This window comes from Nyctereutes procyonoides, unplaced genomic scaffold (assembly GCF_905146905.1).
Source record: "Nyctereutes procyonoides isolate TBG_1078 unplaced genomic scaffold, NYPRO_anot_genome, whole genome shotgun sequence".
Lineage (NCBI taxonomy): Eukaryota > Metazoa > Chordata > Mammalia > Carnivora > Canidae > Nyctereutes > Nyctereutes procyonoides.
This window is the reverse complement of record NW_026575154.1, coordinates 774-289,131: the sequence shown is the minus strand read 5'-3', so window position 1 is coordinate 289,131 and position 288,358 is coordinate 774. Positions and strand designations below refer to the sequence as shown.

Sequence of the window (288,358 nt, the reverse complement as noted above, 5' to 3'; positions counted from 1 at the left end):
CTACAAATAGAAAGTGACCACTTCTTGCAAGGTAGGAGTGCAAAGAAGAGAAATCGTGGGGGGAAGGAGACTTTGTAAACTGGCTGCAGGAAAGTGATGCAGCCCTTGGGTTCAAAATTGAGACCTTTAGAAATCTGCTCCTGAGAGAGTCTTCCCTGCCTGAAAAGTGCTCAGTGGTGAAACAGCAGAATCGCAGGAGGACAGTGAGGTCTCAATATTTCTGGAGGCACAGAAAGAACAGTGTGCCTGAGCTGGCAAAGTTCCCTAGCATTGGAGCAGGGAAATGGGTTTAGGTCACTGAGCCTGGGAGAAGGCTCAGCTTTTTGTGCCATAAACCATAAACTGTGGTTGGATCAGGGGACTACTGTCCCTGCTAGGTCTCTGCAAAGGAATGGAATGCAGCAACCCTCCACTTGCATCTGGGAGAGGAGTGGGTATGCACTCTACCAGGTGAACACTCCCTTTCAGGATCCTGGAACTGACAGAAGCTGAGTGATTCTCTGCATACTCCTGGAGCAAGGAGGGGTAGAGCAGGTGAGCACACAAACTGGGGAATGCTTTCCTCCTGCCCGGTGCCCTTCAAATTCTGCAAATCAGTGTTCCCCTCCTTACCCCTGAGGAGGATCTGAGCGAGTGGGTACCAAAGAAGTCTGCAGTTTGGCACATGCTGGGAGCTCTTGGCTCAGGGGGTAGAGATGTGGACACAGCCAGTTTTTTGTTGTTGTTAGGTCCTTAAGAGAGGCATGGCCTCCAGGAAACAAAGACCTCATAGGGCAAACTGATTGCACTGAGTCTGGCCACCTGGCAAGGGCGGGGGCATCTCTGCCCAGGCACAGACACCTGAGAATCAGTGTAGCAGGCCCCTCCCCTAGAAGACTAACTGGAAGAACAGGGGAATAGCACGTTTACTGACCAAACAGGACTAGAACGCTCCAGGGTTGAGAGAAAATAGTATATGGAACTCGAGGTTTTTTTTCCTTAAGATTCATTTATCTTTCAGGTTAAAATTTTCCAATATTTGGAGAGCCAAGGTAGTTCAATCAGTTAAGTATCTGCCTTCAGCTCAGGTTGTGATTCCAGGGTCCTGGGATGAAGTCCCCTTCCCCCTCCTCCTTCCCCTGCTTGTGTCTCTCTCTTTCTCTCTCTCTGTCAAATAAATTGTTGGGTTGGCGGAATCAAGGGGGATCGGGAGGCACCAACAAAATAGCGGTGGACCCTCCACCTTGTTGCCCCCACCTCAGAACTTTCCCATCACCAGCAGACCACCCGAGGACACATCATCAGGGGGAGACAGGACCTATGCAGGAAACCTGAACTGTACTTTACCCAGACCCCATATAAGGACATAAGCAGTTATTGCCCCATACCGATTTCACCAGTAATATGCCCTAATACCTATCATCCCGTACAGACACACAACCCCTTATCCCTGCCCCCCTTAAAAAGCCTGCTTGCACTCCCCTGCATTGACTTCCCTGGCCCTTGACTTCCCCACTCTCTCCCTCCCCTGCAGGCCACGGAACCTCACCTGAGATCGGGTCCCATTAAAAGCCTGTTTTGACAAACTTTTGCCTTGCCTCTCTATTTCTTTTCACTACCGATTGGATTAAACCTGACATAAATAAAATCTTAAAAAATTTTATTCCAGTATTTTCTTTTTCCCATCTTAACTATAATATTTTATCAACCCTTCATTTTTAATTTTTTTCTTTTTTTGGCTTTCATATTTTAAAATTACATGTTATAGATATATTTCTCATTTTTGGCTTCCTTTCACTGTATTCAGTTTTATTTTTGTATATATATATGTTTTATTGTTATTCTTATAAATTTAGAATTTAATGTATAGACCAAAATACACTCAGAACCAACTGGATCACCATCTTGATCCACTTTGTGAGATTATATTCACTCTTCCCCACCATTTCCCTCCCTCTTCTTTTTTTTTAAATTTGTTTTTCATCTTTATTGTCTTTTTTTTCTTTTATTTTATGGTCCCTGACCTCTTTGGAATTTTCTAGTGTGTATTTTGGATGGGTCATGGTTGATATTTTTTACTCCACTCACTTAAAGTCATTCTGCACTGGATAAAATAATTACAAGAAAGAATTAACCAGGAAAGAAAGAACCAGAGGTAATATTCTGTACCACAGATCTAATAGATATGGATTTAAGATGTTAGAAATAGAACTCAGGATTAAAACTATAAAATTACTAGTTGGACTTGAGAAAAGCATAAAAGACTGTAAAGAATCTCTTACAGCAGAAATTAAATCTAATCAGGCCAAAATTAAAAATACTCTGAGATCAGTCTAAACTGGATGCTCTAACAGCTAGGGTAAATGAGGCAGAAAAGAGAGTGAGTGACACAGAAGACAAGTTGGTGGAAAGAAAGGAGGCTAAGGAAAAGAGAGAAAAACAACTAAGAGCCTATGAGGAGGAACTTCAAGAATTAAGTGATTGTTTGAAAAAGAATAACATCCATATTATTGGGATTCCAGAGGATGTGGAGAGAGAGAGAGAGTATAAGAGGTATGTTTGAACAAATCATAGCTGAGAACTTTGCTAATCTGGGGAAGGAAACAGAGATATCTCATATCCAAAAGATAGAGAGGACCCCACCCCAAATAAACAAAAACTGACCCATACCCCAACATATAGTAGTGAAGCTTGCAAATTTCAGAGATAAAGAGAAAATCTAAACACAGCTCAAGACAAGAGATTCCCAACATATGGGGGGAGAAATATCAGATTAACAGCAGACCCATCCACAGAGACCTGGCAGGCCAGAAAGGACTAGCATGGTATATATTCAGGGTACTTAATGAGAAAAACATCCATCCAAAAATACTTTATCCAGCAAGGCTGTCATTTAGAATAGAAGGAGCTTCCAGGACAGACAGAAACTGAAAGAATACGTGACCACCAAACCAGCCCTGCAAGAAATATTAAGAGGGATCCTGTAAGTGAAGAGGGAGCCCAAAGAAACAGACAATTTTCAGAAATAGAGACTGTACAAGTAATACAATGACACTAAATTCATATCTTTCAATAGTTACTCTGAACATGAATGGGCTAAATGATCCAGTCAAAAGACATAGGGTTTCAGACTGGGGGAAAAAAAAAAAAGCAAGACCCATCTATATGCTGTCTATAAGAGACCCATTTTAGACCTAAGGATACCATCAGACTGAAAATGAGGTGGTGGAGAACCATTTACCATTCAAATGGTTCTCAAAAGAAAGCTGGGGTAGCAATCCTTGTATAAGATAAATTAGATTTTAAACCAAAGATTGTACCAAGAGATGAAGAGGGACACTATGTCATACTTAAAGAGTCTATCCAACAAGCAGATTTAACAGTTATGAATATTTATGCCCCTCATGTGGGAGCAGCCAATTATATCAACCAATTAATAATTAAAGAGACACATAAATAATAAACATTAATAGTAGAAGACTTAAACACAGCACTCTCAGCAAAGGACAGATCTTCTCAGCAGGAGATTACCAAAGAAACAAGGGCTTTGAGTGTTACACTGGACCAAATGGACTTCGTGGATATATACAGAACATTCCATCCTAATGCAACAGAATACATATTCTCAACTGCACGTGGAACTTTCTCCAGAAGAGACCACATATTGGGTCACAAATCAAGTCTCAACTGATACCAAAAAATTGGGATTATTCCCTGCATATTTTCAGACCACAATGCTTTGAATCTAAAACTCAGTCACAAGACGAAATTTGGAAGGAACTCAAACACTTGGAACTTAAAGAGCATTCTAATAAAAATAAAAATGAATGGGTCAACCAGGAAATTAGAGAAGAATTAAAAAATTCATTAAAGCACAACTGTTCAAAATTGTTGGGATACAGTAAAGGCAGTCTTGCTAGGGAAATACATTTCAGTAAAAGCCTCCCTCAAAAAATCGGAAAAATCTCAAATACACATGCTAACCTTACACCTAAAGAAACTGGAGCAAGAACAGCAAATAAAGCCTAAACCAAGCAGGAGAAGAGAAATAATAAATATCAGAGCAGAACTCAATGAAATAGAAACCAGAAAGACTGTAGACAAATCAGTGAAACCAGGTGCTGGTTCTTTGGAAGAATTAGTAAGATAGACAAATTCCTTGGCAGACTTTAAAAAGAAAAGAGAAAAGACTCAATAAGATCATGAATGAAAGAGGAGAGATCACAACCAACACCAAGGAAATACAAATGATTTTTTTTTTTTACAAATGATTTTAAGAATTTATTTTGAGCAACTATCTGCCAACAAATTAGGCAATCTGGAAGAAATGAATGCATTCTTGGAAGCTACAAATTACCAAAGCTGAAACAGGAAGAAATTGAAAACCTTAACAGTCCAATCACCAGCAAGGAAATTGAAGTAGTCCTCAAAAACCTCCCAAGGAACAAAAGTCCAGGGCAAGATGGCTTCCCAGGGGAATTCTACCAAACATTTAAAGAAGAAATAATACCTATTCTAGTAAAGCTGTTTCAAAGGATAGAAATGGAAAGAAAATTTCCAAACTTGTTCTATGAGCCCAGCGTTACCTTGATCCCAAAACCAGACAAAGACCCCACCAAAAAAGGAGGATTACAGACCAATATCCCTGATGAAATGAATGCAAAAATTCTCACCAAGATACTATCTAATTGGATCCAACAGTACATTAAAACGGTTATTCACAACCAAGTGAGATTTATTCCTCGGCTGTAAAGGTGGCTCAACATTCACAACTCTTCAACATGATACACCACGTTAATACAAGAAAAGACAAGAACCATATGATCCTCTCAATTGATGTGGAGAAAGCATTTGACAAAATAGAGTATCCTTTCCTGATTAAAACTCTTCAAAATGTAGAGATAGACAGAACATATCTCAATATCATAAAAGCCATCTATGAAAAGCTCACAGAGAATATCATTCTCAATGGGGAAGATTGAGGGCTTTTCTCCTAAGGTCAGGAACACAAGAGGGATGTCCACTCTCACCACTGTTACTCAACATAGTACCAGAAGTCCTAGCCTTCTAGGAAATAAAGGGCATTCAAATTGGCAGAGAAGTCAAACTCTCCCTCTTCACAGATGAGATGATACTGTATATAGAAAACCCAAAAGACTCCACCCCAAGATCGCTAGAACTCATACAGCAATTTATAATTATGGCAGGATACAAAATCAATGCACAGAAATCAGTGTAATTTCTATACCCTAACAATGAGACTGAAGAAAGAGAAGTTAAGGAATCAATCCCATTTACAATTGCACTCAAAACCATAAGATACCTAGAATAAACCAAAGAGGAAAGGATCTATTCTCTAAAAACTACAGAACACTTGTGAAAGAAATTGAGAGAGAAATTGAGGAAGACGCAAAGAGATGGAGAAACATTCTGTCCTCTTGGATTGGAACAATAAATATTGTGAAAATGTCTATGCTACCCTGAGCATTCTACACATTCAATGCAATCCCTATCAAAATACCATGGACTTTTTTCACAGAGCTGGGACAAATAATCGTAAGATTTGTACGCAACCAGAAAAGACCCCAAATAGCCAGAGTAATGTTGCAAAGGAAGACCAAAGCTGGGGGCATCTGGGATGCCTTGGTGGCTCAGCAGTTGAGCATCTGCCTTTGGCTCAGGGCATGATCCTGGAGTCCCGTGATCAAGTCCCGCATTAGGCTCCCTACAGGAAGCTTGCCTTTCCTTCTGCCTGTGTCTCTGCCTCTCTCTGTGTCTTTCATAAATAAAATCTTAAAAAAAAAAAAAAAAGCTGGAGGCATCACAATGCCTGACTTTAAGCTCTATTACAAAGCTGTGATCATCAGGACAATATGATACTGGCACAAAAAACAGATACATAGATTAATAGAACATAATAAAGAACCCAGAAATGGACCCTCAACTCCATGGTCAACTCCTCTTTGACAAAGCAGGAAAAGATATCCAATGGAAAAAAGACAATCTCTTCAATAAATGGTGTTGGAAAAATTGGATAGCCACATGCAGAATGAAACTGGACCATTCTCTTATACCATATAGAAAGATAAACTTAAAATGGTTGAAAGATCTAATCGTGAGACAAGAATCTTTCAAAATCCTAGAGGAGGACATAGGCAACAACCTTTTTAACCTTGGCCACAGCAACTTCTTGCAAGACACATATATAAAGGCAAGGGAAACTAAAGCAATAATGAACTGTTGGGACTTCATCAAGATAAAAAGCTTCTGCACAGCAAAAGAAACATTTGACAAAAGTAAGAGGCAGCCAACAGAATGGGAGAAGATATTTGTAAATGACACATCAGATAAAGGGCTAGTAGCCAAGATCTATAAAGAACTTATTAAACTCAACAGCAAAGAAACAAACAATTCAATCATGAAGTGGGCAAAAGACACGAACAGAAATTTCACCGAGGAAGACATAGACATGGCCAACAAGCACATGAGAAAATGCTCTGCATCACTTCCATCAGGAAAATACAAATCAAAACCACAATGAGATACCAACTCACACCAGTGAAAATAGTGAAAATTAACAAGACAGGAAACAACAAATGTTGGAGAGGATGTGGAGAAAGAGGAACCCTCTTGGACTATTGGTGGGAATGTGAACTGGTACAGCCACTCTGAAAAACTGTGTGGAGGTTCCTCAAAGAGTTAAAAATAGAACTGCCCTGCGACCCAGCAATTGCACTGTTGGGGATTTACCCCAAAGTTACAGATGCAGTGAAACGACAGGATACCTGCACCTCAATGTTTATAGCAGCAATATCCACATTAGCCAAACTGTGGAAAGAGCCTCCATGTCCATCGAAAGATGAATGGATAAAGAAGATGTGGTCTATGTATACAATGGAATATTACTCAGCCATTAGAAATGACAAATACCCACCATTTGCTTCAACGTGGATAGAACTGGAGGGTATTATGCTGAGTGAAGTAAGTCAATTGGAGAAGGACAAACATATGGTCTCATTCATTTGGGGAATATAAAAAATAGTGAAAGGGAATGAAGGGGAAAGGAGAGAAAATGAGTGGGAAATATCAATGAGGGAGACAGAACATGAGAGACTCCTAACTCTGGGAAATGAACAAGGGGTGGTGGAAAGGGAGGTGGGCAAGGGGTTGGGGTGACTGGGTGATGGGCACTGAGGAAGGCACTTGGTGGGATGAGCACTGGGTGTTATGCTATATGTTCGCAAATAGAACTCCAATAAAAAAAAATATATATATATATACAAAGAAAAGAACTTATCAAATTCACTGTCCCCCCAAAAAATCCAGTCAAAGAATGAACAGAAGACATGAGCAGACATTTCTCCAAAGAAGACATACAAATGGTCAAACAAACACATGAAAAAAATGCTCCACATCCCTTGTTATCAGGGAAATACAAATCAAAATTGTAATGAGATACCACTTTACACCAGTGAGAATGGCTAAAATTAACAAGACAGAAAGCAACAAATGTTGCTGAGGATGTGGAGAAAGGGGAATACTTTTGCACTCTTAGAGGGAATGTAAGCTGGAATTTCCACTCTGGAAAACAGTGTGGCGTTTCCTCAAGAAGTTAAAAATAGAACTACCCTATGAGCCAGCAATTGCACTACTGGGTAGTGCAAAGATACAGATGTAGTGAATGGACACCTGCACCTCAATGTTCATAGCAACAATGTTGAGATGAGCTGAGATGTCTGTCCTTCAACAGATGAATGGATAAAGAAGTAGCATATAAACATAATGGAATATTACCCAGCCATCAGAAAAGATGAATACCTACATTTACATTGGCATGGATGGTACTGGAGGGTATTACACTGAGTGAAATAAGACAATTGGAGAAAGACAATTGTATAGTTTCATTCATATGTGGAATATAAGAAGTAGTGAAAGGGACCACAAAGGAAGGGGGGCGGGGACTGAGTCAGGAAAAATTAGAGAGGAAGACAAACCATGAGAGATTCCTAACTTTGGGAAACAAAGGGTTGCAGAAGGAATGTGGGTGGGGTATTGAGTGATGAGCATCAAGGAGGGAGCATGATGAGATGAGCACTGGGTGTTATACTATATGTTGGCAAGTTGAATTTAAATAAAATAAAAAATTATTTCATCGTGCTTGTATGTTGAATTTTTTAAAGTGCTTTTTCTTTATTGAAATGGTCATGTGATTTTTATCTTTCATTTTGTTAATAAGGTATATCATATTAGTCGATTTGCAGATGTTGAATTATCCTTGCATTCCTGGAATAAATCCCAGTTTTTCATGGTGTGTGGTCCTTTTAATGTATCTATTGAATTCAGTTTGCTAGTATTTTGTGGAGGATTTCTGCAGCTGTGTTCGTTGGAGATATGGCTTGTAATTTCCTTTTTCTGTGGCATCCTTGCCTGGTTTTGATATCAGGGAAATGCCGGCTTTGTAAAATGAATTTGGAAGCTTTCCTCCATGTTCATTTTTTTGTGAGTTTGAGAAGGGTAAGTATTAATTCTTTTTTATTATTCTTTTTTTTAAAAATTTTTATTTATTTATGATAGTCACAGAGAGAGAGAGAGAGAGAGAGAGAGAGAGAGGCAGAGGGAGAAGCAGGCTCCATGCACCGGGAGCCTGACGTGGGATTCGATCCCGGGTCTCCAGGATCGTGCCCTGGGCCAAAGGCAGGCGCCAAACCGCTGCGCCACCCAGGGATCCCCATTAATTCTTTTCTAAATGTTAGCATTCACCAGTGAAGTTGTCTGGTCCCGGACTTTTGTTTATTGGGAGGTTTTTAATTATTGATTCAATCTCCTTTCTAGTAGTCATTCTATTCAGATTTTCTGTTTCTTCATGGTTCAGTTTTGGAAGATTGTAAGTTTCTAGGAATTTATCCATTTCTTCTAGGTTATCCAATTTATAATTGTTCATAGTAGTGTCTTTTGATTCTTTGTATCTCTGAGGTATCAGTTGTAACTTCTTTTTCATTTCTGATTTTTGTTCTTTGAGCCCTACCTCTTTTATTCTTGCTGATTTTATTAAAGGTTTGTTGGTTTTATTTATCTTTTCAAAGAATCAGTTCTTAGTTTTATTGATTTTTTTCTTTTTTTAAATTTTTTATTCATTTATTTATTTTTATTTTTATTCATTTATTTTCGAGGGAGAGTGAGAGAGCATGAGCAAGGAGGAGAGGTAGAGGGAGTGTGAGAATCTCAAACAGATTCCCCACTGAGCATGGTGCAGGATGTGGGGCTTGATCCTAAGACCTTGAAATCATGACCTGAGCTGGAATCAAGAGTTGGATGCTCAACTGACTGAGCCATCCAGGCATCCCTTATTGATTATTTTCTGGTTTTTTTTCCCCCTTTGGTCTCTATTTCATTTATTTCCTGTTATTATTTAATTTCTTTTACTAATTTTGGGCTATGTTCTTTTTCTAGTTCCCTTAGGTATAAAGTTAATAGTTTTATTTGAGATTCTTTTTTTGTTTCTTGAAGTTGGTCTGTATTGCTATGAACTTTCCTTTTAGAAGAGTTTTTGCCACATTTCTTAGATTCTAGTATATTGTATTTCTGTTTTCATTTATCTCTAGGTATTTTTTTATTTCTCCTTTGATTTCTAATATGACCCAATGATTGTTCACTAATACACTGTTTGATCTTTACATTTTGTAGTTTTTCCAGTTTTCTTCTTGCAGTTCATCTCTGGTTTCATACCATTGTGATTGGAAAGATGCTTAATATGATTTCAGGTTTCTTGAGTTGTTTTTTGGCCTAATGTGCCATCTTTCCTGGAAAATGTTCCACTTGTAATTGAGAAGAATGTGTATTCTGTCAATTTTGAATGGAATGTTCTATGTATATTTATTAAGTCTATCTGGCTTAATGTTTTACTTAAGGCCACTCTTTATTGAGTTTCTTTCTGGATAATCTATCAATTGATGTAAATGGTGTATTAACATCCCCTACTTATTATAATATTGCCCTCAGTTCTCCCCTTAGGTTTGTTGATATTTGCTTTCAGTGTTCTGTTGCTCCTATGTGGCATGCAATATATATTTATAAATGTTATTATCTCCTTTCTGGATTTACCCCTTTATCATTATGTAGTGTCCTTCTTTGTTTTTTATTATAGTCTTTGTTTTAAAGTCTGTTTTATCTGATATAAGTATAGCTATGCTAGCTTTCTTTTCATTTTCTTATGCATGGAATATCTTTTCTATCCTTTTACTTTCATGTGTGTGTTCTTACTTTTGAAGTGAATCTCTTCTAGGTGGCATATAGATGTATCTTTTTCTTTTTCCTTTATATGCCTTCAGTCACTCCATGTCTTTTGATTGGAGAGTTTAATCCATTTGTAGTTAAAGTAGGCATGGACTTCATGCTATTTATTAAATTGTTTTCTGGCTGTTTTTGTATTTGCCCTCTGTTTTTCTCTTTCTCTCTTCCCTGTGGTTGATGATTTTCCTCAGTGTATGTTTAGATTCCTTTCTATTTTCTCTTTTGTGTATTTATTGTAAGTTTTTGCTCTTTTGTTTACTGTGAGGTTCACATATATCATCCTATGTATATAATAGTCTACTTTAAGTTGATAGCAACTTAAATTTGAGCACATTACAAAACTACATTTTTCACTATCCCCCTCATGTTTTATATTTTTGATCTCACTTTTTACCTTTTTATTTTATGCATATCTTAACTAATTATTGTAGTTTTAGTTAATTTTACTCCTTTTTCTCTTTTAACTTTCTTAGTAACTGTATAAGTGATTAATCTACTACCTTTATTATTATTTATTTTTTTCCAGTGAAGTTTTTACTTCTGTATGTTTTCCTGTTATTAATTAATGCCATTTCATTTTAAATTTTTTTTTAATTTTTATTTATTTTATGATAGTCACCGAGAGAGAAAGAGAAAGAGAGGCAGAGACACAGGCAGAGGGAGAAGCAGGCTCCATGCACCGGGAGCCCGACGTGGGATTTGATCCGGGGTCTCCAGAATCGCGCCCTGGGCCAAAGGCAGACGCCAAACCGCTGCGCCACCCAGGGATCCCTGCCATTTCATTTTAGCTTAAGGAAGTCCCTTTAAGGGGATCCCTGGGTGGCGCAGCGGTTTGGCGCCTGCCTTTGGCCCAGGGCGCGATCCTGGAGACCCGGGATCGAATCCCACATCGGGCTCCTGGTGCATGGAGCCTACTTCTCTCTCTGCCTGTGTCTCTGCCTCTCTCTCTCTCTCTCTGTGTCTATCATAAATAAATAAATAAATAAATAAATAAATAAATAAGTCCCTTTAATATTTCTTGCATGACTGGTTTAATGGTGATGAACTTCCTTAGCTTTTGCTTGTCTGGAAAACTCTATCTGTCCCTCAGATTTAAATGATATCCTCACCATATAGAGTACTCTTGGCTGGAAGCTTTTTCCTTTTAGTACTTTGAATATGTCATGATATACCCTTCTGGTTTGGAGATTTTTGCTAAGAAATCTGTTAGTAACCTTATGGATTTTTTCCTTGTATGTAACAATTTTTTTTTTTTTTACTGCTTTTAATTTCTTCCTTTAAATTTTGAAATTTTAATTATAATGTGTCTTAGTTTGGCTTTCTCTGAGTTAATCTTATTTGGAACTTTCTGGGATTCCTGGATCTGGATGTCTGTTTTTTTCCCCCTAGGTTAGAGAAATTTTCAAGCATTATTTCTTCAAACAAATTTTCTGCCCCTTCTCTCTCCATGCTCTGGGGCCCTTAAAACATGAATGTTATCTTTGAGGTCCCTTAAGTTAATTATGTTTTGCACAATTTCCTTTTTCTTTTGCTGCATTGTCTGGATGAGTTCCATTCCTTTATCTTCCAGGTCACTGATATTCTTTTACTTCATCCAGTCTGCTGTTGAATCCCTCTAATGTGTTTTTCAGTTCACTTATGGTATTCTTCAGCTCTGTTTGGTACTTATGTGACTTCTTTTTGGTACTTACATCTCTTATCTGTTTGTTGAAGTTCTCACTGCATTTAGCCAATTCTTCTTTTGAGTTTGGTGAGTATCTTTTTGACCATTTCTTTGATTCTTCATTAGGTAGATTACCTATCTCTATATCATTAAGTCTTTTTCTGAGGTTTGGTCTTGCATTTTGGTTTGGGACATAATTCTCTGTTTTTTCCCCTTTTTTGACTCTCTGTTTCTGTATATTAGGTGAAACAGTTGCCTCTCTTATTTTTGAAGGAGTGGCCTTGTTTAGGTGATGATCCTTCTTGTTCAACCTTCTCATAGCTCTTTCTTATTTCTTAAACCTTTGTGATTGTCTGAACTACCCAATTTATTCTTGATAATGCCCCCATTGGTGAGGGTGTACCAAGACCTGTCAGTTGTGGAGGCTGAGAAAATTAAGGCCATTCCACTTTAAGTTCAGCGTTAGCACAAGTACAGCCATCCCAGGCCCCTGTGAATAAGAGCTGAAATTTACATTACTTCAGTTACAGGAAAAAAACAGCTTACAGCTTAACACCCTAGAAAGCCCTATATTAGAATGAGAACAGAGCCCAAGCCAGTGGCAGGAAGCCCCATATCAGAATGAGAACAGAGCTCAATGCCCTTGAAAGCCCAGTATCAGAATGTAAACAGAACTTGAGAAATTCCTCCACCCCTTCTGAAGGTCCCCTAGACCAGCCCTTAAAACTAAGCTGAAACCCACCTCGGGGTACAAGTCCCTGCTCTGCTGTGTTGGGTATACTTGGACCGAAGCTCGAGCTTGTAAGTAAACCCTCATGTACTTGTATTGGTGTCGGCTCCTTGGTGGTTTCTCGGATTCGCAATCTTGGGCACAAGTGACCCAAGGAGAGGAATTTTATTAGCACTAATTTTGGGCTGAATGGAAGCATTCTCAGGCAATACCTTTTAAAGTATGCAAGTATCTATAGACCAGTGGAGCTGCAATTGTAATCTCTTTGGCCTCCAGACCAGGAAGTCCAGAGGTGTTCCCTAGATGACAGTAATAAGAATCAGAGCTTCAGATGAGTGTATAAGCTCATCTTTTTGGGAAATCTTGTTGAGCTGTAGCATGCCAAGGAGGTATACAAGGATGATATCTTCCTGCCTATATTTCCTGAAGTGCCTCCTTAGCCTCTAGATATATGGGAAACCAGAAGCCTGTCCCTCAGGCTAGAGTACCAGGTTAAGTAAATAGGCTTTTCTCACAAGAAGACTGGGGTTGTGTTTCAGTCTATTGTCAGTGCCCTAGGGGTGGTAGTCTACCAAGAATTTATTTCTGTTTGTTACGTTTTTGTAGAGCTCTGGAATGCTATCTCTCTTGGTCACAAAGATTGGGTGATTAAGGAACATCTGTTGTTTTAATTATTTGTGCCTGCTTGTTTTAGCCAGGCAGAGTACAGGGGACAGGGCATGCTCACTGGTTTCAGAAAAGAAGTAGGGAAATGCCTTGATTCCATGTATCTGTGGGGCTCAGCAGTACAGCAGGAGAGTGCCTTGTCTGTGTGTGTACAGGCAACCTTTAGGCTGGGAGCCTGAAAATGCTGGACCGCTTGTGCTTGCCAGCTTCAGTCAGGGACAGGGGAGTGTTGCAATCCCCCATGCTCAGACTTTAGCTAGGTATCAGAGGAACTCCATTCATGCTTTTCTGCCCCAGCTAGGTAACAGGGGAGCATTCTAATCACTGTGCCCTCAGTAAGTGATATAACTTCACCTCCCCTTCCCTGCCCATCCCAGCAAGGCCATGGGAGTGTCCTGTATCCAAGATTGCTCACTTGTGCAAATGTTGAGGAAACAGAAGGCAAGCCAAAGACAAAGCAGAAGCTCCCACCCTGCACCACTGCGCCCCCAAATGGGATATGTGTGACATTCCTCAGGCACTTCTGGCTGCCCTAAAGCTAAGGAAAGGAAAAACAAATAGTTAACTATCACAATCCTGCAAGACCTGAGTCTCCCTCAGTTTACAAATGTTTTAGTAAAACGTAATGAGCATGAGAACCCTTAAAAAAACAAATGTCTTAGTAATTTACAAGAACAAAGTATTTTTATCAATAACCTAGCTTCCAGATGGAAATATAGATGCAATTAAATGTCCTTATAACCTGTGGCCCATTGAAGATACTTGAAGTAGCCAGAGTATAATGTCTCCTGGAAGCTCCCAACTATCTTAATGTTAATACCTTGCTAATAGGAAAAGCAATCTTAACTTGATAATGGCCAGGCCTCCAGTATCCTGTGAGTCTTCTTTAACATATGAACATCCTTTTGAAACCCCCCCCCTTTCCTTACATCTCCCAGCTCCCAAATATATAATTAGTCACCCCTCACAACCCTGGTGCAGCAGCTTTTTCTGCCCACAGGTCCTGTCCCTGTCCCTTGCCCTTCTAGCTAATGACCTCAGATTAGAAAATGAATTTCCCTCACATATAGTCTAGATACCTTTCAAACTGATTTTTCACTGGTTTTTGGAGTGAGCAAGATCATACATGAGCCTTCTAAAAGGGCAATCTCAGTTTCCTATAGCACTTAGGGACCCCTGCCTAATGTCAACCCTGACTGGTTTTCTAAGCCAGACATTCTAGAGGCTCATCTCATCCTGGTGCAAATTCCAGGGGCCAGGGTGCCTGCTGTAGGGTTCCAACCTTTTGCTCTTCTGGGACAAGTGCCTATCTGCTGAGATCTATCCTTATTGTGTATTAGTGTACCAGGGGTGGGGTTTTTGGAAGACTGTGTCTTCTCCTTATTGCAATGTGATCCTTTTATTTTTTGTTGAATAGAACATTTCTTCTCATTTTCAGTTTTTAGATGTTTTTCAGAGGGAAGTGATCCATGTGTGGCTGTAGATTTGGTGTGTCTGAGGGAGGAGATGAGTTTAGGATCTCCCTATACTGCCATCTTATATCTTCCCTTTCTTAAATACTGCCATTATTTGAAAACTATTGACTCAGAGGATTATAAGGTCTGTGGAAGGAAGGATTCATATTATAATTGTTATGTGAATGCTTAAGTGGCTAGTGAAAAGTTTATGAGAGTTATTTAAAATACTGGTGGCCTTATTTTACAAGAGGTAGCTGAATATGTTTAGAATCAATAGTTCTTCATTATAAGTACAGTAGAGGAAAATAGCAGCAGGTGTATTGAATTATCCCAAGATGGAAGAACTGAACATTATAGTTTAAACTGAATTATTTATGTATTTGTTTGTTTTTGCTGGCCCTGCCATTTATCTACTCTTCATAAATGAATTGGGTAAGACTCCTAGTATCTGTAACAATACACTGCCATAGCTAATTTGGAGATCACAGATAGCTCACTAGTCCGAATAATTGAGATAGCTCCTAATTCTTATCTCTTTTGCCTCACAGTTCAGATTGTTCAGAATCTATGGATAAATACATTTCTTTTTAAATAGTAGATTACTTATTTATGAGCTAAGAATCCTAAGCAGATTTATTTAGTTTTCTACTTTCTCAATAAACTACTCTTCTAAAATCTGTTAAAATGCAAATTTTAAGACAGGTTTAAAACATGGAAAATCAAAGGATTCTATGAAATTTTTTTTTCTGGAAATATCATTTGCTTTTTATCAGTAGTATTTCTTTTCAGTCATGAATCCATTATGTGTAATATCTTTGAGTTGATAAAATGAAAATTCAGTTGTGTCAGATAGCGCTTACATTAGTTGAACAGTGGTTCAGTATATTCTCCAAAGAATCCCACTTGGCAGATATATAACTCAAAGTATAGTTATTGATCATAATATTGCCTTTCCTTTTCAATTTATAATAAAAATGAAATATTTGAAAATATTAAACACACCCATGGTGGTAATAACAACAACAACGACAGTAATAATTTTAATGGGAACTATTACTGACATGAATGGTTTGTAAAGTATCTTGTATTAACAGAGTGATAAACAGACACAAACAGACATGTTCCCATTAGTTAATTTCAAGACTATCTGTGGGAAAGACTGTGAGAAAGGTTTCGTTATACCTTTTTGCATACAAGAGAGTTTGTGTGTAGTGAGGAATGAAAACATTTTGTAAGTTGAGAAAAGCACTGAGGTTGGAAGAGACAGTTTTGGGTTTCCATATGGCTAATTAGAAGAGAGAGCCATGCAATCCAATAATACATTATTTCTACAAATCCCCAAAGAAAGCAAGTCTGGCATTGTGAAATAACTCCCTCTCCATTTATATTCTCTTATATAAACCATGGTCAACTGGGAAAACAACTACTGCTTGCTTCATTTTTGAAATTAACCCATCTAATCAAATTGGTTAATATTTTCTTTGGAAGCTTACTCAGATCTACCATGATAGACTGCTCCAAGTGCAAAGCTCATTCCTTTATAAGGTCATTAATCCAATACTATCCTTATCTTGCTTAAATCTTCTGGCTTGGAATTTACCATTACAGGGTTGATTATGAAATAATTCAGTGAGAATTCTTTACAAAGCTTTTCTATACTGCCTGTTGGAGACTGTCTGCTTATTTGAAGGAATGGTGTGATAGAACAGGAGAAGAAATCTCAATATGGGAGTTCAGTGTCTGGAAAAGTGAATAGATTTGTAGGAGTGGACAGAGGATATGAGCTGGGATGTCATGGGTCACAAGGAAAATTAAGTAGAGGAATGTGAAGGGAATTCTAGAATTTTCATTTGATTGAAATCTGAACTTATGACTGATAGAAGTATTAGTTATTTTCTCTCTAGAAAAATCATACACCACAGTTTTCAGATTTATGGAGACCTCAAAGCAAAATTCCACACCAGCACCTGTCATAGCCAATAAAACTTAATTGATGGGTTTCTTGAAGTCCTTAATGCACTCAGTGGCACCCACTTCCTTTGCCTCCTCAAATTTATCTCTGTTGATGTCCACCCCAATGATCCTGGCTGCTTCTACTGCTTTATAGCCCATGATAGCAAACAGGCTGACTCCTCCAAGGCCAAACTGCACAGGTGGAGCCTGGGATCACTTGAGCACGTGAGGCAGAAAACAAAAGCAAAAGGAACATGTGCCTTTACTTAATTGGAAAGACTCAAGTCTGTATATACGTTTTATGAGAGATAAGCAAAGGACATTTTCAAATAAAACTTATTGTAACTAGAGAGTTTTAGTTTATGAAGGTATTTCTAGTTGTGGAATATTGTTTGCTAAAGGAGTAAAAAACTACTTGTAAATACAGTTTTAAATTCTGGGAATTAGTATGAGTAAAAGCAGTTTAATGAACTTTCATTGAATCTTAAGACTTAACGGAATATTTATTTGATTTATACCCAGTTATTTTTGAGTTTTTAAAAACCATCTTCATCTTCCTACAACCCTTCTTTTCTCTTTTCCTTTGGAAAATTTTGCATCATTTATAATATCAATGCCTTGTGAAGGCAAAGGCTTATTTTTTTGACTAGGTTCAAAATAGACTTATTCAAATCGAATCCTTTCTGTCCTATTTCTCTACATAGGATTGGGACTAATGGACTTTTGGGGGAAAACAAAGTACTGAAATTCAACAGCCATTTAAAGAAGGTAGCTGGGAAGTTTTGGATGAAGGCAGGTTTGTGATTCTTCCTCAGGTTAAATGATCAGACATGCCCAGATGCATGAGGCTTTTCTCCTCCATAGTCTAAGAATTCTGTTAATACTGGGTATAAATGCTCCTCACCTTGGCAGTATTGATTGCAGTATTGTACCCAGTGGAAAAACCATAGCTAACTAGGCATACTTTCTCCAGAAGTGCAACTGCATCAATCTTGGCAACTGAGATTACTTTTATCACCATGTATTCAAAGAAGGTGCTTGTGTTTACAAAGTGATACACTGGTTTTCCCTTGAAGTAAACCTACTGGCACCATCAGATATCAGACTGGATTTTGACTGTTACAGACAAAAAAACCCCAAATTTTTATTTTGAATTAGAAAGCTAAGGTTCCTTCCAAGGAAATTGAATTTTTCAAAAAGAAAATATTAGTAAAACCTTACTTGAATTATATACAAAGATTGTCCCCAGGATTAAGACAAGAGGAACATTCTCCACGGTGCAGTAGAAAGAATGTGATAACTTTATCTCTTAAAGAGCAAAAGCATTTATTAGGTTATTATTTTTCAAAGTAAAGAAATAGTGGCTCTCATGACTTCAACAAGGCACCCAAGAAAATATGATAAGTGAGAATTATTTCCACATTTAATGGTGCTTGATTTTGTGGAAAATATCAAACACTTACAAAAAAAGGGGATGTCTTTAGCATTTGTGTCTAGCCCTGGGCTCAGCAACTGAATCTTAAGGAATTTGCCTTCCTGTGAATTCTTCTTGAAGTCAGATGATTTTGCCACATAGGCAATGAACCAAGTCTTATTGTATATTTTCTACACAACTTCTGCTATTAGGGATTGGATGTAAAATAGTATGGATACCACCTGTTCATAGAATAAGCTTCTTCTTTCTTTTTAAAGATTTTATTATTTATTTGAGAGAGAGCGAGAGCACAAACTGGGGCTGGGAGGGGAGGGCGAAGCAGAGTGGGGCAAAGGGAGAGGCAGAAGCAGATTCCCCACTGAACAGGGAGCCCAATGTGGGACTTGATCCCAGGACTCTGGGATCATGACCCAAGCGAAAGGCAGACACTTAACCAACTGAGCCACCCAAACACCTTAGAATACGCTTCTTTATCAGGGAACAAAGAGTGTCTGTTTGCTTTCCTCTGTGTTATGTATCAGTCCTTTTTTCTTTGACCATGAGACCAAAAGTAGGCAGGTTTCTCTAGTAATGTTCTATATATATATATATATATATATATATATATATATATATATATAAAAGATTAGAATTAACTTGCTTGTGATGGACTTAACTGACACTGCCCCATTGTCTATTATTGTAGATAAATTTGTTTCACGTTTTTAGTTAAAAACCTTTATAGGATTTAGGCTCTTTATTTTATTTTTTAAATATTTTATTTATTTATTTATTTGTGAGAGAGAATGTGTGTGTGTGAAAACAAGCAGGGGAAGGAGCAGAGGAAGAGGGAGAAATAGACTCCCTGCTGAGCAGGGAGCCTGATGGAGGGCTGGATCCTAGGATCCTAGAATCATGACCTGAGCCAAAGCCAGATGCTCAACCAACTGAGCCACTCATGCACCCCAGATTTGGGCTCTTTAAATTTACTTTTTGGTTTTAAAAAGTACACGTACATATGGTAAAAATTTAAACTACACAAAAGTGAAAATTGATACCCTAATCTCTGATTTCCCCTTTTCTCATTCTAGAGACAGTTATTCTTATCAGTATCAGTGGCATTTTTCAGAAATATAACGCAGTTCAAAATACAAAGGCTAGCGTACTATTTACCCTGTTTGTAGGTCTTACTTTTTTATGTAACATATATCTTGGAGATTTCTCATTTTAGTAATTTTGTTTAATAGTTACATAGTATTCCATTATGCAGATATATCATAATTTATTTAACCAGTCCTTTGGACACTGATAGACATTTCTTTTTTTTTTTTTTTAGATTCTGTTTATTTGAGAGAGAGAGAGAGAGAGAGAGAATGCACAGAGGGAGAAGGAGAAGGAGTTTCCTCTGAGCAGAGAGGGTGCTTGATCCCAGAATCCTGAGATTATGACCTGAGCTGAAAGCAGATGGTTAACCAAGTGAAGTACCCAACCATCCTTCTCTCATGGTATTTTATTCATGGTATTGTATAGCACTTCTGTGGTTTCACTTTTCACATTTAATTCTTGGATTCATATGGCACATTTATTTTCTTGGCATAAAGAATGTAATAACAACTCAACTTACTTTTTTCCCCAGATGATTATCCAGTTGTTTCAGTATCATTTACTGAGTAATCCATGTTCTCTCCCTCAAATTTGAAAGCTAAACCAAACCCTTTGTCAGATTTCTCTATGTTTTTGGTCAAGTTCTGGACTCCTTTCCTATTTGGTTCTACTAATGTGTTCAGCTATTTATTATATGCTACATTTTAATAATTTTCAACAGTTTCTCCCAGTTTCCTTTTCTTTCTTTCTTTCTTTCTTTCTTTCTTTCTTTCTTTCTTTCTTTCTTTTTTCTTTTCTTTTCTTTTCTTTTCTTTTTTTTATAAATTCTTGCCTCATTTGTACTTTGTTTTGGGTTCAGTTTTAGTGCATTCTATTTCTTGTTTTTAGTGATATCAAAATAGAAATGCAGATACATTTAGCATATTTATGCTAATGCTAATTACTTGTAAATAATTACTTGTAATTAATTACTTGTAAATAATTATCCCTCCTTTCCTAAGAAACGTCAACTTTTCACCTTTTGTTTCATTTGATCTTAATATTTAAGAGATGCTTTTTATTTTCCTGATGTGGGTTCCAAGTTGCTGCAATTTCCTAGCTCCAAGTGCCAATTTATACCTGTTTTCACTGTGCTCACTCCTTCTCCCATACGCTGGACTATTCCAGTGGCTTCATGGACCATAATGATGGAATAGCGGTAGTTAGAGGTTTCATTCTACAACATTTTCATCTCTGAACCACAGAGCCCCAAGGCCACAATCTATATGGAAGGCAAAGAGTAACATTGTTTTCTTGATCTCAAAAGTGTTTTAGAGTTGTTAATCTTTTAAACCTTTTTAATGGATTCATTTCTTAGCTTTAATTCTAGACAGGGGCCAATAATAATTTGTTTAAAGCAATTCAGTGGTTTTCATTAGCTAATTTCAGAATCAAAATGAGGATTTAAGATTTAATGGGTTCAGAAGAGACAGCTGTAAAACCATAATGTACATTAATTAGGGGTCTCACTTGTCCTTCATTGAAGCTTGTGGGTAGGAGAGTGGAAGAGAAAGACTAATTATGGAAATGAAAGAATTGGAACACAGAAAAGCAAAGGGTGTCTTCCTATTATAATTAAAGCCTTAATTTATTTCACAGGGGGGCTTTATAATTGAATTATTCATACAATATGGTTTGTGGGTAGAGACTTCTTTTAATTAGTAATTAACATTACAGTTGTAAATAAGTATCCTTTTGACACTTACCCTATGCCATTATCTCCCTAACTTTTTCTCTGACTGAATTAAAAGATTGATGGAAATGATAAAAAAAAATAGCAGAATATGTAGTTTTCTTTCTGATTTGAACATTGTGAAAAGAATGTATAACATAGAGTGAACAGCTTTGATTTTTGGTGTGGAAATGTGATTTTTTTTTCTACCTACTTCCTTTGCCTTTGGGACCATTTCTGCCTCCTTGATGGAAAATGGTACACCAGGCTTCTAAAGTATGGCTGCTCTGCACCTAAATACGTTGGAAATAGAATATGGGAGCAGAAAGAGAATCTCCTTAGGGCCTACGAAATGGAGAATTCCTGTATTAATGATTATTGGAAGGTTTAGTCCAGTTTTGCACTCAAGTGAAAAAAAAATCATTGCTTAAATATATGCTGTATGTAGCTTTTTGAATACCAATTCAACTTTTCTTGTATTATCAGTCTCTATATTCAAATTATTTTTGCGATACTAACTATATTTATATAATCCTATACAACCAAGGGGGTAGGTATCATACTTTTGATATTATCATGAATGAAGTTGTCCAGTGGCTGTGTCAGCATGAGGATAGCATTTGCATTGTGAGAGTTATATGTGATCCTAGGTATGGGAGATAATCAGTTTTGGGGTAGAAGAATAAGTTCTGGAGCAGAGAATAGAGGCCATTAGTTGTGGTAATTCATCATCAAATGGTCATCACTGGCAAACTAAGGCTGGAAAAGTTGTTAGTGGCAGGGTAGTTTTTAGGGGTTCTAATTTCAGCTCACCATTTTTCTTACTATGAATTCTCTTCTTATGTTGTCTTACCTTTCTTTTTATAGATTCAATCAGTACCTTTTTGGAGATGACTTTCACAATCTGTATCTATGGATAAATGTGTCCATAAGCTTTAGACTTACTTATTCATCTCTTATTTGAATGTCCTACAGGTACCTCACACTCAACATTAAAACATGAACACATTAGGGGTGCCTGGATGGCTCAGTTGGTTGAGAATATAACTTGATTTAAGCTCAGTTCATGACTTAAGAGTCATGAGATCAAGCCCTGCATCAGGCCCCACACTCAGCAGAGTCTGCTTGAGATTCTCTCTCTCCTCTCTCCCTTTCTCTCTCTGCCTTTCCCCCCCACACTCACTTCTCTCTCAAAGAGAGAAATCTTTAAACAACAACAACAAAATATGAACACATTATTTTTCTCCTTCCTCCTGCCCCCCTTTCCCTTTTCCATTTCCCTCCCCTCCCCAACCATTGGTGATGCAACATACAATCTATTCCTCCTTCTGTACTCTGTTTCAGTGAATGTCCATGTAACCTATTCATTCCTCAAGAATGAAGCCTGGGGAGTAGCCTTAATTTATCTCTCTCCCTCAACCTCCACAATCTGAAATTTTCTGGAAACTTTTTCCTCTTCTCCATTCCTGCCACTATTGTATGGCCCATATCCTTATTGATTTTCACCTAGCTTGAGTCCATCAATTTTATATCCATCCACTATATTATTGTCATCTGAACTATAATACTGATCATGGTCCTCTTCTACCTGATATTGTGACCAGTTGTTTATCAGGATCCATTGACATGATCTTCAGGGCTCTCCACGATCTTCTCCCTATCAGTCTGTCAGACCTTACTTCTGGTCACTCCTACCTTAGATTTCACGCTTCAAGCACACACAAAAAATATTCTGGAGATTCGTATATGGGGTATATTTCTTGCTTCTATGTTTCTTCTCATGTTTTATTTGCCTGCACAACTGTTTATTCCTGTATCTGGTGAATTCTTCTGTAAGTTTCCTCTTAGGTATCACCTAAGCAAAGCTAGGTTAGGAGTACTTTCTCTTTCTCTCTTTGTGTGTTCTTTTATAATTACTCTATCTCCCTGTGAGATCACTAAAAGAGGGGATGTTTTTGACTCTGGAAAATTTGATACAGGGCTTGATATATTACTTATTGAAGAAAAGAAAAAATAAAGAAAGGCCAAGTGCTTAAAAGGCATAAAATAAAAGGGAAAGGAGAAGGAGAGATGCTAAAATTAAGATTGTCTCCCACTTTTAGGAATATAGAGACTATTTGGGTGATGAGGTGTTGGTAAATAAGCAAGCACACAATTGACACAATTATGACACAATATAAAGGAGAAGATAGTACTTACTTTCCCTGTAGTACTCATGATGACTTTATTGGTGTTCTTGTCACTGAATGTATAAGCTTTCACTTATAGAAAGGTCAAGATTACAGAGGTCACTGGTTAACCAAAAGGTTGGGTCTTAAGCTTTTTTTACAATTAGGCTATTATTATACCCAATGCCTAGGAATTCAGATTGTCCATTTCCTTGAGGGAAGTTTTTAAGTATAATCTGAAATAGATTTAGCTCAGTGAAAGTGCATGTAAAATGAAATTACGCTAACATTCTTTTCTTCTTTTAATCATGAAGCTCCCTTTTTAGCTTATCTGTTGAATTTTTAAATTTGGACTTTTAAATGTCCAAGTTTAAAATTTCTAATAGAGTATACAAAATCGTTTCTTTGATGTTGTTTTTCAAATGCAGATATGATTGTTTGTGTCTTTAAACTTGAATAATTCTTTTGATTTTCCAGATGTGTCACATTGTTGAGGAACCAGGATATTACTAGATTAGTTATATCTGGCAGGTTAGCATAAACGCCTCACTTCTTGGTTTGCTGAGCTAGTCATTCAAAGTGAAACCAAGTTGCATAAGGAGCCTGACAGTTAGGATCTGGATTTAAGACAAATCTTTGTATGTGGACTAAGAGAGTCTTGACCAAGACCCAGGATCCTGGTAAACAATGCTGGGACAAGTTAATACATTTCTTGTGAAAGGCCACACCAGTGGGCAGGTTTTAGGTAGAAGGGAAGAGAGGAAGGGTAAATGCTGTTTCTATGTCAACTGCTATGATCATATGATTTTTTTTATCATGTTGATATGATGGATCATACTTGTTAATTGCTTGATATTGAACTAGCTTTACATACCCAGAACAAATTGCACAGGGTGTACAATTCCTTTTATATAATCCTGGATTCATTTTGCTAATGTTTGTTTAAAGATTTCTGTGTCTGTATTCAGGAGAGTTTCTGGTGTTAGTTTTCTTTCTGTGTACTGTCTTTGTCTGATTTTGGTGCCAGAGTAATACTGCACTTAACCCTTGCGCAACAGGGGTTTGAACTGTGTGGGTCCACTTACATGTGAATTTTTGTTGGTAAATATAGTATAATATAGTAAATGTATTTTCTCTTCCTTATGATGTTCTTAATAACACTTGTTTTCTCTAGCTTATTTTATTGTAAGAATATAGCCTATAATACACATAACATACATGATATGTGTTATCTGTTTATGTTATCAGTAAAACTTCTGGTCAACAGTAGTTAAGATTTTGGAGAGTCAAAAGCTATATGCAGATTTTTAGCAGCACAGTGGTAGTGGGGTGGGGGAGGGGGGTCAGTGCCTCTACCCCTTGTGTTGCTCAACGGTCAACTGTAATTTTAAGAAATTGATCCCTCCTCTTCTGTTTTCTGGGAGAGATTGTGTAAAAGTGGTGTTAGTTTTTTAAGTGTTTGGTGGAATTCCCTTATTCTTTTTTTTTGTATTGAAGGATAATTAACATACAGTGTTGTATTAATTTCAGGAGTACAATGTAATGATTCAACAATTATATACATTTTCACTGCTTATCAAGATAAGTGAACTCTGAATCCCCTTTATTTCGTTCACACATCCTTCCACCTACCTCACCACTGACAACCACTAGTTCTCTGTATTTAAGACTCTGGTTGTTGTTGTTGTTGTTTTTGTCTTCTTGTTTGTTTTGTTTCTTTTTAAAAAATTTATTTTAATTCAATTTGCCAACGTATAATATAACACTCAGTGCTCACCTCATTGTGTTGTCCGTTTTTTAAAACTCCACACGTAAGTAAAATCATATGGTATTTGTCTTTCTCTGACTTATTTCACTTAGCATTATATCCTCTAGATCCATTCATGTTATTGCAAATATCAAGATCTCATTCTTTTTTATAGCTGAATAATATTCCATTGCATATATATACATTATATCTATATCTGTATCTCTACATACATATATTTATATTTTATGCATTCATTTATTAATGGATATTTGGGGTTGCTTTCATATTTTGGCTATTATAAGTAATACTGCAATAAATAAAGGGGGTACATGTATCTTTTTGAATTAGTATTTTTGTTTTCTTCAGGTAATTACCCAGTTGTGGAATTACTGGATCATATGGTATTTCTATTTTTTAATATTTTGAGGAAATTCCATACTGTTTTCCACAGTTGCTGCATCAGTTTGCATTTTTACCAATAGTGCACAAGTGTTCCTTTTTCTTCATATCCTGGTCAACACTTGTTATTTCTTATGTTTTTGATTTTAGCTGTTCTGACAGGTGTGAGGTGATATCTCATAGTCATTTTGATTTACACTTCCCTGATGATGAGTAATGCTGAACATCTTTTCAAGTGTCTATTGCTCATCTCTGTCTTTTTTGGAAAAATGCTTATTCAGGTACTCTACCCATTTTTAAATTGCATTATTTGTCTTTTGGTATTGAGTTGTATAAGTTCTTTATATATTTTGGATATTAATCCTTTTTTTAAGGATTTTTTAAAGATTTTATTTATTCATCACACACACACACACACACACACACACACACACACACACACACACACACACAGAGGCAGAGACACAGGCAGGAGAAGCAGGCTCCATGCAGGAAGCCTGATGTGGGACTCGATCCTGGGACTCCAGGATCAGGCCCTGGGCTGATGGTAGGAGCCAAACCACTGAGCCACCCAGGGATCCCCGGATATTAATCCTTTAGCAAATATCTTCTCTCATTCAAGTAGGATGTCTTTTTTTTTGTTGTTGATGGTTTCCTTCGCTATGCAAAAGCTTTTTTTGTTGTAGTCTCAGTAATTTAATTTTACTTTTATTTCCCTTGCCTGAGGAAATATATCTAGAAAAATGTTTATACAGCCAGTTTCAAAGAAATTACTGCCTATGTTATCTTCCAGGAATTTCATGGTTTCACCTCTCCATTTAGGTTTTTTTTTTTTTTAAATCTATTTTGTTTTTTTTTGTGTGTGTGTTTGTGTATAATGAAAGAAAGTGGTTTAGTTTTATTCTTTTCAATGTAGCTGTCCAGTTTTACCATTACCATTTGTTGAAGAGACTTTCATTTCCCTAGTGTATATTCTTATCTCCTTCGTCATAGATTAATTGACTATATAATCATGGGTTTATATCTGGACTCTCTATTCTGTTCTGTTGATCTGTGTTTCTATTCCTGTTCCTGTACCATCCTGTTTTGATTACTATAGTTTTATAATGTATCTTCAAATCTGGAGTTGTGATACCTCCAGCTTTGTTCTTTTTTTTCAAGATTGCTTTGGATATTTGGGGTCTTTTGTGGTTCCACAGAAATTTTAGAATTACTTATTCTAGTTCTGCAAAAAAATGCTGTTGATATTTTGATAGGGATTTCATTAAATCTGTAGATTGCTTTGGGTAGTATGAACATTTTAACAATATTGGTTCTTCTTATTCATGAGCATGGCATGTCTTTCCATTTCTTTGTGTGATCTTCAATTTCTTTCATCAATGTTTTATTTTTGTAGTGCAGGTCTTTCACCTCTTTGGTTAAATTTCTATATATTCTATTATTTTTAGTGCAACTATAAATAGGATTTTTTTCTTATTTTCCTTTCTGCTACTTCATTATCAGTGTATAGAATACGACAGATTTTTGTATTTTGATTGTGAATCCTGCAACTTTACTGAGTTCATTTATCAGTTTTAGTAGTGGTTTGATAGAGTCCTTAGGATTTTCTCTATACAGTATCATGTCATCTGAAAGTTTTATTTCTCCCTTACCAATCTGGATGTCTTTTCTTTCTTTTTGTTGTCTGATTGCAGTGGCTAATATTTCCAATAAAAATTTTGAATAAAAGTAGTAATGGTGGGCATCCTGGTCTTGTTCTTGATCTTTGAGGAAAAGCTCTCAGTTTTTCCACATTGAGTATAATGTTAGCTTGTTATTTTGATGTCTGCAGTGTTTACAGGGATATCCCTTTTTATTCTGGATGTTGATAATTTGTATCTGTTTTTTTCTTTGTTATTATTTTCAGGGATTTATTAATTTTATTGATATTTTCAAAGAACAGCTCTGTTTTATTGATTTTTCTGTTTTTCTCTTTTTAATTTCATTGATTTTTGCTAATATCTTATTTTCTTCATTCTGCTTGTTTTGACTTTATCTTGCTCTTTTATTCCTGGGATTGTGAAGTACAAGGGTGAATGATTTGCAACTTTTCCTCTTTTCTAATGCAAACATTTAATGCCATAAATATTGGATTCAGTGTAGCTTTGCTGTGTCACACAAATTTTGATAGTTTTTCATTTCCATTAAGTTCAGTGTATTTTTAAAATTTTGTCTTGAGTATCCTTCTTTAACCTATAAAAAGTATGTTGTTTAGCTTCTAAATGTTTAGAAATTTTCTTTTTATTTCTGTTACTGATTTCAAGTTCAATTTCTGTTTTTAATTTCAAGTTCAACTGCACTGTAGTTTGATAATACACTTAGCATGATTTAAATCCTTTCACAGGGATCCCTGGGTGGCGCAGCGGTTTGGCGCCTGCCTTTGGCTCGGGGTGCGATCCTGGAAACCCGGGATTGAATCCCACGTCTGGCTTCCGGTGCATGGAGCCTGCTTCTCCCTCTGCCTGTGTCTCTGCCTCTCTCTCTCTCTGTGTGACTATCGTAGATTAATAAATAAATAAATAAATAAATAAATAAATAAATAATAAATCCTTTTACATTTGTCAAGGTTTGTTTTATGGCCCAGAATATGATTTATCTTGACGTATGTTTTGTGGGCCCTTGAAATGAATATGTATTCTGCTCCCTTTGTGAGGAGTGTTTAATAAATAAATGTCTCTTTTGTTCCATTAGTTGGTGATATTGTGAGTTCTTTTATACCTTTGCCTTCTTTCTATTTAATTTTTCTATCAAATTTTCAGACAGAAATGTTGAAATCTTTAAAATCGAAGATTTGTCTATTTTTTTTCTTTTGGTTTTATCAAATTTTCCTTCACAGGGATCCCTGGGTGGCGCAGCGGTTTGGCGCCTGCCTTTGGCCCGGGGCGCGATCCTGGAGACCCGGGATCGAGTCCCACGTCGGGCTCCCGGAGCATGGAGCCTGCCTCTCCCTCTGCCTCTCTCTCTCTCTCTCTGTGTGTCTCTGTGTGACTATCATAAATAAATAAAAAATTAAAAAAAAAATTTTCCTTCACAGATATGCAGCTCTGGTGCACTCACATTTAGGATTATTGTCTCTACTTGGTAGATTGCCCTTTTGTCATCATATAAAGTCCCTCTTTACCTCTGATAATTTTATTTTCTCTGAAGTCTACCTGTTCTGTGAAAGGGAGGTATATCCAAATTGACTTCAAAAGGTCCAAGGAGTCAAGACTGAAGAAAAAGGCTAAGTCCAGCTTGATGAGAAATAGTTTATTAAGAGGACTTATGGACAGAAGCATGACGTGGGTGGCCTCAAGGCAAGTAGATCTCCATAATCTCACCTCCCTTCAGGTCTGCTTTTATAGTTCTAGGGGCTAGGAGTACATGCTGAGGGACTACCCCAAAGGAGAATGTTTAAGAATAGATATGTGTCCTAGTCATATCTCCAGGGCAGATCAAGGATGTTATGCCCTGAGCATGCCCTAAGGATGTGGATAAACGAAAGGAAAGAATATGTGTGGGGGTCTATGCTCAGGAGAGTTTCAGATCATGGAATAGTTATCATGGTGGATTTGTCCAAGATGGCATTAGTTTGGTTCACACACCATTTTATCTAATGTTAATACAGCCACTCCTGCTTTCTTTTGATTAATGTTTGAATGATATAGTTTCCCTCTCTTTTCTCTCGACCTGTATATGAAGTGAATTTCTTATGACCACATACAGTTGAGTCATGTTTTTAAATGTACTTTGCCTATCTTCTTTTAACAGCTTAACTGAGATATGATTTACCTACTGTACAATTCATCCACTTAAAGTTTATAATTCAGGTTTTTTGTATATTCACAGATATGTGCAACCTATTACCACAATCAATTTTAGAATATTTCCATCACCTCTAACTCCCTATGCCTTCATTTCCACTCTGTCCCTCCCCACCCCCTCTCCCCCCAGCTCTATCACTCATCTACTTTATGTCTTTGTAGATTTACCTATTCTGGACATTTTATATGAAAATAATTGTTGTAGGATTTCTTTTCCTTTAGTTCCCATGGTTCTTGGTAATGTTATTTAGAAGAACAAAGAAGTAGACCAGAGAAGGAGTGGTGGGCAGCAAAGCAAAGTTTTTGAGCCATGGTAAAGCAAAGTTTATCCAGCCATAATACAAAGCTCTAGAAGACAGATAGGACCCAAGAGGGTTGCTGATTTGGTATTTAAAAATAGAAGGGGGGGGGGATCTCTGGGTGGCGCAGAGGTTTGGCGCCTGCCTTTGGCCCAGGGCGCGATCCTGGAGACCCGGGATCGAATCCCACGTCAGGCTCCCGGTGCATGGAGCCTGCTTCTCCCTCTGCCTATGTCTCTGCCTCTCTTTCTCTCTCTCTCTCTCTCTCTCTCTCTCTCTGTATGACTATCATAAATAAATTTTAAAAAATTAAAAAAAAAAAATAGAAGGGGGGGATCCCTGGGTGGCGCAGCGGTTTAGCACCTGCCTTTGGCCCAGGGCGTGATCCTGGAGACCCGGGATCGAATCCAATGTCAGGCTCCCGGTGCATGGAGTCTGCTTCTCCCTCTGCCTGTGTCTCTGCCTCTCTCTCTCTCTCTCTCTCTCTGTGTGACTATCATAAATAAATAAAAATTAAAAAAAAAGTTTAAAAAAAATAGAAGGTTTTATGGGTTCTTTGATGTGGGCTGTTTTAATCAGATCTCCATGTGCCTGTCACCCAATCAGGTTATTGTCCTTGCACTCATCTATCAGGTAGTTATTCACATTGGAAAGGGTGGAGGGCTCCTTCCAGGGTGGTGTTTCCTAGCCTCAGGGACCAAAAGGGCAGCAGCCACCGCTGCACTAAGGGATGCTGGTCAGCCACTGGCCACCAGATCAAGCCAACGGGATAGAGTCTTTTTCCTTTTTTTTTTTTTTTTTTTTTTGAGTCTTTTTCCTTTTAAGCATAGTCTCCTCATAGGACAGGGGCCCAGAGTCCCTGCCTGCCTTTCTTCATAGAATCATATGATATGTGGTTTTTTAAAACAGGTTTCTTTCACTAAGTATAATATTTACAAGGTTTAACCATGTTATATCATATGTCCATACTTCATTTCTTTTTATGGTCAAAAAAATTCCATTGTATGGATATACTATATCATCCATTCATCACTTGAGGTGTATTTGGGTCATTTCCACTTTTTATTTGGAAGTTTTTGTGTGATGATGTTTTTATTTCTCTTGGGTATATATTTAGAAATTGAATTGCTGGGTTAGATGGAAGATATCTATGTTTAATTGCTTGAGGAACTGCCAGACTGCTTTCCAGAGTGGTTGCACCATTTTATATTCTCCTCAACAGTATATGATAGTTATGATTTCTCTTTGTCAGCATTTGATATCTGATTTTTAAAGAATTCTAGCTGTCCTAGTGGTGCAAATCAGTATCTCATTGTGACTTTGATTTGCATTCCTCAATATCTAATAATGTCAAGCATCTTTTCGTGTATTTATTGGCCATTTGTATATCTTCTTTGGAAAAAAATGTCTGTTCAGATCCTTTGTTTTGAATTGAGCTCTTTGTTTTTTCCTTTTTTTTTTAAAGATTTTATTTATTTATTCATGAGACACACACACACACACACACACACACACACACACACACACACAGAGGCAGAGACATAGTAGAATCCCTGCAAGGAGCCTGATGTGGAACTCGATCCCGATTCTGGGATCACACCCTGAGCTGAAGGCAGACACTCAACTGCTGAGCCACCCAGGTATTCCAAGCTCTTTGTTTTTTCATTATTAAATTATAAGAATTCTTTATTCTAGATTTACATCTTTTATCAAGTATATGACTTTAAAATATTTTCCTTCATCCTGTATGTTGTATTTTCAGTTTCTTGCCAGTGTCCTTTGAAGCACAAAAAACTTTAATTTTGATGACGTTTTCATTATATTTGGTGTTGTATCTAAGAAACCATTGCCTAATCCAATGTAACAAACATTTACACTGATAATTTTTTCTAAGAGTTTTAGCTTTTACATTTCGGTCTTTGATCCATTTTGTATTAATTGGCATTTGATGTAAGATGAGGGTCCAACTTTGTTCTTTTGTGTGTGGATATCCAGTTGTCCTTGCATCACTTGTTGAAAAGATTATTCTTTTTTCATTGAATATCTTGTTACCCTTGTCAAAAGTCAGTGGACTCTAGATATATGGGTTTGTTTCTGGATTTTGAATTCTATTCTAGGTTTTTGCATTTCTAAAGAGTTTTAGAATCATCCTGTCAAATTTTACAAAGCAAACTATAATTGTGATGGAGATTGTGTCAAATCTGAGATTAATTTAGCAAGTATTGCCAAAAAATAATATTAAGTTTTCTGAACTGTGAATTTGGGATATCTTTCCATTTATTTAGATCTTTAATTTCTTTCCACAATATTTTGTAAATTCAAGTAAGTCTTTAATTTCTTTTGTTTAACTTATTTCTAAATGTTTTATATTTTTTTGATACTATTGTAAACAAAATTATTTTCTTAATTTCCTTTTTGGATTTTTTTTTGTAAGTGTGTAGAAATACATTTGAATTTTGAATTTTGTATATTGATCATGTATCTTACAACTTTATTTCCATGTTTATTATTTCTAATGGTTTATAGTGGATTTATAAGGATTTTCTATATGTAAGATCATCTTATCTGAAATTAGACATAGTTTTCCTTCTTTCTTTCCAGTCCATTGCTTTTTATTTCATTTCTTGCCTAATTGTATTATATAGACTGTCCAGGCAAAATTGAGTAGAAGTGGCAAGAATGGAAATCCAGTCTTTCATCATCAAATAGAATATTACCTGTAGGTTTTTCATAGAAGCTCTTTATCAGTGTGAGGATTATCCTTTCCATTCTTAATTTGTTGAATATTTTCATCATGAAATGGTATTGCATTTTGTCAATTACTTTTGCTGTCTCTATTGAGATTATCATGTAGTTTTTGATTTTTATTCTATTGAAATGGTGGATAACATTAAGCGATTTTCAGATATTTAACCAACCTTGCATAACTGAGATATATCTTAGTTGGTCGTAGTATGTACTTCCTTTTAAATGTTGCCAGGTATAGTTTACTCATATTTTGTTGATGATTTTTAAGTCTATATTCATAAGAAATAAATCCATTATTTTTTTCCTTGAATGTCTTTGTCTGGTCTTGGTATCAGGATAATATAGCCCTTATAAAAAAAGTTGGGAAGTTCTTGTTCTCCCTTTATATTTTTTGGAAGAATTTGTGAAAAATTGACATTAATTTTTCTCTAAGTGTTTGGTAGAATTCAGCAGTGAAGCCATTTGAGCTAGGGCTTCTTTTTTTTTGGATTTTTTTTTTTTTGGATCTCATTTTTTTTTTTTTTTTTTTTTTAAATCTTTTTTCTTTTTTTTTTTTTAAATTTTTATTTATGACAGTCACAGAGAGAGAGAGAGAGAGAGGCAGAGACACAGGCAGAGGGAGAAGCAGGCTCCATGCACCGGGAGCCCGACGTGGGATTCGATCCTGGGTCTCCAGGATCGCGCCCTGGGCCAAAGACAGGCGCCAAACCACTGCGCCACCCAGGGATCCCATGGATCTCATTTTTTATTTAGCATGACAATCTTTATCTTTAGATTAGATTGTTTAATGTATTCAAATTTAATGTTATTATTATGTTGATATATACATATATGTATATATATGTGTGTGTATATATATATATATATCTCCTCCTTTTTCTCATAGAGACCAGAAAATATCTCTTGAAATGAGTACAGTGGATAAGTGGCAACCATGGGATCTGACTTTAGTAATGAGACACAAAGACAATAAGGTAAGAGAGAGTTGTGAGCCCTGAGTAGTCATCTCATTTGGATGCACAATTACAGGGTCCACTTCACTCCATAACTTCTAATCACCTTTCAGCTGACCATGAGGTAGTCTGGTGGGAAAGGGAGAATTCTTGCAGGCTCTCTTTATTTTCTAATTGTGAGTGACTAAATAAGAATCATCATGGTACGATCCACTTCCAGTCTTAGCTTCTTTCTTTTGTTCCTCATCTCCTGTGATGCAGCACCCTCATTTTTAATAGCTGTGAAATAGTTCTCTATTAGGAAGAATAATATACATTACACATTGTATATTGGCAGGTTCCCTAGATGTGTGCAGTATTCTAATTCTTCAGTTCTAAATGCAATTATATTAGGGACCTTGGCTCATTAATTCATGTTCTTATTTATTCATTCATTTAAGTAAAATATTTTTTACTGAGCAACTTTGACATTTCAAGCATTATACTTGTTGCTGAGGTAATGATTATGAATTAGATATTCATAGAATCCACAGTCTAATAGTGCAAACAAATAATTAAACAGACAATTACCATACTGTGTTTGACATACAATATTTGGCATGTTATAATATGTCAAGGAGGAAGTAAAGAGTGGATTGAGAACAGAGAAGAGGTATATGTAAATTTCTAGATGCTCAGAGGCTTTGGTAAATTGTGATTTGGACAATGGCTGGCAGTTAAGGAACATGGAGTTTGGTGGGGATGGGTTCCAGAACAAGGGACTACATATGTGAAACTCAGAGACAAGAGCCTGACATCATTCTTTGAGGGTGGGGAGTACTGGGGGAGGATTGAAAGAAGTTCAGTGTGATTGAGTCATTGTGTACATGGGGTCAAATAACAAGATGTGAGTAGCATGGAAGATACATATAGAGAAAGGAGAAGTAATAATGTGGGAGAATTCATTCAGCTGGTAACTGGCTATGTGATCCTAGTAAATTACTGCACTACACTTTGCTGGGTCCTGATTTTCTTCTCCATGAAATGAAGGAAACAGGCAAATGACCTCAGGGGTTATATCTGCTCATACCCTATGAAAGCTAAAGTTCAATAGGTTCCTTTGCACAAGGTTTCTACAAATAACTTCTGTTAGTGGGGTTGGGGGAGGTTAATAATATTCTAGTCCAGGAATCTTTGTATAAAACTCTTGAGCTTAGTCTACATTTTTTTCTCTCATTAAAGTTCATCTCAAGTTCTTTGCATCCATTTTGTTCTGTTACCGCATACTGTTATTGTTACAATGGGGTAATATTAATTTATTTTATCATTGGTGCCAAATCTAATGTTCCTAAATTATAAATAATTTTCAAGCCAATTCCAATAAAATGAATTTAAAGAGAAGTAACATTTCCTCATAGTCCAATTCAGCAATATAAATTGCTTGAAGATTTTGTGAATATGTTGGTGAAGATTGCCTTTTTCTATGGTCAAGTCCTGAAATGAGGTTTTTAAGATAGGCAAGATAACTATTTTAAATTCATATCTTGGGCTTATTTGTAGTCAGTATCTTTTAGCCATAGTTCATATGAAGGGCAGAAATGGCAACTTTTCTGATCTTTTTATGTGCTTGTAAACTCTGCAAAAGTAGCCATCCATATTATAAATAAAGCACATATTCCATCAAATTAGCATCAATGCCTATCTCACCACCTCAGGAAATTAGATTTACCTTTTTCATTTTCCCTAAAATTTTGATCACCTTGGTCTAAAATTTGTTGAGATTACTATAAAAAATTATTGAAAATCTATGTCATTTAATGTACAGTTTAGATTTTCTGTATACTCCATTGCATGAAACATTATATTAGCCTCTTGTTTCAAATGGAGAAGAGTCCCTGCAATTTTGCTAAATTTTCAGCATTCTAATAATTTCCTATGAAGGTGATATTTCTAATCCACTCTCAGTAATGTGGGAACTGTCTTGTTTTTCTGGGACTAGTGATACTGGATTTCAATACTCTCTCATTATTGGTGACCAATAGGATACATTTATTTGAATACTGCCTGGGAATAGGAGTGAAATGTTTAGCAAAAAATATTTAAAAAGATTTTATTTATTTATTCATGAGGGACAGAGACAGAGGCAGAGGGAGAAGAAGGTTCCCTGCAGGGAGCCCGATGTGGGACTCGATCCTTGCACCCAGGATCATGCCCTGAACCGAAGGAAGACTTCCAACCACTGGGCCACCCAGGCGTCCCACAAAAGATTTTTAAAGAGCTACATAAGTGTCAGTTTCAAAGTTCTGCTCATCTATTTGGGTCATGTTGTTTTAGAATACAACCCTAGTCTCCTTAGCTCTGAGTATACATAGAAACACAGGTGGCACCCCAGAACTGGAAAGTGTCTTCAAGGTCAAACAATCCAGCATCTATATTTTCAAATGCTTTGTTACTTAACTGATTTTAGTAAGTAGTCAGTGCACATTATTAATTTCAACAAAAACTATTGTTGATTTATGTCAGTCACTAGTAGGTGAGTATTCATAACAATATCGTGGAAAGGCCCAAGAGAGGCAAGATAATATCCTAGGGAAATGCAGTATCAATATTAGATGCTTTGTGAATGTATGCTGAATAGAAATACTTCTGAAATATCAAGTAGTAAAATGTTGATTGAAAATAAACCAATAAAAGTGCAAATTGTACCTTGTAATTGCTTTTCTGGTGGAAAGTTAGATTATGTTAGTCATAGTAGGTTGCTAATTAAGTTGTAATTTAATTTCTTGGTCATGTATATCAGTACTCAAAGAACAATGCTAATTTTATCATAACGTACTCTTGTGGTACTTTTTTTCCATTGGTCTTTCCTTTGATTTTCACATTTGATCTTTATAGGAGTCTCTCAGAGAGGAGGTATTATTCCCATTATACAGATGAGGCAGTGACATGGGCCAAGGTAGCCATTTGGGGTCACACATTTACTGAGTAAGGGTTGAGGACTCTTCACAACTGACTTCAAAGTCTTTTATTGTGGTCCTATTTCTCACAACTGCCCTCTTTTATAATTGCCCTGGACCTCATTTTTCATAAAATTTTGCATACAAGAGTCTCATATATAAGATGTCTTACACAGATCTTATACACACACACCACTCATACACACTCACACCACTTATGCACAAGTATTCACCTCTTTCCATCTCAGAGCAATTCAAATACCTTATTGATTAATAAAAAGGCAAGTTACAGGTTATAAACAGTTCTGTTTTTTACTTTGTTTTGTAGGTGATCAGTTACCATTTTAGGAGTGGATTCTCTGGTTTTAAACTCTGTACAAGGTCAATAATAACAAGACCTGAAAAAAAATCAAAACTAACAAAAGAATCAAATGAACTGTGTATCTGTAAAATTCATTCCATAGAAGAATCCTTTTACTAAGGAGTGCTAAGGAGTGCTAAGATTGCCCAGTATTGTAGGTGGTCCTATAAGGGCAATAGTGGACTGGTGCAGTGAACCAACCCTATTTTGTCAGGATCACAGACCTTCAGCCTACTTCTCTCTGCCTTCAGGGCACTAATGATCTCCTATAACAGTTTACCCTTCAGCTGGTTTGATTTACCATATTTTCCCTCCACCTGAGGCTCTAGATGTATCTCCTTCACAAACCTAACATTTCAACTTCAGAAATAAATTCCTCTACTTTAGTAGTATTTGGGGAGTCATGTAGTTGAGTAGTTGCAGAAGGTGCTTGTGGCATCCTGCCTAGATCCCATCTACTATTTGATCTTCTTGAATAGGTTAGATGCAGGCATTATTTTTCCCATTTTTATAACTTCAAGGATACTGAGGTTTAGACAGGTTAAATCTCTTTCACTGATTATATTTATTATGTTTTTTACTTTCTATATTTTATGATGCATTGGTATCTTGGAAACCTGTGGACTTGGGGAGGACTGCCCCTTTGAGGGTTAGCACATTTCTAGAGGTAGCAAACAGCTGCCAAACAGGTAACAAACAGCAAGTCTTTGATATGCAGCCAACCAATTGCAAGCCCATATCCCTCATCCACCTCCTTTTATCAAGTGCCAGCTGTCTAAGACACTATTCCCATGTCCTAAGTCACCCCAGGATCAGTTACTAAATAACTAGGGACCACTCCTATTGCACAGAACTTATTGAAATTTGCTTAACTTACCTACCTAGCCTTGCCTGTTCCTTCTTATGAATACCACAATAAAGATTCTGGCCTGTTCTTTCCTCTAGCTCTTTCTGCCTCCTTCCTGATACTGGTTCTTTCACATCGTGTGGCAATTTCCTTCTCTTGGGAAATATGAATAATAAACTCTTCTTTCAAGGCAGTTGTCTCTGTGTGTCATCTTACCATATCTGACTAAATCAAATTCTGGGTGCATTTTAAATCAGTGATGCCTATCTACAAGGTGGCAGAGCCAATGAACCTAGGAGCCAGGTCTTTATATTCCTAGCAGAGTTCTGTTTCTGTGACATTATATTTTTTATAAATGTCATGTAAAATTGTACTTAGGGTTATTAGGAAATGTTAAGATATGGTTTAAAAAACCAAAAAGGTTGAGTTGTTTTTTAAGAAGACAGTTGGTACTCTTTATCAGAGCCCTGAACTACAAATATTTAGTTACCTAATAGGACAATTTGCACTAAAATATCTGGGTATTATGTAATTGGTATACAGAATATTGAGTAACTTAGAAACCCATCAGCATGACAGTGAGAGAAAGGAAAAAAAAACATTCTAAATCTTTCTGTTCAGAATGAGAATCTTATTAAGGATGATTTCCTAAGAGTCTTTGCATCTAGTAAGGGAAGAGACATGACAGATACTTAATGAGGAGTTTTAGAAAATGTAAATACATTCCTCTAGTGAAGCCAAGGATGGTTTAACATTGAAAGAAACATCAGTTATGCAAGTACCAGGTTGACTACTTTTGAAATAGTTTAATTTTGAAGTTGAGGGCAGCCTGGGTGGCTCAGGGGTTTAGTGCCTGCCTTCGGCCCAGGGTGTGATCCTGGAGTCCCGGGATCGAGTTCCGAGTCGGGCTCCCTGCGTGGAGCCTGCTTCTCCCACTGCCTGTGTCTCTGCCTCTCTCTCTCTGTCTCTCTCTCTCTCTCACTCTCTCTCTGTCTCTCATGAATAAATAAATAAAGTCTTTAAAAAATGTTTTTGAAGTTGAATTTTTATTCAAATTGGAAAATTCAGACATCTAGAGCTTCTGGCAAAAAAACCTTTTATAACGGGAGGTTGGTCAATGGCAAGTTTCTTCTAGATACTAATACAGTTTTATTTACATTCAATCAATTTATGCAAAGCTACATGAACAAAGAAAGAAAAGAACACCCGGGTATTTTAAAACAGCAAAAAATCCTTCAGTTATTTTTTGCAGTATATGTATCTCCCTCCTTATCTTTTGTCTGGGCTGATAACCTACTGTTATCATTGTTATAACTGCCACAATTAAACATTAATTTTGTGCTTAATATGCATCAGCTTGTCTGCTAAGTGCTTTACTTGCATTTTCTTATTTATAGTCCTTTCTATAGGAGATAAAAAAGGAACTATTATTTACCCTGTTTTTCAGGTGATAAGACTGTCAACAAGTTTAAATAACTTGCTAAGGTCACATATCTAGTAAGTGATCTGCAGCAAAGCCCATGTTGTTTAGCTTTATGCCATAGTTTTCTCAATTTAATCTTAGTAGAGCATTCTGACAAAAGTCCAAGAACAAAATAATATCAACTGGGTTGTTGAATAATGTAGCCACTAGCCATATGTCTACTAAATAAACTTCAATTTATTTTTTTACAACTTTAAAAAATTTTTATTTATTTATTCATGAGAGACACAGGAGAGAGGTGGAGACACAGGCAGAGGGAAAAACAGGCTCCCTGCAGGGAGCCCAATGTGAGACTGGATCCTGGGACTCCAGGATCACACCCTGGGCCAAAGGCAGATGCTCAACCCCTGAGCCACCCAGGCATCCCTGTCTACTGAAGTTTAAATTAATGATGATTACATGTAATTTAAAAGTTTATTTTCAGGTTGTACTAGACACACTTTACGTGTTCAATAGCTACATATGACTTGTGGTTACTGAGCTTAGCAACAAAGCTGTAGAACATATTTATCATTGCAGAAAATTCTTTGGAAAGTGCTGATCTGGAAGATTACTGGATATAAGTGTGAGATTTTGTGAAAGGGATTTGGAGGTGTTATTTGGGGAAGAGAGTCAAATAACATACCACATGAAAGATGTCTGTTTTATTCTTAAGTAGCAAATTAGGGTGATTGTTAAGGTAAGAATCGTGGTCAACACAGTGCGATTTTATTCTAGTCTTATTGTATACTGGGGAGTGGCACAGGGATGTGCGATGACTCCCCACCAATTATGGAAGGTTAGCATTCTGAAATGCAACTACCCTCTATCTTACCAATAATGTCAAAATATTAATTTATTTTTTGTTCCTATTGGTAATAAACACCTGTGGAGAAGATAAAGATGTGATTTCCTATTTTCACATATTATCTTCTATTTCCTTTCATAGAGGAATATTTTTCCTGCCTATTCAACTTTTCCCTTTTCTGCCAAGGACAATGCAGCACATCCAGGTTTCTGGAAAAGGCAATGTGAAGTCAAAGACCTGCCTCCTATAATGTTACCTTTCAGGGTTCTCCCAGAGAGAATCGGCATTAAGTCAAGAAGAGTTGTGAATTTGAGGGTGCTACTCCAGTAATCATACATATTCTATAGCTCAGATGGCATGACTTCATGGCCTGAATTTAGAAATGAACTGATTAGCATATCAGTAATCCCAAATTATACCTCTTCTAATTCACAATCCTAAAACATATGTGCTCAAAATACTAGTTAAAAACTATAGTAATTTCATGTTTCATAAAGTTAATTTAATGCATACTCCTATGTTGACAGGCAGCTCCCTCTTACTGTGCCCTAAGACCACATACCATAGTATTAATGATTCCAGTGGCCTCAGAGGCAAAGTATACACCAAAGCCTGTCATTTGCACCACCACCTGCTGGATGGGCTTCTTGAAGTTCTAAGGGTTGAGACAGTGACCTGTAATGCTCTTTCCCAGGGAGATTTCCTCTCATTATGTCCACCCTAATGATCCTAGAAGCACCAGAGGACTTGCATGGGTGACAATGGCTGAGCCAATTCCTCTAAGTCCAAAGATGATGCAGGTGGGACTCGAGTGACCTTCAAATTCAGAAGATAAACCCTTATTCATTCAAAGCTGGTACACTTGTGTTTAATAGAAAAAAGCCACTTTAGTGTTATCTCCTATGGAAGAGGAGTTCTGACAGTATTGCTCCCAGAATGTAGTTGGAGTGACTGAAAAACAACATAAAAGTACATTTTAACCTTTGCAGTGTTAAACATAGCTTCATGCCTTTAGGCACCTCACTGCTTCAGATACAGCCTTTATCTATAAGATGAGCAGCATCAATTTTCCCACTGCAGTTTCTTTTTATTTATTTATTTATATTTATTTTTAGTTTTTTTTTTCCCACTGCAGTTTCATGCATGATAGTATATTCAGTGAATGTGCTAGTGTCATAAAGCTGATAGATCTTCCTCTGCAGATAAATCTGCTGGTTCCATCTAACATTAATCCAGTGGGAGAAAGAATACTGTTTCACAGATATATAAGTGATAAGCAGAGAAATATAAGATTTTAGCTCCTAGTCAATACCTGTACCAATGAAAACAAATTGGGTGAAAGGAGATCAGAGAAATCAGAATTAACTTTTATTCAAGCATAAATTGCCCTTGTGGAGCAATCTGGAGCTTTATTTTCTGCATTCTGGAAGAAGGAACATTAAGACTTTTTCTCCTAAGGAAAGAAGAACAAGAAAGTGCTTACCGGGTTGGGGGAGGCATTGAATGCAATAAATATCATATTTATTGATAGGAAATTATTTATAATAAATGTTACCATTTTCTTGTAATGATAATAAGTACTTTTGAAGTTAATTATCAATTCACTTTCAAATAGAAACAGTGTTATTATAAATGAATCTTCAAAATACAAAATAAAAATTGAAGATTTGTCTTTAATAACATTGAGGTTCAAATGTAATAGACAGGGATCCCTGGGTGGCGCAGCGGTTTGGCGCCTGCCTTTGGCCCAGGGCGTGATCCTGGAGACCCGGGATCGAATCCCACGTCGGGCTCCCGGTGCATGGAGCCTGCTTCTCCCTCTGCCTGTGTCTCTGCCTCTCTCTCCCTCTCTGTGTGACTATCATAAATAAATAAAAAAATTAAAAAAAAAAAAAACAAATATAATAGACAGCTACCTAAGTCTCAGAATGACACCAATATTTGTGGTATGAAGCTTGTCTGTTTTGATTAGTGTTCTATCTGAGGTGCCTAGCAGAGCATTGCACATTATTAATGTGCTTAATAAATATTTTTTGAAAGAATGAATTAATACCCCTGTGTTAATGCTAGAATTAATATTCATCATGAGGTATTATATTAAGACACCAGAATTTGAGGAAAGGAAGCCTGTGTTTTAATCCTAGCTATGCTATTAAGTAGCTAAATCAAGTGATTAATATAGGTAATTTGCTGAAGCTTCTGTTTCCTCATACACAAAATGGGAATAAAATATCTGTGACATATATACATATATATATATATTTTAAAGATTTTATTTATTTATTCACGAGAGACACAGATAGAGAGAGGCAGAGACACAGGCAGAGGAAGAAGCAGGCTCCATGCAGGGAGCCCGACATGGGACTCGATCCCGGGACTCCAGGATCACACCCTGGGCCAAAGGCAGGCACTAAACCACTGAGCCACCTGGGCTGCCCATCTGTGACATATATTTGTTATTAGAATAATATCTGATATTGTAAAGCGGTTTGAAAAGTGTTTGAAATATTAATTGTATCCAATGCAGAAGAAGTAACTACAAATTCTGGAGGAAACTTTATTATAGATGATGCCTACTTTAGACAACTTAAAGAATTATGTGTATGTATGGGTGTGAGTGTGTAGGGTGTGTGGGTGTAGAAAAAACTCAATTGTACATATTTTTAACATGTTGTAAATACTTGTAATTTTTAGTTTAATTTGGGATATGTAAACTAGAGATAATCTCTATGAAAATGAATTAAGAAGAATTTTTCTTTGGGCCTTTATAGTCAAATACAAAATTAGAAGATCCTGAATATTAGTCTGCTTATTTTTTATATCTAGTGTGTGAATGCATTTAAATTTTTTTGTCGGTATGTGATGTGTTTGGCTCTCTTTTTAAAAAAGATTTTATTTATTTATTTATTTGACAAAGAGAGAGCCAGAGCACAAGCAGGGGGAGTGGCAAGCAGAGGGAGAGGAAGAAGCAGGCTCCCTGTGGAGCAGGGAGCCCAATGTGGGGCTCTATTTCAGGACCCTGGGATCATGACCTGAGCTGAAGACAGGTACTTAACTGACTGAGCCCCCCCAGGCACCCTGCATTCGGCTCTCTTAATCGTGATTTGAAGGAAACATCAGAGAGTAAGTTAGGAAAGGAAAATTTACTGGGTTGACACTGTATTTTGCCCAGTTGCTTACCTGATTTTACATTGGTTACACTTTCTCCAGTAATTTCTATGACTCCAGCTCCCCGATGGCCCAAAATTACAGGAAAAACTATTCTCTTTTAACTTTTCAAAATGTGCATATTAGAACCACAGAACCCAGAAGACAGAATCTGAAAGGCAATTAAATGATTGGAGGTAAAATGATTGTCATAAATTAGATCCTTCAGAAAAGTGCAATATTCCCTAGGCTAGAAGTAGTATATATTCTTTAAAGCCTGGACTATAAGTTTGACATGTTATGATTCTGTCCATGTAGTATAGCTATTTCAGAAAAAGGACCAAAACACTTTGTCCTGTGTATAATTTTCCCAAGGCCTCTGTAACATCACAAACACCACTGAAGTATTTTCTAACTTTGCCAAGAAGAGCTCTGTGGGTTTCTGGGGAAGATGGTGGAGGATCCTAAGCTCACCTTGACCTACAGATGCACCTGGACAATACCCACCTTAGTGTATATAACCCAGAAAACACCTGAGGACTAGCAGAACAAGTCTCCATAGCTAATTGAAAGTAGTAGAAAGGGTGGAGATATGGTTGGGAACCAAACCCGTGAGATAAACCACAAAAGGGAGGGACACCATAAGCATGGAGAAGGGAGAGGAGCAGACTCTACCCAGCACCCCAGGTACAGGGGACCTACACTGGGAAGAAGAATCCCCCTAACATTTGACATTGAAAACCAAGGGTGCTTAACTTTGTGAGTTTTTACAATCAGTGGGAGTTAACACTAGGAACCTTAAAAATTAGCTGACTTGGCTTTGGAAGAGCCAAAGGATGATTGGAAACTGAATCCCTGCCCTTAAAGACACAGCATAACACTTAATTCTGCTGAGATACAGCATAGAAGCAGAAATTTGAAAAAAAAAAAAAAAAAAAAACTGGAGTATTTGGGAAACTTCATTTACTAATCTCAGTACATTCCTGAGAGGGGCAAGGATCTTTAGGAGACTTTTCCAAGAAAAAAGGTGACAGGCACCATTTCTTTCCCCTGCACCCCCCCCCCCCAGCCTATATACACAGACATCTGTGAGAACCAGTGTAAACACACTCCACCTAGCTTGCTAACGCTGTGCACCTTGTGTCCCTGCTCTACTGTGGATCCATTCCATCCAACCTACCCCATTCGACAGGAATCTATCCAAAGCAAACCTAAGTGTGGCAGTATACAAGCAGCCCCTGTGGGGGTGAACACTACTCCAAAGTGATTATTGCCCTGGGGAGAAGGGAGAATAACATCAGTTTGACTGCAACCCCAGCAGTGGGCTGGTAGGAGACATCTGGTCTGACTGCAAGCCTAGCCCACCAGTGAAAGCCTCTTAGGGGACAAATCAGGGAGAGTGCCCCGTGGTTTTGTGTGACTGCAGTTCTGCCAAACATCTGGTCTGACCCATCTCAAATCCAAGGTGGTCCCAGACTAAGCCCTTAACAATACAGGGACCAATCCTTGCCCATGATAGGCATTGAGAGCTGTCATAAGTGACTGGTTTGAAGGCCAACATATCTCAACCACAAAAACAGGGTGCACACAACACACAGAGACATCCCTGAAGTGCCAGGTTCTGGTGAATAGGGAACATCACACAGCAGAGTACCTTAAGACCTCTTCTTTGTGAGGCCACTATTTTCAAGAGCAGGAGACTTAGGTGGCTTTCCTAACTTAGAAACAGAGAATTAGACAAAATGAGGAGACAGAAGGATATGTCCTAAATGAAAGAACAGGACAAAATCACAAGAGAGCTAAATGAAACAGAGATAAGTAATGTCTGACGGGGAATTTAAAGTAATGGTCCTAAAGATACTCACTGGACTCAAGAAAAGAGAAAATAAAGAAAAAGAAAAAGATAAAACCAATCAGGGGCGAAGAACTCAATAACTGTAAGTAAAAATTTATTCCCAGTAGAGGGAATAAATAATAGACTAAAGGAACAGTGAGCTGAAAAACAAAGTAATGGAAAGAAATCAAGCTGAACAGGAAAAAGAAAAAAGAATAATAAAAAATGAGAATAGCTTAAGGGAACTCAGCAACACCATTAAGTGTAATGACATTTGCATAATAGAGATCCTAGAAGGAGAAGAGAGAAAAAAGGGACCAGAAAATTTATTTGAAGAAATAATAGCTGAAAACGTTCCAAATCTGGGTAAGAAAACAGACATCCAGATCCAGGAGGTGCAGAGATCCCCCAACAAAATCAACCCATAGAAGTCCACATCAAAACACATAGTAATTAAGATGGCAAAAAATAGTGACAGAGAGAGTTTTAAAAGCAGCAAGAAGGAATTACATACAAGGAAAATCCTATAAGGCTATCAGCAGATTTTTCAACAGAAACTTTGCAGGCCAGAAAAGAGTAGCATAATATATTCATAGTGCTAAAACAAACAAACAAACAAACAAACAAACCCTGCAACCAAGAATACTCCATCCATCAAGGCTATCAAACAGAATAGAAAGAGATAAAGAGTGTCCCAGACAAACAAAAGCTAAGGGAATTCATCCACATCTAAACCAGTCTTGCAAGAAATGTTAAAGGAAGGACTCTGAGTGAGAAGAAAAGGTCATAATCAGGGTTTGTAAAAAAAAAGGAAAGGAAAAAAAATTCACAGGTATATACAAACATAACAAAAGATTAATTACTTATAAAACCAGTATGGAAGTTAAATCACAAAAGCAGTAAAATCAAGTATATCTATAAAAATCAGTCAAGGGATTCACAAAATGAAAAGATGTAAAATATGACATCATATACCTAAAACATAGGATAGGCAGTAAGATTTAGTGCTTTCAGAATGGGTTCAAACTTAACTGACCAAAAACTTAATACAGACTGCTATATGCATAGGATGCTATAGATAAATCTAATGTTAAGTACAAGTAAAAAACTAGTAATAATATGCAAAAAAAGGAGAAAGGAATCTAGGGATATCACTAAAGAAAGTCTTCAAGCTACAAGTAAAGAGACCAAGAGAAGAAAGGAACAGAGAAGAACTACAAAAACAACCATCAAACAAGTAACAAAACAGCAATAAGTCCAAACCTATCAATAATTACTTTGAATATATATGGATTAAATGCTCCAATTAAAAAAGATGGAGTGACAGAATAGATTAAAAAAGCAAGACTCATTTATATGCTGCCTACAAGAGACTCATTTTAGACCTAAAGACACATGCAGATTGAAAGTGAAGGGATGGAAAAACATTTATCATGCAAATGGAAGTGAAAAGAAAGCCAGGGTAGCAATACTTGTATCATACAAAATAGACTTTAAAACAAACACTCTAGCAAGAGACGAAGAAGGACACTACATAATCATGAAAGGAACAATCCAGGAAGAAGATGTAACAAATACTAATGCACCTAACATGGAAGCACTCAAATACATAAAGCAAACATAAATATGGAAGAATATTGATAGTAATATAATAATAGAAGGAATTTTAATACCCCACTTAGATCAGTGGATAGATTAACTGGACAGAAAGTCAACAAAGAAACAGTGGCTTTGAATGACACACTGGACCAAATGGATCTAATACATATATTCAGAGCATTCTGTCCAGAAACAGTGGAATACACATTCTTTTCAAGTGCTGCTCATGTAACATTCTCCAGGATAGATCACATGTTAAGTCATTAAACAAGTCTCAACAAATTAAAAAAAGATTAAATCACATTACGCATCTTTTCTGTCCATAATGTAATGAATCTATAAATCAACCACAAGAAAAAATCTGCAAAGTGCACAAATATATGGAGGTTAAATAATATGCTCTGAACAATGAATAGGTGAACAAAGTACTCAAACCAGAAGTAAGAAAATACATGGAGTCAAATGAAAATGAAAATACAATCATTCACTATCTTTAGGAGGCAGCAAAAACTGTTCTAAGAGGGACATTTATAGTAATACAAACCTACCTCAGGAAGCAAGAAAAATAAACAACCCAACTTTACACCTAAAGGAGCTAGAAAAAGAAGAAAGAAAACCCAAAACTAGTAAAAGGAAATGAATAATAAAGATTAGAACAGAAATAAATAAAACAGAAACTAAAAAAAACAAAAAACAAAAAAAACAAAAAACCAATAGAATGGAATAATGAAATCAGGAGCTGGTTCTGTGAAGAGATCAACAAAATTGATAAGCCTTTAGCCAGACTAAAACAGAAAAAAGAGAACTCAAGTAAACCAAACCAGAAATCAAAGAGGAGAAATAGCCAACACAATGGAAATATAAATGATCATAGAAGAATATTGTGAAAAATCACATGCCAACAAATTAGACAACCCAGAAGAAATGAATATATTCCTAGAAACATATAACCTGCCAAAACCAAATCATGAAGAAATAGAAAATTTGAACAGATTGATTACTAGCAATGTTATTGAATCAATAATCAAAAAAATGTCCAACAAACTCCAGCACCAAGTAGTGTTGCAGATGAATTCTACTAAACACTTAAAAAAGAGTTAATACCTACTCTTTCCAAACAATTTCAAAAAATAGAAGATGAAGGAAAGCTTCGAATTCATTCTATGAAGCTAGCATTATATGATACGAAAACCAGGTAAAGACAGTACAAAAAAAAAAAAAAAAAAGCAACCATAGGCCAATATTTCTCCTGAATATAGATGCAAAAAACAAAATATTAGCAAGATGAATCCAACAATACATTAAGAACACCATACACCGCGATCAAGTGAGATTTATCCCTGGAATGCAAGTGTTTCAATATTTGCAAATCCATTGACATGATATATCACAACAACAAAAGAAAGGATAAAAATCATATTAACATTTCAATAAATGCAGAAAAGAATTTGACAAAGTACAGCATCCATTCATGATGAAAGCCCTCAAAAAAGGAGGATTAGAAGGAACATAACTCAACATAATAAAGTCCATCATGAAAAGTCCACAGGTAACATCATACTCAATGGTGAAAAACAGAACTTTTCCTCTACGATGAGGAACAAGACAAGGATGTCCACTCATCACTTTTATTCAACATAGTACTGGAGTTCTAGCCATAGCAATTAGACAAGAAAAAGAAACAAAAGGCATCCAATTTCATAAGGAAGAAGTAAAACTTCTACTATTTGCAAATACCATGAAGTATCGTTGTAAACCCAAAAGACTCCACCAAAAAACTAGTAGAACTGATAAATGAATTCAGTAAAGGTACAGGATACAAAATCAATATATAGAAATCTGCTCTATTTCTATACAGTAATAATGAAGTAGAAGAAAGAAATTAAGAAAACAATCCCATTTAGAATTTCACCAAAAGAATGAAATACCTAAGAATAAACTTAATTAAGGAGGTGAAAGATCTGTAGTTTAAAAACTATGAAATGTTGATAAAAGTAATTGAAGTCAACACCAGCAAATGGGAAGACAATCCATGCTCATATGGAAAAACAAATATTATTAAAATATATAGATTTTTGTTAAAGCAATCTATAGATTTCATGTAATCTCCATCAAAATACCAACAGCATTTTCCTATACAGCTCTGAAGATTAGAGCAAAGCAAAAAAGCATGCCATTTCTTGAATGAAAAGTTTCAGTCATCTTTTGGGCTCACTTCTTAGGTATTTGGATATCTAAAAGTAATAAATAAGATAGCAAACAAAAAAAATCCATAATGTGAGACTTTCAAGTGAAATGGTCTTTAACCATATTTTCTGGCTACAGTCTTCATCAAAAGAATTTCTATCACCAGAGGGAACAGAGCTTAACATTAAGATGCAGGTGTGTTCCTTTTTTCTGATTATAATCCTGCTGAATTGATATGAAGCAGTGATGTGTGCAGATATGTTACCAAATAAAGGATCCCAGTTCCTCTATTTAAATAGGAAGTCATCCATAAGAAATTATTCTACATGATTTTGAGAACACATGTTTTTCTCTTAGAATTTCTACACAAAAACTGCTTGGTTAATTAAATTCTGAATGCTATAGGGTTGTAACAGTTTCTGGATTTACTGATTTGGATTTTTTTTTTTTTTTTGGATATTTTAATTTTAAAAGTTAAGAAGTGCTGCTGACTGGGGAGCCTGGGTGGCTCAGTTGCTTAAGCATTTACGTCCAGCTCAGGTCATAATCTCAGGGTCTTGGGATGATGCCCTGCATCGGGCTCCCTACTCAGAAGGGAGTCTGCTTCCCCCACTGCCTCTCTCCCTCATCCTGTGCTCTGTCTCTCACTTTCTCTCTCTCTCAAATAAATAAATAAAATCTTTTAAAAAAAAAGTGCTCCTGATTGCTCCTTAGTGTTTATTGAATTTTACTTGCCCAGAACTCAATAAACCACTCTTTGAGTTGAAAAGAAATTCTATTATATTATAAAGCCTACATCTTCCTTCAGGAGGAAAGTCTTATTCATATGAAAACATAAAACACCAGGAGAGCTTAGTGTTAAGTTGCTATTGAGAAAGTTTTGGAGAAGAAAAAAATTGTTGTGTGATGGAAAACTTAATCTCAGCGCTCATTCTTATATGTAAAAACAGTAAGAGAAAGAGCAGTAAGAAAAAGCTGGGGGGCAGGGGGAGCAAAATGGAAGTTCTACTCTAAAATAGTATATTCTATGAAAACGGGAAATAGAAGAAAATCCAGGCAAAAGGAAATTAAAGATTGAGGTACTAGAACTGGCAAAAGTGGAAAGGTTGCTGGGAATGGAAGAAACATTTATAATGCCCGTTCTTTTTCTTTATTTTTAAAACAAACATTTACTGACCACCTGTTATGTGCCAGCCACTTAGGTGCTGTGGATAAAGATGAATAAGTCAGATAGTGTCCTGCCCCTCTCCCCAGACAACTTCAGTGAGGAGGAGGGGTAGTAACCAAGTAAGCAGATAAACAAAGCAAAAATATCCTTTGTTAATTATTGTGAAGGAAACAAATACAGGAATAAGGGGTAGTTGGAGGAACTTACCTTAGGTTGAGTGGTCAGCAAAGGTGTTACTGAAGAAGGGACTTTTATACTGAGATAGAAAGACTGACAGTAGCCACCAGAAATTCTGTGTTTTAGGTGTAAGGAATAGCAGTGCACAAACACCCAGACAGGAGTTTGCATTATTAAGAACTATTAGAAGGCAGCGTTGGCTGCCACAAAATGAGGCTGGATAGGATGGAGAGTTGAGATGAGGATGAAAACCTTGTGGTGAGAAACTTGGATTGTATTTCAAGAGCAGCAGGAAGCCTGTAAAAATTTTAAGCAGGGGAGTCACAGAGTCTGGTTTGTTTTTGAAAGATCACCCTGGCTCCACCTCACACCATTTATAATAAGTAAGTCAAAATAGATCATGAACCTAAATATAAAACATTTAGAAAAAAACATGAGAAATCTTTCTAATCTTAGTTAGGCAATAGTTTCTTAGCTATGACATCCAAGCACAAGCAAGCAAAAAATAAGTAAATTGGAATTCTCAAGTTGAAAACTTTTATTTCAGAGTATTTCATAATGAAAGTGAACATACAACTTACAGAGTAGAAGTCATTTGCAAATCATATGTCTAATAAGGGATCTGTATCCATAACATATTAAAACACTCTTACAACTCAATATTAAAAAGACAATCCAATTTTTAAAAAATGGTAAAGGACATGAATGGACATTTCTTCACAGAACATAGATGGCCAATAAGCATATCAAAAGTTGGGCTACCACGTGCAGAAGAATAAAACTAGACCATTCTATTACACCATACACAAAGATAAACTCAAAATGGATGAAAGACCTAAATGTGAGACAAGAATCCATTAAAATCCTAAAGGCGAACACAGGCAACACCCTTTTTGAACATGGCCACAGCAACTTCTTGCAAGATACACCTATGAAGCCAAGGGAGAAAAAAAGCAAAAGTGAATTATTGGGACTTAATCGAGATAAAAAGCTTCTGCACAGCAAAAGAAACCATTAACAAAACTAAAGGACACACTACAGAATGGGAGAAGATATTTGCAAGTGACATATCAGATAAAGGGCTAGTATCCAAGATCTATAAAGAACTTATTAAACTCAACAGCAAAGAAACAAACAATCTAATCATGAAATGGGCAAAAGACATGAACAGAAATTTCACAGAGGAAGACATACACATGGCCAACAAGCACACGAGAAAATGCTCCGCATCACTTGCCAATCGGGGAAATACAAATCAAAACCACAATGAGATACCACCTCACACCAGTGAAAATAGTGAAAATTAACAAGAAAGGAATCAACAAATGTTAGGATGTGGAGAAAGGGGAACGCTCCTGCACTGTTGGTGGGAATGTGAACTGGTGCAGCCACTCTGGAAAACTGTGTGGAGGTTCCTCAAAGAGTTAAAAATAGAACTGCCCTCCGACCCAGCAATTGAACTGCTGGGGATTTACCCCAAAGATACAGATGCAGTGAAACTCCAGAACACCTGGATGAATTATAGCAGCAATGTCCACAATAGCCAATCTGTGGAAGGAGCCTCAGTGTCCATCGAAAGATGAATGGATAAGGAAGATGTGGTCTATGTATACAATGGAATATTGCTCAGCCATTAGAAATGATGAATACTCACCATTTGCTTCAATGTGCTTGGAACTGGAAGGCATTATGCTGAGTGAAGTAAGTCAATCAGAGAAGGACAAACATATGGTCTCATTCATTTGGGGAATATAAAAAATACTGGAAGGGATTATAGGGGAAAGGAGAGAAAATGAGTGGGAAATATCAGTGAGGGTGACAGAACTTGAGAGACTCCTAACTCTGGGAAACGAACAAGGGGGTGGTGGAAAGGGAGGTGGATGGGGGGGGTTGGGGTGACTGGTTGATGGGCACTGAGAGGGGCACTTGACAGATGAGCACTGGGTGTTATGCTATATGTTGGCATATAGAACTCCAATAAAAAATATATATCACGAAATCTCGCCCGGGAGTGCTCCCCATTAAAGCACTCTCAAACCTAAAATATATATATAGTTGGATAGTTGGGCTATATCACTAATCATTAAGGAAATACAAATCAAAATCACAATGAATATTACTTTACACTCAGTAGGATATAAACTAAACAAGAACAAAACTAGAACAAGAACTACAACAAAACAGAAAAGAGAATAGTTGTTACCAGGGATTAATAGGAGAGGTAATGGGGTAGAGTTTTAGTTTTAGAAGATGAAAGAGTTCTGGAGGTTGATGGTCATAATGGTATTGACATTCTCCTTCCTGATGAGTCAGTGCCATCATGATTTCTTTTAATTATTTCAATATGTTTTTCTTTAGTTTTTGGAATGTGTCTATAATAGCTGATTTGAAGTCTTTGTGAAATCAGACTCAGGGACCCTCAAAGGTAATTTTGACCACCCATTCTTTTTCTTATTTAAAGGCCACACTATCTCCTTTATATGTCTCATAATTATTTGTTTAAAACTGGATATTTTAGATAATATATTGTAGCATCTCTGGATTCTGATTAGTTTCTTCTTTTCCTCCATTTTCCCTGGAGCTCACTGATATTGATGCTTTTGTTACTTATTTGTTAGTAAGTTATATAGACTAATTCTATTTTTCAACTCCCCCACTCTCCACCGATGTAGGCATTTCTGATGTCATACCCAGCTTGTCATTTTACTCCTTGCTTTTATTTCTAAGCCTGACTTTCTGGAGGAAAGTCCTCGTATCAGCATAGCTTAATCTTTGGCTATTGTTTGATCAGTGGTTGTGCTCAAGTGCCTGGGGTCAGGAAGGCTTTTATTCTTTGTTGATGAATCTGCATGTATTTTGGAGAATGTTTTCAAGCTGCTCTATGGTCATCCATGACTAGTATCTCTCAGGTGCTGGCTCTGGTACACATTTGAGTAGGTGCAATTTAGCACATGCCCTCAGCCTTCTGGACTCCAGGGATGAATGTGATTTTAGCAGGGCACCTTTAAACAGTCGCTTTTCTTGGTTCTCTCTGTTAAATTTGCTCTTACTAGTTTTCTGGAGCTTTTAGCCTTCTCTTAATTGCTCATCACTAAGATTTCTATTGGTTTTGATTGTACAGTGCCTTAAGGCATGAGTTCCTCCACATTGTCTTCCAAATAAATTCAGCTCCCTTAGCAGAACCGCATTTGCCAATCTTTCTTTCCTGCCTTTCACCATGGTTAGAAATTCTATACTATTGTATCAGAGCTGGGTGTGGGGGTGACTTACTTCTTGTCCAGTGACACCTTTGACCTCTGTGCTGGCAAATGGTAGCCCAAGTTCTTTTCACATTACCCCTCTTGGTGTGGAACTTACCATTGAGAGCTGAGGAGAATGGAAGGTGGTCTAGGTTTGCAATGCCTGTAGTGAAAGTCTCTATGGGTGGGAGAAAGGAGTCCCTGTCTTCTCAGTCATGGCCACGGAGATTAGAGTGTCTGCTTCATTAAAAACTGCATATCGGAATAACTTTATAATTGTGGGAAAAAAAGTTTGTGGGTCAACAATCACCTATATTGACTTTCAAAGTATTTTTAAGACACCAGATATCTAAAGCATTTAATGATATTTCAGCATTTATATATTTTATATACATGGCACTTTAACAAAATCAAATTATACATATAATTTCACTACTATATATAGTAATACAGATTTCAGTATAAATTGGAGGGAGCCTTAATTATCCTTAAGTGGAAAATGATATTTATTCTCCTAAAATTATAAAATTAGTAAATATGCATATCCACATCCATACTTGCTAAAAATCTTTATATTTACCTTGACTTGAACCTCATCTGCCTTGGATGGATCAACTTTGACTTCTTCATAGGTAGAGAAACATTTGCTATCTAGGCAATGGCTGCCTGACATATAATCTATTGGAAAAAAAAAAGATAAAATTGGCATTCAACTAAAATTGGGTGAAATACATAGTTAAATTCACATGTATGCTGACAGGTCATTCTCATTACCTCACTTTGAAATGCAGATCATCTACTTCACTGAAAGCAATCATATATATATATGATATCTTATAATATAAATAAATAATAATATAAAATTGCTGTAATGTGAAATCAGTGATATCTATCTATAGAGAAGAAAATATGTGAAAAAGGAATAAACAAAAATATGTGGAAGCATATACATATATATATATGTATATACCAATACATATATCTCATGTCATTCTGTGATATCTATCTATCTCTCTATCAATCATCTGCTAGTGCTTTGTGAGAGGTTGTGTTCATGCCCAGGCATCTGATAATATTCTTTATACTTAGGGGATTTCTCTTTGATATTTCAAATGTCACAAGATGTTAATATTGGTGAACTGATGTATGGAGCAGAAGTTTATACTTCTGCATTATAATTTCTAATATTAATCATTTATTTAAATAAGTAAAATTAGAATTCATCATATTAGAAAATTAGAAGAAAAGTTGGATATTACTTTGGATATAGTACAAAAGGAACAGTACTAATTTTGCTTTGTTAGGCCAATTCATTCTTATAAAATATCATGGGGTGCTTGGATGGTGCAGTTGGTTAAGCATCTGACTATTGGGTTTGGCTCAGGTCATGATCTCAGGGTCATGGGATTGAGCCCTGAGTTGGGCTCCATGCTCAGTGCAGAGTCTGCTTGAGTTTCTCTCTCCCTCTCCCTCATTCCCATTTTTCCTTTCTCTCTCTCTCTCTTTCTAAAATAAATAAATAAATAAATCTTAAAAAAATGTCATGTGGAACATTTCATCATGGAATTTAGTTCCTGTATCTTATAATTCTTACTCATTTATTGCATTTTTAGTTTTGAATCTCTATGTAGTACAAGTTTAGATATTATTTATTGACTTTTTTTCCTATATTAATGAGTGGCTGCACTTGGAGGATGATTTTAGCTTTATATAAGAATATTTTTATAGAATGATTAAAAATTTTTTTAAATAATAGCAGTTCTTATTTTATCATAATTATGATGTTACTTCTTAAACATTGGCTTACAAATTACCAGGAATACTTCCATTGTATAAAGCATGGTGCATGTGTATTTCAACTTCAACACAGCCTTAGATAATAAAGCTTTACCTACAGGTAAGATTATAACAGGACTACATTTCAAAAGCAAACCATGATTTACTTTGCTAGCCATTTCTGTGGAGATTTTAGCTTGCTCCATCATTCCCTCTGACTGGTGCAGAAGTGAGAGTTCCTGTGTCTTTTGTCACCAATCCAGACAGGAGTATTAGTGTTCTCATACCTCAGAATGACTCATAGTCACTACATACCAATCAGGGAGGGAGGGAGGAAGAGGGCAGAAATAAAAACTGAGGCAGAAAGGAAGAAAGAAAATGGAGGATGAGAACAATCTAAAGAGAAAGGAAGGAGGGTTATTGAATGAAAAAAGGAAAATCAATAGAGTTTTAGAAGGAAAAAGAAGTTGAAGGAAGAATAACAACTTCTACAATGTATATGGTATTTTATGGTTTGGGAATTATATACCCATAATCTCATTTTATCCTTAACCCAACCTCTAGAGTAATTGTTCATATCATCACTCTATAGATGGAGAGACTGAATTTCACAAGGATTAATTGGAGATTAATTTTCACTGGAGCTCAAATAAGATTTCTGATCTCAAATTCCATGATTTTGGGGGGAAGAATAATGAAGAAAGATATAAGAAATGATGAAAAAAGAAAAATTTAAAAATAATGGTAAAGATTGATGAAAAGTAGCAGAGAAATAATGAACATAGAAGGAACAAAATTAGGGGCACCTGGGTAGCTCAGTTAAGCTTCCAACTCTCAGTTTTAGCTCAGGTTGTCATTTCAGGGTCATGAGTTCAAGCCCCATGTCAGGCTCTGCATTCAGCACCGAGTTTGCTTAAGATTTGGTCTCTGCCCCTCCCCTATCCCTCTCTCTCTCTCTCTCTCTCTCTCTCTCTCTCTCAAATAAATATTTTTTTTAAAAAAAAGAATGAAAAAATTAAAGGGATTAATTTAGAAAATAATTGTATTAGGATAGAAACCTAGCAAACTTTATGCAGAATTGGGTATTTAGTGGCTCAAGTAACTAAATATTCCATGTCATCTGGTTTTAGGATCAGAATGATCTTAGAATCAGGTTTCTCAACCTTGGCACTCAATCTATAAATATATATTTACTAATGCCTGCTCTCAGGTACTTGCTGTGTTGATGGAAACAACAGTGAGTAAAAATGATGTAACCAAAACAGAGTACCTCTCCATCTCTGGTTGAAACTTGTGTCAATGTTGGCTTTATCTTAAAACTCATTTATTTTATCTCATTTTTCATTTGATCATTTTATCTTTCTGTTTCAGTATTTTTATTTTAAGCTTCCATTCAATGTTTTTCCTTTTTTTTAAGCTTAAACTTTTTCTTTTTTCAAGAATTTTAAACATATAAGACTATTGTTTTTTTAAAAAAAATTATACATGATCTTTGCATAAAAACAAATTCATAATGCTACAGTTATGAAGGTAAGAATTAGCTGAAACATCACAACACTAGCATAGGCACAATTGACTTTTGAGTGAACATCCTTTCAGACCACTTTCTATTCTTAATTATCTATCTATCTGTCTATCTATCTATCTATCTATCTATCTATCTATCTATCTATCATCTATTGAATCTCTATACATATGTATCTAAAAAAAGGTAGGAAGTCTTACATAAATGGGATAATATTTATACCAGTGTTTCTCAATATGTCATTTACCAAGACCATCAGCATCAAAACACCTAGGGTTACTGGGATCTGCTAATGAATAAAATCACCTATCTTGGGTTTTAGAGAGTCCACCTTCAACTTTCTGTTTTAATCTTATCACTTACCTATTTTGGAGGATAATAGAAATATAAGAAAAAACAGAACAGGGGTGCCTGAGTGGCTCGGACAGTTAAGCATCTGCCTTAGGCTTGGGTCATGATCTCATGGGATTAAGCCCTGCTTTGGGATCCTTGTTTGGCAAGGAGTCTGCTTTTCCCTCACTTCTCCCCCGCTTGTGTTCTCTCTCTACTCTCTCTCTCTGTCTCTCTCATATAAATAATAAAAAAAAATCTTAAAAAAATAGAACAGAAAGGTTTATAATGAAAAAACAAATTTTCACTTGTAACTTTTCTACACAGAAATTTTCTCTTTTTTGTTCAGGTATTCCATACAACAAAATAATATGCCTATATCTTATTTGATCTTTCAACTTTATTTATTTTTTAAAAGATATTATTTTTTTATTTTATTTTTTTAAGGTTTTAAAACAAATTTATTCATGCATGAGAGAGAGAGAGAGAGAGAGAGGCAGAGACACAGGCAGAGGGAGAAGCAGGCTCCATGCAGGGAGCCTGATGTGGGACTGGATCCCGGGTCTCCAGGATCAGGCCCTGGGCTGAAGGCGGCACTAAACCGCTGAGCCACTGGGGCTGCCCTGATCTTTCAACTTTAAACAAAATTTATTAATATATTCTGAAACATACAGCCAACTCTCTCTTCTTCCTCCTTAGAGCTTTTCATCATTATACTATTTTTGGTTCTTCTATTGGTTACATTTATAATTTTTTTTACGTTTATAATTTTAAATTGAAATTATCTAAGGCAGATTATGAGTATTTAGTCCTTTCACTTTTTTATTCATATCCCAAGATAGGATAAGCCATATTTTCCAAAAAAAAAACCAATGGTCTGAATGACAAGCAAAAGGACATGATAGGAAATAAAAAGAGATTGGGAAAGTAATAGGAAAGCCAGATGCAAGAAGGGACCAAAGGGGTCAGGAATGGTTTCTGCCATCGTTCCTCATTTGCTAGCATTGGACACTAAACATGATATCATCTTCAGATGCTGAAGCATAAAGTCCTGTTAAGGTAGAATAAATTAGATTTACACAATGAGATATCTACCTCACAGCTATCAGAATGTCTAAAATTAATAGAGAAACAACAGATGTTGGTAAAGATTCAGAGAAAAGGAGAACCCTCTTGCACTGTTGGTGGGAATGCAAACTTGCACAACCACTCGGGAAAACAGTATGGCTCCTCAAAAAGTTAAAGATAGAACTACCTATGACCCAGCAATTGCATCACCGGGTATTTACCCAAAGGATTCAAAAATACAGATTTGAAAGGGTACATGTCTCCCAGTGTTTATAGCAACATTATCAACAATAGCCAAAATATGGAAAGAGCCCAATGGCCATTGACTGATGATTGGCTAAAGAAGTAGTGGTATGTTTACGTGTGCGCGTGCACTCACACACACACACACACACACACACACACACACACACATAATGGAATATTACTCAGCCATCAAAAAGAATGAAATCTTGCTATTTGCAATGACATGGATGAAGCTAGAGAGTATTATGCTAAATGAAATAAGTCAGAGAAAGACAAATACCATATGATTTCACTCATATAAAATTTAAGATACAAAACAGATGAACATAGGGGAAGGAAAATACAGAGAGAGGGATGCAAACTATGAGACTCTTAACTATAGAGAACAAACTGAGGTGATGGAGGGAGGTGGGCGGGGGATGGGCTAAATGGGTGATGGGTACTAAAGGAGGGCACTTGTGATAAGCACTGGATGTTGTATGTAAGTGATGAATCAGTAAATTCTATTCCTTAAACCATATTATACTATATGTTAACTAATGAATTTAAATAAAATTTTGAAAAGAAAGAAAATAAGAAATTAAGTTTATTACTTCTTTCACACTACATTTGAAAATTACTATTTTATGCCTTATTTCTAACAAATAGACTAGAAAATGTAATAATTTCTCTTGGGTCCTCACAGAAAAGCTTTTTATATTTTATAATGTATATAATTTACAAGAATTTTCATAAAAATGCACTAAGCTAAATACTTTCATTTTTCCTAAAACCAGTTTCCTTTGACAACTGTAAAGATCTGAACTTTCCTTGTGATGCTGAAGCATTTAATTATTCAGGTCTCCTTACCTCTCACTTTACTTTGGTTGTGTTTTAATCAATCAAGATGGGAGATGAGATGGGCCTCTGACAGGGCTAAATAAGGTCATTGTTTAGTGTGCTTGAGAAACAAAAATAGTAGTACCCTAATGTCTCTTTCAATTTTTATTTTATTTTATTCTTTCCTTTATTCAGCTTTTAAAATTGTGTCAATATATGACATATCTTGGGTTAGTCTCTGGAGAATAAAGAGATTAATAAGAAACTTGCAGTGTCTGCTCATCATAGATGTTCCCCCAGGTTTTTACTTGAGGATTTGAGTCAATATATGTATAATTTCCTACAAAATACCTAAGCTATACTGGCCCTATAAAACTGTGACTCAGGACTTGTCTGTTTCCTCATCTGTGTAAATAGGACGATACACCAGATAACTTATTAGTAATCATATCTTCTTTAACTGTGTGTATTAAAGAATTTAATGCAAATGTAGTTATGCAATGATTGAATAACCTGAATTTTTAAAATAGCTGGTAGAATCTCCTTTTCTAATTCATTATCCTTTTTTCGTGTAACTTCAAACCCTGTCATTCTCTGCATTTGTGACTCTTTTAGCCTTTTGATCAAATTCTATTAATAGTTTCCTTCCAGTTCTTTCTTTTCTTCTATGAATATTTGTTGAGCAGCTACTATGTTTCCAGCCGCACATGGACCTGACAAAAGAGATTCAAACAGAGGAAACCACTGCAGAAACTTGAGGTGTTAATGAGCTTGATGCATTTGAGGGATTCAGAGAATATCCTGGAGTTCTTGTAGAATAAGCAAAGGAGAATGTGGTGGGAAATGAGATTGGCAAGACAGGAACTTCTTTGGTTCAAGCAACAGTCTGACAACCTGTAGGCATCACAGGGGATCACTTCACACACCATCAGACAATTAAGAATGCTTACTTTCAGAACTTTCATTAAGGACTTTAATTATGCACTCCTGAGTCTACTCATTGTAATAAAAACACTTCATCTTTTTTATTTTGGAATTATTTGATATTTTTATTTATTTTTAAATTTTCATTAATTTTTATTACTTTTTAAAGAGATTTTATTTTTATTTATTTATTTTTTTAAGATTTTATTTATTTATTCATGAGAATACACAGAGAGGAGAGAGAGAGGCAGAGACACAGGCAGAGGGAGAAACAGGCTCCGTGCAGGGAGCCCAACGTGGGACTCGATCCCTGGTCTCCAGAATCACACCCTGGGCTGAAGGCGGCACTAAACCACTGGGCTACCCAGGCTGCCCCAAGAGATTTTATTTTTAATTAATCACTACACCCAACAAAAGGCTTGAACTCACAACTTTGAGATCAAGAGTCATATGCTCTACTGACCAAGTGAGCCAGGCACCTCTGTTTTGAACTTGTTAATAGAGAACTTATGTAAGATCTTGTTCTGGCCTTTATCATTTGCTTTTGTCCCTCTTGTCACAAAGTGAGCAGTAATAACACCCTAGTATTTTTCTTCATTTTGTTCTTTTAGGTTGTCTACATTTTATAATATTGTCTAATGTTATATATAAACTTGTAAATTATATCTTAACAAAAATATTTGCTAATTAAGAAAGTTGAAATCATAGAAGAGATTCAGACATGAATGGTATAAGAAGATACTGTAAATTATTTGTATATCACTAGCACTCCATAGTCAAATTTGGCCAGATTTTATTCTCTAGATTTTTATTTTATTTTATTTATTTTAATTTATGTTTTAAATTTTATTTTAGAGAGGTGGGGGGCAAAGGGATAGTGAGAGAGAGAATCTTAAGCAGGCTCCATGCCCAGCATAGAGCCCAATGTAGGGCTCCATCTCACAACCCTGAGATCATGACCTGAGCCAAAATCAAGAGTTGGACACAACTTAGTGAGCCACCCAGATGCCTCTATTCTCCAGATGTTTTAATAACATTACAAAAAAAAGTACAGAAAATTAGGTCACAGAGCAAAGAATTGCCAGCCTTATCCATTCACTCATTACAGGCATTTTAAAGGCACAAGCACTTTAAAGAGAAATCTTCTAGGCCTGAACAAGGAGTTTCCATCTCTAGGGCTGTAAACAGAGAGGTCTTTCTACTCTAGGTTTATTCTTTGGTCTAATTAAGGCTGTATGAGGCAGCTTTCAATCATATTATCTCCTTGAAGAGTAGCTTTCTTTCAAAGCAAAAGCACATAGATTAGTCCCAAGGGAAGTTACTTAGTCATGAAGTTATAAATGAAATTTTATTTTATGAGAAACCCACTTAATTCCCCAAACTGACTGTGCCACTTTAATAGAGTAGTCCCCTCCTAGCTAACTTCCATGGCTGAAAAGTGAAGACTTTTTCCTTGATAGCTTACCTGTCAGTTTTAATTTTAAGATTGAAAAATTCAGTAGAGACAATTAGAAAATTAATTGATGATGGAAGGAAGGAGCATGCTTTAATGATTGAAATTATTTGAGGAATAAGAAATTGGGACCAGGGGCGCCTGGTTGGCTCTGTTGTTTTAAGTGTCTACCTTTGGTTCAGGTCATGATCTCAGGGTCCTGGGACCCAGCCCCATATCAGGCTCCTGTTTGACAGGGAACCTGCTTCTCCTCCCTCTACCACTCCCACTGCTTGTGCTATTCCTCTCTCTCTCTTTCTCTCCCCCTCTCTCAAGTAAATGGATAAAATATTAAAAGAAAGGAAAGAAAAGAAAAGAAAAGGAAAAGAAAAGAAGTTGGGACCAGCACAAAACCACTCTGGATGTTCATTGTATTGTTTTCTCAATAAGGCCACAGACATCCTTTTCATACTGGATGTCTTGTCTTTTTTATACTTCTAATGTCTGCTTATTAACCTATATATTTTCTATCCTTTCCTTTTTTTCTTTCTTTCAGTCAGGCAGTGTCATTTCAGGCTCCTCCCTCCCTGCTGTTTCTAATATCATCTCTTCTGTTTCTAGGCTGCTTATTCTACTTTTGTAGTGATTTTTGCTTCTATCTCTTGTTTCCACTCGAATGTCACTACTATAGTTCATTGTCTCTTCCTTAGACTATTATAGTAGATTAATAATTGGGCTCATCGTTATTGTCCACTCTTTACTCATGTAATCTCTCTCTGTCGCCACTTTAATTTTCTCAAGGCATATATTCTATTATGTCATTCTACTCTGAGTTTCTCATGCCCTGTCCCCAATAACATTACGATATAACAGGGGAGAGTTTTTCATTCTACTTTTTCCTTTTACTGTTTAAAAATATGCAATACTTAGTATATCCCCAAGGACATACATAAAGAATAATACAATGAATGAACCATCATATACTAATTGCCTGGATTAAGAAATAAAACTGCCAAATACACTTAAAATCCTCTGGACCTCCTCTCCTCTTCTCTCTGATTACACCCTTCTCTCTTCTCCTCCAGAGGTAATCAGTATACTGAATTTGGCAGTCACTATTCACATGTGGTCTTGGACCAAGCTAAAAAGAATTAATTTAATCATAATATACAGCTAAACAGTTTAAAAAATTTTTCACTAGAGTCCTGTGAAGATGAAAGTATTATTAGCTCAATTAGGAAAAGTCCAAGAGATAGGGCATTTAGATTATCCACTAAATGCAAAGCAAAAACCAAATCTTCTCATGACTGACTCAGAGGTCCTTTTTCAATAGTGTCTCCTGTTTCTCACTAATTGGTTTTGGTCTTTTTAGAAAGAATATCTCATTTGGCAACTATATAGTTGTGCAGGTACCATCCTTTTAAATTCTGAATCCCCAGCATAGCATGATTCTTCAAGGAGACCAGTTGGCCATTTGGTGGAAAATCAACTATATTTGGTCTCTTCCATTCCTGGAATGAGTAGTGACTTGTTATCCCAGGAATAGATGTCTAATTCCAAGTACAGATTTGCCTTTTCAGCCTGTAAATCCACAGCCAGAACCACTGCCTGGAAACTTGTGGAATGTCTGATCCATAGGCATGGAATTCCACACAACATGGTCTCCAACGAGAGGGCTCACCTCCCAGCAATGGTGGTGGAGCAGTAGGCCTATAACATTGAAATATCCTTCTTGTATCATAAACCACCCAATCTAGAATTAGTTGGCTTAATAAGGTACTGGAATGACTTTATTTTTCTTGTCTTTTTCTTTCTTTCTTTTTTTTTTTTAAAGATTTATTTATCTATTTATTCATGAGAAACACACACACACACACACAGAGAGAGAGAGAGAGAGAGAGAGAGAGAGAGAGAGGCAGAGACACAGGCAGAGGAAGAAGCAGGCTCCATGCAGGGAGCCCAAGGCAGGATACGATCCTGGGTCTTCAGAATGATGTCCTGGGCTGAAGTCAGGTGCTAAACCACTGAGCTACCCAGGCATCCCCTGGAATGGCTTTCTAAAGAGATAATGAAACATTAACTTGGAGGCCATATTTTGCAGGAATGAGATGGCATTATTCATGATATAGTATATACATTAAATCAGGAGCCTCTAAATGGTGCTACATTCCCAATGTAAAGTCTACATGGGTCCAGGAATGAAGAGATAGAATCATTTATTATGCTTTTAATGACCCACTAGAGGCCTCATGCTTCCTGTTTCTGCAGTTCTGGGTTCCTACAGTGTTGGAAGTCCTGGTCCCAAAGGGGCCCAACAGAAAACAAGTCACCATGAGCTACAAGCTCACCAGGGCACCTAAGATTCCTTGTGTTTAGGGCCAGTTGGTATAAAAAGAAGTCACCATGCTGTCAAGGGTAATTGATTTTGATCAGTAGGAGGATGAAGGACCACAGTTTTCTCCCCCGTTTGTTCATCTGTTTATATTTATTGAGCCCCTACAAAAGCCACTGTGATTCAGTAGTGGATAAAACAGAGCCCTTGTCTTTATGGAGCTTATATTCTAAAGGTGAGACAGATGATTTATCAGTGATTATGGCTTATACAATACTAGACTCAGTGCAGAAATGAGCTCTGGACTCAGAGAGTCAGGGAAGTATTTATTTAGGTGCATCTCAGTTGTCAAAGTCCCAATAGTTGATTATTGATCATTTGCTGCTTTTACATGAATTCTTTTTTTTTGGATTTATTTTTTACTAAACTTTAGTTAACATATAATATATTATTGGTTTCGGGAGTAGAATTTAGTGATTCATCAGTTGCATAGAACACCCAGTGCTCATTCCATCAAGTGCCCTCCTTATGCCTCTAGCTTTGATTTTCTTTTTCAACATTTCTTTGGCTATTTGGGGTCTTTTCTGGTTCCATACAAATTGTAGGATTGTTTGTTCCATCTCTGTGAAAAATGCTGGTGTTATTTCAATAGAGATTGCATTGAATGTTTAGATTGCTTTGGGTAGCATCGACATTTTAACAATACTTGTTCTTCCAACCCTTGAACATGGAATGTTTTTCCATTTCTTTGTGTCTTCCTCAATTTCTTTCATAAGTGTTCTGTAGTTTTTAGAGTACAGATCCTTTACCCCCTTGGTTAGGTTTATTCCTAGGTATCTTACAGCTTTAGGTGCAATTGTAAATGGGATTGATTCCTGGATTTCTCTTGTTTCTGGGTCATTGTTAATATATTGAAATGCAACAGATTTCTGTGTGTTGATTTATATCCTGCAACTTTGCTGAATCCCTGTATCAGTTCTGTTAATTTTTTTGTGGAATCTTTTAGGTTTTATTTTATTTTATTTTTACATAGAGTATCATGTCATCTGTGAAGAGTGAAAGTTTTACTTCTTCATTGCCAATCTGGATGCGCTTTATTTCTTTTTGTTGTCTGATTGCTGAGGCTAGGTCTTCCAGTACGATGCTGAACAACAGTGGTGAGAGTGGACATCCATGTTGTGTTCCTGACCTTAAGGGAAAAGATCTGTTTTTCCCCATTGAAGATAATGTTTGCTGGGTTTTTCGTATATGGTTTTTATGATGTTTAGGTATGTTCCCTCTTTCCCTATATGGTGGAGGGTTTTTTTTTTTTTTTCAAGAAAGAATGCTGTATTTTGTCAAATGTTTTTTTCTGCATCAATCAACAGGATCATTTGGTTTTCTTTTACTAATGTGACATATCACAGTGATTGGTTTGTGGGTGTTAAACCGCCTTTGCAGCCCAGGAATAAATCCCACTTAGTTGTGGTGAATAAGCCTTTTAATGTACTATTGGATTCAGTTAGCTAGTATATTGGTGAGAATTTTTGCATCCATTTCGTCAGGAATATAGGTCTGTAATTCTCCTTTTTAGAGGGGTCTTTGGTTTTGGGATCAAGGTAATGCTGGCCTTATAGAAGAAGTTGGAAAGCTTTCCTCCCATTTCTATTTTGGTAACAGTTTCAGAAGAATAGGTATTAATTCTTCTTTAAATGTTTGGTAGGATTCCCCTGGGAAGCTGTCTGGCCCCGGACTGTGGTTTGTTGGGAGATTTTTGATGACCGCTTCAATTTCTTTACTTGTTATGTGTCTGTTCAGCTTTTCTATTTTTTTCCTGTTCCATTTTGGGAGTTTATATATTTTTTGGAATACATCCATTTCTTCCAAATTGCCTGATTTTTTTGGTATCTAATTACTCATAATATTCTCTTATAATTGTATTTTTGTGGTTTTGGTTGTGATTTCTCTGCCTTAATTCATGATTTTACTTATTTGATTCTTTCTCTCTCTCTCTCTCTTTTTTTTTTTTTTTTGATAAGTCTGGCTAGGGGTTTATCAATTTTGTTAATTCTTTAAAAGAAACAGTCCTACTTTCAGTGGTCTTTTCTGCTGTTTTTTTTTTTGTATATTTATTTATTGGAGTTTGATTTGCTAACATATAGCATAACACCCAGTGCTCCTCCCATCAAGTGCCCCCCTCAGTGCCCATCACCCAGTCACCCCATCCCCCCACCCACCTACCCTTCCACTACCCCTTGTTTGTTTCTCAAAGTTAGCAGTGTCTCATGTTCGGACACCCTCACTGATATTTCCCGCTCATTTTCTCTCCTTTCCCCTTTATTCCCTTTCACTATTTTTTGTATTCCCTGAATGAATGAAATCATATAATGTTTGTCCTTCTCTGATTGACTTACTTCACTCAGCATAATACCCTCCAGTTCCATCCACATTGAAGCAAATGGTGGGTATTCGTCATTTCTATAGGCTGAGTAATATTCCATTTTATACATAGACCACATCTTCTTTATCCATTCATCTTTCAGTGGACACCAAAGCTCCTTCCACAGTTTGGCTATTGTGGATATTGCTGCTATAAACATTGGGGTGCAGGTGTCCTGCTGTTTCACTGCATCTGTATCTTTGGGGTAAATCCCCAACAGTGCAATTGCTGGGTTGTAGGGTAGCTCTATTTTTAACTCTTTGAGGAACCTCCACACAGTTTTCCAGAGTGACTGCACCAGTTCACATTCCCACCAACAGTGCAAGAGGGTTCCCCTTTCTCCACATCCTTTCCAACATTTGTTGTTTCCTGTCTTGTTAATTTTCCCCATTCTCACTGGTGTGAGGTGGTATCTCATTGTGGTTTTGATTTGTATTTCCCTGATGGCAAGTGATGCAGAGCATTTTCTCATGTGCTTGTTGGCCATGTCTATGTCTTCCTCTGTGAGATTTCTGTTCATGTCTTTTGCCCATTTCATGATTGGATTGTTTGTTTCTTTGCTGTTGAGTTTAATAAGGTCTTTGTAGATCTTGGATACTAGCCCTTGATCTGGTAGATCATTTGCAAATATCTTCTCCCATTCTGTAGGGTGTCTTTTAGTTTTGTTGACTGTTTCTTTTGCTGTGCAGAAGCTTTTTATCTTGATTAAGTCCAAATATTTCACTTTTGCTTTTGTTTCCCTTGCCTTTATAGATATATCTTGCAAGAAGTTGCTGTGGCCAAGTTCAAAAAGGGTGTTGCCTGTGTTCTCCTCTAGGATTTTGATGGAGTCTTGTCTCACATTTAGATCTTTCATCCATTTTGAGTTTATCTTTGTGTATGGTGTAATAAGAATGGTCTAGTTTCATTCTTCTGCACGTGGCTGTCCAATTTTCCCAGCAACTTTTATTGAAGAAACTGTCATTTTTCCAGTGGATGGTCTTTCCTGCTTTGTCGAATATTAGTTGACCATGGATTTGAGGGCCCATTTCTGGGTTCTATATTCTGTTCCATTGATCTATGTGTCTGTTTTAGTGCCAGTACCACACTGTCTTGATGACACAGCTTTGTAGTACAACTTGAAATCCAGCATTGTGATGCCCCCGGCTCTGGTTTTCTTTTTCAATATTCCCCTGGCTATTTGGGGTCTTTTCTGATTCCATACAAATCTTAAGATGACTTGTTCCAACTCTCTGAAGAAAGCATATGGTATTTTGATAGGGATTGCATCGAATGAGTAAATTGCCCTGAGTAGCATAGACATTTTCACAATATTAATTCTTCCAATCCATGAACATGAAATATTTTTCCATCTCTTTGTGTCTTCCTCAATTTCTTTCAGAAGTGTTCTGTAGTTTTCAGGGTATAGATCCTTTACCTCTTTGGTCAGGTTTATTCCTAGGTATCTTATGCTTTGGGGTGCAATTGTAAATGGGATTGACTCCTTAATTTCTCTTTCTTCAGTCTCATTGTTAGTGTATATAAATGCAACTGATTTCTGTGCATTGATTTTGTATCCTACCACATTGCTGAATTGCTGTATGAGTTCTAGGAATTTGGGGTGGAGTCTTTTGGGTTTTCTATGTAGAGTATCATGTCATCGGTGAAGAAGGAGAGTTTGACTTCTTCTTTGCCAGTTTGAATGCCTTTTATTTCTTTTTGTTCTCTGCTGAGGCTAGGACTTCTAGGACTATGTTGAATAGCAGTGGTGAGAGTGGACATCCCCGTAGTGTTCCTGATCTTAGGGGAAGGGTCCCAGTGTTTCCCCATTGAGAATGATATTTGCTGTGGGCTTTTTGTAGATGGCTTTTAAGATGCTGAGGAATGTTCCCTCTATCCCTACACTCTGAAGAGTTTTGATCAGGAATGGATGCTGTATTTTGTCAAGTGCTTTCTCTGCATCTATTGAGAGGATCATATGGTTCTTGTTTTTTCTCTTGTTGATATGATCTATCACGTTGATTGTTTTATGAGTGTTGAACCAGCCTTGCATCCCTGGGATAAATCTCACTTGGTCATGGTGAATAATCTTCTTAATGTACTGTTGGATCCTATTCGCTAGTATCTTGTTGAGAATTTTTTGCATCTGTGTTCATCAGGGATATTGGTCTATAATTCTCCTTTTTGGTGGGTTCTTTGTCTGGTTTTGTAATTAAGGTGATGGATGTTGATCTCATAAAATGAGTTTGGAAGTAATTCCATCCCTTTCTATCTTTGGAACAGTTTTAGTAGAATAGGTATTGCTTTTTAATGTTTGATAGAATTCCCCAGGGAAGCCATCTGGCCCTGGACTTTGTGTTTTAGGAGGTTTTTGATGACTGCTTCAATTTCCTCCCTGGTTATTGGCCTATTCAAGTTTTCTATTTCTTCCTGTTCCAGTTTTAGTAGTTTGTGGTTTTCCAGAAATGTTTCCATTTCTTCTAGATTGCCTAATTTATTGGTGTATAGCTGCTCATAATATGTGTTTAAAATCATTTTTATGTCCTTGATATTGGTTGTGATCTCTCTTTTTTCATTCGTGATTTTATTGAGTCTTTTCTATTTCTAGTAAGGCTGGCTAATGGTTTGTCTATCTTATTAATTCTTTCAAAGAACCAACTCCTGGCTTTGTTGATCTGTTCTACAGGTTTTCTGGTCTCTATTTCATTGAGTTCTGCTCAAATTGTTATTAACTCTCTTCTTCTGCTTGGTGTAGGTTTTATTTGCTCTCCTTTCTCCTGTTACTTTAGGTGTGAGGTTAGCTTGTGTATTTGAGTTTTTTCCAGTTTTTTGAGGGATGTTTGTATTGCGATATATTTCCCTCTTAGGACTGCTTTTGATGTATCTCAAAGATTTTGAATGGGGGAGGGGCAAGATGGCGGAAGAGCAGGGTCCCCAAATCGCCTGTCCCCACCAAATTACCTAGATAACCTTCAAACCATCCTGAAAATCTACGAATTCGGCCTGAGATGTAAAGAGAGACCAGCTGGAATGCTACAGTGAGAAGAGTTCGCGCTTCTATCAGGTAGGAAGACGGGGGAAAAAGAAATAAAGAAACAAAAGGCCTCCGAGGAGGAGGGGCCCGCGAGGAGCCGGGCTGAGGCCGGGGCGAGTGTCCCCAGGACAGGAGAGCCCCGTCCCGGAGGAGCAGGAGCTGCACCAACCTTCCCGGGCGGCGGAAAGGGGCCCGCAGGGAGTTGGAGCAGGACCCAGGAGGGCGGGGATGCCCTCGGGCTCCCTGGGACACTAACAGACACCTGCGAGCGCAAGAGAGTGCTCCGAGCTCCCTAAGGGCTGCCTCGCGCACGGCAGGACCGACCGGAGCAGCTCGGAGGGGCTCGGGAGCGGCTCCAGGGAGGATGCTGCGGGGCGGGAGCGCGAATCCAACAGCGCAGGCCCCGGAGCACAGGGCGCCGGGACACAGCCCAGGATCCGGCCTCCCCCGGGACAGGCAGAGGCCGGGAGGGCCCAGGACAGCAAGGACGCTCCTGCCCCGAGCTGAGCAGATCAGCGGCCCCGCCCCGGAGCCTCCAGGCCCTGCGGACAGAGAACCGAGAGCCCGAGCCCCATAGTTCCTGCGGAGGCTAAATCCAGGTTTCCAGAGTTGCCATAGCAACTGCTGCTGTTCCTCCTGGGGCCCCACGGGGTAAACAACCCCCGCTGAGCCCTGCAGCAGGCAGGGGCAGAGCAGCTCCCCCAAGTGCTAACACCTGAAAATCAGCACAGCAGGCCCCTCCCCCAGAAGACCAGCTAGACGGACCAGTGATACTCCCCCGTGTTCCAATATAACTTGTTTTTGGCCACTCTGCACTGAGCAAAATGACTAGAAGGAAAACCTCACCTCAAAAGAAAGAATCAGAAACAGCCCTCTCTCCCACAGAGTTACAAAATCTGGATTACACTTCAATGTCAGAAAGCCAATTCAGAAGCACTATTCTACAGCTACTGGTGGCTCTAGAAAAAAGCATTAAGGACTCAGGAGACTTCATGACTGCAGAATTTAGATCCAATCAGGCAGAAATTAAAAATCAATTGAATGAGATGCAATCCAAACTAGAAGTCCTAACGACGAGGGTTAACGAGGTGGAAGAACGAGTGAGCGACATAGAAGACAAGTTAATGGCAAAGAGGGAAACTGAGGAAAAAAGAGACAATCAATTAAGGGACCATGAAGACAGATTAAGGCAAATAAATGACAGTCTAAGGAAGAAAAACCTACGTTTAATTGGGGTTCCCGAGGGCGCCGAAAGGGACAGAGGGCCAGAATATGTATTTGAACAAATCCTAGCTGAAAACTTTCCCAATCTGGGAAGGGAAACAGACATTCAGATCCAGGAAATAGAGAGATCCCCCCCTAAAATCAATAAAAACCGTTCAACACCTCGACATCTAATAGTGAAGCTTGCAAATTCCAAAGATAAAGAGAAGATCCTTAAAGCAGCAAGAGACAAGAAGTCCCTGACTTTCATGGGGAGGAATATTAGGGTAACAGCATACCTCTCCACAGAGATGTGGCAGACCAGAAAGGGCTGGCAGGATATATTCAGGGTCCTAAATGAGAAGAACATGCAACCAAGAATACTTTATCCAGCAAGGCTCTCATTCAAAATGGAAGGAGAGATAAAGAGCTTCCAAGATAGGCAGGAACTGAAAGAATATGTGACCTCCAAACCAGCTCTGCAAGAAATTTTAAGGGGGACTCTTAAAACTCCCCTTTAAGAAGAAGTTCAGTGGAACAATCCACAAAAACAAGGACTGAATAGATATCATGATGACACTAAACTCATATCTGTCAATAGTAACTCTGAACGTGAATGGGCTTAATGACCCCATCAAAAGGCGCAGGGTTTCAGACTGGATAAGAAAGCAGGACCCATCTATTTGCTGTCTACAAGAGACTCATTTTAGACAGAAGGACACCTACAACCTGAAAATAAAAGGTTGGAGAACCATTTACCATTCAAATGGTTCTCAAAATATACCCTAAAAACTATAGAACACTTCTGAAAGAAATTGAGGAAGACACAAAGAGATGGAAAAATATTCCATGCTCATGGATTGGCAGAATTAATATTGTGAAAATGTCAATGTTACCCAGGGCAATTTACACGTATAATGCAATCCCTATCAAAATACCATGGACTTTCTTCAGAGACTTAGAACAAATTATTTTAAGATTTGTGTGGAATCAGAAAAGACCCCAAACAGCCAGGGGAATTTTAAAAAAGAAAACCATATCTGGGGGCATCACAATGCCAGATTTCAGGTTGTACTACAAAGCTGTGTTCATCAAGACAGTGTGGTACTGGCACAAAAACAGACATATAGATCAATGGAACAGAACAGAGAACCCAGAAGTGGACCCTGAACTTTATGGTCAACCAATATACGATAAAGGAGGAAAGACGATCCACTGGAAGAAAGTCTCTTCAATAAATGGTGCTGGGAAAATTGGACATCCACATGCAGAAGAATGAAACTGGACCACTCTCTTGCACCATACACAAAGATAAACTCAAAATGGATGAAAGATCTAAATGTGAGACAAGATTCCATCAAAATCCCAGAGGAGAACTCAGGCAACACCCTTTTTGAACTTGGCCACAGTAACCGGAGAAGGACAGTGTATGTTCTCATTCATTTGGGGAATATGAATAATAGTGAAAGGGAATATAAGGGAAGGGAGAAGAAATGTGTGAGAAATATCAGAAAGGGAGACAGAACATAAAGACTTCTAACTCTGGGAAATGAACTAGGGGTGGTGGAGGGGGAGGAGGGCGGGGGGTGGGGGTGAATGGGTGACGGGCACTGAGGGGTACACTTGAAGGGATGAGCACTGGGTGTTATTCTGTATGTTGGTAAATTGAACACCAATAAAAATTAATTTATTAAAAAAAAAAGATTTTGAATGGTTGTATCTTCATTTTCCTTAGCTTCCATGAATCTTTTTAATTCTTCTCTAATTTCCTGGTTGACCCATTCATCTTTTAGCAAGATGCTCTTTAACCTCCACATGTTTGAGTTTCTTCCAAATTTATTCTTGTGATTGAGTTCTAGTTTCAAAGCGTTATGGTCTGAAAATATGCAGTGGACAATCTCAATTTTTTGGTATCAGTTGAGACCTGATTTGTGACCCAGTATGCGGTCTACTCTGGAGAAAGTTCCATGTGCACTTGAGAAGAATGTGTATTCAGTTGCATTCGGATGTAAAGTTCTGTATATATTTGTGAAGTCCATCTGGTCCGGTGTATCATTTAAAGCTCTTGTTTCTTTGGAAATGTTGTGCTTAGAAATCTGTCATTTGCAGAAAGTGCTGTGTTGAAGTCTCCAAGTATTAGTGTATTATTAAGTATGTCTTTACTTTTGTTATTAATTGATTGATATACTTGGCAGCTCCCACATTTGGGCCATAAATATTCATTATTATTAGGTCCTCTTGTTGGATAGACCCCTTAAATATGATACAGTGTCCCTCTTCATCTCTCACTACAGTCTTTGGTATAAACTTTAATTTATCTGATTGAGGATTGCTACCCTGGCTTTCTTTTGAGGACCATTTGAATGGTAAATGGTTCTCCAACCTTTCATTTTCAGGCTGGAGGTGTCCTTAGATCTAAAATGAGTCTCTTGTAGACAGCATATAGGGGTCTTCCTTTTTTATCCAGTCTGAAACCCTGCGTCTTTTGATGGGATCATTTAGCCCATTCACGTTCAGAGTTACTATTGAAAGATATGAATTTAGTGTCATTGTAATACCTATTCAGTCCCTGTATTGTGGATTATTTCTTTGGCTTCCTCTTTCTTTTACAGGGTCCCCCTTAATATTTCTTGCCGAGCTGGTTTGGAGGTCACATATTCTTTCAGTTTCTGCCTATCTTGGAAGTTCTTTATCTCTCCTTCTATTCTGAATGAGAGCCTTGCTGGATAAAGTATTCTTGGATACATGTTTTTCTCATTTAGGACCCTGAATATATCCTGCCAGCCCTTTCTGGCCTGCCAGGTCTCTGTGGAGAGATCTGCTGTGAATCTAATATTTCTCCCCATATAAATTATAGATCTCTAGTCTATTGCTGCTTTAAGGATTTTCTCTTTATCTTTGGAATTTGCAAGTTTCACTATTAAATGTTGAGGTGTTTGAATGGTATTTATTGATTTTAGGAGGGGGGGACCTCTCTATCTCCTGGATCTGAATGCCTGTTTCCCTCCTCACATTAGGGAAGTGCTCAGCTATGATTTGTTCAAATATCCTTTCTGGGCCTCTGGCCTTCTCAGTGCTCTCTGGAACCCCAATTATACATAGATTTTTCCTTCTGAGGAAAATCATTTATTTCCCTTAATCTTTCCTCATGGCCTTTTAATTGTTTTTCTCTTTTTTCCTCAGCTCCCTTCCTTGCCATCAACTTGTCTTTTTTTTTTTTTTACGATTTTATTTATTTATTCATGAGAGTCAGACAGAGAGAGAGAGACAGACAGACAGAGGGAGAAGCAGGCTCCATGCAGGGAGCCTGATGTGGGACTCAATTCCAGGTCTCCAGATCACACCCTGGGCTGAAGGCGGTGCTAAACTGCTGAGCCACAGAGCTGCCCCCTCAATTTCTCTTATGTCACTCACTCTTTCTTCTGCCTCATTAACCCTCATCGTTAGGACCTCCAGTTTGGATTGCATCTCATTTAATTGATTTTTAATTTTGGCCTAATTAGATCTAAATTCTGCCGTCATGAAGTCTCTTGATTTCTTTATGCTTTTTTCCAGAGTGACCAGTAGCTTTATCTTTGTGCTTCTGAATTGGCTTAATGACACTGAATTGTAATCCAAATTCTGTAACTCTGTGGCAGAGAGTAATGTTTCTGATTCTTTCTTTAGTGGTAAGTTCTTCTTTCTAGTCATTTTGTCCAGTGCAGAGTGGCTGTATGAGCAGGCTGAGTCAAGAATATCAACCAGGACCTAAGTAAATTTCACCCTAGATGATTCTACCAAGGTCAGAGACCAGAAATTGATAACAAAGATCAGAATGATATAAAAGAAAAAGATCACTAAAGTGAAAAACAAATTTTAAAACAAAGTAGTAAAAAATAAAAGGCCAGGAATCCCAACGAAGAAGGAAAAAAATAAAAATAAAAAAACAAGAAAAAAGAAAAGAAAAAAAAAGGAGAAGAAAAAAGAGGGGGGGGGCGCCTGGGAGATGGTGGTGGTGATGAAGTTGTAGTGGTGGGAGAATGTAGTCTACCTGAGGGGTTCTAGAGGGTGATCCTCTTGTTTCTGAGTATATTAAGTTCTGTAGGTTAGAAGATGCTCAGTCCCAAATTTATATAAACCAGAAATACTTATAGAGGGCCCCAACATAGACCATTAAAACATAAATGAGATAAAAGAAGGGGGCAGAATGGGAATGAGGAATCTCACAGAATGAACCAGCATGGTATACCACTTGGTCCCGGGTGCATACTGGTTATGTTTTAGAATGTATTAACTTCCACCATTGTAGAACAAAATGAGGGAGAGAAAACAAAAAAAACAAAACAAAACAAAACAAAAAAACCCCATATCTTGTATATCTCCCCAAATTAAGCTGAGTATGTTGAAGGGAATCTAGAAGTGGAAAATATATCAAGGACCTGTAATTGTAGAAATATGAAAGTCAAAAGGAAGAAACTTAAAAATGAAGAGGTAGTAAAATATTGTAGGTAAGGTGGGAAAGGAGAAAAAAAATTGGAAATTTACAGTCTGGTATAAAAATGAGTTGTACTGGGATCCCTGGGTGGCGCAGCGGTTTGGTGCCTGCCTTTGACCCAGGGCGCGATCCTGGAGACCCGGGATCGAATCCCACGTCGGGCTCCCGGTGCATGGAGCCTGCTTCTCCCTCTGCCTGTGTCTCTGCCTCTCTCTCTCTCTCTCTCTCTCTCTCTCTCTCTCTCTCTCTCTCTCTCTCTCATAAATAAAAAAAAAAAAAAATGAGTTGTACTGTAAAAAGGAAGAAAAAAACAGGAGGGGTACCCTCTGGTTCTATATACCGTAAATCCCTCGACTTCCCCTCGAGCTTTCCAGTGCTCCTTGGTCAAGAACTTGCTCTTCCCCTGTCCTTCCAGCTGGTCTTCTGGGGGAGGGGCCTGCTGTGCTGATTCTTAGGTGTGTGCACCTGAGGGAGCTGCCCCGCCCCCTGCCTGGTGCTCGGCTCAGTGGGAGCTGTTTACCGTGAGGCCCTCTTCCATGGTGGCCCTAATCTGTCCCAGGGTGACACCAGGAGGAACAACCCCACTGGCAGCGGCCAGCTCTCCAGCCCTGGAGTCAGCTCCCCCAGTAACTACCGCAGTCTCCTAGTCTGCACTGGCCTGGGTGCTCTGGGGGCAGGGGGTGCTGATCTGCACAGCTCGAGGGCGCCTGGTGACAGGAGGGTCCTCGCTGTCCTGTGCCCTCCCCACCTCTGCCTGTCCTGTGGGGAGCGCAGGATCCCGGCTGTGTCCCCTGGCGCCCTAGGGTCTGGAGCCTGTGCTGCTGGAATCACGCTTCCAGGCCTGCAGCTCCTGAAGGCAGCAGGGCGCAGCCCCCTCTGCACGGAGCCCTCCTGACCCATTGGCTTCTCCCCGCGGCCCCGCCGGGTGCACGTCAGCCCTTTACCGAGCTTGGCCTGTGGTGTGTGGGGCGCTCTCCCCCGGGTGCACTTCCTCTTCTAGTGACCTCGGGAGACTGGAGGCCCCACTGCCCCTCCTGCGATCCTGCCTGGTTTCTTTGCTGAGCACTTTCCGTCTGGGAAGAATCCAGTGCGGATTTTTAAAGTTCCCACTTCTCCAGGGCTGGGCTTTCCTGTCTGGAGGCTCTCCCCACCCGGTTTTAGCCCGGCTCCTTGTGGGAGTGGGGGGCCCTCCCCTACTTGATTCTTTTTTATTTTTTTCCGCTTCCCTACCTTGTTAGAAGCAAAAATCCTTCTCTCTGTAGCATTCCAGTTGTTCTCTCTTTAAATCTCAGGTCGAATTCGTAGGTTTTCAGGATGATTTGAAAGTTATCTAGGTAAGTTGGTTGGGACTGGGCGAGTTGGGGACCCTATTCCTCTACCATCTTCTCCAACAACTTTCTTCTGTTATTTAAAAAATTTCTATATTATTGATTTCTGCTCTAATCTTTACTGATTTCCTCTTCTCCTGCTGGATTTAAGGTTTATTTGCTATTCTTTTTTCAGCTCCCTTAGATGTAAAGTTGGTTGTGTATGTGAGACTTTTCTTGTTTCCTCAAGAAGACCTGTATTAATATATACTTCTCTCTAAGGACAACCTTTATTGCATCCCAAGGGTTTTAAGCTGTCTTGTCATTTTCATTTGCTTCCATATATTTTTAAAATTCTTCTTTAGTTTTCTGGTTGACTCATTCATTTCTAGTTAGATGTTCTTTAACCTCCATATATTTGTGGCCCTTCCAAATTTCTTCTTGTGGATGACTTCAAGTTTCATAGTATTGTGGTCTGAAAATGAGTATAGTATGATCTCAGTCTTTTTTACTGGCTGATTTGTGACCCAGTATGTGATTTGTTTTGGAGCTTGTTCCATGTGCACTTGAAAAAAAAAAAAAGTGTATTCTGCTGCTTTAGAATAAAATGCTCTGAATATGTATTTTAAGTCCATCTGGTCCAGTGTCTTTCAAAGCCCTTGTTTCCTTGTTGATCTTCTGTTTAGATGATCTGTCCATTGCTGTGAGTGGGTTTAAAGTCCCCAATATTATTGTATTATTACCAATGAGTTTCTTTAGTTTTGTTATTAATTGGTTTATATATTTGGCTCCTCCCAAGTTATGGGCATAAATATTTACAATTGTTAGATCTTCTTTTTGGATAGACACCTTTTGTATGATACAGTGTCCTTATTTATCTTGTATTACAGTCTTTGGTTTAAAATCTAGTTTGTCTGGTGCACATGGCCGCTCCAGCTTTCTTTTGATGTCCATTAACATGATGAGCCTTGGAGATGTCTTTGGGTCTAAAATGAGTCACTTCTAATCTGGAGGTGTCCTTGGGTTTAAAATGGATCTTTGTAAGAAGCATATTGATGAATCTTGCTTTTTTATCCATTCTGATATTCTATGTCTTTTGACTGGAGCATTTAGCCCATTTACATTCAGAGTAATTATTGAAAGATATGAATTTAGTGCCATAGTATTACCTGTAATGTTTCTGTTCCTATAGATTTTCTCTGTTCCTTTCTGGTCTTTGTTAGTTTTGGGTTCTTCTATGCTCAAAGGATTCCCTTTCATATTTCTTGCAGGGCTGGTTTAGTGTTCATATATTCCTTATTTTATACTTGTCCTGGAAACTTTTTATCTCTTTCTATTCTGAATGACAGCCTTGCTGGATAAAGTATTCTTGGCTACATATTTATTTCCCATTTAGCACATTGAATATATCATGCCACTCTCTTCTGACCAGCCAGGTCTCTGTGGATAGGTTTGCTGCCAGCCTTATGTGTCTACCTTTGTAGGGTAAGGACCTCTTATCCCAAGCTGCTTTCGGGATTTTCTCTTTATCTTTGTAATTTTCAAGCTTCAGTATGCTAAATCAAGATGTTTGCCTATTTTTGTTGATTTTGAGGGGGATTCTCTGGACCTATTGGACTTTATATGTCATGGTGTTGACCTGTTTTTATTAATTTTGAGGGAGTTCTCCATGCCTCTTGGATTTGAATGCCTGTTTCATTCTCCAGGTTAGGGAAATTGTCAGCTATAATTCGTTCAAATAAACCTTCTGACCCTTTTTCCCTGCTCCTCATCTTCTGAGACTCCTATGATAAAGGATATTATTTCACTTTATTGAATCACTAAGTTCCCTAAGTCTGCCTTTGTGACCTAATAGGTTTCCTTCCCTTTTCTTTTCAGCTTCCTTATTTTGCAGCATTTTATCTCCTATATCACTGATTGATCATCTGCCTTGTTCATCCTTGTTTTTTATGACCTCCAACTAGGATTGCATCTTGGTAATAGCATTTTTAATTTGGGCCTGACTAGATTTTAGTTCTTTTATTTCACTAGTAAGGGTTTCTCCAGTGTCTTCCATGCTTTTTCCAAGGCCAGGTAGTATCTTAATAATTATTGTTTTAAATTCTAGTTCAAACATTTTATTTATATCTGTAATGATTAAATCCCTGGCTGTGAGTACTACATTCTGTTCTTTATTCATCTTGTCTCTTTGTCCAGAAAAGAAGAAAGAAAAAGAAAAAGAAAAAAAGAACAACAAAAGCAGCAGCACCACCAATAACAACAAACTCTTTAGGAAGTGTTTCGGGTATATGCTTTATACACGCTGCTCTTGTGTTTTGGCTGCTCTTTCCCCCGGTCTATCCTCTACAGAGTTCTTCCTTGCTTGTAGTGGGGAATGTTTGGTCCTTGAACTAGGTGTGCTTTGATTTAGCCTGGAAAAGAAAAAATAAAGCCTGATACAATATAAGAGAAAAGTTAAAGGAATAAAAATACAAATAGTGAAAAAAAAAAACTATAAGCCTGATTCCAAAAAATAAGAAAGAAGAAAAAAGGAGGAAGGAAAAAAGAAAAGAAAAGAAAAATGAGAAGCCTAATTTAAAAAATCCGAGAAGGAAACAAACAAGCCAACAAATAAACAAATAATTATAAGCCTGATACCAAAAAAATAAAGAGAAAAAAAAGGGGGAAATATGTAAAATAAAAGATAAAAAATAAGAAATAAAAGAAAATAATTAAAAATTTTAAATTATAGATAAAAAAAAAAAAAAAGCAAGCCTGGTCCTATTTCCACTAGAAGCTGACATTTTGGAGCATTCTTTATTTGGTAGAATTGGTACATTTGGGGAGGCCTGTGTTGGTCTTCTAAGGGAGAGGCCTCCTGGGCTGGCTCACAAAGATACCCCTTCTAGGCACAAGGCAGTGGGGTGTAGTATAGAGGACTCCAGCTTCCACGAGAGGTGCTGTGTTTCTCTCTGAAATCTGACTGTGCTGGTGGATGGGAGGTAGGGGTATGTGTGGAGGAGGGATATCCCATCACCCCACCCTTTGCCTCAGGGAGCAGAACTCCTGGCCACCCTGTTCAGAAGGCTCTCTCAGAAAACCTGTGTCCCGGGCTTTCATCAGTTCCCTGCCTTTAACCTGTCTGCCCTGGGGGTGTGTCCAGTGCCAAAGATCTCCTGTGTTTTATGTTTGGCCAGTAGCTGAGATTCATAACTCCAGGTTTGTTTGTTTGTTTGTTTTTTTCACAACTCCAAGTTTTAAAGGGCCTGGCAAGATGTGGGCTCACTCCTCTCCTCTGGAGGAGAGTCTTGGGGCATGCCTGACACTGTCCTGTCCCAGAAAAGCAATCCCCAGTTCTGTGGAGGCTAGAATTTATTGTGAGGCACAGTGAAAAGCTACAATCAGTTCTGCTGTCTGTGAGCAACTCAGGCCCCTAGTCTGTTCTGTCCTAGAAAAACAGTCACAGAAACTTGAATCTATTGTGGCAGACAGCAAAAAGTAGCAGCCAGGTTATCTGCAATCTGCCCAGGTCTCTGCTCTCTGCTCAGTTCTGTCCCAGAAAAGCAGCTGCTCAGTGTGTGCACATGGATTAAGCCTGTTGTGGCTCACAATGAAAAGTTGTTAAGAGGTTTTCTGCCTTCTGTATACACCTCTGTTCCTGCTGTTGAGCTCTCCTCAGTGGCTCCCAGCTGGTCTTTTGTCCTTGGAGAGGCAAAATATGCTTTTCCAAATGCACTCAGGGAAGGGGAGCTATCTCTCCCTGTGTGACCCAGAGGAGCTCCTCACTGGGGCTTATTGTGCCATCGTTTACCCACTATGCTCACTCTCTCCTGCTGTGTCTCTCTCCCTGACTTTGCTCAGTGAAAGGTTTCCCTCCCATTCCTGTGTCCCTGTGTCTTTCCTCTCCCCCAGTTCATGGCACTGACCCTCATATATGTCATGTTCTCTCCCTCCAACCATGCAGATTGCTTTCTTAACCCTCAGACCATATTCCTAGTTGTTCAAAATAGTTGGATGTTGATCTAGCCGTGTTTGAGAGAGGAGGCAAACTCAAGTTCCCCCTACTACTCCATCATCTCCTACAGGAATTCTTGATTCTATAAGCCAATAATATTTTTTGTGACTTTTCAGGTCTCTCTTTAATTTTTCCTCTAATGGGGTTGGGGCAGAAGTTTGAGATCCATGGTCATCTCCCCATATGTCAATCCTCCTCTGCCAGCCAAATTATTCTAATTTTCAAAAATTATTTTTCCAGGAGAGATGTTTCCATATTTAAAGATAGATCTTCCTTTGCAATACAAGACTACTTGAAAGGATTTTCTGGAAGCTCTTTTATCTCCTTTGGTCTTCATTCATTCCACACATATTTTATTTTGCATGAACTTTGTGCCAAATCCTTTTCTAGGCCCTTGGAATCTATGGTAAACTTGATGAATAAGGTCCTTGATCACAAGAAGCATTCATTCTAGTGGAGAGAGAGGGCAGCAGGGAGGCACTGAACAAGTTAATATACACATCAATAATTTTGTGTAGAGATAAGTGCTATAAAACTGGGTATTGAGGTAGCATTTGAGGGTGAAGTGTTTGGATAAAGTGTCAGGGAAGGCTTCTTTGAAGAGATAATAATTGAACTGCTGACTAATAGGATGGAGGCAGCTTTGCAGAGTTCTGGGGGGAATAGTAGTCTAGGCAGAAAGTTTTCCCTTGATATTTGGTTACTTTAGTTTTCTACTTCTTGAGTCAACTTTAAAAATTTATGTTTCCTCAGAAAATCATTTATTCATCAAGAATTACAAACATATTTGCCTAAAAATCTACTTAGCATTTTCTTGTAATGAAAAGAAAATATCTCTTTGGTTAGTCCTTTTCTCACTCTTAATCCTGTTTGTATTTTCTTCTCTTGATTTGTTTTGCTCAAGGTTGCTGGGAGTGATGTGGGCCCTGGTAAAAATTGCTTTTTAGACTCTCTAGAGATAATAAACTGGTTTGATATCTTTGCATGGGATCTGTATTTATATTTTACATAATCAGGCCTGAGGCTCTGGTAATTTATGCCCATTTCCTTCTGTTTTATCAGCCAGATCTCGTCAGTTTTTTCTCTTAATATGTAGGACCACTTTATAAAATGGAGGCAGGGAGGAGTATGTGTAGAACTCCTGTGATCTACTTGGGTATCTCCTAATATTCTATTGTACAATTGTAACTGTGAACAGACATTGCAGCAACCATTGCTCAGGAATACAATGATTTCCAAGTGCTCAGATCCTTCATGGATAATGATGGGCCCAGCACCAGGTAACTCACTAAGACTTGCTAAGATGATAGCTAAAGGAGAAGGACATTGAGAATGGATCAAGAAGAGGGAGATAGTGAGTGGTAGTTGTAGTCCTGAGATGAACTGAAGCAATGGAACCTCTGGTCATCCAGTTAGCGTCTGTTTTCTTAATTTCTCTTCAGGAAGAAAGACATGGGAACCATGGACAAGCTGCTTCTGATCATGCAAGAAGAAATGGATATGGTGCAAGGGGCAGACTACGGTGGCTATGAAGTGAATTCTCGGATCTCCTCAAGAGATTTCCCTGCTGTGGGGAGCATAGTAGATGGAAGGCCTCCAGTTGCCACCCCAACAAATGCTGACACTATACTGCCCTCTAGGATTCTATGTAATGCTGTGCTGCTGCTGCTGCTGCTGCTGCTGCTTATGTCTCTGTCTTCAACAAAGATCCCTATTTCTCAGAGTTACAGGGAAAAATACCCATGGCTTAGCCAAGGTGTTAATTCAAACTCAACTTAAGTCAGGGGGTTCTTTAAACTCTACAGAGTAGCATTATAATGAGCAAGGCCCATAACCCTAAAGACTCTGGAGGAAGAAGCTTATAAACAACTTAGAGAGAACTCCTTCAAAGTATAGCCAATTACTACCCAAAAAAGACATCCACAACTTGACTTAGTTAGAAATCCAAAATTAATAAAAAGTTTATACAACAGAATAACAACACCAAAAAGTTTTGGTGGCCCTATAATGTGGGTTCTAAATTAACATCTGCTGAGATGCACCAGATGGCAAACTTTTATGGACTTACTCAATCCTAGGGCTCAAGGTATTGTTATATCTATGGATTCTACTGAATTTAAACAAGGTATCATATTGATTGGAATATCACTAAATTGACATGAAACACCCCCTAAACTCTTAGGGGTATTACCAAATATAAAACAGAGGGAAGTGAAGTAGTTTTCATTTCAACCATGAGAATTATTGCCTTGTGTAATTTTCCTATGGTTAAATAGCTCCTTGTCTTAAAATATCTCCTGAGCATGGAGAAATTGGGCATGGATGCTCTGGCCAGCAAGTAATAAATTAAATTAAATCTTTGGCATTTATAATTGCCCTGAGAGAATAACCTCTTGTCTCTAATTGAAATACTTAATATGGCATAATATAAATTATAACAGGGCTTTTAAGGATTGAAACCCATTATAAAAGATCTATGTAGAGGAAGGATGATTATTCCCACAGTTTCTCCATTTAACAGCCCCATTTAGCCTACTCTCAAACATGGCAAGAATGAATGGCTTTTCATGGTGGATTACCACAATTTGAATGCTGTGGGCATACGCATTAAGGCCCCTGAACCAATATCATTGAAATGAAAGACTACATGCAATTAGTAACTGTAAAATATTTTGGTATTATAGATTTGACTAGAGCATTCTATTCTGTGCCTATTTTAACAGCCTTTAAAAAAAAAAAAAAGATGTTCTTTATTTATTTAAGAGAGAGAGTGAGCATGAGTGGAAGGGAGGGACAGGGGCAGAGGAAAAGCAGACTTCCCACTAAGCAGGGAGCCTGACTCCAGGTTGGATCCTAGGACCCGAGATCATGACCTGAGAGGAAGGCAGACACTTAAAGGACTGAGCCACCCAGGCACCCCTCAATAGCCTTTTAGTTGTGGTTTACTTTTACCTTTGAAGGGACACAATATCCCTTTACTAGCCTTGAGCTGTCTATTCATGTGATGCTTTGACAACTCTGCCATTGCACAAAATCCCTACAGGCTAACTCTCTAATTGCCATTAGAGTGACAATTGCTGGCCATGTACTAGGTTCTTTTGGAACAGAAATTTTTATAGGTCCTGAGACTAGGACCCAATTGCCTTTTAAGCATGTGTCATGGAAGCAGTACCCTCTACAAGCATGGCATCACCTTTAAATCCTCCTTGCTAAAATGAAAATAAGGATTCTAGAGGATAAATCAGATCTCTGGCATATGCCACCTGCAAGAGGGGGTGGCCTTCTATCCTTAGTCCCTTGTCAGATGCCATGGTGCTGGAAGAAGTCACCCATCTCCTGAATCCATTAGCTATATGGGGAGCTGCTTGGGATCAACTGAATGAACAGCAAAAAAGAGTTTGTTTATTTTGCAGATGGCTGTGCCACCATCATACATATGGGCCTCCAAGGAAAGTTGTTGATTTTCATTTCTTACCCTGAGCGTCCCTAGTGGAGGGTGGGACTCAAGGGTCAGCACAATTGGCCGAACTGCAGGTAGTCATTCTTGTAATAGGGAATGTCCTGGGCAGCAGTTGGCTCCATATGCACTTTCTTACAAATTTGCACACTACGGTCAAAGATGACTATCTGGCTCAACTGATGGCAACAGCAATTCCTTTTTTTTTTTTTTTTTTGCAACAGCAATTCCTTATCCAGGATTGCCCCCTCTGAGGAAAAGGAGTGTGAGAATTTCCTGCCTCACAGATACGCAAAAATATAAATTAAGACCACATATAGATATATACATGCTAAAGCCATAATGAAGGACTTATCCAGACGTTCCTTATCATCTTCAGATTTACAGACATTATTGATAGTGACTGAATCACTGATTTATCTTCTTAAAATATGCAAAATTAGACTTGAAGAAGGCAGTCAGTAGAATTTTTACCTCTCTTTCTAGCCTCAGGCTTGCTGGCCATGTACAGAATCCTTTCCATAATGACTTAGGTTCAAATTCAACTAGATTAAACAAACAGAAACCCTATGGAACTCTCACCCTAGCCTTAGCTTTTAACCAAAATAAAAGGCTGAGATAGTCACCTCAACTTGCTCTCTTGTGTCATTTTTTGGACCTGGTTGAGAATCTGTTCTCTTCCCACCAGAAAACCTCATTATATGAGTAATAAAAATTTTCAGTTTCTCTTGGTGTGTGTGTGGTGGCATCATTAGTCTTGACATTTTACCTATTAAGTAAGATATGGACAGGGAGGGATCCCTGGGTGGCTCAGTGGGTTTAGCGCCTGCCTTCAGCCCGGGGCATGATCCTGGAGTCCCAGGATTGAGTCCCACGTCAGGCTCCCTGCATGGAGCCTGTGTCTCTGCCTCTATCTCTCTCTCTCTCTCTGTGTGTGTGTTTCTCATGAATAAATAAAATCTTAAAAAAAAAAAAAAGATATGGACAGGGATCCCTGGGTGGCGCAGTGGTTTGGCGCCTGCCTTTGGCCCCCAGGGCGCGATCCTGGAGACCCGGGATTGATTCCCACGTCGGGCTCCCGGTTCATGGAGCCTGCTTCTCCCTCTGCCTGTGTCTCTGCCTCTCTCTCTCTCTCTCTTTGTGACTATCATAAATAAATAAAAATTTAAAAAAGATATGGACAAAAATAACCAGTTACAATTTGGCTACTTTTCCATTTTTAGTAAAAATTTTTTTTATTTATTTATTCATGAGAGACACACGGGGAGAGGCAGAGACATAGGCAGAGGGAGAAGCAGGCTCCCTGCAGTGTGCCTGATGTGAGACTTGATCCCGGGACCCCAGGATCACAACCTGAGCCAAAGACAGATGTTCAGCCACTGAGCTACCCAGGCATCCCAAAATTTTAATTTTTGTATAGGTTGCTGCCTTCATTCCTCGTTAATATATGAAGGGAAGAGTGACATTTTGACATACATGTATACCTATAATACTATCACAAGTAAAATAATGAACATATCTGTGATGCTCCAGAATTTCCTCTTGCTCCTTTGTAATCTGTCCCTCTGGCCGCTCTCCATCCTTCTGCCTATCCTCAATCAACCACTGATATGTTTTGTCACTATAGATATATTTGCATCTCATAGAATTGGAATTTTGAGATTCATTTATGTTCCAATGATCAGTAGTTCATTCCTTTTTTATTGTGGTGTATTGTTCCACTGGATGACTATATCATCCATTTATTTCATTAATGGACACTTCGGTTGTTACTATTGTTTGATTATTATAAATATACTACTATGAATATTTGTGTACAAGATTATTAAAGGACATGCTTTCCTGTTTCTTGGGGAAATATCTAGGAATAGAATGGCTATGTCATATGGTAGGTTTATATTTATTTTTTTTATAAGGGAACAGCTATTTATTTTTTAAGCTTTTATTTTAATTCCAGTTGGTTAACATACAATGTTATATTAGTTTCAGATTTACAATATAGTGACTCAGCAATTGCATACATTACCCTGTGCTCATCGTGACAAGAGTGTTCCTTATTCCCTATAGCCTATTTAGCAACCGTCCCCAATCCCTGCTGGAAGCCATCAGTTTATTCTCTATAATTAAGAATCTGTTTCTTGATTTCTTCTGTCTCTCTTATTTTTTCCATTTGTTTGTTTTGTTTCTTAAATTCTATATATGAGTGAAATCATGTGGTATTTGTCTTTCTTTGACTGACTTATTTCACTTAGTATTATACTTTCTAGCTCCATCCATGTTGTTGCAAATGGCAAGATTTCATTCTTTTTTAATGACTGAATAATATTCCACTGTGTATATATACCACATTACCTTTATCCATTTATCAATCAGTGGACATTTGGGCTGCTTCCATATCTTGGCTATTGTAAATAATGCTGCTATAAACATAAAGGTGCATGTATCCTCTTGAATTAATGTTCTTGTATTTAGGTAAATACCTAGTAGTGTGATTACTGTATCACAGGGTAGTTCTATTTTTAACTTTACGAGGAACAACTATACTGTTTCCCACAGTGGCTACACCAGTTTGCATTCCCACTAACAGTCCACAGAGTTCTTTTTTCTCCACATACTTGCCAACACCTGTTGTTCCTTGTGTTGTTGATTTTAGCCATTCTGACAGGAGTAAGGTGATATCTTATTGTCGTTTTGATTTGCATTTCCCTGATGATGAGTGATGCTGAGCATCTTTTCATGTGCCTGTTGGCCATCTGTATGTCTTCTTTGGAAAAACTATTCCAAAACATACAAGAAGAAGAAAAACTTCTAACTTCATTCTATGAGGCCAGTATCACCCTGACACCAAAACCAGACAAAGGCATCATAAAAAAAGAGAACAGGTGAGTATCTCTCATGATGGAGATGCCAAAAATTCTCAACAAAATCTTAGTAAACTAAATCCAATAATACATTAAAAAAAACCCATACATCATGATCAAGTGGCATTTATTTCTGAGATGAAAAGGTGGTTCAACATTCAAAAAACAATCAATATAATATGTCACATCAATAAGAAAAATCATAAAAAGCATATGATCATTTCATTAGATGCAGAAAAAAAACTTTACAAAATCAGTGATTTGGTCACTATCAATGGTACATCCCTTCAATACAAAAACCCTTGCAATGTAGGTCTAGAGGGAACATACTTCAACCTAATAAAGGCCTCATATGAAAAACCCTCTGCCAACATCATACTTAATGATAAAAAACTGAGATCTTTTTCCCTTAAGGTCAAGGACAAGACAAGGATGTCCACTCTTTCTTTTATTCAACATAGTACTGGAAGTCCTAGCCACAGCAATCGAACAATAAAAAGAAATAAAAGGCATCCATATTGGCAAGGAAGAAGTAAAACTCTCACTTTTTGCAAATGATGTGATACTGTATCGAGAAAACCCTAAGACTTCACTAAAAAACTACTAGAACTGATAAATGAATTCAGTAAAGGATACAAAATCAATGTAAAGAAATCTTGCTCTTGGTGTCAAGGAGTATCTCATCTCAGTTCACCATTCTTCACGAATATAGTTTTGAGACAATTTGTAAAAGTCTCCAGTGAACAACCTCTCCTCTTTCAGAGACCTTCCTTGAGATTGTAGGGTTGTCCCTTCTCTAGCAAGCTTCTCTTGATCTCACACTGTAAGGAACATGGGTAGAGCTAAGCTTCAAACTAGCCATCACATTGGGTAGAATAAACCTCAGAATAACTTCATAATATTAGAAAAGCAATGATATAAAAATAATACCAAATGCCTATCTACTATTTTGGGAAGTATAAAACCATTTGGTTCTCTTCTGAAGTTAGGCTTGGAGCTTTGCAAGAGGTCCTTCCTTGGAAATGGATATTAAAGCAATGCACATACACATGCACGCACACATTTACACAGGGTTCTAGTCAGCCAGTCAGGAGAAAAGCTAATGCAGAAGCATATCAACACATGTAATAATCTAAAGAAGAGCATCTACCTATAAATTAACCTAGTCATTCATTCTTGAATCAGAATGCAAGAATGCACCACACATAAAATATATAACTAGCAGCATATATGTACAATGGAATATTACTAAGCTATTAAAAAGAATGAAATCTTGCCATTTACAACAATGTGCATGGATCTAGAGGATATTATGCTAAGTGAAATAAGTCAGTCACAGAAAGAGAAAAACCTTATAATTCCATTCATATGTGGAGTTTAAAAAAACTCAAGTGAACAAAGAAAAGAGAAAAACCAAGAAACAGACTTTTAACTATAGAGATCAAATTGTTGGTTGTGAGAGGGAAGGGGGGTACGTGGGTGAAATAGGCAAAGGTGATTAAGAGTACACTTACATGATGAGTACGGAGTAATGTATAGAATTGTTGCAACACTATATTGTACACTTGAAACTAACACTGTATGTTAATTATACTGGAATTAAATAAATAAAAATCTCCAAAAACACATATCTAGCAGCATCAATTATAGTCCATACACATACAAAAGGTACAACAAATAGAAGAGTGACTTTTTAAAAATCTAATATATATGCTTAGGATGCAGATGATACTGATTTTATGAAATAAGAGGATGCTATGAAAAGAGAACAAAGAAGGAAGCATTCTTGGAAAGTTAAAGCATGATTTCTCAAATTATAAAATTATAATAATGTGATGATGATGGAAGTCCTTGAAAATCATCTAATAAAGAGAAACCCCCAACAAAAAAAGCCTAGAAATTATAACAGGAAAAAAATAAAGGGGGGGGGGCAACACAGGATATCAGGCAACTAATTGCACTATTAGAGAAAGAAGAAGGAAATTTTAAAAAAATAAATAGAATATTTCTCAGATCTGAAGGTATACAATACTTAAAAAAACTCTCATCAAGTATTTAAAACAATTAATAATTTGTATGTAGAATAAAAGTGGTGAGAGTGGTCATCCTTTTCTCCTACTTGACCTTAGGGGAAAAACTCTCAATTTTTATCCATTGAGTATGATTTTAGTTGTGGGCTTTTCATAGACGGCCTTTATTATTTTGAGATTTATTTTCTCTAAAGCTACTGTGTCTAGGGCTTTTTTTTTTTAATCATGAATGGATGTTGTACTTTGTCAAATGCTTTTTCTACATCTCTGCATCTCTTGAAATGATCATGTGGTTTTTATTCCTTCTGTTATTGATGAAATTAATTTGTGAATATTGAACTACCTTCACAGGAATAAATCTCACTTGATTGTGATGAATGATTCTTCAAGGAATTGTTGGATTCTGTTTGCTAATATTTTGTTGTGGAATTTTGCACTTATATTCATCTGAGATACTGGCCTATAGTTCTCTTTTTTTGTGTAGAATCTTTATCTGGTTTTGATATTAGGGTAATGCTGGCCTCATAGAATGAATTAGAAAGTTTTCTTCCTGTTCTATTTTTTTAAAACCTTGAGAATAGGTATTACCTCTTCTTTAAATGTTTGGTAGTGAGGAGCCTGGCTGGCACAGTTTGAGCATTCAACTCTTGGTTTTGGCTCAGGTCATGATGGGATCGAGCCCTGTGTTGTGCTTCATGCTCAGCAGGGAATCTGCTTAAGATTCTCTCTCTCTCTCTTCCTCTGCCTCTCTCCACTGCATGCTGTCTCTCTCAAATAAATAATTTTTAAAAAATTTGGTAAAATTCATCAGTGAAGCCATCTGGCTCTGGACTTTTTTGTTGGCCATTTTTTGATTACTGATTCAACTTCATTGCTGGTAATGGGTCTGTTCAAATTTTCTATTTCTTCCTTGTTTCAGTTTTGGTAGATTATATGTTTCTAGGAAATTATTCATTTCTTGGTGGTCCAGTTTGTTGGCATATGACTTTTTGTAATATTCTCTTACAGTCTTTTGTATTTCCATGGTGTCAGTCACTTCTCTTTCACTTCTGGTTTTCTTTTTCTTTTTGATGAGTCTGGTAGAGTTTTATCAATTTTGCTGATTTTTTTCAAAGAAGCAGCTCCTGGTTTTATTGAGATATTTTTCCCTGAGTGACATTCATTGGAGAATAGGGCCTGCAAACAGACCAAGATGTCTGCCCCCAGCCCACTGCACAGTCAAACTGATGTGTATGGTGTTTTTTCTCCCTTCTTGTGGCAAGAGTCACTTTGGGGTGGTGTTGACCCCTGTTGGGGCTGATTTGAAGACTGCCACATTTGTGATGCCACTTTGGTTGGATTCTTGCCTAGGGTGTGTTAGAGAGGGCAGGTATGCAGAATCCAGGGGTGGGGCGTGTGGTGTTTGCGCAGTTTGGGCTGGTCTGCTGTGGGAGGGGACTTATAGCTGCTCCTTGGAAAATTCCTGCTGAGGCTGAGTTGGAGGGGGCTGCTCCACAGAAAAGCACAGGAGCAGGGTGTTCTGTTAGCTAGCTAGGTGGAGACTTTGTGCTGCACTGTTTTCTGTAGGTGTCCATATATCTAGGCTAGGTGATGCAAGAATGGGGAGTAGGAAGGAATGGCATCTGCCAGTTCCTCTGTTCTTGGAGAAGTCTCTCAAAGATCCTTACCTTTCTAGTATACTCTCTGAGATTAGTAAACAAGTCTCCCTTTCTTATGCCCCTGGTGTTTTTCAAACTTCTACTTCTATGCTGTATCTCAATGGGGTTGTTTGTTTTGCTGACTTTTTAAGGACAGGGACTCAGTTCCCTAATACCTTCCCATTCTCCCAGAGCTGAGTCTGCCAATTTTTAAAGTTCCAGGTGTTAAGCCCTACTGATTGTATAGATTCATGAGGTTAATCTCTTTGGTTTTCAAAGCCAAGTATTACAGGAATTCATCTTCCTAGTGTGGTTTCCTGTGCTTGGGGTGCCTGTGGTGAGATCTGCTCTTTCCCCCTCTGCACCCATGGCGTCCTTTCCTCTTGTAGACAGTCTTAGGGGTCATTTTAGCTTCCAACTATGTCTCTGCCCTTCCCTTTTTAGTGTGGCCTCTTTACATTTAGCTGTGGAGAGTCTGTTCTGCATCTTTGGATAATTTCCTGATTATTTACATTGATGTGGTGTTATCTAGGTGTATCTGTGGGAGGAGGTGAATGTAGGGTCTTCATCCTCCACTATCTTCCTTGGAACTCCCATGTACTCATCTTTTATGTTGCCATCATTTATATATACACGTATCTATATATTACTTATACATGTTTATTCTAAAATTTGACATAATATATAAGAAGTAGAGTAGAAGATAAAAATCTCCTTTCTACTTGCTCTCTCATGTTTCTTTCCACAGAGATTTAAAGAATGGAAAAGGGGATCCTTGGGTGGCTCAGTGGTTTGGCGCCTGCCTCAGCCCAGGGCGTAATCCTGGAGTCCCGGGATAGAGTCCCATGTCGGGCTCTTTGCATGGGGCCTGCCCTCTGCCTGTTTATGCCTCTCTCTCTCTCTCTCTCTCTCTGTCTCTCTGTGTCTCATGAATAAATGAATAAAATCTTTTAAAAAAATAAAAAATGGAAAAATAGTTTTGTTATATATTAGGCAGTTTATGGCCCAGCTGCTAAAACCAATAAAATAACAACACTTCACAGTCTTGTTGTAGATATGGTGAACTGACAAGGAGAGAGAGGATGCAAGTCTGATCAAAGTCATATGTGCTGTTTTCTTACTACTTCCATTCAATCTCTGTAGTTCTCCATGATTCCAATAATGAGAGGTAAGCAATGGGAGTTAGTGGGCTGAATCTAGCTTATGGTCTACTGGCCTATGAATTTGGGAAGAACACCTGGGCAGTCATGGGTCCCCTATCCGTATCCATATCTATATCCATGTATACTTAGCAGGGCCACATTTTAGAAACAGAGCTTCTAAAACATCAAGCCTCAGATCTTTTCATTTTTAAGTTCAAGAGAAATAATCCTTGACTTCCTATTTCCTCCATTCTCTACCCTCTACTCCTTGTTTCCTTCACAGCCCAAAATGAGTTTAGTGTATCTTTTCACTCTCTACTCAGTTTCTGGAGCTCTTGTACTAACAGATTGTATTCTTTTTGCTTCCCTCATAGCGATTTATTTATACCACTAATATAAGATTTATAGTAATATATGATAGCCTTATATGTTATATACATGATAGATGTTAGAAGTTCAAAGAATAATATGACATGGTCCCTACCTAAATAAGTCACCAGAGTACACTTGATTATTTACTAAATGCCAGTCACTGTGTGTGCTAAGTACTTCCTATGCATCATATAATCCTCATTGCAGCCCTGTGTCTTAGGAAATATTTTCTTCATTTCACAGAAGATAACAGAGAGACTAATTAATTAGCCCAACATTAAATGGGTGACACAGCAAACACTAACATCTAGGTAATAAAATAATAGAGTCCACGTTCTTAAATAATTTTTCTTTATTATTTAAATTTATTTATTTATTTAAAAGACTTTATTTATTTATTCATGAGAGACAGAGAGAGAGAGAGAGAGAAGTAGAGACACAGGCAGAGGGAGGAGTAGGCTCCATGCAGGGAGCCCAACGCGGGATCTGATCCTGGGTCACAAATTATACTACATTTTCATCTTTGATACTCTTCCTCTATTCTGGAACAATCAGAGAGGTGATACAGGAAAGAATGAAATCCCCAAGGATGCCCTTGCACCTTGTATCATCTGGGATCTCAGAACAGCAGAATACAGCGGATGCTGAAACATAAAAGTGCAATAATAAAATGATTGAATTGCTTAGGAAACAGTGATTTCAGCAAAACAGTTTTGCACAGTATCATATGAGGTTGCACTGCCTACCTTCTCACTTGTTCCCCCTCCTGACTCCTCCTTCAACTTAGTTCACTTATATGAAATATCACCTGATCATCTGATTGGAATCATCATTAATATCACCACCTGATACGGTGAAAGCAGGATCATCAGGATCCAACATCAGAAAGGAAGGACCCAGCATTGAACCCTGTTCCTTCAGGCTACGTGACCACAAAGACATCCAAACCCTCTGCTACAGCTTCTGATCAGCTTCTGTGAGCCTCAGAATCTAGCACTGTGTCCAATTAAGAAAGAAGAAAAATGCATTTTTTGGGTATTCCTTTTCTTTTGCAGTGTGTCTGCTGCCTGCTAGATCCCTTCCTTGCATTTTTCATAATCTGTTTATAAAATTTCAGATGAGTTTTCTTGATTCTTCATTCCTGACTTAGATGTGCTGACATGCTAGGTCAAAACCAAGAAAGTGTTGTAGTGGGGTAAAATTTAAAGACCTAGTTAAAATTAAAAAAAAAAATCACTTAACAAGCAGAAAATGTAGGTAGAGTTGGGGAAGAGAATATGAAAGGGAGATGTGCTTCAAATCAGAATGAGAAAATCGAATCATTCATCACAGGAGTAATTCCTCATTTACTTATTGCTGCTAGTTGTCTACTGTGTCTCTGGCACTTAGGACAGTCCTGACAAATATTGCACTATCACTAAACAGACATTGAATGAATAAAGGGGCGCATGAGTGATCACTCCATCCCTGCTGGCTGAAGCAGAGTGACCATTTGTCAGAAGTAATATAAAAGGATTTGTGCTTTAGATGGAGGTTAAACCTCTGCCTCTAAGATTCCTTGCAGTAGTTACTCCAGTAATGTCAACTCATTCATTCTAGATCATTTCTCTAACCAGAAAAAAACATAATTGACCAATGTAATGTGGAGTCATTATTAGCATTATATCGAAATCTTTAACATTTTTTAAAAAATAGGTTGATGTGGATCTTTCCTAAAGAGTGGCCTACAGGTAAAACCTTATCCTGGTGACAGTAGGATAGAACATGTGAAAGATATTGACAGTAGGGAATAAGGTAGAGCATGTGAAAAGTATTGAGGATCCAAGTAGCCATCTCTTTCTCACAAAACCACTTGGAAATGTTTGAGGAGTCACTTGCACTGTGAATTCAGGGTATAGGAGATCATCAAATAGAGCACTCACGTTTTTCCAGCATGGTACAACTCGAAAGCTTTGTGGAGTTGGTCAAAAGGCAACTGATGGGTTACTAATAGATCTATATTAATTTTATTTTGCAGGTAATCAGTCACTAGGTGGTGAATACAGTCTCTGGTTTTATAATCTGCAAAACAAAAAGGCCTTTGTAATAGCATTTGAGAAATGCCAAACCAACCGAAAGAAAAAAAAATCAAGGAGATTTTCTTCTGAAAATTTGACACTGAACATGGAAAATAAATCATTTATACATCAGAAGACATTGACTACTGTTGCTAAGTGTGGCTTCTATAGAAGTTCTGTTACCTAGAATTCCTTTGGAGAAAAGTTGGGTCAATATTCACATGTTACTGAGTTGAAAATGATCCTTTTAAACTAGCAGTCTCTAGCTCACCTCCTGGGCTTACCATTGCATAAACATTTCCTCCTCTGTGTATTCACACACATGGAGATGGCACTGGGAATTTACTATCAGAGAAATGGGGGCAGATGAGAATATTAATTGACTAAAGCTGTTGGTCAATATTTTTCATAAACAAGGGCCCTTCTGGAAAGATAAAAGCCAGCATCAAAACACTAGGTTGGTGTTACATACTTTTATGTAATCTTACATATATATATATATATATATATATGGTGTCCTATAACTACCTAAGAAGCTTTGCTGCTAAAAGAGCACAACAAACCCACCAGCATGGAACTGAAGTTGACTGAATTATTTGAAACACCGGGAAAACCCAAAAAATACTTTGCAGGGGATAAAAATTGTATTTGAACTTTAAAAAAAAAAAACCTATTTAACTAAATTAACTGAAATTGACTTACAAAATCTGCAAAATTTTCTAACTCATTGGATAAGTTTTTTTCTACCATTATAGCTCTGTTTCCTCAAGGAGAGGAATTTTGGTCTGTGTCTTACCAAGTTAGAAGGGATTTCATGAGAGAAACCAGCCAGTCCCTCCTATTCACTGACCCACCTCCTAGACATACACCCTTCATCGTCCGGCCGGAGACAATCAACGGGGCGTCCAGGGAAAGCTTCGAGTTTAACGGAGCTACTCCAACAATCAGACAAACACCATAGCTCCGGTGGCAGGAATCCCAAGCAGCAAGCTGATAAAGACAATTAACGACCATAAGCACTTTCCCACACATAAGTAACAACCACCACCAGAGGTGGAAGGAATCGTGTTGCTAGATCTGAACCTCTTCTGGGCCAGATGCTGCCTCCAGGGTTGCCAGTAACAGGACCTCACTAGAGAACCAGTAGAGCTTAGTGGCAAGGAGCACAGACTGTGCTAGCTGTGTGACCTTAGGTAAGTCACCTAACCTTTTTATGCCTCAGTTTCTTCATTTGTAAAAAAAAAAATGATACTATCATAGAACTGTTATGAAGATTAAGTGATTTATCATTCTTAGAACATTTAGAACACTGTCTGGCATGTAGTAAGGACCATATACTTGTTAAATGAAATTACCTGTTGCCTTTTATCTGGGCTTTCTCACTTGCTATGGTTCTCGGTGTGACTCATTTGTATTAAAACAAAACAATTATATACATATTGTGTGTGTGAAGCTTTATTTTTTTTCAAGGTTTTATTTATTCATGACACACACACACACACACACACACACACACACACAGGCAGAGACACAGGCAGAGGGAGAGGCAGGCTCCATGCAGGGAGCCCGATGCGGGACTCCATCCCGGGTCTCCAGGATCACGCTGAAGGCTGAAGGCGGCGCTAAACCACTGAGCCACCCGGGCTGCCTAGAAGCTTTATTTTTTTTTTAATTCACTTTTGTAGGGCTATACAGTGTGCTTCTTTATATCTATTTATTTTACTTCCTTTTCTGGTTTATAACCCTGTTGTCTTTCTCCTTTCTTCTTTTTTGCCTTATTTTCTCTTTCCTGTTACCTATATCACTACCTTTTCTTCCTTTATTTTTCAATCAAATACATTAGGTACACACTGAGACATATTAAATGTTTACATTTTGTCCTCTAAATTGTAAGACCCAAGAATATGGTGCCTATTTTATTCACTCTTCTATCCCTAGAACATAACACATTGGTGCATAGGAATTCATTTTTTGAATGAATGAATGGTTCTAATAGAGGACCCATAATTATCATGTGAATTAGATAATGTTTATGCTTAAATATAAAAGCAAATATGCAGAGCTAGGAATAAAGAAAAGGGAATACTGGTATTATGGCCTTTTGAATCTTTAAACTTTGTGTACTGTGATAATATATTTTTAAGTATAAATTGTTTTTATTTTTATTTTTTTAAAGATTTCATTTATTTATTCTTGAGAGACACAGAGAGAGCAAGAGAGGCAGAGACACAGGCAGAGAGAGAAGCAGGCCCCATGCAGGGAGCCTGATGTGGGACTCGATCCTGGGATTCCAGGACCATGCTCTGGGCCAAAGGCAGGCGCTAAACCACTGATCCACCTAGGGATCCCCTGCTTTTATTTTTAAATAAATGTTTTAGAGTGAATTTATGTTCTGTTCTTATAGCTGGGGTCTACAAGTCCAAAACATATGTTCAGGAGAGTTTATACCAATCTAGGTGAGGATATTTAACACATACTTCCTTCCGCCTTAAGCATATAATCACCGTGCCCCAAGTCCACGTACCATGGTATCACTGAGTCCAATAGCCTCAAAGGCAAAGTCAGCACCAACTCCTGTCATTTCCATGACCACCTGCTGGACAGGCTTCTTGAGTTTTTGAGGGTTGAGACAATCAGTGACCCCTAATGCTCTTGCCCGGGGAAACTTCTCCTCATTGATATCAACCCCAATGATTCTAGAAGCACCAGATGCTTTACAGCCCATGACAATGGCTGAACCGATTCCACCAAGTCCAAAGACCACGCAGGTGGAACCATGAGTGACCTACAAATTCACAAGGAATGTTTATATTAGGAATCAAACCTGGGCACATATGTAATTCAGAAAACAAGCAAACAAACAAAAACAACAGTTGAAACTTTCGGCTCTATAAATAACAGTTGAACGTTTAGACTGATTGGCTTAGTTTTGATGTTTTCCAGGCAAATCACTATGACAGACACTAACACACAGGTACCTTCCTCACCTTGGCTGAGTGCACAGCAGCCCCATAACCTGTAGGCACCCCACAACTTATGAGACTGACTTTATCCATAGGAGCAGCAGCATCAATTTTTGCCACTGCAATCTCAGGAACAACAGTATATTCAGTGAACGTGCTTGTGCGGAAAGAGTGATAAATCTTTTTTCCTTTGCAAGTAAATCTGCTAGTCCCATCCAGCATTAATCCAGAAGAAGGTAGAACACTGTTCCGTGGTGGCATAGACACAGGTAGAGGCAGCAGCATAGACACAGGGATTTGTAAAGACAGAAGCGAGTACCTTTAGTTACAGGTCTGTACTTATACAATATCAGCAATTTGATAAAAGAATAATAGGGTAAATTACTAACTCTTGCTTCTCACAGAAGTTTCCCTTGGGATGCAAGCAGGAACTGCATTCTCTACACTGTGGAATAATAAGTGTGAGGACTTTATCTCCTATATAAAAAAAAAATAATACAAGCATTAGTTTAAAACATCATTGGAACAGAAATACAATAATATGTTTATAAAAGTTTCATTGGATGGCCTAAGAACTTGCAGGCAGGTTATAGCAGCCAGGATAACATTGCCCATTGCTGTTTTCTTTTTAAGTTTTTATTTAAATTGCAATTAGTTAGCATCCAGTGTTATATTAGTTTGAGGTATACGGTATAGTGATTCAGCACTTTCAAGTGTCCTCCTTAATATCCATCATCTATTACCCCAATCCCCCACCCCCCTTCTGGTAAACATCAGTTTGTTTTCTGTAGTTGAGAGTCTGTTTCTTGGTTTGCCTTCCTCTCAAGTATTTTTTTTTCCTTTTTTGTTTGCTTAGTTTTTTTAAATTCCACATATAATTTAAATCACATGATATTTCTCTTACTCTGACTGACTTATTTTGTGCAGCAGAATACTCTCTAGCTCGATCCATGTAAGTGAAATCTTGCCATTTGATGGTATCTTGCAAGATTTCATCGTTCTTATGACTAATATTCCTATATATATATATATATTTTGATGGACACTTGGGCTGTTTCCATACATTGGCTATTGTTGATAATGCTGCTGTAAACGTTGGAGTCCATGTGTCTCTTTGAATTAGTATTTTTGTATTCTTTGGGTAAATATCTAGTTGTGCACAGTTGTTGGATCATAGAGTAGTTCTATTTTTAATTTTTTGAGGAACCTCTGTAGTGTTTTCCAGAATGGTTGTGTCAGTTTGCATTCCCACCAACAGTGCAAGAGGGTTCCCCTTTCTCTGAATCCTTGCTGACACCTGTTGTTTCCTGTGTTGCCCATTACTGTTTGGAAGGAGAAACTATATAACCTGGTTTTAGAAATGACATTATTCTTTTGGGCAAATAATGGATATTTGGGAATATTTCTTATAGGGTAGACAGTTGTAGGTCTGCTTTCCCCCTGCTCTGGAAATAGAATGAAACTAAGAATGAATCTTAAAGATGTTATCTAGCTTAACCCTTTTGTTTTTCATTTGAAGGATTTAAGCCCCACAGTGTAGTCACCTGCCTAGAGTGGTCCAATCAGGTAATAAGAGAGCACTTTTCATTGAGTCTTTTTGCCCATGATGGCACACTGACTCATAGCAGCCTCTGACATATTTTCTTTAGTGGGGCTTAGTTCCTAGATATGCTAATTCCAGAGAATAAAAGGGATCACTCTCCCTTTGTAGAGGGAGCACTTAATGCAGAGGGTAGTTTTAGGTTGCAGAGTTCTGGACACGATGTTGATTATATTTGGATCCAGTCATTAGTTAGCACACCTGGGCTCTAGGGTGACAGGCTGGATGGGATCTAAAAAGAAAAAAAAATTTTTTTAAAAAGAAAATTAATTAACACAGTCATCACAGACTTAGAAAGGCCTGGTCAGAGGTCTACAACATTGTTCTGGATGGCCCCTACAAATTTTCCTAACAAAGAAATAGAGCTCTCTCTCCTTTGGCCTCTTGCAGAGTTTAGATGGCATTAAAATCTCTACAAGTTTATATAAGGCACATGTTGTCTTCATTGGCTCTTAAAAATTCCAAAGATCCTGGATCTCAAATTCAGGAGAACTTTTGGTCTTTTATCCTTTCCCCTCCAAATGTTCATTGTTTTCCACAAAACTTTCAATGGATTTTTTTCTAGCTAAAGAGGAGTTAGAGCATATATTCCACCTGTTTGCATTATGTTATTAGACACATAGAGATTATGCTTTTTACCTTTGTCTTCCTGTGTGCCTAGTGTCAGATGCATGGTAGACATTCCATAATTTTTTGCTAAATCAATTCCCCAGTAAGAGCTTCACAAGTGTCCTGACCATGCACTTTCTTAAATCTCTTGGTGTGCCTGGCTCCAAGCTGTGAAGTCTGTAATATCTTAATCTGTGTGATTGCTCTTATTCATTCTATTCATTTCAGTCATGCTAAGAATAGCTATGTCAAAATCTTTTTTGATAGTCTGGGAAAGAACATATACTTGCTTTCTTTGATTCTTTGAAATATATCATTATCATCCTGTCATTGAAAAGTCAAATTCTGTATTCCAGTTGATTAGAACATTCATTTGTCAAACATTCTAATGCATTCTAATCCTGAGACAGGTACTATGCTAAGCATGTGAGGGGTACAAATATATGTAAGAAACAATCTCAATATTTTCCAATCATTTAGAATTCCACTGGTCCTATCTCAATACTCATTTAGCTATGGATATATATACTTGGCTCAGCGACTGGCCCTTTGGATTGCTAGAGAAGACAGCAGGGAAACTGTGTGAGTCTTGGAATCACTGGATACAATTAATATAATGATAAATGATTAGTTAGAAGAGTCTAGAGGCAAACCAATTTTTTCCTGTAAATATGTTAATACATTTTAAGTTCATCCTCTGTGCAAAGTTGTTCTTTGGGAGGCTGTTTGTGAGCAGGGTCTTATGGCCCCACTTCTTACCTGGTTTCACTGAGGTCACTCCTTTGCCAATACTCTCCACAATCCCAGCTCCTTCATGGCCTGGGATGAAAGGAAAGATTGCTGAGAGTAATCCTTTTATTGCATGGTCATCAGTACCACAGATCCCTGTAGATGCCAGCTGCATAGGAATTAAGTGACAAAAGATCAATTGGTTTGGAAATTTTCTTTCTTTCTTTTTTAAATCTGAGATTGATTATTAAATTTTTTTTACATGAATTATGTCATTTTATCCCTATACCAATCCTCAGAGGAATCAGGACAGGTCTTATAGTTTCTAATTTAGAGATGAGGAAAGGGAGATTCAAAGATTGAGAATGACTTGTCCAAAGTCATATGGCACATGTTAAGATCTGGAAATAAATTTTTGTTTTTTGAAATCTATTCTGTATATATAGGTCATCAAATAGTTTTGAAATATGAGGGATAATTGCATACAATGAAGGACTTTTTGCTCACGTTATCAATAGCACCACCATTGAGAAACAAAGAATTTTAGGCCCATATTGTGGAATGTTTTTCCTGTGCTCTGGGGAAATCTGTTTTTAGCATTTTAAACTTGTATGTTGAAAATATTCTTTAAATTAATAATATTAAATTGGGGGGCCTGGGTGGCTTAGCAGTTGAGCATCTGCCTTTGGCTCAGGGCATGATGATCCCAGGGTCTGGAATCAAGTCCCACATCGGGTTCCTTGCGTGGAGCCTGCTTTTCCCTCTGCCTATGTCTCTGCCTCTCTGTCTCTCATGAATAAATAAATAAAATCTTAAAAAAATAAATAACATAAAAGTGAGTTTCAGTTAAAATTAACCACTGAAAATTTAGTTGACATTGAGAAGTTTTTTTGTTTGTTTTTGTTTTTGTTTTAAAGATCACGCCCTGGACTGAAGGCGGTGCTAAACCGCTGAGCCACCCAGGCTGCCCGACATTGAGACATTTTAAAACTTAGTTAATGGCCTGAGTTTTCTTGTCTGTTAATAGGCCTGACCCAACTACATTGATCATAAAAATGAAGCATTTCATATACCATGGTCCCTAAATAACTGCTCCGCCTGCAATACAAGCACAAAAGCATGTGCCCGAGGATACCGACTACTTTTCCAGTAAGTGTAATGGGAGCGGCCGAGTTTATAACTGGAACACTGGGATCAGCTGTGGCATAGGATTGTGGCTAATCGCTAAGTAGATATGCTCATGACAAATATGCTGTGCTTTGGGTTCCTACTAAAATGGCTTCAAGGGCAGCCCGGGTGGCTCAGCAGTTTAGCACCTGCCTTTAGCGCAGGGCCTGATCCTGGAGACCCGGGATCGAGTCCCACTTCGGGCTCCCTGCAGGGAGCCTGCTTCTCCCTCTGCCTGTGACTCTGCCTCTCTCTCTCTCCCTCTGTGTGTCTCGAATAAATAAATAAAATCTTTAAAAAATAAAAATAAAAAAATAAAATGGCTTCAAGATGCTATCAAAGGCTAAAAATTTTGTTTTAGGTATGCAGCAGTCTGGAATCTCCTTATTAGGTTTGTTCTATATATCAGATAAGAATATGCAATTATTTTTGGGAGGTTGTCTCTAGCAGTAAGTGGAGATGGAACTGTCTGTGCTTATGAATAGATCCAGTCCGTTAGCTTGATTTTGTCCAGGGTTCAGTGTGGTGTTGCTCAGGTTCTTGCTGCTGCAACTTCTACCTTGGTGAATCGTGGATTAATTATTTGGGGTTTAGCCTTTGTAGCGAAGGAGCGTACAGGTGTAAGAACAGAGCATATTGGCTAATTAACTAGGAAACATTTCGGCAGATGGTGACCCAGTACAAAATAAATACTAATTAAAAGCTGTTTGGATGGCTGATAAATAGAAAAATAGCTTCTGAATAGCAGTCAGTTAACTAAATTCCTTTCTCTGTGTACGTTCTTATCACCTTTCGTTTTATTTTTTACAATCAAATCTTTAGCGTAACACTGGACATGGAGCTGATAATTTATTTAATGTTACTTCCCATTTTCTCCTGTTTTGTCTTTCACTGCCTGTCTTTTTCTACTTTCTTACTTCCCTTCACTCCCTTTCCCTCTGTCATCTTTACAATTCCCTTCATTTCTTTTTTCCTATAACCATCCTCCTATACCCTCTACTTTGATTAGATATGGTATGGACTAGAAGCATGTGGCTTTCACTATCTGTTGTGTTCATTAAATCAAGAGTTGAGTTTCCTAAGTCTCAAATTAGAAGATAGATGAATTTAATATTTAATAAGATTTAAAGCAATAATACTCCTAAAATTGGGTATTTAATGATTTGGTAAAGTTTGACTGAGAGGTGATATGAGTGGCAAGGAGCCTGTTCCCATGCCTGATATAAGTTCTGTTCAATAATTGTTAACTTTTCTCAGTTGCTTTGGATACTATTATGAAGTCCTAGATGCTCATTCCTAGAAATTGAAATTTTACCACACAGTGAACTTTTTCAGACAAACTCCGAGATTATTATAATGTATGAGCCCAAAACAACAGAGATGGAAAATGAGTCTGTTAGTCACTGCATATTCCTTTGTTGACATCAACTTTGTGTCATAGAGGTAGGAGGAAATGAACTTCTTGTCTTCTTTCCCTCAAAAATGAAAAAAAGTTACTACTTAAAAAACCTTCTAGGTCACATTGTGAGGTATATAGGCCTATGATATTATATAATTTAAGTAAAAATTTCAATACTGGCAAAAGGATTATGTGGATGAGTGAACTACCACTACTTTACAAGTATGAAGAATATCTTAAACTTTCATTACCTCTATTCATTTATCCTAGTTTTACAATTTCCTCTTTTACAAAGAAAAGTGGACAGACCACAAATGCAAATTTTATACATATTATATATAATATATATGATATATATAATAAATAATAATAATATATAATATATATATATGAAACAGGAGTTCCTTACATTTACTTTCATAGGTAAAAGTTAAAAAACTTAAATTTACCTTAATGCGCACTTCCCCAGCCTTTGGTGGCTCAACTTGTACTTCCTCAATTGAAAGAGTAGAATTTGCTGCCCAGGCAATGGCTGCCCGGCATGTAATTGTCTGTGGACACAATGACATTAAAATGATATCATTTAGTGAAAAAATTTAACTTTTATTCCGATCATACAAATGACACTTATTTGTTATAATTAGTAAAAATACGAAAGTCAAAAAGAAACAGAAGAAAAATCATTGTAATTTCAGATACAACCTGTTGAAATTTTAGCATATCTCCTTCCAGTCTCTTAGAAGAATTTTGATATAGTTGAGATCGTGTTTATAAGTAATTTTGTATTCAGCTTTTTTCTAGTAACTATCACCATATATTGAGCATTTACCATTTACTTGTCAGTAAGCATTTTCTCATGACTTCAGTATATGTACTGCCAAAACAAGCACTTCTCATGACTTCAAATGCTTTGTAATCAGAATTTTAAATGCCTACTTTATATTTCATCCTGTGAATGTGTCCCAATTTGCTTTGTAACTATCTAGACATGTCATCATTTTCATTGTTTTAACTATTCTAAAGTATATTGTGATAACCAACTTTGTTCATAATTTTGACTTGCTTGGTTTCCTTAAGTAATGATTACTTTGGAAAGATAAAGACATTATTAGGGCTAAATTGATTTCCCAAGCTGTTTACAGAAATGTTGAATAATTTGGCACAATTCCTAGAAATGTAAAAGAATATCTGTAAACATTATTTATTCCACTCTCATCAGCATTGACAGTAGTCATTAAAAGCAAAGTATCCAATAGGTACAAAAAGCTAGCTATTTCTTTTCACTAGCATTTTTTGAATGCTAAAGATGTTGAGTATATTCTCTGTCTTATGTAGTCATATGTATTTTCCTGTTTTGTGGAGCGTTTGGTCATATAGTTAATGTAAGTATCTACTGGCATCTTGGCATTTTTCTTATTATTCATTTGACCCCTTTACACATTAAAGGAGTGAGCTATTGTCAGTCAGCTTGTTGTGCATCATTTTCCCTGGTTGACATTTGAACCTTAATTTTTATGAAGTTACATGCATTCATGTGCACACACATTTTAAAATTTTGGTTACTCGAAGTATCTTCTCCTTGTTATTTATTCCATTTTTATACTTTGGAAATTCTCTCCCTGTAGAGACTAAATATTTCTTATCTTCTTTCTAGGTTTTTACAGTTTGCTTTTTAAATCCTTTACTCTTAAAATTATTTTTTTATATGATGTGCAATTATAGAATCTAAATGATTGTCCTAGTACAAACTCTTGATTGTTTCTCTAATTTCTGCTTAAATTAGCCCCTTTACTATATAAGTTCTTATATTTACAAGTTTCTCTTTGGAAGCTGTTTCTATTGTCCCATTTATCTTCTTGACAGTTCTTGCAGTAGCATCTTGATGATTTGAATACTTTAATTTTTTTATGTATCTTAATATCTGGTGGGATTAGTACCCTTTATAATTTTATGTATGTTCCATTTGCAAGTTTACTGCACTAGTAATTGTAAGATATACTAAGCTGACTAAATCTGTTATGTCTCCAAGAAATTTAGATACCACTACAGGAGCTAATATATGTCTTATACTACAAAGAAAACGGACAAATGCCAAGAAAAGAAATTCAAATAAAATGATACAAAAAAATTACTTCTGGGGTGCCTGGTTAGCTCAAGTGTCTGCCTCTTGGTTTTGGCTCAGGTCATGATCTCATGGGTTGTGAGATTGAGCCCCGAATCTGGCTTCTTGCTCAGCTGGGAGTCTGCTAGAAAGATTCTTTCTCTCTGCCCCTCCTGCCCACACTGCCCCCTCTTAAATAAATAAGTCTTAAAAAAAGAAAAGAAAAACATTATTTCTTTCAGGATGAAATAATTCTGCTTTTACCTACCAAACTCAAGTAAAAATTTATACTTTATGAAAAAACTTCTGTAATTTCAAAATGATACACACAAGGCAAAAAAAACTTGGAAAATTCAGACAAGGGTACAGGGGAAAAACTGCAAGGTTGGCACCCAGCTATTACTATTTATAACATTTTAGGGTCTTTCCAATTGATATCCTATATGTGTTTGTGTAATCATACTAAGAATACTGTTTTACAGTCTACTCTTGCACTTTGCTTTATAAGTGCTTTCTAGGTAATTTAAAATGATCACGTAGGATTTTATTTACTATAATATTTATTTAACCAGTTTCCTAATATTTGACACATCTCACTTCCAGTGCTATACTTTTTATTTTTTGAGACAGAGAGAGAGAGAGAATGAGAGAGAATATAAATGTTGGGAGGAGTAGAGGGAGAGGGACAAGCAAGCTCCATGAGGAATGCAGAGCCCAACATGGGGCTCTATCCCACAATCCCAAATCAAGAGCTGAGCTGAAATCAAATCAGAGGCTTAACCAACTGAGCCACTCAGGCACCCCTCCAGTGTTATACTCTTAAAAACAATGCTATAGTTAACATGTATATAAAAACAACCTATGGGACACCTGGGTGGTTCTGCGGTTGAGGGTCTGCCTTTGGCTCAGGACATGACCTTGGGGTTCTGGGACTGAGGCCCACATCGGGATCCCTGAGAGGAGCCTGCTTCTCCCTCTGCCTATGTCTCTGTCTTCTTTCTGTGTTTCTCATGAATAAATAAATAAAATCTTTTAAAAAATAAATATTTCCTTTGATTAAATTTCTGAGTCAAATGATAGGCATATTTTTAAGATATTTGATACAATGTTGTCAAACTATCACCCAAGAAGTGTCTAGTAAGCTATTTTCCCAGCAGTGATGTTTGAGTTTCTGCAGGTGGGAAAACATTAGGTATTATTAGAAATCTTTGCTAATCTTTTTTTTTTTAATTTTTATTTATTTATGATAGTCACACAGAGAGAGAGAAAGAGGCAGAGACACAGGCAGAGGGAGAAGCAGGCTCCATGCACCAGGAGCCTGATGTGGGATTCGATCCCGGGTCTCCAGGATCAGGCCCTGGGCCAAAGGCAGGCGCCAAACCGCTGCGCCACCCAGGGATCCCAAATCTTTACTAATCTGATGGGAGAAAATGGTGTCTTAATTTTGTTTCAGTGTACACTATTTGGACAAGTAATGGAAATGATATAGATCTATTTTAAAAGTAGCACTTACTTTGTCTGACGTGTCCATGGTGAGTTTTCTTCCCTTGGTGCTTTAAAGGTATAGCTGAGAGGACTGCACTTCCTTGACTGCTCCTGGGCAAACCACACAGATTATTTATAATGTTTGCACTTCGAAAGTTATTAAAAGTAATTACATAGTCACGCACCAACAAGGGAAAACCAGACAGGTGAAGTGGTTGGTAAATATGTAAAGGTGAAGGAATGTGGGAGAGTGATTGGGGAGGGAGTGGGTTAAAACAACGATGCTGAATAAGGAGAGCTTAAAAGGTAACAATGAGGGACACCTGGGTGGCTCAGCAGTTGAGTGTCTGCCTTTGGCTCAGGGTGTGATCCTGGGGTCCTGGGATCGAGTCCCACATCAGGCTTCCTGCATGGAGCCTGCTTCTCCCTCTGCCCTCTCTCTCTCTCTGTGTCTCTCATGAATAAAAAAAAATAAAATCTTTAAAAAAATAAAAGGTAACAATGAGTGAGAGTGAGAAGGCAATGAAAGGATTATTAAAATGTGAATCAAGTGATAAAAACTAAGAGGAAGATCATCTACTAATTAGTTAACAATGTGAATGTCAGTTACATGAAACATATCCTTGGATCCAGGCAATGAAAGTACAACACAGGGTCGCTGGGAGTCAAAAAAGATGGAAAAAGCACAAATAATGATACAAAGTACTAAGAAAAAGCTGAGAAGACAGTAACAAAGATGAAAAATGCTAAAAGCAATATGAGGTCATTGTGAATGATTAGAGAGTTTTATTTAAGTGAGACTTGAACTGCATCTGGAAGAAAGAATTTATATAAAATAAAGTAATGGGTAGCATATTCAAAATGAGAGTTTGAGCTTAATCAAATAAAAGTGAAAATGCATGATGTGGACTTTGGGTAATGCTAATAATGATGATGATGATGCAATTCCTGATAATGATAAGGATGATGATGACCTCAGGCTACCTTTTAATATTTACTTACTGCAGTGTTTCTCTACACCAGAATGTGTAAGAGTTCATTATGGGAGGTTGTTAAAAGTTTATAACTCTGGCCATACCCTTGATATTCTGGTTTCTGCTGGATAAGGATCCCATGGCAAATAATAGACCAGAAAACATCAAGGTACGACTTATTAATTGGCAGAATAAGACTGTGAGTTCTTTGGTTGGCTACTCAGGCTGCCCCTAATTCACATCTCCTAGACATTATTTGTCCAGAGCTTCCTTGGAGGAGGTCAATGAAGCAGTTTCTCTCCTGAGAACATATTATCTTCACAGTTCACAGTTACTATAAGGAGAGAGTAATTTGGGGCAAGCTTCAGTAATTAGTAGCTCTCGAGGTTTGGAGTTTTTCTGGCAACAGAACTCTCTTAGCCCTCTAGTTAGTTGTTTATTATAAGTTTCATTTGAAGTGTTTTATATCTGCTAATAATTCAGAAATCCTCTCAGGGTCCTGGCCCTAACACTGCTTCTATCTTATCATAAAGCCTAGGGACTAACCATTCCTCTGAGGATATTGTGAAACTCTTGCTATAAGACTTGGACCAGAAACTGAGCTCGGGTGAGGCTCGGCTTCTTTGCTCTGAAACCTGGCCAGGAGAATGCTCTTGGGAGGCATGTCAGGTGACTATGCTTTATATAGGGAAGGGTCACCTTTACGGGCAAGATAGTACAAGAACAGAGGTGCTTGGATGGGATTGAAGGAATTTAGGATTGTTCATTCTTCTCTATCCTTAAATAACCTTGCTCTACAATACCCTGGTCGGGAAGATTTCTGCACCAATGGACTACTCTTGGAACCTACACATTGTCCCTATTCAGCAATGCTTGGATGATGTGATGTTCAATATTGCCTGAGAAGATTGACTGTGACTCGAAATGAATGAATGTGCTGATGTGAATGATCTTGTTCAGAAGGTCCAGTTTGGGCTTGTCTCTCCCATAGCATCTTGCTAATGGCTAAAACATTAAGAAAAATTTTTTCCAAGTTGCCTAAATTTAGAGCTTTAGTGAGCATGTGGTCTGAATCCGAGATGACCAGTGATAATTGCTCATTTAATGGCTTTTCTACAAAATCTATCTTCCAAATCAAGAATTGGAATCTTTATTGCTTCTCAGTTGCCTCCACTCCACTGTGAGTATCCACAGTTCTGAGATATCAATGTACCATTTCCCTTCTGGGATCCAATTTTTGTATTAGAGCTCTTTTCTTTCCAAGTTACTGAAGCCTAACATGAATAAGCTTAAGGAAAAGGGGGAAAATGTTAACAGAAATTATGAAGGGAATGAACAACCAAACAAAGTCAAGGGTAGGAATGCAATTGGGAGGAGAAACTCGAATCAATTCAACCTCAGTAGGATTTTCCCTCTTTCTAATGTGAGGCAATGCGGCAAAGTGGATGCTAGCACTAAGACCTGAATTCGATCTTAATTCCATCTCTTACATGCAGGGACATAAGGCAAGAAATCCAACATCTCTGTACTTCAGCTTCCCCATCTATGAAGTGAGGGTGATTATAGTAGCTCCTATCTCATAGGTTTGTTATCAGCATTAAGTTAACAAATGACAATTGTTTAGAACTATTCCTAGTACATAGCATGGCCTATATATACATATTATCGATGATGATGATGATTATGATGATGGTGTCTCTCTGCACATTGATTACCTTTTCTCACCACTGTCTTGCTTTTTGCCATATAGTGGTAAATATGGCCACAAAAAGTCCACTTAATTCTTAAATCTAACAACTATAACAAGAGACTTCAGATCTGTCTATCATCTTAATTCCAAAAATGTCTCCTTGCTCAGCTTGGGTGAGGTGCTCACTCCTGGACCAAAGTAACCTAGCTCAAGTTGTGGAGCTGTAGAAGAATTTGGTAGGTGTTATCACGGCCATGTTGATGCCCCTGAGCAGCTGAAGGTGGCTGGGGAAAATCACAGGGCAGATTGGCTCCATTGTAAATTCTGGATCGTCAAGACAAAATGAAGTCTTGGTAGTACTTGGCAATACATCATTTTCCTAGCCAACTTGTTGTCCAATTTCCTGAAATAAATGTCAGTCTTTCAACACCTGTGTCAGATATCTGACCATCATCACCTCCATCTTTCTCCATCCCCCTTTCCCTCAGGAAATGGACTTACAGTACACTGAAAATTCACCCAGTTGCTTCAGGCAAAACTCTCCCCTTTCTATACCCAGTTCATTAACAAGTTCCACTAGCTCTGCTTCTGATATATTTCCCAAATTTGTTGGTGTTTAATGTCTTACTCCCTACTCTAGAATACAGTTTCTATGAGAATGGGGACCTTGAATCTCAATATTTTTCTCCTATTCCAAGTGTCTGGAATGGTGCCTGATACATAGTAGGAACTCAGTAAGTATTGATTAAATGACTTAAAATGAAGTTATCAGAAAAGAACTTCCTTGGATGCCTAATGTGTGTATTATGTGGCCATGTAACTGCATCTCTACTCATCTTGTCCTTCCCTATCACCTGTCTCTGCTTAGAAAACTCATTGTTACTGATTTCTTGTGTCAGTGCAACTTGTCAGCTTTTTTTTTTAATAAAAGATTTTATTTTTAAGTAATCTCCGCACCCAATTTGGGACTCTGTCTCACAACACTGAGACCAAAAGTCACACCCTCCGCCCACAGGCCAATTTGTCATCTTCTTAACATAGTCCTCCCTCTCCCATTAAGAAGAAAAACAGAAACAAACTTTCCACTTTCCTACATCTTTTTCCAGCTACTACTGGCAGTCAAGATGGATGTTTATGTGGCTCTCTGAATTGAAGGTTAAGAGTTATAAGCCAAATACTATTAATCTGGGCTTTTGCTTTTTGGCTTTGAGAAATTTTAATTGTCCTGCATATAACTGGAACTTTGCAATTTGGCCAATTTGTGGGTGGATTTTTATATTTGGATAATTTTAACTTTTTAATTTGAGTAAGAGGATGCCAATGTATAATTTGATTTTTATAATTTGAGTAATTTGGACTGCATAGCTTCAGGGAGTTTCTACAGTATTTCAGGGGGTGTTTGGCAGTGACTGCAAAGATAGCAATAAACCAAAGTCATATCATTTAAGATAAGATTCTATACACTCACTTTTTCTTACCTTCCTCTCATTCCTTCACATATGCCACCCTGTTTTATAACCCTAGCAATCCATTGAAGCATCCATTTTGAATTTCATTCATGATTTCCATTTCACTAAAGCCAATGGCCATTTTCAGTAGTCATCTTGATGGTTCAGTGCTACTGGTCACAGCTCCTTGACACTCTTCAATTTCTTGATTCAATTCTCTTTTGTTTCTTTCCATAATTTTGGTTGTTCCTTTTCTGACTCTTTTTAAAGTCAGAAAAGAACACTTCTTCTTGACCATTAAGTATTCCCAACCAGGTTCCTGACTTTGGCAGAACAGATTCACTGAGCTTGAAAATTCAGTCTCCTCTGGAGCTCTGCTACCCCTGCAATAATCATAGATTTAATTCTCAGCTATGGTTAGCTCTTCAACTTCAGGAGATTGGAAATGAAATGTCTACTATGGAATTGTTCTTTTATATTTCATCCCCTTCCTAAACCATCATCTTCAATATAGTTGATATTTAGACAAGATATTTACCATGTCTCTTTATTAAAGTAATATTTTTTCTTATTATAAATAATATGTGCTCATTTTAGAAAATTTAGGCAATATAGGAAGCATAAAGAAAAAATAAGAATTCTTATAATCACACTACCTATTAATCATTATAAATATTTTAGAACTTTTTTCTACATATATAAATTTTATTTTTTTAAAGATTATATTATATATATGCCACAGAGCCAGGATAGTCAGAGGCGATGATATGAAGAAAGACCTGAAGTCTCACTAAATTTTAATCTGGGAGACAGAAGGACCGAGACTCAGACTCGGACTCAGAATGACTTGGATTTGGACTCCAAGGCTTTGTCTCCTCCAGTTTTTGTTAAGAGAGCTAACAGATTGGCTATAGAAATAATTAACTTTGGGAAGCAGAGAAAAATGTTTACTTCAAAGGGTAAAAGAATAGGCTATTGACTCAAGGAGTGGGGAGTGGAGGAGCTGTATCTGGAGAACGATGTGGTCAAGAGTCAGTGTGGCAACTCAGGACCTCCCATATCCCTGGTGTGCCAAGGACTATGAGATTCAGTTCTCAGAGAGGCTCCACAGCTGGCTCCCCACATATTCTCCTTTTTGTTTTTTGAAGTAAAGTAAGCATGACTAGCATCGGGACCAGTATTTCTTGTTGGCTTAGATACCTCATTCCAGTTTGACAGACGGTATAAAACAGGAGACATAAAACAACAAAATTATAGATGCAAGAAGGAGAAAATGTGTATTTTAAAGTATTTAAAAGGATTAAGTGAGGCTATGCTTTCAGCCTCTTGTTCCAGGACATCAGATCCTTGTATTTCTGGAACTGAGGCATGAGCCATAGCAAGAACCTGAGCTTGCAATTTTAGAATATGAAATAGAGCCCTTATCTCTTATAGGGACTCTTCAGCAGTCGGCATTAGCATTTTCATAGGCCAGCTGCTTGACTAGGACATCCACAGCCTGCATCGATGACCTGCCTCTGAACTGCTTTAGTAAGGCCTTCGATGAAATCAGCATCACTTTCCGAAGGTCTCTGTAAGCATTTTGTAAATGACTTTACAGATTGCCCAGGTTCTGGTAGGGTTTGCCAAGACCTTCGGGTGGACAGGGAAATTTGCTCTTAGGCTTGGGGAGCATATGTCAGTTGATTTGGGACAGTTTGAAAATTTCCACTCCCAACAAGCATGTTGAAATAACAGGGATATTAGCGCGTTTGTTAATATGAGCCCGTTCCTGAGCAAAGTCTCCAAAAGCAGATTTCCATTGTAAATATATACCCTGTTAAGGAGCCCTTTCCTTTTTGATGCCAGTCCCTAGGAAGGAGCCACCTACAAGCCACAGCCTCCAATATAACTTGAGTAAGAGGGGCCTGTACACCATTCCCTCCTACACTATCCCTTAGAGGCTGTAACATCTTTAAATCAACTGAGTTATTATGCACCCTATTAATGCCCCCTGGCCGTTAGGAACCTCTTCAGGGGAGGGGGGGGGATCAACAGATCTTCTGGGTCAGAAAAAAGGATTACCCGCTGAATTGGCAATGGCTCCCTGCGATGGAGTCTGACCCTCAAACGAGGGGACAGGTTTGGTAAGAAGATTTTTCTCAAGTTCTAAAAAAGGGTTACAGGCAGGTAAAGGGAATGGCAGGCAGCACCACCTCTGCAGGAGCGGAGGGCGGAGGCACCGCATGTTCATGCTTTTGTTTTCTCCTGGAATGGTGCCAACACCGTTTTAACCGAAGCCCAGGCAGAAAAGATCGGAATTGGCACATTCAAACCCTTTCTGTGTTGCTGCTGTAAGGTTTTCCCTATTCGGTCCCGTGTCTCATCTACATTTAGTGTGCCTTCTCCTGGAAACCAAGGGCAACCACGCGTTCCTATACCGGACCAGTCCCTGCAAGGGTCCAGCGGATGCGTGCGCCCCAGCTTGCCGAAGCAAACATTTTAGAAGGGAAACCTCATGCGTTATAGACAAATCCTGCCCCATTGTTGCCCTGCCTGAAACATACAATCTAGCCCTCTGCCTTGCGGTGCGCCCAAGTCCCCGAGTCCCGCCGCCGCCGTACCCCGACGGCCGCTGCAGGTCCCGGTGCGGGCGCGGGCGCCGCTCGCCGCGGGGCGGGGATGCTCCGAGGCCGCCAGGGGAGGAGACCCGGAGCCGCCCGCGCTGAACTTTCATCTGATGTTGTAACAGGGGCACCGAGATCGGACTCCGATTCCGAGCCTTTGTCTCCTCCAGTTTTTAGGAGGCTTAGCAAATTAGCTACAGGCATAATTAACTTTGGGAAGCAGAGAGAAACGCTTACTTCAGGGGGTAAAGAACAGGCTGCTGGGTCAAGGAGGGGGCGCCGGGGAGCTGTGTCCGCAGAGCCACGTGGTCAAGAGTCGCTGTGGCAGCCCCGACTCGCGCACCCCCGCTGTGCCCAGGGCTGTGAGACCCAGTTCCCAGGGAGGCTCCGCAGCCGGTTCCCCACATACGTATACGTAATTTTGCATATAGGAATACTACAATTTTGCATTTTGCACTTAAAAAATCTGAGGTTATGGTGTGGCTATTTCCCATGTGGTTAAATATACTAAAACGTAGCGTTTAGTGGCTTTATTGTATTTCATTCATAGTTAAATTCCCTGCACAATGTAAATGTGCCCTTTTAATTGTACTTTTAGGGCATTTCCAGGTTTTGATATCATAAACAACAAATGAACATTCTTACACAAAATATTTGTTTGTGTCTGGAATGACTTGCATGAAGTAGAGTCCTCGAAACAAGTTTTTTTTTTTAATCCACATATACGATAAAATGCAGAAGTCTTAAGTATATACAGCTTGAATGAATTTTTACCTATTTTTATATCTACATAACCCTCTTCCAAATAGAAATATGGAACGCTTCCAATACCTCAGAGGACTCCCTCATATTTGCACTCAGTCTGTACTTTCAAAGGTAGGTGCTGTTGCGATCTCTTATCATCCTGGCATAATTCTACTGTTTTTGAATTTCGATATAGCAGAAGCACAGTTTTTACCATTAATAACTTTCTCTCAACAACATACTGAATCTGTGAAATTCATCTATGTTGTTGCAAAAAATAGTTATTCATTATTTTTCATTTCTGTGTACTATACCATTCTATAAATATGCTACAACTTATATGTCCATTTTACTATTTTTGGATTTTTGTGTTGTTTCCAGTTTTTGTTAATGAAATTAAAGTTGCCGTGAACATCCTTGTACATGCTTTTGTTCAACACTGCATTCTTTACTTTGGGTAAGTTTTGAGGAGTGGAATTTCTGGGTCATAAGATACCTATATAAATATAATAGATATATTTCTATTAATATATAGATATATTTCTATTAAAGTGAACCATAAGATTATGCAGAGATTCATTTGAAAATGCAAATAACCTAGAATAGTCAATGCAATCTTGAATAAGAATAAAACTGGAGGACTCAATTGCTAGATATTAGAACTTAACTATAAAATTAAAGTAATTAAGTCACCATCGAGAGCACTTGGATTGCTCAGTGGTTAAGTGTCTGCTCGTGGCTCAGGCCATGATCTCAGAGTCCTGGGATTGAGTCCTGCATGGCGCTCCCCACTCAGTGGAAAGGCTGCTTCTCCTTCTCCCTTCTTCTGCTTCTCCCCCAACTCGTGCTCTCTTTTGCTTGCTCTATCTTAAATAAATAAATAAAATCTTAAAAAAAAAGTCACCATGATAATAGAGCAAGTATGGATAAATAAGCCAATGGAACAGAATAAAAAGTTTAAAAATAAATCCACATACATGTCTTCTCTCATTTACAATAAGAGCATCACTGTAATTCTGTGGGGGAAAGGATTGACTTTTCAATAAATGTTGCTGGAGCAATAGGATATCCATCTGAAAAAAACTGGATGGTTGTATTATATATGTTGTCCAGTTTTTATAGCCATCATCAGTGGGAAGTTCAGCCTCATATAAATGCTCCATCGGGGTAGTAATTGGAAATTTCACCAAATGTGATCATGGAGGTCCTGATAAAGATTTTTGCTTCCAGAAAAGTTGGAGCAGTTTATATTCCTAGAAGCATTAAACAAAAGTGCAAATCTTATGTAAATTCACTATCATTGAATATTATATCATTTTACTTATTGCTCATTTCATGGAGTTTATTGTACTTACTTATGCATAGTAAACTTTTGAGTGAGAGTTTAACAATGCTTAAAAATTTCTGTTGCTGTTCAGTGTTGCTATTGAGAGCAATCGTCTTTCTTGGTCACTGAGAAGTGATGATGATGATAATGATAATGGTGATGGTAACTAGCAGTTTTTAAGTACTAGCCTTTGAAAGACTATTTGGTGTAGTATATAAAAGTATTGTCTTGGTGTCCATACACCTAGGCCTCAATTCTGACTGCTCTGCTAATTAGCTTTATTAATTTGGCCAATTCATTATATACCCAAGTCTAGACTTTCTCTCCTCTGAAATACCAAAGTAGTACCTACCTCTCAGTGTTATGCGGATCACATGAAATGATATATGTAAGGTACTGTACATAATAATGTTTTTTTTTCTTCTGCTATTAAAACCTATAATTTTTAAGTGGTTATAATAAGCCATAATCTCTATTAAAAACTTTGGACATATTTCATTTAATCCTTAAATAAACAAATCCGAAATAATCTCAGCATACTTCAGGATTAGTTTTTCACTATTGTAAGCTCTGAGTGGGTTGCCAAAGTTCCAATAGTTATTGAGCCAATCTGGCATTTTGTATTGATTTGGATTATATGGAAATAATAATTTTGATTACCACTACAAACAAAAGTCATTGGCTTTTTGAAAACAATATGCTTAGACTTACTATCATGTGTATGCTTTTAAAAAAATTTCTTTTTAAAAGTCATATGCTAAGGCAGTAAAAAAAGAGTCAAGGACAAAGAATGCAAAAATTTCTATAAAAACTTCCATTGTTAGGAGTAGGTTTTGGGAAGACATTATAGAATGAAAATTGAATTCCAAAAGTTTTGAAGTAATATAGTAAATGTGTCATTCTCTCCAAATTGATCTATGTATTTAACAAAATTCCTATTAAAATTGCAGCAAATGTTTGTAGATATAGACAAGATTATTCTGGAATTTATATGAAAAGGCAATGAAACTAGAATAAATAATTTCAAAAAAGAAGAATTAAACTGGGGAATTTTACTCTATCTGATCTTAGTACTTACTTTCTAACTACATTAATCAGGACAGTGTGGTATTAGTGGACAAATAGACACATAGAATAGAATAGAAAATCCAGAAATAGACTGACACAAATACATCCAATTTGACAAAATCTAACAGCAATTCAATGGAAGAAGAGTAATCTTTTCAACAAATGGTCCTGGATTAATTAGACATTAATAAGCAAAAAAAAAAAAAAAAAAAAAAAGAAAGAAAGAAAGAAACTCAACCGAAGCCTTTTACTATATAAAAAACTAACTCAAAATGGACCATGGATATAAACACAAAAGTGTAAAACTATAAAACATTTAGAAGAAAACATGGGAGAATATCTTCAGGACTTTAGATTTGATAAAAAGTTCTGAGACCTGGGATCCAAATCATAATTCATAAAAGAAAAATAATGTAAATTGGACTTTATAAAATTTAAAACCTTTTTCTTTTTAATAGATCTTATTAAGAGAATTAAAAGATGAGCCACAGATTGGGAAAAAATGTTTGCAAAGCATATCATCAAAACAAACAAACAAAAATATCATATAAACAACCATAGCTTTAGATCTAGAATACATAAAAAAACTCTCAAAACTCAACAGTAAAAAAAAAAATTCTATCATTAAAGGAGCAAATACATAAACAGATATTTCACTAAAGAAAAATTCAGCATCATTAGCCATTAGGGGAATGCAAGTGAAAATCATAATATACATACCTATTAGAACAGCTGAAATTAAAAATAGTGATAATACTGTGCTGACAAGGATGCGGAAAAACTGGATCACACATGCATCACTGGTGGGAATGTGAAATGGTACAGCCAATGGTACAGCTGGAAAATAGTTTGGCAGTTTCTAACAAAACTGAATATGTACTTACTATATGTCCTGGGTTAAGCAGCATCCAAGCTTCTTGGCTATCTAGAACCTCAGAATGTGACCTTATTTGGAAATAGGGTTGCTAGAGACTGAATGTTTGAATCTCCTCAAAATTTGTATATTGAGACCTAATCTCCAATATGATGGTACTTGAAGGTAGGGCCTTTAGGGCATGATTAGGTCATGACAAAGGAGCCCTCATGAATGGGATTAGTGCTTTTAAAAAGAAACCCCCAAGAATTTTCTTGCCCTTGCTGCTGCGAGGACCCATTAAGGAGATGGCCATCTATGAATTAGGAAACAGGCCCTCACCAGATACAGAATCTGCCAGCACCCTAGACTTCCAGGCTCCAGAACTGTGAGAGATAAATGTGTTGTTTAAACTACCTAGTTGATGGTATATTTGTTATAGCACCCTGGACAGACTATGACAAGGGTCTTTGCAGGTATATAGTTAACGATGAGGTCATCCTGGATTAGGATAAGGCCTAAATTCAGTATGAACATGTATCCTTATAAAAAGAGAAGAAACACAGAGATGTGCACACAGGTTAGAAGGCCATGAGAAAATGCAAACAGACCATGATTGGAGTGGTCTTACTACAATTCCAGGAATGCAAGGGACTGCTGGGAACCATCAAATCTAGGAGAAGAGCGCAGCACAGATACTCCCCCAGAGCCTGCAGAAGTCACCACCTCTGCTGACCACTTGATTTTGAACATCTAGCTTTAGAATCGTGGAAGAATGAATTTTTATCACTTACGTTATCCAGTCTAAGGTGATTTGTTACAGTAGCCCAAGGAAATGAATGCAGGTGTGGGATGCCCCTTTAACAAATACTTAAAAAATGAAGAAGTGGCTTTGGATTTGGTAAAGAATTTTGTGACCCAAGATAGAAAAAGTCTAGATTGCTTCAAAGAGACTGTTGGCAGAACTATAGTCATTAAAAGGTGATTCTGGTGAGGGCTCAGAAGGAAATGAGAGATCTTCATTGAACACTGGAGGAAAAGCAGTCCTTGTTATGAGGTGAAAAAACTCATCTGAATTGTATTTTTGTTGTGTGGAAAGTAGGACTTGCAAGTGATGAACTTGGTTATTTAGCTGAGATTTCTGAGCCAAGTGTGGAAAGTGTGTTCTGGTTTCTCCTTATTCCCTAGATTAAATAGGAGAAGAAAAATATAAACTGAGGAGGGAACTGGTAAGCAAAAAGCACTTGATGATCTAGATAATGCAGCTCTGAAACAGAGCCAGGGATGTAGCTGGACAAACCTTTACTGAAGAGGTAGTGGGTGTTATCCATGGAACTAATCAATGATCTCATCAGAAGCCTGGAATAAAAGTGAAGTTATCAAAGAAGGATCTGTGGAAGACCCTCTTATATAATGGCATGGATCCCCTGACATACACAAAAGACAAACAAGGTTTTTGAAAACATTTATCCGCAGAAATGCTATCAGCTTGAACCGAAGGAACCAGAGACAGGATGAAGGAAGGCTGCCAGATTTCTGGGGGTCTACAGACAGGAAAAAGGCTGACAGAACTATTCAGCTAAATACATGTGCTACCCTTTAAGATAAAAGAAAAATGACCCTAAGGGTAGGCCTGTGGATGCAGAGTCCAGAGTGACAGGCCCAGAGAGTTGAGCCTCCATGGACCCATCAAAAATTATTCTTAGGCCTTGAAACCTAATGGAACTTGCCTCACTGGGTTGATAACTTTCTTTAGACCAGAGACTCCTTTATTTCTTCCTTTTGGTTTTTTTTTTTTTTTAATTTTTATTTATTTATGACAGTCACAGATTGAGAGAGAGAGGCAGAGACACAGGCAGAGGGAGAAGCAGGCTCCATGCACTGGGAGCCCGATGTGGGATTCGACCCCGGGTCTCTAGGATCGTGCCCTGGGCCAAAGGAGGCGCCAAACCGCTGCGCCACCCAGGGATCCCTATTTCTTCCTTTTGGAATGGGATTGTCTATCCTATACCTGTCCTACCATTGTACTTGGGAAGCAGATAACTCATTTTCTGGGTGGTTAGGTCCACAAGTAGGGAGAAATTTTGCCCCAGGATGGATCATACCTACAGTCTGACCCATAACCAATTAAAATGATAAGATTTGGAGTTTTTGAGTTGAAGATATTTAGATGAGATTTAGAATTTAGAGTTAATGCTGGAATAGGTCAAGCTTTTGGGGGGATATTGGGATGAGGTAACTGTGTTTTGCACATGGGATGGAGAATTGATATGAATTTTGGGAGAACTATACCAGGTTGAATCGTGTACCCCCCCAAATTCATGTTCACCTGCAGTTTTAGACTATGGTTTTATTTGGAAATTGGGTCTTTGATGATGTAATTCATTATGTTAAGGTAAAATGAGGTCATACTGGATTAGCATGGGCCCTAAATCCAATGTAACTGGTGTTCTTATAAGAAAAGGAGAGTATATACAGAGGAGCACACACAGGGAAGAAGGCCATGTAATGAGGCACATTGGTAAAGGCAGCATTTTGCAGAAGGACTGGAAAATAGTAAGTGCTTCATAGATGTGAACTGAATAATTACTGGTTTATTGAAATAAATTTTTTAATGTGAAAAGAAAAAAATATTTAAAAAGAGAGAAATAGTATTGGACCAAATAAGATACTCAGGTGAGGTTGAATTTTTCTCTTCCTAGAGTATTAATTTCAAGTTAATTCTTATTAATTTCTTAATGCAGTTTTATCAGTGGTTATCTGACTGCAGCTCTGGGTCAGTGCATGAAGTTCTGTATCACCAATATTTAGTGATAGAAAGATGTTTGTGTTTTTAGTATTCCTATTGCCTCCTTACTCAGTTGTTTGCATCAGTCACACCAATCTGTTTATTATTCCATGTGTCTTCCTGTCTCTCTCTTACTCTTCCTCTCTCCTATCTGACTGGGAGAGTTTCCCCTTCACTCTTTTTTTTTTTTTTTTAATTTTAATTCTACTATAGTTAACACCTCAAAAAGTTAAAAATAGAACTACCCTGTGATCCAATAATTGTGCTTCCAGGTATTTACGTCCCCAAATAAAAAACCACTAATTCAAAGGAGTAATGCACCCCTATGTTTATAGCAGCATTATTGACAATAGCCAAACTATGGAAGCAGCCCAAGTGTTCTCCTTCACTCTCTACATGTCTGCTTCACTTTTGTTTAACTCTCTCTCCACACAACTACAGAGGGAGTTTTTGTTCATGTAGTTCGTTTGGAACTTTGCTTGCACACCATCTTTGGTTTTCTGTTTTCTATACAGGGACTGCTTTCTAGACTGGAGTTGAGTCAAGAAATGCAGAAGTCAAAACGACACAGTAAAACTTTTCTTTTTCTTCTTCTCCTTTTCCTTCCTTCTCTTCCTCTTTTACACAGGAGACCTGGGTTTGAATCTCTACCCGGGACAGTTTAATGATCATTACTTTTAGCAATTAAATTTGCTTAGATAGTTTTAGGCTTGAGTTTCAGCCTTGAGTTAAACTGATATTCAGGGAATCCCGGGTGGCTCAGCGGTTTAGTGCCCGCCTTCAGCCCAGGGCATGATCCTGGAGACCCGGGATTGAGTCTCGCGTCCAGCTCCCTATATGGAGCCTGCTTCTCCCTCTGCCTGTGTCTCTGCCTCTTTATCTCTCTGTGTCTCATGAATAAATAAATAAAAAAATCTTAGAAAAATAAATTGATATTCATTCATATCTCTCTTTCATTGTTATAAAACTACTACTAGTCAAGACATTTTTGTAGAGAGATTGACATATGCTCTAGCACTCTCTTCCTCTTCATAGCAGGGAAGTCATATACCAGGCAGTCACAGCAAAGGTGCTCACACTCTCTGGCATTTCTGCTCCTTGCAGTACCAATCAGCACTGACCGCATACCTCCCACTTCAAGCACTCAACTGCGCACGGTGGGGTGGCCAAGATGGATAAGAGGTGCCAACAGGGAATTTAGAGCAGTAGTTATGGCATGGACTTGGGTTCAGGTGGACCCTATCCCAACTAGTTGTTTAACTTTAAACTTATTATTTAACTGTCCTTGACCTTAGTTTCCTTATCTCTAAAATGAGGATTGGTAATAGTACCTCCTCAAAGAGTGGTTTGATGAACAAGTGAGGTAATTCTTTTAAAGCATTTAGGAGGCATTCTGGCAGATAAGATGACCCTCAGTAAATATTAGCTACAAATATTATCCATAAAGGCAAGATTACACAGACGACCAGGTTTTATGTCAACCTATCTGGGAAGTGCCATATCATAGTTAGGAATAGTGTTCTGGGAGGAGAGAGGGATGCTCCATTCTGAATGAAGGACTCAGAGAAGCAGGCATTTGAGGTAGACTTTAGATAATCTTGGAGAATTAAGTGTAGTCTGTCCAGGTAATTAAATGTAGTCTGTCCAGTTGGATAAGTTAACATAAAGACATCTTTCTGTATAATTGCCAAGGGAACAATTTCATGACTAGTCCAAGGCTTTAATTATGTAGTCATTGAGAAATGACTGGGGGCTAAGAAACATTCACCTACCAGAGGCAAGGGAAGTCCTATGATTTCAAGTTGCTTCCCATTTGGAGAAGTCTTAATGAAAGAAGAAATTGCCAAATCTTGTGTCTGGCATTCAAGGCCCTTTAAAATATGACTTGAACCTTCCCAACCACCTTACCTCTCCATTTTCTCAAGTATAGGATGTATATTCTTTAAAAGCTTCTGTCTGTGTTGTCCCCAGAACAGAAATCCATTCCTCATTCAGCCCTTGCTCATTATGTTTCTTCTTTTTTCTGTCCCCTTGGGTCATTCAAATCCTACTCAAATGCTGAGACCTAGGTCAAAGTGCCCCACTATGGAGATATGTCAGGTCCATCTCATAGTCATCCCTTCAACACCAGCATTCTTCCTGTGGCATTTGGGACCCATTACCTTCTGTTGCTATTTTTATTTAGTATAGAGATCAGTCTTTCAAATCCTACTGGAAATTTCTGGTCAGGAAACCTTAAATTCCTTTTATGTTTTCAGCTGTATGTAGTAGCTTATATGCAATAGGTAAGTGTTTAATAAATACTTGATGAATTTTTGTACTCATTTACCTTAGGGCAGGCATATGCTAACCATGAGGAATCTATAATGAATATACTCCCATGCTTTCTCTTTAAGGGCTTGCAGACAGTTGTGGGGTCAGCATTCATCAGGTGAACAAGACAGAGAAACCCTCATATAAGGTGGCAAGTAGTCAGTGCCAATAGAGTACCAAAGTGGTTTCCAAAAGAGGAAGACTCCACTGTTTTTTCATTTGTGCATTCTCAACACCTAACTCACTGCCTGGCACAGAGTGAGTGCTCAGATATTTGTTCACTAAACTGAGGGAATGACTTCTACTTAGAGAGTCAAGGAAGCCTTGAAAGAAAGGTATTTTGTTTTTTTGTTTTGTTTTTTTTTTTGTTTTTGAAAGGTATTTTGTTAAGACATCTAGAAAGATGAGTTGGAATTGGGAGGTATAGATGTAATCAACAACATAGAGAACCTTGAGCAAAATCTTTTCTCCTACTATCCTCTTTTATACATTTTCCTCTTTACTCATCTCCCCTACTTGGAGGCCTGGAGTTTGAGGGAATTATAGCCATTGTCACCTTGTTTTCAAGTCCTAAGTGATTTTGGAGCTCTGATACCCAATTATGACATTCTATCACTCCGTGAACATATGGCCCCAGGAACAGCCAAAAACACATGGGGACAAACTCCATAGAGTAAGACTGTCTTCTTTGATACTATCTGGCAGGTTTCTTGCTCTTAACCTTTGCCCTGCCTTCTAAAAGTTTAGATGGACAGGTCAGAAGAATAGGGGACATGTTATTGGGTGTCAGTTTTCCTTTTTTTTTTTTTTTTTTATTTATGATAGTCACAGAGAGAGAGAGAGAGGCAGAGACATAGGCAGAGGGAGAAGCAGGCTCCATGCACCGGGAGCCCGACGTGGGATTCGATCCCGGGTCTCCAGGATCGCGCCCTGGGCCAGAGGCAGGCGCCAAACCGCTGCGCCACCCAGGGATCCCGGGTGTCAGTTTTCCAAAGTCAAAATGGCCATAAGAGACCTGGAACAACATTTGGAATATTCAAAGGTAATCCTTTTTTTTTTTTTTGCACCACAACACTTTATTTTTTATTTTTTTAATAAATTAATTTTTATTGGTGTTCAGTTTACCAACATACAGAATAACACCCAGTGCTCATCCCGTCAAGTGTCCCCCTCAGTGCCCGTCACCCATTCACCCCCACCCCCTGCCCTCCTCCCCCTCCACCACCCCTAGTTCATTTCCCAGAGTTAGAAGTCTTTATGCTCTGTCTCCCTTTCTGTCGGGAGCGGTCCCGCGGTGTGAGGCAAGGTTCCAAGTTGAGCCAAAGCTCCCTGTTGTCCCTGGCCAACCCGCAGTCCTGCGGTGCGAGGCAGGGTTCCGGGTTGAGCAAAGGCTCCTTGTCTGCCTGGCCAACCCGCTGGGACTGCACCTAGCTCTTCCCCCTTATCGAACTAAAAGTACATATTTGCTTCTCCTTTAAAATATTATTGGGATAAGTTCCCATAAAGTGAGCAAGGAAGTGGCTTGACATATGACTGCCTTGGTAGTCATTACTTAATGAACAAACCTCATTGTTTATTCTAAATGTGGCATTCATGCTCTACTGCTTAAGAACGAGTGACAGGAATTTGCGGTGTTCTAGCTATTGTTAGTTTTAAAGACAATGTATGTTCATCCACGATATGTATTTCTCCTTAGAGAAATAGGTCACCTGCTTATAGAGGCTATATAAACTATACATGTGAAAATAAAGCTTGTCCATTGTGGCCATCAGCCGCATGGAACCTCCTATCCCATGAACTTTTAGTTTCTTGTTTCTTTCTCATCCCCTTGCCCTCGGTTCCTGAATCTGGACCTTCTCTGCCCGGCCGCGACAAGTGGCGCCCGAACAGGGACCCGAGACAGAGTGAAAGAAGAAGTGTTCAAGTTACAGGTAAGGGGATCACGGCGGCTCCGTGAACGATAGGAGTAAAATAATCATGGGACAAAGGCAATCTGTAGAACATGGGTATTTTTTAAAAGTTCTACAGGCTCTTTTAAGGGAAAAGGGGTTTAAGGTTTCTCATAACTCTTTGGATAAGTTCTTTGATACAGTTAGAATAATATGCCCTTGGTTTCCTGATCAGGGCTCGGTGGATCTTTCGGATTGGCAGAGAGTTGGACAGACTCTGAAAAATGAATTAAAAATAAGGAGGGAACAACTGCCTCCTGATATATGGACTACATGGAATTGTATAAAGGAGGTTCTGGATCCTACAGACTCTATTGAGATCATCTCCTTGAACTCTAAAAGTGAAAAAGAGTCTCCACCCTCGATGGAGGGGAGCTTAAAAAATCAAAAAATCCATACTCCTCCTTTACATAAACTGTCCCTTAGAATAGATGATGAAGAAGAGGATCCGTTTGATGGTCCCCACCTTAAAGATAGAAGGGAGGAGGTTTTTGTTTTAAATCATGCTGAACCTCCTCCCCCACCTTTATTACACTCCTCCGCTGTGCAAACTGAGAAGGCTCCTCGAAGCCTTTTTCCTGTCCAAACAGGCGATTCTTACCCAATAAAAGGAGTTACCCTATTACAAAGATCTCTATTTCAAGCCTCACAGAGGGGAGAAGATGTATCTGAGTTTCAGTTATTTACTGTTACTGTGCAGGGGGGACGAAGAGCATACACTGCCTTAAGCTTCAAAGTACTAAAGGATTTGAAATAAGCATGTACTCAGTATGGCCCTACAGCACCTTTTACTCTTTCTATGTTAGACAATTTGACACGAGAAGCGTTATGTCCTGGAGATTGGAGGGTCATTGCACAAGCATGCCTCTCCCTGGGGGACAATTTGTTATGGAAAATGCAATTCTCTGAAAATGCCGAAAAACAGGCCAGCTACAATAGGAGAACTAACATTCCTGTTAATTACAACATGTTAACTGGTTCTGGTCCGTATTATGACGTGGGCTTGCAATTGGGTTTTCCTGAAGTAGCTTATACCCAAATTAATATTTGTTCTTTGTCAGCATGGAAGAAGCTACCTGCCACAAATACAAAGTCACAGGAACTGTCAAAAATCAGGCAAGGTCCCGAGGAAAATTATTCTGATTTTGTGGCCAGATTGTTAACCGCAGTCAGTAGAATAGTCACCGATGCAGAAGCTGACACTTTAATAGTTAAACAACTGGCCTATGAGAATGCTAATGCCGCCTGTCAAGCAGCCATAAGACCTTGGAAGAACCAGGGAACTCTTGAAGATTTGCGCAGATATAGGGCCCTCGTATTTGCAAGGAGTCACCTTGGCTGCTGCTTTTAAAGGCATCCCTCCTGCAAAATTGCATGCTCAGATACTAAAACAAAATAAGAACCCAAACATGAAAATAAATCAAAAATGCTTCTTATGTGGCCAATTGGAGCATTTTAAAAATCAATGTCCTCAGAAAAGGACTTCTCAAACTACAAAAAAACCTCAAAACCTTTGCCCTAGATGCCACAGAGGATATCATTGGGCTAATGAATGTAGATCAAAGACTGATTCTGACGGGAATCCCCTTTCGGGAAACTGGAAGGGGGGCTTGCCGCAGCCCCAACAAATAGCGGCCCTCTTTCCCCAACAAACATCACTCCCATCTCCAACACCAGCGACCTCCCTCGAATTGACAGATTATACCGCGGTACCCCCACCAGCGCAGGATTAGATTTAGTTCCTGTTCACACTCACTATTTGGAGGGAGGCCAATTACCTAGAAAAATTCCTACAGGCATATGGAGGCCACTGCCTAAGGAAACTTTTGGATTACTCCTTGGGCGTTCTAGTTCCACCATGAAAGGTTTAATTGTTTATCCAGGTGTTATTGACCCTGACTATACGGGTGAAATTAATATTATGGCATCCCTGAAGACTGGTACTCTCTCTCTGGAACCTGGGATGCCTATTGATCAACTAATATTGCTCCCAATAATAAAAACCTCTAATCAAGCGCTTACTAGGGAGCGAGGAGATAAAGGTTTCGGATCCACCAACATATATTGGACCAAAATGATTTCTCCTGATAAACCTCTTTTTAACCTGGAGACAAACGGAAAGGTTTTTCCGGGCCTTTTGGACACTGGGGCAAATGTTTCAGTTATATCTAATCATAATTGGCCTAAAACTTGGCCCAAGAAGACGGTTGATGTACCTATTCGAGGGGTAGGCTTTGCCTCCTCCCCTGAACAAAGTTCTGATTTACTTACATGGAGAGATTTGATGAATGATTTACAAGGAGTGTTTCAGCCCTTTATATTAGATATAGAATTAAATTTATGGGGCAGAGATGTTTTGTCTCAAATGAATCTCTCCCTTTCCAATGATTGGTCTTTTAATCAATTGATACAGCATGGATATCAGCCTGGAAAAGGTTTAGGTAAAAATTTGCAAGGGGAAAATTTGCAAGGGCCTTTATAGCCCCCATTCCTAATCCAGCCCGACAAGGTTTGGGTTTTCCCCAGGCCCATTGAATCCTCCCCATGCATCGCCTCTCAAGTGGAAAACTTCCACTCCTGTTTGGGTAGATCAATGGCCCTTAGTGAAAGAAAAAAGAGAGGCTGCTGAGATCTTGATACAAGAACAATTAAACCTCGGCCATTTAAAACCTTCTACTAGCCCATGGAACACCCCTATTTTTGTCATAAAAAAGAAAACAGGAAAATGGTGGCTTTTTCAAGACCTAAGAGCAGTCAACCGGGTAATACTTCCCATGGGGACCCTACAACCTGGCCTCCCTTCTCCCTCTGCCATTCCGCTAAATTTTCAGATGTTGGTTCTAGACCTAAAGGATTGCTTCTTTACCATATCTTTAGCCCCTGGTGACGGGGAACATTTTGCATTTTCTTTGCCTTCTACAAATTTACAAGAACCCTACTATCGATATGAATGGACTGTTTTACCTCAGGGAATGGTTAACAGTCCCACCTTGTGTCAAGAATATGTAAAAAGAGCTATAATCCCTTTCAGGAAACAATTCCCTGAGGTATATTGTATTCATTATATGGATGACCTATTACTGGCTGCAGAGACCAGTGAACACCTGGCTAACGCCTTTCGGGTTCTTTCCCAATGTCTTAGCTCTGCTGGACTTCAAATAGCTCCTGAGAAGGTACAGAGAGAAGCTCCCTTTGAGTATTTAGGATATCTTATTAGTAAACAGAGTATTAGGCCACAGAAAATCGCAGTTAGAACCTCGCAATCAAAAACTTTAAATGACTTCCAAAAATTATTAGGTGATATAAATTGGCTCCGCCCTTCGCTGTCTCTCACCACTTCCCAGTTACAGCCCCTTTTTTCTATTTTAAAAGGGGACTCCTCCCCTTCATCTTTGGGACAGCTTACTCCAGAAGCAGAGGATGCCTTGGCTTTAGTAGCAAATAAAATTTCCTCTACACAGCTTCAACAAAGAGATCTGACAGAGAATGTTAACTTAATAATCTTAAAACCTGATGCTCTCCCTATGGCAGTGTTGTGGCAAACCCATGGCCTTTGGAATGGCTACATTTAGCTATGCATGTTTTGCATGTCATCAACCCAACGATTTCCCTTATATCTTTATTAATTGCTAGGGGACGGAAGAGATGCATCCAGTTATTTGGACATGAGCCTCATAATATTATATGTCCTCTTTTAACCGCCTCAATGGTAGAGGATGCATATCAAACCTCCTTGGAATGGCAAACATCTATGGCAAATTTTCCTGGTCAATTTCTTTTCCATCTTCCCAACGACAAACTCCTTCAGGGACTCTCCATCATTCCTACTATATTTGTCTCTCCAATTTCGAGTCAACCGATTAGACACTCCCATCATATTTTCGGACGCCAGCAAAGACGGGCACATTGCCATTGTCTATCTGCATAAACAACATAAAAATATCATTCAATTATCCTATAAGACAAAATCTGTCCAGAGGGCTGAACTTTATGCTGTCATGAAAACTCTTGAAATCTATCAAGAACCCTTTAATCTCTATTCAGATAGTCAATATATCGCTAGGATATTACCCATCCTTGCTGATTCTTTCATAAACTCTAATGATGAGGAACTTTCGTGCCTTTTTCATAAAATACAGCAGCTGCTCTTAAAAAGAGTTTCACCTATATTTGTTTCTCATATTAGAGCACATTCTGGTTTACCTGGGCCTTTATCCTCAGGAAATGATTTGGCTGACAGATATACTCATTTATATTCTGTCATTGCTAATAAGGATTCTGTCAGTATGGCAATGAAAAGTCACTCTCTTTTCCACCAAAACGCTCAATCCCTACGAAAGCAATTTCCTATAACTAGAGAACAAGCAAGGCAAATTATTAAAAATTGCTCCCTATGTCCCCAATATGTTAACACCCCTTCTTTTGCCATTAATCCGCGAGGCCTTTTGCCCAATGATCTCTGGCAAATGGACGTAACACATTATTCATCTTTTAATAAATTACAATTTGTGCATGTTTCTATTGATACCTATTCTGGTATGATCGTAGCTTCCGCTCATTCTGGTGAAAGTTTTACTGATGTTCAAAATCATCTTTTTCACGCTTTTGCTTACATGGGAATGCCTAAACGATTAAAGACTGATAATGGGAGTGCTTATATATCCCAAGCTTTTAAAACTTTTGTGAAACATTTCACATCCAGCATACCACAGGCATCCCTTACAACTCTACAGGTCAAGCTATTATTATTGAAAGAGCTCATCTTACACTTAAAAATACCTTATAAAAACTAAAAAAGGGGGAGATTATGGCAGGAAAAATGAAATATTCCCCCCACATGCACCTAGACTTAGCAATATTCATTTTAAATTTTTTGATTGTGCATGATGATGGATATACACCATCAGAAAAACATTGGGGAAAAAATACTGATCCACCCCTTATGGCAAAGTGGAAGGATCCTATGACAGGACAGTGGAAAGGCCCTGACCCCTTGCTTAGACACGGTCGAGGATATGCATGTATCTTCCCACAGGATGAAGAAGCGCCGCGCTGGGTTCCAGCCAAATTTGTTAGAGATATCAAAACTGAGAAGGAAGATGAGTCAGCTGAACTTATGCCCTCCTCGGAGGAAGAGGACTCGTAAGACGAATCTGCCATCATGGAGGCAAATGAGGAAATTAACCTCGCAAGCCACAAGTTTGATAAGAAGATTGATTTCAACACAAAATTATTCCTGGTGCAACAACCTCCATATTGGATGATCCCTGTTGACGTGAGAGGACCTTGGTACGCGAACTTTGGTATGCAGTTAGCTCAAAAATTGGTGAAGAAGCTAAGAAGAACTCGAAGATTTCTTGGACTTTTAATTGCAGGGATAGTGGCTACTATTGCTCTTATTGCCTCTGCTACTGCATCTGTTGTATCTTTGCATGAAAATGCTCAGACTGCTGAACATGTAAATGAACTTGCTAGAAATGTAACTATTGCTCTTGATGCTCAAAAAAGAATTGATGAAAAAATTGAAGCGCAGATTGAAGCTTTAAAAGAAGCCGTTTTATATCTTGGTGATCAATTTGTTGTACTAAAAACTATAACCCAATTGACTTGCCATGACGCTTATAAACATATTTGTGTTACCCCACTGCCTTTTAATGGGTCATGGGAAAATGTACGTATGCATTTACAAGGGGTTTGGAATCATGCTAATATTAGTCTAGATCTCTTAAAATTACAACAAGAAATAGACGCCATTAGCCAAAGTATGTTACATTATGAAGATCCCAGCGATTTAGCCGGTGAGATCTTAAATCAGCTAAATGGTTTTAATCCCTTCAATTCACTGAAACATTCCTTTTGGATATTTTTGGCATTAATAATCGGGTTAATTCTGATGTATGTAATGTTTGCCTGCTTTTGCAAAAAACTCAATAATCAATTAAACTCCTCTAAGGCACAACTTCACTTTTTGCATTTGAAAAATATAGGGGGAAATGTCGGGAGCGGTCCCGCGGTGTGAGGCAGGGTTCCAAGTTGAGCCAAAGCTCCTTGTCGTCCCTGGCCAACCCGCAGTCCTGCGGTGCGAAGCAGGGTTCCGGGTTGAACAAAGGCTCCTTGTCATGCCTGGCCAACCCGCTGGGACTGCACCTAGCTCTTCCCCCTTATCGAACTAAAAGTACATATTTGCTTCTCCTTTAAAATATTATTGGGATAAGTTCCCATAAAGTGAGCAAGGAAGTGGCTTGACATATGACTGCCTTGGTAGTCATTACTTAATGAACAAACCTCATTGTTTATTCTAAATGTGGCATTCATGCTCTACTGCTTAAGAACGAGTGACAGGAATTTGCGGTGTTCTAGCTATTGTTAGTTTTAAAGACAATGTATGTTCGTCCACGATATGTATTTCTCCTTAGAGAAATAGGTCACCTGCTTATAGAGGCTATATAAACTATACATGTGAAAATAAAGCTTGTCCATTGTGGCCATCAGCCGCATGGAACCTCCTATCCCATGAACTTTTAGTTTCTTGTTTATTTCTCATCCCCTTGCCCTCGGTTCCTGAATCCGGACCTTCTCGCGCCGGCTGCGACACCTTTCTGATATTTCCCACACATTTCTTCTCCCTTCCCTTATATTCCCTTTCACTATTATTCATATTCCCCAATTCAAAGGTAATCCTATCAATTTCTAAGGAGTCACAGGGTTATCACTCCCTCTGCTTCTCTCTCTCTCTTTGTCCCTCTTTGTCCCTTTCTCTTTGTAATGAAGCCCAACTCTACATAATGTTGCAATCCAAGCACTGTCTTCTAAGTTCAGATTTTCCAGAGAGAGGATATGATTATTTCAGGCCAGGTCACAGATCCCTCCTTGTGTAGCCAGGATAAATAGGGTTCAGGAATGTTCCTTCCTAAGCCCTGGAACCTATGAATATAGTTGACCCTTGAATAATTCAGGAATTAGGGGCACTGATACCCCTCTTCCAGTGCACAGTTGAAAATTGCATATGACCTTTGACTCTCCCAAAACTTAACAAATAATAGTCGACTGTTGACCAGAAGAAGCCTTACCGATAACATAAGCAGTTGATAACACATACTGTATTCTTACAATAAAGTAAGGCAGAGAAAATAAAATATTATTAAGAAAATCATAAGAGAAAAATCTAAAAAGAAAAAAAGGAAAGAAAATCATAAGGAAAATAAGTTTATACTACCCAACTGTATTTATTGAAAAAAATCTGCCCGTGCGGTTCAAGCCTGTGTTGTTCAAGGATTAACAAAAGAGCTTTATTATGCTCTTTTGATTATGCAAAAGAGCTTTCAAAATTATTTTATTTTTTATTTTTTATTATTGAAGTATAGTTGACATACAATGTTGTATTAGTTTTCAGATGTACATTTACATTACATGATGCTTGCCATGATGTGTAGTTACCAGACAACATTATTACAATTTTTTATTATATTCCCTACACTGTATTTTTTCATCCCTGCCACTTATTTTATAACTGAAAGCTTGTGCCTCTTAATTCCCTTCATCTATTTTGATCATTCTCCTACCCGCCCCCCTATACTTGCTCTGGCATCCACCAGTTCGTTCTGTTTGTGAATCTGTTTCTGGTCTTTTGTTTGCTTCTTTGCTCTTTTGTTTTGTTTATTACATTCCACATATAAGTGAAATCATGTGATATTTGTCTTTTTCTGCCTCACTTATTTTATTAGCATGAATACCCTGTAGGTCCATCTATGTTGTGATGAATGACAATATAGCATTCTTTTTTATATACGTACATACACAGTGCATATATATATACCACATCTTTTTTATTCATTCACCTGTCAATGGACACTTAGGTTGCTTCGGTATCTTCACTATTGTAAATAATGCTACAATAAATATAGAGGTGCTTATATCTTTTTAAATTATTATTTTTATTTTCCTTAAAGATCTTGAAATAAGGTGATTATCCTGGATTATCCAGGTGGACCCAATCTAAGTACATTGGTTTTTAAAATGAAGAACCTTTTCAGGTTGTGGTCAAGGAGGGTAGGGTGATAGGACTACCCATAGTCCTCGTATGGCCATGTTACAACAGAGAGTGTATTGATTTTCTGTTGCTATTATTACAAATGACCACAAACTCTTGGAAGGTTACCAGGAAGGCAAGGACTGGTATCTCTAATACAGTCATACAGCTGCTAATGAGCATTGCTAGGATTTGACTCTAAAGCCCAAGAGGGAAAAACCAGCATCTTTGCAAAAGACCTGCTCTTTTTTTACCTAGAGGGCTTATAATTTACAAGAACCTAAGAAAGAATATTATAACTGACAGAAATCATTCTCAATCCAAATCCTTAGATTTGGGAGACTAAATTACTTAGCAAAATGATAAGATTAATATTACTTAAAAATAATTAGAAAGAAAAAAATTGTAACCTCTCACATATGTACATAAATAGTCTGAAAACTTTAAAGCATGAGGGATAAGTTACAAAATGAAGAGTAGGGGAGGGAATTTAGTAACAATAAATAGAATCCTGAACCAATCTTTTAAGTTCCTAGAGCAACTTTGAAAAATACCCATATTCAAAACCATCGTTTACTATACAATTAGTATTTCATTTTGATTTTAATACTTGAAGCCAAAAATGTGGAGGCAAATGAAATACTTGCCAGTGTTACTGTGGCTGTGGAGCCAGGATCCTTGTCATGAAGAACATTGTGAGTGACTAGCAGCGTCCTGTTTGCCTATCTCTTGAGGGTGTTGGGAAATAATCTAAGAGAAGTCAAAATCTCAAACCACAAAGATGTACACTCCATTTCTCTGTGAGAACCAACGGACAAACAATCTGAATATTCCACAAATGTTTTGGGGACTTATTTTAAATCATTTTGATGGTATGTTTGGCAGATGCAAAATAAAATTACTGAGATGATGTAGAATCATCAAATGTTCATAAAACTTTGAAATAATACAAAGTAATACAAATGCCATGGTTGTGACAATATAAAAAAATATTTAAAAATAGTCCTTTGATGGTGGAGAGTTTTCTCCTCAATTTACGAATATTATTTTCCATGAAAAACAAATAATTACTATCAATATCTAATATTCATGGGGTACTTAGTTTGCTAGGTACTTTGCATACCTTGTTGCATCTAATTTAATTCTTAAAATTAATGTATGAGATAAATACCTTTTTGATGCACATTTTACAAATGAGGACACTGAGGCTTAAGGAGTTTGCAAAAATTTTTCTTTTTTTTTTTTTTAAAGATTTTATTTATTTGTTCATGAGAGACACACACAGAGAGAGGCAAAGACACAGGCAGAGAGAGAAGCAGGCTCCATGCAGGGAGCCTGATGTGGGACTCGATCCCGGGTCTCCAGGATCACGCCCTGGGCCAAAGGGAGGCGCTCAACCGCTGAGCCACCCAGGCATCCCTGCATAAATTTTTCAAAGTAAAATAACTAGTGGTAGAGCCAGTATTCTAGGAAGCCCAACTCCAGAGTTAAATAACCTAACAACCACCACCACCACCACCACCACAGCAACAGTGATAGCTAGTATTTTTGTCATTCTATGTTTCCGGCATCATTTTAAATGCTTTACATTGATCAACTCATTTAATCCTCACAATAATTGTGTAGATTCACTATTATTCTAATTTTAGAGCTGCATGTTTTTCATCAATGTTGTGTCATCATTAAAACCACTTTTTGAGTGGTTTTCCAGAACATGTCAACTATACTTCCATCTAAGTTGGTTGAGACACAGTATATTTTCTATCAAGAGCTGATACAGTACTGGAAATTTTATTGCCAGGCACCTTTCCTAACGGACTCTTTGGCATATTGTAGCATGGGCTGGCATTGCCTTGCATCTGGGTTTACCTGCCACCCTGGAGCTTCCCCCAACCCTTGTCCTGGGGAATCCCTTTACTTTCTCCAGGGTAGGAGCATTAGCCTCCTAGATCCCATGTCCTTCTCTCTCTCTCTCTCTCTTTTCAGAGATTTCCCCCCCCCCCAGCTTTATTGACATAAAATTGGCACATACATTGTGTAATTTTAAGGGTACAACCTGTTGATGTGACACATTTCTATACTGCAAAGGATTTCATCATAGCATTAGCTAACACCTTCAATGTGTTACATCGTTATCATTTCCTTTTATGTGGTGCAAACGTTTAAGATCTACCCTCTGACTAACACAGAGATATTTTGTTGAGCTGATAATGACTTCCTCAGTGTGCCACCTTGGCTGTGCCTCATGGGAGAGAAAATATAGATCTCCCCACATGTCTTGCATTTTTCTTCCTACAAAAACCATCCAAATATGGATGTAAGACCCCTTCGCATGATGAGGCCTCTCATCAGTGGTTTTCATGCTTCCCTATCTGGCAGAGCCCCAGGATTGCTTATGGGTTTTGTTACAAAATACTCAGGCCTCTAACCAGGCCTACCACCTTAGAATGCAGGGCATGGGCCCAGGAATCACTCAATAAGCCCTATAGGAGAGGCTGATTCCCACAGCCATGTGGGAATCATGTTTTATGTGCTTGCTACTTCAATGTGTGAGCTGAAGATGACCTGAGGATTGGCAGCATCAACACCAAGCTTGTTATAAGATCAGAATCTCACACTCTACTCCAGACTGTCTAGATCTTCAAAAGTCCAGGAAACTCCTGTGCACACTAAAGGCTGGGCCTCCCTGGTCTATATGCCCTTCTAGAAGCAGAACCAGACTATAGTATGCTCTGGGTGTGCGCTCTAATCAGCTTGCTTAGCCCTGAGGAGTCCATGGTTTGATCTGGTTCCTTTCTTCTCCTCCTCTCAGCCTTCTCCTCCTCTTGTCATCCTCCTTGTCCCCTCCTTCTCCCCCTTCTCCTCCTTCCTCTTCTTTTAGTTTCAGAGGTAGAATTTAGTGTCTTCATCTTGAATTAGTTTGCCACTTTGGGAGAACTTCATCAGGTAGCTTTAAATAAATTAAATTTCATAATTTATTGAGATCTTTCTTGAGATCTTTTATGTTTCTATTGGATTTTCATTCCTGCTATGAAAATTTGATTCTCTAGAGCTCTTTCTTTTCTCCATTGAAACCTGTTCTTACTTCATGCATGCAGTATCTTCTTTTCTCCTTCAGGATATTGACAGCAACTTTTTGGAAGATTTTTAAATTCTTTCTTTTCATGGATTATTCTAACTTCTTTTTCTTTTTTTGCTTTGTTCTCTCTCATATTAGAAAGCTAGAATCACCTCAGATGTCTGGTGAGTTTTGGTTCTTTGCTTCTGTTGAAGAATGGGATACTAACAAGCTGCTGGGAAGCTCTGGGTACAGGGGTGGCATTTGTTGACCATGGGATTTGCTATAGAATTATCTGATGGTTTTTATTATTAGGGAATCTGCAATGTTAATATATTTTAGTCTTTTCTCTCTGAGTGTTGAAATCTTCTCAAGGCTTTAGACATCTCAGAATAGTGTATGTTATTTAGACAATTATTTGGCCAGAGGATTTTTTCTTAAATGAAAACAAAAATCACAGTAACTTCAAGTTATTTCACAATTACATATAAATGTTGGCAGCTAAAATCTTTATTTCCTCATGGTTTCTTTATAGGTAGTAAAGCCATAAATCTCACCATAACAAGTGAAACGAAACAGTTACAGTTAAAAAACATAATTTTAGTTCTCTACCTCCCTTCAGTCACGGGTATCTGAGGTAAGCAGCCAGTTTTGAACATTTCCACACATTTTTCCTTGCTCATATATACCTATAGAGTAACAAATAGGAATATTTTTACTTTGTTTTTCACAAAAACTGGATCACACAATACGTTACTCTGTACTTTGTTATTTACATGTAATGATGCCTTATATTCATCCGTCTTAAAATATAATTTTATAAATATCCACTTAACATTCAAAATAGGGGTTTTTAATTCCATATTGTGTTAATTTTACTGTTTAAGGTTTTTTTTCCTTCTACAATCAAGATTGCAGTAAATGACCTTGTCTTTATTCCCCTACACCCAGATGCTTTTATTTCTATTGAGTTGATTCCCAGGTGTAGTATTTCTAGGGGAAAGGACATGTATGTTTTAAACCTTTCATAAATGTTGTCAATTGCTTTTCAGAAACCTGTAACACTTCACATTTCTGTCAGTTGTATAAACTGGTAGATGAGTAGTGACATCTCATTTTGTTTTATTTTATGTTTTGTGGATTACTATCAAAGTTTTGCATCATTTCAAATGCTTGTTGGTCATTTGTATTTCTCTTTGTATTGTTGCTTATTTTTCTTTTCTTTTTTTTAAGATTTTATTTATTTATTCATAGACACAGAGAGAGAGGCAGAGATACAGGCAGAGGGAGAAGCAGGCTCCATGCAGGGAGCCCGATGTGGGACTCGATCCCGGGTCTCCAGGATCACACCCCAGGCTGCAGGCGACACCAAACCACTGTGCCACTGGGGCTGCCCCTGTTGCTTATTTTTCTATTGAGCTGTTTGTCTTCATTATAAAGAAGCACTTAGATATTAGAGACACCAATTCTTTGTTAATAATCTGTTGTAAATATTTTTCCTTGTATATTGTTTTTTTTTAATTTTCTTTATACCAAAATTAAAAGTTTTCTACATGCTCAAAATTTGATTTTAGATACTTTTATGAAATTATTGAAGTCAACTTCCCATTTTATTTATTTACTAAACAATTTTATTTATTTATTTGAGAGAGAGAGAGAGGCAGAGGGAGAGGGAGAAGCAGACTCTTCACTGAGTAGAGAGCCTGATGTGGGTCTTGATCCCAGGACCCTGTGATCAGAACCTGAACTGAAGGCAGATGTTTAACTGACTGAGCCACTCAGGCACCCCTCAACTTCTCATTTTTTTTGAATTAATATATCTCATGAGAAATAAGATTTAAAGTGATTATTACATACCACTCACATTTTCTCCTTTATTCTCTATGCCCCATGCTTCAGTTGCTCTTATAATCCTGTTTTCAAGATCTATGACATCTGCCTGTGCCTTCTCTCTTTTTGTGGAAATTCTCAATTATAGGCCTAGCCAATAACTTCTGTGCTGGAATGCTATTTATATATAAATATAATCACATGAACTATTTAATCAATTTGCTCCATAGTAAAAGTTGATTTATACAATATTCTTTTTTTTAAGAGGGGGGTAAGGACACAGGGAGAGAGAGAGAGAGAAGGAGGGGGGGCAGAGAGAGAGAGAGAGAGAGAGAGAGAGAGAATTCCCAAGCAGGCTCCACACTAGGCATGGAGCCTAATGGCTGATGGAGGGCTCAATCTCACAACCCTGAGATCATGACTTGAGCTGAAACCAAGAGTTAGATACTTAATAGACTGAGCCACCCAGACACCCTCATCTAATATTCTTAAGTCTTAAAGAGAAGAGTGGTAGTCAATTTTTATTAAGCACATTATTTAATAATTTATAAGAACTTGATATTGAGGTTTTTAGTCATATTGTAGTAGAAAGAATTCTAAGATGATTTCCAAGAATTCCTTACCCTGGTGTACACCCTTTGTATAATCCCCTACACATAAGTGTAGATGGCATCTTTGAATATGATAGGCCAGTTATTTACTCGATTAGGTTATTTTATCTGGCAAATGGTGATGGTATCATTCCTGCAATGATCATGTTACATTAAATACAATGGGAGGAGGATTGGAAACCAGGAGATTGTTAAGCATGAAAGAACACATGGAAGGGGCCAGGCTAAGATTGTTCCTGGCCTACCACCAGCAAAAGCATAGAAGCCTTAGTCCTCTGACCACAGGGAACTGATTTTGGCCAACAACTGGACCCCAAGCTCCAAAAAGGAATTCAGCCTGGCTGACACTTTGATCTCAACTTGAGAGGCCCTGAGCAGAGAGACTACTTTAGCTGTGCTTGGGCTTCTACTCTAAAGAAACCATGAGATAGCAAATGGATGTTTTTTCAAGCCTCTAATTTTGTGTAATTTGTTACATAGTAGTAGAAAACTGATGCATATATGGAGAAACATGTAATTATGAATCATCCACAATTGTGTCTATTCGTCAAATACATTTTCTCAGATTTAGAGTAAACCTTTATATGTAATTCACAGAAATGTTTAGAAAGAGATCACTTTCAGGTGATAAAGACAGACTTTAAGGAGGAGAGGAAATTTTGGAACTTTTTAAGTGATGTGAAAGGTAAAGGAGGCAGGTGGGCAGAGATGGGTAAGTCACTTGGGGTAAGATTTTGACTTGTGAAGAGGGGACTCATAGAGGAAACTGACAATAGAATACTACTTGCTAAGAAATTTTTGAAAATGGAAAAGTTAAAAGAGTAAATGTAAAAAAGAGTATGATACAAGAATAGAAGTAAGGTCTAACATAATTTAAAAAGTCCCATGTACTGGCTAAATGTTAACATTATTAATTTCTACTTTTGATATTTATATAAAGGAAGTGTTTTTTTTAAAGTTTTATTTATTTATGTAATCTCTACACCCAACATGGGGCTCTCAAACTCATGATCCTGAGATCAAGAGTCACATGCTCTTCTGACTGAACCAGCCAGGCATCCCTGTATAAAGGAGTTTTAAGTGAAGTATTTAATCAACAGTTTTTATAGTTCTGAAAGTATAACAAAGAGACTCCAAGTACTCCATTAGCAATTTGGGTTGGTGGTTCTGCTTCCCATAGATTATTAACGATTGGCTCTACAATACCGTCCCTCCCAATTCCCCCAGTAGATCTAGGAGATTGGGCAAGCGAAGAGGGAATTGTTAGTCATGAGATTTTTCTCCCAGTGGGAAACACGGTAGCTCTTCCCTTGCTTCCTGTTTCTTTCTCAGCTTGTGGGAAGAAGTGTAAGACATTTGCTCTCCCAGACAGTTGCAGAGATTTTTACTTCTGAAGCAATGCACTTTTTATGTAATCATAACAGCTAGGTCCCAATCTTCAAATTTGGGGGTGGGGTGGGGATCTGGGTGGCACAATGGTTAGCATCTGCCTTTGGCTCAGGTCGTGATCCAGGACCCCCGGGATTGAGTCCCACATCAGGCTCCCCACAGGAGGCCTGCTTCTCCTTCTGCCTATGTCTCAGGCTCTCATGAATAAATAGAATCTTAATTTTTTTTTCAAATTTTGAAAGTGTATTATATAAATCTCCCCTTCCCCAAATGAAGGGAGAAAATTGAATATACTGGGGCTTCTTTCAAACTCTTAATGATTTACTTCTCTCATTTAATGTTTCATTTTGGCACTGGCTAGGCCACTCTGTTTCATCAGTTGTTTTTTTTCTAGTTTTCCAGTTTTGCCATTGCCCAGACGGTGAACTAGTTTATAACAAGAAGAAAAGAGGGGCAGCCCCGGTGGCTCAGTGGTTTAGTGCTGCCTTCAGCCCAGGGGCTGATTCTGGAGACCTAGGATGGAGTCCCATGTCAGGCTCCTTGCATGGAGCCTGCTTCTCCCCTTGCCTGTGTCTCTGCCTCTCTCTCTGTGTATCTCATGAATAAATAAGTAAAATCTTAAAAAAAAAAAAAAAGAATCATAAAGGGAGATGGAACACGGAAGACTCCTAACTCTGGGAAATGAACTAGGGGTGGTGGAAGGGGAGGAGGGTGGGGGGTGGGAGTGACTGGGTGGCGGGCACTGAGGGGGGCACTTGACAGGATGAGCACTGGGTGTTATTCTGTATGTTGGCAAATTGAACACCAATAAAAAATAAATTTATTATTAAAAAAAAGAAAACAGAAGGAAATCACTTTCAAAGTTCTAATTTCTTCTTTATGCAATACTAATTTTTCATATATGAACTATCTATAATTCAATTAGAATTCCTCACTTTTTCTTCACTTAACAAACTAGAAATAAATGTAATTAATTCATTTTAGGAACTGTTTCAGAGGAAACAACAATTTTTTGGTTATTTCACAAGAATTATTCTATCTTTAATGAGCTATGGAGAACCACAGAATTGAATGGGCATGTAGACCCAGAGAGGCAACAAGACCTCAGTGTAATAGAGGTGAGCATAACTTTGTGAACATAAACTTTACCCTCAGTGTAATAGACATCATGAAATTTGATTACTTCACACAGATGTGCTTTACTGTTGATTGCAAATGTCTAAATTACAAAAGATTAAGTTGCAAAACAACATTTATGGCTCCCCTGCCATGTATATTGCAGTATTTTAGGTACCGGGGAGATTAGATATAAATAAAATGAGGTCTTGGCACCATAAGACACAGCCCTTGTAATGAAAGATTTAAGTGAAAGTTCAACATGATTCTATATAATGTTAAGCATAATAAGCATACTAAAGGTCAACAAAACTATTAAGTTAAACAGAATACTAAAGGGTGTATTAGTGTAACACGTGTAACACAACTCCTGAGCTATAGAACTATTTGCTCAGGAGTCAGGGGAGAAAAAATTCTCTTGCTGCCATGTCTTGAGATGTCCATGTTTCATTGTTGGGTATGCCTTGTCAAAATAAAGGAACGTTGGTGTCTTTCACAGAAATATTTTAGTAGCAAATGTGAGACAAGATTCCATCAAAATCCTAGAGGAGAACACAGGCAACACCCTTTTTGAACTTGGCCACAGTAACTTCTTGCAAGATACATCCATGAAGGCAAAAGAACAAAAGCAAAAATGAACTATTGGGACTTCATCAAGATAAGAAGCTTCTGCACAGCAAAGGATACAGTCAACAAAACTAAAAGACAACCTACAGAATGGGAGAAGATATTTGCAAATGACGCATCAGCTAAAGGGCTAGTTTCCAAGATCTATAAAGAACTTATTAAACTCAACAGCAAAGAAACAAAACTATCCAATCATGAAATGGGCAAAAGACATGAACAGAAATCTCACAGAGGAAGACATAGACATGGCCAACATGCACATGAGAAAATGCTCTGCATCACTTGCCATCAGGGAAATACAAATCAAAACCACAATGAGATACCACATCACACCAGTGAGAATGGGGAAAATTAACAAGACAGGAAACAACAAATGTTGGAGAGGATGTGGAGAAAGGCGAACCCTCTTGCACTGTTGGTGGGAATGTGAACTGGTGCAGCCACTCTGGAAAACTGTGTGGAGGTTCCTCAAAGAGTTCAAAATAGACCTGCCCTACGACCCAGCAATTGCACTGCTGGGGATTTACCCCAAAGATACAGATGCAATGAAACGCCGGGACACCTGCACCCCGATGTTTCTAGCAGCCATGTCCACAATAGCCAAACTGTGGAAGGAGCCTCAGTGTCCATCGAAAGATGAATGGATAAAGAAGATGTGGCTTATGTATACAATGGAATATTATTCAGCCATTAGAAACGACAAATACCCACCATTTGCTTCAGCGTGGATGGAACTGGAGGGTATTATGCTGAGTGAAATAAGTCAATTGGAGGACAAACATTATATGTTCTCATTCATTTGGGGAATATAAATAATAGTGTAAAGGAATATAAGGGAAGGGAGAAGAAATGTGTGGGAAATATCAGAAAGGGAGACAGAACATAAAGACTCCTAACTCTGGGAAACAAACTAGGGGTGGTGGAAGGGGAGGAGGGCAAGGGGTGGGGGTGAATGGGTGACGGGCACTGAGGGGGGCACTTGATGGGATGAGCACTGGGTGTTATTCTGTATGTTGGTAAATTGAACACCAATAAAAAATAAATTTATAAAAAAAGAGAAATATTTTAGTAGCTCATTTTGTTTTTTCACTTTCTTATTTCTCTCATTGACATGATGGCCTTTGATGTTTGGCTGGCTTATTTGAGGGAGGAGGTGTACACTAGGTTGGGGGCCTTAAGTTCAACTTTCAGTTTGGGGATTAAGAAGTCTAAAGCAGCTCTAAGAAGTATATTAGTTTGAAATGGATTCAAGGGCAAGTAATTGAAAACCTGCCTCAGAGTGAACTAGACACCTACGGGTTATTTTCTTCCCAGATAATCGGAATTCGGAGGTAGACATTTTCCTGCCTGTGTTCAGCAGCATGATGACATCAAGGCCAGTGTATCTGAAAGTACCTTACCTTTTCCCATGATTTTTTTTTTATTTTAGATTTTTAAAAATATTTATTCATTTGAAAGAGAGAGACAGAAGGAGCACAAGCGGTGGGGGAGGAGGGGGAGAGGAAGAAGCAGACTCCCTGCTGAGCTAGGAGTCCAATGTGGGGATGGATCCCAGGACCTGGAGATCATGACCTGAGCCCAAAGCAGATGCTTAACTATCTGAGTCACTCATTGCCCCACCCTTTCCCATGATTGCTATCATTGGGTCCAAGATGGATGTCCCAGTTCCAGATTTCACAACTATCTTTAAATAAGCAATGGGGGGAAGGAGGAAAAAAAGAATAGTACTAATCACACTTGCTTCCTTCATCAAAAAATGGGCAACTTCATTCTAGAAGGCTTCATCACAATTTTGTTATATCTCTGTTGGTAAAAGAATGTCATATGACCACTCCTAGATGCAAGAAAGGCTGGGAAAGCAAGTATATAGCTTTCCTAATCCCTGTGGTAGAGGTAGCAAGGTAGGAGTGGTTTGAGGTGTACTGGTTTTAAGCAGTGGGTGTTATTTGTCATGGAACAAAAGACTACTAGAGGTGGGAATATGTTTTACATTAATGGTCCCATTAAGTTATCACAATGATGCTGTAGATGGGTGTTTTTATTATCCCCGTTTTACAAAGATGAGGAAACTGAGATTAGCTAATTTGTACTAACTAGTCAGTTACTAGGATTCAAACTAGATAGTTGCAGGGTTCCACACTACTTGTTGAAATTCAAACTCTTTCTTTAAAAAAAATGCAGCATTTATGCTCTTATTGTGCTATTACCGCTGACTTAAAAATCAAGTCTTGTAGACTTTTATGTCAAGACTTAAAAACGTATTTTGAACAATGGTAACATGACTGGAATAAACATATCACTTTCTAAAGATAACAAAATGAAAGTGATGGTCCGTTGAATCTGCAAATTTTCTTTTTAAAAAATTCATCTTATTTTTCTTTTTAAAGATTTTATTTATTCATGAGAGACACAGGCACAGAGTCAGATTCCCTGAGGAGAGCCTGATGTGGGACTTGATCCCAGGACCCCGGGAGGCCCTGGGCTGAAGGTGGTGCTAAACCGCTGAGCCACTCGGGCTGCCCCAAGTCTTCTGTTTTTATTCTTGCCTCACTAGTTTTGGTTTCTCTTTTTATTCAGGGACCCATTTCCTGAGTATTACTAGGTATTTGACAAATAGAACTTAATGTACTTCAATAAAATTGTTACTCTAACATTTTCAGGGACTACTTAGTAGAGGTTATTTGTGCAATAATCATATACTAACAGAATTAAGTAGTCAAATGTCTAATAAATATAATTTTCAAATACAAATTTGTTCTTACTCTGCTTCAACTTCTGTGTGATTTTTTTAAAAAAGATTTTATTTATTTATTCATGAGAGACACACAGAGAGAGACAGAGACATAGGCAGAGGGAGAAGCAGGTTCCCCGCAGGGAGCCTGATGTGGGATTCCATCCCTAGACCTTAGTATCACAACCTAAGCCTAACTAAGGCAGATGCTCAACTGCTGAGCCACCCAGGCGTCCCCTGTGTGATTTTTCTAATGGTTCTGTCAAAATGACTTTCTTTCCGATCCTAAACCAGCTTATATGATTTGTAAAATGGCAAGGGTTAATTAAGAGATCAATCACATTGCTCCTTTTTATTTACTCTTTTGGGAGGAGCTGTGTCACTGTATCAGAGCTGTTAGTTAAACCATCAACATGACATTATTGCTCTGCAAACATTGAAAATTTCCTTCATCTTGACTAAGGTTTTTGCGGCTGGCTAAAAGTGAATGCAAGGAACATACATTCACAGTTATATATATATTTTAAAGTAGACCAGTAAATATGGACATTTTTGGTTTTAGAGTCAAAATTTTCATTGCTGGAGACCAGCAGGATACCATGACTAGGGTACACCATTATAGGCTTATCAGGATACCAGCCACTCCATTTTTACACTTTGATTTCAACCTGCCTCCTTTCCCACCAGTGTCAGCCCGGTGCTGGCTACAGAATATACCTACCCTCAGCTTCCCCACAGACACCCCATGGAGGACTGTGTCATTCGAAGTATACTGACATGCCCATTTCTCTCCCACTCCTCCCTTGCTATCTGTAACCTGAGAGGAAGGAGAGATTGGAGGTGAATACAGGCCTCTGGGCAACCAGTAGGATTTTATGCTTACTTTTGTGATGTGTGCATTTAGAATCATACCTTCTTTCTCTGGATCTTTCATTAGCAGCACAGGCATAAAACATTTGTGCACTGAGTAACATGGGCCCCATAGCATTTCAGGGTGTTTTCTTAGGGCCATTCTGAACATTGCCTTGACCCTAAATGTCTTCTTCCGCCTCTTTGACAAAACAATTAAACTATGTCCTATTTGCCCATGTCACTCCACAGTTGATAGAGCCCTATCACTAACATCATATTGTCTAATCTTTTTGAAGCTGTATATGCCTAGTAATTTTTTTTAAAGATTTATTGGTCCATTACTTTAACTGAGGTAAAGAAACCTTTTAAAATTTACGATAGTTTGTCAAGTAATATAAATTCTTTTGTTTACTTCAAAATGTAATACTCATCTCATTGTAAACAATGGACAGAATTTTTTTGTACACAGATATATGGAAAAAAGTGGACAAAAAGACCTCATGCCAGCATCAACAAATGCAACAAAACCTTTATTTTTTTCTTTTTACAATTTCTGAACTCCATAACAAAGAAAAAAAGGCTGAATTTTTCCCCCAAGTTTTTATTTAAATTTCAGTTAGTTATTATACAGTGTAATATTAGTTTCAGGTGTAGAATGAAAAAAGTTTGGTAGCTTTATGAAACAAAGACTTTGATCTGTAAATAAATCACTTTCTCATTTACACACATACTTGAGCACTTTTTTTATGGCTTTTGATGTGGCTTGCTGGCAGCATGGAGAGAAGAGAACACATGTACATGGAAACTTTATCAGTATCTGTTTTTTTCTTTTAAAATTTTAAAGGTAAAGATTGATTTCTAAAAGTAAGAAATAAAGTCCATAATTTGAGCATGACTTAAGTAAAAGTTTTTAATCTCTTTTTCAGTAGTTAAAAAGTTAGTTTGCTAGCAATTTATTTCATGGGAATGAATATATCAGATGTACATCATCTCCCGATGCATTCCCAACGCACAGACAGTAGGGGGCAGGCACACAGAAGTACAATGGACAGGCTGACTACTGGACAGGACTAAGACCTCAGGGGTGTCCAGGCGACTGGTGCTGATTGTTAAGAGTTGCTGGTTTGTTCAGCAAAAGCCCAGCTGACACAGACATCATTGCATCACACTGATTCACATTTTGGTTGCCATCTACTTTCCCCTCCCCATTTCTACATTGGTGAAAAGGCAATCTTCCTTTTCTACTTTCACTATCATTGTGACTGTAGGGTTAGTCTGAGACTGTGAACCATCTGTCAGATAGGGGTGTTGACAGGTATTGTCTTCTCTGCCTTGGTCTGCAGGTAACCCAGAATCACCTGGTGAGAGTGTGGCACTGCTGGGCAAGGTACATGTGTAATACTGAATCATTGGTTTTAATATTAAAGGCTCAGTTATGATGGACCAAATTATGTGAGTCAACATATAGGTTTTAGGTTTTTGGCATTTCAACCTATGGAGAACCTCCATCTGAAGCATGCTGCTCTGAGGCCCCTGCAGTATCTTTTAAAAGGCTGTTCTGAAGAACTGGCATGAACCTTTAATAGGTCATAGCTAGAATTCTTTGTATCTGTATGATCTGTCAGTGCTGATACCATACATCCTCTACAATCAAAAGTGTGCCCAAGGCACTAAATGTATCTTTTACATTTTAAAACAACAACAAAAAGTTTTTGTGGTCCTTGTTTAGAGTAATTCTTTAAAACAAAGGATGAAATGGGCTCTGAGAAGTTGAGTAACTCTTCCTGAAGGTCACCATTAAGTGATAGATCATTAGCCATTTGCTCTAAGTCCAAAGTCCTTTCCACAATATCAACAAATTGTAGACACGGAAACAAATAACACTTTTGGAGACAAAATCCCTTAAAGAAATAAGCCTTTTATGTACATTTAGAGATGAAGCTTAAAATGCAAATCTTCTCTCGAGAGTGGGAAAGCATGAGCAAATGAGTACCATAGGCTCTTATTTATTCAAAAAATTAAATTGATTTCAGGATTATAGATTTAAGACATGGTAGTTAATAGAGAAGTTCTAGATTAAAAATGCACATCTGTATATGCATATATGTTTCCTCAGAAAATATATTGTTTTGGATGTTTGTCCATTTCTTAGTTACCCATTTACATATTGTGTGCACAGTTACTTTAGTACAATCCCTACACTTCAAGTCACCATATTATTTTTTAATTACTTTATGACTAATTTTCAATTAATTACAATAATTAACTAACTAGCCAATAAAGCACAAAAAATTACAGATTTTTGAATATGGTTCCAGGAATAGTTCAGTTTTCACACTTAATATCTGAATCTCATATTTATCACATGTAGCATGAAACTACTTCTGTTTAAAAGAATATATTCACTGCAAACAGTATGACAAAAAGCAATAAGTGTACTTCCCTCTGTCATATAAAGATGTGACATTTCCCTAAAAAATTTCTTGCACTTAAAAATATAGTTAATAATATGGTAATAACTGTGAATGGTAGCAGATGGTAGTAGGTTTATCGTGATTATCACTTCATAATTCCATAAATGTTGAATCACTATGTCGTACATCTGAAACTAATATAAGATTGTATGTCAGCTACACTTCAATTTTTTTAAAAAAATGAAATTCCCTGTATATAGAAGTTCTAGACCTTCTCTACTTGTAAATCTAAGTGTATCCTTTCTCAGACAATAGTTTCCCCTTGGGCTTTGGTACATTTCATATAAAGAAAAATACAGACAGTGGAAATAGACATAGTAGAGTTCAAGTGCAGTAGCTCATCATGTGTATGTTGCTGGGCAAGTATAATGGGGACCTCCTCCTCTGGGTTTCAGTGCCTAAGGGTGGCAAGGGTACAAAAAGTGCAAGAAGTCAAGGAAATACAGACTTTTCCCTCAATGAGAAAGATGCCATAAATCAACATGAGCAGAATGATTAAGAAAGTTTTCTGGACTCAACTCTGCAGATGGTGCATTTAGCTCTCACTTGAGTTTTCAACATTGGCTTAAAAAAAGGATTTCACATCAGTTTTTGTTTCTTTTGGAAAGCTCCCATGTATGATTAATTGATTGCATTTCTGAAGAACAGAATTAATGATGTTTGGTTCACTTTTCCAGGAGGTGCTGGAGCCAAAAGACTACTGCTAGTGAAGGCATTTGTAAGGTCTCAGAAGGTTAGGACGGTACGAATGCTGTAAAAGGAAATAAAAGATTATTAATTGTTTTAATGTTCAGATAACCCACAGTCTTCCATGTTGAGAGTCCAAGGAGCATTCGATGTGTCTCAGTGAAAAGCTGTCTGTGGTTCCTAATACTTCATTCCGATCCCTATACATACAAGTAAGGTAGTAGGGTGGGTCCTTTATTGCTGGTTCTTTCTTGGGTTTTCTTCAGTGTTAAGCTCAATAACATCCTGAATATGACTGTCATTTAGGCTTCATTGTATATTAACATCCTAAAAAAAATCACTTTTGAGAGCATGTACATCTGGCATAATAATACAAAACAGAGGGTAATGACATGTAATAAATTCTTGCTATCTGTCACATACTTTGTAGATGCTTTTTGTACATTTTATCATTTAAACCTCACCTAAAACAACCATGCTATGAAGCAGGTCCTAATATTTCCATTTTAGAGATTAAAAATACTGAGAGAGAGATTTATAACTTTTCTAAGTCACATATCTTGTGTGGGGTGTTGCAATATAAACCTAAAGTTGCACAAATGACAAAATGATAGAAACTTGCCTGAAGGCACCATAAATGTAATAAAGACCATCTTGAAGGTTTACTAGAGCTTTGATAAAGAAATGTTGAAGGATTCTTCGAAATAGATAATAAAACTGATTTGTATTCAGATATTTCATTCTTGTGGAGATCAGAAGTATAACATTTACACTGGAAGTACTGTCCTTCCTAAAAACTATCTTCTGATGGATATATACTTTTAGAAAAAGATGGTCTTTGTGCCTTAAAAAATTATATATATATATACTTATAGTTAATAGGGGAAATATATGTAATTTTGGAAACTGAAAGATAGTAGTGAAGAAGAAAGTAAAAATCACTTGTAATATCATGCCTAGAAATAGTCAGTGTTAATATTTTCTTGAATTTTGATCATTTTTTTTCTAGACATATGTCAGTTTTTTACTGCTCATATTGAAAACTTGGGGTCATATTATATTTATAAATTTGTATTCCTAATCCTGTGGCCTCAAATTATAATTTGAGAATTTCTTAATATAATGAAGTAACTTCTTTTTAATGGCTTTATTACTTTCTAGTACATGGTTGGAATTTATTTAACCACCCCTTTAATGTTGGACTTTTAGTGTGTTTCCAAGTTTTGATATCATAAACAACAGATGAGGTGCTTAAATAAATGTGTATTTGCATCTCTGATTATTTCTGTAGAATAGCTTCCTAGAAATGGAATTGCTGGGACAAAGGAGCTAAGCTTTTTTAAAGTTTTTTTTTTTTTTTTTTTTTTTTTTTTAAGATTTTATTTACTTATTCATGAGAGACATAGAGAGAGAGAGAGGCAGAGACACAGGCAGAGGGAGAAGCCGACTCACCTCAAGGAGCCCGACGTGGGACTCGATCCCGGGACTCCAGGATCACGCCCCAGGCCAAAGGCAGGCGCTAAACCACTGAGCCACCCAGGCACCCCTTTTAAAGGTTTCTGACTCAAATTGCTTTCCAGAAAGGGTGTAATCTGGTGCTCTCCTTTCTCAATAAGATTTGTCAGGCTGCCCAGTAAATTATGTAATGTGTGAGAGTGGTTAAGAAATTCTGTTTACAGTTGAAAGTCTCATGAGAGTTGTGAGATAGTAGAAAAAGCATGGGCGATGCAGCTAGAAGGTGGGAGTTAGCTCAAACTGCCTATTACAACTTGTGCCTCATCTGTAAATGTGGATGACAAAATTCTTCCTTTTTTAGGTGGTGATTATACTTAAATGTTACAGGTAGGAAATGGAATTGGCTTATTTTCCTAATCTTCGAAGAAAATGTAAGACTTCAGTGTTTAAAAGAGCATTCCCCTTTACCATACAGGCATACCTCATTCTGTTGCTCCTTGCAGACACTGAGTTTTTTACAGATTGAAAGCCTGTGGCAACCCTGTGTTGAGCAAGTCTGCGGGTACTATTTTTCCAACAGCTTCTGCTCATTTCCTGTCTCTGTGTCACATTTTGGTAATTCTTACATTTCAAACCTTTTCATTGTTGTTATATTTGTTATGGTGGTCTGTGATTAGTGATCTTTGATGTTATTATATAATTGTTTTGGGGCTCCCACGAATGCACTCATACAAGACAATGAACTTAATCCATAAATAATCCATGTATTCTGATTGCCACCGGCCATTCCCCTCTCTCTCTCTGTCTTTCCTGGGCCTCTCTGTTGCTTGAGACACACCAATATTGAAATCAGGTCAATTAATAACACTACAGTGGTCTCTAAAGTGTTCTAGTGAAAGGAAGAATCAATTGATGTTACAAACTTCATTACTGCCTTATTTTAAGAAACTGCCCCAGTCACCCCAAACTTCAGCAACCTCCACCATGATCAGTCATCAGCCAGCAACACTGAGGCAAGACCCTCCACCAGCAAAAAGATTTCTGACGAATGAAAATGCAGATGATGGGTTAGCATTTTTTAGCAACACAATATTTTTTCATTAAGGTATGTATATGTTTTTAGATATAACACAATTGTACACATACTAGATTGCAATATAGTATAAAAATAACTCTCATATCCACTAGGAAAGCAAAACTTCCTTTGACTCCCTTTACTGAAATATTTGCTTTATTTATTTTCATTTATTCAGTCTGGAACTGAACCCACAATATCTCTAAGGTACGCCTATAATTTTTATTTGTGAAAAGTCTTTGTAAACTGGAAAAATAAATAACAATAGCATTTTTAATTAGAAAATTAGTGATATTTGGGGGTGCCTGGGTGGCTCAGGTTTAAGTGTCCGACTGTTGGTTTGGACTTAGGTCATTATCTCATGGGTGGTAAGATGGAGCCCCAAGTGGGGCTCTGCGCTCAGTGGGATTCTGCTTGAAGAGTCTCTCTGCCCCTCCCCTCATTCATGTGCTTGCACTCTCTCTTTCACAAATAAATAAATCTTTTTAAAAAATTAATGTTATCTGTATAGAAAAAAAAAATCTCAAGGTAGCTCCACCTTCTTCCATAATGAGTAAGTTCTTATATAATTTAAATTCACAGCCATTAATAGTCAACCTTTTTAGGTGGCCAGGCAGGGCTGCAGTGACTCCAGGTTCTAATTAAGACTGTGTGGCTCTGATTCTTTTTCCTTGCAATGGTGACTGTTCTCTTGTAAATAAAGCTAAGTGCTCTGATTCATTGCAGATTCATTGCAACCAAGATAATTTGGCTTCAGTAGAACAGGAAATGCAAAGCAAAACTACTGTTTTAGTTTGTCACAACATGATCTCAATGTTCTACATCCAAAGACTGAACTAATAATGGAGAACGAAGGCACTCTTATGTTTTTATTTTGTTTTCATTCTTCCACCATTTTTCTCTATTGGCCAATCCTTACCATAAAAAATTAATAACTACCTCTTTCCAGAGCGAAGCAGGTCAAATCCTTCATTTATTTTTTCAAAAGGTAAAACGTGGGTTATTAATGACTCCAGTGGAAACTTCTTAGCCATAAAATCAGCCACAAGTTTGGGGACAGAATCTTTACTCTTAAAGCCTGAAAAGAAAGTGACATCATTGTAAGATTCAGCCATGGGTAAGGGGGGAATTGGAGAGACTTTCCAAGCAGAATTAAAATGAGTTTATAGAAAGTACTACATCCCACAGACTAATACTACTGAGGTTAATAAGAGATAGTGTTGCAATATCCTTTTGCCTTTGGTTAGACTTTTTAAAAATTCACCCAGATAAACCAGGGTCCTAAATTGTTAGCTCTCTCTTAGAGAAGTTATACTATGGGTGGTTATTCCCAAAGCCAAGGAGAAAACTTAGCAATTGCCTAAATTTAGGTGATGAAAGCACACATAAATTACTGCTATAGATTTCCTGGGTCCTGTGAGGTATTTTAGTGCCTTGTGCAGTCATGGATATAAAAGAAGGGTACTGAAATATTCTAGTTAGTTTTTGGGAAAATCAAAAAGTGTTTTGGGAGCTTCTGTGTGCCAGATCCATATTTAGTTGATTTGGAGCCTATAACTATAAAGGGATTTTTTAATTTCCTTTTAACTTGGCTGCTTTTTAAAACCTGACTTTGTCACTTATAAAAGGAGAGAACTCCTGAGGTTAATAATAAGAATTCAGCCATCAAGCCTAACTACCTACCACCAAAAATTGCTCCTTTCCAGCTACGTCCAGTCAATAGCAACATGGGGTTCATAGAGAGACTTTGTGAATTAGGAGGTACTCCTACAATGACGCTTACACCATATGACTCTTGACAGCAGGACAAGGCAGCCACCTAGAATAAGATTAATAGCATCATTAAAGTGAATTTTCTGATAGTCTCGCCAAAGATGCACAGTATCATGTAATACTGATCTAGCTAGATCATGAATGTGTGCAGGGAAGAGATTACGTTTTTTGCTTCTTCATTCCCCATTGTGTGTAGGTGATTTTAGGAAATGCCTAGAAAATACTTTTTTCAGTAAAAACAGCAGATGGATAAATTTGTATGTGTTTAATTTTTCCTTATAAAATAATAGAGGTGAACATCATTACAAACATAGCTATATAAAGTCTGATTCCTCAAATAAAAGTAGTGTTTTGTCATCACATGGCTCTTAGGCAGTCAATGAGTTTGATTAAGTCATTTTTCCTTTATTTATCTAGTACCTATTTTGTTTTTTTTTTATTTATTTTTTATTTATTTTTTTTTCTAGTACCTATTTTGAACCCAGTACTTTGAGCCATGTGTTTTGTTGGCAGACAAGATAATAAGGTCATTTATATCATCAAAATTGGTCTCTTGTCCACTTGATGTTCTCCAGGAACTTCAAAAGAAAGGCTTCCCCTTCCAGTCAAGTTTTTAAACATGTTCCATAGTAAGAGAATTATTGAGGACCTGCCCCCCACCCCCACAATATATAATGATTAATCCTTTGATTTTGGAGTATGATGTATAGAAGACCAGGTAACCTTAGAACATGTGGCTGTTGGATATTTGGTATCTTCAGGTGAAGTAACAATCCAATTTCACAGAAGAAAATCAAGGGAAAACAGGAGAAAAAGGGCATAAGCAGAAATGCTACCACTTGGATAAAGTTGAATTCTCTTGGAACCATCTGAAGTTGGCATATTGTCCCAAGTCAAGGCCACAAAGAGCTTTACTTGTAGGGTGGTGCTCCCTATTACCAATACTGCTGAGAGTTACTGGAGAACCTCAAAAGGGGGATTTGTTGGTTTCTGGGGACTTTTTCAGTAGGATTCTAGAAAATTCTGATTAGGTGGAATATAGCTGGAGATGTGTTCCTCATGCAGTTGATGATACTAATAATTATTTGAAAGTAATGTTATATATGTTCCAAAGATGATGTAAATACTGAAAGATATCAGAACTAGTACTGCATATCAATAACTCTAGTTAATATTTATTGAGTTTACTATCTGACAGGTGGCTTTGTGCTAAGTATTTTATATACATTAGCTCATAATTTATAAACAGTCCTATGAGATATGTATCTCTTAAACTTTTTTTGGTGGAAAAGTTTGTTGACTTTCTAAAGTATTCAGCCCAACACAAAGATATTGGGTGTTTACTATGTGCCAGGCACTGTGCTGTATGTTGTGGCAAAATGAGGCAGTGTGGTAAATGGTAAAATGCAATATTTTTGTTAATAAAATGATGCTGGTCTAAAATTGGCCATTATTCCTTCTGGCCAAAGTATGATATGTTAAAAAAAAAACCAAAATTTATTAAAATATAAAAAATTGTTAAACCACTTTATTAAGAGTGGGGGAAAATATCAAACTTGCCAATTTGAAAACAAAATTTGTATTGTCTATATTTATTTGAGCTTGAATTCTCTTACTAAAAATTAACAAAGTAAATTTATAATGGCTTAATTAAAAAAAGACCCTCTTCTCTAAAGGGGAAATATTACTTGAGGCAGATTTGCTTAGCTGGTAGAATTAAAGATTTCTTATAGTAATAAACTGAATATCCTAGGTAACCAACAAGAGATGGAAAATCACCATTCATAGTTTTAAAAATATTATTTATATATAATATTTATATTCTGCTGCCTAAAAGTACACTCTGGAATGTAGAAGCATATATCTCAGGGCATTTCATATTACATACCATAGTGTCAAGCCGCCCAATGACTTCAAATGAAAAATCCACACCGCCACCACTTATTTCCTTCAGCACCTCCTGGATTGGTTCCTTGTAGTCCTGAGGGCTAATGCACTCAGTGGCACCCACCTCTTTGGCCTTTGCAAACTTGTCTTTGTTGATGTCCACCCCAATAATCCTGGCTGCTCCGGCTGCTTTACAGCCCATGATAACAGACAGGCCGACTCCTCCAAGGCCAAACACGGCACAGGTGGAGCCTTGGGTGACCTGTGTTTTCAGGAAATGCAAAAATGGGTTAAATAATGATTACTAGAAGTGCCTAAGTTGCATAAAGTGCCATGCCTTGTCCATTATGAGGAGCTATTCATACTCTTACGTCCAACCTTCTGTCAAATCTCTTTTGGCTTTAGTTGTTTAAACTAAGGGGATGAACTAGATGAGTGGTTCTCAAACTCTGCTGAACATTAGACTAACCTGGGGAGCTTTAAAACATCTCAATGCCCAGGTCACAGCTCATAACCAATTCCATCAGAATCTCTGCAGGTGGGATCTAGTTCCCAGGTGACTCCAATGGGAAGCCCAGGCTGGAAGCCAGTGGATTAGGTGATCTTTAAGCTCTAAATTCTTTTTTTTTTTTTAAATTTTTATTTTATTCATGATAGTCACAGAGAGAGAGAGAGAGAGAGAGAGAGAGAGAGAGAGAGGCAGAGACACAGGCAGAGGGAGAAGCAGGCTCCATGCACCGGGAGCCCGACGTGGGACTCGATCCCGGGTCTCCAGGATCGCGCCCTGGGCCAAAGGCAGGCGCCAAACCGCTGCGCCACCCAGGGATCCCAAGCTCTAAATCCTAATGACTACCATCTTGCAAAAAAATCTAGTAGCTCAAATCCATTGACAGTCAGTTTTAGTATTTCACACACAGAAATGCAAGTTTTGGGAAATGAAATAATAAGTGGAAAAGATTATTCTGGGATACTGAAAAATAATCCAGTCAAACCCTCAACAATTAACTCTTTCATTCATTACTTTCAGTATCATGACTGGTATCATGAGACCAGAAATTAGCTGTGAAATAGAAAAGTTATCCTTAGCTTAGAGGAGAGCCTAAGAACAGGGGAAATTTAACAGATAATTAAGATAATACAGCTTGAGACCTCTGTGATCTTAGTGTGTTGTTATCCTTGCTTTTAAGAATATACTAATAAACAATAGTGCAATGAAAAATTGTGTATTTAAAAATGGTTGAGATTAATTATTACGAGTGTCCTCAGCTTCTGCTCTATGTAGACTGAATTAGACCATCTTCTCAAACAGATGGTGTATTTTCACAAGGAACTTAGTGCTAGAGCCACAGAAAATTTGGAAAACATGTGCTCTCAATTGCTTAAACTGGCTAGGGAGGGTTTAGTAAACTAGACTGCTATAGTCTGCAGTCAGTGTGGGAAAAATATTTCTCCTGTCCCAAGTGATCATTCTATGGGATACAATAACACTTTTGACCTTACTTAGAAAAATTTGAGACCTGTGATTGTGATTTAAAGGTGCAGATAATTATGTGTCATCATGGTTTAAGATTCAGCAGGAGTTTGAGAAATAGGCTAGTTGTAGCTCCCATACGAACCAGCTGTGAGATTTTGGGCAGTAGGTTTGTCTCTCGGCCTCCATTTCATAAAATGAATGGATATTGCTAGATTTCCAGTATTTTGGGAAGAGAGGCCTTTAAAGAACTTCTCTTTAAAAATCTACTGCCTCGTGTGTATGTGTGTGTGTGTGTGTGTGTGTGTTCATGGCAGGAGATGAGATGTATCAGTGAAATCCCCTAATGATTGGAATAGATGCAAAATGCATTACTGAAGCATAATTACTTCTCTTAATGGGATCCACAGAGTGGGTGGGTTGGTGACTTTTGGTTTGGAGGTGTATCAGATAAGGCTTTGAATCTACTTTTGATCCTAGTTTTGGGAGTAGAGGATCCATGACTAGGTGCTCCTCAGAGGTGATCCCTTCATTTCAGTTACTTTTGTTGCCTCAAAAGCTAGCTGAACCTATGATACCTGATGCATGTTGGTGCTAACAGTACAATTACTAAATGAACTCCTTGCTCTAAAATTTAGTAGTCACATAAAGAACAAATATAGAAAATAATTGTTGAAAATTATATCTTTACTTTTTCTTAACTAAGCATTAGTCACTTTTTCATCCGTGATAAACAGATAAATTTTCTAGGATATGCTCTTAAATCCCTTCTGAGGCCATTTTCCACTCATAACTGATACTCTAAATTTTGTAGAGTTTTTCAGTTTTATTGTGGTAATGGGGGAAAGCTACCAATAAATCTATGAAGAATGATCTCTGATTATTGTGAGAAATTGCTCTCCTTTCAGTTCCTGACAGTCCGAAGGTAACCAGTTTTGTCATTCATCGCCATTTCTACCTTGGCAATGTTGACTGCAGACCCATAACCAGTAGAAAATCCACAGCCAATGAGACAGACTTTCTCCAGTGGTGAGGCTGCATCGATCTTGGCCACTGAAAACTCATCCACCACCGTATACTGGGAGAAGGTGCTGATGCCGAGGAAATGGTAGATGGGCTTCCCTCTGCAGGTGAACCTGATAGTACCATCTTGCAAGGTCCCCCGAGGTTTGTTCAGACTGGCCAGTATAACACAGAGAGACACACAGGAAGTGAGACAGGAACATAGATGATGTGCAAAACCATTGACTGAATGAGGAGAGTATCAGAAACGTACTCGTTTTTCACGCAGAGGTTGCCTTGCGGGTGTTTACAAACATTGCATTTTCCACACTGGGGAGTAAAGAGTGGAATGACTTTGTCACCTGGAGGGTACAAAACAAATTCTTAAATCAGCACAGAACAGTTTCCATACCCCGATTTGGAGGCTCAGGACATAGACTTAATTTTTCTTATTTTGTCTCTTTGGACCTGATGAAGATAGTACTCAGGAAATTGGAAATAGAAATTATTTGTTTATGAACTTTGGCAGGCTCTGCATTTCTCAATCCTTACATGTCTCCAGGATCTAACCTGGTGCCTGACATCTGGTAGGTAATCAGTAGGCACTTGCTAAAGGAGAGAATTTATGACTGCATGAATGCATACATGTCTGAGTCCAGCAGGGAGGGAAGAAAGGAGGAAGACCTTCTGCAAGGTCTTTCCAGGCTGGAAGATCTTGGGGTTCTGAACTGAGGCAGATTCCCTAAGTATCAATTCTGTACCTGGTTTTACTGTAGTCACCCCTTCTCCAATGCTTTCCACAATGCCGGCAGCCTCATGGCCTAAGATTATGGGGAGAGGCACAGCAAGTGCTCCAGTAACCACGTGATCATCAGAGCGACAGATTCCTGAGGCCACCATCTACACAGTAAAGGGAGGATGATTAGATTTAGAAAAAGATTAGGAACCTTTCCTGTTCCTCATCAAACAATTTGGAATAGTCTGTGAAATAACTGTTTCTGAAATACTTAGGTCTTATTGTGTCCTTTTTTTATAGAAGTAGAAATTCAGATCAGAACTAAGAAAATTATCACACGTTCTATCATCTAATGCTAGTTGATTTTCAGATCTTGATGAATATCCCTTTGAATTTTTTCCCTGTACAAACACATAAGTTCTTTTTTATTTTATTAGGATTATACCATATATACTCTGGTTCCTTTTTATTTTTTTTTCTGGTTCCTTTTTAAAAACGTAATGATTTGTATTTATATCTCTCCTTGACAATGAATATAATCCCACTATTTGGATCACCATATAAAAAGTTCCTCTTAAATGGATTTTTGCTTATTTTCATTTCTACTATTTTCTGAATTTTTTAAACCTAAAACTAAATAGAAATGGAAAAATGTTTCACCTTAATACGAACTTCATGTGCCTTAGGGGGTGCGACCTCCACCTCTTCAATGGAAAAAGGTTTCTTTAACTCCCGTAGTACAGCTGCTTTGCATTTGATTACCTGGAAATTGAAGAGAAAGATGATACCAGTTTTAAAGTCAGGGATGGTGACTTTTATTTTTTTATGTGCAATATCTAGCCCCATGTCTGGAACCTAACAGGGTTCTATAGAAATGAAGAACCTCTGATTTACAAAGAGAATAAAAATACCTTAAAAAAAAAAACAGGCAAAGCAAAAACATAAGAGAAACAGAATTAACTATAATGAGACATTGAGATAAAATGGAATATATTCTTTGAGGCCACCTTTATGATTTTTTACTCCAAGCGTTGTTTCTTCCTGATATATATTTTTAAAGGTTTTATTTATTTATTCATGCGAGACACAAAGACATAGGCAGAGGGAGAAGCTCCCCGCGGAGAACCCAATGTGGTACTCAATCCCAGACCCCTGAGATCATACCCTGAGCCAAAGGTAGATGCTCAACCACTGAGAACCCACGTGACCCTTCCGGATATTTCTTTCTTTCTTTCTTTCTTTCTTTCTTTCTTTCTTTCTTTCTTTCTTTCTTCTTTCTTTCTTTCTTTCTTTCTTTCTTTCTTCTTTTTTTCTTTTTTAAGATTTTACTATTCATGAGAGGGGAGGGGGTCAGAGGGAGAAGCAGGCGCTATCCAGGGAGCCCGACCTGGGACTCGATCTCGGGTCTCCAGGATCACGCCCTGGGCTGAAGGTGGCGCTAAACCGCTGAGCCACCCAGGCTGCCCCATATTTCTTAATGTAGTCCTTAAATGGGTTGTTAACCCACAACTGTTGGCTGGTGCATGAAGTTCGAAATCGATGTGATTTCGCTGATTGCCGACAGATGTAGTGCTCTTTGCCAGATCTGTTGCCCTTTTGCTCAAGTCTCTGCTGAAGCCCAAACTATCTGACTTTATGATTACCTTTGCACATTTGCTTAGGCGCCTTCTCTTTCTCTAGTTGCCTGTTCTCTTCCTTTGACTTTGTCTTGCCTACTGCTTACGTGTGCTACTTGTTTGCATCACTCATTTGATAGCTGCGGTAGTGCTGTTTTGTCATCTAATTTATGTGCAGAAATTCCTTCTAGATTAGATTTGCAACACAAACTGCAGAGGTTACAGCCGTATACACCTGCTCACACACACTCACAGATCCATGTATATATTGAAAAATGCAAGAAAGGTGTGCTTGAATTTCTGGCTAGCTTACCCCTGGAGGTTCTTAAAAATAAAAGTTGAAAACGTTTTTAGTGCTCACGAATGCAATATAAAACTTGTCTTCCTTGTTGCAAAGCTTGTACAGTTAAGGGAGGTTTTTCCTAGAAAGAGTTAACATAATTGCAAATATGATAAAAATTTTCCAATAGAGATTTAGCCTTTTGACAGTTTATTTTCATTATTTATGTCAAATCCTCCTACTTTGCAAGGTTTTTGCTATGGTCAATCCCACAAAAATGTGAAAATTCTTGGAAATAATACACTAATGGTAGATAGGTCCTAATTATAGGGTACTATTCTTCGGCAAGTTACATGCTTGATCTTTAAACCTCAGAATGATGCTACCAGGTCAGTATTATTGAATTACTGGTTTTATTTTACAGAAGACTGAGGCTTAATTGACTGTAATTGAGTAATTTTCTCAAAGTCACAAAGCTGACTGTCCAGAGAATAAGATCAATCCAACTTAAGAAAAAAATTGTCCAACTTAATTTTTTTACTACCTTATGGTAATGAAAGATTAACAAAGGTTAAATAATAATAACATCAACAATAATGGCAGTGACTAAGATTTATTGAATTATTTCTATATATCCAGGCACCATTCTAAGTGCTTAACAGCATTAATTTATTAAATTCTCACCACCACCTTATAAAATAGATATCATTATTGCCACTTAGCTTCTGAGGGAATATAATGCAGGAGGGCAAACATAAATGGTGTTATCACAAAGCAAAAAGTGATTGATGTTGCATCGAAGGGGGTGGATTGTTTTCTTAAATATATTTGGCTTACACTTTCACTTTCAGACCTTCTTCTTTTTTTTTTTTCAGACCTTCTTCTTTTAAGCTGAGTTTTGGCATTTTTAATTTTCCTTTTTCCTAACTGTTCTTCATTTGAAATATAATGCCATTGTAAAGGCTAACTAGTAATGAGTGAAAAATAAAGAGAACTGGAATGAGAAAACTGGTAGTTGGCAACCCGTGCAATTTCCAACCAATCCTGCTGATTGGGAGTGTTGTGTCACAGTGTGTGTAGAAACCTCAGAATCGTTAAGTTATAGCAAGATAGTATATTGTGTGATCCACTCCTAACTAATACATGTACTAGAAACAGTTGCACAGGCTTTTGTAATTGAGCAGTTAAACAACATGAATTGCTTATATTGAAGGACCACATGCATTTCTTTGCCCCTGTGAGCATATTGAACAAATAAACATGAATCCATGGAAGACTTAGAGTCAGTTATCAATGTTTCCATTGCTAATAAGGGATTCTGACTGTATCACTGTTATTATTATTTCTTTAAAAAATGGAAAAGATATTATTCCATAGGATTTCTATGGATTATGCCACAATAAGACCCTTTAAATTCAGAATTTGCATGTTGATGTTGGTTTGCTTAACCTTGGATGATTCTAATGCTTTGAAATCAGTATGCCTTTTGTAAGAGATTTCATAGTAGGCTTCAAAGGATAAAGCCCTCTGAATCAAATTCCTCTTATAGAACTTTTGTCAGATGTAACTTTCGTATGTTCCAAAAAAATAACACATTTAAATTATGATTTCTTAATATAAAGATAACTTCTTGATTAAAAACATAGAATTTTATGTTTGCAAATTATTCATGATTGATCATAACTACTGCACATTAATATAGGAAGTAAAGACTATTAGATACAGGTGCTATTCATTCTTGATAAAGATATTTAGGAATAGCCTTTTTTTTAAGAAATAGAAATTAAATTTAAAGATCACCCAATTCAACAGGAAAAAACTCCTTTGTTTTTTACATGAAGCTTTGCATAAACCAATTATTAACAAGACAATTTGAAAATTATTTTTTCCTTTTAAATGAACATACTGAGAGTGCACAAACAGGTGTTTTGTATTATTTCATGAAGGCACTTCTAGTTGCTTGCATGACCTCTACAAGTTACATCACATATTATAGTAAATATTAAATTGCCATTGCTTAACCTCTAATGTTAAATCTAGATAGGAAACTCAGCTGGATGAAGAGCTAAATTTTTTAAGAAAAAGTATTGTGAAACTCATCAACTATAAATGTATTATAATTTATACTTCAAAATAATCTATCAGAAATATATCCCAGTGCTGTCACAGTCTATAAAATATTCTTAACAAAGGAATAGCCTATTTTTTCATTGTAGTTTAGTATAATTGCATATTGAAGCACATAATCTGTGTTGTATTTCAGTAGATATTGTTTCTAACTTAGATGTGAATTTTAAATTATCCATTAATCCTATACCTCTTTTTGTATTATTTAAGAATGTATTTCCAAAGTAAAAAAAAGAATTTACTTACTTTTCCTGCTGTACTCATGGTTCTGTTTTCTCTTCAGGCCAGGAGACTGGTGACTTCTTATAGACTGTTTTCTGCTTGAGTACATAAAGCTGATATCTTACACAGATACTTTGCTTGAGCAACAACCCGTTCCTCTCACAGCATCTGGGGTCCTTAAGCCACACCCATCAGCTTACTCTTAAACCAAATCAAATCAGAAAGAAAAGGGCAGTGAGCCTGCTTTCAAACCTTGACTTTGTTTGCATATGTCAGTTTCAATTAATATCGTGATTCCGTGAGGTTAAATATTACCCTACAGACAAATTTTAATCTCTTTTTCCTGGATTCTGTATTTCTTCTCTCTCAATCTCACACAGGGTGTTCAGAGCTCTGTTTTCCCATTGTGTGCACTGATCTCCAACTTCTAATCCACAGATTACAGTTAGAACAGAGAACCAAGGAAATAGCACAAATAATGTAGGACAGAGAGTGTTCTCAAGCCAGAGAACATGTTTGATTTAGCACTCTTTTCACAGCAGGGAAGTCACAGCAAAGGTGCTTATGTCTCTGGCATTTCTGCTCTGTATAATAGAAGTCAGCATTGACCTGGTACCTCCCTGTCCTAGGCACTCAGCTGGGCGTGGTGGGGTGGCCATGGCATGGATTCAGGCAGACCCTATCCTAACCACCCGCGTGCACTTGGATTTAGTTTTTAACTGTCTTTGGCCTTAGTTTTCTTATCTGTAAAATGAGGATGATGACTAACCTCTGCAAGCAGTTGTCTGAGGAAAACTGAGATAATCCTGTTCAGGGATTAACAGGGAACCTGAAATAAGACAACCTTCCTTGAATATTAGCTACTTGCTAAGGTTTCAGTGCTGACAACCTTACAACTTTCTTTTTGTTCTCCAAGCACCCTCAGGGTTGACTGTTCTTAATGTTCCGTGTGTCCTCAACATACCTTTTGTGATCTTTCAGCTTTCCGACAATTGTACAACCAGTTTTCTGAATTAAATCCACTTTGTTTGAAATTCAGTTTTATATTTCCCTAACTAGACACCAATACAATTCCTGGCACCAAGAGTGGTCCTGGAAGCATACTCACAAGTAAACAAAAATATATACACAGCCTGAGTTGATGGTTTTTTAGTGGTTACAACTTGCTGACATAGAAAGCAATGGAACGATTATGTTTAAGGGGATTGAGAAGAAAGCAAAAGATCCAGAATCATCAACAGAGAAGTCAATAGATGACTAATGGGGCCCAGTTGCTCTTTTCTATTATAGTTGAATGGAGGCCTGATCGGCAATGTTTTGTGCACTATCCATGTGCCTTCAAGTAGTTTTCCAGAGCACTTGGAAGATGTTCAAAATTCAGTACCTTTTAAATCCTATATGATACAGTCACTGAAAATGTTATGCTCAGCCACATATTCCTATTTGCACGAGGCTATGAAATTTGTTTTAGAATTTTCATCTATTTTGCATTCTATGAGTCCTAGGATATGACCAACTCTTTTGTCTTCATCATTTTTCCGGTTTTTGATTTTTCATTTTCATTTTTACCAAAATTATATGTGTCTATACATACATAAAATATTTTCTACAGAGCCTCAGGAGAAGCAGCAGTATTGACTTTCCTACATCTTCCTACATTTACTCCTCCCTAGAAGCCACTGCTTTTGACTTTTGAAACTTACTATTTCGTTTTTTTCTTTCTACATTTCTAAGTATGTCTATACTCCTAACTTGGTTTTTCTTTTTAAGATTTTATTTATTTTTGAGAGAGAGAGAGAGAGAGACAGAGACAGAGACAGAGACAGAGACAGAGACACAGGCAGAGGGAGGAGCAGGCTCCATGCAGGGAGCCCAATGTGGGACTCGATCCCAGGACTCCAGGATCACGCCCTGGGCTGAAGGCAGGTGCTAAACCGCTGAGCCACCCGGGCTGCCCCTTAACTTGGTTTTTCTTTAGACATTTCTATTAATTTCTCATTTTGTACAATGAAAATTTGGGACAGTCATTGCCACAAAAATTCTCTTCTGCTTCCTAAAAGAGTAACAGAAAAATTTATATTATTAGGACTATATAAATGCTACTTAGAGGTGAGCCACGTAGTTTGCAATTTTTTTCCCTTTACTTAAATAATTCTGTTTTTCCCGAGGATTAAACATTGTTTTTTTAAAAAGACTAGCTTGGTTTTGTCTTTCTACCTACAACTAATTCAATGCCCAAAGTAGTGGTCTAATTCTCTGCTTAAGGCAAATAGATGCATTAAGTCTCCCACCAATTTTGTCTTGTAGAGAAATCTCTCCTGGAGTCTTCAGCTTGCTCCAGAATGGCCTAGGTGTGCTCTGTATCTGGGGCAACCTGCTGTATTCGACTCCTGTGGCTGCTGTAACAAATTATCACAAACTGGGTGGCTTCAAACTATGGAGGTTTATTTTCCCCCATTTCTGGAGGCTAAAAATCCAAAGTCAGTATCACTGGGCTGCAGTCAAGGATCAGAAGAAGTTCTAAGAGAAGAGTCCAGTCCTTGCTTTTTCCAGTTTCTGGTGGCTGCCACATTCCCTGGCTTGTGGCCCCAAACTCCAATGCTTTCCTTTCCTGCTCCTTTCTTCCTCTTCCCCCACACTGTCTTGGGGAACTTGTAGCCTGTCCTGTCTCCCCAGTGGTCTGAAATTTTACACTGATCTGTTTTGAGTGGGTGTATTTTTATCCATTTTACTGGCATGCAGTGGCTTTAAAAAAAAATGAAGATTAACTTTTCAGTTCTAGCAAATTTACTTAAACTGTTTTATTAAAAAAATAAACTGTTTTATTAATGCTCTTCCTTCCTTACCCGTCCCATTCTGCCTTCTCTGTTCTTTCACTTATTCTGGAACTCCTACTACTCAGATACTGAATGTTTTGATATTCCACTCTCATTTTCTCGCTCAGCCTCCTTTTCCTCTTTTCCATCTCTGTGTTTGTGCTCTGTCCAGTTTCCAAATCTCCTCTGAACATGAAGGCACAGGTGGCATAGTCAGGGTTTGCAGAGCATTGCACAACCCCACTAGGGATTGGGAGTACTAAGTGCTCAACCTGCCCATTGAGCACTGGCACTTCATCTTTTGTTCCAGGGGTGGGGCAAGAGATGCGCTGGAATTGAAGCCTGCAGTGGTGAGCAGTAGTGCCCCAGCTCAGAGTGCCCTGCTGGCTCCCAGTGATAAAAAATTTGATTTCTAAGAATGAGAGCTTCTACTTTTGCTAGTTTTCCCCAAATTGTCACCTGTGAAGTTACACATCTTATATTCATGGAAACAGGAATCCTGATTTTTGCCTACCATGCTTATTAGTCTCCTGAGAAATTGTGAATGATATTTATATGATAATTGATAAGTTCATGGTCCAGTTCAGACCTGTGCCACAGTTATAGCAGATAATAACACATCTCAGTTTGCCAGAGACAATGACTGTTGTCCCAGAGTGATTATTAATAGCTTACCCCTTGCTTTAAAAAGTGTGCTAGAAAAAAAAAAAGTGTGCTAGATCCGATGGTTAGTTATGGGATCACCCTATTTATATTTGCTTGTGAGCCATAGTAGAGGCTGATGGATACCTTGGATAAGACCTGGATTTAGTCAGCTTCAAAAGGCTTCCTTGGAATAAAGCAAACTTCAGAGTTTCAAGAGTTAGAACTTGTTAATTGTTTAACCAGTAGTTCTGATGGTTGTGACCTGTGTCAGTAATATTGTAACAATTCGTTGTAAAGAGTGGCACAGAATATCACTTAGCTAATTTACCATTTTGTGAATAATATAAACTGGTCTAGGATTAGGAAGAGCAGAGGCTAATGTGAGTTTTTAAATTTGAGAGGCTTGTGAGAAAATTACTCTCAGAAGCTGAATTAGAATGAATCAAAGTCTATATTCAATAACTACATAATATTTAAATGTTTAATTTTGTTAGAAAATGATTATTACAAAAACTTGAGTAGTCACTGAAAGATTTGAAGGTGGTGATTATGTTGATGTCGCCAAATTTTGTTTGTATAAAACTTGTAATAACCTGGAAATGGGCCATTGCATAAGAACAAATAGAATTACTGGAATGGGAAAGTGAAAAGTGCAATGGTTATGCTATATCTTTAATCAAATTGGTATTTGAAGAGATCAATGCTCATAAAGATGGACTTGGGTGGTTTTTTTTCTTTTCTCTTTCTCTTTTTTTCTGACTTAAAATCTAGAAGATATTCTATGTGCTGCTAGCATCAACAACAAAGACATGACTTTTTTATTAAACTGCATGCTAAATGGAAATTTTAGAAAATCTTTGTTTGTACAACTGTGCAAAAGATTGCCCAGGTAAGCTTTTTAAGGCATTTACCTTGTCAGCAAATATAAGAAATTTTCTTTTCAACAAAGGCAAATGAGAGAAAAATCAAGATCATTCTTGTGGGAGTGTGGTGTTTCTGATTTACTACTCACCTGGAAATCCAGGAATTGTGGTAATCTTGGCAGAATCTAGTTGTCAAGGTAGATCACTGTAGTCTCAAAACAGAATTAACATTCGTGTACTTTAATGTTAAAAGTAAGTATCTTCCTGGAATGCTTTGTCTGGAATCTAAGTTGCAGGGACAGGTAGGGGAAGAATGCTAAAAAACAACTTTAGGAATATGTATTTCTCCTAAGTCTAAATTCACATCTTGGGAAAATAGAATCTAAAGGAAAGGCTGGTGTGCAGTATATTCTTTTCTCTATGAAGGAGTTCAAAGGCACCCCACCCCCACCCTACATGCTCAAATAAAAATAGCAGAAAGGGTTTAGAGTTCATGAGCTATTTATGTGACACATAGTTCCTTCTTCTCTTATAGGGACATTTCAAAGATTATAGCACTCAAGCAGTGGATGATTTCCAAGTCTGAGGGTTCTGGGACCTTTTGAGCAAGTTTTACTTATTTATTTTAAGATTAACTTTATTGATGTCAGCTTTATGTACAGAAAAATGCATCCATTCTAAGTATAGACTCAATGAGTCTTGACCTATTGATAGGCCTCTAAATCTACCACAAACAAGATAGGGGACATTTCTATCGTCCCCAAAAGTTCCTCCAATGCCCCTTTACAGTCAATCTACCTACATATGCTCAGCCCCAGCCAACCACTGTTGTGCTTTCTGTTGATACAGATTGCTTTGCCTATCCTATAATTCCATATAAATAAAATCATGCCAGTATACCCTCTTTTGTGTTTAGTTTGTGGCTATCAGTAGCTTATTCCTTTTATTGTTAGACAGTGATCCATGACATGGGTTTACCATAATTTGTGTATCCATTTACCAGAGGATGGACATTTCAGTTGTTGCAGTTTGGACCAGTATGAAAACAGCCATTGTAAACACTTGTGGACAAGTTCTTTTGTGCACCTATGTTTTCATTTCTTCCGGATAAATATTGAGGAGTACGTGGCAGGTGGATGTTGAGCTTTATGAAAAATGGCCATGCCGTTTGCCAAAGTAGCTGTACCATTTTACACTCCCACAGCCAAAGTATGTAAATTCCAGTTGTTCTACATCCTCACCAACACTTGATACTGACAGTCTTTTAAATTTTAGCCAATGTATTGGGCATAGTGTTAATTTCAGTGTGGTTTAAATTTGTACTTACTTCAGGGCCACCTGGGTGGCTCAGTTGGTTAAGTGTCCAACTCTTGGTTTTGGTTCAGGTCATGATCTCAGGGTCATGGGATCAAGTCTTGAGCCAGGATCTCTGCTCAGTGGGGAGTCTGCTCAAGATTCTCGCTCTCTCACCCTCTCTCTCTCTCTTTCTCTCCCTGCATGTATGCACTCCCTCTAATTCTGTACTATTTTAATTACTATAGCTCTATAGCAGTCCTTGTGTCATTCAACTTCATTCTTTTTAAAAAATATTTGTTCATTTATTCATGAGAGACAGACAGAGAGAGGCAGAGACATAGGGAGAGGGAGAAGCAGGCTCCCCGTGAGGAGTCTGATGTGGGACTTGATCCCAGGATCCCAGGATCATGACCTGAGCCAAAGGCAGACACTCAACCACTGAGCCACCCAGGTGCCCTTCATTCAACTTCATTCTTATTTTTCAAAACTGTTTTGGTGATTGTTCTTTTGAAATTTCATACAAGTTTTGGAACCAGCTTGTCTACAAAACAAAAACAAAAAACCCAAAGAACAAAACTAACCTGCAAGTATTGGAATTGTGTTAAATCTATAAATCAGTTTTGGATGAATTGATATCCTAACAATATTTAGTCATCTAACCTGTAAACATGGTATATCTGTTCACTTAATATCATTCATAATATATGAATATTGACATATATGTCATAATATATAACAATAATGTTTATGACTTCAATGTTTGATACTTGTTCATATTTTGTTCATTTTATTCTTAAGCATTTCATATACTGAATGATACTGTTAATTATAATTATTTTATTTTCTGATTTTTCATTGCTACTATAATTAATTTTTGTCTATTGACCTAGTATTCAATAACTTTGCTAAATTCACTTCTAATCCTAGAAGATTTTTTAAGGACTTCTTAGCATGTTTTATATGTATAGTCATGCCATTAGTTAATAAAGGCAGTTTTAATGCTTCCTCTCTGATATTAAGACTTTTATTTATTTTTCTGGCCTTATCCACTAGTTTGGACCTCTAGTAAATGATGAATTGGTAAAGGTGGAATTTCTTGCTTTGGTCCCAAATATAAGCATGTAGGATTAATAGGAAGTGTGCTGCTAGATTTAGGTTTTTCATAGTTTGCAAAGAGATTTTTGGTCATGCATAGATATTGGATTTTGTCAAAATTTTTCTTGTATCTATTGAGATGATCATATGACTTTTCTCTTTTATTCTGTTATGAATTACTCTTACTCAGTGATGAATTATATTAATATTTGAATGTTAAGCCAACTTTGCATTCCTGAAATAAATCCCACTTGATCATAATGTAGTATCATTTTTATATACTGTTGAGTTTGATCTGCTAATATTTGGCTAAGATTTTTTTGTGTATATATTCATGAAATCTATAGTTTTCTTGTAAAATATTTGTCTGGCTTAGTTATAAAGGTAATACTAACAGTAAACTTAGTTGGGATGTGTCCTTTTTCCTCTATTTTCTAAAGTTATTTGAGTAAAGTTGTTTTTATTTCTGTCTTAAGTGATTTATAGAATTTATCAGTAGAGTCACTTAGAAATTGGGTTACTTTGTGGGAATATTTTCAATTAAGAATGTAATTTCTAAAAATAGTCATAGGGCACTTCATATTTTCCCTTTTTCCTTGGTTAATTGGTAACTTTTGTCTGTGTCTGTCAAGGAATTTGTCCATTTCATCTAAATTATCTAATTTAGTGAAATAAGATTATTTATAGTATTCCATTCATATTCCTTTAATGTCTATAGTATATGTACTACCATCTTCTGTTTTATTCCTAAATTTTGTACTTGTGCCTTTTTGAAATTAATTGATCTATTTAGAGGTTTATCAATCATATTGTTCTTTTCTGAGTTGCTTTTGATTTCATTGGCTTCTTTCCATTTTGTTCATTTATTATTTTATGGTTCCTCAGTTTTATCTCTCTATTTTTTCTACTTACTTTGGGTTTGTTTCTCAGTTTTTTAGTTTAATAAGAACCCCTGAACTGGCAATTTTAAGCCTTCATTATTTTCTATCATCATTATTTAAAACTATACGGTTTCCATGTAAGTTCTCGTTTAGCTGCATCTCACAACTTTTGATATGCTGTATTGTGATTATCATTCAGTTCAAAATATCTTATTATTTCCCTTGGAAATAATTTCCCTACTTTTTTGACTCATAATGTTCCACATTGGGAGTTTTATAGATATATTGTTACTGGTTTCTTTTTTTTTATCTTTTTGTTTTATTTATTTATGATAGGCACACAGTGAGAGAGAGAGAGGCAGAGACACAGGCAGAGGGAGAAGCAGGCTCCATACACCGGAAGCCTGACATGGGATTCGATCCCGGGTCTCCAGGATCGTGCCCTGGGCCAAAGGCAGGCGCTAAACCGTTGCGCCACCCAGGGATCCCTTGTTACTGGTTTCTAACTTAATTTCAGGTAGTCAGAGAACATAGCCTGTATGATTTTGGTCATTTCAAAGTTTTTGAGAATTAGTATATGGTCCAGGATAATGTCCATCCTGATGAATGTTCCAAGTCATTTAAAAAAAATGCATACTATTTTATTGTTGAATGTCAACTAATGTCAATTAGCTCAAATTGGTTGGTAGTATTGTGTTGTTCAGAATGGATTTTCTTTCTACTTTTTTCTATCAAGTATGTATATGCTAGTGCTGACTTCTTTAGCTTTAATGATTAGATTTGCCTGTTTCTTCTTTCAGTTGTAGCAGCTATTGTTTCATGTACTTTGAAGTGTGATTGAGTCCATACATGTTTCAGATTGCTATGCATTTTTGATGAATTACCTCCATCATTGTGCAGTGTTCTTCATTATTACTTATATGGGTATTTTTCTGAAATGCACTTTGCCTGAAATAAGTAGAACTATACCAACTTTCTGCTGGTTAATGTTTAGATGATGTGCTTTTTCCCTCTATCTTTCTATTTTCAACCTACATATGTCTTTATAATGTAAGGGGACTCACGGGAGCAGGATATAGTTGGGTGTTGCATTTAAATTTAATTTGATAATTTTCTTCTTTAAATCTGGGTGTTAAGATTATTTTAAAATAAATGATCAGCTTTTAATTTTTATCAAACCTTCAAGGAAGGGATAATTCTATGTTGTTTGAGCTGCACCACCACACCAGATCATTAGAGAAGGAGAGATCCCAGGTTATTCTATGACCAGGACTTCATGACTTCCTGGCTTGGGGAAGATGGGCTCCCCAGCACTTGTGATGCTTTCCATTCCATTCTGCCAGTCTTCATGAGGATGCCCTGTCTGCTTGGGCACCCTGGCTGCTTGCCTACTGCATTTGTAGCTAAGGTCCTCCACCTGGTGGAATCCATAGTCTGGTTTATCTCGGTTGACTAGAGTTTTCTCAGCTTACCTTAGGTTACAGTGGCATAACAAACTCTTTTTTTTTTTTTTTTACAGTCTAAGAAAAGCCTTCTTTTTTATTTCCCCAGCTTTTTTCTTTTTCCCTTTTTTTATATAAATTTATTTTTTATTGGTGTTCAATTTGCCAACATATAGAATAACACCCAATGCTCATCCCAAGTGCCCACCTCAGTGCCCGTCACCCAGTCACCCCCACCCCCCTCCCACCTCCCCTTCCACCACCCCTAGTTCGTTTCCTAGCGTTAGGAGTCTTTCATGTTCTGTCTCCCTGTCTGATATTTCCCACTCATTTTTTCTCCTTTCCCCTTTATTCCCTTTCACTATTTTTTATATTCCCCAAATGAATGAGACCATATAATGTTTGTCCTTCTCTGATTGACTCATTTCACTCAGCATAATACCCTCCAGTTCCATTCACATCGAAGCAAATGGTGGGTATTTGTCGTTTCTAATGGCTGAGTAATATTCCATTGTATACATAGACCACATCTTCTTTATCCATTCATCTTTCGATGGACACCGAGGCTCCTTCCATAGTTTGGCTATTGTGGACATTGCTGCTATAAACATTGGGGTGCAGGTGCCCTGGCGTTTCATTGCATCTGTATCTTTGGGGTAAATCCCCAGGACTGCAATTGCTGGGTCGTAAGGCAGATCTATTTTTAACTCTTTGAGGAACCTCCACACAGTTTTCCAGAGTGGCTGCACCAGTTCACATTCCCACCAACAGTGCAGGAGGGTTCCCCTTTCTCCACATCCTTTCCAACATTTGTGGTTTCCTGCCTTGTTAATTTTCCCCATTCTCACTGGTGTGAGGTGGTATCTCACTGTGGTTTTGATTTGTATTTCCCTGATGGCAAGTGATGCGGAGCGTTTCCTCATGTGCTTGTTGGCCATGTCTATGTCCTCCTCTGTGAGATTTCTCTTCATGTCTTTGGCCCAATTCATGATTGGATTGTTTGTTTCTTTGCTGTTGAGTTTAATAAGACTATCCACTGGAAAAAAGACAGTCTCTTCAATAAATGGTGCTGGGAAAATTGGACATCCACATGCAGAATGAAACTAGACCACTCTCTTGCACCATACACAAAGATAAACTCAAAATGGATAAAAGATCTTAATGCGAGACAAGATTCCATCAAAATCCTAGAGGAGAACACAGGCAACACCCTTTTTGAACTTGGCCACAGCAACTTCTTGCAAGATTCATCCATGAAGGCAAGAGAAACAAAAGCAAAAATGAACTATTGGGACTTCATCAGGATAAGAAGCTTTTGCACAGCAAAAGAAACAGTCAACAAAACTAAAAGACAACCTACAGAATGGGAGAAGATATTTGTAAATGACGCATCAGATAAAGGGCTAGTATCCAAGATCCATAACAAACTCTTTGTCCTCCATGTGCCCTCCTATTATGGTGGTCCGTCCCAACCCAAGGCCAGGGATCCCTTTACACCTCACCAGTCCAGGCCCTAATGTGCAGGCCTTCACCTGCCTCTTTAGTCACCTGATTGCTCAATCCTTCCTCCTCCCTCTTGCTCTACCCTATGCAAGGAATAAAGGAACATTTTGTTTTTGTTTCTGCCCTGTAGCAACAGAAAGCTGCCTTGAAAAACAAACTTGAAGGCTAATCTCTGCCTAACCACTCTTTGTTGCCAAATTAAACTCTGATGTGGCTTTGTCAACACTCAAGCAGTGTAATCAGTGGTTGGGCTCTTTGCAGAGACCCAAACCAACAACTCCCTTTCTCTCATGGCATTTCTTTCTTTTCTAACACCCAGTCCTGGCTGAAGCTGAGAGAAGTTGGGACACCCAGATCTGACTATTTTCCATGTCTTCTCTCTTTCCCTTTTCCTTCCTACAGCCTTCTAATAACAGGGATTGACTTCCCTCTCTTCTTCTGCATCATATTCTCCTCTTAGCACCATGCAACAAGGCCTATCATGAGCAGAAGGAATATAGGTGTTGCCATTGTGTAAAAAATCTGAGTACTCTCCAGGTTTGAACAAATGAAAGAAAGAAATTTAGAAAATTCTCTTTCCTAAAAACTGAGTGGGAGAGCAGGTGGGCGGTGACTGGGTGGTGGGCACTGAGGGGGACACTTAATGGGCTGAGCACTGGGTGTTATACTATATGTTGGCAAATCGAACTTCAATAAAAAATATATATGTTAAAAAAACTGGGAATAAATCAGAGAGGGAGATAAACTATGAGAGATCTTAACTTTGAGAAACAAACTGAGGGTTGCTGGAGGGGAAGGGGGTGGTGGGGTAACTGAGTGATGGACATTAAGGAGGGCACACGATGTGATGAGCACTGGGTGTTATACACAACCAATAAATTATTGAACACTACATCTGAAACTTATGATGTACTATATGTTGGCTAATTGAGTTTAAATTTAAAAAAGAAAATTATCTTCCCTACAAAGCTTGGCTTTTAAGTTTATTGTCTTACTTCAAACTCCTATTTTAATTGTCAGGAATTGAATAGCAATAATCCTTATCCATATTTCTTTAGCCACAAGTCAAATGGATATTTCAGGTCAATTGAGAAGAAGCTCTTAAAAGGAGATGGTATTATAGAGAAGCAAACAGCTGTAATTCCTTTCTACAGCCGTTTGGAACTGGGTGGAAAATTCCAGGATCTTCTCAATTTCCCTTTTCTGCCCAAGGCTACAGAGCATGGTTGTTGAATAGAAACATCTATTTATCTTTTTTCTAGGAAGATATTTTCTTTCACTCTAGAAGGCATCTTGCCATCTGAACATTATCATGTGCTCACTCAATACTTTGCAATGCTTTGCAGTGATTTGCAATTACTTTGGGGTTACCATATAAAAAATAAATCAAAATCTCCTGGTCTTTAAGAGACAAGCCCTCCCAGACATGCATATACACTAATAAAAACACAACCATCTGTAGCTTCCCTTTCTGTTTACCATGTTTGCAAGCCTGAAGAAATAAAAGAAGAAAGTATTTCTTATTCCATGTGGCCAAGTTCCAGGTAGAATGACACTACACATTTTAATTTTGTTTCAAAGCCTCTGCCCTGAAAAGAAAAAAGAAAAAAAGAAATGTATAATCTTGCTCTCATGGGATTAAAATCTGTTTGGAACACCACACAGTCACTGGGGAAGAGGAGCAGTACCTCTTTCAACAAAGTGCCTGAGCCCTTGAGTCAGAGTTGGCTGGTTTCTTCCTATTTATGTTATCACATGATTGGAATAATTAGTTAACTAACATTTTTATAGTTTTTTTAAAATTAATTTATTTATTTATGATAGTCACACAGAATGAGAGAGAGAGAGGCAGAGACATAGGCAGAGGGAGAAGCAGGCTCCATGCACCGGGAGCCCGACGTGGGATTTGATCCCGGGTCTCCAGGATCGCGCCCTGGGCCAAAGACAGGCACTAAACCGCTGTGCCACCGACGGATCCCCAGTTAACTAACATTTTTAACTAAATTTAAAAGCAGGGTGTGCGGGTGCCCGGGTGGCTCAGTTGGGTAAGCCTCTGCCTTTGGCTTAGGTCACGATCCCCAGGGTCCTGGAATTAAGCTCCACATTGGGCTTCCTGCTCTGAGGGGGAGCCTGCTTCTCCCTCTCCCTCTGCCTGCCACTCCCCCTGCTTATGCTCTCACTCTGTCAAATAAAAAAAGTCTTTAAAAAGTAAAAAAATAAAAATAAATAAAAATAAAAGCAAGCCGTGTCCTGCTACCTCCAATAAAATAACATCTTCAAGAGTCTGAAAGACAGAAGTCCAGTAAAAGTTAATCTTAAGTTTGTAAAACTCTTCTAAAAACTGTAGAGGGGGAGGAGGGGCGAGATGGCGGAAGAGCAGGGTCCCCAAGTCACCTGTCCCCACCAAATTACCTAGATTACCTTCAAATCATCCTGAAAATCTACGAATTCGGCCTGAGATGTAAAGAGAGACCAGCTGGAATGCTACAGTGAGAAGAGTTCGCGCTTCTATCAAGGTAGGAAGACGGGGAAAAAGAAATAAAGGAACAAAAGGCCTCCGAGGGGGAGGGGCCCCGCGAGGAGCCGGGCTGAGGCCGGGGCGAGTGTCCCCAGGACAGGAGAGCCCCGTCCCGGAGGAGCAGGAGCTGCACCAACCTTCCCGGGCGGGCGGAAAGGGGCTCGCAGGGAGTTGGAGCAGGACCCAGGAGGGCGGGGATGCCCTCGGGCTCCCGGGGACACTAACAGACACCTGCGAGCGCAGGGGAGTGCTCCGAGCTCCCTAAGGGCTGCAGCGCGCACGCGGGACCGGAGCAGCTCGGAGGGGCTCGGGAGCGGCTCCAGGGAGGGAGCTGCAGGGCGGGAGCGCGAATCCAACAGCGCAGGCCCTGGAGCACAGGGCGCCGGGACACAGCCCAGGATCCGGCCTCCCCCCGGGACAGGCAGAGGCCGGGAGGGCCCAGGACAGCGAGGACGCTCCTGCCCCGAGCTGAGCAGATCAGCGGCACCGCCCCGGAGCCTCCAGGCCCTGCAGACGGAGAGCTCCGGAGTTACTGCGGGAGCTGACTCCAGGGCTGCAGAGCTGGCCCCGCCACTGCGGTTGTTCCTCCTGGGGCCTCACGGGGTAAACACCCCCGACTGAGCCCTGCAGCCAGCAGGGGCAGAGCAGCTCCCCCAAGTGCTAACACCTGAAAATCAGCACAGCAGGCCCCTCCAACAGAAGACCAGCTGGACGGACAAGTTCCAGGGGAAGTCAAGGGACTTAAAGTCTACAGAATCAGAAGATACTCCCCCGTGGTTTTTTTTTTTTTTTTTTTATTTCTGATTGCTTCCCCCACCCCTTTTTTTTCCACCTTTCTTTTTCTTCTCTTTTTTCCTTTTTCTTTTTCTCTTTTCTTTCCTTCTCCCTCTTTCTCCTTTTCCCAATACAACTTGTTTTTGGCCACTCTGCACTGAGCAAAATGGCTAGAAGGAAAACCTCACCTCAAAAGAAAGAATCAGAAACAGTCCTCTCTCCCACAGAGTTACAAAATCTGCATTACAATTCAATGTCAGAAAGCCAATTCAGAAGCACTATTATACAGCTACTGGTGGCTCTAGAAAAAAGTATAAAGGACTCAAGAGACTTCATGACTGCAGAATTTAGATCCAATCAGGCAGAAATTAAAAATCAATTGAATGAGATGCAATCCAAACTAGAAGTCCTAACGACGAGGGTTAACGAGGTGGAAGAACAAGTGAGTGACATAGAAGACAAGTTGATGGCAAAGAGGGAAACAGGAAAAAAGAGACAGACAATTAAAAGACCACGAAGACAGATTAAGGGAAATAAATGACAGCCTGAGGAAGAAAAACCTATGTTTAATTGGGGTTCCCGAGGGCGCCGAAAGGGCCAGAGGGCCAGAATATGTATTTGAACAAATCCTAGCTGAAAACTTTCCCAATCTGGGAAGGGAAACAGGCATTCAGATCCAGGAAATAGAGAGATCCCCCCCTAAAATCAATAAAAACCGTTCAACACCTCGACATTTAATAGTGAAACTTGCAAATTCCAAAGATAAAGAGAAGATCCTTAAAGCAGCAAGAGACAAGAAGTCCCTGACTTTTATGGGGAGGAATATTAGGGTAACAGCAGACCTCTCCACAGAGACGTGGCAGGCCAGAAAGGGCTGGCAGGATATATTCAGGGTCCTAAATGAGAAGAACATGCAACCAAGAATACTTTAGCCAGCAAGGCTCTCATTCAAAATGGAAGGAGAGATAAAGAGCTTCCAAGAGAGGCAGGAACTGAAAGAATATGTGACCTCCAAACCAGCTCTGCAAGAAATTTTAAGGGGGACTCTTAAAATTCCCCTTTAAGAAGAAGTTCAGTGGAACAATCCACAAAAACAAGGACTGAATAGATATCATGATGACACTAAACTCATATCTTTCAATAGTAACTCTGAACGTGAACGGGCTTAATGACCCCATCAAAAGGCGCAGGGTTTCAGACTGGATAAAAGAGCAGGACCCATCTATTTGCTGTCTACAAGAGATTCATTTTAGACAGAAGGACACCTACAACCTGAAAATAAAAGGTTGGAGAACCATTTACCATTCAAATGGTTCTCAAAAGAAAGCAGAGGTAGCCATCCTTATATCAGATAAACTAAAATTTACCCCGAAGACTGTAGTGAGAGATGAAGAGGGAGACTATCTCATACTTAAAGGATCTATCCAACAAGAGGACTTAACAATCCTCAATATATATGCCCCAAATGTGGGAGCTGCCAAATATTTAAACGAATTAATAACCAAAGTGAAGAAATACTTAGATAATAATACACTTATACTTGGTGACTTCAATCTAGCTCTTTCTACCCTCGATAGGTCTTCTAAGCACAACATCTCCAAAGAAATGAGAGCTTTAAATGATACACTGGACCAGATGGATTTCACAGATATCTACAGAACTTTACATCCAAACTCAACTGAATACACATTCTTCTCAAGTGCACATGGAACTTTCTCCAGAATAGACCACATACTGGGTCACAAATCGGGTCTGAACTGATACCAAAAGATTGGGATCATCCCCTGGATATTCTCAGACCATAATGCCTTGAAATTAGAACTAAATCACAACAAGAAGTTTGGAAGGACCTCAAACACATGGAGGTTAAGGACCATCCTGCTACAAGATAAAAGGGTCAACCAGGAAATTAAGGAAGAATTAAAAAGATTCATGGAAACTAATGAGAATAAAGATACAACCGTTCAAAATCTTTGGGATGCAGCAAAAGCAGTCCTGAGGAGGAAATACATCGCAATACAAGCATCCATTCAAAAACTGGAAAGAACTCAAATACAAAAGCTAACCTTACACATAAAGGAGCTAGAGAAAAAACAGCAAATAGATCCTACACCCAGCAGAAGAAGAGAGTTAATTAAGATTCGAGCAGAACTCAACAAAATTGAGACCAGAAGAACTGTGGAACAGATCAACAAAACCAGGAGTTGGTTCTTTGAAAGAATTAATAAGATAGATAAACCATTAGCCAACCTTATTAGAAAGAAGAGAGAGAAGACTCAAATTAATAAAATCATGAATGAGGGGATCCCTGGGTGGCTCAGCGGTTTAGCTCCTGCCTTTGGCCGGGGGCCGGATTCTGGAGTCCCGGGATCGAGTCCCGTGTCGGGCTCCCTGTGTGGAGCCTGCTTCTCCCTCTGCCTGTGTCTCTGCCTCTCTCTCTCTCTCTCTCTCTCTCTCATGAATAAATGAATAAAATAAAATAAAAATAAAATCATGAATGAGAAAGGAGAGATCACTACCAACACCAAGGAAATACAAACGATTTTAAAAACATATTATGAACAGTTCTATGCCAATAAATTAGGCAACCTAGAAGAAATGGATGCATTCCAGGAAAGCCACAAACTACCAAAACTGCGGAGCAGGAAGAAATAGAAAACCTGAACAGGCCAATAACCAGGGAGGAAATTGAAGAAGTCATCAAAAACCTCCCAAGACACAAGAGTCCAGGGCCAGATGGCTTCCCAGGGGAATTCTATCAAATGTTTAAAGAAGAAATCATACCTATTCTACTAAAGCTGTTTGGAAAGATAGAAAGAGATGGAGTACTTCCAAATTCGTTCTATGAGGCCAGCATCACCTTAATTCCAAAACCAGACAAAGACCCCACCAGAAAGGAGAATTACAGACCAATATCCCTGATGAACATGGATGCAAAAATTCTCAACAAGATACAAGCCAATAGGATCCAATAACACATTAAGAAGATTATTCACCATGACCAAGTAGGATTTATCCCCGGGACACAAGGCTGGTTTAACACTCATAAAACAATAAAGTGATTCATCATATCAGCAAGAGAAAAACCAAGAAACATATGATCCTCTCATTAGATGCAGAGAAAGCATTTGACAAAATACAGCATCCATTCCTGATCAAAACTCTTCAGAGTGTAGGGATAGAGGGAACTTTCCTCGACATCTTAAAAGCCATCTACGAAAAGCCCACAGCAAATATCATTCTCAATGGGGAAGCACTGGGAGCCTTTCCCCTAAGATCAGGAACACGACAGGGATGTCCACTCTCACCACTGCTATTCAACATAGTATTGGAAGTCCTAGCCTCAGCAATCAGACAACAAAAAGACATTAAAGGCATTCAAATTGGCAAAGAAGAAGTCAAACTCTCCCTCTTCGCCGATGACATGATACTCTACATAGAAAACCCAAAAGCCTCCACCCCAAGATTGCTAGAACTCATACAGCAATTTGGTACATGGCAGGATACAAAATCAATGCCCAGAAATCAATGGCATTTCTATACACTAACAATGAGACTGAAGAAAGAGAAATTAAGGAGTCAATCCCATTTAAAATTGCATCCAAAGCATAAGATACCTAGGAATAAACCTAACCAAAGAGGTAAAGGACCTATACCCTGAAAACTACAGAACACTTCTGAAAGAAATCGAGGAAGACACAAAGAGATGGAAAAATATTCCATGCTCATGGATTGGCAGAATTAATATTGTGAAAATGTCAATGTTACCCAGGGCAATTTACACGTTTAATGCAATCTCTATCAAAATACCATGGACTTTCTTCAGAGACTTAGAACAAATTATTTTAAGATTTGTGTGGAATCAGAAAAGACCCCGAATAGCCAGGGGAATTTTAAAAAAGAAAACCATCTGGGGGCATCACAATGCCAGATTTCAGGTTGTACTACAAAGCTGTGGTCATCAAGACAGTGTGGTACTGGCACAAAAACAGACACATAGATCAATGGAACAGAATAGAGAACCCAGAAGTGGACCCTCAACTTTATGGCCAACTAATATTCGATAAAGGAGGAAAGACGATCCACTGGAAGAAAGACAGTCTCTTCAATAAATGGTGCTGGGAAAATTGGACATCCACATGCAGAAGAATGAAACTTGACCACTCTCTTGTACCATACACAAAGATAAACTCAAAATGGATGAAAGATCTAAATGTGAGACAAGATTTCATCAAAATCCTAGAGGAGAACACAGGCAACACCCTTTTTGAACTCAGCCACAGTAACTTCTTACAAGATACATCCATGAAGGCAAAAGAAACAAAAGCAAAAATGAACTTTTGGGACTTCATCAAGATAAGAAGCTTTTGCACAGCAAAGGATACAGTCAACAAAACTAAAAGACAACCTACAGAATGGGAGAAGGCATTTGCAAATGACGTATCAGATAAAGGGCTAGTTTCCAAAATCTATAAAGAACTTATTAAACTCAACACCAAAGAAACAAACAATCCAATCATGAAATGGGCCAAAGACATGAAGAGAAATCTCACAGAGGAAGACAGAGACATGGCCAACACACACATGAGAAAATGCTCTGCATCACTTGCCATCAGGGAAATACAAATCAAAACCACAATGAGATTCCACCTCACACCAGTGAGAATGGGGAAAATTAACAAGGCAGGAAACCACAAATGTTGGAGAGGATGCAGAGAAAAGGGAACCCTCTTACACTGTTGGTGGGAATGTGAACTGGTGCAGCCACTCTGGAAAACTGTGTGGAGGTTCCTCAAAGAGTTAAAAATAGACCTGCCCTACGACCCAGCAATTGCACTGTTGGGGATTTACCCCAAAGATACAGATGCAATGAAATGCCGGGACACCTGCACCCCGATGTTTCTAGCAGCAATGTCCACAATAGCCAAACTGTGGAAGGAGCCTCAGTGTCCATCGAAAGATGAATGGATAAAGAAGATGTGGTCTATATATACAATGGAATATTGCTCACCCATTAGAAACGACAAATACCCACCATTTGCTTCAACGTGGATGGAACTGGAGGGTATTATGCTGAGTGAAATGAGTCAATCAGAGAAGGACAAACATTATATGTTCTCATTCATTTGGGGAATATAAATAATAGTGAAAGGGAATATAAGGGAAGGGAGAAGAAATGTGTGGGAAATATCAGAAAGGGAGACAGAACATGAAGACTCCTAACTCTGGGAAACAAACTAGGGGTGGTCGAAGGGGAGGAGGGCGGGGGGTGGGGATGAGTGGGTGACGGGCGCTGAGGGGGACACTTGACGGGATGAGCACTGGGTGTTATTCTGTATGTTGGTAAATTGAACACCAATAAAAATTAATTAAAAAATATAAATAAAAACTGTAGAGGGGCATCTGGGTGGTGCAGTTGAGCGTCTGACTCTTGGTTTTGGCTCACGTCATGATATCAGGTCCTGGGATTGAGCCCTGTGTCAGTTTCCTTCTTCAGTGTGGACTCTGCTTGATTCTCTCCCTCTCCCTTTGGTCCTCCCCCTATGCTCTCTCTCTAAAATAAATAAATAAAATCTTTAAAAAATTAAACATTGAAACAATAGATAATTGAAAGGAGTAGGCATATAATTTATCACATAGAACTTGAAAATAATGTTAAGAAGTAGAAACAAGCAAAATTATATGTTTTCTCTTTCTACTGGAAACTTAAACTTTTGACACCTGCTTCTACATGTTTATTCTAATATCTCAGGATTGTGTAATTACTCTGAATTTAATGTTAACATTACATGATATTCCAATAAGACCATTGTAAATTCTGAGTTTTCTGCTTTTGAAAAGTGGAGAGCTTCTGCTCCATAAGGCCTTTCTGACACTAAAACTCTAGGAAAAATAAAAACACTCCTAATGCACTTTGAGATTTTGTTCAAAACATTGTGTGGTTGGATGGGATATTATATTCTAAGTTATTTTATCCATGATAAAACCAAGGGTCCTCTGAGATTATTCAATTTATTCAGGTCACACAAAATTGATGAAAAATGGGAATTTCATGTATTTTCTTGTATACTTCACTAATATAGGGGTCTGACCAGAGGTGTATTAGTACTCCAAGGTTATGGCATCCTTGGCTTCAGCCTGATAGGAGAGTGGCCTGCCTGCTATACTATCACTCAATAAAACAAAAAATGACTACAAGAAATGGTGTCCACAGTAGAAATTCAGATGGCTACAGTCAGAATAGATTTCCCACTTGTATTGAGAAGCATATTCTTTGAAGCATACCACATACTTCATTCAGCCTTTGAGCCAGATAGAAACTCAATTACAAGGAAAATAGAAAAGTATTTTATTTTATCTCTTTTCTATGTGTCCCCCACGCCCCAACTCCCCCCCACCTTTTTTTAAGAATGAAAGAGTCCTAAAGTGACCATTGGGAAATTTGACTATTCCTGAACTATGAGGTATTATCTTTGCCCATCAGAATTATTCTACTCTTCCTTACCAGATCCTGCAATATCACACCTCCCTTCTCATTCCAGGCTTTTCTATGAATCTATTGTATTATATGAAAGGTGCCTGGAGAAAGGACATGGCATCCTGAAATGCTTAGTAACCTAGGAAAAATATTGTAAATGCGGATGGAGTGAGAGCGTAGGAACAGTTTATGAGGAAGTCTAGTCTTATGTGTTATTTTGTTCAAGTAAGAAGTGTACGCTGCATAGCGGTTGCATTGCTAGTGAACGTAAAATGACCTAGGAACTGTGTGCATAAATTAGGTCTTTAGCTTTAGCTACAAAATGAGCTCTCAAGAGCATAAAATGGAAACCAAAGACTTCTACTCATCCTGTCTTTTGAAAAATGCAGTGTCTAGATAAATGTCATTTAAGAAAAAGTAAACAAGAAAAATCTACAGTAAGGCTTATAACAGGATACTATAGCTTAAGAAAAGGGGACCAAACCCTTAAATATAAAGGAAAATAAATCTATATAAGAAATATACCATAATTTTAGAAAGCAATTGCTTCATTGGTCTTCAAGTGTATGAATGGGGTGGCTTCCATAAATTAGGTGCTTTGACCATTAGGCTAGAGCAAAGGCTAGATCCATGTATTACCTAACTGAACAGGAAACTTATACAATACCTATAGGTATATATTAGTTTAAAAATCCTCTCACAGTGGAAGTAGTAGTAAATAGAATGAACACTTCTGACATCAAATCAATAATCTGGAGGAGAACTTGAGACTCATCAAGAAACTCTAGAGTGAGTTTTAAAAAAAAGACACTTCTTAAAGTGATAAAGGTTAAAAATAAAAGATGACAATAGCTTTACTTATTTATTTAATTTTATTGAATATCTATTATGTTTTAGGCATATACTGGGCAAATTCAAATGAAAAAGAAATCAAGATGGTTTCATAAACATCATATAGAGTAGCATGCAAGGCAAAGTAGCATGAGACCTGACAAAGAGGTATCAATTCTGTATTGATCAAAGGAAAGTGCATTGTCAAGAAGTATCTTAGTATTCAATAATGTGATATTTTACAAGTTAGAATTATGGGAAAAATGAGAGACACAAACACTTAATGGGAACTTGGAAGTGCAGATCTAATGTAAGGAAGAAGAGTGCATACAGGTTGGGCTACTCAATATGTGAGGATGCCTAGCCTCTAAGTTACAAAACCTTAATGAACAATGACTTAAACATTTGCTGCTCAAAGTGAGGTCCGCAGACCAGTAGCATGGGATTCATCTGGAGCTGGCTAGAGATGCAGAATCTCAGGCCCAGCCCACACCTACTGAATCAGAATCTGCATTCTAACAAAAGGCCCAGGTGATTCAAATGTACATTATTCTCATGCACACTCACATACTTGATATATAAAGAAGATTTTGAATAATAAAATAATAAGGTAAAATAATATATGCTACAAACTCTACATATAGAGACTATCCTCTTTTTTGAACATTTATGGAAGACTTAAGAAATGCATCACTGAGCTCTAACAAAACTATTAACTCTGAAGAGCAGAATTGTACAAGTCATATAGTTGAAAAATTAGATTAAAATTTAATTGCGCAGATTCAAACAAAAATCAACAAACAAAAACTACCAGCTATTGTTTCAAAGAAGACATTAAAAATAAAATGGACTTTTTAGAAGGCTATATACCAAAGTTTGTAAGATGCTCTCAACTGTATTCATAAGGCAAAAGCTTTAATTCTTTAATAAGAAAGATTATAATCTAGATATTTAAGTTAAGGAAGTAGAGAAAATACTTCCCACAACTTTGTGGGAAGTACAGGCCAAGACACATATGTCTGGTGGCAAAAGTGATTCAATTGATCTTTTTCTTATATAGATTATAAATCATATTCTTCACCCACCTCTGGCTTTGTCATTGTTCTCTACACTGGTGGAGAAGCCAGTTATTACTCTGCTAGTACTGTGCTGTGCCCAACCCTGTCCTTGAAAGTGGAAGTTTTTAACTGCCTTACAAACTGACACCCAGAGCAAGTATAGCTCACTTGTTAGTGAGAAGACCACAGAAGAGTTTTACTTGCCACTTACAGCTGAGCCCCTGTTGGGAGAAGCTGATCACCTTCCCAGGAAGGATAGAGGAGGAGAGTGTTCTGTTTCCTTTTATTACTTCTTCAGGGAAAATCATATATATATACATATATATACATATAATCATATATATACATATAGTGGCATTTAATCACAACATTTTTCTGCTCTGATTTAGGATACAAAGGACAAGCTTCTTGCTAATTTTTACAGACAAATAAATGGTAAATAATATTTGATTTTCTAAACAAAGAGAATGTTGAAATGATAGCTGCACATTACATGTGTACCCCTTTTACTCTAGATATTCAATGTATGTCAGAATAGAGTCCAGCCCTTGCCATATTTTGCTTGCGAAAAATAGAAAACAAAAGCTATTAATCACATCTGTCCCCACAAAGGGAAAAAAAAAATAACCATTATATAGTTGTGCCAGGAAGCCTTGGCCTCCATTTAGGGGATTTTCATAAGCAATGCCAAAAAAAGGACTTAGGACTCTGTCAATAAGAGTGATTGAGAAACTTTGGAGGTATATATATAATATATATACACATTATATATATATTTTAGAAATTTTGGATATTTCTAAATGGAAAAGAGAGGCTTATAATCAGTTTAGCATCTTCGACTGATCATTGTTTTTGTGTGGTGAAGAATAGATTAGATAGAGATGAAGCTGGAAACTGAAAACCAGGTAGATGCCTATTGTAGTAGGACATAGGAAAGAGCATGACAGCTTAGGTGAGATAGTGAGCTAAATAAGTAGTGGGCAATGGTAGAGATCAAGAGATGTTTAGGACATGAAATGGCAGGAATTAGTGATTGGATGTTGGAGGTGGAGACAGAGAAATGTACACTGATTCTCTGGTTCTTGCACTTACAGAGGGATCACAGAAGTAAGAAGTTGGTGGAAGAGGTAATCGGTTCCACTTTAGACATGTGAATTTTGAAGTGCCTAATATCCATCCAAATGGAAGTGCCCCATGGACATTTGGCATATATGACCCTGGAGTTCCAGAGAGAGGCCTGGACTGGAGGTATAGATTTGGGAGGCATTAGCAAATAGCAGTTGAAACCAGGGACTGAATAAAAGCACCATTAGGGAAGGATAATGATAAAAAGATATTAATGAACAGTATTAAAGCAATATTTTAAAATTAAAACAAGGCAAGAGAGGTCAAGTCTTAGGTCAAATCTAAGATTGTTATCTAAGGAGTAGTGAAAATTTCCAGAAGAGCTGTAAAGCAACAGGATATTACAGGCTCAAGGAGCAGTGACTTCAACTCTAGAGTGAAGTCTGTTTTCATGATAAAATTGGCAGTTTTCTCCTACAAGACCTTAAAATTTAAAGATCACCAAAGACAATGCAGGAGCTAAGATGTGTAGAATTTGTGAATTCTAAAGCTTGGAGTCAAACACTATAAGTTGACATCGAGATTGTAATCTCTTCCATCTATTGTCCCCTATTCCTCACTTGTGTCTCCCATACTTCTTTGTGATTTCCTTTAAATCTCTGTTAGTTACAGCTCATGTGCTCTTCCAGTGACATTTCCTTTTGTCTTTGAGTTGTTGCTAATCAACACACTCCATCTTCCTTCTGGGGATTTGAGGTAAGATTGGAAGCTAGGATGGGAGGGAAAAGTTTAAACAGTGCTGGCAAATAAGACAGCCAGATCCTGTTGGGCTTTGGTGAAGAGCAGTGTCCATGTGGACATGCTGATCTATATAGGAAATGTGAGATTGGGTACTATGATTCTGTCTTTCATTAAAGCTTGTAGAAAAATCCTGAGTAGATAGGAAAGGATGAAACATAGAAGAAGGAGTCATTTTTTCTGTTTCTTTTTCTTTCTTTCTTTCTTTCTTTTTCTATTATTATTATTATTATTATTATTATTATTATTATTTTAGGGAGAGAGAGAGAGAGAGAGCACTTGAGCGGGATGGCAGGAGGCAGGTAGGGGCATAAGGAGAGGGAAAGAGAATCTTAAGTAGGCTCCATGCTCAGTGCGAAGTCCGATGTGGGGCTCAATCTCATGAAGGTGTCATTCTTTACTTTAAAAAATTCAGTTCAGTCAACTTTTAATGCTCAGTGGGAGACAGATACAAAATTACCGAGATGAATTAGATGCTCTTTCTGCTTTCAAGAATCTTAAAGATTGTATAAGTAAGAAGATTGTATAAGTAACATTAGACAAATCCTTTATTAGAGGCATAAAAAAAGAGTTATCAACTAAATCAAACCAGTGCAATTGGGAAATCTCCACAAAGATGACATTTAAACAGGACTTTATGTATTTCAAAAAGTGAACACATGAGGATGAATCCCTCGAACAGAGGGATTTAATCTTGAAATTAAACATAATTTTGTGAAGTTGACTATAATTTATTATAGGTAAGATCTAAATATATATTATAGTTGACCCTTGAACAACATGGTGATTAGGGATGCCAACTCCTATGCAGGTGAAAATCCACATATAACTTTTTTTTTTTAATTGAAGTTTGATTTGCTTGATGGTATAACACCCAGTACTCATCCCATCAAGTGTCCTCTTTAGTGCCCATCACCCAGTTACCCCAACCCCCCTGCCCACCACCCCTTCCACTACCCCTCGTTCGTTTCCCAGAGTTAGGAGTCTCTCATGTTTTGTCACCCTCTCTAATTTTTCCCACGCATTTTCCCTTCTTTTCCTTATAATTCCTTTCACTATATCTTATATTCCAGGTATAAGTGAAACCATATGATGATTGTCCTTCCCTGATTGACTTACTTCACTCAGCATAATACCCTCCAGTTCCATTCACGTCAAAGCAAGTGGTGGGTATTCATCCTTTCTGAGGGCTGAGTAATATTCCATTGTATATTTATATCACATCTTCTTTATCCATTCATCTATCAAAGGACATTGTGGCTTCTTCCACAGTTTAGCTATTGTGGACATTGCTGCTATAAACGTTGGGGTGCAGGTGTCCCAGCAGTTCACCGTACCTGTATCTTTGGGGTAAATACCCAGTAGTGCAATTACTGGGTTGTAGGGTAGCTCTATTTTTAACTCTTTGAGGAACCTCCACACAGTTTTCCAGAGTGGCTGCACCAGTTCACATTCCCACCAACAGTGCAGGAGGGTTCCCTCTTCTCCACATCCTCTCTGACATCTGTTGTTTCCTGTCTTGTTAATTTTCACCATTCTCACGGGTGTGAGGTGGTATCTCATTGTGGTTTTGATTTGTATTTCCCTGATGGCCAGTGATGTGGAGCATTTTCTCATGTGCTTGTTAGCCACGTGTATGTCTTCTTTGGTGACATTTCTGTTCATGTTTTTTGCCGATTTCATGATCTTTTTCTTGGGCATTGAGTTTAATAAGTTCTTTATAGATCGTGGATACTAGCCCTTTATCTGATCTGTCATTTGCAAATATCTTCTCCCATTCTGTAGGTTGTCTTTTAGTTTTGTTGACTGTTTCTTTTGCTGTGCAGAAGCCTTTTATTTTGATTAAGTCCCAATAGTTCATTTTTGCTTTTGTTTCCCTTGTCGTCATAGATGTATCTTGCAAGAAGTTTCTGTGGCCAAGTTCAAAAAGGGTGTTGCCTGGGTTCTCCTCTAGGGTTTTGATGGATTCTTGTCTTACATTTAGATCTTTCATCCATTTTGAGTTTACCATTGTGTATGGTGTAATAGAATGGTCTAGTTTCATTCTTCTGCACGTGGCTGTCCAATTTTCCCAGCAACTTTTATTGAAGAAACTGTCATTTTTCCAGTGGGTAGTCTTTCCTGCTTTGTCGAATATTAGTTGACCATGGAGTTGAGGGGTCATTTCTGGATTCTCTATTCTGTTCCATTGATCTATGTGTCTGTTTTTGTGCCAGTACCACACTGTCTTGATGACCACAGATTTGTAGTACAACTTGAAATCCAGCATTGTGATGCCCCTGCCTTTGATTTTCCTTTTCAATATTCCCTTGGCTATTCGGGGTCTTTTCTGATTCCACACAAATCTTAAGATGATTTGTTCCAACTCTCTGGAGAAAGTCCATGGTATGTTGATAGGGATTGCATTAAACGTGTAAATTGCCCTGGGTAACATTGACATTTTCACAATGTTTATTCTTCCAATCCATGAACATGGAATATTTTTCCATCTCTTTGTGTCTTCCTCGATTTCTTTCAGAAGTGTTCTGTAGTTTTCAGGGTATAGATCTTTTACTTCTTTTGCTAGGTTTATTCCTAGGTATCTTATGCTTTTGGGTGCAATTGTAAATGGGATTGACTCCTTAATTTCTCTTTCTTCAGTCTCATTGTTAGTGTATAGAAATGCCACTGACTTCTGGGCATTGAGTTTGTATCCTGCCACATTGCTGAATTGCTGTATGAGTTCTAGGAATCCTAGGGTGGAGTCTTTTAGGTTTTCTATATTGAGTATCATGTCACCTGCAAAGAGGGAGAGTTTGACTTCTTCTTTGCCAGTTTGAATGCCTTTTATTTCTTTTTGTTGCCTGATTGCCGAGGCTAGGTCTTCTAGTACTATGTTGAATAGCAGTGGTGAGAGTGGACATCCCTGTAGTGTTCCTGATCTTAGAGGAAAGGTTCCCAGTGTTTCTCAATTGAGAATGATATTTGCTGTGGGCTTTTCATAGATTTCTTTTAAGATATTGAGGAATGTTCCCTCTATCCCTACACTCTGAAGAGTTTTGATCAGGAATGGATGCTGTATTTTGTTAAATGCTTTCTCTGCATCTATTGAGAGGATCATATGTTTCTTGTTTTTTCTCTTGTTGATATGAACTATCATGTTGATTATTTTATGAGTGTTAAACCAGCCTTGCATCCCTGGGATAAATCCCACTTGGTCATGGTGAATAATCTTCTTAATGTACTATTGGATCCTATTGGCTAGTATCTTGAGGAGAATTTTTGCATCTGTGTTCATCAGGGATATTGGTCTATAATTCTCCTTTTTGGTGGGATCTTTGTCTGGCTTTGGAATTAAGGTGATGCTGGCCTCATAGAATGAGTTTGGAAGTATTCCATACCTTTCTATCCTTCCGAAAAGCTTTAGTAGATTATGTATTATTTCTTCTTTAAACGTTTGATAGAATTCCCCTGGGAAACCATTTGGTCCTAGACTTTTGTGTCTTGGGAGGTTTTTGATGATTGCCTCAATTTCCTCCCTGGTTATTGGCCTATTCAGGTTTTCTTTTTCTTCCTGTTCCAGTTTGGATAACTTGTGGTTTTCCAGAAATGCATCCATTTCTTCTAGATTATGTAATTTGTTGGCATATAACTGCTCATAATATGTTTTTAAAATCATTTGTATTTCCTTGGTATTGGTTGTGATCTCTCCTCTTCATGATTTCATCAATTTGAGGCTTTTTTTCTTTTTAATAGGGCTGGTTGGGCTTATCTATCTTATTAATTCTTTCAAAGAACCAACTCCTGGTTTTGTTGATCTGTTCTAAAGTTCTTCTGGTTTCTATTGCATTGAGTTCTGCTTGAATTTTATTATCTCTCTTCTTCTGCCTGGTATAGGTTTTATCTGCTGTTCTTCCTCCAGTTCCTTTAGTTGCAAGGTTAGCTTGTGTATTTGAGTTTTTCCCAATTTTTTGAAGGAGGCTGGTAATGCGATGTATTTCCTTCTTAGGACTGCTTTCGCTGTATCCCAAAGATTTTTAATGGCTGTTTCTTCATTTTCATCAGTTTCCATGAATCTTTTTAATTATTTTCTAGTTTCCTGGTTGACCCATTCATCTTTTAGTAGGATACTCTTTAACTTCTATGTGTTTGAGTTTCTTCCAAATATCTTCTTATAATTGAGTTCTAGTTTCAAAGCACTGTAGTCTGAATATATGCAGGGGACAATCCCAATCTTTTGATATCAGCTGCGACCTGATTTGTGACCCAGTATGTGGCCTATTCTGGATCAAATTCCATGTGCACTTGAGAAGAATGTATATTCAGTTGTGTTCAGAAAATTCTGTATATATCTGTGAAATACATCTGGTCCAGTGTATCATTTAAGGCCCTCATTTCTTTGGTTATGTTCTGCTTAGAAAATCTGTCATTTGCTGAAACTGCCATGTTGAAATCTCCTACTATTAGTGTATTATCTAAGTATGTCTTTACTTTAGTTATTAATTGATATACTTGGCAGCTCCCACATTAGTGGCATAAATATTCATGATTGTTAGGTCCTCTTGTTGGCTAGATCCTTTAAGTATGATATAGTGTCCCTCTTCATCTCTTACTATAATCTTTGGGATAAACTTATATTTAAAGATGACGATTGCTGCTCCTGCTTTCCTTTTTTTTTTTAAGATTTAATTTATTTATTCATGAGAGAGAGAGAGACAGACAAACAGACAGACAGACACAGGCAGAGGGAGAAGCAGGTTCCATTCCATGCACGGAGCCTGATGTGGGACTCAGTTCCAGATCTCCAGGACCACACCCTGGGCTGAAGGCAGCGCTGAACCACTGAGCCACCCAGGCTGCCCTCCCTTGCTTTCTTTTGAGGACCATTTGAATAGTATATTGTTCTCTAATTTTTCATTTTCAGGCTGCAGGTGTCCTTAGGTCTAAAATGAGTCTCTTGTAGACAGCATATAGATGGGTCTTGCTTCTTTATCCAGTCTGAAACCCTGTCTTTTGATGGGATCATTTAGCCCATTCATGTTCAGATTTACTATTGAAAGATATGAATTTAGTGTCATTGTAATACCTATTCAGTTCCTGTTTTTGTGGATTATTTCTTTGGGCTTCCTCTTTCTTTCACAGGGTCCCCCTTAATATTTCTTGCCGAGCTGGTTTGGTGGTCACATATTCTTTCAGTTTCTGCCTATCTTGGAAGTTCTTTATCTCTCCTTCTATTCTGAATGAGAGCCTTGCTGGATAAAGTATTCTCGACTGCATGTTCTTCTCATTTAGGACCTTGACTATATCCTGCCAGCCCTTTCTGGCCTGCCAGGTCTCTGTGGAGAGGTCTGCTGTTAATCTGATATTTCTCTCCACATAAGTTAAGAATCTCTTTTCTCTTGCTGCATTAAGGATTTTCTCTTTATCCTTGGAATTTGCAAACTTCACTATTAAATGTCAAGATGTTGAACAGTTTTTTCCATTTTTGGGGGGGACCTCTCTATCTCCTGGATCTGAATGCCTGTTTCCCTTCCCAAATTAGGGAAGTTCTCAGCTATGATTTGTTCAAATATATTTTGTGGCCCTCTCTCCCTCTTGGCATCTTCTGGAACCCCAATTATATGTAAATTCTCCCTTCTCAGGTTATTGCCTATTTCCCTAAGCCTTTCCTCATGGTCTCTTAATTGTTTTTTTTCTTTTTTCCTCAGCTTCCTTTCTTACCATCAACTTGTCTTCTATGTCACTCATTCTCTCTTCCACCTCATTAACCCTATCAGTTAGAGCATCTAGTTTGGATTGCATCTCATTTATTTTTAATTTCAGCCTGATTAGATCTAAATCTTGTAGTCATGAAGTCTCTAGAATCCTTTATGTTTTTTTCCAGAGCCACCAGTAGCTTTATAATTGTGCTTCTGAATTGGCTTTCTGACACTGAATTATAATCCAAATTGTGTAACTCTATGGGAGAGAGTACTGTTTATGATTCTTTCTTTTGCAGTGAGTTCTTCCTTCTAATCATTTTGTTCAGTGCAGAGTGGCTGTATGAGCGGGCTGAGTCAACAATATCAATCATTACCTAAGTAAATTCCACGCTAGATGATTTTGTATGCATCGTCTTCTTTCAAGTCTCATATCATCCTGATGGTGGGGGGTGGGGTGAGGAGGGAGGGAAGAGTCCAGCAGCAATACTATAACACTGGGCTGCGAAGAGCAGTAGTGATGGCAGCAGTCTCTCCAGATCCCCTGCCACTCTTCCACATATAACTTGTGACTCTCCAAAACTTAGCTACTGATCCGAGGCCTTACTGATAACAAACAGTTGTCTAATGCATATATATTGTATACCATATTCTTATAATAAAATAATTTACAGGAAAGAAAATGGTAAGAAAATCATAAAGAAAATTAAATACAGTACTGTCTTGTATTTGTTCAAAAAACCCCACATATAAATGGACCCGCACAATTCAAACCCGTGTTGTTCAAAGATCAACTGTATTTTAAACACTATTTTAAAGAGATAGCATTTATTTTTTTCAAAAGAAGGAGGCCATTGAAAGTTCTCAGTATTAAAGTGAAAGGATCAAAATTGTGGCTTATAAAAATTCCCTAGCCTTGTACAAAATACTGTGAGGTATATGGTGTAGAAGTTCCTACAGTAGAAATACTGCTTTTCTTAAGAAGCTATAAATATTCATAATCAGAGAAGCAGAATTAAAATGGAAAAGAAGAGTCCATGCTCAAACCCCTAATTACCAGCAATGCTTTTATTATTGAGGTACAGGTTGGAGCATGTTCTGGTTAGGTGGAAGAAATGGGTGACCATGAAAGGGAATAGACCTTGTTGAGAATTTACCATGTGCCAGTCACATTTAACAAATACCATCTCATTGACTGCTCATAACATCACTTTAAAATAGCTATGATTTTTAAAATAAAAGTCTGAAAAAAGATGCATTAAGAAAAAAAACTAAAGTAGATATGATTTCCTCTATACTACATATAAATTGGGGTTTAGATAGATTAAATAACTCTTGTGAAGTCACATAGCTGGAAAAGTAGCAATGCTGAGTCAAACCTAAACCTGCCTGTCTGAAAGGTTATTATTATAATTCTAAAAATAATGAAGTTCTCTTCCAAAGGGGAATTTTGTTTTTAGCAGCAGTTCTAGGAGATGAAAAACAACACCAAGATGCAAGCATAATTAATTTGATGTTTATAATAGTTTCCTGTGGATGTTAGTTTATAGGCAATGCTAATTTCCTCTTCAGTGATTAGGTACAGTGTTAGTTTTTTCACCATAGATAGTATTTATCAAACAGACTTTTGTAATATCCCATTTCTTGTGATAGAGCTGCAGAACCAGCCCAACACTTACCTAAGCAAATACTTCACCACTTATCTTAGCTTGGGCTGCCATAACCAAATTACACAGATGGAGTGGTTTACACAACAGACATTTATCTCTCATAGTTCTGGAGGCTGAGAAGTCCAAGGCCAAGGTGCTGACTGATTTGGTTCCTTGTGAGAGCCCCCTTCCTGGCCCATAGATGACTACTTTCTCCTTGTGCCCTCACATGTTAGAGTGAGTTCTCCATGTCTTCTCTTATAAGAGCACTTAAGAGAAAACTACGCCTAATAAAACCCACAATATTATCACGTTTGTGAGAATTGCCTTATTGCAAAGAATTCCAATGAAACTAAACATCCAAAGTAAATATGTGCACTACACATGATTTCCAGTGGAATCAATGCCAGTGACAATGTTTTCTGTTAATGTTAAGGAACTGTTGTAGATATCAGTAATATTTGCAGCAGATAATTTCCTCAGAAATGTTTATCCTTAACAGACATTGCAAACACAGCATAAAGTTTCCTTTATTATTGACATTAAATTTATTGGGAAATAGTACATGCTTATAGAAATATAAAATGCTGATGATAAAAAGAATAAAATTCAAAACCAGAGATAACCGTGAATAACATCTGGGTCTATTTGCTTCCAGAATCTTTGTACACATAATTTTATATGACTTATACTCTGGGACTTTTTAAATTCATGTCACAATAGTTGTGAAAACATTTTCCTTTTTTTGGAAAATATTTTCATGTTGGCAAATGTCCATCTATGATTTTTTGAGTTGCTAAAGAGTATTTTATTGTATAGATATGTCATAATTTTTGAGCTATATGTTAGAATCTCTGATTCCTACATTCAAACCCAAATTAGTCTTTTCAGTTTTTGAAATCTTTCTTTCTTTGATTGGTTTAGTTTTAATTTTCTTAAGTACTGAGGTTTAATTTTTTTGTACTAATTAACCATTTGTTTTTCTTCCATAGATTATTAATTTATTTCCTTGGCCTATTTTTCTTTGCGGGATTTGTCTTTTTCTTACTGATATGCAAGAAAACATCCTAGAAAATATATTAACCACTTATGTTTAATTTGAAAATTTTTCCAACTTGTCATTGGCAGTTAAAATTTTTCTAGGGCCCTTTTTTTAGCTTTAGCATGTGTTTTCTAATACTAATTGGGGTATATACGTATAAATCTTAATCTCTCTGGTACTTATTTAGATATATGGAATGAGTAGGAATATGATCAAGTAGGAGTATTATCTAGATATAAATTATGGAGTTATCTGTCCTTTTAGCATTTATTAAAATTTTGATTATTATATACTAAATTGTTAGGCGTTTTTAAGTCTATTTGTGGATTTCCTAAATTAGTTATACTCGATTGTCTTTCCATAACTGTGATATGTAGATTTATTTTTAATTTCATTTTGTCTGTCACTGGTATACAGAAATATATTGACTTTGCATCAGTGATCTTTCTAAATTCCCCTATTTTAATAATTTGAAGATTCTTTTAGATTTTCTACACATATGCTATCTAAGAATAATGAAAGCTTTATTTCTTCCTTTCTGATTCTTAACCACTGTATTTCTTTTTTCACATCCTTGCACTGGGTAGGGGTTCCACTAAAAGTTGAATAGAAATTGTATTTATATAAGTATTCTTGCCTCATTTTCAGTCTCAATAATTCATTATTAAGTATAATGCTTACTGTAGGGTAGGTGTTCTTTATCAGAATAAGAAAGTTTTCTTTAATTCATATTTTGCTAGGAGTTTTTATCATAATTGGAATTTGAATTTTATCATATGCTTTTCTGCATCTATCAAGATCATCATATAACTTTCTCTTTTCTTGTTAATATGCTGGGATACATTGACTTTCAATGCTAAACCAATTTCTCATCCTTGAATAAATCTACTTAGCTTTATTATCCTTTTTATATTATGCTGAATATATTTTGTTTGGAATATTTCCATCCATTTTTTGTAAGATTCATCTGCAATTTTCCTGTTTTCTGTGATGCTCTAATAGATTTTGGTATTATTATTGTTATGCTAGCTTTATGATTTGGAAAATGTTCCTTTTTTTTATTCTCTGGAGGAGACATGATTAATAATCAGGATTAAAAATAACAACCACAAAGAGATATCACATATCAATTAGGATGGTTACTATTAAAACAGAATAACAAGTGTTGGCAGTGATGTGAAGAAACTGAAAATCTTGGCACTATTAGTGAGATTATTAAATGGCACAAATGCTACGAAAAACTGACAATTCCTAAAGAACTTAATATAGAATACCATATGATCCAGCAATCTCACTTCTGGGCATATATCCAAAGAATTGCTAGCTCAAATATTTGGATGCTTATGTTCATGGCAGCACTATTTGCAATAGCCAAGAGGTGGATGTAGCCCAAGTGTCCATTGACAGATGAATAGGTAAACAGATGTAGTACATATACAGTGGAATGCTATGCAGCCTTAAAAAGGAAGGAAATCCTGTCACATACTACAACATGGATGAACTTTAGAGATATTATGCTACGTGACATCAGCCAGTCACAAAAGGACAATAACTGTAAGATTACACTTACATGAGGTTTCTAAAGTAGCCAAATACATTGAAATATAAAGTATAATGTTACTTACCATGGGGGAAAAAGGGAGTTGTTCAATGGGCATAGAGTTTTAGATTTGCAAAATGAAAAACTTCTGGAGATCTGTTGTACAGCAGTGTAAATATAGTTTATACTACAGAGCTATACATTTAAAAATGATTCAGATGGTAATTTTTATGTTTTTTACTAATAAAAAGAGATACAAATTGAACTTTTAGATGTCTGGCATGAAAAATACACTAGACGGGACTAAAAGCAGATTAGATGTTGCAGAAGAAAAGATTAGTCAATTTGAAGAAAGAGAGAGAGAAAAGGGGAAGAGGGGAAAGGGGGAAAAAATGAAGAAAGCATTAGTGAGAAATGAGTTAACTTCAAGAGGCCTAATGTATGTGTAATTGTAGTCCCAGGAAAAAAAAAAAGTGGGGGAGATTATCATATTTGAAGACATAATGGTTGGCAATTCTCCATATTTGCTGAAAACTATAAACCCACAGGTCTAAAAAGTTCAATAAACACCAAGAACAAGAAACATGGAGAAAATTATGCCAAAGCATATCATAATCACATTGCTCAAATGATAAAAAGAAGATCTTTAAAATAGCCAGAAAATAAAGATTGGTCATATTCGGAAGAACAAAAAAAGCAAAGCAGATTTCCTGTTGTTTCCAAGAAACAACACAAGAAAGAAGAAAGTACAACAATATCTTCAGAGCACTGAATGAAAAAAAAAAAAAACCAAAAAACAAAAAACCAAACCCTTCAATCCAGTTTTCTGTACCACTGAAAATCTTTCCAAATTGAAGGGGAAGTAAAGACTATTTTCAGCACATAAAAACTCAGAGAATTCACCATAAGACTCATGGTATAAGAAATATCAAAGAAAATCCTTTAAGCAAAAGGAAAATCTAAAGTGACAGAAATAAGATCACTTGAAACTTTGGTTGGGAGAGGGCAGGGAGGGAGGACTATGGAATTATCAAGAGGCACAAGGGTGTTGTAGGGGTTATGGATAAGTTTATTATCTTTGTTGTGACTATGCATAAAAACTTATCAAATTACATATTCTATATCTGTGGAGTTTACTGTAAGTCAGTTATATTCAAAAACGTTTTTTAAAAGCCTATATATGCATTATGAGGTTGATCAGTGAAATATTTATTATTGCTCTAACAGTCATTGAGTTGGCTTTATCTTCCTGTATTCAGCTGTGATCAGGGTCCCATAATGGAGAAAAAAAAGTCAAAACCAAAACCAACACACACACACACACACACACACACACACACACACACACCTTTATCTGGCAGCAGGAATGTCTTTGATTAAAGACATGGAATCATAAAGTATCTTTTAAAACTCCTATAAAATTAAATGTAAAAAAGTCAATCCCTTCTAGTTCCTTCACAAAAGAAATAAAATTATTTTTTGATGTAACTTAAAATTTCCCTGGGAGAGAAAGTATTTTGATTCATATAGAGATGTAAGTAACTGTTACAAAACTTCTTGAACAGGTCTTAAGGGAGACAGAGAGTGAGAGTGAGAAAGAAAAACCATGTCTTAGTTTTTCTTGGGTGCTGTTGGTTTGTCTCAGCATAATTAGTAAGATAGCCAATCACTCTTAAAATTATACTTGTTTGGATAATAAATTTTGTGCACCTACCAAGGCTGGCTCAGATTCAGGAGAGAAAAGAGGCAGAAGGAGCATAAAGGGAACACACATGCCCAAGTCTTCTGCTTCTCAGAAGTGCCTAAGTCCTCTGTTCCCATATCAACCCATTTATGAAGAGGGCCATGAATCTGTGGTGGAAATGTTACTAACTCTCACTATGTATAGAGAATCCAGACTTCAGTGAAGGAAAGAGAAGTTAACTCACATAAAGCAGATAAAATGGTAAAGGTGCAGTTTGCACTGAAATCAAGTTCTGTTGATCACTGTTGTTGAGGTCCAGGTGCTTTCTATCCTAGTCATTGTTTGATTATTTATCATTCTTTGAATTCCATGAATTAATACAGTCTCATTTTGTCAGGGACATATGTTTTATTTAATTTGGAACACTATATTATTCCTTCTTTTTAAATTTATTCGCCTTCATTTGGGAATTACTCTTCCCTGACCACATTTTCCCAATGGAGCTGCCTCTACTGCACCCTGGCCATGGGGTGAGCACAAGACCCAGACCTGGTCAATTACAGCCTCACATCCTTCTGGCCAAAGATATTGGCCCTGGGAGTGGCACATGATCCCAGACACCCTTGTTTGAGCTCGTCTTTGGGATTTTAAGGCAAAGATTCTTAGAGAAGTTTTCTTTCTTTTGGGACTGCCATCCTAGAATGGCATGAGTCCTGAGCTGTCTGTATCCCAACCACCCATTGCATGGGGAAAGCATGCCTGTAATGGAGGAAATGACAACCATAGATAAAGCATTAGTAAATAGACACTGGGAGTGAGTTTCTCTTGCAACTGGAAAGACCTCACCATCTTGAGAGATCATCATCAAAATGCTGCAAGATAATTACTATTATGCTTCTCTTTCACACATGAGGGACCCGAAGCTATAAGTTTAAGTAACTGTTCTAAAAGACAGTCAGTGGCAGAATGGGAATGTGAAATCCAAAACCCACAGTTGTCCCATCATAGTACCTTCCCACAAGTTCATTCTAGGTGAACAGATAGAATATATGATGCATATTGGGTACTGTTCTAAGAAAAACATCTGTCCCCATGTGACTCCAATTCTTGTGAGGACTTACAGAGAAGAGAGAAGATATATCAGTCACATAGTAAGTTAGTGATACATGCTGAGAAGAAAATAAAACTGGAAAGTGACCAAGAATGTCCTGGGAGAGATGTGTATAAACTTCAAATAGGGTGGTTAGGGAAGGTCTCCCTTAGAATATTCCATTTTAGCACAGACTTGACAGAGTTGAAGGAGGCACATGGAAGATCATTCCAGACAAAAGGGTGCAGAGGTGGGAGTCTGCCTGGAAGGCTTGAGGAGTAGTAAGGAAGCCATGAGGATGGGGCACAGTGAGCAGGACTGGGAATGAAAGGGAGGCTGCCAGAGAAGCAACATGGTGGAGAGCAAAATCATGTGAGTATTGAGGTCATTTTGAGGGGATTTCAGCTTTTATTCCAATTGAGATGGAAAGCCACAGGAAGGTTTTAAGCAGAGGCATTTCCTGATCTGACAGCTATTTTAATAGCATTCTTTTGTCCTTTGGTTGAGAATAGACTGTGTGTTTGTTTGGAGAGGGAGGAGGGCAGGAAGCAAAGGATGCAAGAATGGTGCAAGAGATGAATTAGACAGCTTAAAATATACCAATGAGCTGGAGACTACGGCAACTCTGATGCCAGTTTTGTGACAGAAACTCAGAGAAAGGAGAGACAAATGTTTACTAGACACCTTGGAGAGGAGACTGGAGGGGCTGTTGAGGGAGCAGTGGACTCTGACCCTGCAAAGAGCACAGGGAGGAGGTGTGAGGAGCTAGGAGAGGTGAAGGGGAGCATAGGCTGTGATCATTTCTACCATATATGGAGTGTCCACTCAGTGCCAGACACTCTGCTGGGCTGACATAATCTCTAATAGCCCCACAACTTTATTATTGCCAATTTATAAATGAGGGAATTCAGACTCAGTAAGGGTAAGTAGTTATTGGAAAAAGTAGAAAACACAAGGACCTTTGCATTTTTCTTATAGGTAGAAAAGCATGACAATGCTTGATAGTAAAACGTTTAATTTTAATAAATCTCATAAATTCAAAATCTTAATATTCTTTTTATTTCTAAATATATTTTCCATTCGAGGCAGCAGGAGGCCTCACAGGAAATAGTCTTTGCTGGGAGGTTTTGCCATCTTTGCATGCTGCTCAGATCATTGATGGATCTGAGACATTTATTTGCTCTGTAGAGGAAGGAGCTTGGGACAAAGGTTGACAGCCATCTTCAACCATCTGGAGAGGGGCTGGTATGTTTGGAAAAAAGATCAAATCTGTTTTCTTAGATCTATGGAGCAGGTCTAGGGCAAAGTTTGGAGTTAGAAGCAGATCAGGCTGACAAACAACTTCCCCAGGCTGTTTGTTGAGCAGTAGAACATTTACAGGAAGGCTTAGAGATGTCCTAGCAGATTATGCAAACCCTTTGATAGATCACAGTGTGGAGAAGCTGAACACCAGATGGGAGGGATGGTCCCAGTAGACAACTTATAAAGTTCTTCTAAACTCGAGGTTAGAATCTTCAGGCTGTTGGATACACATCACTCCCTGGCCTTTTTAATGCAAGCAACAGAGAACAGTTTTTGTCCTGTTCTAAAGCTTAATCATTTAAAACACACCAGCTGCTGGAATGTAGAATGTCCCACTGAAAGGAATGGAAGAAACCACACTTAAGATCATGAGTTCCTATCTCTGTTCCCATCTTTGAACCAATCAAAATCACAAAGAATGTGACTTTATTCTCCACTTTCCTCACCTATAAAATAAGGGGGTAGAATTTGAGGAAATTTAAGGGCTTTTCCAGCTCTCACAGCCTATGCTTCTTCCACAGTATCTGCGTTTTTGCTCACTATGTATTATCAGTTCAGTTTTCCCTCCCATAAAAATCGGTGCATTACAATTTTGCTGGGTTTGGTTTACTTTCAGATTGTGAATTTGGGTACTCTCTTAGTCATCTAAAAGTTGGATGGCTAAATATTTTGCATGTAAAAGGTGCCACTGGGGGGGCTCAAGCCTAGTAGAATGTGATTTGTGAGTGTCAGGGGATGTAATGATGAGATGATAAAAGTCACAGAGATTTTCCTCCAACATAAATGGAGTCTACAGAGAGGTGTCACATATAAACCCTCAATGAGGGTAGACTCAATGAAAACAAACATTCACTTCAGCGGCATTAGTTTCCTTTTTCCCTCTCCTCAACAGCACCTGTGGAGGCTTTAGCTGAGTTTTAAAATGTGTATGAGAACAATTTCACCGTTTAGCAATTAACCTAAAGTTGAGTCTGTTATCCCACTGAGGCTAGTTTTAATGGAGATGTTATGAAAGCCACAAGGCTCTGTAGGTGAGAAGGTAAAGGAAGAAGCACCCTTCATCCTAAACTCCTGCTCCTCATAGCCTCCTATTGATGTCTTTGCAGGTCTCCTTTAGCTTCTCAGTGGAACTACAGTCTGACTGTGACCATAGGGCTTAGAGTCTCTGAGAGTTCACTGATGCAACTTTACTGTATCTTACCATTATCTAGCAGGGAGATAAGGCATGGGGTTATGCCCATCTTACAAATAGGAAACTAAGTGTGATCTTTAAGGAAGACAATCACTCAGACCTTTCCTCTTTTTTCCTGGGACCTCTGAATGCATCTACTGCCCTTTCCTACCCATCTCATACATTCTGTGTGCACAGAAGCCTCAGAGTCACTAATGACAGAAGCTCAACTCTGAGTCGATGGGGTTAAGTAGAGAGATGAACAATCCAGACCATTACCTATGAAGAGATCCTAGGAGGTCCGGGCAAGTCCTGGGGGCTCTTACTGGCAGGTGAAGTTGGGTGCTGCACTGAGTTGTAGCAGGAGCCCCCAACTCTGGTCTTCCCCTATCTTTTGTCAGGGAGCCTCTAAGATCTCTAAGTGAGGAGACACTGGATTACTCCATGGGACTGGCAGCTGCAGGTGGAGGATTATGACATTTCCTAGTGTGAATTTCTCTGCTTTGGAAGGGTCTAAATCCCTCTACTCATGATGGACTCTGAGGAAAAGAGGTGAGGGTATGGAAAGAGAAGTTTGTCCTAATTAAAGGCCTTTCCCTGTCCATATATATTCTCAAGCCCATGAAGTTTAAGATGTGTGGAATAGGGACTCAGAATGTCTTACAGGCAGAACTGGGGTAAGGACTCTGAAATATTTGTTCATTCAAAGAGTTTCTTTAGGGCTGAATAAGCCATGGGCTATATCCCAAACACATAAATAGCCAAGACAGTCGTGTGACCCACCCTTATGGCCTGTGCAGTGACTGGACATTAAGCAGTCTTCCTCTCTGTCCCCAGTGTTACACAGGGGCTTCAAAGTCATAAGCACCCAAAAGATCAAAGGCCAATAGAAATGGTCCTTCACCTTGATGGAGAATTATGTGCATATCACCTGCATATCCTTATTTCCTCAGAAGGGCATTGCTTCCCTGACTCCCAACCTCACCAGCCCTGTGAAACTCTACTTAGCCAAACTCATGTTCTCAGAGAACAAGGCCAGCAGTTTTGCAATACACAGTCATCCCCCCTCCCCTCAAAAAAAGTCCAGTTTAGTTTTCTGTCACATTTTTGCCATGTGGTAAGCAGCTGAAACCAAAAAGATCAAAGACACCATATCCACATGCAATGAACATGTGTCATTCTTTCACTGTGACCAAAGTAAAGGGACCCTCCTCCTCTGGATCTCTGATTGTAGACTTTGAGCCTCACTTTGGTGTATGGTACATGCTGGATAGCTAGTTTGTGCAAGCATACCCTAAATGCTTCTGTTAACCACAATCTTGAAAAACATAGAGATCCTGTCCTCCCTCTATGTTCCCATCAAGCAGAATGTGCAGCAAAGCATATTATTCAGTGTTCAGGGTCAAGGGCTCTGGGAGTGGCATTGTCTAGCTTGCAGTGAAGAATGTCCAAGTGTCAGGCCTTGATCTCCTTGGAAATGCTGGCAGTGCAGGGAGGGGAAGGGCCACTGACAGTTGCTTGGTTACGTTGTTATGATATAAAAACTAGTTGCACATAGATCCCAGCAGTGGATGCTTTACCCATTTGGCTACTCTGAGACTCGCTGTATCTAAGTTTCCCTAATAAATCTATCTCTGTCACTATACCCAGGTCTTTTCTTTGGCCTCACTGGACCATCACCCACCGTAGGCTTTGGAGTCTGCTGGTATGAGCTGAACATTTGAAAATACTTGTTAAAACTAAACAAAGTTTGTTCTTATGATATCTACCATATTGAACTTTGGATAAATAGAAGCTAAGCTAATCATACACAGGATTAACCATTGAAATTTATGGTTAAAGACAAAAATACTTATGTTCTTGGTTCTCCCTAAAAGTGGATTGTGGATACAAAGTTCAAGAGAGAGACCTATCAATACTAGATCTGAAACACAGTGCAAACTTAATATGTTACCTAACATGAGCTTTTAATACCTATAAAACTCTGAAAACTGAATATGGTTTTGTATCTTTCTAGAATCTGAAAAGTGTAATATAAAATAGTTATCTTGAAACTCAACTCATAGTGCCATAAAAAATACATAAAATTACTACCTTGTTCCCAAAGGGTAATTTTTTTTTTTTATTCCCATCTTATAGAGAAAGAAACTGTGTGAAATAAGACGGATCCAGCTACAGGAGTGATGAGGGTAATTTGAGAAGCTGTGGAACCAGATGCCCTGTTTAGAGATCCACGTGTATTTCATAGATTGGTGGGTTATCATGGTGGGGAAAATGGATACTTTGTCTCTTCATGACACAAATCTTTTCCTTTAAGCAGCGAATTACTCTATAGCTAAATAAGTTCATATATAAATACATAGTACATTCATATAAAGGGTGAAGTGGTCATCACAAAGCCAGTTATAAGTTTCATGTTGGCTTTAATTCTACAGGACACCAGTTTATCAAATTTCATTTCTTGATCTTAGAGGGTCTTGAAGCTTTGAGAAGGAAGTAACAGGAGTAAAGACCTATTTCAGATATGAAAAAGCATGTGTCTTTTTCTTGGTAAGATTACAGAGCTTAAAAGGTCAAATCGCTTTTCTTTTGGTTGGGCTATAGAAACTCAGTGTGGTAACTTTAGGTGTTTTATGCTAATTAGAAGCTGGGTGACAATGTGTGGATTTGATTAATAATAGTTGCTTTAAAATTATGCTTGACAGACAAATTCTCTTAAAACTTGAAGTCTATGAGGGGGTTATAATAATGAAAGGCAGATGGGTGGTGAATCATTAATGAAACCAGTGATGGAAAACAGGCCTTGGGTCAGGTCACCCAATTTTTGGTTGATGAACAGTTTCACCAGCAATTCCGTCACTTTTGGATTAGCCTAGTTTATTGGTAAATACTTAAAGAGAATCATTTATTTACTAAATATTTACTGGGACCCGGATGAAAAGTACAGTGCTAAGTATCAGGGAGAAAATGAGGAATGGGACCTATGTCCTTGATTGTGCTATTCTGCTGGCCCCTGCAGATCTGTGCTGTGACTTGCTCTATGCCCCCAGGAGACTGATCCCTACAGCAGGAACACTAGGCCCACTTGGCCTCTGCATTCTGGCTAGTTTGAGTTAAGGAGGTTACCAGCACAAGATCGGAGGGCAAGAGAAAAGAGAGGTTGGATGTTTGTTCCCTATCTTCCTCATTGCCCATCCTGGTTTGGAAGTGACTGTTTCCTTTGCCTGTGGCTGCTGCTCTGCCTGTAGTTCCAGCTCTTGCTACATTCTGGTCACTCTTACTTGTTCTTGCCCTTCAGGCTTAGAAGCAATAGCAGTTTCGTACTGTAATGAGACATTAGATGCTTCATCACTCCTTGTTGGAGTGGCTAATTCTAGCTGCACCTCTGAAAAAAATGTTATTAAACTTTCTTCAGTGAAACTCTAATTAGACTGTGTATACTATTTCCTGTTAGGATCCTGACTGATAGAGCTCCTGCCCTTGAGTTGTTCACCAGACAAATCAATAAACAGTGACTATTCAGCATGAGCGCAATTGTGATGAAAATTCTAGTTTCTGGCTTACTAGTTAGCAGCTCACCAATGTAAGGAACAAAGAGAAGAATGTAAAATGGCAAGTACAGCAACCATCAAAGTAAACACCTAGAGATGACTGAACTAAACCATTCTTTCAACCTATATTTATTTGTTTGTAACTTATTATTGGGTAAGGAATTATGTGGGGGAATTGGATTTAAAATGGACTAATGGGATAAATTCAGTGAGATTAAAAACTAATAAATGGGGATCCCTGGGTGGCGCAGCGGTTTGGCGCCTGCCTTTGGCCCAGGGCGCTAACCTGGAGACCCAGGATCGAATCCCACATCGGGCTCCCGGTGCATGGAGCCTGCTTCTCCCTCTGCCTATGTCTCTGTGCCTCTCTCTCTGTGACTATCATAAATGAATAAAAATTAAAAAAAAAACAAAAAAACAAACTAATAAATGTAAATACAGTAGAAAAAGAAAGACTTGAAGGCATAGTGGGCATATAAGCATACTGGCTCAAAGTTCTCAGCTTCTGATGTCATTTGTAAGCTCGAATGTGATTTACATACGATTACATATTAACAGACCATTTTCTGTACATTTGCTTTTATTCCTAAAGCAGTTCCTAGACTGTGCAGGGCATATGTGTGCTTTGTGTAAGGATGTGCTTTGCGTAAGTTGCACAGCTGGTCCAACATTTTAGGGTTGGGTGTTTCCATCAAGGACAAAGTTTTTGGCTATGACTTCATTGTCTCCAACTCTACTAGAAAAGAGAAACAACAAGGCAGCTGGAAGAGTGTCCCAAAGTATCTGCAAAAAGGAGCAGTTATGTCTTATCTGTCTTCCTAATCTGATAGTAGACTCAGTTTTAACTTTTGGCCTCACTAGATACTGCCGCCCTCAATTCCTTTCTAAGACCTGCAGAGGAGACCAGTCCTCATCGGAATGAGAACCTTCCAAACCTTCCATTGCATTTGTTACTTAAGAAACACTACTGGGCATCTAATCTTGTTAGCCTCTCTGCTGGCGGCTGGAGAGAGATGAATAGTCATGAAGGAACAGGCCCATAAACAGAATACTACCATGTACCATCACGCGCTCAATGACAGAATCATACCCAGGTTAATGAGTGAGTGGACAAGCACTGAGGTCAGAGGAGACATTCTGGAGGAGTGAAGACTAACCTGAATCCTGATGACTAAGCAGGAATTTGCTAAGCCAAGGGAGCAGGATGGGAGAATATTCTAGGAGGAGGAGTAGCAAGAGAGAAAACAGGGAAGAAGAAACCCAAGCATGATGTGTGCAGGAGAGAACTCAGGCATTTTAGTGCTGCCTGAACCTGTCAGGTAGTACAGGGGGTGGTGGGAGGTCAGCCAGCCCATCACACAGGATCTTTAATTCATTCTCATATGGAACAAAGGTTAGTTTATGAAGAAATGATGTAATCAGATTTGCCTTTAAGATGCCTCACCTGAGGACTGTGGGGAAAAGCGTGGAAAGAACAAGAAATAAGGTAAGTAAGGTAAATGGAATTTCCTAAAGTTCTCCTTGTAATTACCTTGGAGAAAGGTAATAGGATAGCAACATTGCTCATTAAGTATTGACAATTTCCAAAGATTAGAGACAATTAAGAAGGTCATACAGGCTATGTTTTTGGTGATTACTAGTAAAATTAAATTTAAAAACTCAGTAAATCTAACTAGAAGAATGTCATGATTCCCAAAGTATTACTGAGTTTATTTCCAATGAAAGAAGCAGTTAAGTCTATGGTATCTAGACCCTGAATTCTCTGTTGTGTTTCAGGGGAAATAAGCCAGGGAAAGAGAAAGCTCTTCCCTGGGAAGAGGGAAGGGAAAAGGAACAATGAGTTCCTGCTGTGATGGAAAGGAGAAGACATCAGTGTGGTCTGAGCTGTGGCCACAGGGTGCACCTGCACTTGGCATTCTATCCATCCTTTCCAGGTGGAGGCCTTGTTCTCTCTCCCACCTGAATAGGAACAAACTGGGGCCCAAGCAGAGCTGGTCGACAAGACAATGGACCAGGCATGCCGTCTCTACTTTACACATCCTGTCTACACTGGGACTGTGAGGGATCCTGCTCTGGGGCCTGACAGGAGTTAATGTGGTATGAGGAGGTTGGTGATGCTTTCTCCTTTACACTCAGAAAGCCTTTTTGTATATTAAAGAATGGAAAGGGAGAATGCTCAGTTTGGGCACTGCCATGGGTGGGCTTGGAGGCTTGGTGGGCTTGGAGGCCTTGGATGGGCTAGTCCAGAGCCATTCTGCAACAGACAGGGACATGTATTTGATGGTTATTACAGGCATTTGGGCAAGAGATGAGGAAACAAAGCAGGACAAGAGCTAGCAGGGAATGAGAGGGAATTGATTCATATATAGGAGGTAAAGCCAAGGAGCCTTGATGAGTCATTAGATGTGAAGACTGGTGCAGAGGAGGAATTCAGCATGATGCCCAGCTTTCCAGTTTGAGTGGGTGGTGGGACCACAAACTAAAATGGAAAACCCAGGAGATAGATCCCTTTGGGGGGCAATAAAGGGTTTTTTTTATGAGTTTGAGTTACCCCAATGATTATCCCCCAGTAGTTGGAGAGATCATCCAGATGACTAAGGTCAAAATGCCAAGCTATTCTTAGGGGAAAGTACTGGGCATGGACTATCAGGTATAATCCCATTGTGTAAGTTTTGAAAAGAAGAAGAATATTCTTGAAAAGGTAGAGAGACCTCATATTAGCAAGTCTCCTAAGTGAGGTGGGGAGACTTCAGGGAATGATTAGGTGTTTCTCCTTTCAGGGACTCTTACTATTCCTGCAAACGTTGCCTAATGCACCAACACCAAAAGAACATGCCTGACCTCCTCTAGGAAAGTCTGGAAATAAACATCCAGGGTAGCGAAGTAGCTCACTTTCTTCATTTTACTCTTACTGCGATTAGAGGAAAGACTTTGGAGAACAACACGTTCTCCATGGCTTAATCACTCATGAAGCAACTGGGGGAAAGGATGAAACAATATTATTCAAAAAAGAGAAACCTCAGAATATGAGGAAACTGGCTTTTAAAAAATGACCGATGCTATAGTAATTTAAGTTTCAAAGTGATAACATCCAAATTCGGTGTGATTTATCATACCAAGCATTCTAGAAACAAATAGGAATGAAACAGGGCCTCTAATAGTGCTAGGGTTGAGGTCCTAGAACCCAGTCCTGTCTCTTTTGGAGGTATTACACCTTTAACAAGCTGACTCACTCAAGTTTCTTTAGAATTCAGCCAAGTGCTTTCCAGGACATTTGGTGGCTTCTTGGCAAGACCCCATACTATGATTCTCATTTGTCAGAACTAAAGCACTAACATGGGCCCCCTATTTTGCAAAAGTTAAGTAGAAGTGCTTTATCACCTTTAATTCATATGTAGACACTCCTCAGTATTCCTTTCCAAGATACAGAGAAATCAGGAGCCCTCATTCTAGTTAAGGCTTTCTTTTCTAGAAAGTTAGAACAAGATGGAACTTCAAATGTTGAGAGTTGGAACTCAGGCCTCTGAATCAACTGACCACTCATACTTTTGACTAAAGCTCTAATCCACAATCACACTATGATATTTGCACGTGATGTTTTTTTTTTTTTTTTGGTATCCAAGTTTGTTTCACAATATGCTTTCCTGAATGAATAGTGCTACATTTGAGGTATGCCAAATAGTTATGTAAGTATATGGTTCTTTGCCAAAATTTGCCTCAAACTCTATCAAATGCCAGCAAAGTTAAAACAATGGTTCCCCCCATCCCCAAGTGTACAACTGCAGGTTCAAGGAAACACTATTTTTAATTAAAATGTTGACTTGATATTTAAGTGAGAATCTTGTTCATTCACAATAGAGAAAAATAAATCCAAATTTGAAATTAAATATATGACTGCTGGAACAAGTGGTGGCCAAGAATATACTTTGCTACTTCATTCAATTCTTTGGTTCACATGATGATGTATTTAGTGTGTTGGATTGTTGGTACTGCCAGAAATATATAATCCTCTCAGCTGGATTGTTGAATCAGTCAAGAGTGCATAGTGTCCATTGGGCACAGGATGCTCTACTAGGTAATATTTAAAGAAAGGAATTGGAGTATAGTCCCTGTTTTCTGAAACTATATGTGTAATGGTTTAACCTCTCAAGGAGGGCATCAGTTACTTCTCTATAGGTCATAGGGTGACTGGCAATGTCAGTAGGTAGTGGAAAGAACTAGTGGAACCCGAGGCTGATTGCCTGGAATAACAGGGGTTTTTACTTTTTCTGTCATACTTTTTCTGTCATGGAATCTGACTCTGAAGAAGTGAGGAACAAAAAGATGGATAAACGTATATGCATGAGAAAGATAAAGACTAGTTTTTGAGGCCTCAGCTAATTATTACAGAGGATTATAAAATATTTTAGATATAAAAGGAATGAGAATAAAAAATGCTGGAGGAAGGAATTTTGCAGATTGGAGTTGAAGCCATAGGGGAAAGCTATATATAGTCTTTTCCTTCCTCTAAGTAAAAATCATTTTATATCAATCTTGGTGAAAACTAAATCATGTTCTTTTTTGGACAAGTGCATAAGGGAGCAGACTATTGAGATAAATAGATTTAAAAAAATGTCCTTAAGGAATTAGCATTTTTTCATGTTCATAAACCCAAACAATATTATTAACATTTTAAGGCAAATACTAGCTGTGCTGGCCTTTTTCTCTCAGTAGGAGGCTGTCAATCTTTCCAAATTACAGGCCTTTGATCATGTGGTTCCTTCAATGGGAGAATTTTGCCTGTCTCTCTGGAGTGCTGGTTCCAGCTCAAACTTCATATGTGAACTTAAAGTGATCCTGTCAGTTGGCTGTCCAAAATTCCTTATAGAAAGCTGAAAATTCCTTCTGCACCCCCCCTTTTTTTCTGTAACAAAGTAACTTGGTCATTCCCCTATTTAGCACTTAGCACAAATTTATGTAATATATGTTTATTTACTTTTCTTACTAAATGATCTTTTACTATACTATATGATCTATAAGGGCAGACACTGTGTCTGTTTTATTTGCCACTGTGAGCTAGGTATTTACCTAACTCAGTACTTGGTACATGGTTGAAGTGGGGGGGAAAATTGCCATATGAATTAATACCTCTCACACATTTAAGTGATTAAAATTTTAGTGATTAAAATTTATTTAAACAAGAAGCTTAAATAAGAAGGATATTTCTTCTAACATTCCTCTAGGTATTTCTTGCTCCTTTGTCCTTTCATATAACATCCACTTTGACACTGCTTCATGGGTTCATTGACTAAAATGAAAAATATACAAAAACTATCAGTTTGCTGATCTCACCTTACAGCCAGTGTTTTCTGATGTTTCAAAAAACCATTCACAGGCAGGTTTCCCTGGTAAGATAATAAAAAGTCTCTTTAGTATTTGGCCATGACAAGTTCAGAAATGGAAAATTATTTCAAAAAGTTTCATAACAAATATTAAATATATGAAATAATGGCATATGTAACATTTGTAAAAAAATAATTGATAGGAAGTTCTAGTCCAATCAAGTGAAGTTTATTTCAAAAACCGACTTAATTCCTTCTTGGATTTATTTCCTTTGCTATAACTCTACTTGAAAATAACTGCAGTTGTCTTTACTTAATGTTTTTAAGTTTGAGATAAGAGACAATTCATTTCACGTATTTTTCTGATTAAAAATTCTTCTTGCTCCGCGTGGAGGGGGCAGCGTGGCCCTGGGAGTGTGATTCCAGTGGCGCAGGCCCTGGATCCCAGGGTGCTGGGGTACACAGCCCAGGATCTGGCACTCCCCCTAGGACACAGGACAGCGAGGACGCTCGTGCCACCCGGGACCCCGCAGCTGTGCAGATCAATGCCCCCACCCCACCCCAACATCCAGGCCCGTGTAGACTGGGAGCTGTGGTAGTTACTGCAGGAGCTGACTCTAGGGCTGGAGAGCTGGCCACCGCCATGTTCCTCCTGGTGTCACTCTGTGCCTGGGACAGAACAGGGGCCTCACAGGATAAGCAGCTCCCACTGAGCCATGCACCTGGCAGGGGGTGGGGCAGCTCCCCCAGGTGCACACACCTGAGAATCAGCACAGCAGGCCCCTCCCCCAAAAGACCAGCTGGAAGGACAGAGGAAGAGCAAGTTCTTGACCAAGCAGCACTGGAAAGCTCCAGGGGAAGTCGAGGGACTTACAGTATATAGAATCAGAGGATGCCCCTCCTTGGTTTTTGTTTGTTCATTTTTCTTTGTTTTGCTTTTGTTTTGTTTTTGTTTTTGCTTTTTGTTCTTTGTTCTTTCTTTGTTTTCCCCATTTTTCCCCTTTTTTTTTTCATTCCTTTTTCCAGTACAACTTGTTTTTAGCCACTCTGCACTGAGCAAAATGACTAGAAGGAAGAACTAACCACAAAGGAAAGAATCAGAAACAGTACTCTCTCCCACAGAATTACAGAATTTGGATTACAATTCGATGTCAGAAAGCCAATTCAGAAGCATAATTATAAACCTATGGTGGATCTGGAAAAAAGCATAAAGGATTCAAGAGGCTTCATGACTGCAGTATTTAGATCTAATCAGGCTGAAATTAAAAATCAATTAAATGAGATGCAATCCAAACTGGAGGTCCTAACGATGAGGGTTAATGAGGTAGAACAACGAGTGAGTGACATAGAAGACAAGTTGATGGCAAGGAAGGAAGCTGAGGAAAAAAAGAGAAAAACAATGAAAAGATCATGAGGAAAGGTTAAGGGAAATAAATGACAGCCTCAGAAGGAAAAAATCTAGTTTAATTGGGGTTCCAGAGGGCGCCGAAAGGGGCAGAGGACTAGAAAGTGTATTTGAACAAATCATAGCTGAGAACTTCCCTAACTTGGGGAGGGAAACAGGTATTCAGACCCTGGAGATAGAGATCTCCCCCCTAAAATCAATAAAAACCATTTAACACCCCGACATTTAATAGTGAAACTTGCAAATTCCAAAGATAGAGAGAAGATCCTTAAAGCAGCAAGATACAAGCAGTCCCTAACCTTTATGGGGAGACATATTAGGTTAACAGCAGACCTCTCCACAGGGAACTGACAGGCCAGAAAGGGCTGGAAGGATATATTCAGGGTCCTAAATGAGAAAAACCTGCAGCCAAGAATACTCTATCTAGCAAGGCTCTCATTCAGAATAGAAGGAGAGATAAAGAGCTTCCAAGAGAGGCAGAAACTGAAAGAATATATGACCACCAAACCAGCTCGGCAAGAAATATTAAGGGGAAAAAAAAAAAAGAAATATTAAGGGGGACTCTGTAAAAGAAAGAGAAAGTCCAAGGAAACAATCCCAAAAAGCAGGGACTGAATAGGTATAATGATGACACTAAATTCATATCTTTCAATAGTAACTCTGAATGTGAATGGGTTTAATGATCCCAACAAAAGGTGCAGGGTTTCGACTGGATAAATAAAGCAAGACCCATCTATTTGCTGTCTACAAGAGACTCATTTTAGACCTAAGGATACCTCCAGCCTGAAAATGAAAGGTTGGAGAACAATTTACCATTCAAATGGTCCTCAAAAGAAAGCTAGGGTAGCAATCCTCATATCAGATAAATTAAAGTTTATCCCAAAGACTGTAGTAAGAGATGAAGAGGGACACTATATCATACTTAAAGAATCTATCCAATAAGAGGACCCAGTAATCATGAATATTTATGCCCCGAATGCAGGAGCTGCCAAGTATATCAATCAATTAATAACCAAAGATAAGACATACTTAGATAATAATACACTAATACTGGGAGACTTTAACACAGCACTTTCTGTAAATGACAGAAATTCTAAGCACAACATATGCAAAGAAACAAGAGCTTTAAATGATACACTGGACCAGATGGATTTCACAGATATTTACAGAACTTTACATACAAACACAACTGAATACACATTCTTCTCAAGTCCATATGAAACTTTCTCCAGAATAGACCACATACTGGGTCACAAATCAGGTCTTAACTGATACCAAAAGATTGGGATCATCCCCTGTATATTTTCAGACCAAAATGCTTTGAAAATAGAACTAAATCACAAGAAGAAATTTGGAAGAAATTCAAACATGTGGAGGTTAAAGACCATCATGCTAAAAGATGAAAGGGTCAACCAGGAAATTAGAGAAGAATTAAAAAGATTCATAGAAACTAATAAGAATGAAGATACAACAGTTCAAAATCTTTGGGACACAGCAAAAACAGTCCTGAGAGTGAAATACATCACAATACAAGCATCCGTCAAAAAACTGGAAAGAATTCAAATACAAAAACTCACCTTGCACCTAACGGAGCTGGAGAAAAAACAGCAAATAAAACCTACATCCAGCGGAAGAAGAGAGTTAATAAAGATTCAAGCAGAACTCAATGAAATAGAGACCACAAGAACTGTGGAGCAGATCAACAAGACCAGGAGTTGGTTCTTTCAAAGAATTAACAAGATAGATAAATCATTAGCCAGCCTTATTAAAAACAAAAGAGAAAAGACTCAAATGAATAAAATCATGAATGAAAAAGGAGAGATCACCAATACCAATACCAAGGAAATACATACGATTTTAAACCTTTTTATGAGCAGCTATATGCCAATAAATTAGGCAATCTAGAAGAAATGGAAACATTTCTGGAAAACCACAAACTACCAAAACTGAAACAGGAAGAAATAGAAAACCTGAACAGGTCGATAACCAGGGTGGAAACTGAACCGTCATCAAAAACCTCCCAAGACACAAAAGTCCAGGGCCAGATGGCTTCCAGGGGGAATTCTATCAAACGTTTATAGAAGAAACCATACCTATTCTACTAAAGCTGTTCTGAAAGATAGAGATGGATTTCTTCCAAACTCATTCTATGAGGCCAGCATCACCTTAATTCCAAAGCCAGACAAACACCCCACCAAAAAGGAGAATTATAGACCAACTTTCCTGATGAACAGAGATGCAAAAATTCTCAACAAGATACTAGCCGATAGGATCCAACAGTACATTAAGAAGATTATCCACCATGACCAAGTGAGATTTATCCTGGGGACGCAAGACTAGTTCAACACTCATAAAACAATCAACGTGATAGATCATATTAACAAGAGAAAAACCAAGAACCATATAATCCTCTCAATAGATGCAGAGAAAGCATTTGACAAAATACAGCATCCATTCCTGATCAAAACTCTTCAGAGTGTAGGGATAGAGGGAACATTCCTCAGCATCTTAAAAGCCATCTATGAAAAGCCCACACCAAATTTCATTCTCAATGGGGAAGCACTGGGAGCCTTTCCCCTAAGATCAGGAACATGACAGGGATGTCCACTCTCACCACTGCTATTCAACATAGTACTGGAAGTCCTAGCCTCGGCAATCAGGCAACAAAAAGAAATAAAAGGCATTCAAATTGACAAAGAAGGAGTCAAACTCTCCCTCTTCGCTGATGACATGATACTCTACATAGAAAACCCAAAGACTCCACCCCAAGATTCCTAGAACTCATACAGCAATTCAGCAATGTGGCAGGATACAAAATGAATGCCCAGAAATCAGTGGCATTTCTATACGCTAATAATGAGACTGAAGAAAGAGAAATTAAGGAGTCAATCCCATTTACAATTGCACCAAAAACCTAGGAATAAACCTAACCAAAGAGGTAAAGGACCTATACCCTGAAAACTACAGAACACTTCTGAAAGAAATTGAGGAAGACACAAAGAGATGGAAAAATATTCCATGTTCATGGATTGGAAGAATTAATATTGTTAAAATGTCAATGTTACCCAGGGCAATTTACACATTTAATGCAATCCCTATCAACACACCGTGGACTTTCTCCAGAGAGTTGGAACAAATCATCTTAAGATTTGTGTGGAATCAGAAAAGACCCCAAATAGCCAGGGGAATATTGAAAAAGAAAAAGCCGGGGGCATCACAATGCCAGATCTCAGGCTGTACTACAAAGCTGTGGTCATCAAGACAGTGTGGTACTGGCACAAAAAGAGACACATAGATCAATGGAACAGAATAGAGAACCCAGAAGTGGACCCTGAACTTTATGGTCAACTAATATTCGATAAAGGAGGAAAGACTATCCACTGGAAGAAAGACAGTCTCTTCAATAAATGGTGCTGGGAAAATTGGACATCCACATGCAGAAGAATGAAACTAGACCACTCTCTTGCACCATACACAAAGATAAACTCAAAATGGATGAAAGATCTAAATGTGAGACAAGATTCCATCAAAATCCTAGAGAACACAGGCAACACCCTTTCTGAACTCGGCCACAGCAACTTCTTGCAAGATACATCCACGAAGGCAAAGGAAACAAAAGCAGAAATGAACTATTGGGACTTCATCAAGATAAGAAGCTTTTGCACAGCAAAGGATACAGTCAACAAAACTCAAAGACAACCTACAGAATGGGAGAAGATATTTGCAAATGACGCATCAGATAAAGGGCTAGTATCCACGATCTAAAAAGAACTTATTAAACTCAACAGCAAAGAAACAAACAATCCAATCACGAAATGCTCAAAAGACATGAAGAGAAATCTCACAGAGGAAGACATAGACATGGCCAACAAGCACATGAAAAAATGCTCCGCATCACCTGCCATCAGGGAAATACGAATCAAAACCACAATGAAATACCACCTCACACCAGTGAGAATGGAGAAAATTAACAAGACAGGAAGCAACAAATGTTGGAGAGGATGCAGAGAAAGGGGAACCCTCCTGCACTGTTGGTGGGAATGTGAACTGGTGCAGCCACTCTGGAAAATGGTGTGGAGGTTCCTCAAAGAGTTAAAAATAGATCTGCTCTATGACCCAGCAATTGCACTGCTGGGGATTTACCTCAAAGATATAGATGCAGTGAAATGGCAGGACACCTGCACCCCAATGTTCATAGCAGCAATGTCCACAATAGCCAAGCTCTGGAAGGATCCTCGGTGTCCATCGAAAGATGAATGGGTAAAGAAGATGTGGTCTATGTATACAATGGAATATTACTCAGCCATCAGAAAGGACAAATACCCACCATTTGCTTCAACATGGATGGAACTGGAGAGTATTATGCTGAGTGAAGTAAGTCAATCGGAGAAGGACAAACATTATATGGTCTCATTCATTTGGGGAATATAAAAAATAGCGAAAGGGAATAAAGGGAAAGGAGAGAAAATGAGTGAAAATATCAGTGAGGGTGTCAGAACATGAGAGACTCCTAACTCTGGTAAACAAACAAGGGGTGGTGGAAAGGGAGGTGGGCAGGGAGTTGGGGTGACTGGGTTACAGGCACCGAGGGGGGCTTTTGACGGGATGAGCACTGGGGTGTTACGCTACTTGTTGGCAAATTGAACTCCAATTAAAAAAAATTCTTCTCTGGGGGCTCTTTTAATTCATTAGGTCATAGGGTTCTACCTGTAAACATTGCTAATAGCTGAGGGAAATGTCTCTCAATGATTCTTAGGTAGAGATTGTATATATAGTATGTATATAAATATACGTAGTTATATATATATGTATTATGTATATTATTTATAAACTGTGACTCTGACAAATGCCTTGAAAATTGCTATTGCCAAACTTAGCTGATGATGAAGTTACTTCAAAAAGGAACCCCATGTACTTTTTTTAGATATTCAGCTATTTGGTGTTGTTTTTTTTTTTTTTTAAACCTAGATTAAACTAGATCAACAAATAGGAGAAGGAAAGTGAACTTTACTCCTTGGGTTCAAGCCACTTATAGGAAATGCTCATTGTATAAAAGTGGCTCAAAATTATTTGGAGATTTTGCAATCTGCCAAGGCAGATTTGTCTAAGCTATATTATGTCTTTGTATTAAAACCCCCAATTTCTGCTATACCCACCTTACTTATTTTTCTTATAAAACATCTCATATGTTTTTCAGGTGTTTTAATATTTTATTCACAGCTAGTAAAAGCTCAATAACAAAATAAAACTGACCTCTTCCAACAAAATATAACACCACAAAATATTTTGTAAAATATTTAATTTTTAAGAAATTTAGTTGTACATTAGATAGATATACCAATGTAGTTGCACCAAATGGAAAACATTTTTTTTGTTGTTGTTAAATCAGAGTCATTACTAAGTAAACAGGAACTTGGGGACTTACAATTCTATTTTACTGAGCCCAACATTAGGATATTTATTACAATGTAATTCTACCTGTACTTTTATATTTAAGTAATAGTATAAAAAGGCATGTTTTCTGAAAATATTAACATATGCTGGTAAAGTTTCATGCACTTTGTTATGTTCTTCAGTTTCACCTAGTTATATAATGATTATTCTTAAAGTTAATCATTAAAAAATGTGCTCTGCCCTTAAATGACCTTATTTCTCTCCTAATCTAATCAAGGAACTTGTACCATCCAATGAGCAGATCTGAAAACCTAATTCAAGTTAATTTACAATAAGTGTTTTTAAAAACAATTTCTATTTGAATCCAAAAAAATATGGTTACAATGTGTTAAAGACCATCCATAAAATGACCATTACCTTAGGAAATACATAAACTGTTATCTTTATATGCCCAATCTGCTTTAGGAGGTGGCAGCTGGTTAAATCTCTTTTAAAAAACAACAAACAAACAAACAAACAAAAAACTATTTCAATCCAGGCATAAAAATTCCAGCATAACTACAGCCTTAGGAAATGTAAATTTAAAATTTTAATACTGTTGACCTAAGTCCCGGGCTAATTCCCGGGAACAAGGGGGTAACAAGACTCTAAATATTTGTTTTATAAAGATTATATATCTTCACCAAATCTACTTCTGCTTGTATTTTTGAAACAGATACATGATCACAATGGAGGGATATGTGAAAGGGGAGCTCCAGGTCACCATCACACAATGAAGACTTCCAGGCGCTTAGACTCAAAACATCTAGACAGTTCAGAAGTTGAGAGGTAAAATGATCATTTTTAGTAATTTGATTCCATGCCTTCCAAATGACAGTTTAAGCAATTGTCCTTCTTATCTGTTATAGGAATCTTCAGGTAAATTCTGCTATTGGAAATCCTCTGGGCCTGAGGTCCTCACCAATTAACTTCTGTTTCATGGGTCTTTGATAAGAATACCTGAGTCAATTCTCAAAGCATCAGTATATTTGCAACAGGCTAGCAAGGGAAAATGATTTTTTCCGGCTGAAGAGAAAACATGTTTAAGGCTAGTAAAAGCCTCTTTTTTTCTTCTTTTTTTTATCTGAAACTCCTCTATTACCCTGAGTATGACAAATAGAACACAGTCACAGTATAAAGAACAGAGCCGAAGAAAGTGCAGGCAATGACACATGGGTACAAGCTCCTTTCAGGGTCTGCAGCTCTTTACCTGGAAAAAGCCAGTTAGGATTGTAAAATTTTTCTCTTTAATAATAATAATTCCACTAAAATTATACAAAGTACTTTCAATACTTAAGGGTAGTGAGGAAGATCATCAGTCAGTTCCAACAAAGGAAGCCCAGGTGGGCTGGGAGAAGTTGGGGGTGGAGGTCCGGTTGTAAAAAATAAAAATGTGGATCGGTTAAGAAAAAGGCCACCCACGAGGAAGCAGGGTGAGCGTGGAAGGAAGGGTAATGCAGCACCCTTAAACTCCGAGATGCCTAGCAGACTTGTAAAAGTAGATGAGATCTCCTCCTTCACTGTATCCCCAGAGCCTAGCACAGACACAGCTCTGGAGTGGGTGTTAAATTCTTAGTTGTTGAAAGACTGGATACATTAGTAAATAAAATAGGTTGTGGTACAATAGTAAAGATTTTCAAAACTATGCTAAGGCATTGGCATTTTGGGACAACTTGAGTTTTAGCAGTTTAGTGAAGGCCTATTATGTTAAAATGCAGTAGGCAGGAGACCTGGTATCCCACTGCTATGTTAACATGTCCAGATGACAGATGATTAGACTGAGCTACGGTCATGATCATGAGCAAAGAGAGGGGAGCATATTGGAGTGGGCACCACTGGGTCTTAGCATCAGTTTTGCATGTGCTAGGGAAGAGTGAAAAAAAAGTCAAATATGAGGCTGTGGCCTCTAGTCTGTAAAAGCAGAAAAAGTGGCATTATTTGCTGAGATAAGATGTACCGGTGAAATGTACCTTTTGTTTGGGACAAAGCTGATATGAGTGAGACATTAAAATGGAGGTATACAGGAAGTAGGTGGAAATTGAAGATCTTTGGTTTATAAATAAACATTTGGAAGTTACTGCATAAGGTAGGATATTTGCCTGAAAGCAGCATTCGTTTCTTTGGACAAGAATTAATAATGATTTTTCAAACTGGCCATATTAAGCTATTACTTTTGCTTAACTGAGTGGAGGTATTTGGGTGATTCTGACAGTTGGACCTATTGTTTTTTTATTATTATTACAAACAGTTTGAATGTTCATGATGTAATGATCTAGTAATCTAGACTAGATTTAGAGACAACACTGAAAAAGCATGCAGGGGAATAATTAGTGAGAATATGGATCTCAGATAAAGGTATAGTTCCTTTTGCTAATGAAACCCATATCCCTGGCACCTAGCGGATGTTCAGTAAATATTTATAGACTCAGTGAATGAGATCTATTTCATTTTGTAGACAGGCTCTCTGAAGGCTGTTTCAGACATCCATTAGATAGATGTCCCAATTGACATTTGTGTGAATTCTTCATATCCTCCTTCTACCCTTATCCAACCCTCTGAAGCAACACAGAGTGACAAGAAGACTAATGTTTGCCCAGAACTTGCCAGCTCTGTCCAAGGAGCTTGGTAGTGGTGGAAAGAGTGCAGGCTTTGCACTGAGTTTGTATCCTGGTGCTGCACCTGCAAGGTCTGGCAAGTTATTTACTTGCCACTCACAATCTTAGTTTCTTCAACTGGAAATGGTAACAAGAACAACAATAATAAAATTATTAGAAGAAAGTACATTTGAAAAAGTACTTTGAAAACTATAAAGTAAGTTTTTGTGGCATACTTGAAGAAATGAACATCTTTACATGAGATAAAAATAGCCAAGATGAAATCAACTCAAAAAGAAAATAAAAAAAGATACCAGTTTCGTTGAAGAGGATGGCTTTATAAATAGATGCACAATAGCAACCAGCTGTTCAAAATAATTGCCAGGCACTATCTGGTGATCACAATTTGAAGAAAGTCATCAAAGCAATTATTTCACACCAGATAAGTCCAGCGAATCTGTTGAACCCTCTTGCTTGTTGTGAACTCATTTTTTCTGTAATAAACAATGACTTAAACTGAAAAAAAAAAAAAAGGCTAATAGAGAATAGAGGAGAGTGATATACTAAGTCTATGAAGCAGTAATCAGTGATATCAATCTTGCTAGATTAAATAATCAGAAATAAAATATGAAGGAAATGGGCACATTTATAAAATATTAAAATTTAAAAGTAGCCTGTGGGAGTAATTAAGATCACTATACAAAAAGAGGCTGTTGCCCTGAATAAGAGCAGTTCAAATTCTTTACTGATTTTATTTTAAAAGGTAAAACATAAGTAATCAGCTGGTCCAGGTCAAATTTCTTTGCCAGGAAATCAGTCACTGGTTTTGGAACATTCTCTCTGCTTTTCCAACCTATAAATAAGCTCACATTTTCTCTTTAGATTTTACTAAATGATCTTTACATTTTGTTATATTTATCCCTTCTCTCTCCAGTATTATCTTTCCCCATATTCTCAAGAGCACACAGACTGTATCTCACTTCTCTTAAGAAACAAAGTTTAAAAAATGTACCAAAAAAACCCTTTCTTGATGCCTGCATCTTCTTTTTGTTGCCCTGTATGTGTTCCTTTTACATAAAACTGTCTTTGCAGAAAGAATTGTCTCTAGTTCATTGGTTTCACTACCTTTCTTCCCATTCTCTCTGGAGCCTACTGAGCAGTCTGATGTTACAGCTTTTGTCAGGGTCACCCATGACACCATGGTCAATGTGAGGCCAAAGCTTGTTTTCTTTCCACAGTAACTGAGTTCTGAGAATGAGGGGCTTGTTGGTATGGATGGGGTTCTTTAGAGAAGATTCTTTAGAGGAAATAAAACTTGAATTATGGAACAAACAATACGAGTTCTAAGTTGAGCCTCTTCACTTTGACTATTTGTGTCATGTGGGGAGACTATGGACAATTCAAGAGTATTAAAAAGTAAAATTCAGTTGTTAGTAAATATCTCTTGAGTATATACTGAGTATCAGGCACCAATTCAGGGCTGAGAATATAGCAGAGGCAAAATATACCAAGTCCCTGATCTCAGGAAGCAAGAGAATCCTTTTGTTTTTAGCGCAGAAACACTAACAATAAATGAGTAATCCATGACAAGCACAAAGGAGAAATATAGAGTAAGGGCAGTAGGGAATGACGGTAGGGAGGTAGGGAAGGAATACTCCTTCATAAAGCTCAGGAAAGGGCTGCCTGACAAAGTGACATTTGAGCAAAAACATAAAGGAAATTAGTTAGCTAGACATCTTGGGAAAGAATATTTCAAGGAAAGGGCAGAGTAAATGCAGAGGCCAACAAGGTCAAGTCTTGGCCTATGAGAAGGTGAGGGGATTAGTGCAGCTAGAGGAGCATGAGAACAGAAGAATAGTAGCTCCTGGGGTCAGAGAACCAGATCATATTGGGGGGGGGGGGCTTTTGGCCGTTGTGTATCTTGGGATTTTATTCTGAGTTAAGAAAGGAAGCTATTAGAGGGTTTTGAGAGAGGCGTGACCTGATCTGACTTCCATTTTTAACAGTCACACTCTGTCTGCTCGAGGTGAATATTCTATATGAGGACAAAGGGCAAAAGCATGGAGACCATTTAAGAAGTTACTGTAATGCAGGAAGGAGAGGATAGACGCTTGGACCAGTGATGGTGCTGGTGAGAAATGATCAGACCCTGGGTATACTTTGAAGATAGAGCCAATTTGACTTGCTGAAATATTCATTATTTGAGAGAAAGAGCATAATCCAAGGTTTGGGACCTGAGCAACAGGAATGACGGAGGTATCATTTGCTGAAGTGGGAAGACTGGGAGGTACAGGTTGAGGGCTAGAGTAGAAGCGGTGGAATCAGGCATGGTCTGGGGCAAGTTAAGTTTGCATGCCTATCAAACATCCAGGTGGAGGTGTCAGATAGCTAATTAGATGTGAGTCTGTAGCTCAGGTGGAGGTCTAGGCTGAAGATAGAACCGTAAGTGTTGTAAACAATGTATTTAAAGCCATGAGACCAGAGATCACCTTGGAAGTAGATGGAAGTAAAGAGGAGAAAGTCTAGGACCGAGCCCTAGGATACTCCAAAGTTAGATGTCTGAGGGATGTAGAGGATCCAGCATAGATTCCTGGAAGGACTGACCAGTGAGATAGGAGAATTAAAAAAAAAGAGAGAAGAAGAAGAACAGAGTAATATCTAGAAGCCAAGTGAACTGAATGTTTGAGAAAAATGGAACCACCAGTTAGATCAGATCCTGCTGATAGTTCATATAAGACCAGGACTAAGAATTGGCCATTGTCTATGTCAGTCATTTCAGTGTGAATCTCAATTGTCCTTATAAAATGTAACAAGCCCCTTTTGCATCTTTTGGCTCAGAGTCCAGAATTTTTTCTGATGCTGTTGTGAATTGATTACATTCTATTTTTCATACATGTTCTTATGTATATTGAGAACAATCAATTAGAACTTCTTGTCCCGTAAGATCATCCCAGTGGAGACAGTGCTGGTGCTTCTTATCAGGCCTTTGAGGAACTTGAGTTACAGATGCTAATATTACACATGTGCCCACTAATAGCCCTAAGTCAAGGGAAGGGGTGGGTAATTACCTTTTGCATCATCGTGGTCATGGTCTCATTTTATACCTATTCTTGCAAGTCCTGTAAGGGAGATATGATGAGATAATAGGCATCTCTTACTTGTTGAAGCCCCAGAGTTAAAGACACCACTCTCAGGTCAGAGACTCTGTTGTCCTTACCCCTAAAAAAATCCCAGCCATTTGTGTCCAGCGAAGAGCAGCATAAGGTCATAGATGAGTTTATTGGCTCATGGAGAAGCACCTTCCACCATGCTGGTTCCATAGCAGGATGCAAGGGCACAAATCTGAATTTAAAATGAGGGAGATTATTTGTTCCTTCTGTTTCATAATATCTCATGGACTCAGAAATGCCCTACATATTGTTGTGGTTCCAGCAGACAGTTCAGTTTCCAAGTCATGATGCTAAATTAGGTCCACATGCGTTTTGTTTTCTTCTTGCTTAAAAAAAATATTTCATTATATTATAACTCTAGTCTTGTTAACTTTTTTTTAGATTTTATTTATTTATTCATGGGAGACAGAGAGAGAGAGAGAGAGACAGAGACACAGGCAGAGGGAGAAGCAGGCTCCATGCAGGGAGCCTGAGGTGGGACTCGATTTCTGTCTCCAGGATCCCGCCGTGGGCTGAAGGTGGTGCTAAACAGCTGAGCCACCCGGGCTGCCCAGGTTAACTTTTTCATAGTTTTGCTCTTCAAGGCAGAAAGCAGAAATTATTGTGGTCAGTGTTCACAGCATTTCAGCGTACCATGGATCAAAACACAACAGAAAATTCCTGTGCTATTTTCAAACCAATATCAGCACTTCTGATAAGCCCTGAAAAGTCATTCAAATTCAGCTAAATTGAATTAACTATAGTAAATCAATTAACCTAGACTTTTTAAAAAAAGTTTAGTATGAAAATTAAATAAACTAAGATGTGAGAAAGGAGTTTCTTTTGGGGGCACATCTTGGAGACTAACCCCATATTTTGGGGCCATATGCCCATCTGGTTTTCTATTAATAATTTTTTGAATAGTTGCTAGATTGTGGCAGTGGATGTGGGCATTTTTCAGAGACCAGGGCTCATCAAAGTATCACTAGAAATCAACAGGCCCTAACAATATACCCAACATTGCATATTGGCTCTGTAAACATACAATGTAGAATGCTATTTGTTGTTATGGAATAATTCTGAGTGCAAAAGGGATATGACAACAATGGTAAATTAAAGGCTAAATATTCATACATTGCCATAAGTATTAAAGTGAATTAAATATACTACTCAGTCATGAGCAAGATTGACCTTGTTCCATATATCCAAGTCCCTTTACCCTACCCCAGGAGCCCTGGACCTGCTTCTCAAATCTAAATGGAGATCTGGTGCTGCTGTCTGCTGCATGGAGACATATTTTAGAAAGTTGAAGGCTTCTGTTCTAAGGAAATTCACATAAGGGAAAATAAAACTCAGGGGTAAAGAGTGAGGTTGGATACATCACAGATTTTGAGGAGGAGACTACCAAATTTGGAATAGTCTCCTTTCCCCTTGGATCTCCTTATCTCTCCTCAGAGATATTTGTGATATTTGACTTGCTAAAGTATAAGAGATAGAATCACCATTGCCAAGAAATCTACATATACAAGAAAGATAACACAAAAATTTGTCTAGGTGTTTGACTGCCTTGCACTCTGGTCACATGAGTGTGGCATAATGTGATACTTATGGTCAGGACACTGGCTCATAAGCTTTTGACTTTTTTTAATTTTTTTTATTTTTTTAATTTATTTATGATAGTCACAGAGAGAGAGAGAGAGAGAGAGAGAGAGAGGCAGAGACACAGGCAGAGGGAGAAGCAGGCTCCATGCACCGGGAGCCCGATGTGGGATTCGATCCCGGGTCTCCAGGATCGCGCCCTGGGCCAAAGGCAGGCGCCAAACCGCTGTGCCACCCAGGGATCCCAGCTTTTGACTTTTTAAACAAAATTTCTTAATGGTTACTAGTTTTTACATGGCAGGTATTTCCATAGTTGGTTGTTAACAAAGCTATAGAAAGTGAGTTTCACTTTGTGTAATCAAACAGGGGTGTTGTGTGGCTCCCCTATCTTGCCTCTTACCATCCTTTCAAGATGCCCAATGACTTCAAAACTGTAGGCTACAGTGCTGCCTGTCATTTCTGACAGCACTGCACTGATGGGCTTCAGAGAGTCCTGGGGGTTGATGCACTTGGTGACTCTCATAGCCATGGCCTTCTCAAATTTGTCTTTGTTCAGATCAATCCCAAGAAACCTGGGTGCACCAGCCAGCTTACACCCCATGATGACTGAAAGATCATCCTTCCCAGGCCAAAGACAGCACAAGTTAAAGCAGTGGTAACTTGTGGAGAGAAAAGTTCCTGTTAATGCTAGAAGTAGTATAAAAAAGCTAGACCCACAAAATGTCTCCAGTATCAAGAACACAAAATTCAGAGGATCTGTATGATATCAGGGTTGGATGATTTGTTCTGATAATAATACTGCAAAGAGGATTCGAAGCTGTATAAGGTCTGAGAACAGAAAAGGAACAAAAACAGTATTTGCCAACCCTTTATAAAAGGTTACATTATCCAGGCTTTTGTTGTGGGGGCTTCTGTAGCCTTCTTGGCCACCACCCACAACCCCATCTAACCTCATAGCGGGATGAAGTAAGTGGTAAGATCTCTATTATCTCTTCTCCACAGGGCTATTCTAAATCTGTTTTAGGCTCGCATTTTCTTTCTTTCTTTCTTTCTTTCTTTCTTTCTTTCTTTCTTTCTTTCTTTCTTTCTTTCTCTTTCTTTCTTTCTTCTTTCTTCTTTCTTTTTATATTACTGATATTTAATATTCTTGCTCTATTTGTGAGAGAAATATGTCGAGTTGATTTGAAGACAATATAAATACATCGGTTATGTGAAATATTCCTATATTCATTTTAGAATGTTTAAATAAAATCTATTATTAAAATAAAAATCTACTAGAAGTCATGTACTTCAATACCTCTCTTCAGTAAAAATACACTCAAAAAGAGTTACAATCAATCTGCCTTATTTTACAAAGAAACTTAAGGAATCAAGTTCTATACTATTGTCCTCACATCAAACATTGCAGTATACATCATAATCAATTCCTTTTTTTATAATAAATTTATTTTTTATTGGTGTTCAATTTGCCAACATACAGAATAACACCCAGTGCTCATCCCGTCAAGTGCCCCCCTCAGTGCCCGTCACCCATTCACCCCCACCCCCTGCCCTCCTCTACTTCCACCACCCCTAGTTCGTTTTTTTCTTAATAACCATGATTCTAGGGGATCCCTGGGTGGCACAGCGGTTTGGCGCCTGCCTTTGGCCCAGGGCGCAATCCTGCAGACCCGAGATCGAATCCCATGTCAGGCTCCCGGTGCATGGAGCCTGCTTCTCCCTCTGCCTGTGTCTCTGCCTCTCTCTCTCTCTCTCTCTCTGTGACTATCATAAATAAATAAAAATTAAAAAAAAATAAAAAAAATAACCATGATTCTGAATCATTTGTAAATAAATAGGTTTTTCATCAAAGTCAAACCTCCATATTACAATTAAGTGATTCATGTATATGTAGCTCTAGGAAGGAAATGTAGTTAAATCACTTTGAGATTTTTCCTCTGTGCTATATTAAAGAAGATTCTAGCCAAAAGTAATTTTCCTACTAGGTGAGTCCTAATCTTATTTCACATCAGGTAGCAGGGACACCTGAACACAGGGAAATCCACAGAATGTAATAGTTTCTGCTTCCTTCCTTCCTTCCTTCCTTCCTTCCTTCCTTCCTTCCTTCCCTCCCGCCCCCCCTTCCTTCCCTTAATGCAAAGGCTTATGGGTGAGCAGGGCCTATTTTAAGACCTCTTGATTCACTGGTTTTGTCCTTCCTTGAAGGAATTACCTGAAAGAATACCTTGCGTGTATATATGTGTGCATGTGTTTTGAAATGTCTGCACCTATAAGCACAGATTTACAGAGAACTGCAGATGTAGTACACCCACTGTCCATGAATTTAAATTTCAGTTATTGCCACCGAATCCCTCAGTTCAGTTCTGAATTTGAAGCTTTGATATCAGTGAAGTCATTCTCTTAAGTATTATTCATTCATTCATTCAATAAAATTTATTGATGGATTCCTTAATGGTAACCATTTTGCACCAAAAGTAAACTGGGTATTCTCTGCCTTTCTTTCCTTGCAGTTTATGTACTAGCTTTATTGTCTAGATTTAAGATGGAAACTTTTGTTGGTAGTTGCATTTCAGGTTCTAGACTTATGTACAGAAGCTTATGAGTCTAGCTCAGTCTTCTGGAACTTCATTCAGTTTTATCTCTAATAAGTATTCAACTTACTATGGTGGCCCTGAACTGGGAACTTTCTTTTTTTTCTTTTTTTCTTTTTTTTTTTTTTTGAGCAGAGAACGTGCTTTATTGAGGAATAGATATAGAACAGCACATTCTACCACATGTGGAGAAGGGTTAGCTTCGGTAAAAGACCTTTATCCCTTAAGAAAACCTCCAGTGAAGTTGCTTTTGGATAAACTTTAACAGTGACACTGAAACTGGCAGGGAGCTGAACGTGCTAAAAATTAGCTCCCCCCAACCCACAGTGAGTATTAAGTAGGGTACAGAGATGACAAGAGAAAGGCACAAATGACCAGAGTCGGGATTGTGGAAAGTCTCCACACGAAGACAGCAGTGCTGGAGGAGACCAAGTTGGGAAGGGTGGCATGTCATACATCAAAAGCTGCCCCAAGGGATCCCTGGGTGGCTCAGTGGTTAAGCACCTGCCTTCAGCCCAGGGCGTGATCCTGGAGTCCCGGGATCGAGTCCCACATCAGGCTCCCTGCATGGGGCCTGCTTCTCTCTCTGCCTGTCTCTGCCTCTCTCTCTCTCTGTGTGTCTCTCATGAATAAATAAAATCTTAAAAAAAAAAAAAAGCTGCCCCAAGATAGCAGGTTATAATGGGCTGGAGAGAAATTAGAGGCAGCATTTCTTCCTTTGCTTGAAACCAAAAATAGGAGAGCAGGGAACAGGGGGAATGGTGACAAATCCCAAAAAGGAAATGGAGGAGTTCTTGGAAGGGCAGCAGCACTTCAGTTCAAGCGGGAGGTCAAGGCACTGTCAGAAAAGCAAACACTGGGAGGGGGCAGGGACAGGTGGCACTCTGCTTGCGGAGTCATGGGCTGAGAGGAGATCTGGAAGTCATGTGCAGTCATTTCCTACTTCTCCAAGGAGGTTCAGGCAAAAATCAATGAAAAAGTACAGGTGTGCTCGATCAGACTGGCAGGTACGGGGGTGGGGGTGGGGGGGAAGGTTTCTGCAGTCTGATGAACTGGTTAGCATGCAGCATGAAAGGGAGAACTGGACACTGTTTAGCCCCTGCCAGTGTGAAAAGGAGCAAGGGGTTAGGAGAGAGGAAAACATTTAGGGCTGGGCACTTTCTGCTGAGGCAGAAAGGACTGATTTCCTTCCACTGACACACGATGCCCACAGGTGAACTCAAATAAAATTATAGAATCACCACCTGTCAATTCTCTCCATTTCATTCTGATAAATTATGTGTAGTTACCAAGACAAATCCCTGGGAGAGTTTTAAAAAATACTGGTCTCTTGTCAGCTTGATACTGATCAAAAACCAGCCTTTCAATAAAAATGGCAGAAAAAATTTCAAGTGAGGTAAAATCCGAAGGGGATGGACCCCTCCTAGTACACACACTTAGAAATGTTACCTCTTCCCTGTTCTTCCAAAAAAACCCACATGTAAGGAATAACTGGAAAGGTCCTGGTGGTGGCAACCATGGTTTGAAGTCTGGTATCTGGGCAGCAAGAAGCACTAGTACAAAGTTTAGAAGATACAACACAACCTCATGGGGCTAGAGGACATGAGGAGAACCAGTGACTGGACAGGGACAGTACCAAACAGAACACCTTGGGTCAGTGCTACGAGGGATCTGCACTCAAGTCTAACAGTGATCCCATCCAGGCAAACTCACTGAGGCCGAAAACAACAGTTCCTTAGAACCAGCATCTGCAGTGTACACGAGGGTCAGAGCCAGGACAGTCCTGAGGGGGATGGCCTTCCCAAAGGATACTGTACTTGCTAATCACAAGAGCAACAGAAATGACAGATCTCTAGGGTATGGATTCCTACTGCTGGGGTTCGCTGGCTCAGAGTAACAGGTTACTTTAAGTGCCCTTGGGAGGGGTCCATTTTAAACAGCTTGGATCCATTGTTTTATTGGAGTTAGATCTTTTGGCCTCTTTGGCTATCCCCTCATCAATCAGGTCCTGTCTCTTTAGAACTAGATGTTTTCCTTTCCAGAACTTGAGCATCTGAAGGGCTTGCAGAGTACTGACAATGTCCACAGGATTCACAGCTGTCTCCTGGCTAATTTCTTTGATACAAATCTCATTGCCTTGGAAATTATGCAGGTAAAGGAGAAGCACTTCTTTCCAGTAACTGCGATAGCTTATGAGCCCCAGGTCAGAGAGGGAACGCTCCGGGAAGCCAACTTTCTTCCACTTTGGAAAGCAAGTAACTGAAATCGATGAGCATTTTGCCATAGCCCTATCTCATGTACTGAGGCATGGTGAGGATACACGACACATTGTACTTGAGGAGTGAATTCTTTTCCTTGGAAAAATATCCAGTCAAGTGACAACCAGTATTGTCCGCTTCTGTCATAACATAAAACAGAAAAAAAAAATAAAAAAATAAAACAGAAAGGGTTCCACAGTCCTAGCCTCAGCAATCAGACAACAAAAAGACATTAAAGGCATTCAAATTGGCAAAGAAGAAGTCAAACTCTCCCTCTTCGCTGATGACATGATACTCTACATAGAAAACCCAAAAGCCTCCACCCCAAGATTGCTAGAACTCATACAGCAATTTGGTAGCGTGGCAGGATACAAAATCAATGCCCAGAAATCAATGGCATTTCTATACACTAACAATGAGACCGAGGAAAGAGAAATTAAGGAGTCAATCCCATTTACAGTTGCACCCAAAAGCATAAGATACCTAGGAATAAACCTAACCAAAGAGGTAAAGGATCTATACCCTAAAAACTATAGAACACTTCTGAAAGAAATTGAGGAAGACACAAAGAGATGGAAAAATATTCCATGCTCATGGATTGGCAGAATTAATATTGGGAAAATGTCAATGTTACCCAGGGCAATTTACACGTTTAATGCAATCCCTATCAAAATACCATGGACTTTCTTCAGAGAGTTAGAACAAATTATTTTAAGATTTGTGTGGAATCAGAAAAGACCCCAAATAGCCAGGGGAATTTTAAAAAAGAAAACCATATCTGGGGGCATCACAATGCCAGATCTCAGGTTGTACTACAAAGCTGTGTTCATCAAGACAGTGTGGTACTGGCACAAAAACAGACACATAGATCAATGGAACAGAATAGAGAACCCAGAAGTGGACCCTGAACTTTATGGTCAACTAATATTCGATAAAGGAGGAAAGACTATCCACTGGAAGAAAGACAGTCTCTTCAATAAATGGTGCTGGGAAAATTGGACATCCACATGCAGAAGAATGAAACTAGACGACTCTCTTGCACCATACACAAAGATAAACTCAAAATGGATGAAAGATCTAAATGTGAGACAAGAGTCCATCAAAATCCTAGAGAACACAGGCAACACCCTTTTTGAACAGTAACTTCTTGCAAGATACATCCACGAAGGCAAAAGAAACAAAAGCAAAAATGAACTATTGGGACTTCATCAAGATAAGAAGCTTTTGCACAGCAAAGGATACAGTCAACAAAACTCAAAGACAACCTACAGAATGGGAGAAGATATTTGCAAATGACGCATCAGATAAAGGGCTAGTATCCACGATCTAAAAAGAACTTATTAAACTCAACAGCAAAGAAACAAACAATCCAGTCACGAAATGCTCAAAAGACATGAAGAGAAATCTCACAGAGGAAGACATAGACATGGCCAACAAGCACATGAAAAAATGCTTCGCATCACCTGCCATCAGGGAAATACAAATTAAAACCACAATGAGATACCACCTCACACCAGTGAGAATGATGAAAATTAACAAGGCGGGAAACCACAAATGTTGGAGAGGATGCAGAGAAAGGGGAACCCTCCTGCACTGTTGGTGGGAATGTGAACTGGTGCAGCCACTCTGGAAAACTGTGTGGAGGTTCCTCAAAGAGTTAAAAATAGATCTGCTCTATGACCCAGCAATTGCACTGCTGGGGATTTACCTCAAAGATACAGATGCAGTGAAACGGCAGGACACCTGCACCCCAATGTTTATAGCAGCAATGTCCACAATAGCCAAACTGTGGAAGGAGCCTCGGTGCCCATCGAAAGATGAATGGATAAAGAAGATGTGGTCTATTTATACAATGGAATATTACTCAGCCATTAAAAATGACAAATACCCAGCATTTGTTTCGACGTGGATGGAACTGGAGAGTATTATGCTGAGTGAAGTAAGTCAATCGGAGAAGGACAAACATTATATGGTCTCATTCATTTGGGGAATATAAGAATTAGTGAAGGGGAATAAAGGGAAAGGAGAGAAAATGAGTGAAAATATCAGTGAAGATTACAAAACATGAGAGAACCCTAACTCTGGGAAACAAATAAGGGGTAGTGGAAAGGGAGGTGGGCAGGGCGTTGGGGTGACTGGGTGATGGGCACTGAGGGGGGCACTTGGTGGGATGAGCACTTGGTGTTATGCTATAGTTTGGCAAATTGAACTCCAATAAAAAAAATTTTTTAAATAAAGTAAAAATGGAAAAAAATTAAAATAAACACATTTTTTAAAAGCAAAAAAAAAAGAACCATCAGCAGTACTCCACAACCAGCAATGCTATCTAATGCATCAAATACACATATTAGTTTATTCAGTTAAAAGATGAACGTTGTATGACCTAGTAAACTTTGTACCAATTCCAAAAAAAAAAAAAAAAATGAGCACAGGAACAAATTAAATGGCATTAGAGTAAACTTGACTGAACCCTGCTCCTTCATAATGCCAAAGTTGGCATTCAGGTTGAGAATGCATTGCATTCTGTTCATGGAGGCCGAAAGGGAGGGTGATTTTGTCAGCGTGAGGGAGAGCATGATGCTATAAGTTCTAGGTCATTAATGTTAAAATTTGAAATAAAAAAGATGGAATAAACATGTGAATTGAACCTAAGCCACATGCAAGAAGTTTTTATACTATTCTAAAGTTTGTAAGCACCATAGGATTCGCCTGCTAAAGGTTGAGATTTTGCCAAATTAAACTTCACTCCGGTACAATCTATTCTCCTTGGGTCCTTTTATCCTCTTAGATTGTGGTAAGGCTCTTTTTAATAATGTCTGATTGTACTATTTCCTTTGATGGGATAATCAAATCCTATTTTCTTCAAATTTGTGATTTGAGATCTGCATACCCAGTTTACCCTTCTTTAGTTCTCTCCAGTTGCTTCATGGCCCACTGTCACTGGAATGATTAAAAAGTCTTAAGGGAAACTTCTAAGAATGAAAAATTTGTGTTGAGAATAGTAAATAAATCTTCCAAATTTCAATAATTTAAGCAAGTAGTCTGAGAGAAAAATGATTAAAGCAAAACTGACAAAAGTTAACATTTTTGACATACATAATGCTTAATCAAATTTATAAGAAAAACATCAAGAGTTCTACTCCTATTACTCCTGCCCTCCCACATATCATACTTAAACCTGGAGACACATGTATAAGATGTAAGGAGGAAAATATCAGTTAATAAATATGTAGGGAAGTGTCTTTTCCCCTAAATATAAGTAATGAAATCTAATTCTCTTTTAAGTCAACAATAACTTTTTTGAATATAGCTGTTAGAGTATTATATTAGTTATGCATATACAACTTAGTGATTTGATAAGTTTATACATTATGCTATGTTCATCACCAGTGTCCCACCATCTGTCCCATTATGTTGCTTACAGTATCACTGACTATATTCCTTATTCTGTATCTTTTATTCCTATGACCTATTCATTCTATAACTGGAGATACTCATTCCATATCTCCTACTCTCCTTCACCATTTTACGGAATCCTCCACTCCCCCCGCTACAGCAACCATCAGTTTGTTCTCTATACTTATAGATCTGATTCTGTTTTTTTGTGTGTTCATTTTTTTTTTAAGATTCCACTTATGAGTGGAATGTGGTATTTGTCTTTCTCAGTCTGATTTATTTTACTTGGCATAATACCCCCTGAGTCAACCCTTGTTGTCTCAACTGGCATGATATTATCCTTTGTTATGGCTATGTAATATTTGTGTGTTTGTGTACCACATCTTTCTTATCTAGTCATCTATTGATAGACAGTTGGGTTACTCCATATCTTAGCTATTGTAAATAATGCTCTGTACACAGGGGTGCATATATCTTTTTGAATTACTGTCTTCATTTTCTTTGAGTAAATACCCAATAGTGAAATTATTGGATCATATAGAATTTCTTTTTTTAAATTTTTTGAGAAACTTCATACTGTTTTCTAGAGTGGCTGCACAAATTCAGATTCCCACCAACAGTGTTCCTTTTTCTCTGCTTTCTTGTCAACATTTGTTATTTTTTATCATTTTGATTTTAGCCATTCTAACTGGTGTGAGGTGATATCTCATTGTGTTTTTAAGATTTTATTTATTTATTCATGAGAGAAACACAGAGAGAAAGAGGCAGAGACATAGGCAGAAGGAGAAGCAGGCTACCCGCAAGGAGTCCAATGTGGGACTCAATCCCAGATCCTGGGATAATGCCCTGAGCCAAAGGCAGATGCTCAACTGCTGAGCCACCCAGGTGTCCCTCATTGTGGTTTTGATTTGAATTTCCCTGAGACTAGTGATGTTGGGGATCTTTTCATATGTCTTTATATATTTTCAAAAATCCTTTATTGAATATATTATTTGCAAATATCTTCTCCTATTCCATAGGTTGTCTTTTTGTTTTACTGATGGTTTCCTTTGCTGTGCAGAAGCTTTTAATGTTGATGAAGTCCCAGTAGTTTATTTTTGCTTTTGTTTCCCTTGCCCCAGGAGACATATCTAGAAAAATGTTACTATGGCTAATATCAGAGAAATTACGGCCTGAGCTATCTTCTAGGATTTTCATGGTTTCACGTTTCATATTTAGGTCTTTCATATATCTTGTGTTTATTATTGTGTATGGTGTTAGAAAGTGATCCAGTTTCATTCTTTTGCACGTTACTGTCCAGTTGTCCTAACATCATTTGTTGAAGAGACTGTCTTTTTCCCATTGCATATTCTTGCTTCCTTTGTCATAGCTGAATTGGCCATATAATCATGGTTTTATTTGTGGAGTCTTTATTCTATTCCATTGACCTGTGTGTGTATTTTTTTGTGCCAGGGCCATACTGTTTTGATTACTACAGCTTTGTCATATATCTTGAAATCTGATATTGTGATGCTTCCAGCTTTGTTCTCAAGATTGCTTTGGCTATTTGAGGACTTCCATGGTTCTCTTTTTTTTTAAGATTTATTTATTTATTTATTTATTTATTTATTTATTTATTTATTTATGAGAGAGAGAGAGAGAGAGAGAGAGAGAGGCAGAGACATAGGCAGAGGGAGAAGCAGGCTCCATGTGGGGAGCCTGATGTGGGACTCGATCCCAGGACTCCAGGATCACGCCCTGGGCCGAAGGCAGGTGCTAAACCGCTGAGCCACCTAGGCATCCCCTGGCTTCCGTGGTTCTATCCAAATTTTAGGAATATTTGTTCTAGTTCTGTGAAAAATGCTGTTGGTATTTTCATAAGGATTGCTGTGAACCTGTAGATTGCTTTCAGTAATATGGACAATGACTTTTTATTCTATGAGAAAACACAGTATTGTCAAAGTGGTGATGAAATGGGCAATGTTATTTATACAAACAACTCTGGAAAATAACTTGCAGTATATACATCAGGTTACTTAAGAATGTTTTATCTTTTGTATATAGCCACATTTTACTTCTTTTGGCAACTTTACAAAGATATCTTTGCCATATAAAATTTATACATGTTTAAGAAATATAGGGCAGCCCAGGTGGCTCAGTGGTTTAGCGCCTGCCTTCAACCTGGGTCATGATCCTGGAGACCTGGGATCGAGTCCCACCTCAGGCTCCCTGCATGGAGCCTGCTTCTTCCTCTGCCTATGTCTCTCCCTCTCTTTCTCTCTGTGTCTCATGAATAAATAAATAAAATCTTAAAAAAAAAGAAATATAACTTGAGGGACACCTGAGTGGCTCAGCGGTTGAGTGCCTGCCTTCAGCCTAGGGTGTGATCCTGGAGTCCCAGGATTAAGTCCCACATCAGGCTCCCCGCATGGAGCCTGCTTCTCTCTCTGCCTATGTCTCTGCCTCTCTCTCTCTGTGTGTGTGTGTGTGTCTCTCATGAAAAAATAAATAAAAATCTTAAAAAAAAAAAGAAATATAACTTGAGGGGTGCCTGGGTGGTTCAGTTGGTTAAGCATCTGCCTTCTTCAGGTCATGATCCCAGGGTCCTGGGAATGAGTCCCGCATGGGGCTCTCTGCTCAGCAGGGGCCTACTTCTCCCTCTGCTGTCCCCCCACCCCAGCTCGTGCACACTCTCTCCTCTCTCAAAAAATAAAAAATAAAATTTTTTAATAAAAATAAACACAGGAGTTGGGACACAGACATGTCCACGAAAACAGGGAAAAGATACCATTTACAAGCCAAAGAGAGGGGCTTTATTCTGGGAATAAAATCTTTAAAATAAAGTGAATGATGATTCTGCAGCTTGCTATGGCTGCCATAGCAAAGCACACAGAATGGATGTTTAAACAACAGAAATGGGATTTTTCCAAGGTAGAAGTCTGTGATCAAGGTGTTGGCAAGGTTGGTTTCTTCTGTTAACACAATGAAATATGTTTCAGATAACAGATATAAACAACACTTTCCTTGGAAAAACTGGTATGAGCTTTGCCACAAATATCTCTCTTCCTGTGATATGTAATATATAATGTCATTAGCCAAATTAAATCCACCAGATAAAAGCACACTACTGGTTGATCAGGCTTGAGTTGAGTTACCATTATTCCAGCAGGAAAAATGCTGAAGAAAACTGACCTATCTTGCAGGCATTATCAGGCAAAGTTAAGCAGGTATAGACAAACAGCTCTTCTGAGTCTTTAAACCAAAGTAAACAAACTTTATCTCAGCAATGAAAAGTTGTTTACTTATGAACAAAGGCAAAACAGTACTAACATGGGAGCTGCCAGTATAGACATAAAAATGCTCAATTGTAAACTCCTCTTAAGGCCTTGGCAAAATCTTATAGCACATTAATCTATAAAACAAAATTTTCCAAAGCAAAAAGGAAATAGTGCATTGAGTGAGGTTTAGTATCTGTATAAATCTTTATGGTTCTAATCCCTTTTCTAGGAGAATTGATTGGAGGATAAAATGTCCAAAGCCAAACTGCAGAGGATGACCTATTAAAAAAAAAAAAAGTTCAGTGAAAAAAGTTTATCATCGTGTTGGATAATACAGCACATTTGTCCTAAATTTAGGTTTGGAGAAGTTGCCAGCTAGATCTCTCTTATAAACCTCTTCACAGTGTTTCTATGAAATTTTGGGGCCAAATTTCTCAGGGTACTGAATCTCCTAACTGCTGTGAACCTGGTTCTACTTCAGAAGTTTATAGAAGCCTCTAAAGAAAGGTGCTAATCCCAAAATACTCAGGCAACTCTAGTTTGCTCAGAATAAGATACGGGGGACCTGGAAGCAACTTGGGGAAGTGTTCTGTGGGAAGGAGTAAGGGCTTTGGAGTCCTATACACCTGGTTCAGGGTCTGGAGCCTTGCTTAAATGTGTGTGAACTCAACTGCCACATTTGTAAAATGGGAATAGTAATAACTACAATGCTGCGGATTAGTGATGAGGATCATAAAGCACTTCCTACATTACCTGGTTCATACTCAGTAGCAAAAATCATCATAATCACCTTGCTTCTTGTTAGTAACCAAGGGCCTGGATCTTTAAAATATTTAAAATATTGGGACCCTTTGGACAAAATGACCAGGAGTCCAGGTTCAGTAAAAACTGGTTTGCAGGATCAATTGTGGAGTTTCAAAAACCTCCAGAATTTCCTGAGTTTGAGGCTAAGAATCTTCTGAACCCAGAGGTACTACCAGAAATTCAAGTGGAGCCAGAGGCAAAATATAATCCACACATGGGTTGACCAACCATTCTGGTTTGCCTAGGATTGAGGTTATTCCCAGAACATGGGATTTTAAGTGCTAAAGCCTGTGGGTTCCAGGCCAATGGAGACATACTGGCCATCCTATGCTCACTCTAAATCACTACAGGTCCATGAGAGTGTGTGGTATGCAGGACCGTGGTAGCTTCAGTTGTCAGCTCTCTTCTCACAAGCCCTGATCCTTCCCCATTCAGACCTCAAACAGGAACTCTGACCACCTGAGTCTCAAAATGACAGCAGGGAAGTGAAAATAGTCCCCAGGGTCAGGAGAACTGGATTCAAGTATCAGCTCTAGTGGTGATTGGCAAGTGCTTGTGGCAAGATGCTAAACGCTGTGACCTTTGAAGTGAGAGGAGATTATACTGACTTCAGAGCTTTGAAGTAACATGCAGACATGCTTATTAAACTGTTGAATAGACAATAAAAGAAAATTACTATAAGTGATAAGGTTAATTAAGAGAGGGGGGAAAAAGGACCTTGTGTACAGAGAAGTGGACCTCAGCCTGTTGCTGAATCATCCTTCTTGGCAGAAAGACTTGTGCTATTGTAATGCTGAGTGGCACACAGCTGCTAGTCACCCGGAAGCACAGTGAACACTGCTGACTTCTGCCTGGCTCTAGCAAACGCCAGACCTTCAGAATGCGATTTGTTTCTGGCTTTTGTTCCTAAAGTTTTCTCTCCCCAGCACCGCAAACTCAGGTGGTCAGATGGCCAGATGAAAGCTGCAACTCATCCTTTCATCTTTCCACTCTGCCAAGCCATGTGGGGCTGGAGCCGTGCTGGAGAGCCAGGCTGGATGGGGTTTCTGCAGCTCTAAACTGCTAGGGGAAGATTCTGCTAATCCTTTTCTCAGGCACAGTGTGGCAGCTTTCAGAACTGCTGTGTGAGATTGTGCTTGGCAGTGTCAGGAAATTTTCTTCTGCACGTACACCCTGCCCAAGAAAAGAATCCAAAGCAAATTTTTCATAAGGAGGCAAGAGCTTCACATTTGCTAAAGCCTAAGTTCTCCATTGTGCTCAACTCACCTGCTGAGTGTGCTGCTGATGAAAATTTTCATTTGAGGGGATCCCTGGGTGGCTCAGTGGTTCAGAGCCTGCCTTCAGCCCAGGGTGTGATCCTGGAGTCCCGGATGGAGTCCCACATCGAGCCTGCTTTTCCTTCTGCCTCTCTCTCTCTCTCTCTCTCTCTCTCTCTCTCTCTCTCTGTGTGTGTGTGTGTGTGTGTATGTGTCTCATGAATAAATAAATCTTAAAAAATCATGAGAATTTCCATTTGAGAAGGTCAGGAATCAAGTAAAAAGATAATCCAATTTGTTTTGTATACCACCCACACTTTCTCCCCCTTTTAAAAAAAAAAACAGAGAAATTGGTTTTGCTATGTATCGGGCTGAGAACAATTTGAAAATAACTCCCAAGCCTGGCAGTTCTTTATAGATATGAGCCTAGAGCTTGTTTGTTAGAAGAGCAGGCCACAAATCATCATAGCAACTGGAAAGGGGGCATGCCTAGAACTGGAAGGCAGAAGGTGTGGCCTTGGGAAAACACAGCCATGACTCTGGCAGGCACTGTACTTATTAAGTCAAGCTGGTGATTTGTTCTCTCTTTTCATCTATTTCCAGAATTCCCCTGAGGGCCTGTCTCAGGAAAACATGGAGTAGGATCCTTTACCATTTTTTGTTTCATTAGCAGGGTCAACTATAGCATCTTTAAGAATTGGCTTATCTTTGCTGGTTTCTGTCAGAGGACATAGATGTAGCACTCTCTCATGCCTTTTATAGTGTGCCTGGAGAAAAAAAAGGAAATATATGAGTATAAAATGTAAATTACCTCTCGGTGATAAAAGCAAAAGGAAGACAGATCTCAATAGCACTTTGAGATGAAGCAGTAGGTGCCTGTCTTCTAGCAAACATGAGGCTCCTTAGCCAAACTCACTCTTGGAAGGAAGAGCCCTGGGCCTTTTTAAAGAACTGCGGTCAGGTAGATTCATAGCTCTGCTTTTTTTCCCCTGGCCTTAAATGAAGTTATGTGACAGGATGGAACCATATGGCAGTTCTCATTGAAGACAAGACCCAAGATTGCATAATCATGGAAAAGCTAGTGGCTAAATTGAGGTCTGAACAACAATCCAAAGGAGAGAACTAAACTGACAAGTCTGTGACTTGTTCTGGATTATTTCAAAACAAAGAACTTCTAATTTTTTTAAAAAAGTATTTATTTATTTACTTACTTATGAAACATTTCAATGCTTTATGGAAAAAATGGAACAGAATATTTTATTTTTTTAATTTTTTAAAAAATTTTTATTTATTTATGATAGAGAGAGAGAGAGAGAGAGAGGCAGAGACACAGGCAGAGGGAGAAGCAGGCTCCATGCACTGGAAGCCCGATGTGGGATTCGATCCCGGGTCTCCAGGATCGCGCCCTGGGCCAAAGGCAGGCGCCAAACTGCTGCACCACACAGGGATCCCGAACAGAATATTTTATATCAGAATATGCTTAGCTAGAAATATGGCCAAATTTCTGCCAGTGTGAAAAAAGGAGAGCAGATGACCTTTTTCTATCTGGAATTATAGTCTGTAATTTGTTAGAAATTACCTCGGTCAAATTATGCTCTGTATCTTTCTTTGTAAGTGGTTTTTTCCCTTCAGTTGATATAGCTAATGTTTGTTAGTTAATCATTGTCCGATTTAATGTTCATGAAACCCCTACAAAGCACATGATAGTAAGTCCATTTTATTTATTTATTTATTTACTTACTTATTTTTCATTTAAATTTCAGTTAACATACAGTGTAATATTAGTTTCAGGTGTACAATATAGCAATTAACACTTCCATACATCACCCAGTGCTTATCACAGTAAATACACTCCTTAATCTCCATCACCTATTTCTCCCAGCCCCCTCACCTCCCTTCTGGTAGCCATCAGTTTGTTCTCTATAGTTGAGAGTCTATTTCTTGGCTTGCTTCCCTCTCTATTTTTCTTTTTTCCCTTTGCTCATTTGTTCTGTTTCTTAAATTCCACATGTGAGTGAAATCATATGGTATTTGCTTTTCTCTGATTGACTTATTTTGGTGAGCATAATATTCTCTAGTTTATCCATCCATTGCAAATGGCAAGATTTCACTCTTTTTTATGGTTGAGTAATATTCTATTGTATATGCATACCACAGTTTCTTTATCCTTCATTTGTCTGTTTCATAATTTGGCTATTATAGATAATGCTGCTATAAATACCAAGTCAAGTATCCCTTTGAATTAGTGTTTTTATATTCTTTGGGTCAATACCTAGTAGTGCATTACTGGATCATGGGGTAATTCTATTTTTAGCTTTTTGAAGAACCTCCATACCATTTTCCTGAGTGGCTACACCAGTTTGCATTCCTAACAATAGTGCAGGAGGGTTCCCCTTTCTCCACATCCTCACCAACACCTCTTGTTTCCTATGTTGTTGATTTTAGCCATTCTGACAGGTGTGAGGTGATAATTATTTTGATTTGCATTTCTCTGATGAGAAGTGATGTTGAGTATCTTTTCATGTTGGCCATCTGTATGTCTTCTTTGGAAAAAATGTTTATTCATATCTTCTGGCCATTTTTTAATTGAGTTATTTGTGTTTTGGATGTTGAGTTTTATGAGTTCTTTATATGTTTTAGATACTAACCCTTTATCATATATATCATTTGCAAATATCTTCTCCCATTCAGTAGGTTGCCTTTTAGTTTTAGTGATGGTTTCCTTCCCTGTGCAGAAACTTTTTTTTTTTTTAAATAGGCTCCATACCCAGCATGGAGCCAACACAGGACTTGAACTCATGACCCTGAATTCAAGACCTAAGCTGAGATTAAGAGTTGGATGCTCAGACCCAAGCCATTCAGGCACAGCTGTGCAGAAGCTTTTTATTTTGATGAAGTCCCAATAGTTTATTTTTTATTTTGTTTCCCTTGCTTTGAGACATATCTAGAAAGAAGTTGCTACAGCATTGTCAAAGAGGTTGCTGTTTGTGTTCTCTAAGGTTTTTATGGTTTCACGGTGGGTGGTAGAAGTGTTTACAAAATAGCTGAATAAAGAAGAGAAAGATGAGGAAGGAGCTGGAAAGGAAAAGAGCTGGAAACAGACATGGGATCTGAGTCTTAGATCCAAGCTCTTTAATGAGCTATCATTTTTAGCTTGAAGCATTATGATAGCTTCCATGGCCCTAAATTCAAGCAGCTGAAAGTAGTGTGAAACCTTTATTGTCTTGCTCACTCATACGTAGAATCAGCCTCAAGAAGGAAGAAAGGTCTCTTGAATACAAAATTCCGGACACAGTCAGACCAGCATGGATTTAGCAAACTTTTGATCAAACATATCTAGGTCATTATCCATAATTCTACTGCCTCTTTTTTTTTTCTTTTTTCTTTTGATCAGCTGAATCCTTAAAGATCCTAACTACCCTCTATTCTCCATTGCCATCATCACTTGGGCCCCTGTAGAGCCCAAAATGTCAGTCAGGTGTTATAAACAGAATTTAGATAGAAGGTAAAGTATACTAAGATTTGCATTTCAGATTTACTGGCTAGACTTCAGGCAGATGACTTAACATCTTGTATTCATATCTTTCTTATCTGCCAAATGGAGAAGATAATGTCTTTCTTATGGGGATACTACATTGAAGGGTGTTAAAAAATTCAATCACTGGACTCTGACATCCATTTGACAATATTTTTATCTTCAATAAATTACCAAATTTCAGCAAGTCTTCATTTCTTTATCTGTAAAATGAAGATAAGACTGAGAGCACTTGTGTCACAGAATTGTTGAAAGAATTGAATGAGATACTGTATATGAAACACTTGACAAACAGTTAATGAACAAGTATTAGCTTTTATTATTATTACTGAAGATCAGTGGTAAGCCTGGCACACTGTAGCTCCCTGATCATGCTAACTAGCCTTACTAGGGTACATGTGGTGAGCATTGAAAAATTTGTAGTTCACATGATTTTCTCTGAACTGCCACTTTTAAGTGTGTATTCAATGGTGAAAAGCTGGTTTTTTAGTTCTTTTCTCTTTGGGTAAATGAACCTCCATGTAGAGATATAGACTCATCGTGTGGGTAAAATCTCAAGCAAGCCTGAATGGTGCTTCAGACTCTTGTAAGATCTAGCTAGGAAGAAAGAAGTGGGTTGACTCTTGTCCCTTCAGAATTCGTGCCCACCAGAACCTCCATATGTGACCTTATCTGAAAATAGGGTCTTTGCAGATGTGATGTCAGTAGTTAATATGAGACTGTATTGGATTATGGTGGGCCCTAAATCAGATGACCAGTGTCTGCATAAGAAGGTCATGTGGCCACAGAGACAGATTGGAGTAGTGCTTTTACAGGGAACAGCAGGGATTTCTAGCAACCTCCAGAAGCTACAAGTGAGGCGGAGGACAGATTCTGCTTGAGAGACTACAGAAAGATCCAACTCAGCCAACATTTTGATTTTTAACTTCTGGCTTCCAGACACTATCAAGTTTGTATGATTCATTAGGGCAGCCCTAGGAAACTAATACATGAGGGACCTCTAGCCAAAAGGCAAGTATGTTACAGCATCTCTTCTCTCCAGGCAAAGTCGGCAAAAAGTAATGCAGAAGGTGTACATATGGAGGGCCTGAACACAACCAGACAAACATAGGACCTCAGAAAATGGGTCCTAGAAGACACAGCAAGGGCAGGTGAGTGAGTGTTCTCTTACAAAAATGGCCCATTGGGCAACTGAGGGTGGTTCTGCACCATTAGAAGTGGGTGGCAGGATATGAAAGGGCAAGGAAGTATAACCACATTGATATGCAGAGATTGGGCTGCACAAATACTCAATGATGACTTTCCAGACAGATTCAAGGGCTGGCGCATCCAAGGCAACACTAACTCATCAATCCTTTTAAGAATGTAGTCACAGGTGATAACCTTCTTAAACTGCAAAGACAATACTAATGTCAGAAGCATCTGAGGAGCCTGGCAAAAATTCTGGAGCTCTGTAATAGGGCCTACAATTTGTGTTTTAAGAAGCCTTCCCTGGTAGGTTGATTCAGAACCAGTTTGAGAAAAATAGTGCAATTAATGTTAGCTGCTAATATGCCAGAAGAAGAAAAGGATGCCTGGCCCATCATAAATGAGCTGCTGAACTGTCAAGTGTGCCTTCAATACTGTAACATTTCAGGCCACATGGGGGTACTGACAAATCAGGCATTGTGTGAACCCATGGTGAAAGGGGGACAGGACAACTGAGTACTGGAGGAACAATCAGTGTCCTCCAGCTGTAAAGCAAGTCTCTGCTGGAGGCCTGGCTCTTCAGCTACTTTTCATCCCGGAATAATCACTTAATAGTTAATGATAGCCCATATTTCTCTACCACTTTTGAGTTTATAAGGCATTTTTGTGACATTTATGTTAATTGTTCACTCTGCTTATCCTGAGATGTAGTATTGTTAAGTATTTATAGCTCATCTTGGATGAAGAGAAAACTGAAGATCATTTGCTGGCCAATGGCTTATGCCAAGATACAAAATATCAGTTCTCGTGGAAGCAATCTAGTGCAGATGTTCTGATTTATTAAGAAGATCTTGTTGAAGGAGCTGTGCATAAGCCTTCGTTGATCTTTTTCTTTTCTTTTCTTTTCTTTTTTTTTTTTTTTTTACCTTCAAGGGGTTACTTCAGGGAACTGAATGGCCATAGCAGGTCCTGCCTCTGGGACCACTACCCTCGCTGACCTGAGCGCAGCCAAATCTGTGTACAGTGTAGCACGTTGCCGCCACCTAGTGGTGAAGATGGCGTTTAACCCTTGTGACTGGAATAAAAATCTCGCAGAGAGGGGGCAATAAGTAGAGTAAAATTCTCAAGGTCAGTTTGATAATAATCTTGAATTCCTCTCTGGCCCTCCAAAAAAAAACACCCTGGTATACCTTTCCGACAAGTTTAGATATATAATTAGGCATTTTTTAAAAATTGGCGCACCGATGCTTCTTTTCCCTATTTCCTCTATTCATATCCTATACTTTTTCCTTTGAAGAAAAAAATCAAAAACTATCGCCTTAACCTCTCAATATTTGTGAAATATCTAATGCGGATATGCAAAAGACAGAGAATGTTCTTTCATCCTTTTTTATGAAGACCTAAACATCTCACGTAGAGCCCTTCTCCCAGTGAATGCAATCTCTCTTCTCAGAGCCAGAAGAACAGTTCAGAAGAATTCAGATGTCAGACCTCCGTTTTGAGTTCTAACATCTCACCTGTAGAGAGATCACTTGAAAGGAGTTGACAGTGATTAGATCCACAAGCTGGAAAAAAAAATAAATTTATCCTGTCTCTTTTTCTGTTTTGATTGATGAGCTGAATGAAGTAAGGTTGTCTATCCTAAATTTCCCAAGAAACTCAATAAACATTTCCACCATCTTTCCCTTTTAATCAAATGAGTGGACATAAGTGTGAGGAGCAAATAGCTCATCCATAGAAGTTTGAATTTTGCAAAACTGTCAGCATTTTCAAGCTGAAGACACAACATTTCTTTTAGTTCTTCTACACATGGGACCAATCCTGCCGCTAGCTAGTTCTGTGTGTGATCTGGGGGACTTGCTCACATTTGCTGGGTTTCTGTTAAAAACCCTTGAAATTAGATGCCTAGATTGCTTCTACTTTACACACACACACACACACACACACACACACACACACACACACGTACGTGTGTACATGCACACACAAGCACTTATTCCCTTGCCATAGTATCTTGTTCAAAAGATCCATGACCCTATAATCACTTTGTACTAGGTTAAGTGGTAACTGCCCCCGCTCCCAAAAGATGTGTCCTTATCCTAATCCCTGGGAACTGGTAAATGTGACCTTTTTTTGGGAAAAGGGTCTCTAGGTATAATTAAGTTAAGGGTCTCATGATCATTTAATCCTGGATCGTTCAGGTAGGTCCTAAATCCAATGACGAATAGTCTCATAAGTACAAGCTAAGGAATACCTGGAACCACTAAAAGCTGAAAGAGGCAAAGAAAGATGAATCTTCCAGATAATTCTGATGTCGAGAATGTGTAAATCTGAAGTATCAGTAGGAAAGCCACTGTCTATCTGGCTCCACAGAAGGCGTAGGACCTGGATTGAGGATCCTGGAAATAGCACAATGCCCTCTGGTGTGTGGTGTGTGTGTGTGTGTGTGTGTGTGTGTGTGTGTGTGTGTGTGTGTAGATGTGGGTGAGACGTTGAGACATATCATGAGGCCATAGGGTAAGGATAATGCGGTCATCAAGGAACTGTGAAATACCAAATTCAGTTTAATGTTTTCCTCAATTTAACTCTCTTCTGTTCTTCAACACCCTTCAGTCTTATTTTTGTTGAATATACCACCTAGTTCTTGCATACGAGGGAATGAGTGAAGACATGCTAGCTTCTTACAGAAGAACAGAGCCTTTGAGCCAGAATACCGGGGTGTGAATTCTGATGTAGATATTTTCTTTTTTTTTTTAATTTTTTTAAATTTATTTATTTATGACAGTCACAGAGAGAGAGAGAGAGAGAGGCAGAGACACAGGCAGAGGGAGAAGCAGGCTCCATGCACTGGAAGCCCGATGTGGGATTCGATCCCGGGTCTCCAGGATCGCGCCCTGGGCCAAAGGCAGGCGCCAAACCGCTGCACCACCCAGGGATCCCCTGATGTAGATATTTTCTAATTGAATGACAAAGTTACATAAACTTTTGCTGCTTTAGTGTTTGCATCTGTAAAACAATGTAAATAGCAATACCATCCTCCTAGGCTTTGTGAAGAATAAGTAGAAATTGCTTAGAATAGAAGCCGCTCTATAGAAAGTGTGATAATGATCACTTTTTAATTAGCACTAGGAGTGTCTGTATTATGCTTGGGGTCAAAGAGTCCTGGGACCATTCCCTGCCATAGCTAGTGGCAGGAAGTGATCTGGAGAGGAGCCCAGAGCAGCAGCGTGGAGTGAGAGGAAGGGCTGGCTAAAGTGACAAGGAAAAATCAGGAATCATTTGTGAAATAGTTTTAGAATTACCTGGTGACTGCCCTCCAGATGGAAGGGAAACTGGTAAAATAAGTCTAGACTTCTTGACTATCTAATGGAACAGAAATTGCAGTGATTATTATTTTGAGTTGCAAATATGTTCTCCCATTCTGTATGTTTTACTTTTTTCTTCAAATTTTTTGATGGTTTCCTTTACTGTGCAGAAGATTTTTAGTTTGAAGTAGTCTCATTTGTCTAGTTTTGCTTTAGTGGCCTTTGTTTTTGATGTCATATCCAGAAAATCATTACCGACATCAATTAAAGGGTTTCTTTCCTGTATTATCTTCCCATAGTTTTGTGATATCTGGTCTTATGTTTAAGTCTTTGATCCATTCGGAGTTAATTTTTGTGAGTGGTCTACGATAGGGGTCCAATTTAATTGTGGTGCATGTGTTTGTCCAGTTTTCCCAGCACCATTTGTTGAAGAGACTTTCTGTTCCCCCATTGGATGTTCTTGGCTCCCTTGTCAAATATTAGATGACTATATACAGTAGTATTTTAATTCTGAGCACTCTATTCTGTTCCATTCATCTATTTGTCTATTTTTATGCCAATACCATACTGTCTTTATTACTGTAGCTTTGTAGTATAGTTTGAAGCCAGGTAGTGTGATAGATACCTCTGGGTTTGTCATTTTTCCTCAGGATTGCTTTGGCTATTTGGGGTGTTTTGTGGTTCCATATAAATTTTAAGATCTTTTTTTCCTATTTCTTGAACATTGTTTCTTCCAGTCTTCAAGGAAACCTTATCCAGTGGGTTTTATTATTCTTTATCCAATGAAGGTCTAACCCAAAGAGGTTATATAATTTTATAAAACTAAACATCTAGTACAAGGCAGAGCCAAGATTAAAATCAAAATTTTCTGACTACAAAAATCTATGTTCTTAGTCACTGAATGTGCTTCTTTCTCAGAGCTCTCCTTCTGGGCCAAAGCTAAGTCTATTGAATGGTTGCACTATCTCTGGCCTTTAATCAAATTAAGCACATCATAGTAACACCTAATTTTGCATATTGCTTTACCATTTGTGGAGCCCTTTCATGTTCATCATTGATTTTGGCTGATACTGTGAATCAATCTGCAAGGATCTCAGTAACATTTACTTCCTGCATGGACCAGAACCTGTGAATATGAGTGTTAGTTCAGTAAGTCTGAATTAGAATGCCAACTCTGACAAGGTCTGTGTGACCTTTTTTAACTCTGGATTTGTCTGGGTCACAGATGTCTTATATGTAAGTAAGTGTATTAAATAATGTATATATGTTATAGACTTAGTTCAGTTACTGGCAATAGTAAATACTCAGGAAATACTTAAGTGCCCAGATACACTTTTTTTTTGTCATTTATATACCAAAGGACAGATAACATAAGTTGACCATGTCAATTCTAAGTATCTAGCCAAGGAAAATGAAAACATAGTTCCATATAAAGACTAGGACACAAGTGCTCACAGAAGTTTTATTAATAATGATAAAAAATTGGAAGCTATTCACATATCCATGAGATGGTAAATGGATAAATAAATTGTAACAGGAGCAGCCTGGGTGGCTCAGCGGTTTAGCGCCGCCTTCAGCCGGGGCATGATCCTGGAGACCTGGGATCGAGTCCCACGTCGGGCTCCCTGCATGGAGCCTGCTTCTCCTTCTGCCTGTGTCTCTGCCTCTCTCTCTCTCTCTCTGTCTCTCTCTGTCTCTCTCTCTCTCTGTCTCTCATGAATAAATAAATAAAATCTTAAAAAAAATAAATTGTAACATATTCCAACAAAAAAAGGAGAGAACTACAATATAATCAACAAGATGAATCTTTGAAATACTGTACTAAATAAAGGAAGCCAGATCCAAAAGCTACATGCCATTTGCATAATATTCCCCAAAAGGTAAAACTATACAGATGCAGAATAGATTAGTGTCTGCATGGCTATTGGGATGGAGGAAGGGAATTCCTGCCAAAGGACGTGAGAATGATGGATATATTCTATATCTTGATTGTGGTGGTATTTATATTACTGCACATATTTGTCAAAACTCATTGAACTGTATACCTGTAGAAAGATGAATTTGATTGTATTCAAATTCTACCTCAGCTTGATAGATTAACAAATATTTAAATCCACAATTAGATACCATTAATTACTACCCAAACTTTCAAAATTTAGAAAGAACTATAATCCTAAGTGTTGTAAGGTTATGAAGCAACCAGAAGTCTCATACCACTAATGGCAACATAAATTGAAACTATCACATTGAGAAACTTTTGACCTTATCTACTAAATTAAAGTTATACAATGTGTGCCTAGGCAATCCATTTATAAATATGTGTCCAAGAGAAATGCATGCACAAAAATGTTCAAAGAAGCCAAATATATATATATATATATATATATATATAACCCATGTCCATCAAAATAAAAACAGATGAATAAATAATGGCATATTCTATAATGGAATACCATATGGAAATAAAATTCAATTACCACCATTCCCAACAACATGGGTGAATTTTACCAATATAATACTAGCCCCACCCACTCATCCTGGGTCCTACTGCCCTCCTCAGGCAACCCCCTTCACTGCGGGGTCAAGTTATATGCCATTTTACTCAGTCTCGTCCCTTTTTGTCATATGACTATTCAAAACACACTTGTCCTATATCATATCAACATTTTATCCTTTCCAAGATCTTGACTAGCTAATCTAATGAGCTAATTTTCTGTAGTATCTTTCAGAGACCGGGTGAAATGAGAGGACCCAGCTTCTCTGGAATCTTCCCACCTGTCCAAGGTAGGGATTGTTTTTTTTTTTTTTTTTTAAGATTTATCCATTTATTTTAGAGAGATAGAGAGAATGAGAGAGAGCAGGGAGAGGGCAGAGAGAGAGACAAGCAGACTCTCTGCTGAGTGGGGAGCTCTATCCTAGGACCCTGAGATCATGACCTAAGCCAAAACCAAGAGCCAGATGCTTAACAAACTGAGCCACCCAGGTGCCCCCAGGATTGTGTATTTGAAAACAGCTTTATTCACAATAGTCAAGACGTGGAAACAACCTCTATGTTCATTGATGGATAAATGGAAAAATAAAATGTGATGTGGCATTTACATATAATGGAATATTATTCAGCTCTAAGAAAGGATATCCTACTGTATGGAATAATGTGGATGAAGCTGGAGGACATCATGCTAAGTGAAATTAGCCAATCACAGAAGGACAAATACTGCATAATTCTACAATATGACATTTCTTAAAAAAATCAAGCTCACAGAAGCAGAATAGAATGGTGTTTGCCAGGGGCTGCAGAAAGGAATAAATGGAGAGTTGTTAATGAGTATAAAATTTCAATTGTGAAAGATGAGTAAATTAAATAGATAACTTCTATACAACATGGTGCCTATAGTTAACAATACTACTATATTGTGCATAAAAATCTGTGAAAAGTATATAGATCTCATGTTAAATGTTCTTACCATAACAACAACAACAACAGTAAAAATGGAATGAGGAAACTTTGGAGGTGATGGATATGTCTATTACTTTGATTGTGATGGTAGTTTTATGCATATGTCCAAATTTATCAGATTATACACATTAAATACTTGTAGTTTTTTGGTATACTGATCATACTTCAGTAAAGCTGTGTTAAAAATCCCTACCTTGGACAAGTCATATCCCAGCTTGTCCTAAATGTAATGTGGCATCTTGGATTGAATATTGAAACAGAATAAGAGGACGTTAGTGGGAAAACTGTTGAAATTGGAATGAAGTCTGAAGTTCGGGTAATAGTAATGTACTAATGTTGCTTTCTTAGTTTTAACAAGTGTGCCAATAGTAATGGAAGATTAGGAGAAACTGGATGGAGGGTATACAGAAACATTATGTGCTGTCTTTGTAACTTCCTGCATATCTATAATTATTGCAAAATAAAATTTAATATGAATTATTTAAATATTCAAAACTTTAAAATTTAACTTTCACCATTTCCTTACTCTCAAATGAAAACTATGGTAAAGATATGAGAATTACAGGTATGTAAGCTCATAGCAGAATAGTAATCTACCATCCCTCCTTTGCCAACCAAAAAAGAAGTGAACGTAAGTGGCTCCCTAATTTATCCAATAAACAAGAGCACTTGTTGTAATTATCTTTAGAAAGATAAAGAAAACTAAGTAAAAAATTACTTCTGCAATGTCCTGGCTGTCCCCAAATCACTAGATATCAGCCAATCCGGAGGTGTGTTTTTACTTTCCAGCTCTCCTTTATACAATGCAGAAACCTAGTTATTTAGGTAATATTGAATTGAACACTTGGTGGTATTCCTCCTTGATCCTTAGCTTTTTTTCCTAGAAAATTGAGAAAGCCATTAGCAAGCCTGCAGCATCAAAAAGGCCTGTGGTAACAGTTACCAAATCATCTCTTTATATTCCTAAGATCAGCTTGAAGTCTGATATCAGTAAAGAGAACTATCTGTTCGTGTTCAATTTTGAAATATTAAGGGTCAGTACCTGCCAAAGAGAATTCCTGTAAGAAGCAGAATGTTTTTGGAACTGAGGTAAGGTAAAAAAGGCACAATACCTGGTCTTCTAAACAATACCGTCCAATAGAACTATAGTGTGAACTACGCATGTAATTTTAAATTTTCTGGTAGCCACATTAAAAAAAATAGAAATGGTTGAAATTAATAACATTTTATTGAAGCTGATCTATTCGAAATGTTATCATTTAAAAGTATAATGAATGCTAAAAATTATTAATTATTTTATTTATAATGACAAACCTTCATGATTCCATATATATATTTTATACTTAGAGCATATCTCATTGTGGACTAGCCGCATTTCAAGTGTTTAAGCCTGGTGCAAAGAGTTTCTTTAAAGATATTATATGTGAAAACCTTTAGAATAGAATTAGAATGTTAGGATGCATTTCTAAGTGTCTGTATCACATTTCACAGTTAATCATAGTGCACAGGGCTTTAAATAGTTTAGAGGTAATCAATTAACTGTTTTAGGAAGGTATGATTACACACAAGTCTTGCCTCAAACAGTTGGGTTAGACCCTGATAGCATGACCACATGGTCCTGAGAACATTATTTAATATCTCCAAGTCTCAGTTTATATTCTATATGAAATGAGAATAACAAGATCTAATAAGAATAATATCTACTTCAAAGAGTTGTAAAAATTAAGTGAGATAATCCGTATAAAGTACTCAATACAACACTGAGTCTGATTTGAAAACAAGCACGTCATACATGTTATTACTATGCTATTATTTGACTGAATAGGAGCTATCTTTTCTGGTGCCTTTGAGACATCAAAGTGGAAGTATCTAGTAGACAGTGAAGCATATGAGGGAAAAACCAAGAGTGGGGTAATCCCCAAAGAAGATACATTCTAGGCCTTTTATTGTGCTCAAGAATCCAACAATGTAAGAAACCACATTGCATTTTGGACAATTAATATTTGATGGACAGTCTTTTTGTGAGCTTTAACTCCATTATAGTTATTATACAGTGCTATATTAGTTTCAGGTGTACGATATAGTGATTCAACAATTCTGTATATTACACAGTGCTCATCATGATAATGATACTCTTAATCCCCTTCACCTATTTTACCCATCTCCCCCCCACCCCTACCCCCCATCCACCTGCCCTCTGGTGACCACCAGAGAGGTGACCTCTGGTGTTCTCTATAGTTAAGAATCTATTTCTTTCTCTTTTTTGCTTTCTTCATTTGTTTTGTTTCTTGAATTCCACACATAGTGAAATCATATGGTATTTGACTTTCTCTGACTTATTTCACTTAGGATTATAGCCTCTACATTCATCCATGTTGTTGTTCATTCACTTAGGATTATAGTCTCTACATTTATCCACGTACAACATGTATGTGGTATATATATCACTTCTTTATCCATTCATCTATCAATGAACCTTGGGCTGTTTTCATAACTTGACTATTGTAAACAATGCTGCAATAAACATAGAGGTGCATCTATCTTTTAGAATTAGTGTTTTTGTGTTCTTTAGGTAGGGGAATTACTGGATCATTGGTAATTCAATTTTTAACTTTTTGAGGGGCCTCCACACTGTCTTCCAGAGGGGCCATACTAGTTTGCATTCCTACCAGCAGTGTATGAGGGTTCCTTTTTTTCTGCATCCTTACCAACACTTGTTTCTTGTGTTTTTTTTTTTAGCCATTCTCACAGGTGTGAGATGATATATCATTGTGGTTTTGATTTGCATTTCCCTGATGGTAAGTGATGCTGAGCATCTTTTCATGTTGGCCACCTGTATGTCCTCTTTAGAGAAATGTCTGCTCATGTCTTCTGCTCATTTTTAAATTGGATTATTTGGGTTTTTGTGAGTTGAGTTGTATAAGTTCTTTATATATTTTGGATTCTAACCCTTTATCAGATATGTAACTTGCAAATATATTCTCACATTCAGTAAGGATGTACTTTTGTTTTGATGGTGTTTTTTGCTGTGCAGAATCTTTTTTTATCTTGATGTAGTCCCAATAGTTTATTTCTGCTTTTATTTCCCTTGTCTCGGGAGACATATCTAGAAAAATGTTATCATGGCCAGTGTTAGCGAAATTACCACCTGTTCTCCCTTCTAGGATTTTCATGGTTTTCAGGTCTTACATTTAGGTCCTAAATCCATTTTGAATTTATTTTTATGTATGGTCTAAGACAGTGGTCCAGTTTCATTCTTTTTTTTTTTTTTTATATTGCTACCTGGTTTTCCCAACACTATTTTTTTAAGAGACTGTTTTTTTCCCATTGGATATTCTGTTCTCCTTCATCAAAGATTATTCATGGGTTCCTTTCTGGGTTTCTATTCTGTTCTGTTGATTAATGTGTCTTGTGCCAGTACCATAATGTTTTGATTACTATAGCTTTGTAGTATATCTTGAAATCTGGAATTTTTATTACTCCAGTTTTGTTTATCCTTATTATTGTATTTTTTGGGAGAGTTTGAAAAGAGTAGACATTAACTCTTTTTTAAATGCTTGGTAGAATTTACTTGTGAAGCCATCTGATCCTAGACTTTTGTTTGTTGGGAACTTTTTGATTACTGATTCAATTTCATTGTTAGCAATTAGTCTGTTCAAATTTTCTTTTTCTTCCTGATTCAGTCTTTTTTTTAAGATTTTATTTATTTATTCATTCATGAGAGACACAGAGAGAAAGAGAGGCAGAGACACAGGCAGACAGAGAAGCAGGATCCATTCAGGGAGCCCGACATGGGACTCGATCCTGGGTCTCCAGGATCATGCTCTGGGCTGAAGGCAGCACTAAACCACTGAGCCACCTGGGCTGCCCTTCCCGATTCAGTTTTGATAGTTTATATGTTTCTAGAAATTTATTCATTTCTTTTAGTTTGTTCCATTTGTTGGCATAAAATATTTTATAAAATCCTCTTATAAGCCTTTGTATTTCTGTGGTGTCAGTTGTTATTTGTCATCTTTCATTTCTCATTATTTGAGTCCTCTCTTCTCCCTTCTCTCTTTTCTTAATGTCTTTCTAAAGTTTTATCAATTTTGGTGATATTATGAAGGAACCAACTCCTAGTTTCATTGATCTGTTCTAGTGTGGTTTTTTTTTTTTTTTTTTTTTTGTTTTTTAGTTTCTATTTCATTTATTTCTGCTCTAATCTTTATCATTTCCCCCCTTCTACTGGTTTTGCAGTTTTTTTGTTCTTATTTTTCTAGCTTCTTTAGACGTAAGGTCAAGTTGTTTATTTGAAATTTTTCTTGCTTCTTGAAGTAAACCTATGTTACTGTAAACTTCCCTCTTAGAACAGCCTTTGCTGCATCCCATTTTGGACTGTTGGGTTTTCATTTTCGTTTGTGTATTTTTTGCTTCCTCTTTAATTTTTTTGGTTGACCCATTCATTATTTAGTAGCATGTTATTTAGTCTCCATATATTTGTGTTCCTTCCAGATTTTTTCTTATGGCTGATTTCTAGTTTTAAACTCTTGTGGTTGGAAGAGATGCATATAGCATGACTTTAGTTTTTTTGAATTTTTTGAGACTTGGTTTGTGGCCTAACATGTGATCTAATCTGGAGAATGTTCCATATGCACTTGAGAAAAACATGTATTCTGCTGTTTTAGGATGGAGTTTTCCGAATATATCTGCTAAATCCATGGTACAATGTGTCATTCAAAGCCACTGTTTCCTTGTTGATTTCTGTTTGGATGATCTCTGTTTGGATGATCTATCTATTGATGTAAGTGGGATGTTAAAGGCCCCTACTGTTATTATATTACTATTGATTACTTCTTTTATGTTTTTAAAATTTTTTTAAATTAATTAATTTGAGAGAGAGAAAGTGAGAGAGAGCATGCAAGCAGGGGAAGGGACAAATGGGGAGAGAATTCCAAGCAGACTCCCTGTTGAGTGCAGAACTGGATGCAGGTCTCCATCTCACAACCCTGAGATTATGATTTGAGCTGAAGCCAGGAGTCAGATGCTCAACCAACTGAGCCACCCAGGTGCCCCTCCTTTGTGTTATGTTTGTTATTAGCAGCTTTATGTATTTGGGTGCTCTGTCCTCTAGGTCACTAATCCATTTTACTTCCTCTAGTCTATTTATTTCCTCTAGTGTATTTTTTTAAAAAAAGATTTATTTATTATTTATTTATTATTTTTAGAGAGAGAGCAGGAAGAGGGAGAGAGAAACTCAAGCAGACTCTTCACTGAGTACAGAGCATGGAGCCTGGCACAGGGCTTAATTTCACAACCTCAATATCATGACTTGAGCCAAAAGTGTCAGATGCTTAACCAACTGAGCCACATAGATACCCCTTCCTCTAATGTATTTTTAATATCAGTTATTGAGCTCTTCATCCCTGAATGGTTCTTTTTTGCTTTCTATCTCTTTGCTAAGGGTCTCACTGAGGTCCTCCACTCTTTTCTCAAGTCCAGTGAGCATCTTTATTATTTACTTTAAATTCTTTATCAGACATATCACTTATCTCCATTTCATTTAGCTTTTTTGTTGTGATTTTTTGTCCTGTTCTTTCACCTGGAACATAGTTCTTTCCTAATTTTGTCAAACTCTGTGTGTCTATTTCTATATTTTAGGAAAGTTGGCAATATTTCCTACTAAATAGTAGCCTTATGAAGAAATCCTATAGTGCCTTTCAATGCAATGTGCTCTTAAGTTATTAGAACTCAGCTTTTCAAGGGTGTTTCCTGTGTGTATTGTGTGCACCCTACTATTGTGGCTGACCCACATTTGCCTTTAGACCAGTTGGCTGCAATGACTTTCTTTGCCTATTGTTGGCAGCGTTTGGTCCTATTAATGGGCCAATCTGGGGCCACCTTATGCTTGAGTTGGGTCAGACAAGGTGTTTGCTAGAGATGCAGTAACAACAAATGCAGGGTACTTTTCCTTGTGTTGTCCCCTGAGAAGCTTGGAGTCAGACTAGATGTCTGCCCCCAGCCCACTGCTGGGGCCACAGTCAGACTGATGTGTATGGTTATCTTCCCCCTTTCTCCAGAGCAGGTCATTTTGGAGTGGTGTTGGGCCTCATCAGGGCTGCTTTGCACATTGCCATGCTTGTGGTACCACTTTGGGTGGACCCAAAGTGGGTACATGCTGGGGAGTCCATAGAAGAACCAGAGGTGGGGTGCATGGTGTTAGCAAGGCTTGTGCTGGTCTGATGTTGGAGGGGACTTGTAGCTGCTTTGGAGAACTCCTACCCAGACCAGGTTGGATCATTGGGTCTGCAGGATAATTTGGGAGTAGGGGTGGAGGGGACACACTATTAGTACATTAGGTGGAGAGTGTTTGCCCTGCACTGATTCCTGCAGGTGTCTTTGTATCTGGACTGGTAGATGGGGCAGAGGGAAATGGTGTTTGCCAGTTCTTTTGTTCTTGGAGAAGTCTCCCAAAGATCCCTACCCTTCCAGCACACATTTTGAGATTAGTAAACAAATATCCCTCCCTTATACCCCAGGTGTCTTTCAAACTGTTGCTCCAATCCTGTATCTCAGCAGGGATGTTTGTTGTGCTGTCTCTTTAAGGATAGGGGCTCAGTTTCCTATAGACCTCTGACTGAGCCTGCTGAATTTTAAAGTTCCAGATGTGAAGCTCCACTGATGATAAAAACTTGGGAAATTAAACCCTTGTGGTTTTCAAAACCAAATATTATGAGGATTTATCTTCCCTGTGTGGGTCCCCCATGCCTGGGGTGCCTACTGTAGGGCCTGCTCCTCTCCCTTCTCCTCACCCATGGTGTCCCTCCCTCCCATGGACAGTCTTGATGGTCAGTTTGGCTGCTGACCATGTCCCTGCCCTTTCCACCCTCTTCATTGTGGCCTCTTTTCTACATTTAAGCTGTGGAAAATCTCTTCACCCTTCAGGTTGTTTTCTGGGTTGTTCACCTTTATGTGGGTATTATCTAGGAGTTATCTATGTGACAAGGAGAACTTAGGATGCTCCTCCTCTACCATCTTCCCCAGAACTGAACTGGATGGAAAAATATTAATTCCTCTGTGGACACGCATTTAGGACAGTTAGTATTTGATGGACAAACTGGGAGACTATATAGGTTTATGTGTTTGAGTCTGTGTTTGAGCTTTATGAAGAAAGGAGCCATCAGGGATTTTTTTGTTGTTTTTCACAACTGTGCACCCAGCATCTTGCACAATGTTTGGCACGCAGATTTTCAGAGAAGAGTCTGGAAAGAATGAATGATATGCAGCATGTGGAGTGGGACATTTATTAAATTAAAAACATTCTTAGCTGAAAAGTAAGAGCAAAAGTAAAATGCAGCAACACAGAGATCTCCGCTACAGTGAGAATAAAAGCTGAGAGTGATGGAGGGACAGCAATGAGCTGAGCTAATACTGAGAAGGAGGGGCTTTCTGCTAAAGGTTCTTTTCTATCAGACAAGTCTTAAGAAAATGAGCCTTCCTGCTAGCATTACTAATATTATCAGTAGTGTGTTGAAACTGAAAAGTCCTGGAATTGTGACAGATATTGTCATGGGTCTTGGAATTGTTATGAACCTTGGAAAGCACTTGGAAGTGCTGCACTGGCCTAACTCGTCTTCTCACTATGCCATCAGAGCTCTCCTGATGAGCTCCCACCTGAGGCATTTTAAATGTCAAGTTTAGGCAATAATCACTTCTCCCATGAAACAGGTTTGCTTGGGCAACTTTAGACAATCTGTCAAAATTGAGAAGACAGAGATTGTCCTATAATGAGAGATGATATCCAAAATATCAAACAACTAGGGTGGCATGGATACCAACCAATTGGAAGGGACATAGCTCATAACAATCAGTACACCCAGTCAGGGTAGGCCAACTGAATTTCAGCCTGCTGGGCTTGCTTCCCTAGGACACACATGCAGCCCATAACTATAACACATTCCTGTGAAGACATGGATATATTTTATGATTGGATCCTGTGAACCATCTTCACAATCTGCCTCACTTGAAGAGATCACAACCTGCTACTTGAAACAGATATTGTTTTTATATTTGAGTATGACCATGAATAGTCTTCATAAATTAGTTTTATTGTATTAATTTTCTACTGCTGCCTAGTAAATTACCAGGAACCCAGAAACTTTAAACAACACAAAGTTGTTACCTCACAGTTTCCATGTGTCAGGAGTATAGCTACGGCTTATCTTTAGCTGGGTCTTCAGAACAGGGTCTCATAAGGCTGCAGTCAATGCACCAGCTGAGTCTGGGATCTTCTCTGCAGCTTAGAGTCCTCTCCCAGGTTCTCGGAGTTGTTGGCAGATTCATTTCCTTCTAGCTGTAGAACTCATGATGGCTTGCTTCTTTAAGGTTAGCTGGGAAGCTTGTCTGATCTTAGGGAAGGCCTAAATCTTCTTTTAAAGATTAGGTCAGACCCACCCCTAAACAATCTCCTTTTGATGAGCTTATAGCAATTCTGATGAGGGATTTTAATTATATCTGCAGAATCTCTTCATCTTTGCCATAGAATGTAACCTAATCACAGGAGTGACATTCATCATATTCACAGTTGTGCCCACAATCAAGGGAAGGGGATTATACAGGGTATGTACACTAGCGGGGAGGAAATATGGAGGCTAATTTAGAATCTTTCTACTACACTTACCATCAGTACTTTTGTTATGCTCTGGTAATCACAAAGTACTATTTTCTGTGATTGCAGATACTTGTTGCAAATTTAAGGCTGACTCATGTGTTTCCTAAATTGACAGAACAAAGTATAGGGTAGGCAAGGCACCGGATGAGATCAGTTTTTATTCTTGTATTATTTTAAATTAGCATTTTTGTTTTTCATAAATTATTTACATTACTTTCTTATGTGTTAAGCAGACACTGGTGGCATTTTTATAGAAAATGCAAAATGAGGATAAAAATGAAAAGGTCCAAGAATTTCACAGCTCCAAGATGTGGCTACATTGCTTATATATGGAGAAAATGGACCTAACAGAGTGTTCTGCATATTCATACTTGTATTAATCTGCTAGGGCTGCCGTAACAGAATACTACAGATAGGGTGGCTTAAAAAACAGAAATTCATTTTTTTTTTCACAATTCTGGAGGCTAGAAGTCCAAGGTCAAGTTTCTGGCAAAGTTGGTTTCTGGTAAAGCCTCTCTTCCTGGCTAGTAGACAGACACCTCCTTGCTGTGTCCTAACATGGCCTTTCTTCTATGTGTGTATGGAGAGAAAGAGAGTTCTGGTGTCTCTTCCTCTTGTTATAAAGACACCAGTCCTATCAGATTTGGACTCACCCTTATGACCTCATTTAGCCTTACTTCCTTAAAGGTCCTATCTCCAAATATAGTCACATTGGGGTTAGGGCTTCAGCATATGAATTTAGGGGTACACAATTCAGTCCATAACAATATTCAAAATGTCTGTGGACAATGAACAACCTGGGGGTTGCCTGCTTATGATTACCACAGAGAGTGTTTTGTTTTGTTTTGAAGATTTTGTTTTATTTATTCATTTGAGGAGGGGAGGGGCAGAGGGAGAGGGACAAGCAGACTCTGTACTGAGTATGGAACCCAACATGGGGCTCAATCCTATGACCCTGAGATCATGACTTGAGCCCAAATCAAGAGTTGGACACTTAACATACTGAGCCACCCAAGCACCCCAAACAGTGTTTTTAAAATAACTAATCACCATTCAAAAATTCATGCACATATTCCAAGAAATCTCTCCATCTATTTTCTATCTTTGCTGAAAATAATAGAGTATCTTAGACTGGTAGTCTGTCTGTTACCAAGGCAACAAAGGTATATGTGTGCCCTGAGCAGGGCAGCAGAGCAACCTCTTGTCCCTTCGTTCTGACAGAATTACTGCAAATTTTGCCCAAACAAACCAGTTGTATCATTTTTTTCCAGTAATGTGACAAGAAAGGTCCCAGTTCTTCATAAAGGGAATATAACAGACCTATAGTTACGTAGCCAGGGGTATGTCTCCCTCTGATGGATCCTTGAACCTCTCTAATGAAAGGTGCCACCACACAAAATGTAGACACCTACATGAATGAAAGGGGTTAGGTATGAAGGGGTCAGGATCTGGTAGAGATTACAACCCAATATACTTTGTCTCCTTTTGTTAGGAACTGAGTTCCTATCTTAGAAATCAGTGGCAATGTGTCCTGTGAAGAAGCTACATTTTCTGTCTCCCCCTCGTAGCTAGAAGTGATCTGTACATCTAGATTATTGTCTGAAACTCATGAAAGGCTTTTATGGAGGAAGTACATCGCTATCATGTGTCCTTCTCTGCTCTTACGCCCCTTTCCTTTTGTTTTGGCCTGAATTATGCATTTGATGTCTGGAAATACAGCAGCCATTTGGGTGACTGGAACTTCAGGAACCATCTTGGATAAGAGATAGCATCAAGGAGGAGAAGCCACATATTAAGGAAGATGAATCTAAAATGTGGAACAAGCCTAGGCCCAAAATGATACCATAGAGCTTCCATACCAACCTTCGACTATTAGAGTCTCATGTGAGGGAGAAATAAGTCTCTGTGACTAGTTGTGTAAAGCAAATGCCTAACTGATACAAAGTGTAGAATGAAAATCTCAGAATGTCAAAATTGCCTTAGAAAATCCTTTAAATCCTCCATAAAATACAGTAAAATAGCATGGCATAAGTCCTGAACGTGTTATAGGCATGAGGAGATGTTTAGCTTTTAATTTTTGGAGACAATCAAGAAAACAGACTAAATTAATCTCTATCCTTGCATTGCTTCAAATTAGTATTTGCCCTTTAGAAACCATCTACATTGATTTCAGAGACTGTGATTCAGAAATTAAAAATCACATGTGGTCTTAAAAGAAAAATATTAGGAAGTCCCAGGATATCTAATCCTGATAGTTGGAAGCAACATGTATGTAATGTGTATGTGTGTGTGTGTACATGCACATATATGGAATTGCTATGTATGATTTCACCTTCCCTTTTCACAGGAAATTTTATGACTTTAACTGTATTACCTAATGTCTTTTTATGGCTTTTAATTAACATTTCAATTTTTTTCAAGGCTATTGAATACGCATCATCATGGACATCCTGACTACCAAGCAGGATGACTGGGTTATCTCTAAAATCATCCACACTCAGTGGTCATCCCATCAAGTGCCCCCCTAAGTGCCTGTCACCAAATCGAACTCCAATAAAAAAATACAAAAAATAAAATAAAAATAAAATAATAAAATAAAATAAAATAAAATAAAATAAAATAAAATAAAATCATCCACACTTTCTTCCCATAGGCTTTGGGTGAGCTCAGTTTGATTACACTTGATTACATCTGCAATGTATGTGTTCGTCAACCAGAATTATGGGAAAAAGTATCAGTATGACTAAAATTGTACTTTCTTTTCTCTTTCTCCTCTTTCTCTCGCATTCGGTTCAACACTTTTATGTCTGACACTGAGAGGAATCACTGCTGCCATGCAGTTTTGTCAAGCTGGGAGTTAAGTGAAGTTCGGAGAAGAATGGCAGGTGGAGAGGTTCTGGAACTCAGATTTCCCTAAGGAATGTTATCATGTTGCTAAGCTATGTAGTGTAGCTTAACAACCAGGGAGCCCCGTGGGCTCCTTGGAGCAACAGTGGGAGAAATTAGAGGGAGGTAGTGATATTCTTTTGGAAGCATTAGACATTAGGCTGTCTCTGCCAATTGAAAATTCCCAGCTCAAGTGCAAAGAATTAAGGAAATCAATGACACATCAGTATAGCCCCAATATGAGGCTTGGAGGGTATCAGCAACTTTGAGTTCCTGTCAACCAGATTACCTTCTTTGAAAACTGTCCTCAGGTATAATTTTAAATTCATCAATAAAATAATTTTCAATAAGTTTAGATATGATTTAGTTAATGGACCACGGGTTCATCTTCTTTTCAAGATTATGTGAAGGCCAAATAAATCTGTTTTGAGGTGATGGTGTATTATCTTTTAAAGTAAACTACCTATCTTTGCGGAGATCATACAAATAAAGTAAGCTAATTAGTGGAATAAAGACGTTTATTCTGTCAAAAACATTTAACTTCACGTAACAAATACTGAGCATACACTATGGGACAGGTACTGGGAATACAGAGGTTGAACCAGACCATTGTCTGCTTGATTATGATATCCTATGGAAAGCAGAAAATAAACACAGAAATGTAAAAAAAATGATGGGGAATGACACATGCTATGGAGACAGTGTACGGAGGGTAAGGGATAGAGAGTGATGGAGCCTGGGAGGATGGTTAGGAGCTACTTTCGAGAAGGGTAAGGAAGCCTTTTGGAGAAAGCCACAATTAGGCAGATCCATGAATGACAATCTGAGTGGGATGCATTTTAGGTTAGGGGATCTTCAAATGTAAAATGGTTCAGCATTCATCACCTAAATGGTAATCTTTACATCTCTAGTAATTCATAGTAACTTTCAGCTGTTTGTTGATCAGATACTGTGTTCTCTTGTTTTAAACATTAAGTGTTGTTTTGGACTGAGATTATTAATATTTAATACAGATTTGCATATTTCAAATGTAATAATGACCAGAGTCAGGACTAAATGATTAATAATGCTTCTAAAACACAGATTTTGAGGATTTTGTGTCATGTAGTCTAAATAGAATTTAGTGATTTGCTAATATATAGTTCAATTCATTGGGCTGTAGGAAAGGAAATACTGCTCTCAGAGGCGCTTTCATAATTCTCTGGATGGCAATGGTAATTTTAATTAGATTTTCCCTCAGTTACCACTATACAGGTTTTCCTCTTCTTCATAGTGAAAGTAGAATGCTGGCATCACAAGAAAAATAGAATTATAAATAGAACCTGGCTACTTTCACTTGGCTACTTTCAGCAGATCTTTTGGGCATAACTTCTAAGTCAGGAGGGCTCCACCAAGATTTTGAAATACAGGCAGTGAGGCAAGACCAAACATATTTACTAATAATAGCCAAAATATTCATGTTTGCAAGTTGTTTAGCTTTTAAAAGGAATTAATATAAAGAATGGTAGGTTTTCTAATACTGTCTCTAGGGATTAGTTGCAATGCCATGTGCCTGCATGGCATCTTTGGAAAGATTGGAGTTAAAACCTGTTTATAAAGCTCTTCTGAGCATCAGTTATTGACACACCATAGTTGCAGTGATTGAGAATGTATTTAGAACTTTGCTTCACAAGTGTGGAATGCATTCTTTAAAATCTGAATGTGCACTGGGGACATGTCTTTTCTTGTGAACATCGCCTGTCATGTGCACCATCGTGGGGAAAATAGGTTGAGAACTACTGCTCCATATTATACTGCTCCAGCAAATACCTAGTAAGCTAAAATAGTGAAAACAAGTGTGTGTGTATTTTGTTTTCTTTCGTATCTTTTGTTTGTTTGTGTTTTTTTAAAATATACATATTATTTTACAAAACTGCATCTGGGCTCTAGTAAATAACAGCACATTTGTAGAAGTTATTATAACTGATTTAGTTTACAGAATCCATCTGTGATATACATTGGCCAGTTTTGCATTGATGGGTTTCTCTAATATTGGTTTAAGAAAATCTTTAGTCATTTCATTATAAAGTAAATGAGATTTCTGATTATCTAATAAAGATAATATTTGTTTAAACAAATTCTTTTCTGGCCTCCTGTTAATTCCTTATTTAAATAATATGTTCTTTTCATATTTTTATTGTCTATGGGGAAAAAAACCTTTCATAAGAATGATTCATTTCTTTTGAGTTTATAAGTCTTAAAAAGTTACAATCCAAAATCAATACTTATAATAAAGAGAAATCTTAATAGAAAAATATTATTCTAAGCTAATTCATGAACTGTGGAATGATATCCATTAAAATAAATGAGAAATGAATTATCAGTCAAAGAGTGTTAAAATCAATATAGGCACTAGGTGTAAGAGAAAGATGTGGGCCATTATTAATAGTAACTAAAATAGTTTTACTTTTCTTTAGATTTGAGGTAGTTCCTTCTTTTTCAATTAATAGGCTTTATATTTTAGCATAGTTCTTAAGTTTACAGAGAAATTGAGCAGAAAGCATAGGGAGTTCCTTATATCCTACCTACCCAGTCTCCCATATTATTCACATCTTGCATTAGTGTGGTTACTTGTTATGATTGATACACCAATATCATACATTATTATCAACTGAAGTCCATAGTTTATTTTTTTAAATGTGACTTAAGCCGTGCTTTATTTTTTTTAAAGATTTTATTTATTTATTCATGAGAGACACAGAGAGAGAGAGAGAGAGGCGCAGAGACACAGGCAGAGGGAGAAGCAGGTTCCATGCAAGGAGCCTGATGTGGGACTCGATCCTGGGTCTCCAGTATCACACCCCGGGCTGCAGGTGGCGCTAAACCACTGCGCCACCGGGGCTGCCGAAGTCCATAGTTTACATTAGCATCCACTGTGTGTTGTACAGTTCTGTGAGTATCAACAAATGCATAATGTCATGTATCTGCAATTAGTTTAGAGCAGTATACTATAGGCTAGAGTCACTGCCCTGAAAATCCCCTGTGCTCCACCTATCCATTACTCCCCTATTTCCCCTCTGGAACTCCTGGCAACCACTGATGTTTTTACTATCTTCATAGTTTTGCTTCTTCCAAAATGTCATATAGTTGGAATCATACAGGATGTGGGCTCTTCATATTGGCTACTTAGCAATATACATTTAATGTCCCTCCATGTTTTTTCATTACCAGTGGGAAATGGTGGCAAAACAGTACAGCCACTTTTGAATACAGGTTGGAAGTTTCTTATAAAGCTACACTTTGTATACTTTTATCATATGATCCAGCAATTGCACTCCTAGGTGTTTACCCAAAGGAGTTGAAATCATGTCTGCACAGAAACCTACACATGAGTGTTTATTCATAATTGCTGAAAAATGGAAGCAATCAAGGTGTTCCTGGTTATTCTGTACAACTTTGTCCTGAGTTATTCATTTATCTTATTTCCAAAAGCCTAAGTTTAAATCAGACTTTCAATATGTTTATGTATCATATCATAATATGAAAGGTACATTAATGTAAAGCATATTTGTGGGTATTATATTTTAAAGCTATCATCTTCATTTACTGTATCAAAATTAATAACCATGTTATGTATTTTTTTTTACCATGTTATGCATTTTTATGTTGGTAAGTTAACAAAGTGACCTTAGATATTTTAATGTTTTGAACTTTCTGGAGAAAAATTCTTCTGTTCCACGTATGCCTGTATTTATTTCAATGGTTACAAAAATTTGGTCTGAAAGTAAAATAGCCTTATATTGCTTTGACAGGAGAAACAATTTAGAGCAAACAAAGAAGAAGAAATGTTTGACATATAAGGAAATGTCAAGAATGATTGTTGCTCTGTGATTTCAGGGTCTAAGCACCTCTGGAAGTGAGGTTAACAGGGTAGAACCTGAAGACCTTTTGCAGCAACAGTGGAGAGGGGCAAACCAACACCCCAGGAACATGAGCCTCAAATCCCCAATGTCTGCTGTCCCATTTGAGAGCAAAGGAAGCCATATTATGGCTAGAAATGGAGGCTGTTTTCTAGTCCGGCACACCCCTCATCCCAGGAGAGTCTGCCACATAAAAGGTAAGGTGACTTAAGGTCCTAGAATGTCTCTCTCTCTCTACATTTGGGCTACTTGATAATTCTGGTGAGTAAAGACAGGGACGCTGTTCAAAATATGTAACTAATGGTGAGGCATAGGTATTGACCATTGAGACCTGATACCAGCCTTGGAATTAGAGCAGAGCCTGAAGGCATCCTCTATGCCAGGCATTAACCCTGAGATTTCTTGACTGTTAGAAAACGGGCCTGGAGAGGTGCCAGAGAGCTCACAGCAACTGACCAATTGGTATAAAAATATTTCAATATTTTAATAAATTGCAGGGCCGCTAAATATTAGCCCCGGAGAAGCATGTAATTTACCCTCTAGCCCTTTTTTCCCCTTTCCCCCCTTTCTTTCTCCCCTTCCTTTTTCCTTCTTTCCCTTCCTCCCTCCCTCCATCTCTCCTTTCCTCCATGTTTCCCTCATGTCTTCCCTCCCTTTCATTCTTTCACTTTTTAAAATTTAGTTTCTGTAGCACCATATACTCCTAATTCCCCCCCCTCCTTCTCTGACTTCTTCCCAGACTTTTTTTTTTTTTCCTGAATACTCTGTAGTAAATGTTGGAGTCCCTCACAGTCCAGTCCTTGGCCATTTTCTCTTTAATTTATCCCATGACCTTAGTCCAATTGACTCATTTACATGTTTCAAATACTGTCTACAGGCCAAGTACTTTCAAATGTGTATCTTAGACTCAGACTTCTCTTCTAAGATTGAGACCTCCATAATCAACTGCCTACTTGACCTATATGTGAGGTGCTGGATGCTTCATGGGCACCTTGAATGTTGCTCTTTGAAACTGAACTCTTGATCTTTCTTCATAAGTGTGTTTCTCCAACTAGTCCACCTTAATTAGTAAATGGTAATTATACATTTTGGGCCCTTCTTGAGCTCCTTCCTTTCCTTGCTTTCCTCTTGCAATACTTCCCTTGATCTTGTCACCTTTTCTCCTAAATGTTTTTCAAATTAAGTCACTTCTCTCCATGGCCACCGTTGCAGCTCCATTCTAGGCCATTATTATCTCTTGGTCTGACTACTACGTTTGCAATTTGTAGCCTCCTAACTGCTCTATTTCCACCCCTGCCCTCATCCAATCTACTCTCCACAGAACAAGAAAGATTATATTAAAATGCAAATTAATTGCTTAAATGTCGCACTCAAAACCCTTCAAAACCTTCCCATGCACTTAGGATAACATCTATCTTGACCAGACTAAAATGCTCCCTATGATGTGGCCTCTGCTTCCTATGATTCATCTACTATCATTACCCACCCACCTACCCATCTTCATTATACATATGCCACACTGGACTTGCCTAAGTTCTTTGAACACATAATAAGACCTTTTCCAGCTCTGGATTTTCACTCATACTATTTCCTCTTGCTACAAAACTCCCTCATTATTTGCTGTTTCTCATTTTTCAGGTTTTGGTTAAGTGTAACTTAAAAGAGACACTCTAGGCTCCACATGCTCAATCTAAATTAAATTTCCTTATGGTATATTCTCATAGTACTTTATCAGAGGAATTGTCTTTGTAAATAGACTCTGGATTGGAGTTTTGTGTGAAAGATGATTATTGGAGAATGCTCTTAGGAACAACATGTATAGGAAGCCAGGGAAGCAGGATTGGGCAGAGGTTAAACTGTGATACAGACAAAAGAGGTCTCAATTAGCCCTATAAGGAGCCATGGACAGCTCTGTAGAAGGGTCTCAGCTTGAAGCAAGGGGGTCAGGCCTTTATAATCCCCATCAATCACTCATTGGTCAAGTTTCCATCGTGTATGAGAGCCGTCTTCAGCGGAGAGCTGTTCCCAGAGAGGGACTCAGCATGAGCCGTCAGTAGCTGACATAACTGTCAAGTGGGCAGATGAATGGGTTGGGCCTGAAGGCATGGTTTGGGTAGATGCATCTCCACATCTACTACAGCAATTATTGCAGCTTATGACTAAATATTTTTATTTGATTATTATCAAATATCTTCCACTAATTTGTGAGCTCCTTGAAAACACATGTGAAAAAAAAAGAAAGAAAGAAAACACATGTGTCTGTTTTGCTCACCACTTATTTCTGTTTCCTAGAGTGACTGCCACATGGGAGGTACTAGATAATTCTTGTGAAAGGAAAGAAGGAAGCTTAAATTACATCCAGATAAAATTTAGATCTTCTGATAGATTTTAAAGAGAGTTCATATTCTACTTCAGCTATCTAGTTGTGAGTCCTTGAGTAAGTGATTTCATTTTAAAAAAATTCATTCTAGCTATATTGTAGAAAGTGGAAGAGAAACAGGGACCTAAGTAGAGCTTGGGAGATAAGTTAAAAGGCTGATTCAGTCATCCAAGAGAGAGGGATGGGCCAGGAAGGACAACAGAGCAGAGAAGTGAAGATTAAACTTTGGGGTTTAGAGCAAGAGAAAAGCCCAGATGAGCAGCACAGAGAAAGCCATCAGAGCGTTATGAGATAAAACAAGATTCAGTGAGAATGGCTGGGTGGCTATCAAAGACAAATTTCTAAAGAAGATCAGGAAAAAAAAGGCCAAGAGAAAGCAAATAGATATTACAACAAAGAAGTCATAGATGACTTACAACCTATTGTCTTGGCAAAATCTGATGAGGGGATTTTTCAAAATCCACATGAGAAAAACATTGCATTTAATTAGAACGCTTTTCTCTATGAAGGCAAATACTACCAAAATGAGTGTAATATTTTTTCTGACTTTCAAATACTTGGAAGTACTTGATATATAACTCCTGTATATGTTAATTCACATTCTGCCTTGAATTATCTTATACCTATAATACAATATAAAACTATTGGCAGGCAAGGGACTGTTATGTCTTCAAATCCCCTATAACGCTTACCACAAAGCCTTGCTTATAGTAATGTGTCCACATATAAATATATGTTCAATTAAATAGAAAATTTTCTTTAGAAATCTTTCAAGGTTATCCCTGCTAATTCTAGAAAGCCTAGTAACTGGAATTATAGGAGGAAGAGAAGAGCAGCAAACTGCTTTGAGTTAACAGCTATGTGCTTTGAACCCACACTCAGCACAAGGACACTACAACTAGTTTCCTTAGTTTTACCCCAGAGATAATTCTTACAGTCCATTTTACCAACATCAAATCTTTTAGTCTGTGAGACATAATGTTATTTTCATAGATAAATCCTTAAAAAATTAAGTCATCAGTAAGTTTATTCAGTCTAAGAAATGTCAAAATCTGTTTGTGATACATATGTGCACTTTGCCAGCAATACAACATAAGCCAGTTTCCGCTCACAATGTAGTTGAAGGAGATAGTAATACCAGAAAAAAATTATGATGCACTGTGTTATGTGCAATGATAGAAGTATGCTGAAAGTTCAGATGTAATACAGAGCTAGGGAAGCCACTGGAGGAATGTCAAGAATGCATTTCACAGAGGTTTTGACAGGGAGACACATGATAAACATTAAGAAGGAACAATTAGCAGGACTTGAGGATTTATTGGACTTAATGATGGAATAAGAAGTCTAGAATTGCTACTAATTTTTTTGTTGGTTTGGTTCATTGACTGGGTGGATAGTCGACCAACTATTAGTCTTGAGCATATCAGCGGAAGAGCATTTGTAGGAGGTAAGATTAAAACCTTCATTTCAGACAAACACATCAAACATTGATGTGCCAATGGAACATTCAGGAGTAACTGACCAAGTAGAGAAATGGCTATAAGGACTTGGAGCCTAAGGACTGATTGAGGCTGTAAAGTAGATTTGAAAAGTAAGAGCATATTCATTAAAACAGTAATGTTATTGCCCAAGAAAGCAAAGAAATCCCAACAGAACTCTGAAAAACACAGGGATTAACTCTGACACGGTCTGAAAAGAAAGAGTAGAGATGTTGGGATAGAAAACATCATCTCTGAAAATCGAGAAAGACGATTTTTTAAAAAGAGGGAACAGTGCATATATAGAAGATGAAAATTTTTCATTTAATTCTTTTTTTAAAGGATTTTATCTATTCATGAGAGACGAGAGAGAGAGAGAGAGGGAGAGAGAGAGAGAGAGGCAGAGACACAAGCAGGCTCCATGCAGGGAGCCTGTCATGGGACTTGATCCCCGGTCTCCAGGATCATGCCCTGGGATGAAGGCGGTGCTAAACCGCTGAGCCCCCCAGGCTGCCCACCATTTAATTCACAAACTAGTGATCTCTACAACCTCTTCTATTACATAGAATAGGGAAAGTTTAAATTTATAGACATAAAATCTTACATTTGCTTGGCAGAAGTTTTTAGGCTGTATTCTGAGGGGTCCTAGAGATCTGGGCAAGAGGCAAAGATAGAGTAAAATGTGTTTGAACAAAGGGCACAGTAGCCAAAGAAAGTTGAATATCACTACTGCATGGCAAAAAGATTATATTTTGTCATGGGATTAACTAAGGCTTTTCAGAACTTTAGCTAAAGCCAAATTTTGAGATCTACACATAACTTGCTAAGAGGAAACTTAAAAACTAGTCTTACGATGTTAGCCTATCTCTAGGCTCTTTTGCTTTAGAGAGGAGTAAAAAAGTTCATAGAAAGGAAACAGAGTGAAGATTTCTTTGAAGAGTCATTGGGGTGCTGTGTCCTTCCCTCTCCTCCATGAGGGGCAATACAGCCTTCACCTGTACCTGCAGAGCTTTGCTGGGAATCCTTTGTGGAGAATGTCTAGAGAGGAGACAGATCTCACTAAATAGCTAGCTCCGTGCCTGTGCTATTCGTGGTCTGCCCCACACTCTTTCTGCAGTGGATTATGGGGAGACTATTCCTGGAGTGAACTTGTTCTATATTTTCTATGTTTATGGAGGACACAGAGAATGGTGTCTGATTGTCTTCTAAAATCTCAAGACAGGGGATGCCTGGGTGGCTCAGGGTGTGATCCCGCAGTCCTGGGATTGAGTCCCATATTGGGCTCCCTGCATGGAGCCTGCTTCTCCCTCTGCCTGTGTCTCTGCCTCTCATGAATAAATAAATAAAATCTTTTAAAAATGAAATGAAATAAAATCTCAGGACAAGAGCTGACTAGAGCTGGCTAAAGCTTGCTGGGTCAGCAGCATAGACCGGGATTGAGCTGCTCTCACACGGATGACCAGGCAAAGGATCTTGTTTCCTGGGGGTTAGAGTGGAAACTCAAGAGCAAGCAGGTTGAGAACTGTCTTGCAAGGACCCAGCCCAAGAGGACTAACTGCTATAATAGGACAACTCCAGGCAAAAGGCTGGTGACATTTTGCCTGGGGTGAAGGTGGGATGGAAGAGATGTTAGTAATTATCTGGTAGGTACCTTTTCCACGACAGTGAACAGTGTCAGAGTTTTCCTCAGCCAGGAGTCTCCAAAGGACCCACAAAAATACTTCATGAGAGAAAGAGCCAGCATTTCTTCTCTGCCTAACAGATCTGCTTTCACAGATCCCTCAATGGTTAATTAAAACCATTAATGCAAGTAAGATTGTATGTATCCCTTTCAGCATTTCTTCATCCTCCACCCCAAATCCAGAGGAGCTGAAAGCAGTGAAAGGGAAAGGAAAAGTGGAAGAGCAAGGTAGTGGAAAAACAGACTACACCCCCACTCCCCTTTGGTCTGTAGAGGCTGGATCATCCTTGGCCTATAGAGGAGAGTGTGAAATGGAATACTTTTAATACTTTTATAGCACTAGCTATCCTGACAGTAAATATCTGGTATTCTTGATGGAAAGTTTTGTGCACAATCAAAATTATTGCAGTTACTTGTTATTTTTAAAGTCAATTTTAAAATAACCATTCCAAACCTTTTTGTTTTAACATTTAAAATTCAACTTATACATTTTATTATTTTACTTGTAAATTAGAAAATTTTAACAATTACTTCAAGGAGGTCTTTGATTAATATTTAGTCCCATTTACACACTTATTAAAAAATACCTTTAAAAGTTTAAATGTAAATTACTCATTAAATAGACTTGGTTCTTTTAAAAATATTTCACATCCTTATCACGTGAATTCTCATCAAGGTACAAATAACTCCTGTAAATTAAATAAATTAAACTTATAAATATAGAAAAATACATTATTTAAAACATTTCTTTACTGTTTACCAACTTAATTATATTCTTATATTTTCCTGCTTAAATATTATATACACATATGCAATGAATATATACACATTCAATGAATGAATAAGAATAGTGTGCATTTTTCTTCTTTTCTTTTCTTTTTATTTTTTTAAAGATTTTATTTATTTATTCATGAGAGAGACACAGAGAGAAAGAGAGGCAGAGACACAGGCAGAGGGAGAAGCAGGTTCCACACGGGGAGCCCAATGTGGGACTTGATCCCAGGACTCCAGGATCACACCCTGGGCCAAAGGCAGGCGCTAAACCACTGAGCCATCCAGGCGTCCCTTTTTCTTATTTTGTCATGTCTTTTATTTGGAACCTTCCCGATGTTAAAGCACACCATCAACAAAGCAATCATCTCGGGAAAAAAGTTGTTACTTCCTCATTAAACTGGGTTTGTATATCAATCAGAATATTAGGCAGGAATGTGAGATTTGAACCTTCACCTGGCACTCTCTGAAAGGTGAGTCCTTCCAAATCATAACCTCAACAGATGGTCATGCCCCATAAGAGGAGCCAGTCCTTCCTGAGCCCAAGACACCATTACCTAATTTTCCTGTATATTCAAGGAAGTTGATGAAATTCCTACTGATATTGTCCTCAATCTCCTTCACTGCTGGGCTGGTTTTTACATTTCCCTGACTAGCTTTAAATCATTTGATATTGTCCCATTTGACTCTGAAGCTACTTTAATGCCATTGCACTTTATACATTTCTTATGGAATTCTAGATTCTAAATTCTTTCATATTACTTATTACCATTTTTAATTAAAGAAGGTAGAGAAAATAGGAATTTCTCTATTGATTTGTTTCTATGTTAATATTTTATTTCATTTGGTAGGCAATTTTTCACTATGCACCTGGGTCATTCACTATCTCAAGTGTTTAAGATAAAATGGTAAGATGTGATGCCACCTTCAAAAATTTTATTCTCATTCTATTGGGAATCAGTAAAGTTCTAAGTATCAGACTAAATAAAAGCTTTATATTTGGCTGTGTCATTCATTCATTTGATAAATAATCGTAGAGCATCTACTTTGTGTCTAGGCACTATTCTAGACACTGGCGATAGACTGGCAAACAAAACAGATGAAATACATGCTTTCATGAAGCTTACATTCTAGGGCAGCTCAGCCCAGCCATGTGCAAACAGATATAATAGGTGACAAATGCTACTGGAAGAATAAAAAAACCATAAAGGGACAGAGTATGATGGGATACATTTCAGACAGGGTTTTAAGCAAAGACCTTTTTGGTATAATTTGAGCAGATAGATAAGAAGGGGTAGACTGATGGGCCTAGAAGGAAATTTAGAAGAATGGGCAAGCATGAAAAATGCTATTCGAAAAAAAAAAAAAAAAGAAAAATGCTATTCGGAAGCTTCCTATGCAATTTCTTGGAAACAAAGCAACCACTTATTCCTTTCTCTCATAATTTATTGTTTAACATTGAGCAAAGCCCCTTACACCTTCATTTCCTAAGCTGTCCAATATGTCATGACATGGCATTGACACCAGAAAGAGGATCTGCCTATAATTCAATATATGAGCCAAAAGCAAATAACCGTTACAGGAGAGTGAAGAACCTAGAAGGCTTGGACATGAGGAAGGTGGTTCCTTTGTGCCGAATTTTCCTTCCTTTCCTCCCTCACATTCTACTTCATCCTGCCTCCCATTCCTAGCTCCTGTGGCTGTTTATACCTTCTGCCAGGACAAAAAGAGAGCCAGCGTATGTCTTTTCAGAAGGCTTGTTGTACTGAGACACTTTGGATGTTTTCAAACACCTGAATGTGATATTCGTGGGGAGGGCTGACACAATTCCTTGACCATCAAGACTTGGGAAATGAGAAGTCCATCTGGGATAGAGACAGATCTGTTGCACTTGACTCTCACAACAAGATCAAAGATGTGAGCCTGGTTCTCAAGGCTAACCAGATGGCAGAACATTTTAAGGGAACATGTATTGCAAAAATAACTTGCTACACTGACCTTCAAAGAATATCCACCCAGCACTGGTCCATACAATTTGTAGTCTGACATCTTAGGGACACTTAATGATATCTGGTTGGGAACTGGCTGATCAAAGAAAATCTGCCAAAAACCTAATGTGGTTGTTCTGTTATCCTTACCTAGGTTTGAATAACATTCCCATCTGTACTGTGAATGATGATGAGAATGCACTGGGAACATTGTGGGGTGTTGGCCAGTTCAACCACTTAGAGAAGGATGAGACACCATTTGCCAAATGCAGTTACCCACCCAGCACTGCAGCCCTGGAGAGCCCTGCCAGAGGAGTCTCACCAGCCCCAAACAATGTCAAGGTGCCCCCACGGCCTCATTCTGGTGAGTCCCTTGCAACTAATGACATCTTTCCTGAGGCTTCCTGCAAACTATCAGGGGTGACAGGGGGAGAGGAGGATAGTCTCTATGATTGTTAATACAGCTGCAGTGATTTTATTTAAAAATAAGGAAATGTTCTCACTATGAAACAGGTTATTCATGATAAAAATTTTTCACTCATTTAATCTCATTTCAGTAGTTCAATAATGTTACTGAACATTATTATTGTCTTTATTATGTCCAAGACATATTTGGTGTGGTTCTAGTCTCTAATCCTGACAAAAGTATCTGAGAGGTACTAAAAATGAATGTTTAGTCAACACTGAGAGGGAAACTACTGCGACAAAATGTGAGTCAGGGAAATGCAGTAGGGATGGACTTGTATGCTTTCACCTTCTCCCACTGGCCGGCCAGGTCCTGAAGGTCGTGGCCCAGTGTTACTGCCTTCTGTGTCTCTGGTATTCTTGGTGTCTCCCCAGGTCCCAGCACAGTGTTTGGTCTTTAGTTAAATATTAATTAATTTTTATTGAATTGACTCAAAAAAGGATTATTCAGCAGCAAAGCATGATGACTATAGTTAACAGTATTGTATATATGGAAGTTACTAAAGTAGATTTAAAATTTTTCATCACAAGAAAAAAATTGGTGATTTTGTTGAGGGGCTGGTTAACTACACTTAACTGTGATAACCATTTTGTAATATATGCATATATCAAATCATTATGTTGTACATCTTACACTAATATATCTTAAAAAGTGTAGTATGGCCACATCTAAAGGGCTTGGTAAAATAGAAGGAATTCTGGATGGCGGAAACTGTTTCCTGTTCTCTTTCTCTTGTCCCATCACTGAAAGTTTCAGGAAACATGAAAATTGTTTTGGTACAGTGTGGTAAGATATATTCTCTTTCAAAAGATAACAAGAGGGATCATTAGTAGAGAGAACTCACTATGTGATTGCATTCTAAGGTCCTCACGCTTGTTAACTCATTTCATCCATTCAAGACTTCTTCCTCCTTACCCAGTAGCAATAAAGAATCAAAGCCCACATTTTCCACCTTCTTTCTGGTGTTCCTTCTTACACCATAAACCCCAGAAACTTAATGATTATATTTGCAAGAACCACCTGATGGGAGTTAGGTGCTGCCATCTGGTAAGGTTTATATGTCAGAAGGGGGGCTAAGGTCATCTTTTTGGTTGCTGTCTGATCTCAAGCGTGACTGAAGACATGGGGTTTTCCTGCTACAATATCCCAGTGTTCTGCAGTTTTATGGGAGTCAGATGGCAAATTCAGCAGATATGCTGGCTTTCAGATTGCAGCAGTAACCCAGTGCCTCATGTTTAGCCTCACAGATGGTTATGACAGCAACTGAGGTGTCATCAGAGGCATCCTGCCTCTCCTTTCCCCTGATTGTGATAAAGTCTGTGCTCCCCTGGATAGGTGGGGTGCAAGGTGCTGTTCTTGAAGTGATTTGTGAGGGTCAGCACCAGAGCTCACTGCTCCGGCCCTTGGAGTGATACTGCAAACACCCACTTCCCTGTCTAATTTACAGTTTTGCTTAAAATCGAGTGGCTTCTGTTTCCCACAACTGAACACTAGCTTAACAGACTCACCATCCATAATTTTGTTTTCCCTATTTCCTTCCTTCTCTCTTCTGGAGAGAGATAACTTTACAATATTTTTCTTTTTTCAGCTAGAACTAATGAATTCAGTTACTATTGGGAAATGCACAAACTCTTTTTATCTTTTAAGAAATTGTGTTAATTGTGGCTTCAGTAAAAAAAAAAGATTGCACTGCTTATAGAGAATATATCTTTAAATTAATGCAAAGGGGAATTAAGCAAATATTTAAATTGCTTTAGGGTTATTTTGTTAGATGAGTTTATGAAATATGTAGAGTTGAGAGACTGATGAAATAAGAAATAAAATAAAAAATGTAATTATAACTCAACATGCATCTCTTTCTGGCCACAGGGAAAACAGCACACATATAATCTCTTTAATTAGGGAAAGTGACAGTTATATGGACAGGAAACAGAGAAAAATATCTCTTATACTGAAAAATGTACTTTAAAACATTAGTTTATTCAGATCAAGAAAGCTCTTCCAAAAAAAAAAAAAAAAAGAAAAGAAGAAGAAGAAGAAAGCTCTTCCAGTCTTTCTTTATATCATCTTCCTGGGCATTGAATTCATTTTATAAATGTAAATATATTTTTATTTTGTTATTGTAGTATAAATCTACCTGCAAAATTTCCAATATTTGTAAACAGATCCCTGAGTTGACTTTATTTGAAATACAGATATACTTTCATTTATTTTAGCAACTGACATATGTGTCATGTGGTAGAAATTTTTTCAGTTTGATCTAAATATATTTTTCTGCAATATCATTTCAGAGCCCTGTAGAAAAATCAAGGAGTGCTTCAAAACTTCCAGTGAGAATCCCTTAGCAATTAAAAAGGTAAAGAAACAACTATTTACAGTTACCTATTTAGTTCAACTTCTGGTGTTTCTTCTCCTTTTCTTCACATACCTTTCTGAAAAGGCACACTTCACAATATTTTTTTACAGCTTTTAAATGAAATTTTAAATTTATATTCAATTTAGATAGTTAATATATAAAATATTAATTCCAGGGGTAGGTTTCAGTGATTCATCAGTTGCATGTCACACCCAGTGCTCATTATATCAAGTGCCCTCTTTTATGCCCATCACCCAGTTGCCTGATCCCCCACCCACTTTCCCTCCAACAACCCTCAGCTTGTTTCCTAGAGCCAAGAGTCTCTTATGGTTTGCCTCCCTCTCTTTCACCTTATTTTATTTTTCCTTCCCTTCCCCTATGTTCAACTGTTTTGTTTCTTAAATTCCACATATGAGTGAAATCATATGATATTTTTCTTTCTCTGACTTATTTTGCTTAGCTTATTACCCTCTACTTCCAGTCATATTATTGCAAATGGCAAGATTTCATTCTTTTTGATAGCTGAGTACTATTCTGTGTATATTTGTGTGCCCATACTACATCTTTATCCATTCATTTGTCAATGGACATCTGAGCTCTTTCCATATTTTGACTATTGTGAACATTACAGTTTAATTCAGGTAAAATTAACATGATATAGAAGGCACATATTGAGATTATGCAGTTTGATGAATTTTGACAAATATGTAATCTAGATAAAAATTATTTTGTCACGTGTACATTTTGCAAATATTTTCTTCCAGTCTGGGGCTTACCTTTTGTTTTTATAACAATGACTTTTGAAGAACCAAAATTTATAACTTTCATGAAGCCCCAATTTAAAATTTTTCTATCATAGTTTCAAATCCACACATCTACTGTGCCTTATTATAAAGGCTAACCCTCAAGTACAATGGTTAATAGAAGTAATGAAAGCAGACATTCCTGCTTAGGTGCTCTCATCACTTCTATTATATGATTATATGGTCTATAGAGATGCTCTGCTTCTCATTCCTGACAATGGGAATTTGTATCTTCTTTTTCCCCCCCTGATGAATCTAGCTAGAGGTTTGTTAATTTTATTGATCTTCTTAAAGAATAAGCTTTTCATTTCATTGGTGATATCTATTTTTCTGATTTTCTTTTTCTACTTTATTGATTTTGGCTCATATTTTTATATAAGATGAAAGTTTAAGTCATTGATTTGAGACATTTTTCCTTTCTAATATGAGCATATATTATTATAATATTTTTATAAACACTACTTTGGCTGCATGCCCCAAATTTTATAATGATGAGTTTTCATTTTCATTCTGTTCAAAATACTTCCTAATTTACTCTTTAATTTCTTCTCCATGGGATACTTAAAATTATGTAATTTAATTCTCAAATATTTGGAGACTTTAAAGATAACTTTATGAGGTTGATTTCCAATTTAATTCCATTGTGGTCAGAGAAGATACTTTGTATACTTTGAAACTTTGTAAATTTATTGAAACTTGTTATATGGCCCAGAATATGGTCAACCTTGATAAATCTTTGTGCTCACAAAAAGAATGCTCACTCTGCTATTGTTGGGTAGAATATAATATAAATACCATTTAAGTTGGTTGCTACTGTCATTCAGGTCTTTTGTAGCCTTATTGATTTTGCTCTCTACTTATTCTATCCATTATTAGGTATTAAAATCCCTGACTATTGTTGTAGTTTTCTATATTTCTCTTTTAATTTATATCAGTTTTTCAAGGACTCCAGTAGCACAGTTGGTTAGTACATGGTACTTTTGTCAATTTTTAGTCATATATTTTGAAGCTCTCTTATTAGGAGTATAACTATTTAGGTTTGTTATGTCCTTTTGATGAAATTACTCTTTTATCATTATAACATTATTCTCTTCAATCCTGATAGCATTCTTTGATTTGAAATCTGTTTCATTATAGAACTCTTCAGGTTTTCTAATTCTTCTTGAAATTATTTTCAGTATGAAATTATTCATTTCATCTAAACATTCAAATGTATTGATAATGTTATATATAAAAACATCATATTATTTTTAAATATATTCAGTATCTGTAAGATGCACCTTTTTACCCATCAGTTTTGTTAATTTATGTCTTTGTCTTTCTTGATCAGTTTCCACAGAAGGTTATCGATTAGTATATCAAAAAACTAAATTTTGGGTTTTTTTGTGGGGTTTTTTTATTCTCTATGTTGTCTTTTCCCTCTTTTCATGCACAGACTTTACTACTCTTTACTTGACTCCTTTTATATTTCTAATATGTATATTTAGCTATAAATTTCTCTTTGAGGGTTGCCTTAGGTGCTTTCATAAACTTTTATTATCAGCATTAAGTTAAATTTTTTTCTAATTTGCACTATAATTTCTTTTTGCCTATGACTTAGTTGCTGGACATTGTGTATGAAAAGTTATTTGTAGAAATCTGAAACTCATGATAAAAGTACTTTTTTCCAAAGAGAACTTTGTGCTTGCTTCTGTAGGAACCCAGAGACCCTACTTAAACCAAGTTCAAACCTTGATCTCAAGGTACATTTCTTCAAGGATCATTGCACTTCTAGGTCACCTTCGTATTCAGAGAGTAGCCCTTTGTTGGCCCTTATTTGGGTCCTGTGCTTTGAGTCCTATCTTTCAGGACCTTTTAAACTGCCGCAAGAAAAGTGGCACTCCAGTGGCACAGAATCTTACAATGACTTTAGGCAAAAATGGCTACTGTATTCCCTACAAGTGAGGCTTCTCACTTCTCTTTTACTTTGCCCTATTTATTCCTACTTTAGTCACTCCTTGACAGTTTTAATTTTTTTTTTATTTTAATCTGCCTTTTTAGTTGTGTCCAGTGGAAAGGTTGAACCAAAAAATATATATTGCTATTCCCTAAAACAAGACGTCTCATTATATAATAAACTTTAACAGAATAATGCATCTATATATAATATAGCTTTCTTTTCACTAAATGTCAGTAGTTCCATATTGTTCCAATAACTCCAATCATCACAGTCCCCATTTGTTGACAAATTCAGTTGACATATTCAGGCTTCCGTGTGTCTTAAATATCACTCACTTCTGAAGGTTAAAAGACTTTCTTGAAATAAGCACATAGATCTAAGGCTTCTATAACTCTTCTTGAACTGAAAGCTCTTATAACCTTTTTAAATTTTAAATTACAAAGAGTATATTCACCTCTTGGAACAAGAAAATAGCCTTTCTCTTTCCTCTTCTAGTTAATCAAGGCAAGTAATTTAGTGACCTTTCTAATTCCCCAGCTCTTAGCTGCCATTCAGCAGAGCAAGGAAGCAGCATTTCACACCATGTAGTGTCTTCACAGACATTGCATAAAATAACTTTTGACTGTCTTCTTCCTGTCATAAATCTTCCTAACTTAACAGAAAATCTCATGTGTTATAAGTTGGTTGTTATCTGGAGCAGCAAGATAAGTAAAGGTTACACAATAAATATTAAAAGATTATTATCTTGGTGTTTAACCAAGGGTTTAAAATGGCTTTACAAAAAAGTAAATAATACCTCACTATGTGTTCTGTCTCCAAACACAAATATTTGATAATTAGATTTTAAGGGAACTTTAAAACTAACCTATCTTCACTTTTATGTGTATCTCTTATTTAGCCACAATATTTCTCTTCATCTTCTATTCAATTTTCAAAGAAGTTATAAGTGGATGCAAATGCATATTGATTATATTATACCTTTGATTTAGGAAGAAATTAAGATAAGAAAGCCACCATCACCTCCCAAAGCATGCTCTACTGCTGGCTCTTGTTCTTCAGAGGTGACAAGTACCAAGACTGACATCAAAGACAACACTGTTTGCATACCAAACTATCTGGATCAGGAAATCAAAGTAAGAGGCAGGTTTACTAAATCCATAATTTGGGAACAACTGAACGTACAAAAATCACATTACTAACATCATTAAAACTCTTTATTGGTGCCGCTTTAACAAGTGAATTGATTTAAAACCATTTACCCTGAAATCCAAGGCCTACTTCTACTATTTCCAATCTTCTCCTTGGAACCCTGTCCCTGCTGTGGAAACACAACCTTTGGTTTAGACATAGTGAAGAACGTGGCATTTGCCGAACAAACTCAGCTCTTTTTCCCCCATGTTTTTCTTTATCATCTTCCTAATGCTTGCTGCTACCTATGCATTTCCTTCACATATATTAAGGCAGAGATTCATCTTTCCCTCTTATCTGTGGAATACCATTTCTTCAAACCGACTCTGTCTGGGATTATAAACTTAGTTATATTTATAGTAATATGTCATATCAGGCTACTGGAAGGTCCTCTCCAGCCACAGTTATATCTGAGAATGACATATAATGAAGAATAAATCAATCAGCCAATGTTTGTTATCTCCCTTTGTTTTCCTTCTTTAGATCCTTTTGGTAACCTCCACATTGCCTCACTGTAAGACCCACTGCAATGAATTAAGGATGAAAATATTGTAATGATGACTTTGATAGCAGTTTTAAATTATCTGTAGTAGCAATTACAAGCAGCAGAGCATATTATAAGGATTGTTACTGAATAGTCCTGATAAGGAACTATTTTAAAAGTAAATAGGGGCAACTGGGTAGCTCAGTGGTTGAGCATCTGCCTTCAGCTCAGGGTGTGATCCAGGGTCCTGGGATCAAGTCCTGCATCAGGTTCTCCACAGGGAGCCTGCTTATCCTTCTGCCTATGTCTCTGCCTCTCTCTCTCTGTCTCTTATGAATAGATAAAACCTTTTAAAAAAAAAAGGTAAATCATTACAGTGGCAGTGGGTATAATTATGCTGATAATTAAAATTGGGAAGGAAAATGAAAGGAGAAGAAAGGACAATATCTGCAGACAAGAGTTGTGGTTATACATGATTTCCTTACGATTCTGGCAAAAGACTACCTATAGTACAAGAGTCTTCAGAATCACTGTCCATCTTACCTAATATACTCCGGCACCACCAGTTCTCTATAATTTGCTCATTACCCACCTTTAGAAACTTTCCAACTAAGAAATCTCTTTGATTCTCTCAGTGGTCACCTTCTTCCCATTAAGGTCTCAATTTAAATGTCACTCAGATATACTTTCCCTGAGCACCCAATCTAAAGTATACAGCTTCACATCCCTATCTCATATGTTCATGTTTATTTGTTTCAATAGTCTCTGCCTCTTTCACCCCACTCACACTAAAATTTAAGTCTTATAGGATCTCACACTCTTCTGTCTTGGTTACTGCTTTCCCTCCCATGCCTAGACAAATGCTAGGCATCTAGTAATTATTAAATAAGTATTTACTGAATGTTGAATACAAAAATTAAAAAGTTTTACCAAGATTAAAGTGGAACTGTAGAAAATCAGCTAACTATATAGGCCCTTAACTCAACCAAACCATAAAAGTGCAGTTTTAGTAAGGCTGTCTTACTTCCTTAAGCACATCAATAATAGACAAGCAACATAATCCTATAGAACTGGACCTTTGGGCATCTATTGAATAGCCCTCCTCTCAAAAGCATCTTCTACCTCAGAGATAATTGACTTAACTGGACATTAATACAGAATTCACAAAAAAGTAAACTCTTTTGTTTTTTTTTTTAAGATTTTATTTATTTATTCATGAGAGACACAGAGAAGAGAGAGACAGAGACAGAGAGAGAGAGAGAAAGAGAGAAGCAGAGACACAGGCAGAGGTAGAAGCAGGCTCCATGCAGAGAGCCCAATGCAGGACTTGATCCTGGGACTCCAGGATCACGCCCTGGGCCAAAGGCAGATGCTAAACTGCTGAACCACCCAGCGATCCCCCCAAAATATAAACTCTTTGAAGAAAAAGATCCTATTTATCTTGTTTACAACTCATTAGTCAGCACTCATCACTTCGCTTGAAAACTATTAACTGACACACATAGCATGGCATTTTATCAAATAGTTGGTGGCTATTTGTGAAATAAATGAAAACAAAGGGGGTAAAGTGAGAAAATAGGTCATACCAAAAATTTCTGGCTTATATAAATGAGTCCTAAAAATAGATCTCATTTTAGTGGTATTCCAACCTTCCATGCCTTCTACAAAAAAAAAAATCTGAAATACCTTTCAGTTTCCTGCTATCCAGGCGGGTAACCCTGAATGGCTATGAAGTAAAAAAATATTTGTGCAGGGGTGTGTATAAAAGAGTATACAGCTTCACAAGTATTACTTTAGAGGAAAAGAAAAACAGAATTCTGTGTCTCTTAGTATCTTGTCTTTAGACTTCCTCCTCCAAATCTTGAATTTATAGAAATAATAGTCTCTTTACTCTTGACATGAGAAGTCTGCCAAACACTTTATTTTGTAAATATCTAATACCAATGACAACATTCTAGAGTTTGGGAATACAGTTCATTACTTCATTCACATAGTTTATGAGAGGGATTGTACAGGCATCGCAAGAACATGTAAGAGGAGATTTTGGAGCTGAGAGTCTTCAAGGGCAAAGAAGGTTTAAGATAAAATTAAAAGGTGAAGAGAAGCATGGAAGAGATCATTCCCAGACAAGAGACCTTCATATGTAAAGGCTAAGAGGTGAGAGCACTGTTTATTCAAGGAACTAAAAACAATACGACTGATGGAGAGAGTGCAGGGAGAAGGCTGCAAGGGATGAGGCTGGAGACTTACACAGAAACCAGAAATAAAGGACTTTATAAGCCATACTGAAGTGTTCAGGTTCATCTGAAGTGCTGTGGGAAGCTACTAAAGAATTTTAAACACCAAGTTATAGTGAAATTATTTTGTAAGTATAAGAATTATATAGATTTGTACTTTGGAAAAATCACTCTAGATACAATATGCAGAATTAATTTGGAAGGTGGAGGCAAAATTGCAGGGAAGGTACTCTGCTTCCACATGTTAGATTAGGTCCAAGACTTAGCTTCCTGCCATAAGCAGCTATGTAACTGGGGAAAACACATGAAAAGACTGTTTTAAGGCATTAGGCAACAGACAATATAGATTTATGACAGTTGAGAGAAGGCAAACAAATTGGGATGATTTCCACATTCAACCTAGACTTCAGCCTGGGGCACAGTACTAATCATGGGTCAGAGAAGTGGAGCCCAAATAGAGATGCACAGCTTCACTCGGTAGAAAAAACGGAGTCTAGAGTTGGGGATTCTGAAGTGGATGGGATTTACAAATAAGATACTGGAAGAGAGGAATCTGCAGAGAGAATGAGGTCCAGCCATCTGGAGAGGGTTCTGTGAATCTTTAGTTCAACATCAGTTGCACACGCACAGGATGAGATTCTGACACCTGGCAGAAGAGAACTAATGGGAGGTAGCACATTACTTAGAGATGCTGGTGTTCTGATGTGCCAGACTGGAGAGGCCTTGCTGAATTCACCAGGAATTCTACTGAAACCCTAGAGAGAGAATAGGGTGCTCTACCTACCATAGGGGCTACACTAGATCCATAATCTCAAATCCTAAAATCAAGTTTTAATAGATCAAATTCACTTGCCAATATACTAAGTACCTTCCAGAAAAAAACTCAATGAAAAGAGAGTAGAAGAGTTCCTTAAAGGGCATATTGTACTTCCTCTCACTAAAGGAATAATTATATTCTCTTAGAGTTGACCACTGAGTGATCTGTAAATTAGAAGAAGCTAGGAGCAAAGTATAATCACCATATTGATGAGAAAACCACTAGAGTCAGAGGGGGCCTAGGGAATACCATAAGACTCTTTTTCTATCTTTGCTATGGCTATTGATTTATTGTGAAATTAGGAGAAAATTCAATTTACTGTCTTCTAGGATATGGCATTATTGAGGACAGAAATCTCAATAATATAACAAAGCTCAATATAAGGCAGTAGATTTTTCTGTCCTTTAATTTCAATTCTGTATCTCTAGCTTCTAGATCAACAACAAACACAAATATTTATTGAACTAATAATATTTTAAGGAAATATTTCAGTAGATAAACCTTTAGCCAGATTCATCAAGAAAACAGAGAGGGGATTCAAATAAATAAAATCGGAAATCGAAGAGGACAAATAACAGCTAACACCACAGAAATACAAAAAATTATATGAAAATTTATATGGCAACAAATTGAATAGCATGGAAGAAATGGATAAGTTCCTAGAAACATACAATCTTTCAAAACTGAGCCAGGAAGAAATAGAAAGTTTGAATAGACTAGTTACTAGTAACAAAATTAAATCAGTAATAAAAAAAATTCCCCATAAACAAAAGCACAAGACCAGATGGCTTCACAAGTGAACTTGACCAAACATTTAAAAAAGAGTTAATACCTATTCTTCTTAAACTATTCTGAAAAATAAAACAGGAAAAAAGCCTTCCAAATTAATTTTACAAGGCCAGTATTACCCTGATTCCAAAACCAGACAAGGGCACTACAAAAAAAGAACAGTATCGGCCAATATCCTTAATGAGCAAAAATGTAAAATTCCTTAACAAAATATTAGCTAGCCAAATTCAGCAATACATTAAAAGGACCATTCATTATGATCAAGTGGGATTTATTCTAGGGATGCAAATGTAGTTCAATATTTGCAAATCAAACAATGTGATATATCACATTAACAAGAGGAAGGATGGGGTGCCTGAGTGGCTCAGTTGGTTGAGCGTACTCTTAATTTTGCCTCAGGTCATGATCTCAGGGTCATGAGACTGAGCCCTGCTTTGGCCTCCATGCTGGGTGTGGAGTCTGCTTGAGATTCTCTCTCTCTTTGTCTCTCTTTCTCTCTCTCTCACTCTCCCCCAACCTCTCTAAAAAACAAAACAAAACAAAATAAAACAAAACAAGAGAAAGGATAAAAACCATATGATCATCTCAATAGATTCAGAAAAAAAATTTGACATACCCCAATGCATAACCAAGGCAATCTTGAGAAAGAACAACAAATCTGGAGGTATCATAATCCCAGATTTCAAGATGTACTACAAAGCTATAATAAAGCAGTATGGTACTGGCACAAAAAAGGACACATAGGTCAATGGTTCAGGATAGAGAGCCCAGAAATAAACCCATGCTTATATGGCCAATTAATCTATGACAGCACATGAAAATATGTTCGACATCACTCATCATCAGGGAAATGGAAATCAAAACCACAATGAGATATCACCTCATACCTGTCAGAATGGCTGGTATAAAAAAAGGCAGTAAAAAGTTGGTGAGAAGTGGAAAACAGGGAGCCTTTCTGCACTGTTGATGGGAAGGCAAATTGGTACAGCCACTGTGAAAACCAGTATGGAGTTTCCTCAAAAAATTAAAAATTAGAAATACCATATGATCTAGTAATCCCACTATCCAAAGGAAATGAAAACAGTAATTCAAAAAGATATATGGCACCCCCATGTTTATTGCAGCATTATTCACAATAGCCAAGATACGGAAGCATCTCAAGTGTCCATTGATAGATAAATGGATGAAGAAGATATGATACACACACACATACACACATACACACTGGGCTAATACTTTATCATAAAAAAGGATGAGATTGTGCCATTTGGGACAACATGGGTGGACCTAGAAGGTATGCTAAGTGAAATAAATCAAAGATAAATACCATATGATTTCACTTACATGTGGAATATAAAACACAAAACAAACAGACTCTTAAATACAGAGAACTGAGGGCTGCCAGAGGGTAGGTGGGTGAGGAGATGAGTAAAACAGATGAAGGAGATTAAGAAATACAAACTCCCCATTATAAAAAATAAGACATGGAGATAAAAAGTACAGCATAGGGAATATAGTCAATAATATTGTAATAATGCTGCATAGTAACTAGACTTACTGCATGGAGCATTGAGTAAAGTATAATTGACAAACCACTGTGCCGTACACCTGAAACTAATGTAACCTTGTATTTCAGCTATACTTCAATAAGAATTTTTTTAAAAACAGAAAAAAATTCAGGCAGACTAGGGAAAAGGATTTTGCAGAGTAGCTCAAGCAAGAATTGCTGATAATTTAGACTGGGTCAAGGCTGTGGGGATAAAAAAAAAAATGAAGAGATTTGAGAAATACAAGAAAGAATTTACCAAACTTGTTGTCTGGCAGCATATTGTAGATGCAAGGGAGTTGTCCAAGATGAATCTCAGGGTCTGGCTTGGACATCTATTCAGTGTATGCTAATGCTGTCCACCGAGTTAGGGGAATGAGGAGGAGCCAAGTTTGCAGCAGGCTCTAGGAAGAGAAAGATGGGTTTAGTTTTAGGTAATCTGGGTTCAGAGTACCTATAGTATATCTGAGTGGATACATTTGGTAGGCAGATGCATATATATGGCCGAATTTCAGAAACGTTTAAATTCTAAGATTAGATACAATTTACAGTCAAACTGGAAACATCATTACTTGTGCTTAATGTTTTGTACTTTAATATTTATTATGGTCCAATTGTTTTACAATTATTTTATATATTTATCTCCTTTATCATCCACCCTTACATCCTTAGCTCCAAATAAAAAAAAGCCAAGGAAGGATTCTGATTGACAAAAGGGAATTATATTCCTAGCCCATTGGGCCAACCACTGCGTTCAGGGAACTGAGCTAAAATTGACTCCAGCTAGATTTATCCACTATAGAGAGGAGCAGTGCAGACTGGGAGAGTTCTGTGACTGGAAAAGCTCAGTTAGAACCCCATGGTACAGAGGGGGAAGGATTCATCCCCCAAAAGAAGAAAAGCTAATCTCTCTTCTGGAAAATGTGGGTACTGAGCAGACAAAACAAGAAAAGCCCTATAATGCCTAACGCAAACTGTTACTTGAATTGGCCACGTTTTGTTTTGTTTTGTTTTGAAGATTCCACTCTATACTATTTGAAATCCTGTTCCCAGGCTGAAATCCCAATTAACTTAACTGAGCTTCATGTACAGGGTGACATTTGGGAAGGTGAGATAGTGGAGAAAGTAAAGGAAATCTCATAATACTTGCACCATTTATTTGCTCACTATGTAACTCTAATATTCTCTGTCAGATTCTGGCAAAGCTCTGTAACATTTTACGGACGGATTCCCTGGCAGAAGTTCTCCAGTGGCTGCTACATGCAAGCTCAAAAGGTGAGATTAAAATAAGCATTTGCAAACACTGAGCTTGGGTTATTGTCGGAAAGTAGGAATGTGCCAATATCTGAAGTTTTCTACCTTAGATTTGCAAAGATACTACTGCACTATTCCCTCCTTGGTGTGTCAGTATCCAGGTCTCTGCAGTCCTCTAGAACTGCCTGCGTGTACCCACTCGATGACCCGAAGTTTGGTATGCCCCAAATTAAACTTCTTCACATGATGGGAAGCACTTGTGTCCAAGCACTGGTTTGTGCTTCTTCTGCAGGTACCACCCCCAGGTGTGGCATATCTTCTGGCCTGTTCTGAACCTGAGCACAGAGCCCATTTCCTTTCTCTGGTACAGACAGCAGAGCACAGCCATCCAAGTTCTGGATTCTAATAGCTCTGCCCGTGTCCCATCAAGACCATCAGCTTCAGTCATCTCCCAGCCTCCTTTGGGGCCTTTGTGTTCTGTTCCATGAAAACATGCCAGTCTCAGGTGGGACAGCCATAAACAGCAGAGAGTAACTGTGCTGAAACCCAGCTGGGCATCAGACTGCAGCAAAGCTTCTGAGGGTTTGTAGTTCTAACAAGCTCCCAGATGATGCTCATAATGCTGGTCTGGGTCTTTGAGAATCTGCACTAGTAAAGGTTAGGAAATACCAGTGTATTACGGATAGACTAACATTTTTAAATAGGGAACATTTTGGAAATAGTACTTTACCCAGGAATTCAAGACTACTTGGCAAGCAATCAAGAAGTATTTGGGGGTGGGGATCTCTGGGTGGCTCAGCAGTTTAGCGTCTGCCTTTGGTCCAGGGTGTGATCCTGAAGTCCCAGGATCCTGCGTCGGGCTCCCTGCGTGGAGCCTGCTTCTCCTTCTGCCTGTGTCTCTGCCTCTCTCTCTCTGTGTCTATTGTGAATAAATAAATAAATATTCTTTAAAAAAAAAGAAGTATTTGGGGGTAAGGAGACTTTAGTTCTTTTTTTTTTCCTTTTTGAGGATGTAGCTTTTATTTTATTTTTATTTATTTATTTATAAAGTTGTGTTTTTTTTAAAGATTTATTTATTTATTTATTTATTTATTTATTTATTTATTTATTTATTTATTCATGATAGACAGAGAGAGAGAGAGAGAGGCACAGACACAGGCAGAGGGAGAAGCAGGCTCCATGCAGGGAGCCTGATGCAGGACCCGATCCCAGGACTCCAGGATCGCGCCCATGGCCAAAGGCAGGCACTAAACCGCTGAGCCACCCAGGGATCCCTGAGGATGTAGCTTTTAGAAATATACACAAATAATAAATGCTTATTGTTGGGGGGGAATCCTAGGTGAACCAGAAAAAAATACAAGAAAAATCAATAATGAAAACATCACAGAAATCATTTCAGTGACAACTTCAGTATATATCTTTACAGATATGCTTCTATTATTAGTCTGTATTTTAATGAGATCATATGGTACTTATTATTTTGTTCAGGTATACTTTCTTTTCTTATTTGGCAGCAGCCTGAAAGGCTGGGTTTTGTTCTCAATATTTAAAAATTATTTCCACTGTCATTCAGGGACAAGTCCCTCAACGAGTTAAGAACATGGGGCACTTTACAGTTACAGGCCAACAGAAATCAGGGTTATGTGAACCAACTTTTCTGCAGAAACTTTGACAAATAAACGCCTACTCAGAAAATAGATTACCAGCCTTTCACACTAAAATGATGGATAAAAGAACTAATCCCATGTTTCTAGCCAACATGATAATGATAACCTTCATGCCCACCCCTCCTTGTTTTAAATCAGAAAAAGAGTGGATCTCAGCTTTGATTCATGCTGAACTGGCTGAAATAAACTTGTTGGCTCAACAAAGAAGCATCTCAGCAGAACTAGCAGCAGAGACTAAGAAGCCACCCAAAGTTAAATCTCCCCCACATTCACCTGCAAAATTGAAAGTGCTGACCAAATCGAGGGAAGGACATCAGCCAACCAGGTAATTAGATGGCCACCTTGAGGGCATATGGTAGGGAAAGACTTTCAAGTTTCTTTTTGTTAGCTTACAAAACACTAAACATGCTGATGTTTTCAGTCTCTTCTTTATTCAGTAAATGACCAGAGTGTGTATTTGTTTTCTTTCATTTTCATAAACGTAATATGAGAATCATTCTAAATCCTATTGTAGCCACCCAGACATCTAAGAAAATGAAGTTTTTTTTTATTTGACCTAAAAATGGAAGCAATAAAGGAAACCAAAATTGTATTATTATTGTATATTTTGTCAAATGCATATCACACAAGTATCACTTTTTTTGTGAGTAGAACAATGCTAGATTAAAATAAATGGCTTCACTTAATTTTCACTAGCATGCTCCTGGAGGCTGCTAGAGGAAAAAAATAACTATTACAGGAATTGGAAATTATTTTAGTAGAAATTTTTCTTAAACCTTATAATTTCAGTGACAGAAGAATATATATATATATATATGTATAATATGGTGAAAAAATGTGATGTTATTTAAGTCAAGAGAGAAAATCTTGTTGCTTTAAAATTAAGAGTTGGGTAAAGCTTAAGTTGAGAGAAAAATGTCTATTCAAAACCCAAGTCACTTTAAAAATCAGTGAGACAGAGATTTTAGATTGCAATTTGTCTCTATCTTAAAGTTTCCATAAAATTGGACACTGGGAAATAGGGTCAGTCTTTCTATGTTAGTGAATAATATATGAGGCACTGTTCAGCTATTTACTCAAAGAAGAATTTTTCATTGGAAAGTACACTTACTACTATCTGCATTGAAAAACAAAGAATTGGGATAGAATATTTAGGATGCATATATACTTAGCTTGTTGATGATAGTGCAGTCTATAGAAAATACTTGTTTGTATCTGTGAATTTCATTTTCTCTTTCTCCAATTATTTAGAGTGTCAAGTCAAGGATCTGAAGGAAATAAGGAAGTACCAAAAGGTTAAGTACAGTTTGTGATCACTACTGAGTTGGTATAGGGAAACCGACAAATATTTAACTTTTTAGGGATACAGACTATGGTTTTAAAGGCAGTAAAATACAATAATGATTTCTAATTATTCTTAAGGGACAGTGTCTGCTGAATTTACCATTGAGATAAGTTTGACATAAACTTAACTTTGTTTTGAAAGGCAAAGTACCTCATCAGAGACAGACACTCTTTAAGAAGTAAGATAGATAGCAGGATAGTAGGAATTGTAGGTCTGGTCATGCCAGTCCAGCAACAGGAGAAGCCCTGC

General features: G+C 37.9%; 4 protein-coding genes across 8 annotated transcripts; 2 read left to right on the top strand and 2 right to left on the bottom strand.

The window, feature by feature from the left end:
• Nucleotides 1–91,586: 91,586 nt before the first annotated feature.
• On the bottom strand, nucleotides 91,587–105,485 carry LOC129501969 (alcohol dehydrogenase 1-like). 2 transcript variants are annotated; one of them, XM_055313294.1, is made up of 9 exons: nucleotides 105,391–105,485; nucleotides 102,226–102,327; nucleotides 99,241–99,379; nucleotides 96,662–96,749; nucleotides 96,297–96,516; nucleotides 95,834–96,094; nucleotides 94,164–94,299; nucleotides 93,175–93,313; nucleotides 91,587–91,896 (listed from the first exon to the last, which is right to left on the bottom strand). In XM_055313294.1, exons 1-9 carry the CDS (start codon nucleotides 105,406–105,408, stop codon nucleotides 91,872–91,874), a joined length of 1,128 nt encoding a protein of 375 aa, XP_055169269.1. In that variant the 5' UTR covers nucleotides 105,409–105,485; the 3' UTR covers nucleotides 91,587–91,871. The 2 variants fall into 2 exon arrangements, with proteins under 2 accessions (XP_055169269.1, XP_055169270.1); XM_055313295.1 differs by lacking the exon at nucleotides 105,391–105,485 and having other exon boundaries at nucleotides 102,226–102,345.
• A 17,007-nt stretch (nucleotides 105,486–122,492) lies between these two features.
• On the top strand, nucleotides 122,493–129,636 carry LOC129501957 (endogenous retrovirus group K member 13-1 Env polyprotein-like). The gene is made up of 2 exons (XM_055313277.1): nucleotides 122,493–123,104; nucleotides 128,158–129,636. The coding sequence occupies exon 2, from the start codon at nucleotides 128,284–128,286 to the stop codon at nucleotides 129,139–129,141; it is 858 nt and encodes a 285-aa protein (XP_055169252.1). The 5' UTR covers nucleotides 122,493–123,104; nucleotides 128,158–128,283; the 3' UTR covers nucleotides 129,142–129,636.
• A 14,230-nt stretch (nucleotides 129,637–143,866) lies between these two features.
• On the bottom strand, nucleotides 143,867–211,339 carry LOC129501959 (alcohol dehydrogenase E chain). Of its 4 annotated transcripts, XM_055313281.1 has the most exons (13): nucleotides 211,244–211,339; nucleotides 208,272–208,324; nucleotides 172,191–172,300; nucleotides 164,644–164,706; nucleotides 160,195–160,371; nucleotides 156,586–156,687; nucleotides 155,951–156,089; nucleotides 155,464–155,551; nucleotides 155,146–155,365; nucleotides 152,718–152,978; nucleotides 150,740–150,875; nucleotides 149,996–150,134; nucleotides 143,867–146,590 (listed from the first exon to the last, which is right to left on the bottom strand). In XM_055313281.1, exons 5-13 carry the CDS (start codon nucleotides 160,210–160,212, stop codon nucleotides 146,566–146,568), a joined length of 1,128 nt encoding a protein of 375 aa, XP_055169256.1. In that variant the 5' UTR covers nucleotides 160,213–160,371; nucleotides 164,644–164,706; nucleotides 172,191–172,300; nucleotides 208,272–208,324; nucleotides 211,244–211,339; the 3' UTR covers nucleotides 143,867–146,565. The 4 variants fall into 4 exon arrangements, with proteins under 4 accessions (XP_055169256.1, XP_055169255.1, XP_055169258.1 ...); XM_055313280.1 differs by lacking the exon at nucleotides 164,644–164,706; XM_055313283.1 differs by lacking the exons at nucleotides 164,644–164,706; nucleotides 172,191–172,300 and having other exon boundaries at nucleotides 211,244–211,337.
• CUNH4orf17 (chromosome unknown C4orf17 homolog) lies at nucleotides 204,177–288,059 on the top strand (the record flags this gene model as incomplete). Its single annotated transcript, XM_055313279.1, has 10 exons — nucleotides 204,177–204,426; nucleotides 215,776–215,888; nucleotides 246,751–246,815; nucleotides 262,898–263,117; nucleotides 271,373–271,582; nucleotides 273,976–274,040; nucleotides 277,772–277,915; nucleotides 285,037–285,118; nucleotides 286,903–287,089; nucleotides 288,016–288,059. Coding segments are annotated over exons 4-10 (859 nt in total), but the record flags the coding sequence as incomplete, so codon positions are not given.
• Nucleotides 288,060–288,358: the final 299 nt, after the last annotated feature.

Bases quoted from the DNA above. Each gene is read 5' to 3' on its own strand.
- LOC129501959 (XM_055313281.1), bottom strand. The intron at 155,366-155,463 runs GTACGTTTCTGA...TATACTGGCCAG, and splicing joins AACCTCTGCGTGAAAAACGA to TCTGAACAAACCTCGGGGGA. The intron at 152,979-155,145 runs GTAGAAATGGCG...CTGAAAACACAG, and splicing joins CTGCAGTCAACATTGCCAAG to GTCACCCAAGGCTCCACCTG.
- LOC129501969 (XM_055313294.1), bottom strand. The intron at 99,380-102,225 runs GTAAATTTAAGT...ATTCCTATGCAG, and splicing joins CTGGGGAAGTGCGCATTAAG to CTGGCATCTACAGGGATCTG. The intron at 96,750-99,240 runs GTAAGAAGTGGG...TTTTTTATATAG, and splicing joins AGTGACCTCAGTGAAACCAG to GAGATAAAGTCCTCACACTT.
- LOC129501957 (XM_055313277.1), top strand. From the start codon at position 128,284: ATGGAGGCAAATGAGGAAATTAACCTCGCAAGCCACAAGTTTGATAAG.